Genomic DNA, 208,253 nt, shown 5'->3' with positions numbered 1-208,253 from the left:
CGTTGGGCTCCCTGCTCAGCAGGGAGCCTACTTCTCCTTCTTCCCCTTGCTCGTGCTCTATCTCTCTCTCTCTCAAATAAATAAATTAAATCTTTAAAAAAAAAAAAAGGACATCTATGAAAAACCTACAGCTGACATCATACTTTTTTTAAATTTATTTTTTAAATTCCTATATAATTAACATACAGTGTTATATTAGTTTCAGGCGTACAATATAGTGATTCAACAATTCCATATATTACTAAGTGCTCTTCACAGTAAGTGTATTCGTTATCCCCATCACCTATTTCACCCATCCCCCTACCCACCTTCCTTTGGTAACCACCAGTTTGTTCTCTGTATTTAAGAGTCTGGATTTTTTTGTCTCTTTATTCTGTGTTCGTTTGTTTTGTTTCTTAAATTGCACATATGAGTGAAATCATATGGTATTTGTCTTTTACTGACTTATTTCACTTAGCATTATACCCTCTAGATCCATCCATGTTGCAAATGACAAGATTTCATTCTTTTTATGGCTGAGTAATCTTCCATTATGTATATATACTACATCTTATTTATCCATTCATGTATCACGGGACACTTGGGTTGCTTCCATGATTGGAATATTGTAAAGAATACTACAACAAACATAGGGGTGCATATCTCTTTTTGAATTAGTGCTAACCTCATAGTTAATGGTGAAAAAATAATGCAAGAATATCAGCGCTTACAACTTCCATTCAACATCATACTGGAGGTTCTAGCCTGTACAATCACAAGAAAAAGAAAGAAAAGGAAGAAGTAAAACCATTCTTATTTGCACACAACATGATTCTGTACCTGGAAGATCTTAAGGAATAGACACAAATGCACAAAAACCCCTATTAAAATTAGCAAGCAAGTTGAGCAAGGCTGCAGAATACAAGATTAATATATGAAAATAAATTGTATTTCTACATATGAGAATGAACAATCTGAAAATAAAAATAAGAAAACAATTCCACTCACAGTATTAAGAAGAATAAAATACTTATGAATAAATTTAGCAAAAGAAGTGCAAGACCCGTACACTGAAAATTCCAAAACAATGCTGAGGGAAATTAAATATGATTTAAATAAATGGAGAAACATTCCATGTTCAATGATTGAAACACTCAATATTGTTAAGATGGCAGTTCCCCTGATATTGATCTATAGATTCAACTCAATGTCCATCAGATTTCCAGCAGGCCTTTTTTTGCAGAAATTTTGACAAGCTATATCTAAAATGTATATGGAAATTCAAAAGACACAGAATAGCCAAAAAATTGTGAAAAAAAACAAAGTTGGGCGTTTTCATTTCCTAATCTTAAAATTTAAATAAGCTACAGTTATGAGAACAGTTTGATACTGGGGAGCCTGGGTGGCTCAGTCATTAAGCGTCTGCCTTCGGCTCAGGTCATGATCCCAGGGTCCTGGGATTGAGCACCCCATCGGGCTCCCTGCTCAGTGGGAAGCCTGCTTCTCCCTCCCCCATTCCCCCTGCTTGTGTTCCCTCTCTCACTGTGTCTCTCTGTGTCAAATAAATAAATAAAATCTTTTAAAAAAAACCCACAGTTTGATACTAACATAAGGATAAACATAGATCAATAGAACAGATTTGGGAATTCACAAATAAACTTTTATATTTATGACCAATTGATTTTTGACAAAGGCAGATTGATAGAAAAAGAGTCTTCAACAAATGGTGCTGGGACAACTGGATATCCACATGCAAAAAGATGAATGTAGACCTTTACCTCACACTATATACAAAAATTAACTCAAAATGGAACAAAGACATCAGTGTAAACTAAAGCCGGGGTGCCTAGCTGGCTCAGTTGATAGAACATGCAACTCTTGATCTCAGGGTCATGAGTTCAAGCACCATGTTGGGCACAGAGATTACTTTTTTTTTTTTTTAGATTTTATTTATTTATTTGAGAGAGAGAGCATGAATGTGGGGAGGGGCAGAGGGAGAGGGAGAAGCAGACTCTATCCCAGGACCCTGGGGTCATGACCGGAGCCAAGGGCAGACCCTTAACCAACTGAGCCACCCAAGCACCCCCAGAGATTACAAAAAAAAAAAAAAGAGAGAGAGAGAGAGAAAGAAAGAAAGAAAGCTAAAGCTATAAACTTTGGGTTTATGTCAAGACCTTGGATTATACAAAGATTTTTTAGACACAATCCAAGAAGCATGATCCATTAAAAAAATAGTAAATTGGACTTAATTAAAATTCAAAATTTGGGAGTGAAACTGGGTGAAGGATAATGGGACTGCTCTGCACTATCTTTGCAACTTCTGTGAACTTTAAATTATTTCAAAATTTAAAATAAAAATTAAAAGCTTGCACTCAAAAGACATCATTAAGAAAATGAAAAGATGAGCCACAGAATGGGAAAAAAATTTGTAAATCACACATATGGCAAAAACTTATAGCCAGAATATACAAAGAACTCTTACAACTTAATGAGAAGACATTCCAATTTTTTTTTAATTTTTTTAAAGATTTATTTATTTATTTGACAGAGAGAGATAGTGAGAGCAAGAACACAAGCAGGGGGAGTGGGAGAGGGAGAAGCAGGCTTCCCGCTGAGCAGGGAGCCTGATGTGGGACTCGATCCCAGGACCCTGGGATCATGACCCAAGCCAAAGGCAGACGCTTAACAGCTGAGCCACCCAGGCGCCCAACAATCCAATTTTTAAATGGGCAAAATATTTGAATAGATATTTCTCCAAAGATGTACAAAGACTCATAACACATGAAAGATGCTTAATATCATTAGTCATTAGGGCAATGCACATTAAAACCACAATGAGAAACCACTTCCTGTCCACTAGGATGGCTACGGTCAGAAAGTGTCAAGTGTCAGCAAGGATGTGAAGAAACAGGAATTTTCATACACTGTTGATGGGAATATGAAGTAGTACAGCCACTTCGAAAAACAGTTTTGCAGTTTCTTTAAAAGTTAATTATAGATTTTTTCATTGACCCAGAAATTCCTTTCCTACATATCTACTCTAGAGAAACAAATCATGTTCACACAAAGATATGTATATTAACATTCATGGCACCATTATTCATAATAGTCAAAAGTGGGAAAAGCCCAGGTGTCCATCAATTGGTGAAGTAAAACAAAATGCGGTATATCCATAATGGAATACCAACACTAATAAAAATTTATGAATGAAGTTTAAAACACTATGAATGAAGTTTAAAAACACTATGCTAAATAAAAGAAGCCAAACACAAAAGATTATATGATTCTATTTACATGAAATGTCCAGAAAAGGCAAATCCATAGTGACAGGAAAGTAAATTCATGTTTGCTTTAAGGTTAAGGGTGGAAATGGGGATCAACTGTCAACAGATATGAAGGATCTCATTAGAGAGAAGAAAATGTTCTAAAACTGGATATGGTGATAGTTGCACATGTTGGGGAGGAAAAAATTTTACTCTATCCTTCAAGTTTCTTCTAGACAGTCTAAGAATTAAACTGACATGAGATAGTGTGACGCCTGGGTGCTCAGTCAGTTTGCTGGGCCATTCAGAAACAATGGGACATAGAGAGGAATTTTAACAGACTGCTAAATTCCTTCCTGTGTAGCACCCCTAGTTCATATTATACTGTAGTTATCCATGGCCATAGGTCCCTTCCTGGAGCAGGTCCTCCACCTAAATTCTTTTTAGACAATTGGAGGAAAGTCAAAGTTTCTTCTTGAGTCTTTTGGGCCTTGACTGTTTCCAGCTTAAAATAATCTGCATGCCAAAGTGGTACATTTTGGGGTGACCTGCCCTTGGTCCCTATCCAACTTGCTAAATCTAAATCTAAAACTAAAAATCATTGATTTTTGTATACTTAAAATGGGTGAATTTATGGTATGTAAATTATAACCTCAACAAAGTTATTTTTTTAAGAGGAAAAAGTCAGTTTGATCAAATTTTTATATTAACTTAATATTGTTTTTTCCTTACTATAAAATTAAGACTTATTCATTACAGAAATTTTAGAAAATATTAAGGAACAAAAAGAAAAAAAATTTAAAGCACCCATCCTTCCATCTTCAGAAAACCATTGACATTGTAGCATAGATCCTTACAGTTTTTCTTTCTATAGGAATGCAAGCTGAAAAAAAAAACCTCCAAAAAACAAAAACAAAAAAACCTTACCCCTTGCCCTGGACAGAATCTAGTCAAGTTTTACAACAATCCTTTCAAAGATGCAGTTGAAATGTTAGACATGCAAAAGTAGAGTGTGTGCTGAGTCTGGAAGTAAGGAATGAAAAGAGCTGAGGGAAAGTACAAAGAGACCCCTAGCTTGAGTCCCACCTCCCCCACCAAAACAAAACAAAACAAGAAACAGAGGCTGAAACAAGGACTCCAGTGCAGGTAGTTTATTTGAGAGGTGGTCCCTAGGAGCAGGAGTGAGAAAGGGAATGTGCAAAAACTCATGTAAGGTATGTTGTCCCTGTGGGCCTGATTTGTCCAGAACCTCCTGAGCAGCTTACAGAATGTCCCCCAAATTATTCCAATAGAGTAAGGGAAGCAGGGGCATTTCCCCACCAGCTCCTGACAGGCACTAGTTGAAGGTTGCCCCTGGGGATGTTAACACCCACACTTCTGAGCTGTGCTTGGCTGGGCAGATTTATCTGCAGCAGAAAGTGGAAAGACCCACAGTACACTCAAGGCAAAATTGATAGTATGAGCTGGCATGGAAACGTCTGTTGCAATTATTGCTGAAATCAGAAGTGGGATGAAGAAATGTGATTCGGGGCACAGGCTGGATCAAAGCACCATGGAAAGAAGGTAGAGCTCAAATAGTAGAAATCACCAGAGGCCTTTTAAAAACAGAGAAATAAAATTCCCTTTTTTGTTGAATCTAAGATGCCACTGATTCTAAAATGCACCATTATTTTATGTGCCATTATGAAAGAAAAGACCCTGCCAATTAAACTATGACATGCCTTCAGTTGTAAGGCACATTCTTATTTCAGAGATATTAAAATGTGAAAAGTTGCACATTTTAGGATTGACAAATTACAGACACAATTTAACACTATTTGCATTATCCTAATGTAAATGCTTCCATCTCCATGTACCTTTAATAGACTCTGCTAAATATAGAACACTTTGTGCAGCCCCTTTTTTGTGGAAATTAGGGGGAATTGCTGAATTTCACATCTGAATCAGTGTGAACAGAAGAGTGACAAGCTCTGGATATCAAGATAAGCACCACTGGAGGAAGCAGGAGCTTAGAACAAAAGGGGGACCCTGAATTTCAGGAATCTGAAGAGACTTTGAGAGTGCTGAGGGAGCAGAAGGCTAGCTGAGGACAAAGCACAAGCTGACACCCTGCAACCTCTGCACACACACACACACACACACACACACTCCTCCTGGGTAGGATAAGCATGAAATGATATTCTTCCAGGAGGCTCCCAACAGTCTTAATGCTTTACTAGAGGGAAAAACAACCTTAACTTGACAATGGCAAGACCTCCAGTATCTTGTAGGTCCTCTTTAGCATATGAAAGTTCTTTTGAAAACCTCCCTTTTCCTTACCTCCCCCAACTCCCAACTATTTAACCAGCCACCCCTCACAAGCCCAGGACAGCAGCTTTTTCTGCCCATGGATTCTGTCCCCGTGCTTTAATAAAACCACCATCTGGCACCAAAAATGTCTCAAGAATTCTTTCTTGGCTGTCGGCTCTGGACCTCAGCCCACCAAACCTCACCTATATTCCAAAACTTCATCAAGAGCAACACTGGATTTTCCTCAATTCATTGAATGGGAGTTTGAGCCAATCTTAACCAGATCTTAATAGACAGGGAGAGTACTTTAAAAAAAAAAAAAAAAAAACGGAGATAATATTAAACAGATATTTTATGTCCTTTTCCTCTTAATTATAGTGTTGTTTTTCTTTTTCCTTTTTTTTGGGGGGGGGTAGGGGCAGAAGTAGAGGGAGAGAGAGAATCCTAAGCAGAATCCTACGCAGGCTCCTCGCCCAGCACAGAGCCTGATCGGGGAGGGGGAGCTCCATCTTGTGATCTCACAACCCTGGGATCATGACCTGAACAGAAATCAAGAGTCAGTCGCTTAAACAACTGAGCCACCCAGCACCCCTTTAATTACTTTGTTTGATCACATTTTTAATTGGCTAGAATCTGAAGTCAGTGCTTGTCACAGACTTGAGTCTTGGAAAAATAAATCTGATCATGCATTCATTATCTTATGTGTAAACCTTCTTTCAATAAAGTCAACATTCTTAAACTTGGTTACAATAAAATTTAAAAAAATGATTAAGAGGGGCGCCCGGGTGGCTCAGTGGTTAAGCATCTGCCTTCAGCTCAGGTCCTGATCCCAGGGTCCTGGGATCGAGTCCCGCATAGGGCTCCCTGCTCAGCGGGAGGCCTGCTTCTCCCTCTCCCACTCCCCCTTCTTGTGTTCCCTCTCTCGCTGTGCCTCTCTCTGTCAAATAAATAAAATCTTTAAAAAAAAATGATTAAGAAAGTATGTAGTAATGAATCTGAGAACAGCTTTGTTTTACTATCCTTGACCAGTTGTGCCTGGCCTTGTCAGGTTTAAAAAACTGAAGGACTAAATGGTGCCCTTTTGTTCAAACTCCTTTGGTCTTGCCTATCTTTTGACCCCTCATAATATAATGTGGATATTTAGAAAGGTAGGATGAAGTGATGAAATGAGAATGGGTTTTGGAGATGTGCAACCTTATTTTGAGCCTTGTCCCATAACCCAAGACTTTCCCCATAACCAAAGTACACAAGAAATGTATGCTTTAGACACATCTTTCTGAGGCTCAGTTTCCATATAAACTGGAAATGAAAAGAAATGCCATGTCATCAGGCATTTGTACAGATTAAATGAGATACAAAGCTCTCAGTGGTATCTGACTTGGGAATTGTCTGCTGCAGTTATCACTGAAATCAGAAGCAGGATGAAGAAATGTGATAAGGCACAGACTTTTCCATGTACCCTCCACCCACTTCCATCTGAGCTCACATGTGGGCACACACACATCTGTCAGAGTGAAACAGGGCCTTTTTTCCTACAAGACTAACCCCATCCTGCTTTAGGTCATTTTTTTCCCCCAGTGTATAAACTTTATCGCTCACTCTAAAGGAATAAAAACATTGCTGATTTTCCTACCATTCTTTCTGGCTCTTAGACATATGTTGCTTTTCCCCTATCTTTTCTCAACACATGGGTTTTATAATTGAATGAGAAAACATCAGGTCATAAAAGCCTGCTTTATTTTGCTTGTTTGTTTTCCAAATTTTAAACCCTTGATTTTGTTGCACAAAAGAAATCCAATTTAACCCGGTCAACAGAAAATAGCAACTCAGAGTTTGCAATTTTGATACATCTACTTATGATGGTCTCTGGACCCACAAAACCCATATCGCAAAACAAAATCTCTATTCACATCTGAAGGTATGCTCAAAATTCAGTCTTTGATTCCCCCCCCCCCCCCGTGGTAATGTGTTTGCTCATGGATGGACCCTCCCATGAGTGGACCCTGTCTTTTGTCTAGGACCTAAATTAAGCACATCTCACAGAGCTCAGTTCAGGAAACTAGAAAGTAAAAACAGTCAAAGGTAGAGGAAATGATCAAATCTGGGGCAGGATGCCATGAGACTCTACCACCCCAAAAGAGCTCTTCAGTTGACCTACAAAGGAAGCACTTTGAAAAGGAACCATGAGAGACTATGGACTCCGAGAAACAAACTGAGGGTTCTAGAGGGGAAGAGGGTGGGAGGATGGGTTAGCCTGGTGATGGGTATTAAAGAGGGCACGTACTGAATGGAGCACTGGGTGTTATACACAAACAATGAATCATGGAACACTACATCAAAAACTAATGATGTAATGTATGGTGATTAACATAACATAATAATTTAAAAAAAAACAACCTGCCCAGGCTTCCCATCCCATCAAAGTGAAAGCCTCCAACCTTGTAATGGCTTACAAGGCCCTATGCCACCTGGTTCCCCACTTGTCTCTCTGATTTTGTCTCCTTCTCCCCTCCATATTTATTTGCTCCGGCCATACTGGTCATTCTGCTCCGCAAACAAGCATACTTCCACTTGAGGATCTACTTGCTTTCTTTGCCTGTAACTCTCCCTACAAACATCCAGTGACTAATTCCCTACCTCCTTTAAGGCTTTGGTGAAATCTCTCTTTTTCAATGAGGCTTACCCTAACTACTCTATTTAATATCATAACCTACCTTATCTCACCTCCAGGCACTGTTGATCCCCCTTATGCTACATTACTTTTCATCTATAGGCCCACCACCTTTTAATATACTATATAATTAACTTATACATTATGCTACTGTTTATTAGGAGATTCCCCCACAGAATATTGGCTCCACAAAAGCGAGGATCTGTGTCTGTATTATTCACTGATATATGCCAAGCACCTAGTACAAAACTTAGAACATAGCAAGTGCTCAATATATGAATATACAGGAGTAAATGAAAAAGGTAAAATATAGATTCTGGGACTTAATACTTTCTCACAAACAGAGCAAGTCAGTTAATAAAATACATTAAAAAGTTCTCTGAAGTCTTGAGGGCCCCAGTCAATAGCTAGCTCTGAGTGGAGGAGCAGAGTGTAACACCTGTAACTTAATCTTGCCCATTACATAGCAGTGGCTGGTAGTCTCAGCATCTTGCCTGGTTAAATACTTACTATAGAAGAGAGACCACCAACACCTGCTGGACCCCGAGCCACTGAGGAGAGCGGTGCAGGTGGTACCTGATGTAGAAATCTAACAGAGTGGCCCTGGCTGGTCAGCATTCTTTTCCCACCTGTTGACACCTCATATGCTCACCTTCCGATATCCAGAAAGGCTACCCCCTTCTCTCCTGCACCCTCATAGGAATAGTTATACCCAGGCCAGTGGGGATGGAATCCCTCCCTACTGAATGGCTATTATGTGCCAAACATTATTTCATTTGACCACACAGATATCCATGAAATGAGTTCCTAATGCAGAGGTTCCAAAAGCTAGTATAGTCTATGGCAGGTGCTCACAGATTGCTTAAGGAAGCCATAACAACCTGAACTATTGCAGGGTCAGGCAGAATCTTCCTACTCCTCTAAGTAGTGATTAAGTCTGGGCTGCCTGCCCAAGTCACAAGCTTTGTCAGTCAGCGGTTTCATGAAGATAAGAGCCTAGTTTCCTGGTGCCTTCACATCTTCGTAGTCTGTCAGTCTTTGGTCTGCTACCTCACCTCTTCATCTCACTGCTTTCCAGCCAGCTCATCAAAGTTGGAAGCCATGTGTTGTATCCCTGCAGTTCAGATGTGAGTTTTACCCACAGATAGAGGAAGACAAACCACCTAACAAGAATTATTTGAGTGTCTTTCATGCATCCGACAACTATTTATTATTGAGTGCTCAGTGTGAGTCAAGCTCTTTTTATAGGCACTATGATTCAGCAAATAAGAGAAACAGATCCCTGTTTCAAAGGAGCTAACATTCTAGCAGAGGGGAAATGAGACTAGACACATTTTTTTAAAATACCAAATATCGGATAGTGGAAAATGCTATGTGGAGAATTAAGTACCTGTATGAAGAGGTAGCAGTTAAAATAGGAACTGAAGGCCAACACAGAGTTTCTCATGCCGAGATTATGAGGGAGGAAGTACACTGCAGACAAAGAAAAGAGCTGGTGCAAAGGTCCAGAGCAAAGGAATGAGCTTGGAGTGTGTGAGGCAGAGGAAGAGGCTCTTGTGGCCGGAGGAGAGTTGGCAGAAGGGAGAATGGCCATGGATGGGGTGAGAGAGGTGATTGGGGCATGGTCAGAGGCTATGTGGACTGGAGTAAGGAGTGTGGATGTTATCTAAGTGCTAATGGAGGGCTTTCAGCAGGGAGAAGATGCAACCTGATTTATGACTCTAAAAGATCATTCTGGCCACTGGAAGGAGAATGCAGTTCATGGGTAAAGATGGAAGCAGGTAGATAGCTGGGAGGAGATGCACTAACCCAGGTGAGGGATAATGATAGTGGCTGAGGATAGGGCAGTGGAGGGGGACAGAACTCTCAGATTCATGTGTGTTTTGAAGAGGAGTTGGCAGGAATTGCCAGTAGATTGGACATGAGGGTAAGAGTAAGGAGGACTCCAGGAGGATCCCCGGGTTTCAGTCTGATGTCACTGTGCTCACAGATACCTGGCCTAGCTAAACTTACCTCCCAAGCAAACTGAGTACCTGAAGGGGATAGTTCATTGACTATCTGCTTTCTTTACAAAAACTTGTCCCACTACATTTATAATGGAGTTTTCCACGTGCAAAATCACATACAGACAGACATCTTCAAAGAGGCCTCCAGACAGGCCTGATACTGGTTATTGAAATGTCATGTTTGAAATTATGACTACAAAGGAAGTATGTCTGCAATTCCTAAAGCAACTGGAAGATAAGCCTACTGTATATGTATTCATAACATATACAACCAACATACATGCTTGTCACTTAAAAAATTATGAGACTAAAAATTAAATTGAAGCCCATATTTTTCCAGATCCTTTAATTGCTTCTATAGAATTCAACATACAGAATAGACCCTGTTTATAATCACAGTGCCTCAAGTTAAAAAAAAAAAGGGAGAGGCTGTTATCCCCATTACACAGAAGAGTAAACTGAGGTGCAGCGGAAATAAAAGATGGAAGATCAGGAAGTGAAATATTTTGCCCCAAGATCACACACTATTCACTGGTAGTACCAGACCTCCCTGACCCTTCTTCGATCCAGTGCTCTTTCCATGATGCTGTGAGGTTTCCCCATAAACCACTACACTACTTACTAAACACCCCTGAGCTCCAAGGAGGAGAGAAAATGAAGTTCAAGATAAAGAAACTAACTGAGCCCTTAGTAGAGGCACACAAGCCAGAAAGACAGCAGGCACCATCCCTGCCCTCGAGAAACTTAGAATCAGAGAGTTAGTCATTAGGCAGATATTATTAGGCACCAACAATGTGGCAGGTTGATGAACCAGACACAATAAACACTTTTAAGAAACTTGACCATCTATAAGAGAAAAAAAAAATAGGGGCACCTGGGTGGCTCAGTTAAGCGTCTGCCTTCAGCTCAGGTCATCATCCCAGGGTCCTGGGATCAATGTGGGGAGCCTGCTTCTCCCTCTCCCTCTCCTGCTCCCCCTACTCATGCCCTCTCTCTCAAATAAATAAAATCTTTTTAAAAAAGAGAAAAAAATAACTTAAAAATTATGTACATATATGTATATAAATATATATATTTGAAAAATGTTAAAAGCAAACAAGAAAGACACTGTATACTGGGTCTATATACACCAAAATCATCCATCAATTCCATAAATTCAGCTTTTAAAATTGGTTTATTTGGGTTTTCAAATTAGGCAGTTTATTTGGCATCGTGCAATTGATGAAAAGCAGCTGCTTAATTTTTTTTTTACTTTTAATAGTTATCCTAATTTACTAGTCATCCTAGTAATATAACGTTATGTGTAATTATATGTTATATCATATTATACTGTAATTGCAGTTACTCATTCAAGTTAGAGCTTTCAGAGTTAAAATTATTTGTTCTGACAGTAAGTGTCAGACGTGGCAACAGCATATTAAGCACAAAACATGCTTACTAATGATAATGATAACAACAGGGGAGCCAGCCAGCTAAGGCTAAACAGTGAACTCTTCCTGGAATTGGTGATTTTTAATCAGACTTAAGGTAAGAGACTTGTTTTGGTAAGGAAAAAGGGGAAACAATTACTACATACTATCCACTTCTCCAAAGTGTCATCACATGTGCTTTGTTTTGTTTACAGTAAGAAGAGTAAGACCAGAGGGAAAAATTTGTGCTCAGTGAAAAACTGCATTGTCTTTTTTACTGATATATAACATTCCATTATTTTCCGGTGTACAACATAATGATTTGATATATAATAATATATTGTGAAACAATTGCCACAATACATCTAATTAACACCTGCAACCATACATAGTTACAGAATTTTTTTGCTTGTGATGAGAACTTTTAAGACCTACTCTCTGAGCAACTTTCAAATATGCAAAACAGACTTAATAACGAGAGTGGCCATGCTATACATCAAATCTCCAGGACTTATTTATTTTATAACTGGAAGTTTGTATCTTTTGACTCTCTTCACTCATTTCACCCCCGCACATACACCTCCTGCCCCTGTGGCAACCACCAATCTATTCTCTGTACCTAACAGCTTGGTTTTTGAGGGTTTTTTTTTTAGATTCCACACATAAGTGAGATCCTATGGTATCTGCCTTTCTCTGTCTGACTTATTTTACTTAGCGTAATGCCCACGAGGTCCATCCATGTTGTTGCAAAGGGCAAGATTTCATTCTTTTTGATGGCTGAGTAATTGTATATACATCCTACTTTTTCTTTATCTACTCAGCCATTGATGGACACTTAGGTTGCTTCTTGATCAAACTGCACTGTCTTGGTTTTTTTTGTTTTTTTTTTCTAAGATTTTATTTATTTATTTGACAGAGAGAGAGAACGAGAGCATAAGTTGAGGGAGCTGCAGGCAGAGGGAGAAGGTTGAGCAGGGAGCCCGATGCGGGACTCGATCCCAGGACCCTGGGATCATGACCTGAGCCAAAGGCAGAGGCTTAACCGACTGAGCCACCCAGGCATCCCTCAAACTGCACTGGGTTTTTTTGCTTGTTTGTTTTTATTAACATATAATGTATTATTTGTTTCAGGGGTACAGGTCTGTGATTCATCAGTCTTACACAATTCACAGCGCTCATCATAGTACCTACCCTCCCCAATGTCCATCACCCAGCCATCCCATCCCTCCCACCCCCCACCACTCCAGCAACCCTCAGTTTGTTTCCTGAGATTAAGAGTCTCTTATGGTTTGTCTCCCTCTCTGGTTTCGTCTTGTTTCATTTTTCCTCTCTTCCCCTATAATCATCTCTCTTGTTTCTCAAATTCCTCTTATCAGTGAGATCATATGATACTTGTCTTTCTCTGATTGACTTATTTCACTTAGCATAACACCCTTTAGTTCCATCCACGTCATTGCAAATGGCAAGATTTCATTTTTTTCTTGGCTGCATAATATTCCATTGTATATATATACCACATCTTCTTTATCCATTCATCTGTTGATGGACATCTAGGCTCTTTCCATAGTTTGGCTATTGTGGACATTGCTGCTATAAACATTGGGGTGCATGTGTCCCTTCGGATCACTACATTTGTATCTTTGGGGTAAATACCCAGTAGTGCAATTGCTGGGTCGTAGGGTAGCTCTTTTCAACATTTTGAGGAACCTCCATACTGTTTTCCAGTGGCTGCACCAGCTTGCATTCCCACCAACAGCGTAGGAGGGTTCCCCTTTCTCCGCATCCTTGCCAACATCTGTTGTTTCCTGACTTGTTCATTTTAGCCATTCTGACTGGTGTGAGGTGGTATCTCATTGAGGTTTTGATTTGTGTTTCCCTTATGCTGAGTGATGTTGAGTACTTTTTCAAACTGCACTGTCTTAAAGAGACTCCTTCAGGTATCTGATTCCAATTCCAAGGGAGCTATTTTACCATTCTGTAATGACTTGTACATTATTGATAGCAACACACAATAATTCTTATCTATAGACGCACCAGTTTTGTCCTGTCCAGTGGAAAATAAATCGATTTCCCTTCTCCCTTCTGGAAAAACCAATTTTGCCACCAGCTGCACATTTATTTCAATATTCTTGATCTAAAAATGGCCTGTTCTTTAGATTCTCTTTTGAACCAGCTGTGATCTCTCCCTGGTTCCCTCACTGAGGAGTAAAATAAAATCTTTAATGGGTGATTATCTTGATATCTGTATAAAAGTCCTGACTTTACCTTATTTTGAAAGTTATCTTTTAAGAGCATGAAAGGGAGACAGGCAATATAAGAAGGTGGGAGAAACTCAGGGAAAGAGGAAGAGACAAAAGGAAAAAGATAAGGCAGCTTTCTTGTAAAGTCTGAGGGAATAAATTAGAAATCAGGTCTCCTGAGGGAGTCAATCTGATACAAACTTTTCTTTTTTCACATCTGTTGTTCTCTTGAGTTGTGGCATTAGAGTGTGCTGGGAAAATGTAATTAAGAGCAAAATCCCCCCATCAGAAAATCTCTCCACAATGGAAGAGAAGGCAAACTCTTTTATACTGAATAAGCCTTAAACCAGAATGGGATGCACATCCCAAGCAATCCACTAAGAGATTGCAAAAATGGGAAGAAATTCCATCCCCTTAGATAGCCACGCAGGTACAACCCATCACATACACGTTCTCCAGAAAAACAATAAGTAGTCCTCAAGTAAGAAGATGTGATGGCCCCTCTATTACACATGGTTCATCCGAAATTCACCTGGTAATTGGGGTGACCACCTGTGTTAGTTAATTGGTTTTATACAAAGAAAAAATAAACTTTCATTTTTATGACAGGAAGTAATTTTGCAACTGGTAGCTAAAGCTAAGCTCCTGTGGACCCACAGACGGGAGATAGGGGCACTATTCCAAAGGGGGCCCTAGGTCCTTCAGAAAGACATACCTGGGTCATAAAGCTGGCCAAAGGTTTACTTCACTTTTTTTTTTAAAGATTTTATTTATTTATTTGACAGAGAGAGAGCGCGCACAAGCAGGGGGAGTGGGAGAGGGAGAAGCAGGCTCCTGGCTGAGCAGGGGGCCCGATGTGGGGCTCGATCCCAGGACCCCGAGATCATGACCTGAGCTGAAGACAGACACTTAACCGACTGAGCCACCCAGGCGCCCCGGTTTACTTCACTTTTAAAACGATTTGCATATACTTTTAAAGAGACAAAGAATTTACAAGTTTTCTAAAGTAAATGCTCTAAGAAAAGGGAGGGTGGACAATGTCTCTTCCCTTATTTATAACAGGGAGAAATAAGCCTCTGATTCTAAATGTGGATTTGCCCTTACATGTGTAAATCGTGACTCAGTGTAACTGCAGTATTCAACTGCACGGTTGGAGGTGTGAACACTGCACTCCCCCAAAAATGTACTGCGTGGCCCCCAAAGGGCAAGTCCAGTTCAGTCTCCTCGAGACCCTCTGCCCAGCTTAAGTGTACAGGAACCCTGTGTGCTACAGTGTCCAGGGAGAGAGACAGAGACTCCAGCCGCCTTGCCATTTGCAGCTGGACGATGCCTCCGTCACCAGGCATGCAGCTACACTCAGAATTACCTGGCTTGGAACCGGAGAAATAACTTTTCAGCGTTCTCAGTACAGAAATTCAGGTTTGAAATTAAAGTTTACTTTTCCTCTGCAAGGAGGAAAAGAAATGGGGTAACTTCTTTTTTTTTTTTTAAAAGATTTTATTTATTTATTCATGAGAGACACAGAGAGAGAGAGGCAGAGGGAGAAGCAGGCTCCCAAGGAGCAGGGAGCCCGATGCGGGACTCGATCCCAGGACCCTGGGATTATGACCTGAGCCGAAGGCAGACGCTTAACCATCTGAGCCACCCAGGCACCCAAGAAATGGGGTAACTTCTAGAAAAAGACTTTGTAAGCCTGAGATGGGTAATCAGATGAGTAACTAGTCCTACCGACACACTGTCTACCCCTCACCCTTGCTTTCTTGAGAGCACAAGGCTGCTTCATTCCCAAATACCCCAAATTGGAATTAAAACAGCATTTAGTTGTTGTACAGTTCTGAGTCCTTTTCTTAATCATCTTCCCTTGTTATTGGATGTTGCAAAATTCCTAACAATTTCTACTTTCTTAAAGTATATAAAGGAAAAGTTCAAACTAAAACGGATAAGTACCGTGATTCTTTAACTAGCTGCAGCCATGTGAATGCAGAGGACTATTCCCTTCACTTGCAGGTGCTGAGTTAAGCAAGGGGTGCGGGGATTTCCACTCAGTTTCACGGGAAATGACCTGAAGAGAAAGTTTTATTCGGATTAAGCCACTCCATTGCCCCTGTGACCCATCTTGGTTCACAAGTTTCATGGGCTCTGCTGACTCACTTCTCTATTTAAGATGTTTCTCACCCAGGAAACAACTTACACCATCAGAATCCATTTCCACTTTGAATGATGCCAAAGTTACAAAGCAACAGCAGGAAAGCTTAATTCCTTACGTGTGAGTTACAACACGCATGCCAGCAAAGCAGAAACAAGTTTCACCTTTTACAGGAATCCCTTCCTTCTCTGGCATTATCGACCACAGTTCAGAAGTGAAGAGGGGACAGCTGACTGAGCCGACTGGGCTCCTCTGTTTGTCTGAGCCGTGGTGGGATTATCAGGGGTTGTGGAAATGGGCTTCAAGTTCAAGGATCAGATCCTTCCATCTGTCCAGTTATCCAGTAGAGATTAAGTTCTGGCTGTGCTCTTCAGACACTAATTTATAAACCAAAATGTCAATTTATTCGGTTTGTATACGTTCACATACATGTGCACACACACACACAGACACAATAAAACTGGCAAAATCCTGGGGTCCACTGGGCAATATATTCACTTCCGAGTTAAAAAAAAAATCTATTTAAAAACCAAACCAGGGGCACCTGGGTGGCTCAGTCGGTTAAGGGTCTGCCTTCAGCTCAGGTCATGATCCCAGGGTCCTGGGATTGAGTCCTGCGTCAGGCTCCCTGCTCAGACGGAAGTCTGCTTCTCCCTTTCCTTCTGCTCCCACTCCTGCTCGCACTCTCTCTCGCGTGTGCGTGCAGTCTCTATCAAGTAAATAAAATCTTAAAAATAAAATAATAAAAAATAAACAAAAACCAAACCATTATAGGAAGTTTACTTTGAGTATCGTATCCTGTCTATTGTCTTATGTGCCTCCTCACTGAGCTTATAAGTTCCTGGAGATCAGGAACCGTGTCTTTTTCATCTTTATATTCCCAGGGCCCAGCACAATGCCTGGTACATAATAGATACTTAAATATTTTTTAATGTATAAGTAAATGAATAATATTGATGTATGTGAAATCTCTTTGCAAAGTGTAAGGTACTACATGAACAAAGAATTACAATTATGAATAAGGATTGGTGTCATTAAGCTACAACAGACAAATGTACCCACCTTCACATAGGAGCAATGGAAGCATGAAAGCAGACACTGGGAAGCAAATGAAGATGCACATGTATAAAAGCAAGATTAATGCTGGGGCGCTTGGGTGGCTCATTGGTTTGAGTGTCCAACTCTTGGTTTCAGAGTTGATCTTGGGGTGGTGGGATCGAATCTTGGGATTCTCTTCCTTTCCTCTCCCTCTGCCCCCTCCCTCACTCTTTCTCTCTCAAATAAAAATAAATAAACCTTAAAAAAAAAAAAGCTAGGTTAATGTCATGTCAATTAATGTTTTAGATAACATTTTAAGAGATATAAAGTACAGAAAATGAGGTTCTAGAGCATTTTAGGTGACCAAAATATAAAAATGAACTGATGTGAAAAGAGAGAAGGGGAACCCAAAAACTAAAGCTTAATATCTCTGTACCATGTGTTCACCAACATAGAAACTCAGGTTCTATACCTAATAAAAAATTGGGCAATGTCTCCATAGGAGATTGAAAATTTTTGTTTGCATTTCTTTTACCTTGGGGGTAGGGATGAGGAAAAACAAAAATATGGGTCAGTCAATGAAAAACTTCCCAGAGAATATTGCCAGGATCATCTTAGCTTAGAAAAAAATAGAGATCATATTGATTGTGTTTAGGTGAGATGTTGAGTATATTTGGGTTAAAATGGACACTGAGGGGAAGATAATCTGTAGTGGTTAGACCCTGATCTGGCCAGAAGAATATTTTGATTTTCTTCACTTATTCCTTAAAACAAAGAAGCTAAAAAAAAAAGTTATCAAATTCCCCAGGTGGCTAAGTCACAGGAAGAAACATACCATGATAAATAAGCCCCTAATTCTGTTATCACAGCCTTGAGGGAGAGGAGCCAGTGATAGTCATGGTTTGGGGATGGGGAGAAGGCGTCCTGGCCACCAACACAGTTGAGTCATGGTTCAGGAGGCACCATTAATTCAGTGTCAGCCATTAGTCACATCCATCTGCTTTAGGGGAAGAATATTCAGACCTGAAGCAGGACAATTGATGGGTAGTAGAAAGTGTCACTTCTTTATTCACAGCATCCTGATTTCCTTTTAAGTATATGGTATTAGGGCCACCTGAGAGGCTCAGTCAGACAAGCATCCAACTCTTGATTTCAGCTTGGGCATGATCTTAGGGTTGTGAGATCGAGCCCCGTCAGGCTCTGAGCTGGGCGGAGAGCCTGCTTAAGATTCTCTCTCCCTCTCTCTCTGTCTCTCTCCCTACCCCCGCATTCACGCTCCCTCTCTTTAAAAAAAAAAAAAAAAAAAAAAAAAAAAATATATATATATATATATATATAAAATATGGTATTAAAAAAAAAACAACTTGGTGTTGGTAAAATACTGAGATAGGCCAGGAAAGATTTAGATAAACTAATCATGACATCCTTTAGCAACAAAATCCCTTTCTTCCCACTAGAAGGAAGTTCTTGCTTCTGGTCCAGTCTCCCTCCCCTAAAAGTCGCTCCTCCCCCAACCCCAAAAAAATCATACTTGTAACTATTTTTGTTTTTTGTTTTGTTCTGTTTGCCTTTAAATCACATGAAACTCAAAAAACAAACAAACAAACAAACAAAAACTAACTGAGCAGAAAGTTTGGGGAAACTAGTCCTTGAGTATAGCCCTGGTGTGATTTAAAGTTAGGGGAGGAAGCAGGGAAAATCTTACTAGGACAGCATATTTTTAAAAACCACAAGTCCTCATGTCTTTGATTAGCTGAGACTCACAGACAACCAGTAAGAGGGAGATGAAGTATACAGAGGCACAAGTGTGAGGAACTGGGAACGAGGCCCGGACACGTGTGTACCAGTCTGCTCCCCAGATAACACATTTTAAGGGAGGGTTCAACCACCATGCCACTGGACAGAAATCAGAACCACAGGAAATCCTCACTTACTCTGCCTAGTAACAAGCACTAAAAAAAATCTAAATCTAAATAGATACTCTGTTCAAAGTTGAGAACAGAGGGAAAAAAGTCAGCGTGGAGACTACTGAAAAAAAAAACAGCAACAACAAAAAAACACACCAAAAACAAAGGAAACAATAAAATAAGAGAAAGGAAAAACTATTCCAGAGACTCAGAAGCTTCAAACACATCTGAATAATTTTGCTGGAGCTAGAAAAAAATTATAGGAAATGGATGGGCATTTTAAGTGGAATTGAAGATGTGAATGTATAGAAGTAGAAAAACAAGAAAAAAGATGAGCAAAATCTTGATAATTGTGGAAGATGGTTGACAGGTACTTGCATATGTTTTATTTATTTATTTTTAAAGATTTATTTATTTGAGAGAGAGAGAGCACATGATGGGGGGAGGGTCTGGGGGAGAAGCAGACTCCCCGCTGAGCAGGGAGCCTGACGCAGGACTCCATCCCAGGATTCCAGGATCATGACCTGAGCCAAAGGTAGTCACTTAACCGACTGAGCCACCCAGGTGTCCCTATTTTGTTTTCTTTTTTGTTTTGTTTTGTTTTAAATTTTTATAGCAGCAGTTTTTAAAACTAAAGATTTATTAGGGATCACAAATTCTGCAAAACCGCAAAACATTACATACGTCTGCAAAAATACTAATTTCACTTCAATAAATGAGTTATATGAGTAAGAAAACATGATTTTGAAAAATCCCATTTGTAACAGTAAGAAGTAGTATAGTGTGAATAATCTAATTTATGTAATAAAAGCTACTCAGACAAAAATGATAAAACTTAAGAGATATAAAGGAACCCTAAAACACATGGAGACAGAGCCATGAACAAGACTAAAATGTAGTGAAGAGACAATGCTTTCCAAGTTCATGTACGGATTTTATCCAATACCTGAAGTAGTACCAGGTGAATGGGTATAGGTTAGAATTTCTCATTCCTATTTCTTTGCCATAACATTTCTTTCAAGCTCTTGAGCCTTATAACTCTATTTTTAAAATTTTCTGTTTTATGATGTTTTGGCATCTTTGGGGGACCTTGCTAGCTGGGGAGTTTGCCCTTCAGCACTAGCTAATTCCTAAGACAGTGGACAACTTTCTGATGGGCCCCCCTTTCCTACAGAAACCAACCAATCCCAAGCCCATGCCCCCAACCACGTCCTGTGTCTAGCTCTCACACACAAAGCCAGGATTTCCCCTGCCCTAAATCAACTGAGGGCCAGATACCAGAGAAGCAGGGAAGGCCCTATGCCCCAAAGCCTGCTGGATTTCCTCAAACTATCCAATCCTCAACTGTGTGTCCTTCCTAGCCTTTCTGGGCCTTGCCTTTCCTTAGAAAGCAGAATAAAGGCCGCGCCCTTTTTGTTCCCTTGCTCTTTTCTGTCTCATGACTAACACTGGGGCCTCCCCCTGTGGCCCTGTGTGGCATGGCAGGCCCGTCACTTCTAACGCAACTCTTCGTTCAAGGGCATTGACCTCTCTGTATTTTCACTCAGTCATGTTTATAAATTAAGAGCTGGGCACACAGCATCTCACTTTTCTGCATTCTTTGGCCATGATGTTTATCTGCTTTGTTTTCTTTTAATGTCTAGTTTTTGTGTCAGAAGAAGCTGGTACTGCCCAAAATATTTATTTCCAATGTCACAGTTTTGTGGAGTATCTGCAGATCCTGCACTGGCCGCACACTGAGTCTAACACCTTCCGCAGAGGTGCGCTCGCTCACTTGCTGATGCAAAAGACGGAGGCTAGGAAGCCACAAGTCCCTCGTTCATTCAATAATGTTTTCCTGACCACGCACCACGTGCGAGGCAGGGTGTTCAGTTCCGGGGTAGGGATACAAAGGCACCTGAGACCCGATCCCTGCCCTCGAAAGTGTCCCAATGCAGCTGGGTGAGTAAAGCATTTCTAAATTGTAATAAGTGTGAATTTAACTTTTGGGGTTAGTTCTTTTGCTTTCGCATCCTTCTGAGGGGTCTCCAAGAGAGCAGTTCCACAGCCATAACGCTGTTACTGAAGTCCAATCTGTAAAAGTGCCTATTTCTTTTTCCAGAAGAAGGAAAAAGAGCTATTTAAATGAGAAGCTGGTGTTTTCTGAGAATGAATAAAAGAAAACTGTATAACCGAATGATATCAAAATGGACTATAAAACTCTCCAGTCGATTCATTAAGTTAGGAAAAGGCAAAAAGAAAAAGATGAGAGGAAGACACTGTGGCAGCTCTGTGCGCACACGGTTCTGGGGGCTGGCAGACAAGACAAGGGGACAAGGGAGAGCCGACAGAGAAGACGGGGAAGGCGGTTCGGGGCAGCCGGAATAGACCAGGCCAAAACACGATAACGTTTTTACTTTAGCCTCTGATCGCTCAAACACCTTGCGACCATACACCTCTCACCAGAAGCGTCTCTTCACTTTCACTACAGTTAGTAGGGCATCTTTCAACGGGCTGGCCTGGGAACTTTGCTTTTAGTCAGTCCTTTCTTACACTAAAACTTGTGGGAAAATGAAACGCTGTGTGAATCCCTGTCTCTGTTCTTTCTCCTTGGATTTACTTGTGAACTTATTCATAATACAACAGTTTGTATCACAAATTTTCCCTTACCTATCAGTCTCCCTCACCAGACTGTGAGCTCCTGGGGTGCAGGAACGTTCCTCTTCCTGTGAATATTTACATGTATGTTGAGCAGAACCAGTTATTAAGGTTTCTCATCTTTGGTAATCGCGTAAGTACTCTGGTATCTAAATGAGGTTTTAAGTATTGTAAGTAAAGATGTTGCTATTTCCATAGACTTAAAAGCCACAGGTATGGCTATTACTCTTGTTCATTTTTTGGATTTCTTACTGATTCATTTTCTAAGATGACAGTTAATCTGTAAGCCTACCCATTAAAATGATGTTTAACCCATTAAAAGGATAGTTTTGGAGTCAGGTGGATCTGTGTTTAATTCCTGGCTCTGGGTATTGGTCATCATCTCTAAAATAGGGATGAAAATAATACCTCCTCGCTCATACAGATACACACAGAGATGCCATGAGTATCAAGTGAGAAAGTAGCAGTGTACCTGGTATATAATTATAGGTAACATTTGATGTTTACTATCATCATTATTATTAGAAATAAAAACAGTAACAGGGCGCCTGGGTGACTTAGTCAGTTAAGCAGCCGACTCTTGGTTTTGACTCAGGTCATGGTCTCAGAGTCCTGGGATCCAGTCCCGCCTCAGGCTCTGCGCTCAGTGGGGAGTCTGCTTGAGATTCTCTCTCTCCCTTTCCCTCTGCCCCCACATCAAAATAAATAAATAAATCTTAAAAAAAAAATAAAAACAGTAACATAGTAATGAAAGATTATATGAGTACAGCATTTTTAAATGTTCTAAGTATTTTAACATCTTTTATAATCTTTATAACAATCCTGTAAAGTACGTAGGACTTTGCTGAAATAATGCCTCATGTATTCTCTCTAGATTAGAAGAGTAAATCAAGTTGCAGGTGAGGTTTTTAGGTCAGACAGGAGAGAAGACAAAGTCCAAGTAGGTTAGGTCTAGGAGCTAATTCAGATCACACTTTGTAAGTGATGGAAAAACTCACCACACAAGGCTAAGCCTGAATGGACAGGGGGTTTGCATAGTGTAGCCCAGATTTTCTTGAGTGATATTACAAGCAATGTGGAAACTCTAAGTCCCCACCCCCTACCCCAAAAGTTTCTGCAAATTCCTAGGAGGCATACATTCTCATGGTCACTTCTTCCTCCAGTGAATTGGTACATGGTACAATTTGTGGATCATCAAGGCAGCTAACATGTGGTCTGCAATAAGGATATTGCTTCAATCCTGATAGAAATTTACTCCTGAAACAATTTCTAAAATAAAACACTCAACACTCTTGCAAGACATAGTAGATATTACTGAAAATCTGTGATGGACAAAAGAATGAGTTACATTATGGAAATGCAAAAAAAATTTTTCAAATTGTACATGGACACCCTTGTCCATTTTTGGGTCAGTCCATAATCAGGAATTTTTTTCACTGGCTACTATATTCCCATGGCCCCCCAGATCCCAGCCTCACTCCATCTTGCCACCTCTTTTCTCATCTATCCCAGATCTCTCGTCTTTCCTAAGTCCCTACCTGGATTAGTTCTAGAACTTCAAATTCTTATTCTATTTTGCAGAATAATTTATCTCCCCTCTGTCCCTGCCCCCAAACTCGGGCTTACATCTGCACTGACCAATCCACTGCATGCTCACAACAAAACAAAATTTTCGTGTAACTAATGTTTTCAGAAGACTTGTGTGTTGAACTCATTCTCTCAGTTGTGGTTGTACATCACATTTTTTTCCGTCCATTACATCATCATTTAAAATTTCATAAAGTATCAACATACTTGTCTCCATGTCCATCCCCAGTGCTCAAATGTTAACTGAGTCAGTGAACACATATTCCGGAGAATGAGGATGAAGGCTCCAAGTTACAATACTCTTCAGTCTGAAAACAAAATTTGAGATCCCCAGACTATGTCTACTCACTACTGAAGCCTACCCAGCTAATTTCATCAAAGAATGCAGGGCAGGAAGAGGCCAACCCCCGCAGAATGATTAAACACACACTACCTATGCAGTGTTGTTTTATTTTTTTAATCTATTTTTCTTTTTTTTTTTTAAAGATTTTATTTATTTATTTGAGAGAGAGCATGAGAGGGGGGAGGGTCAGAGGGAGAAGCAGACTCCCCGCTGAGCAGGGAGCCCGATGTGGGACTCGATCCCGGGACTCCAGGATCATGACCTGAGCCGAAGGCAGTCGCTTAACCAACTGAGCCACCCAGGCGCCCTTAATCTATTTTTCTGATCGGAATAGATGTTCATTGCCAAAAAACAAACATCATAAAAATGTATAATGAAGGGGGGGAAATCGGAGGGGGAGACAAACCATGAGAAGCTACGGACTCTGAGAAACAAACTGAGGGTGTTCGAGTGGAGGAGGGTGGGGGGATGGTTAGCCTGGTGATGGGTATTAAAGAGGGCATATATTGAATGGAGCACTGGGTGTTATATACAAACAATACATCATAGAACACTACATCACAAGCTAATGATGTAATGTATGGTGATTAACATAACATAATAAAAAAAATTTTTTAATGTAAAATGTAATCACTGATAATAGTATGGCAAACACACACACATACGCACGCACGCACACGATTTTCCTAGCAAAAGTGGAATCAAACTGTAAAATGTAGAAATATATCTTAATTTACACATCTTAACTTTAAGGTTAAATGTTTTTATGATGTTTGTGCTTTGGGAGGAAGACTTAAACTACGAAGAACATTCTACTAAAATTATTCCTTAAAGTCACATTGCTTCAAGTGTTAGATTATATCCAGACACATGCTGACTAAATTATCTTTACTGAGCTATGGACACTTCTTTAATGAGCTGTGTTAACCCAAAAAACAATCGAAACCATTAAGACATGGTAGAAGATCTATATGCATTGTCATTTTTTTGAATCTGTTAAATGGATCACATTTGCTGCAATGTAGTTGAAACTAGGATCGGCAATTGAGATGTAAGCCTTTTGTCAAATTCTCCCCTCTGGGGTGCCTGGGTGGCTCAGCCAGTTAAGCCTCCAACTCCTGATTTCAGCTTAGGTCACGACCTCAGGGTCCTGGGATCAAGCCCTGCCAAGCGCAGAGCCTTCTTGTCCCTTTCCCTCTGCTCCTTCCCCCACTTGTGCATTTTCTCTCTCAAATAAATAAAATCTTTAAAAAAAAAATCCTCCCCTTCCTCATATGCACTGTTGTTTAAGTTGGATGGACACCTAGCTCACTGATTTTCAATCTTTATTCCCTTCTGCTATAAGGCTATAAACAGCATCTAAGGATGTCTTTGACTGCAGGAAAACAAGTTTTGCTATATATTATTTTTTTAACTGTATAATTTCTATTATTATCTAATTTCCACTATAACTCATTCTTTGACCAATGAATTATGTTAAGGTATCTCCCTTACTTTACAAATATATCACATGGGATTGTTTTGGCTATCTTTATTGTTACGAAATTCTGATTTTAATGCATTATGGTCAGAAAAGGTGATCTGGGGGCACCTGGGTTGCTCAGTCAGTTAAGCATCCAACTCTTGATATCACCTCAGACCTGGATCTCAGAGTCATGAGTTTCAGCCCCATGCTGGAGCCTACTAAAAAAATAAATAAATAGAAGGTGATCTGTATGATATTGATGAGTTCAAGCCCCCCATGGAGCCTACTTTAAAAAAAAAGAAAAAGGGCGCCTGGGTGGCTCAGTTGGTTAAGCAACTGCCTTCGGCTCAGGTCATGATCCTGGAGTGTCTGGATCGAGTCCCGCATCGGGCTTCCTGCTCGGCAGGGAGTCTGCTTCTCCCTCTGACCCTCCCCCCTCTCTCCTGTGCTCTCTCTCATTCTCTCTCTCAAATAAATAAATAAAATCTTTAAAAAAAAAAAACAAAAACAAAAAGAAAAAAAAAGAAAAAGAAAAGGTAATCTGTGTGATATCCAATAAGGCTTTTTTGTAGTCTATACATGGTCAGGTGTCTTCTTGAAAAGAATGTGTTCCCCAGTTGCTGGGTTCAAAGTTCTATGTATGTCTACTAAATCAAGCTTATTAATTATATTGTTTAAATCTTCTATGTCATTATTAACTTTTGTCTAACTGATCTATCCATCTCTGAAAGACACTTGAAATTTTCCACGCTTTCTTGTGGAATTCTGTCAATTTTTGTTTTAAAAATTTTGAGGTTGTGATTAGCAGGTACATACACATTCAGGATTGTTAAAACATATTAGCGAATTTTTTATATTTTATCATGTAATGACCCTCTTTAACAATGCTTTTTGCCTTAAAGTCTACTTCGAATGATATAAATATAGTCCAGCTTTCTTCTGGTTTGTATTGTACTGTATTTTTCTGTCCCTTTACCTTCATCCTTTCTATATTCTTATATTTTAGGTTTATCTCTTATGCAATATATAGCTACATTTTATGTTAGCTTATCTAAGAATCTATTTTAACCTATGAGTTTAACCCAGTTATCCTCCAAGTGATCAGTGCTATCTCTGGATTTAATTTCTACCATCTTATTTGGGACAATTTACCATGCATTTCTTCTTTTTCCCTCCTATTCTTTAGTTAGTGAATCATCTTTGGGCACCTGGACAATTTCTAAGATAGAGAATACAAAACACTGGTTACCAACCACAGTTTTAATACACCTCTAACTACTTTTATACATTATAGACTGACTATTAACATGTTTAATAGAATGTCTCTATGCCCTTGGGTGATGTTAGTGTTTTCTGAGGTACCTCTGTACATCAGCTCTTTGTCACCTGCCTTCTGGTTTTCTGTCTGTAAGGAAATAGAAACTAATTGTTGTGGTAAAAGATTAAGTAATCTAACTAAAGTAACCAATATGAATGATCAAAACTATAGTAGATATAGTAGATGCAGTAAAAGAATATATATATTTGAAAACAAATGGATATGTTTTTTTCTATTTGTCAAAGGAATTTCTACAGTTTACTAAGGTAGAAATTTCAGTAAGATACTTGTGTTTGCCTAACATGCTAGGATCAAAAAATTACATTTTAAAGCTAAAGGCAAGGGGCGCCTAGGTGCCTCAGTTGTCAGGCGTCTGCCTTCAGCTCGGGTCATGATCCCAGGGTCCTGGGATCGAGTCCCGCATCAGGCTCCCTGCTCGGCGGGAAGCCTGCTTCTCCCTCTACCCCTCCCCCTGCTTGTGTTCTCTCTCTTGCTGTGTCTCTCCCTGTCAAATAAATAAATAAAATCTTAAAAAAAAAATAAAGTCCACACTTAACACCATACAGCTTACTATCATACAAAGAGCCCTTTCTAGCATTACCAGCATATTTTAAAGGCAATTATTCAATCTGATTTCTGTATAAGAAGGACTATTTAAAATACAACACTGCCCTTACTGCAGGTGGGAGGGTGGATAAGGGGAAAGACATTTGCTTTGTCAAGGCTGTTTCGTACTGATTGGTAATTCCTAAACTACTTCCAGGCTGCTAATATTTGTGCTGAAGAAAATAATAATAATAACCCAAATTACAGAGACAAATTGGTTCAAACTTTACAAAAATATTAGTCAAAAAAGTTTTACCTAGGAGGCTCAACAAGTGATAAAATTTTACTCATTTTAATTATAATCTAGAAAACATATGAAGACCATTTGAACATTTACAAATGGATTTTTTTTCAAGTTTTTATTTAAATTCTAGTTAATGTATGTGGTAAAATTGGTTTCAGGATTAGTGATTCATCACTTACCTACAACACAGTGCTCATCACAAGTGCCCTCCTTAATACCCACCACCCATTTAATTCAGCTGCCCAAATTATAACCAGTTAAGTACTTTCAAATAATAATTTCTAACTTTTCTGCTTAGACTGAAACTTTCCTCAGTTCTAAGTTTTATGCCAAGGCCTAATGACATTGCAATTTACATTTTAAAAAATCTCCATAAACTCTCAGATGAAATTGTTATAGAAAGACCCCATGAGGCTGGGCTTGACTCATCCTCTAACAGATTCTACCCATGGTATGTTGTAATTGTTACATTAAAAAAAAAAAAAAAAAATGAACCTCCTATACATAGTCCAACATAAAAGTTGTTTTTCTGAAAGACGTATCATCAGACATTTTGTACCCCCCCACCACCAGCATGATATATAACTAGGACACTAGATTTATTAGAAGAGATACCAATAAAAGTCAGCCTTGGAACCACACTGGAAGTGACCATTTCAGGTACTTTTAACCTCACATATAGAGTTCTCAAGCTCCAGGCCCACAGCCATGGATACATGCTACCCAGTGTCATGTAAGGATATCCAGACCCACTGGAGACGGACCCTGACATTCAACTATAAGGACTCCAGAGGAACAGACAACTTTTCCTAAGTAGACATCTACTTCCCAAGATTCTACGGATTGAGAACACCAGGTGTAGGGTCACCTTCTCCAAAGATGTTCTCACCCCTGATCTGACAACTGACTTGTACTTAAACTTCCATCTCATTTTATTTCTATTCTGTGTCTGAAAATTCTGCCGGGATCTGAATTCTTCGTGGGTAGGTTGGTTTGTTCTATGCTGACAAGTCTTGTTCAGGGTGTTTCCTGTATGTATTATGGTTTTTTGCTGGAAGTTCACATTCATTTAGAGCTTTGTGGGAATTTTTGAGGCTTGTGTTGGAGAAACCTTCCTCCAGAGAAAATGTGTTTACTTCCTACCAGGCATCTGGGGCACTACCAACCCAAGTAAATGTTAAATAAGCAGCATGTAGTCTTTTTAAACACGCAGATAGTAAGAACTCAGGCCACAAACTGGCATAAGGACTGGCCCTTAGCCACATACTCTCAGAGGAGAAGTTCTTCCTCCAATTAGAACCAAGGCAACTCAGTCCTCTCCACTTTTGGAGGTAAAAATTATTTTTCTAAATCACCCTCCTTTGAGGGTAAAACTCTTCACGGTTCCTAGTTTGAGGGAGTCTCCGATCAAACTTCAATTTGAGCCCAGAGCTTTGCTCCTGGCCTCTATGTTGCCTTCTTAGGTCTAGAGCTCTAGGCCACCCGAGATGAGTAAATAATCCCAGGGCAAATGATTTACCTCCTTATGCATGCAAATTTTGTTCTGGCTTGAGAGCGTTTCTTGGAGCAAGATGACTCATGTTTTAAAAGGTGCTTTTGGTTTAACATTCTTAGATGCATCGTAGCAAAATAATTTCTAAAATTTAGTCTGTCATATTGCCAAAAATAGAAATTCTATAAATTCTCTCTTCCTGGATATCTCATAAATTCAAAGCTTTGATAGTGACCCATCCCTCCACTGTCATATCTAATTTTCCTCCAAAAATTAATGACCACTTCCCATCCAACTATTTCCAACAAAGAAATTGAACATACACTCCCTCCTCTCTTGATCTCTCACACCCGAGCATAGCTCTTATTGATTCTAAGTTTTAAATATCTCTTAAATTTTTCTTCTTCATTCTATTACTGCCTTTCATCGTCTTTTCTGCATCACTGAAATAATCTAACATTTCCATGCTTAACTCACTCAAATGCATAGTTCACACAGCTGCCAGCGTAACCTATTTAAAATAAACATGACCGTATCATTTGCATAATTAACCATCTTCAGTGACTCCTCATTGCCATCAATGGCATAGAAGGTCCTCTACAGTCAACCCAGTCATACCAAATGATGAGCCATCTTCGGCTTCCTTGGCTACCTGTCAGCTCCTTTATCTTTCAGATACCAGGTCAAGACTCCTCTAGGAAACTTGCAAATTCTAACTGCGCCTTTCCTTAGATCACTGCTTGATATGCTGAACTATTACTGCACTTACCAGTGTACTGCAGTATACGGTATATAACTTAGCTGTTGTCCCAATGGGACTATGAATTCCTTTTAAGGGCAGAGGACTTCTCTCTACCCACAGTACCTATCACAGTGCCAATTACATGAGGTACTTAGTACCTGTCAGATGAAGGAATATTTTTTCATTTCTACAATACCTTTAAAATTGAGTCCTACTTTCTGCTGCCACTAATGTTCAGAGAGGCCCTTTCTTCCTCTATCCTCCTCCATGTCCTTCTGCCTCTAGTTTATCAACCTTCGTCATGTCACCTAAATTCTCTCTAAAGCACAGTTCTGACCATGTCCTGCTTAGCTTCAGAAACCTATTGCTCTTAGCCCCTGCCTCATTTTCCCTGCTGCCTCAGCAGCTCACAGCAATCCAATGATTTCCCACAGTGAAGGCTCAGCACCATCCTAATGACAAAACCAGCTGGGACCTGGAGCAGGCAGTACCCAATGAGCCTCCACTCTAACTTCTCAGTCACCACCTAATGAAGCTTACTAGCATTAGACACCTCTCCAGATCCAACTGTGGTCCGATGGTGCTGGCGATAGCTACAGGAACCCCATATTACCCAGGTCCTGTCCTCCCCATTTCAACTATATGGAAAACTCCCACTTTACGCAGTGGTGTCCTGGGGGCTGCGGAGGGGGAGAAGAGAGAAATGACACGAAGGGGGATCATTGTCTATATAGAATTTTAAGCCAATAATAAAATCGACTAAAGGTCTGCTTTTTATCTTCGTCATGAGCCAGCAATTCGAAACAATGCCAGTTGTACTACTATTTTATTAGTAATTTTATTATTTGTATGTTATTATATTTCTCCCTGACAAGGCAGACTCGCCCACGACCACCACTCCTTGGGAAACCACTGCTATTCAGGTATCACTCCCTTTTGAAACCGTGAACCACCCCAGAACAGAATTAATCACCTCTTTCTGAACACTTAATATACATCTGAATCTCCTACATGGCCATAAGCCCATTAAGGGGAGCTTATCTTTAGTCCCTAATACAGACATTCATGAACACACTTACCCTCCTAGCCAGCTCCCCTTCAATAGTTTGCCTCAGCTGCCCAGTAAGGTCTTCGGTGAGGGAAACACGCCAAGTCCCAGTTCCTCTATGGTGCTAGGAGAAACAAACCATCATGCCTTACACTCACCCCTCAGATCAAACTAACTGCATACAGAATGTAATTTAAATTCCAAAGGCTGGCATTTACAGAACATCATAATCTGGACCTCCTTCTAATTCCTACTACAGCTGACCCTTAAACAATGTGGGGGTTAGGGGCGCTGACACCTCAGTCAAAAATCTATGTGACTCCCCAAAAACTGAACTACTAATAGCCTACTAGCGACCAAAAGCCTTACTGATAGCATAAACAGTAACTAACATACATTTTTGTTATATGATTTATATGCTACTTACAATAAAGTAAGCTAGAAGAAAAATATCAAGAAAATCACAAAGAAAAAATACATTTATAGTACTGTATTTATAAAAAAAAAAAATACACATATAAGTGGACCAGAGCAACTGTGTTATTCAAGGGCCAAATGTATTTAATCTTTATACTTCTCTCATACCAAACTACTCATACTCAGTATATTTTTCCCTATTACATTTAAGTCTTTTTTGTATTACAGTACTTTGTAATTTACCTAACTGCTAAGCCCTAGAAAGAAATTTAAACAGTCCGGTTTTACTGGTGTATATGCAACAGACACCAAGTTCTACTGAATAAAACTAGGGACAGTTAATACATAAAAGAGTAGAATACATTTTTATTAGATAGAATTTTATTTTTTAAAAAAACTTTATTTTCATAGAATACATTTTCACATTAGAGATTCCTACAGTGGGAAAATAACAATTTATTACTTACAGTTTTACATTTGTAGACAGATTATTTTAGGACAAGCAAAATAAACACATTTGAGGATTAAGTCTTGGTTTAGAATCTACAATACTTTGATACATCTATGAGGGGACCTCTTTCCCACATGGAACTTCTCTATACTCAGAAGCTCTCCAGGCTCTTCTTCCCAGGATTTAGAAATTAATAATGTGAAATATCAGTATTTCCTAATTTTAAAGTTTCCCTAGGACATGTAACCATCAGTAACTGGTATTGACTGAACAGAGAGGGAAATTTTCAAAAATTAAACACTAATTTTCTGCAAAATCTTTACTTATGAATTAACAGGCTTTCCCTTTCTCCATCATTCCCAGGACAAATACAGAAGTTTGATCAGGTATTGATAGTAATAAAGCTGAATTCCCTTTAAGAATTTGATTAGTTAACAGGCAAAAGCTCATACATTATGGTTAGTTATGCTAGGAGTCTTGTGAGAAGCTGGGACACAACCCCATAAACTCACCAGACCAAGGAACCCAGTCTCCAAATTTCTTGAATACAATTCCTCTCGAACCTTTTCCTCAAGGACTAAACTCTAAAAATAACCAGGTGATTAGAAGAGGTTTATCTCACCAATGGACTTATCTGTTATTTCCTCCTTATTGTGAGTTGAATGGCATGACAGAGCAGAGGCAAAGAGGTGTACAATCAATTCTCAAGGTATTAAGTCAAAAAGGTCAGAGCTTCCACAGCATGGCAACAGCTCTGCAGATGCCCACATCATGATAGTTGAAATAACAAAGCCCAGCAAAGGTGAAAGCCGACAATGCCAAAACGCCTGCCTTGGCAGCTTTCTGCAAAGCATCCCCTCGAACATAGTCGGTAACCACTTGTCCAAGGCCCCTAAAAGAAAAACAAACAAACAAACAAACAGTACAAATGAAAAATCACAATTCAGAAGGCTATATGGCTAACTTGAATGCAAAAAAATAATTATCAGGTTCAAAATATAACTCATGGTAACAGGAATCACAAACCAAAATGAAGGAACCAAGAATTTCCAATTAATATAATAAAGACATCTCTATTCTTTAGATTAAATTTTCCAGAGTTATTTATATCAAAGACAGTAGTTAATTACCACTCCATTTACAAAATCTTGGGGTTTGGGGTTTTTTTTTTTAACTAAATAATGCTCAAGGGGCAGCTGGCTGGCTCAGTTGGTAGAGCATGTGACTCTTGAGTTCAGGGTCATGAGTCTGAGCCCCAGACTGGATGTAGAGATTACTAAAAATATAAATAAACTTTAAAACAAATGCTCTACAGAGTTTGTCATTAATTAAAAAAAAAAATGAAGCACATACTGTGTGCCAGAACCTGGTACAGATGTTGAAAGAAGAGCAAATAAGACAGCATCCCTGCCCTTATAGAACAGATTCTAGTGAAGAAGGAAAAAAAAGTACATTGTGCTATGAGGAAATATTTTAGAAAGGATGACCTGAATGAGAAGAACATTCCAAACAAAAGTGACAATGACCTTGGCATCTTTGAGGAATAGCAAAAAGATTAGTGTGGCTGCAGAACGTGGGCATCATAAGGGAAGGGCAGATCACACAGGGCCTTGATGGTCCTAAGTATGAATTTCAGGTGCACCTGGCTGGTTTTGTCGGTAGAGTGAGCAACTCTTGATCTCGGGATAGTGAGTTTGAGCCCCAACTGGGTGTAGATATTACTTAAAAATAAAAATCTTTGGGGTGCCTGGGTGGCTCAGTCTGTTAAACGTCTGCCTTTGGCTCGGGTCATGATTCCAAAGTCCTGGGATCGAGCCCCATGTCTGGCTCCTCACTCAACGGAAGCCTGCTTCTCCCTCTCCTCCCCACTTGTGCTCTCTTGCTATCTCTGTCACTGTCTCTCTCTCTCTCAAATAGATAAGTAAAATCTTTAAAAATAATAATAAAAATCTTAAAAAAATTTTTTTTAAATTAAATTTGAAATGTAATGGGAAACCACAGATATGTTTTAAGTAGGGAGTAATCTAAGTAAGTAGTGACCTAATTTTATTTTTAATAACAGCTTTATTGAGATGTAATTCACATGCCATAGAACACTTTTTTTAAAGTAATCTCTACATCCAACATGGGGCTCAAATTCACAACCCTGCGATCAAGAGTCACATGCTCCTCCGACTGAGCCAGCTGGCTGCCCCCAAATTAAGCCTTTCAAAGTGTATACTAAAGTGTTAAAAGTCATAAAGTTGTGCAACATCATCACTATTTAAAATTCCAGAACATTTCATCACTCCAAAAAGAAACCCCATTACTCAACTAGTTTTCTGTCTCTATGGACTTGCCTACTCTGTACGTTTTATAGAAATCATACAACATGTGGCCTTTTGTGTCAAGTTTCTTTCATTTCACATCTTCAAGGTTCACCCATGTTGTGGCATGTATCAGTACTTCCCACTTTTTGTGTGGCCAAATTATATTCCTTTGTAAGAATATATTGTATTTTCTTTAGCTATTCATCAGCTGATAGACATTTGGATTGTTTCTTTTTGGTTATTATAACTATTCATCAGTAGATAGACATCTGGATTGTTTTCACTTTTTGGCTATTATAAATAACACTATGAATATTACTATACAAGTTCTCATGTGAAGACGTATGTGTTCAATTTTGAGGGGTATACACCTAAAAGTGGAATCACTGAGTCATATGATAACTCATTAGAATGAAAGCACAGATACAGAGAATCTGTAGAATCTCTAACTTTGTTAGAACTGTCAAACTGTTTTCCAAAGTGGCTGTAATGTCTTACATTCCCGTAAGAGACATAGGAGGACTCCAACTTCTTGACATCCTTGAAACACGTGTTGTTGTCCATCTTTTTGATAACAGCCTTCCTAGTGAGTGCGAAGCAGTATCTCATTGTGGTTTTGATTGGTCTTTTTTTTTTTAGGTAGGGAGGGAGAGACTCTTAAGCAGGCTCCATGCCCAACGCAGAGCCTGACTCAGGGCTCAACCCCACAACCCCAAGATCATGACCTGAGCCGAAATCAAGAGTAAGGTACTTAACCGATGAGCCATCCAGGCATCCACTGATTTGCATTTCTATAATAACAAATGATGTTGAGCATTTTTTCATGTGCTTATGAGCCATTTGTATGTCCTCTTTAGATAAATGTAATTTTACTTTTAAAAAAGGTCACTCTGGCTATAGTATGGCAAATGGACAGTGCAGGCAGAAAGGGGCAGGGGCAAAAACAGAAACAGAAAACCACTTAGGAGGCAAACAAAGTGCCTTGGCAAGACTATTGGCTTGGGGCGCCTGGGTGGCTCAGTCGGTTAAGCGTCTGCCTTCGGCTCAGGTCATGATCCCAGGGTCCTGGGATCGAACCCCGCGTCGGGCTCCCTGCTCGGTGGGAAGCCTGCTTCTCCCTCTCACACTCCCCCTGCTTGTGTTCCTGCTCTCGCTGTGTCTCTCTCTGTCAAATAAATAAATAAAATCTTAAAAAAAAAAAAAAAAAAAGACTATTGGCTTAACCTAGGCTGGTGACAGGGGAGATGGTGTGAAGTGATAATTGAGGCAGGCTATGTTTTGAGGAGAGAACTACAGAAAGAGCTGATGGACTAGATGTGAGATAAGACGAAAAGAAATATCTAGAATAACTCCTAAGATTTTTGGCTTGAGAAACTAGATTTAATTGAGTTAGGGAGGAACAGGAAAGAAGGTGGCTTTGAGGAAAAATCAAGAGAGATATGGGGGAAAAGAGTGATTTCAGGCAACGTTAAATTTGGGATCACTATTAGACATCCAAGTGGATTATGTTAGTTAGACAACTGGAAATACAGGTCTGTAGATCAGGAAAAGAGGTCAGATCTGAGCTCAACTCAGGAAATTAAGAGAAATTAAGAAAGCAAGACTGAGCCCAGGATTCAGAGCTTTATTATTCAGAGGTCAGAAAAGGAGAGGAGCAGGCATCAGAGACTGAGAAGGTACAGCTGGCAAGGCGGAGGAAAACATGGTGGGTATAGCATCTAGAAGTCAAAGGAAAATTATTTAAGGAGGGAATGGTCAATTAAGTTGAACGCTGCTGAGAGTTCAAGTAACAGGAGGACCGAAAACAGACAGCTGGATTTGGAAAAATGAAGGTTTGGTGGGGACTTCGTTAAGAATGACTTCAGTTATGTAATTGGGATGAAAGCCCAATTAATGTGGGCTAAAAGAGATTGGATGCTGAGGAATTAGTGCACAATTATAGACAACTCTTTCAAGTCACCCTGTGTGTGTGTGAGAGAGAGAGAGACAGAGAGAGAGAAAAGAGACAATCAGTAAGGAAACTGGAGGAGTATGAAATAAATGAAAAATAATAAAAAAATATATTACTTCAGATTTATCTCTTATTCTGACTTTTTGTGATTTAGATGGATCTCTTGCCAAGAACTATTTATTAGAGAAATCTCACTGTTACTTGTGATCTAATATTTCATATGCAACTGGAATCCTTTACTTTGAAAGGCCTATCTGGTTAAAGGAATTCCCCAACCAACCCGGGAAAAGTAGGTAAGCAAAATCCCCTTTTAACACTAGGTACAAAATCATTCTGACAAGTCACTTAACCGCCCTGGGGTTTAGTTTCCACATCTATAAAGTAACAGGGTTGGTTAAGATAGTCCCATGTCCTTTCAGCTCTAGCAATACAAAAATGCTTCCCTTGCCCACAATATCATACTGTCCTTGTAAAACAACATAAAATGAACTCAAAGAACCCAATTGTTACTTACAAACTTTTCAGAAGGTTCATTAACTTAGAAAATCTAACAAACTACACTGGGTAAAAAAATAGAAACTGGAAATTCACTCATTCAACAACTACTCACTTAGTGCTGTGTGTCAGGCACTGCTCTAGGCACTAAAGCTACAAGAGCAAACAGGATGTAAAAAGGGCAAGACTGAACTACAGTGTCTAAGGACAACCGGGTGATAAAACTATGATGAAATGTAAAGAAGTGATTACTATAAAAACCAGGGTAATGGTTCCTGGTTGGAGGATGCTGAGTAGTTATAACTGAGGTAGAACACAGGAAGAAGCTTCTGCAGTTCTATCTCTTGACCTGGGCAGTGTTACCCTTGTAATAAGTCATTAAGCCATGGATGACTCTCGTGATTCTCTGTATCTGTGCTTTCATTCTAATGAGGGGAGAGACAAGGAGTACAGAAAATAATAAACAGATGATACAGTGTATTAGAAGGTAATAAGCACTACTGAGAAAAATAAAATAGGGGAGAGAGATAAGTAATGCTGGGAAGGACACTGCAATTGTAAGTAAGTGGTTACAGGCGGCTTTACTGAGAAGGTGACATTTCAGATGTGAAGGAAATGATGAACAAGCCAAGTGTATAACTAGAAAAAGAGAGTGCTGGGCAGAAGCAAGAGTAAAAGTAAAGTCCTGAGGCCTGGAGTGTCCCTGGTGTGTCTAAGAATTATCAAAGCCAGTGAGGATGAGGAAGAGAGTAGTTGGAGATGAGGGAAGAAACAGGGCCAGATTATGTTGGGTCTGTAGACCAACATAAGAATTCTGACTTTTCATTTGAGGGAGGTTAAAAGACTGCAAAATATTTTGAGGAGAATGTTTGACCTGACTTAATATTTTAACAGGATCACTGGGGCTGCTGTGTTGGGGACAGAAGGAGGACCAGTTAGGACACTACTACTGGAATCAAAGATGATGACCAGGTTTGGGGCATGAATAGTTAGAAGAATGGAAATGCCATTAATTCAGATGAGCAAGAGTGCCAGAGGAAGAGATTTGGGGAGATCAAGAACTCAGTTTTATAACATGTTATATTCAAAATGCCTATTAGCTATGGAAGCGAAGACATCGAATAGGCAGAGCAAGAGTGCCGGAGGAAGAGATTTGGGGAGATCAAGAACTCAGTTTTATAACATGTTATATTTAAAATGCCTATTAGCTATGGAAGCGAAGACATCGAATAGGCAGGTGGACACATAAATCTGGGCATATAAATATTTTATATATGTTTTAAAGTTATCTATGAGTATCTCAGTCAACTTCTAATAAGACTAGCTCACAGCTAATAAACTGAGCAGACAATGTAACACTGAAGGGACTGCTGTACTTGCCAGTGACTGTGGAGAGTGAGGGCTGCCGCCAGGGAGTAGTCCATCGCAGAGCCAGGATTCAAATAAGCAGCTGGAATTAGGCCCAGGAGCAAAACACTGACAACCCTCTCACCAGTCCAGTGGAGAGATGCAGCCTTAGAACTAGCTACAGAAAGGAAGAACCAGATTCGTAAGAGTTGAAAGGGGGAAACACACATCTCTCATATTCAGTATTTGCCACAAAATAACCCCAGCTGACAGAATGGCAAATAGCATGCATATAAGACTTAGCTCTGAGCATAAAGAGAGTTAAGATAAACCAGGTACTTGAGAAAGATGCTACCTCCCTCTTTGAAGTTCTTTAGCACAATGTATCTTGGTGCTTACATAGATTAGAAGACTGACCCACTTTGCCGACAGGCAAGAAGATGAACGAAGTACCTTTGCAGAATTACCAATCTTGAACTTTAGTGTAATAGACAGATACCTTATAAATACAAGTTAATACCAACTAAGGAATTCCTTTACAACATTACTCTTTTTACACCTTCTAATCTTTAGAATTAGAAGTAAGGTAATAATAAAAACACTCCCAAAACAAAATTAAACCAGCCAACTCAACAAGTTCTGATACGAACTTTTAGGATTATGGTCCTTCTTCTGTCCCATTACTTATAAATAGCCCAAAACAAAAATGGAACATGAGAACTTCTTTTAAATAAATGAAAAACAAAATGGGCTGTAAACATTTCTTCAGGAGCCTCTATCTTTTTTTGGTTACAGACCCCTTTGGGAATCTAATGGAGATACTCTCCAGAAAAATGCACATGGACACACTCAGTAAAAACTATGCTTACAACTTCAGGAGCTTTTCTTCAGTCCACACACCCCAAATTAAAATCACTCTGCTAAATTTAAAATTTAGGAATGGAGAAACAAAACCTTTTCAAAGATAAAATAATTCTAAAAAGCAGAAAAACTATACTTGCCTAATTTCTCATAACTCAGATGCAACCATATGTAAGTTGTTGACTTAAGCGTCAAGATAAGTCTTTATCTCTGTAAAATACAGACCTTTCCAGACTTTAAAACTGGAAATAGTTAACTCATTATTCACCTACAGATTTTCTATAATATTCACCCTAAAAAATGCCACGTGATTTTAATACTGACCTAAATAAAAATAAGCAAGTCAATTACAGCTATAAATATGTATGACTTTTTAAACTGTCTACTACTCTAAATTATTTGTATCTGGCTCCTCTCCATCAGCTAAATAAATAAGACTGACTATACTGTACAGACTCTTCCTAAGAGCTATTTTCTTTCAGAAAAAAACTGAAAGTTGAAGTGGACTTAGATCAGAAGATTCTCTAGGAGTATAAATGGCATCATTCAACCATGCTGGCATCGTCTGCCCAAAGGTGCAGGCTAGGTAGGTCCTCATTTGACAGAGTCGGACATAAGAGTTCTGTTCCACAGATAGCAAGTCCTGTCAAAGGCATGAAAATTTGCCCAGATGAAGAGGGCCAGGGCCCAAAAAGCAGCAGCAATGAAAAAAAAAAAAAAACAAACATACAATAGTGGTTGGGTGACAGGTGAATGTGCTGTGTTCTACACCATCCTGGGGTAGGCTGGTCCTGGAGAAATGCTGAGACCTGAGCAGGTCTGACCACCGGGATTCGGAGAAACAGAGCTGAGGAAAGAGACATTAGGGGGGTCATAAACACTTCTCCTTTAACAGGCCTGACAGACTTTCTAAATAACCATAAGCAAGCTACATAAGCCCCGACAGGGAATAATATCTCATCCGCAAAATGAGGACAGTATCTATTTCCCTGGGTTGCTATTAGTTCACACTAAAGTAGCCCCTCAAAGACCGAAAAATCAATGAACCACCTATGTAAAAGGGCTGCACTCTTACTAATTTTTTTTTTTTTTTAAGATTTTATTTATTTGACAGAGAGAGACACAGCGAGAGAGGGAACACAGTCAGGGGGAGCGGGGGAAGGAGAAGCAGGCTTCCCGCTGAGCAGGGAGCCCAATATGGGGCTCGATCCCAGGACCTGGGATCATGGCCTGAGCCGAAGGCAGACGCTTAACGACTGAGCCACCCAGGCGCCCCTGCACTCTTACTAATTTTAAAAAGTAAATTATAGCTCCTTTCTCTTTCCATATATTCATCTATTTATTCATCCAACAAGCATTTACTACAGGTAAGAGTATGCTCTAGACTGGAGCAAGAGACAAAAGACAGCCTTTGTCCTCAAGGAGTTCAGTTTAGTTTGGGAAGCACATCTATTACCACCTTCCTTTTTTTTTTTTAAGATTTTATTTTTAAGTAATCTCTACACCGAATGTGGGGCTTGAAATCACAACCCTGAATCGAGAGTCGCATGCTCTACTGACTGAGCCATCCAGGTGCCCCTCTCCACTTGTACTCTTTTTTGGGGGTGTTGGGGAGCAGAGGGAGCAGGAGAGAAAGAATCTTAAGCAGGCTCCACACCAAGCACGATCCTGACATGCGGTTCGATCTCATAACTCTGAGATCATGACCCAAGCCGAAATCAAGAGTCAGAGACTTAAAACGACTGAGCCACCCAGGCGCCCCTCCACTTGTACTTTTGAACCTATCCTTTTCTGTCCCCTTTCGGATCCTGTGTCTTGGTTAAAAAATAGACCTAAGTTCACACAACTCCACCACTTACTAGCTATGAGGTGATGAGCAATTAAGTTAAATAAATTCTCTAAGCCTCAATGTCCTCATCTGTAAAGTGAAAATAGTAGCACTTACTTCATAACACTCCACTGAAAATTAAAATACTCAAGGTGCTGAGCATAATTCCCATAATGTCATAAGTACTCAATTAAAAGGTAATTTCTCTCCCGTGTCTTTCACCTCTCCTTCCTTCCTGTTGGCCATTTCCCCCTGACTGATGTAATATATGTGACCCCTCCCTTGACCCTGCATCCTCTAATGCCATGCACTCTTCCCCTGCTCCCTTTCTTCTCTTTCCAACTATGCTTTAAAATATTGTCTAAATCACCTCCACTTCCTCACTTCCCTATCATTCTTCAACTCTGAAACTTATTTTATCCTGACTACAACTGCTTTATTAAGTTGCCAATGGTCTCCATGTGGTCACATCCAACAAATACTGTTCAGTCTTCATCTGATCGGGCCTTTCCTCTCTTCTTTTCTGATGAACTCTCTTCTAGTCCCCCTTTGATCCTCTGACATCCTGTATCAGTCTCCTGCATTCACTCTTAGATGTTTTCCTAGCATTCTATCATCTGCCCACTGCTCTCATGTCCTAAGCCCTCCCTTGGCCATTTTGTCCACTCAGCTTATACTACCCGTAAGCTTATGACACCCAATTCTGTATCTGCAGCCCTGCTATCTCTCCAGTGTTTCAGAAGTTTAAGTGCTTGCTGGGCCTCTCCCCTAAGATATCCTACATGATCCTCAAACTCACTATGCCAACAACTAAAATCACCCTTCAACTCACTTTCTCAACCAAACTTGTCACCCATTTGCATGTTCCCCACTTTATTTAATAACACCCCACTCTTTAACCCAAAAATCTGTAAGTCATATAAAACTCCCCCCAACACCCCGAAATTGTCAATCACCAAATCATATTGATGTATCTCCTTAACATTTCTTGAGACAATCTGCTCTTTTTTATACCACTTTCCAAGGTCAGGACCTCACAATCCTTGCCCGCACGACTACAACAGTATCCTATCTCATCTCCCTGACTTGTGTCTTAGCCTGTCCCATCTCCTATGACGGCCATCTACCACAGTGTTACCCAAGTAGCCAATCTAAACTGCAACTCTCTGTCAAATCTTTCAATGGCCCTGTTCACATCAGGTAAATGCATACTCCATATCAAGGCAAGTTCTTCCATGATTTGATTCCAGTTCACCTTTGCAGATTCAGCTCTCATTCCTCACCTTGAGCTTCATGCTCTAATCATATCTAGCTTATTTTCTCTCCTACCTCGCTGTTCCTACACCTTCATCATCACTTCTGCTCATCCCAGTAGTTACAACTGTAATGCCCTTCCCCCTGTGGCCTTCCTTATCCTCAAGACACACACATCTCCTTCAGGAACCAAGACAGGGTAATTCTTCCAAAACACAGAGCTATGTATGGTCTTCCTCTGGACTGGCGTAACAATTTATGTGCAGCACAAGAGTTTCTACTTTACGTTAAATTATGTTTACATGTGTTTTCCCTATAAAAATGAAAACTCTTCGAGGGCAAGAACTATGTTTTATACACATTTGTAACCCGTTCCTACTACGGTGCCTGGTATAACACAGATGTCCAATGCAATGATTATCGAATTGATTTCCAGAAGCCCCTTTCCACCAACTCCAGGGTAAATGGGAAAGGCCAGGCATTGGGGTTTGGAGCCTAACCCCACACTTTTCCGATGCGGGGTGGGCGCATTCTAAGGACAGTGAATGCGGAGGAGGAAAAAAAAACCAACAACAAAACTCTTAGGAACAGCCTCAGCAGAACTTAACTTCCAGGAGCTCTCTTTCAGATCACCCCATCCCCGTGTCAGCCCGAAGCAGGGGAGATACGCGCTCGGGAGGACATCTGGGCGCGTAGACAACGGTGGTTACCGCTGTGCTGCCGACCGGAGCCAGATCGGCCAACGGGACGGAGGAAGGATTCCCTGCTTAAGAGGCCTCACCACCCCGCAGACAAGTCCTCGCCGCACTCCCTTCCCCGGCGGGAGGCTGCGCTAAGAACCTCCCGCTGCCAGGACCGCTCACCTCGGCCTCCTTGCGCACCGCACAGGACACTCAACCTCCAAAGACTCGCCATCTCGCTTCTCGAGCCTCAAGGTCACTCAGCAACCCGGAAGCAGTCACTCGACAACTCCCACCCCGCAAGGACTCAAGAAAACAGGGCGAGGGAAAATGCCGCGTGAACCGGAAGTCGGGCGCTGGCGCGCGCCCGCCGCACGTGCGCGCGCCCGCTCGTCGGGAGGCCGGAGCTGGAGGCGGACGATGGCGGAGCTGGGGGAGGCGGACGAAGCGGAGTTGCAGCGCCTGGTGGCGGCCGAGCAGCAGAAAGCGCAGTTCACTGCACAGGTGCGGGGACAGGCACCCAGGGGAAGAGACAGGAGGGTGAGGCACAGGTTGAGTCTTCAGACTTTTTATTCAGCCCGTGAAGTGGCAGCCGCTAGGAAAAAACGAGCGGAGCTCTGCGACATCACCACGGGGGGACTGCCCCGTGCTCGCTCCTGCCGCGCCGGGTTCTTCCCGGAAAAGACTCCAGCCCCTGGTGACCAGTAGTGCTCAGGCGCCCGCTAGGCACACCCAGCGTGCGGGAAAGAGAGAGTGTAAAGCAGAGAAGAAAGGTTCGGGCGACGCAAGGGCAACGGAACCGGGCTTGGCGGCGAGCTCTCCGGGCTTGGCCTTCGGAAGCCCTGGGTTCTGATCCTGCCTCCGCCCCTTCCAGGCCGCGTGCCCCTAGACAAGACGCCCAGCCACTGTGGGTCTCGGTTCTGCAGTCGCCTGCTGCCTCACTGGACTGCAGAGATCATATGCGATCATGTGTTTGACAACGACAAAGCAGTGGAAGGTTAATGGAGAGAGGTGGGCTCTAAGGTAGTCCGTTTGGACTGTAGGTTGGGACCCGTGTTGGAGCCCTTGCGGCGCGGTTCGAAATCCGGCGTGGACCCTTACTGGCAGCGCCTCTAGCAGCGTGGCTGATTGCTTAGCCGAACGGAGATGACGGTCAGACGTTAGGACCGCAGAAAGTACTGACTGACTGCTGAGTAGCCAGTCTAGGAAGCCCTCCGTAAAGGGCTGCCCCCCGTGGGGGGCTGGGGGGGACGGTGTTCGCGACGGATTAAATAGCAAAAACACATTTTCTGTACCTGATGTGCATTTTTGGGGAGAGGGGATCCATAACCTTCATTGGATTCACCCATGTGTCCACGAACCCAAAAAGGTTTAGAACTTAGGCACTAGGGCGCCTGGGTGGCTCAGTTGGTTGGGCGGCTGCCTTCGGCTCAGGTCATGATCCCGGAGTCCCGGGATCAAGTCCCGCATCGGGCTCCCTGCTCGGCGGGGAGTCTGCTTCTCCCTCTGACCCTCCCCCCTCTCATGTGCTCTCTCTCTCTCATTCTCTCTGTCTCAAATAAATAAATAAAATCTTTAAAAAAAAAAAAAGAACTTAGGAACTAGTCTGTAAGGGATAGGTTTGGAAGGACAGGAGAGCAGTGGTTTGGGGGGAAATTAATTGGTACCATACCTTCCCAGCTTACACTGGTGCAACTTGGGAATACTACGAACCATGCCTGAAAATTTACAGACTGATTAAGGACTTAACACAATCGGAAAAAATAGACGGTGGCCTTCAAGGAGTTAAAAATGTGAACTGTTTTGAAGAATGGGACAAATCTTTAGGTAGGGCATTCCGGGAATATTAAGTCACATTGAGTATGCTGTGTGTGTACTTCATTGAAGCTTAACAGGTTGGTGGTTAAATAATGGGCTGGCCTGAGTGGCTAACAGAGGAATTGTGCATTAAGTACAGGGGTGACTTGATGGAAAGTTATTTGTAACTACTAAAGAGGAGAAAAACAGAAACGGAAAGGATAAAGGATTATTGCAATGTAGGAACAAGGATCTGGGCCATACTGATGACAAATTAGGAAGTGAGGGAAGAGAGCACATGGTTTGTTGATTGAAAGAATGGTTTAGTCAAGTGACAGAAAAGGAGAAAAACAGGAAGGAAATAAAGTTGGCAGTTAGACCTATATGCAGACAGCAGGCAATTACTAATTTTCTTTCCTCCTAGGTGCATCACTTCATGGAGCTGTGCTGGGATAAATGTGTGGAGAAGCCAGGGAATCGCCTAGACTCTCGCACTGAAAATTGTCTCTCTAGCTGCGTGGACCGCTTCATTGACACTACTCTTGCCATCACCAGTCGGTTTGCCCAGATTGTACAGAAAGGAGGGCAGTAGGCCATCCCCTGGGAGAATGACAGAAGCAAAGGACTTGTTAAGCAGATTGAAGGGCCAGTGGGGGAAAGTTGTCAGCCTGTTGTCAGGTGAACTTGAGGCTGTTACCAAGCCTATTGGTGCTAAGAAGTAACAGATCAAATGTTCAAAAAGTGAAATTTATTTATTTGGAATTCAGAAATTCCATGTTTTATCACAATAGTTATTCAATAAATCTGAATTCTCCAGCTCGAAATTTCTTTTTTTTCCTTAATCCCATTTTAGGATTTAATATAGAGATCTCTGATTGGCAGGAACGCTAGAAGTACGTTCCAAGACCAGTAGTGCAAATGAGAGATCTTAGGTTTTGAAAGGCCATCCTCAGCCATATTTAAGGGGGCTAGAAGAACCATCAAAGACTTAGCCTAAGGTATAGAAGAGAAATTGGGGTTGAGAAAGGTGAAGAACAGAAAACAGCTTTATTGCTTATATATGACCAAGAAAAAGTAAACATGGCAAAAACAAAACAGGCAGGATGTGTATTTTTGGGAAAGAAATAGGCCTGCTAGTATGGGAGGAAGGGAAGGTCAAGACTGAAGCAGAACCAACTTCCTGAAGATGCCTGTTCCACTGGCCCATCTTCCTGAGTCTGTGCTAGAATCAGTACTTTTATAGCACAGAAACAATGCTAAAAAAAATACGTGCTGAAAACTCCTTCCAACAAAGATTTCACTTATTCCAAGAACAAAACAATTTGTCTTTAGGTTAAGAGGTAGTAATTACAAACTGTTGGCCCCACCTTGGGCCCCTACTAATCCCAAAGGTAAAAATATACGCCATGGAACATTGACAATTGAGTACCAAAGTATTAATATTTCAAGTAAATATCCCCAAAGGTAGCACCTGCTTATAATCAAGGGATAGGGAATCTCTAGCCAACCATGTATTTTATGACTAAACATTTTATTAGACATCTGTTCTGTAAAGAGAACAAATTTAGTAGTTAGAACTGTAAAATATTACCACCTCATGGAATGTTGTTACAGTTATATTCTATTGCTGGTGTCTTACACTGTCATGCTACCATGAAGTATTTCTGTATTATACACGGGGAAAGTAAGGCCAGGGAGGTTAACTCACCTTTTCCGGACCTCATAACTAATTAGTGGCAGAACCAAGAACAAAAGTCTGAGTTTTCAAGCTTTCTACCAAGACCATGAAGTGACAACCAGAAAAAACAATGATATGTCACTTGGTATTCTGTCATAATGAAAAAATTCACTTGTGTTCCGCCAGCCTTTTTTCAGTGATATTTTGGTTTCTTAAGAATTAACAGTAGGGATCACAGTATATAGCAAAGGGAAATAATATGGTCTCTGCTTGGTGCTTTAATCAGAAGGCAAACTGGGAAGAAATGGGTGAGTCCCTGAGAAGCCTGTTGCATTTTGGAACTGGTTCAACCTAGTTTCAGGGAAAATCTAAATTCCATTAATAGATTTAGAAATGAACAAGGAAGATAATATTTAAATGGCAGCTGCTACCCTGAATGCTGTTCAGAGCACCATCAGACAGCATGACTAATTCCTAATTTTATCCCATTTGGTTGAGGACTTAACCAAAACAACTGAAGAAATAACTTCGAACACAAGTCCATTTAGGCCATATTCAGGAAGTAGAAAACCATTTACTAAACCAATTACCATGTTTAGGGGTATACTTAGTGTAGCCACAGACCCTGTCCAGCAGGGAAATTTGACAGAAAACCCTAGTCTCATAATAACAGCTGTCTATGGATGTTATCATGAAGGAAAAATGTCTTGCTCTTTACTCATTTTCTCATTAAATAAACTGGACCACATCTATGAGGCCAAAATACAGAAAGATCAAAGCACCAAGGCTGAAGACAAAGTTGTGGCACCTGCTATATAAACAGAGCAATACGATGTTCCAACATTGTACACAGCACCAGTTCCAATCCACCTCTTGATCCCAGCCCTTGCTTTCCCCAAATTCTACATCCCATTTGGTGTACCCAGGTTGTTACTGGGATTCAGCTTTCTGGGTCCTTCAATTTGTTGCATTTGCACTCTACCCTAAATGTGATTAATTGCAAAAAATAATCTCTTCAAGAAAACTTCGTAACAAAATACCAGATTCCCTATTAACAATAAGAGGATCAAGTTTAACAGGCCAAAACAGAAGACAAGAAGTCTGTCAGAATGTAGATAGATGGCACAGGACAGCTCTGACCTCAGGGCCCCTGTGCCGGGCAACAGAGTCACTGGCAAAACCCCAAGGTGGAAGAGCTGTAAGTAACCAGTCAGATGGGAAATGGAGAGTATCTCCTCATTTAGTCATCCTCTGAACTCTCTGCAGACCTTTCATCTGTAGCCACTTTCCAATTTGTGCGTTTGTTCGTCCTCTCCTGTATTTCATTGTTAACTATAGGGATATGGACTTTTTTATCTGTCTTTTTCCTTTTGGTTTTCTTAGTGTCTCTTTCCTCACCTTCCTCAGAACTGCTGGATGCGGAATCATCTGACTGGGAAGTGTCACTTTCTGCATCCAAGAATAAAGCAGATTTTTTGAGAGACTTTTTCCTGGATTTTTTCTTGCGCTTATGTGACTGTTTCCTTTTCCTGGTACTAGAAGCCCCGGTTTCTTCCGAGAACTCGCTTGAGGAATCTGCTGTTATATCCGTGGCTTCTTTTTTGCTTTTCTTCTGTTTTTTGTGCGACTTTTTTTTCTGCTTTTTTTTGTGAGATTTCTTTGACTTCTTGTGTTTGTGAGACTCATGGGTTGATGATTTGACTTGGGGAGATGTTTTTTTCCCATTGGTAATATCTTGCTGATCACTACTAATAAAAAAGAGAAACTGCTTTACTATAGAAAATAAAAAGTGTATTTATATTTTAGTATTCTGCATTCTAGATAGAAAGTTGGGGTTAGAAGCACCTGAGTGGCTCAGTCGGTTAAGCGTCTGTCTTCAGTTCAGGTCATGATCTCAGGGTCCTGGGATGGAGCCACATATCAGGCTCCCTCCCGCTCAGCGGGAATTCGGCTTCTACCTCTGCCCCTCCCCCTGCTCTTGCGCTCTCTCTCTCTCTAATAAATAAAATCTTAAAAAAAAAAAAAGTTGGGGTTAACATTTGAATTTTAGGAGCTTTGACATAGGGTTACTATGAGACTTTATGACTCTCAGAGTTTTGTTTCCTCGTTTTGTTTTCTTACAATGAAGATAAAAATTCTAATCTGCCAAACTGAGTTACTGTATGGAATACTATGTATAAAAACCTAAATGCTATATATATATGCAAAACATCAATCAGGAAAAGGCAAAATACCAATTATCTCCCAACTAAATTGCCTATTATTTTTCTAGTTACATTTTTTTTTTTTAAGATTTTTTTAATTTATTTATTTGACAGAGAGAGACACAGCGAGAGAGGGAACACAAGCAGGGGGAGCAGGAAAGGGAGAAGCAGGCTTCCTGCCGAGCAGGGAGCCCAATGCAGGGCTCGATCCCAGGACCCTGGGATGACCTGAGCCGAAGGCAGACACTTAATGACTGAGCCACCCAGGCGCCCCTCTAGTTACATTTTTAATGGCAAACGTTATCTCCTTTGTAAAATTAGGAACCCAATTTATAGTTCAGACTTGGAATTAATCTTACAGTTTTTAGTTTTTTTGGTTTTTTTTTCAGTAGGTCTATTTGCCTTACCTGTCTGTTTCAAATTCTTCAGGGTATAACTCTTTATAACCACTGTGACCCCATCTGTAAGATGAAATATTTTATTACATTATTATTAAAGCAATGCATACATTTTTGAAAATTAAAAAAAATTAGACTTAGTGCATGCAAGACACAGACATGCACACAGAACAAAGAAAGATATGGTAGAGCCAACCCCACCTTCAAGCTCAGTAACTTAGTTGGCTACATTTTCTGTATTGCATGTTATTTCAGACACAAAGGATTCTTTTGTCTATTTGTAAGAGAACTTGCCTTTTTTTTTTTTTTTTTTTGAGAACTTGCCATTCTTAAGATAAGGAACTCTTCTATTCTGCTCTTTAGCTGTGAAGTACTTCTCCAAAAACAACTTGTAACAATGCTGTCAGCAATGGGACAATTTTTTTTTTTAACATAGCAATTTTATTTTACTTATTTATTTGAGAGAGAGAGAGAATGAGAGAGAGCACGAGATGGGGGAAGGTCAGAGGGAGAAGGAGACTCCCCACTGAGCAGGGAGCCCGATGCAGGACTCGATCCCAGGACTCCAGGATCATGACCTGAGCTGAAGGCAGTCGCTTAACCAACTGAGCCAAGCAATTTTATTGAGGTATAATTCCTATAACATGAAATTCACCCTCTTAAAGTGTACAGTTCAGTGGCTTTTAGTATATTCAGAGCTGTGCAACCATCACCACTATCTGATTTCAGAACATTTTCATCACCCAAAAAGGAACTCTATCCCCTAGCAGTCACTCTCCATTCCTCCCTCTCCTGTAGCCCATGGCAACCACCAATCTAATTTCTGTCTCTATGGATTTGCCTATTCTGGACATACCATATAAATAGAATCATAGTAAGTGGCCCTTTGTGTCTGGCTTTTTTCACCTGTTTCCAAGGCTCATCCATGTTGTAGCACTTATCAGTACTTTATCCCTTTTATCATCAAATAACATTCCATTAGTCCCCCCTTATCTGCAGTTCTGCTTTCTGGAAGCAGATCACCCTCCTTCAGTCATACTGTCAAGAGGTCAGGAGTAGCCTAATGCTACATCAAAATCCTACGTCATTCCCCTCACTTCATCTCATAGGCATTCTATCATCCCACATTCTCACAGGAGTACAGTACAAATAAAATGAAAGATGACATTCACATAAATTTTATTACAGTATATTGTTATAATTGTTTTATTTTTAGTTATTGTTACACTCTTACTGTCCCCAATTTAGAAATTAAACTTTATCATAGGTATGTATGTATCTATGTACAGAAAAAAAACAGTATATATAGGGTTCAGTACTATTCACAGATTTAGGCAACCACTGGGGGGGGGCTTCGATGGGGGGGGCTACTGTACCACATTTTGTTTATCCATTCATCAGTTGATAGACATTTGGGTTTCTACTTTTTGGCCATTACGATAATTATGCTATGAACATTTGTGTGCAAGTTTTTGTAGAGATAATTAATTTTTAAAAGTACACATTCTCGGGTGCCTGGTTGGCTCAGTTGGTTAAGCAACTGCCTTCGGCTCAGGTCATGATCCTGGAGTCCCAGGATCGAGTCCCATGTCAGGCTCCCCTGCTCAGCAGGGAGTCTGCTTCTCCCTCTGACCCTACCCTCTCTTGGGCTCTCTCTCTCACTCTCTCTCAAATAAATAAATAAAATCTTAAAAATATATATAAAAATAAATAAAAAATAAAAGTGCACATTCTCAGGCCAAATATTATTAATGGTCTCAAGAATTTTTTCACAAACCTGTCTGGCATATTAGCTTCATAATCATACAACTTCTTATTCCAGGATTTAGCCTTAAGAAAATCATCTTCCAGTGCCCCAGAAATTTCATTCTTTGGCCTCCAATAGTCTCTTTGACTTTCTTCATCAAAACCATCACTACGCATCCGGCTATAAGGAAAAACAGAAGAACTTTTACATTTAGAAGCAATCTGTGAGGTTCCTTTATTGAATGGCATGCACAAAACCCATTGAACAAGCTAAGAGGAAAACAAAACCACCGATTTAGTGTTAAAAAAAAAACAAAAACCAATGTAAAAAGACATGATCTGTTCCTCTCCATAAGTCTGTACAGTTGTCCAGTGAAAATCTGACCATTACTACCCATCCTATTGCAGAATACAGACAAAATGACTTATGGACTGTGGCATGCTATAGCTCACTCATTGATTCTCAAGTAGGAGGACATGCAAAGAGGGAACTAGAGCATAATCACAGCTGGGAACATTTCAAACTACCCTAGAAATATATTCCCTTCCCAAAAACCCAGCAACTTGCTATAGTGAGGTCATAGTAATAGTAGGAGCAAGGCCTAACCCATGAGTAGGCTGGGGTAGAAAAAAAGTTGAGAACCACAGATACAGCCTGTGCTTACAAGGTCCACTAACAAGTCACTAAGCAAGTTAATCAACTATCAAAAATGTTTAAGGGCCTCCTATATGCTAGGCACCATTCTAGCTACAGGGAGTGAGACCATCAGAATCTCTTTAGGGATTATGGTTTTAAAGACTTATTAGACCATGACAGGTATCAATAATTCACTCTAAAAACAACATTTTGGGGACGCCTGGGTGGCTTAGTCGTTAAGTGTCTGCCTTTGGCTCAGGTCATGATCCCAAGGTCCTGGGATCGAGCCCCACATCGGGCTCCTTGCTCAGTAGGAAGCCTGCTTCTCCCTCTCCCACTCCCCCTGCTTGTGTTCCCTCTCTCGCTGTCTCTCTCTCTCTGTCAAATAAATAAATAAGGGGCACCCAGGTGGGTCAGTCGTTAAGCGTCTGCCTTCGGCTCGGGTCATGGTCCCAGGGTCCTGGGATCGAGCCCCGTGTCAGGCTCCCTGCTCGGCGGAAAGCCTGCTTCTCCCTCTCCCACTCCCCCTGCTTGTGTTCCCTCTCTCACTGTCTCTCTCTCTCTGTCAAATAAAAAAATAAAATCTTTTAAAACAAATTAAAAAATAATAAATAAAATCTTTAAAAATAAATAAATAATAAAAATGAAAACAACATTTTGTTTCTGGAAATGCTGCTTGGAATTGAACAACCAATAGAAGACAATTTATCATCTGCACTAACTTTACTTCTAAATTCTCAAAGGACCATCTTCAGCAAGAAAACAGACTGCAAAGATACTTATTTTTATATTGAGACTCTGCCTTCTTTACCTTGGATACCCTGAATACTTCCTTGTCTAAAGCACTTCACACATACAGTCAGTCACACTCCAAAGGCTGAGTACTACACAGGCACACTCACTCTCTAATATCTCACTATTAACTGTTTCCCTGGGTGACTTTAGAAATCGGCATTATATGGGGATGGGGGGATGGGTTAGCTCGGTGATGGGTATTAAGGGCATGTATTGAATGGAGCACTGGGTGTTATATGCAAACAATGAATCATGGAACACTACAGTGGAATCTAAAAATCCAAACTCATAGAAATAGAGAGTATGATGGTGGTTGCCAGGGGCTGGAGATATGCTGGTCAAAGGGTACAAACTTCCAGTTACAAGATGAATAAATTCTGGGGATCTAATGTACAGCAAAGATGATTATAGTTAACACCACCGTAATATATATTTAAAAGTTGCTAAGAGAATAAATCTTAAATGTTATCACCACACACACCCCCCCAACACACACACACAAGGTAATTGTGTGAGGTGATGTGTTAGCTAACCTTATTGTAATAATCATTCTGCAGTATGTATGTATCAAGTCATCATCATATTGTATACCTACATATTATATGTCAATTATAACTCAATAAAGCTGGAGGGAGAAAAGAACAACAACAACAAAAAAGCAGAACAGAAAAAACTAAACAAAAAAAAACTAATGATGTAATGTATGGTGACTAACATAACACATAAAATAAAATTTAAAAAAAAGACATCGGCATTATTACTACAGTCATTTTTCACACATACAGCTATACACTAACAGGCATATGAAGCCCAAGAAATGTTCTCAATACTCAGACATTCCTATACCTCCACAAACAAGACAACTAAGCCTGCATAATCCTGCATATTCACACTGAAATTATTAAAAAGGTAATGTGAAAGTTGTGTGACTTGGTGAACACAGGAAGTAGATGGGGTAAAGAAAAGGCTGAGGGAGAATCAAAGACTAATAAAAGGGGACAAGAATAAATGATAGCTAAGTGACCATAAGATAGCAACAGAAAATCTTAAAAGCCACCAGACAAGGTCAGAATACACAGAATCTTTAACTTTTAAAGTTGTTCAAGGTAGAATTTTTAAATTCCCCATTGCAAATAAGTACTAAGTGTTAAGCCATATGCATCATAGCCATTACCTTTATGCTTGGGTCTAGATTCATGAAGGAAGGAAGGCTTAAAGATTCACAGAACTGAACTCATCTATCTTTAGCATACTAAAATGCTTTTAAATGAAAGTTGATGGTTCTGAACAAGATCTCAGTTATTCTGGATCTTAGAGCTCCAACTTCACCTTGAACTACTGGGTAACATTTTCCTTTTGGTCCCCCGGTAAGCATCTTCCATCTGTTTCTCCAGTTCTCTTATTTTCCACATATCTGATTCCTCCTGAATCTAGATTTTTTAAAAGAAAAGAAATATAATTACTAAAAACAATATTTTATATCACAGAAAAGTAACTGACAATACACTCTGTACCAATTTTGTATTACAGACTGGGTCATAATCAGGAACCTGGGAAACAAATTCAGGATTCTCTAAATAATCTGACCCAGTGAATCTCAAATATGTAGAATTCTGCAGCAACAGGAGAACTTTTTAACCCTGCATAGACTCATTTATCCCCTTTTAATTTTGCAACTATGCTTCAATGATCAAATGATAACCCTTTATGTTTAAATTAGTCACCAAATCCTTTGGATTCTATCTCCTAAATTCCTCATCTTCATCCCTACTGTCACTGTTTTCATGTGAACTCCTCATCGTCTCTCACCTGGAGCACTGCAATTGCCTACCTGGTGTTTCTACTGTTTCATTCCATCTGGCCTATCATCCCCTACCCAGCTAACAAATCATCTTTCTAAAATACAAATACAGTCTTGTCACACCCTGCTTAAAAACATTTGATAGCTTCTTTACTGTTCAGAGGAAAAAGTCTAATCTCCAAGTATCACAATCCAATTCTAATTTACCACTTGAGCCTCATCTTCCGTCACTACCCAACTCCCCACAACATTCCCTACTTTCCAGATGCACACACTTTCTTGCCACACCCCAAGTGCTTCATGCTCTTCTTTGTTGCCATATGAGTACATGATGTTCTGTCTGGAATGATCTTTTACACCTGGTAAATTTGAACCTGTTCACCAAAAACGAGTTCAAATATAGTAGCTCAAATACCACGCATTCTGTGAAGCCTTTCCTAATTTCCCAAGGCAGATTTCACTGTTCCTTCCTCAGTGCACTGAAGCACCTTGTATATGTCTCTACTACAGTACTTATCAAATTGATTGTAATTATCTATTTTATTCATCTTTGTATCTCCAAACTACCAAAATCATGCATGGCACACTGTATGCCTCCAATAAATGTTGAGGAAAAACTAGATTGTACCTCTCACCTTATTGTGAGCATCTGTGTGCCGGATGACATTCCTCAGGAGGACTTTCCCCAGTGGAACACGGGACATTCTTCAATCTGAAATGAATCGATAAATAACATTTAAAAACAATAATTTCCTTTATTATCTTCTCTTTTATTACAGTGTCATAAAGAAGCATGAGGTAAAGAAAGGAAAGATTACTGAACAAGAAGTCAGAGGTCCTGAGGGGTAGTTTTCCCTTCACCATTAAAAGGGGAAAATGCCTGACCACACTAATAACGTGCAGATGAATGTACAGTGAGATAGTGGACATCCAAGTTCTTTCAAACTGCACAGAATTAAGTGCCTTCAAGAGCACCATTTTATTTAATCCTCAAAACAACCCCATGTTTTATATGAGGCAAGCATCTTCATTCCTATTTTGCAGATGAAATTCCCTTAAGCATAACTTGCCCCAGGCCAGAGAGCCCAATGTAAACAAGATCCAGATTAGAAATCAACCTTCCAGTCTCAAAATTAGCTTGTGATGAAGCAAATACCTAGATCTGACAATGTCAGGGACCACAAATGTCAACATTTGACATCAAATGCAGACAGGCCCTAAATTTCTCCATTCAGAGGAATTTTACTTTCTATCTTGTACAGAAGCCTCCAAAAAACAGATGACAAGGATATTCAGTGTGTAGCTAGCAGCGGTTTTGTGCAACCACCCCACCGCTCACTCACCCCTCGATCCTGAGGAAATCAGGCATCTTGCTAGTGTGAGACGAAGAACCACTCCATTACAAGATCTCCTCCGACCCAGGAAGCCAAGGAGTCAGGGCTCAAAGGCAGCTCTGCAGCTTCACCCGAGTCCTTCGTGAAAATGCAGCCTTCCCACCGGTTATTCTGCCCTCACCCGTGGCCCAGGCCACGGCTGCCTTCCCCCCAGCCCACACCGACAGGAAGATCGCTTTCCGGGCCGAGGCCGGAGGCTGCGCCGGCGCGGAATCGGGACAGCCGGCTTGGCGGGCATGGGGGCATGCCCCGCTCACGCTCCCCTGGGACGGACCCGAGGACTGGGCTTCGCTCTCCCGAAAGGATGGGGACGCTCTGGACGGGTACAACCCTCGAATGGGCCCCAAGAAACACCCAGAGTGCCCGAAGGGGGGGAGGGGGCTGAGGCGTCCAAGTGGAAGACGGAGAAAATACCCCCGTCTCTGTCACCGGGATCCCTGCCCCCCAGCGGCCACGGAGCTCCCGGTAACCTTCCCTCCAAACGCCCTCCCCATACAAACACACACAAATACACCCATACCGTGCGCCGCAGCCTCGCGTGGCGGGGATTTGGGGGGAGGACTCAGTCTGGGAGACAAGGGAGCGGGCTTCCCTTTCAGGCCGGAAGTCGTGCTCCGGAGAAACTCTTCCCACCCACGGGAGACCCAGAGACTCCCACGGGGAGGGTTTCCAGCATCCTCTAGAGATCGAAAGGTGCGGAGGGGAGGCGGGCGCCCTCCTGGAAAAGAAGCGGGTCGGCCTCGGCTGAAAAGCAAGCCCGACACCAGAAGGGGGGAGACTCCGGAACTGGATGTAAGAGTCCTTTCTTCCTGGAGCTTTCCGGACCCAATTAGATGTTGTACCCGGTCCGGTTACCCTAGTAACAGGCGTCGCGGTTCGTCCAGGAGGAGAGAAGAGGTGGGTTCGCCGATCTCTGCGAAGATGGTCCTTTAGTTAAGCTTCCCGTTTAGTTTAACCCTAATATAGTATTCGGGGAACCCAAACCTCTTTTCCTCATTCTGTGGCTGCTGTGGGTCGCCTCTCCAGTGGGAGAGGAGAGCGAGGGAGGTTGTCTCTAGACACAGGTGGTATCAATACTCTCATAGTGTTTACGAAGTGTCCTAGCCTCTCTATGTGAGCATACTTAATTCTCACAATAACCCTACGAGATGGGTATTACCGTCTTCACTTTGAGAATAGACTGATACATAACTTCATTGCTCAAGGTGCCACACCTAGTACGTGATAAAGCTGAGATTGGGATCTAGGCATTCTGGCTCCAGAATCCGTGCTTTTCACTACTAAGCTGTGAGGAAGTCTCCTGTAGCTCTCTGGCAGTTTCGGGACTGGATAGGCACCCGTCTGCCAATACCCAGGTATCGGAACAAGAGAATCGGTCACTGGGTAATCCAGACTTTAACTGACTACTCTACCCTCAGTGCTGGTGAGAGTCTAGGCAGAGGTGAGGACTTGTCTGAGGGGGACTAGATAATTAGAGAATAAGGTAAAGAAAAGTGGGGCCCAGCCGCAGTCTTTTAGACACAGGTGCTAACTTCATCAAAGCAATTCCTGACCTGTTTGTTCCTCCTCCTCCAAAAGAAGAAATGAACCATTAAGTTACACAGACTTTTTCCCCCTGAAGTCCTGTCTTTCCACAGACTCAAGAGGCCTGTTTACCTCAATCATGGAGTCGTCCTCAAAGGGTCTGCTCACCCAGGTTACTCAGTTCTGGAACCTCCTAGATGATCTGGCTGAAACTAATCCTGAGAGCTACGAGAAGTTCATTCAACAGCAGCTGAAAGAAGGGGAACAGCTCTGTGCCACCCCAGAACCACAGCTCTGTCTACAGACCAGGATCCTGGTATGTAGTGTTGGTACCCAGAGATGGGAGGTCTTGAGCGAAAGAATCCTGGAATAATCGGAGAATCACTTACCTTTAGCTATTGCTACTTTAAGAAAACTTGAGGGGAACCGCCACTCTAAAGGGAGAGTGAAACATAGAGTGGAAGATTATGTTGAAGGAGTAAGAATGAGAAATTCACATATGATATATTTTGGAGATCTCAAAGTCATTTTCTACTAGAATAAAAAAAAAGTAATGTAATGATTTAACAGAGACTCGTAGAATTGGAAGTTTTTCAAATAAAGAGAACTTACTTGGCTGGGAGGTAGGAAGTGGTGAAATAGGGTCATACTCACCCAGAATAGCTGCTTAGATTGGTGCCCCCTCCTTCCTCCCAGTTCCTCTGGGAGCAACAACTGGATCTTGAAAAGTCAGTAGCTTGGGGGAAATGAGGTAACAGTACAATTTTCAAACACAGTTTAAATGCATGGAATGGCTTACTTGGTGACTAAAATTCTCACTCTTCAAATTCTGTGATGAGTTACCTTTATGATATTATTTTTAAATAAAAAAAACTAGATTTTGAGATATGCAAAATTATTTGTTTTTTAGAAACCAAAGGAAAAAGTACTTTTTATTAATCTGTGTCAGTGGAAAAGGATCCCAGCTCCCCAGTCAACCACTCATCCAGTACCTCTAAGTGTTGGCAGACCAGAAGATATGTCTGAGACATCAGGTACATAGAATTAAAGGAGAGAAAGCACATTTTAAAAACTTTATTGGGAATAAGCATGGACCAGATTTTACTTGGTAAAAGGCATTACAAGTAAAATATTTTATTTGGTTATAATGTAGTTAATAACTAATAAGCATACCTTTATTTATATAAATTGAATGCTATTCAATTTTTCTAATAGTAACCCATATAAAATGCCAAGAAATGCCCTAATTGGAAATTTGTATATTTGGCACCATTGTGATTACCTCTGAAAAATACAGGAATAGAATTTTGCTTTCTAGCTTTATCCAGGATTATGACTTAATATATTACCTGACAGTATCATCAGTGAAACAAGTTGTCTTCATTTCACATCCTCTGAATTACACACACAGATGTTTATACAGTCATCGATGTTGCCTACAATCCTGATGTTCTCCAGGCAGCAGAAGAGGACCAAGTGAAAAAAGATCAATTAATACGGATGACCATGAAATGCATTGAGGAACAATTCCAGTTCACTCTCTCATACTCTTACAGTATCACTAAATTTAGAATAAAAGGAAGCATTCAAAGGATGAAACAAAATCTGATGGGAATGCAAGCTGACCCCACAGATTTAAGAGAGAAAATGAGAAAGGGTAAGTTAATGACTGTAAATGGAAAATTTAACTGATTTAAAATTGTTTTGCATCCTGTGTACATTTTGCAAACCAAAAATCTTGGTTTTAAAAGATGAGAAACTTAAGATAGAAAAATATAAAGATTAGATATTAGAAATATTAACATGTCCTTAAAGATTTTTAAACCCTGCAAACTTTTTAACCAAGTTCTTTGGTTTAAGATGCTTTTTTTTAAGATTTTATTTATTTTTTAAAAAAAGATTTTATTTATTTATTTGAAAGAGGGGGGGGGAAGTGGGGGGATGCAGAGAAAGAGAGAGAATCTCAAGCAGACTCCCCCCTGAGCACGGAGCCCAACTCTGGGCTTGATCTCACGATCCTGGGGTCATGACCTGAACTGAAATCAAGAGTCAGACGCTTAACCTGACTGAGCCACCCAGGTGCCCCAGGTTTAAGATTCTTTTTAGATTCCCAAACTAAATTAGCTTCAGCTTCTCTGCCATTTTGGCTAATGCCACAAATGTTACAGTTCATAGCCTGATAGTATTTTATGTTGTTGATTAACTTTGTGATTTCATCTCCCCCCCCTTTTTTTCCCATAAGAACTAACCCCTGAACAGATAAGTAGGACTGTGAGCAATTCAGATCACTTTCAGCTTTTATTGCCAAAAGGTGAAGTTTCAAGTAAAACACGGTGTCTGATTGAGGAGATTTCCAGTACAGAGATCCAGGTAGAGATGAAGGAACCAGCCTATGAATTAAAAATTGTGGCTGACCAGAATGAGAAACCTCTGGAAATTGAAATAAAAGTTGAATTACCTGGTATTAATTCAGTATCTCTCTGTGATCTTAGTGTTTCTGAGGTAAGTTGAACAGGTAATACTATAAATTTGTATCAGTCAACATTTACCATATTATGCTGTAGTAACAGACTCCACAGTCTCGGTGGTTTGTAGCAATTTGCTCAGGTTGTATGTCAGGTGGGCCTGCTGTGTTCCAGGGGTCTTGCATATTTCAAGATACAGGTGAGATATGCCATTCTCATGAAAGAGGGAAAATAGAAATGGCCAAGCCATGCAATAGATCCTAAAACTTTCTCTCAGAGATAGTATATATCACTTTTACTCACATTCTATTAGTCAAAGTTAAGGCACCAGGCCAAATCCTACATCAACGGGGCTGGGAAGAATATCCTCACAGGTAGTCACAGGAATTCAAATGGCAAGGATGTATAATCCTTATTATACAAAAGAAGAGCAAAACATTGGCAAAGTCCTACAATCTACCACAGTCCAACTCTCAAGGACACAAATATTTGCTTCTTTCCCCAAGAAAGGCATTTCCAGTCCCAGTATCAGACTCTCAAATACAGGATTTTGCCATTATAATCTGCATTTTCCTCTTGAACCACAGACCTATGAACTACAAAGACAAGTAATCTACTGCCATAGCCACATGCACCGTACCATGTGCAGTGGAGAGAGGATAACCGTAATTAACAGTCTCAGTTTGGAAAGGGGGAAAATACGAGGCACACAGCAGCTCCTGGTGCACAGCAATTCTGGTATCTGGAAGGCAGATACCGCGAGGGTCCCTTTCCTGTAAGTAGAGGGTGTTCTTGGTTAGGTCTCGTTACAAGATTCCTTGATTACCTAGCCCCCTAGTTCCATTGTTTTCCATGACTTTCAGCTTCATTCTTTGGGTGGCGTTTACCTTTTTTTTTTTTTTTAAGATTTTATTTATTTATTTGACAGAGAGAGAGACAGTGAGAAAGGGAACACAAGCAGGGGGAGTGGGAGAGGGAGAAGCAGGCTTCCCGAGGAGCAGGGAGCCTGATGTGGGGCTCGATCCCAGGACCCTGGCATGACCTGAGCCGAAGGCAGACACTTAACAACTGAGCCACCCAGGCGCCCCGGTGTTTACCTTTTTCTTACCCACACTGGCCACATCGGAAAAGAACATTGGAGAATAGGCCATCCTTACGTGCTGAGCAGTTTACTCACCCTGTTACACGCTTTTGGAATGTTGGGGATCCAGTGTTTTAGTCTAGACTGGTAGCATTTTACTTCTTTGATTCTAATCAGTGCCACACCCATGATTCTTTATTAGGCATGTCCCTTTTTCAATGGCCTTTTTTTACTTAATTGCTGTCGTTTGAGCCAAAGGTAGGGATTAACTGAGCTCCACCTTAATCCAGTTAGAGGTTTTAACAAAGAGTATAATGACGTGTGATTCAATCTTCTAGGCTGTCTTAGTCTTTGTTGCTAAGAAATAAATTCTCAATTTTATTTTTTACTGGTTTAAAATAAAAATTAGTTCCATTTCTCAGTCCTGAAGTCTTAGAATTTTGGGGCTTTGTATAGTCTTTTAATCCTACTCGCAAACTAGGAAATTCTTTTCGAAGCTCCTCTCTTTTTGTAGTAGCTTATTAAATGTAGCCAATAGAAACAATGCATGTTACCAACATTCTATTTTCACACTTTACCTGAAAGCCACACATTAACGAGGTGCAGTTAGTTGTCTTTCAAATTACTGTGCTGGTTTTACTAAGGGCTTTATCACTACAAAACATGGATCACCATTTTTCCTATTGCCAATACATTTTCCTCACTGTTTGCTGGTCAGCCACAAAGTCAATGCCACAAATCTAGGATGGCAACACCCAATTTATGGCACTGTATCAGTTAACTTTTGACGTACTGAGCAGCAGTAACAAAAACCCTCAGGGAGTCACAGCAGCAACTGTACAGCTCATTGCAAGTCACATGGCAATGAGATCCTCCTCTTACGGGAAAGGAGTAACTGAATAATCCAGTAACATATTTTAACCAGGAGTTACTTTCTATTTTCATATTTTAAAATACTTTGATTTGTTATTCTTAGGATGATTTATTGATTGAGGTCTCTGAGAAGTACAGATTACATCTGAATCTTCCGGAATCTGTGGATACTGAAATGACTACAGCCAAATTTATCAAAGAGAAAGCTACCTTAATCGTCACAATGCCATTGGTGTAAGTCAAGAGCATCATCTGCTTTGGGTTTTCAGTGATAAAGGCATGTGAATGATAGGAACTTCATTATGGGTGAAGAGGTAGTGGTTTACCTTAAACACTAGTATTTTCTAAGAGTTCTTTTTGATGGAATGAGATTTTCTCATCAACTTAATGTTTATCTTTTTTAACTTTCTCCTCAAACTTGGCTAGAAGCAGAAACTATTAAAAACAGTATTGCCGTGATATACTTGTTTTGAAGCTATTTCTAAATGGTCTTAAAGTAACAAATTGTCATTTGGGAAAATTCTATGTTTCCAAGTAAATTGTGAAAATTCTTGGTTTACTGGTTGAAATTCTGGTTTACTTGGTTGTCTCTAGCAAATTTTTGCATCAGGAATAAATCTCAAACTGTAAATTTTCTATTACCAAGAGGAACTGAAGCAGTGAAAGTTTCCTCCAGCTATAAAGTTACAGGGCCAATGTACTAGTATGCAAACTTCTGTACTTCTATAAAACAGTTCTCATGGGAGGAGTCCAAGCTACCCGTCAGACCTTTTAATATCAAATATAGACTTGTCTGTGGACTGGATACCATGATGCAGTAACAATAACAAGATGTTATTGTACAGAAGATGCAAAATAAATCTAACCCTAAGAAAAAGGATGTGACTTTGGGACAAGTGCCTTTCTCCTATGAAAATAATTTTGACAGAAGGATGTATTTATCAACTTAATCTGTCAGATGGTTGTTCAATACAGAAGTATTAACTTTGATGTTAAAGCATCCTTAATCATCTTTCCTAGATACAGTACAGCTTTCTTGTAATAGTTTCTAGTTCAACATAATGTCTTTAAAGTCCTTATTAATTTTAAAGCTTTTTAACTTTAGAAACTAGTATATAGAAGAGAAGCAATTGGTATGTGATACTTAAAAACAAATATAATTTTCTTAAGCCTGGTCGGATTTGAATTCTCCCAGCAATAGGGTAACTTACCATCTGAAGATTTTCTAGAACTGTATGATGTCCTAAAGTTAACACCCCTATTATAGTCTCATCCCTCAAAAAAACTTGGAATGCTTTCACCTTACCGTCTCTTCTACAAAATCACCGTCACTGCTTGGCCTACAAACTCTCATACCTAACCACACAGAACTGGTTGAATCTCTGCTCTGGCACCCTTGGCACTTGGGTGTTACTTTTGTCAGCAGCTGTGTGTTTGTGTACTCATTAATAAAATGCATATCAAGATCTAGCATTTTTTAGATTTTAAATTTACATCCTTGTTACTTTCCAAAATATTTTACTTATTTCAATGGATTTTTATATTCATAGAAATTTCTCCTCCTCCTCCCTCTCCCCCAAAATACCAAACTTTGCCCAGGAAGAACATTAATAACTGTGGAGTAGTTCAATATGAATCTTACCAAAATTTTTTCCCTTGAAACTGGAAAGTGAGATGGATATTAATTATCCTTGATTTAGAGACTAGATTTTTCTACAAGCTTGGTTTTATTTATTTTTTTTAAGATTTGAGAGTGTCTGTGTGTGAGCAGGGCGAGAGGCAGAGGGAGAGGAGCAGACACCCGCAGTGCAGGGCTCAGTCTCACCCCTTGGAGATCACGACCTGAGCTGAAACCCAGAGTCAGATACTCAGTCATCCGAGGCTCCTGGTGCCCCTACCAACTTGGGTGGTTATTCCCCATGTAGTCCAGGGTTTGTGCATTGCTAGGTAAGGCTCCTTGGAACACATTCACATGATCTCGGGCTACTTAACTCCCTTTTCAGACCACGCCTTGGGAAACCGTAACTGCACTCACAAACCTCCGGATGGGTGTAAAATATCGAGTACGGCCAGATTACGCTTTCACCTTGCTGCGTGGCACACTCCAGCATGAGGTGCTTCAGCAGCTCCTTGAGCTTAAAGTGTTAGATTATATCCTCCTAAACTCAGTCCTTTATTTTACTAATTCTACACGCTTCAAATGCATTTGTATTAAGAGTGTACACGTATATAGCTACCTCTGGCTTTAGCTTAATGCGAAAAATAATTACCAACAGGTCAAAAATTAGACAAGACACACTGAAAACAGTTTAATTTTTAAATAATTTCAACCAAAATTTTTAACTTTTTTTCTTTCAGTTCTGGTAAGAGAAATAGACTGAATCCATTTAGATTTATAATTCAGATTATACCTCAGGTTAATTTTTAACTCAGAATAATTTTTATTAGAAGACAACCTTTTATTATTCTTTCAAGGGAACAACAGACAGAGCCATAAGCATTTGCTAAGAATGAATTATCTTTGAAGTTTCACGTATCTGAACCAGATGTGGCTCATACTGATGGTCCCTTGCGATAAGCTTGTTCCTTCTTCATAATCTTCAATTCAAGCTAACATTACTAATTACTGAAAAATCAATTTAATGTACCGTTTTCATAATACAGCAAGGGAAAATATTCTAGAATATATGCAGTGTCACTTCTGCACCATGTAATAAAGAACATTTAGAAACAGATTCAACACCGAAAGACCTAAATTTCAGGGGACTGCTCCACATATATACACAGCAACACTGGTTAGATTTATTTTAAATAGTCATAATTCCAAATAATTTATTAAAGCACATTAATAGAAAGTCTGGAATTGTGACAATATTCCAAATTCATTTTCATTATCCCGAGTATCACCTCCTCCACTCCCCCTCCCCTAAGAAAGGCAAACTGTAACAAAAAGGAAAAAAATATTTAGGCTGATAAGGCAGCAAGCAACCTAAACTATTTTTTTTCTTTCCAATAGGATTTTAGGACTTTCTTAATGTACATGAGACAACATCGGGTGGAAAAACACAGAACACTTTCTTGTACACACTGAACATTTTTTACTTAATCCAAGTAGAAATGACCACTTCGCTTCTAATCTTTTAGCATTCCCAACTGCTTACCAATGTCTATCTCCCCCTCTTCCTTTCAGACAGGATTTGGTGATAAATGGACTTTGGCACACATCTCACTAGAAACCATATTTTACATATGTACACTTATTCCACAGTTCCTTGATACAGTTTTCCAAAGTTATATGAGTAACAGATTCTGATAATTAAGTTCATTTGCAAATAACCACCAATTAATCTTCGAGGAATAATTTCTACTTTTTGTTAAATTCTATAAACATATTCTTTTATTTGGAGGTAATTTTAAATTCTCTCAAAATTATGTATGTAAGTTGTTTAAATAAATACCCACACAAATTCTCATTTATGCCAAGTAGCTGGTTTATATATATCTTCATCTCAAGAGGCAAAACAACCATTTCAGGATTCATAGAAAAATAAAGGACAGCTGGTTGAAGAAGTCTAAGAAAAAGTTAACTTTTAAAATTTCACTTATTTTCCTTGAAGTTCTCTACCCTTCCCATCCATGATAAACCAAGATCATGTCACAGAAAAATTTAAATTAGGGTTAAATTCCAAAATCAAGCTTCAATTCAAACCCTTTCTCTAAGAGAACGGACTTCTCTTTCCCTCAAATATGAGCAAAACATTTGAGGCAATTAAATTTCAAAACCTCAAGGTTTCATCCAGATTACCTTTATATATGTTTCAATAGGGAACCAGAATTCTCCCTCTACATTTCCCAATAGAAGTACTTATCACCAAAGGGCCAGGCCACATGTTCCCTTGACTAGGAATACACAGCTCAAAATCTGGTGTTCATTAAATGTGTACAATATGTGGGTGTAATTGGCATTTAAAAAATTCAGTGATGCCCATTACAAATAATTTATCTGGACAGACTCAAAAATAACTGGTTAACTTTAAAATAAAAAGAACCACCTGTGTAATAACATATTTATATCTTGGTAAGAATGAATCATTGTGACCTGGGAGTGTCTAGAAATTCTTGGGTTAATTATAACAACATGGTGATAGGTTTTTCAAGGTACTTTCTAAACTCAGCAAGCCACTGGGCTCCAACTGCTCCATCCACAACCCGATGATCACAACTGAGTGTAACAGACATCATGCTAGCCACATCAAATCTAGAAAAAGATAAAAACATTATTAGGTATTCTGAAAGCAATCTCTAGTTTTTAGCCAGTAACCAACCCACATGCCAACTCCAACCAGGTAATATTATTTTCCACCTACTCTTAATGTACTATACACCTCTGCCTCACCCTCTAGATTGACAGACCAAACAGCCCTCTGGAGCATGGGCTGGCAAACTACAGCCCACAGGCCAAATCCCGCCAAATGCAGGTTTTCTGGAATTCATTTATGTATTGCCTGTGTCTGCTTTCTCGCTACAGTGTCAGAGTATTTGCAACAAGAGGCCATGACTCAGAAAGCCTAAAATATTTACAACCTGGCTCCAAGGAAAAGTACGCTCACCCCTCACCTGTAGAAAATAAGGCTTCCCCTTTCAAATAGGATTAACTGCATTTAGTAAAAGAAGAGTTGCTGCCCTGGAAACTTCATTCTACACTTACGCCTGACTCTACCTGAAGCTCCAATAGGCCATGACAATAATTATAAAACTGAGACTCAAACACAGGTATTATGTAAAAACAAAAACACACCACAACAACCACCAAAAAACACACAGGTATTATGTAATGAAAATGAACTTACAACTCCTTCTTTATTTTGGTACTTACCCTTTTTCATTATCTGCCGGAACCAGTCTATCCTCTGAAGCACCAATTGCCAAAATACATGCTTGAGGTGGGTTAATAATAGCAGAGAAGTTCTTAATTCCAAACATTCCTAAATTGGAGATTGTGAAAGTGCCACCCTAGAGGAAAAGAGATTAAAAATAGATCATGTTAATTGCTTGTCAACATAAGCCAGAAAAAAAAGACAAATGTTCTGTGGAAAGACCTTAAGATAATCTTTAAGAAAGGCCTCTGAGGGGCGCCTGGGTGGCTCAGATGGTTAAGTGTCTGCCTTTGGCTCGGGTCATGATCCTAGGGTCCTGGGATTGAGCCCCACATCGGGCTCCTGGCTCAGCGAGGAGCCTGCTTTTCCCTCAGCCTCTGCCTCTCTCCCTGCTCATGCTTTCTCTCTCTCTCTCTCTGTATATGTGTCTCAAATGAATAAATAAAAAATCTTAAAAAAAAAAAAAGGCCTCTGAACTACCATAAAAAAAAATTAGAAAAGGAAAGGAAAACAGCATGAAGTGACAGATATGACTTAGCTTAACTATGATCATCTCACAATGTATCTCACAGTACATATAGCAAAACATCAAAGCTATATATTCTGAATATATACAATTCTTATTTGATACTTATAAATCAAAAAAGCTGAAAGGGGGAAAAAAGGTAGGCCTTAATGGAATACACTTTAATGAAAATATATAACCATTACAAGTATGAACGTAAGTCATAAGTTTTGCAAACTGCTGGAAAATGTCTTTTCAGATTTTGATAGGATATTCACCTTTTCTGTGTTTTCAGGGACTTGTGTAAGAAATACAAGGCAGAATCAAAGGTGAAAAATGCAGTAAAAGCATTATGCCACCCTTTTTTTTTAAAAGATTTTATTTATTTGAGAGAGAGAAAGAGAGAGCACGAGTGGTGGAGAGGGAGAAGCAGACTCCCGCTGAGCAGGGAGCCCGATGCGGGGCTCGATCCCAGGACACCAGGATCATGACCTGAGCCCAAGACACTTAACCGACTGAGCCACCCAGGTACCCAGCATTATGCCACCCTTAAATATAACATAATTCTTAACATTCAGAAGGGAAATAAATAATACCTTACCTGGAACTCATGAGGCTGTAGTTTACCCTCTCGTGCTTTGGTTGCTAAAGAAACAACATCATTAGCAATAGCTTCCAGTCCTTTTATATGTGCATTAAATACGATAGGTGTAATGAGCCCTGCAGGAGTACTGACTGCAACACTGATATCCACAACATGGTTTCTATTTCAAAAGAAAAAAGAAAAGGAAATTTCAGTAATCATCACAATATTTATTAAGAGCTTATGTGTCAGGTTAAGTAAGAATATTGACATTTACCTCAGTTTGGGCTACTTTTCAGCCAGAGGGATATCTTTCCTGGTTTTTACATTTTGCTATGCCCTCTTCTTAACTTGGACTTTTTAAAAATGAACAAGAAATGTGTCAGTAGGTTGGTTTCACATGTGCTCTAACTGCCTTGCACCTACCTTGACTGACAGACACATGGGTACGGGTGGAAAAGGCCCGGCATTCAGTGAGAATTACACAAAAAGAACTTCTTGAATTTTGAGATGGAGTGGAGTCTGCAGGCAGAGTCTAAGCAGATGGAAGGAAGAGTGGAGGGAGAGGACTGTGTTGTGGGAGAAACAGGAGAGTTTGGGATGTAGGGTGGTAGTGTCTCAGAACATAAAAGTAGGATTCCTAATCTGTGTTATGCCATGGGTACCTTTGCATCTGGGTCCCTTCTCAGGATATGTATTTTTAACACAGAACATAAAATACTCAATTACCACAAACAAAACAAATACAACTAAATAAAAAAACAACTATATTGAAATTCAAAATTGTGATATATGTATTAACTCAGTAACAAGATCTGGCAAGAGGTCTAATAACTGCTAAAATTTTGATGTAGTGATAAGCAAAAAAACACTCTTTTAAAAGACACCTGCAACAACTACAATCTGATAAGAAAATAAGTGATTTTTATTGGTCACCAGTACAAGTACTGTTAATAATACCTCTTTGATTTGTTCTCTACATTTATAGTAGGAGGAAATGCCAAATTTCAGTTAGAGATTAGTGGAAAGGAATGATTTTTCCCCCTCATCCAAGTTCCCAAACTCTTAAATTGTATCCACAGCCTCCTTGGGGTTTGTGTTAGGGCCCCTGCCGAAGTGTTCTCTACAATTGAGAAAAAATTAAAACCTCACATGAAGAACTCCAGCTACTTCTAGGCTCAAGCTTTAGAATATTATGGGTACCAAATCCCTCAATGTGCCCAAGCTGACCAGGGGCAGTGGGACTGTCACTTGCAAACACAAGGACCTGGTCGAATAATAATGTGTGACCCCTTAGCAGCTACCACAGCTGGGCTATGGCCAAGGTATCACAGCAAATACTGTTTTCTTTTTCTTTCTTAAAGATTTTTATTTATTTGTCAGAGGGAAGGAGCGCACAAGCAGGGGGAGCAGCAGGCAGAGCAGGCAGAGGGAGAAGCAGGCTCCCCACTGATCAGGGAGCTCAATGTGGGACTCGATCCCAGCACCCTGGGATCATGACCCGAGCCCAAGGCAGCCGCTTAACTGACTGAGCCAGCCAGGCGCCCCCAGTACTGCTTTCTTATAATTATCCTGTCACTCCAAAATCTTCCTCCTAAGAGAGTAAGCATGGTGTTTCTTATCTTGCTCACCACTGAATATAGCAGACAGTACATGTTCAATATTTGCTGAATGGCTATATAAACAAATGAATGAAGGGCATTTGGTAGGAACTAACGAACAATTCACAGAACTTGGCCTGTAACAATCTGCTCATCAAAGAAGTGTTTTCTTCAGATACTCTTAGAAGGTTAAATATTAATTTACTCTATGACCCAGTAATTCTACTTCAACCCAAGAAAAATAAAAACAAGTCAACACAGAGAATTGTACACAGATGTTCACAACCGCTCTCTAAAAGATAGTTCTTTGTCTTAATCCCAGAATCTATCAATGTGACCTTATTTAATAAAAAGATCTTTGCAGGGGCACCTGGGTGGCTCAGTGGGTTAAGCGTTTTTCGGCTCAGGTCATGATCCCAGGGTCCTGGGATCAAGCCCCGCATTGGGCTCCCTGCTCAGCTGGGAGCCTGCTTCTTTCTCTCCCGCTCCCCTTGCTGTGCATGCTGTCAAATTAAAAAAAAAAATCTTTGCAGGTTAATCAGGATTTTGAGATGAAATCATCCTGGGTTATCTGGGTGGGCTCTAAATCCAATGCCAAGTGTCCTTGTAAGAGACAGAAGAGAAAAAGGCCATGTGAGTTTGGAGTTATGTAGCCACAAGCCAACGAATGCCTGGAGCCATCAAAACTGGAAAAAGCAAGGGAAGATTCTCCTCTAGAGCCTATGGAGGCTGTGCAGCCTTGCTAACACCTTGCTTTTGGACTTCAGGCCTTCAGAACGAAGAATAAATTTTTGTTTTAAGCCACCAATTTTTAATTTATACAGAAGCTCTAGGAAACTAATATAGTCTATAAGGAATAGTAAGACCTTCAAATGTTCTCCAAGAGGGGGATGACCAAGGAAAAAATTAGAATAAGCAGGTTACCTGTTATGTTTGACAAGACTGGAAAATGGTTTAGAGTTCTCTTGGAAACTTTCAGAAAGAACTGATGATGAGTACATAGGCCCTTCTTAGGCAACCATTAAGATCAGTTCGGCCAGTATTCACAGCATACTACATGTCTTAGTTATAAATATTTTCATAGGCATAAAAATATTAATACTGAATATTGATTTATCCAAAATTTGTGCTATAATCAATTTGGTAGGATTGTCGTGTGTGTGTGTGTGTGTATGGAGGGTACAACAAATCAGTTGATAAAATGAAAAATCCATAAAGGGCAAGAGAAAAATGTTTAGAAATATGAAGATGGGGTGCCTGGGTGGCTCAGTTAGGCGTCCGACTCTTGATTTTGGCTTAGGTCATGATCTCAGGGTTGAGAGATTGAGCCCCACACTGGGATCCACACTGAGCATGGAACCTGCTTGAGATTCCCCTTCTCTCCCTCTTGCTCTGCCCTCCCTGCTCGTGCTGACTCTCTAAAAATAAAATAAAATGAAATAAAATCTTTTTTTTTTTTTAAAGATTTTGTTTATTTATTTGACAAAGAGAGACACAGCGAGAGAGGGAACACAAGCAGGGGGAGTGGGGGAGGGAGAAGCAGGCTTCCCGCGGGGCAGGGAACCCGACGCAGGGCTCGATCCCAGGACCCTGGGATCATGACCTGAGCCGAAGGCAGACGCTTAACGACTGAGCCACCCAGGCGCCCCTAAAATCTTTTCTTTTTTAAAGATTTTATTTATTTGCTAGAGAGAGAGAGCACAAGTAGGGGGAGTGGCAGGCAGAGGGAGAAGCAGGCTCCCCACTAAGCAAGGACCCTGGGATCATGACCTGAGCCAAAGGCAGACACTTAACTGACTGAGCCACCCAGGCATCCCAAAATGAAATAAAATCTTAAAAAAGTTGTATTTGCCTCTTAGAAGTAAGACCTCACATAGGTCACCATAAGCCATGAAGCAATATTCTAATGTATATACTACTATTTTAATAGAAATTAAATTAATAATATTAAAAAATCTACATAGTAGAACAAGCCTCAGTGCAAGAGTCAGAATTGCTACTCACTAACATATTAATTCAGGAAAGTTATTTAACTCCTTGAATCCTCAGTTTCTTCATCTGTAAAATGGGAGTGAAAGCCCCTAGTTCATGAGGTGGCCATAAGGATTAAAATGAGAAAACATGTGAAAGACACTGAGTACCATGCCAGTCACATGCCACCATAATATTAACAAATGTTTCTTGGTTTTGTTTTCAATTTGCCCCCATTAAAGTTCAGCAGAACTAACTGGTGAACAAAAACCATTTCAACCCTGCTTTGTAACAGTTGTTATCAACTTATTCACATCTGTAAACTTACCTCCCTCTTCTAAACTCAAAGAATTTGTAGTCTTCACTAACTAAACTTAGCATTATCTCATAAATAGTTTTACACTGTTTTCAAACTGTTTTGCCTATGGAAGTCCTCTTCCTCCCTGTAGTCCATTTCTCCTTATACCCTATACTTGTTATACATGAGATAGCACAAGAAAACTGCTGATGGATATATACTTTCCCCAGCAGTATCTTACTTACTGTCTTATAACTGTGTCCAGCCAAGAAGAATTTGCTTCAGGAACTTTTAAACATGCCAAAGCTGAAGCTTTTATGATGAAGTCATTGACAGAAATTTTGCTTCTCCCTTCTAACATCTGCAAAGACAAGAAATCATTGTAGTTTCTTAAACTCTCTTCCCAAAGACTGAAACTTGTCATCTGGCGGGGGATGGTGGGGGAAGAATACAAATGTCCTGAGGTGTAAAGGATGAAATGAAACTAAAAGTTGGTTCTTTCATCTTTTTTAACGTAGGCCTTTTCAGCTATAAGCTTCCTACTAAGCCCTCCTTTAGCTGCATCCCTTAAGTTACGGTACATTATGCCTTCATTTTCACTTATCTCAACAAAACCAAAAGTTGGTTCTTTGAAAGGATCAACAAAATGATAACGTTTAGCTAGACTGAAAAAAAAAAAAAAAGAAGACTCAAATTCCTAAAATCAGAAATGAAGTAGAACATTACTATGGACCCTACTGAAATAAAAAGGTTTGTAGGTAATGCTATGAACTATATCCCACAAATTAGATAATTTAGATGAAATGGAAGATTCCTAGAAAGACATGAACTGCCAAAACTGAATCAAAAAGGAATAGAACCCCTGAATCAATCTACAACTAGTAATAAAGAGACTGAATGGTAATTTAAGAACTAACCACACAGAACAGCCTAGATCCAGATGGCTTCCCCAAATGGTGAATTCTGCTAAACATTTAAAGAATATAAATTCTTCACAAAATCCTCCAAAAAATAGAAGAGGAAACACTTCCCCCACTCATTCTATGAGGTCAGTATTAACCCAATACTAAAGCCAGACCAAGATATCACAATTAAAAAACAAAAAAAACAGCCCAGGGCGCCTGGGTGGCTCAGATGGTTAAGCGTCTGCCTTCGGCTCAGGTCATGATCTCAGGGTCCTGGGATCGAGTCCTGCATCCTTGGGAGCCTGCTTCTCCCTCTGCCTCTCTCTCTCTGTGTCTCTCATGAATAAATAAATAAAATCTTAAAAAAAAAAAAAAAGAATTAAAAATCAAAAACAAAAAAAAGCCCAGAAAAAACAAAACTACAGACAAATACCTCTTTAAGAATAGAGATCCAAAATCCTCAAAAAAATTCTAGCAAACCAAATCCAGCAATATATGAAAAGGACTATTCACCATGACCAAATGGAATTTGTTCCAGGAATGCAAGGTTGGTTTAACATCTGAAAGTCAATTAATATAATAAAATACTAATAGAAAAAAGACAAAAATCACATGACCATCTCAGTAGACACAGAAAAAGCATTTGACAAAATTCGACCACCACTTCATAAAAACTAGGAATAAAAAGGAACTTCCCGAACCTGATGATAAAACAGATCTACAAAAGTTCCACAACCATCATCATATACTTCACTGGTGAAAGACTTACTTCCTCTTAAGATCAAGAACAAGACAAGGATGTCCACTTTGCCACTTCTAATCAACATTTTACTAGATGTGCTAGCCAGAGAAGTTAGGCAAGAAAAGGAAATAAAAGGCATCCAAATTGGAAAAGAAAAAGCAAAACTATCACTATTTGGAGATGACATGATTGTGTATATATAAAATCTTAAGGAACACACTAAAAAACAAGGTTGCAGGATACAAGATTAATATACAAAAATCAATGCTGTTTCTATATAGTAACAACGAACACTCTGAAATTTGTAATAGTATTAAAAAGAACAAAATACCTAGGAATAAATTTAACAAAAGTACAAAAGCTTATACTAAAAAAACTGGACAAATTATTGAAAGAATTTAGAGAAGATTAATTAAAGTCCTAAATAAATGGAAAGACACCCCATATTCATGGAGGAGGAATGCTAAGAAGGCAATATTCCCCATATTGATCTACAGATTCAATGATATCCCTATCCCTATAGGAAATATCCAAAATAGGCAAATCTAAGACAGAAAGGTGGTAAGTGACTGTCTAGGGTTGGGGAGGCTGGGAGGATTGGGGTGGGGGCTACGGCTAATGGGAGAATACTTTCATTTCAGGATGATGAAAATGTTCCAAAATTCATTGTGGTGATGGTCACAGAACTCTGAATATCCTAAAAGCTATTGAATCGTAAACTTTAAATGGGTACATGGTATGTGAAATATATCTAAATAAAACTGTTTAAATGAATAAAATAATACACTGGACATACATTTTTCATGTCTAATTTTCAAATAAATGTATTATAAAACAGCTGTAACATTTTGCCAATAAAAGCATGCAATCATCTCTAACTCTTGTAGCCAGTTACCTGTTAATCCTTAACTGCTTTATTCATTCATGCATCTAATATTTGAGTACTCTGTTCTAGACATAGAATTCTAAAAGCCCTGGATATAAAGCAGTGAAAAAATGGGTAAAAATTCTACTCTTAGGGACCTTACATTCTAAAGGAGTGGATAATAAATAAATGAAACGTATGGTATGTAAGATAATGATAAAAATAGAGAAGAACTAAAGGGAAAACTGACCACTCACCTCACTCCTCTACCCTTAATTTTAGAATAAGGTGACTAGGGAAAACCAGAGAAGGTGATATTGAGTCAAATCCTTAAGGCAGTAAAGGAGGAAGGCAGGTGGATGCTAGAGGAAAAACATTACATGCAGAGCGAACACCAAGTGCAAAGGGACTAAAGTAGGAATATGCAGGTGGAATGTTGAGGAACAGGAAGACAATCATTGGTTTTGCAGCAGAGTGAGCAAGTGGAAAAGTAGGAGGTCAGAGAGGTTATAGATAACCTGTATAATGCTGAGTGCCACTGGCCCACCCCTCTCTCCCTCTCTTTAAAAAAGTAAAATAAAATCAGAGGACACCATTTTCCATCATCAATGCACATATTTAACAAAAAATATAGGTAAAAATGTAAATGATTAGTGGGGTTAAAAACAAGAATTTTACAATTTATAGAGTTGGAATTTCCAGACCTTTTACCTTATTAAGTTCTTTCCGTACCAACAAAACTTCTCCCATATTTACATCAATGGAAAGGTAATAATGAGGTATGGTTTGCTTAGACTGCATTAACCGCTGTGCAATAACCTGAAATCAAAGAGATTAAAACATCATTTATCTTAAGCTCAGGTGAGACTTTACCTAATGCAGGGCTGTTTGCCCCTTTACCCTGCTCCCTGGTAATGGTTACCTCAAGCATCACCAGAACTGGAATATGCACCAGAACCTGGGCTCCTTTTAGTAGTATTTAATCAGAGCAAGGTTTGTTTATCACAAGTATTTAATTGGCCAAACCAAACATCTTAAAACTAGTCATCTAAGATTCCCAACTAAAAAAAGTGTCTGCTAGCGTTTCAAACTGTGGATGCAACTGAACAATCAGAGTAAAGATGCCCCCCACAGCTTTGGTTGCAGATTTAGAGTAATAATCTTACACGACGAATGTTGCTGATTGGGACGTCTGTGAAGACACCTGCAGGAATGGGTGCCACTCCTGGACCCACGGCAGGCACAGCAGCTGCTGGAGCCTATGGGCAAGTACAGAAGCTCTTAGTACCTGCTAGTGACTCTTACAGATGGCAAAGTAAACATTAAAAGGCTTACAGAAAATAGCTATTTCTATCCCAAGGGAGCAAAAGGGACTCAGATTTGTACTGTGCTTATGTAAGAAGTCTGTTTTTAGTTTTTATATTTAGAATTCTGTGATGTTTTAAGTATCATTTTTCTTTGTTCAATGATTAATTTGTCAAAATAATTTTGTATTTGCAAAATTACCTTCAAGAAAAGCAATCAAAGCATTCTTAAATTAAAAGGATTAGAGATAAACGTAAAACAGGGTAATTCACTTTTCTGAACAGTGTTAAGAAAAAACAATGATAAATCTTTCATTTTATTTATTTATTTTAAAGATTTTATTTATTTGACAGAGAAAGAGCACAAGCAGGGAGGGTAGGAGAGGGAGAAGCAGACTCCCCGCCGAGCAGGGAGCCTGATGTGGGGCTCAATCCCAGGACCCTGGGACCATGACCTGAGCCGAAGGCAGACGCTCAACCGACTGAGCCACCCAGGCGCCCCATATCTTTCATTTTAAAACAAACATCTAGGGGCGCCTGGGTAGCTCAGTCCACTAAGTGCTCGCAAGGAGCCTGCTTCTCCCTCTCCTCTCTGCTCACGCTCGCTCTCTCTTTAATAAATAAAATCTTTTAAAAAATAAATAAAGCAAACATCTAAATCACTAAATCATTTTCCTTAATTTTAGCTAATTATCTTAACACTTTAACCACCAAATAGAAGTTGGTTGGCTATATGGATTTAATCCCTGTGTGGAATAATTACATAAAACTCAAACTCTAGTCAACAACTTGTAAGCGTGCATTTAAAAGTAGGGCCTGGATGAGAAGGAGAGGATTTGTTAGGAAAAATTTAGTACCACTTCTGAAGGAAAAAAAAAAAAAAAGGAATGCATGTCAATGCAGCATATCATCTTTCCTTTTGTATGCTGAGTGACAGCACATTCATATCTAAATACTGCTAGCCAGTGAAATTAGACAAAAAACCCCACAATTCTGGTTAAGCTATTCCATTCATAAGTAATGTATGAAAGTGTCTAATAGGTTGGACAGAGCATTTTGCAGGGACAAACTACCAAAAGCAAAACAAAACAAAAACGCCAAATCTAACTCACAGGAACAGCTTTAGTAGGCACAAAAGAGTCGATATCCTTCTTGATGATTCTGCCTTCTGGTCCTGTGCCTGGAAGAGATGCATAAATATCACATGTGAGAGCAGACTGCTGGTTCCTCCAGGAGATCAACACTATGATCCTGAAGTGCAAGTTCCTAAGGGTTCTCTACCAAAGACCCTCAAAGGGGTCACTCACTGCCTTACTCCTGCACCTTAACAGTCTCCCGAAGACAGCAGCTTTTGTCAATTATTAATTATAATTCAGAGTGCTCTCACTTGAGCTGTAGTGGTTCTTTTCTTTGTTAACTACAGCAAATACTCTTTGTTAAGTACTTCTCTTTTAGAGTTTTACCTAAGCTGTACTTCATCTTTTCATGTTCTTTACTTTTAAGCTGGGAACTACTGACATATGAATAATGCTGAGTACAATTTATACTTCCCAGGGTCTAGCTGCCTCCTCTCTTAGTCAGCTCCGAAAAACCCTTTCTGAACCTTGAAATGGATCTCATTTGGTTTCTAGATTCATTTGATCATGAAGAATTCCCTTTGTACAAAGTCAACAGATACAACAATTGTTTCGGGCATATTAGGCAAGTTAAATTTTTCACCCCAAAATAGCCTGAGTAACTCTCAACTGCAATGATCTCATCTTCAGAATCACTCCTTCCTTTTGTGGTCTCCATCATTTAGAGTTTCCTCACAGTGGCCAAGGTTCTAAACTGGCCTGTGTCAGAGACTGGGAATGAAGTATGTGCAAGGAAGGATCTTCAAATCCTTCACACAAGGAAAGATCTCCAAATCCTCTCACAAAGGGCTCACTTTTATTTTCACTCAATTCCTTCCTCCTCCCATCCACAACCATCCTCCCATCCACAACCAATCAGGTTTAACTTCAGGCCCAAACAGATAATCCTGAACCTTAATTCTAAGAAGACTCAAGAATTTAGTTATTAAAATACCTTTCACACTGCCCACTTCTAGAAAAAATTTGGTCAAATTGATTCATCTTCCCCCAGAGCAGACTTTTAAAAGGAGTCTTGTTGTATGCAGTTCGTCCCAACTCCTTTCCTTCATTATGAAAAACGAGTTGGCTAGGATTGTGTTTATCCTCACCCGGAGCTCTAGAACAGAGGTAGCAGTACCCCTATTAGATACCCCTCCTTTATAAACAACAGAAACCATAACCTCCCCTTACCACCAAGGCAGATCTGCCACAGCCCCTCAAGAGGAAGAAACCTGCAGTATCACCTGCCTTAGGCTGGGCTTTAGCCACCCACAAGAAATCAGGAGTCAATTGAAATCTTTTAAATCTTTTTGCCTATCTCATGAAGAAGGCACAACAGGCCATCATAAAGCAATACGGCTTAAAGGGAAGAACGCCAGACTAGGAGTAAAAAATGTAGGGTTGTTGTCAAATATAAATTAGAAGACTAGAGTCACTTAATCTCTTCTGGTCTTTAGTCTCATCTGTCGGATAAAGATTCTAATACCGGCCCCTGCTCAAAGGAAGGCTGTGAAGATAAAATGGGATAGTGATGTGAACGTGCTTTGCCTCAAATAAATATGAAACATGTATGAGCAGTTGTGAGACAAATCAAACTCTGAACATTAGGGTTTAGGCTTTAAAACAGTTTCTCCCCAAATGATTACATTTTGGTCATATTTGCTAAGTTATCTGTCCCTCCTAGGAGGGAAGGGGAACTGGAGACTGAGTTTAACAACTTACGGCCAAGGATTTAAATAACCATGCTTCTTACAGAAACCTCCATAAAAACTCTTTTAAAAAAACAAGATTTGGAGCTTCTGGGTTGGTGAACACATCAATGTGCTGGGTGGGTGGTACTCCCAGAGAGGGCACGGAAGCTCTGCACCCATCTCCCCTACAACCCTTGCCCTATGCATCTCTTCTATTGACTGTTGCTGTGTGGTATCCTGTACGATAAACTAGTAATGGTACATACAGTGCCTTCCTGAGTTCTGTGAGTCCTTCTAGTGAATTCGCATACATGAGGACTTCAACTGACATCAGAAGTGGGGGCAGTCTTGTGGGACTGAACCCTTAACCCTGTGGAGCCTGACATTAACTCTGGAGAGTTAGTGTCAGAACAGAACTGAAGTGTTAGATACCCAGGTGGTGGCAGAGAATTGACTGCTGGTGTGGAAAAAACGTATCTGGTGACAATCACTGATCCTCTCAACTCACTTATTCTAGACCATTCCCTCTTACTGCAAAATTTCTTCAACCTCACCAAGACCCCCCATTCCACTGCCTCAACTGCTCTCATCATCATTTCCCTATCATCTTCACCTCTTCCTCACCCCGCTTACACTGGGGATCACGGTTATACTCACTCGCTGGTCAAACTCTAAACTGTCTGCCTTCTCAATGGCAGCATCAGAGTAGCTTAATGCTGTTGGGATCAAAAAAGTGCACACATAGGGGCGCCTGGGTGGCTGAGTCGGTTAAGCATCCGCTTTTGATCTCAGCTCTGGTCTTGATCTCAGTCTCAGGGTTGTGAGTTCAAGCCCCGCATTGGGCTCCATGCTGGGCGTGAAGCCTACTTAAAAAAAAAAAAAAAAAAAAAAGTACACTTAGATGACTAATTATACTCTAAATTCAGAGCCACAAACCTGAAATAGGAATGTTTTTCTATTTCTTTGTGTCATCTTCAATTTCTTTCATCAGTGTTTTATAGTTTTCAAAGAATAGATCTTTTACTTCTATAGTTAGGTTTATTCCGACTATCTTAGGGTTTTTGGTGCAACTGTAAATGGGACTGATTCCTTGATTTCTCATTCTGTTGCATCACTGGTGTATAGAAATCCAAGAGATTTCTGTATGTTGATATTGTATGCCGTGACATTACTGAAATCGTCTATCAGTTCTAGCAATACTCTGGGGAGTCTTTTGGGTTTTCTATATAGAGGATCATATCATCTGCAAATAGTCGCAGTTCTACTTCTTCCTTGCCAATTTGGAAGCCTTGTCTGACTGCTGAGGCTAAGACTTCAGTGGTGAGAGTGGACACTGTGTCTTGTTCCTGACCGTAGAGGAAAAGCTCTCAGTTGTTCCCCACTGAGGATGGTATTAGCTATGGGTTTTTCATGTATGGACTTCATGATGTTGAGGTATGTTTCCTCTATCCCTACTTCTTTGAGGGTTTTTATCATGAATGGATTTGTACTTTGCCAAATGCTTTTCTGCATCTATTTAGAGGACCAAATGGTTCTTATCCTTTCTTTTATTAACTGGTGTATCATGTTGGTTGATTTGTAAGTATTGAACCACCCTTGTAACCCAGGAATAAATCCCACTTGATTGTGGTGAATGATTCTTTTAATGACTGTTGGATTCAATTTGCAAGTATTTTGTTGAGAATTTTTGCATCCATGTTCATCAGGGATATTGGCCTGTAGGTTTTTTTAGTGGAGTCTTTGTCTGATTTTGGTATCAGGGTACTGCTGGCCTCATAGAATCAGTTCAGAAGTTTTCCTTCCATTTCTATTTTTTGGTATAGTTTGAGAATAATAGGTATTAAGTCTTCTTTAAATGTTTGGTAGAACTCCCCCGTGAAGCCATCTGGCCCTGGACCTTTGTTTGGGAGATTTTTGATTACTGATTCAATTTCTTTGCTGGTTATTGTCTGTTCAAGTTTTCTATTTCTTCCTCTTTCAGTTTTGGTAGTTTATATGTTTCTAGGAATTTATCCATTTCTTCCACATTGTCCAATTTGTTGGCATATTCTTTTACAATCCTTTGTATTTCTGTGGTATTGGTTTTCTCTCATTTGTGATTTACTTGGGTCCTTTTTTTTTTTTTTTTAAAGATTTTATTTATTTATTTGACAGGGAGAGACACAGCGAGAGAGGGAACACAAGCAGGAGGAATGGGAGAGGGAGAAGCAGGCTTCCTGCGGAGCAGGGAGCTCGATGCGGGGCTTAATCCCAGGACCCGGGGACCATGACCCGAACCAAAGGCGGACGTTTAACGACTGAGCCACCCAGATGCCCCTCTCTTTTCTTTTTGGTAAGTTTGGGGAGAGGTTTATCAATTTTATTTTTTTATTTTATTAATTTTTTCCAAGAACCAGCTTCTGATTTCATTGATGTTCTACTGTTTTTTTAGTTTCTATATCAATATTTCTGCTCTAATCTTTATTATTTCCCTTCTTCTGCTGGCTTTGGGCATCATTTATTGTTCTTTTTCTACATCCTTTAGGTATAAGGTTAGGTTGTTTGAGATTTTTCTTGCTTCTTGAGGTAGGCCTGTATTGCTATATACTTCCCTCTTATGACTGCTTTTGCTGCAAACCCAAAGGTTTTGGACCATCGTGTTTTCATTTTCATTTGTTTCCGTGTGTCTTTTTTTATTTCTTCTTTAATTTCCTGATTGACCCATTCATTTGTTAGTAGCATGTTGTTTAATCTCCATGTATTTGTGGCATTTCCAAATTTTTTCTTGTGGTTGACTTCAAGTTTCACAGTGTTGTGGTAAAAAAATATGCATGGCATGGTCTCAATCTTTTTGTACTTGTTGAGGCCTGATTTGTGACCTAGTATGTGATCTATTCTGGAGAATGTCCCATGTGCACTTGAAAAGAATGTGTATTCTGCTGCTTTAGGATGAAATGTTCTGAATATATGTTAAGTCCATCTGGTCCAGTGTGTCATTCAGAGCCACTGTTTCCTTGTTGATATTGTTTAGATGATCTGTCCATTGATGTAAGTGGGGTGTTAAGTCCCCTGCTATTACTGTATCATTATCAATTAGTTTCTTTATGTTTGTTATTGTTTTACATATTTGGGTGCTCCGAAGTTGGGGGCATAAATATTTACAATTGTGAGATCTTCTTGTTGGATAGTCCCTTTTATTATGATATAGTCCCCTTCTTCATCTCTTGTTACAATCTGATATAAAATCTTGTTTGTCCGATTTAAGCACTGTTACTCTTTCTTTTGGTGCCATTTGCATAATAAATGTTTCTCCATCCCCCACTTTCACTTTTTTTAAATTTTTATTTTTTATCCTTAAGTAATCTCCACACCCAATTTGGAGCTTAACCCACAACCCCGAAATCAAGAGTCACATACTCCACCAACTGAGCCAGCCAGGTGCCCCACTATCCCCTTTCAATTTGCAGGTGTCTTTAAGTCTAAAGTGAGTCTCTTGTAGGCAGCATATAGATGGGTCTTGTTTTTTATCCATTCTGACACCCTGTCTTTTGCTTGGAGCATTTAGTTCATTTACTTCAGAGTAATTATTGATACTCTTTTTAGTGCCATTTTATTACTTGTTTTGTTGTTGTTGTTGGAGATTTTTCTTGGTTCCTTTCTTATCTTTGTCAACTTCTGGTCTTTCCTTCCTACTCAAAGAATCCCCCTCAGTATTTCTTGCAGGACTGGTTTAATGGTCACGAACTCCTTTAGTTTTTGTTTGCCTGGGAAGTGTGTGTGCGTGCGTGCGTGTGTGTGTTTTAAGTAGGCTCCACGCTTGGTGTGGAACCCAACACAAGGCTTGAACTCACAACCCTGAGATCAAGACCTGAGCTGAGATCACCCAGGCACCCAGATTTTCTGGGAAACTCTTTTTTTTTTTTTTTTAGATTGGGAAACTTTTTTTTTTTTTTTAAGATTTATTTATTTTAGAGAAAGAGGGGAGGGGCAGACGGAGAGGGAGAGAGTCTTAAGCAGACTCCTTGCTGAACACGGAGCCCATTGCAGGGCTCAATCTCAGGACCCTGAGATCATGACCTGAGCCGAAACCAAGAGTCAGACGTTTAACCAACTGCACCACCCCAGCGCCCCTGTCTGGGAAACTCTTCATCTCTTCTTCTATTCTGAATGACAGCCTTGCTGGATAGAGTGTTCTTGGCTGCAGATTTTTCCCATTCAGCATGTTGAATACATCATGCCACTCTCTTCTGTTGTGCCAAATTTCTGTGGATAGATCTGTAGCTACCCTTATGGGTCTTCTAAGTTAAGGACTTCTTTTGTCTTGCTGCTTTTAGGATTTTTTTTTTTATATCACTATGTTTTGCAAATTTAACTACAGTATGTCTTGGTGTTGGCCTGCTTTTGTTGATTTTGATGGGAGTTCTCTGTGCCTCCAGGATTTGGTTGTCTGTTTCGTTCCCCTGACTACAGAAGTTTTCAGCTATTATTTCCTCAAATAAACCCTGTGCCCCCCTTTCTCTTCTTCTTCTTCTTCAGGGACTCCTATGATATGAATGTTATTATGTCTGATTGAGTCACTGAGTTCCCTAAGTCCACTCTTGTGATCCATCATCATTCTTTTGTTCAGCTTCATTATTTTCCATAATTCTAGTCTCTGTATCACTTATTCGTTCCTCTGCTTCTTCTATCCTAGTGGTCATTACATCCAGCCAGTTTTGAATCTCAGTTATTGCATTTTTCATTTCTGCCTGATTGTTTTTTAACTCTTTTACTTCTGCAGTCTGGGTCTCCCTGATGTTTTCCATGCTGTTCTCAAACCCAGCGAGTATCCTTATGATTGTTGTTTTAAATTTTCCACCAGGCATATTACTTATATCTGTTTTGATTAATCTCTGGTCATGACCTTTTCTTGTTCTTTCTTTTGGGATGAATTCCTCCATCTTGGCATTTTGTCTAGGTCTCTGTCTTGTGTGTGTTAGAAAAGCCTGTTATAGGGGCGCCTGGGTGGCTCAGTTGTTAAGCGTCTGCCTTCCGCTCGGGTCATGATCCCAGGGTCTTGGGATCGAGCCCCGCGTCGGGCTCCCTGCTCCGCGGGAAGCCTGATTCTCCCTCTCCCACTCCCCCTGCTTGTGTTCCCTCTCTCGCTATCTCTCTCTGTCAAATAAATAAATAAAATCTTTTTTTTAAAAAAAGAAAAGCCTGTTATATTTCCTGCTCCAGAGAGTAATGGCTTCAAGAAGAGGTCATACAGTGCCCAGGGCCTGGCACTGCAGGGAGTGTCTCTAGCGTGCCATGTGCACTCTGCCGCTGCATGCTGGCTGCTCTATCCGTCAGTCAATCCTTGCCTAGAGTGGGCAGTGTTTGGACCCTGGTCAGAGTATGCCGAGTTTCAACTAGGTATGCTCTGATCCATTTGTTAAATGAGACCCGATGCTACTTCCGCTAGAACTGAAGCTTTGCAGAGCTCTATGGTCAGGAGATATGGTATGTGCGAGGGTCTGTGCTGATCTTCTGGGGAAAGGACCTGCTGCGCTGGTTCTTAGGCACACGTGCGTGAGAAAAGCAGTACTAGCAGAGCACGGGGGGATGGGACTTGGTGTAAGCAGGTCAGGCAGCAAGTGTTGGGACTGTGCTATTTACTGAAGTTGGTTTATGCTGAGGGGTGGGGGAGGGAAATGGCACTGGCTGGCTCTTTTTCTCCCCATAGAGGGAACACCACCTCTCACAGAAGCGCTCCAAGAAGAGCTAACAAGTCTCTCCCCATGTGCTTTAGGCAATCCTCAGATCACACCATCCACCCTAGGGTTGCTTGCCTGCCTGCTCTCTTAAGAATAGGGCAGTGCTCTCAGGGCTCTATCCTAGCCAAGCCTGTGGACCTCTAAAACTCCAGTCTTTGAGCCCTGCTGGTTGCAAAAACTCATAAAAATCAGCCCCTCTCCTTTAACCCAACCAATGGCTTTGGGGAAGTATTCTCCTTATATGTATCCCTGTGTGCTCCATTCTCTTGCCTCTCTTCGCAACCCATGATCCGTTTCTCCCCCAAACCACATCTCCTCACTTCCTACCTTCCTTGATGTTGCCTCCTCTCCCCCTCTAGTTGTGCAGTTTGTTCTATCAGTCCTCACGCTGATTTCTTGGATATTTGGAATGATCTGATAGTTATCTAGCTGTGTTCAAAGGACAAGACAAACCTAGGGTCCTCCTACTGCCATCTTAGCTCCTGCCCTCCACAGCAAAGCTTTCTGAATGAGTTGTCCACAACGCTGTTTCCACTTCTCCATCCACTTTCTACTTTTCAGTCTACCCAGACAGGCTCCCACCACACCTCTGTTTTGAAATAACTGCTGTCAAGTCCCCATGTACCATCCTTTCTAAGTTCTGTTGATTCTGTCAAAAAAATTTCTCAAAGCTTTCCATTTCTTTCCATTTCCACTCTGACCATGCTTGTCTAAGTCACCACGGTCAGTTCCAGCAACAGCATCTTAACAGGGACCACAGCTTTCATTTAACCCATTTGCACAAAGCAGCCAAAATGATTTTTTTAAAATATAAGTTTATGTCACTTCCTTCTTTTAACCCTTTAGTGGCTTCCTGCTATGCTTTAAATAAAATTCAAATTCTACCATGACCTGTCAAGTCCTCGTTCTCACCCCTATGTTTCTTTCCAACCTCACCTAGTATCACTAGACCCTCTGCCTGCTATGCTCCATTAACACTGGCCTCCTTTATGTTCCTCAAACGTGCCAAGCTCTCTTCCACTTCAGATTGTGTACTACTGGTCTGTCCCCAGTTCTTCACACGGCTGGCTCACAGCTGACTCCTCCTCATCTTTCACGTCAGATCAAATGTCACCTCATCAGAAAGATCTTCCCCAACCACATCTAACAGCAGTCAGGCTGCACGTATATTCACCCTGTCACTCAATAGTGTTTCACTTGGTTTATTCTCTCTTGACATTTGGATCATCCTAGGTAATCACAAGTTATTTTCATTATTATAGCTAATACCTGTATATGCTTTCTATGTGCAGGCACTGTTTGTTAACTTAGTTCACCCTCACAACCTGTAAGGCATTATTTTTACATACAAATGAAGAAACTGAGACACAAAAGGTCACACAGGTCGTGTACAGCAGAGCTGGGGTTCAAACCTGAGCATTCCAGTTTCAGAGCCCATACTCTTTATTACTATGCTGTACTCCCTGTTTAACTCTTTATTTTTGTTAGCATAAGCATCTGAAACTGAAATCTTGTCTGTCTTATGAACAAATGACGCACACACAAGACTCAGTGCATATTGGTTTAAATAGTAGTAAATGAATGACCTAACTCTAATTGCCTGGTAAGAATATGGGGACTTTCCCACTTGTATCTTTGGTACAGCAGCCAGTGTCGCTAAGTATCTCATAAATGATCCTTCTTTACTTGTCTAAATTCTTTTGATGTAATTATTAACCCAGTCCCTCCTCTCCTTAAAATTTATTCCAGCTTACATTGCTGTCCCTAATTCTAGTCACATATACATAAAAAGTGGCACTATGCCAGTGAAATAACATAAAAATGGAAAAAAGCATCTTCAAATATTGTAAGAATCCTCTGAAGGCCAACAAATTTACGATATTCTATTCTTATTCTTGGGGGACTGGCTTGCCTTCTAACCATACAACAAAAGACAGCAAACAGATGATAACCAGCACTGAGTGCCCACAGCGGGACAACTGGGGAAATAACCAGTACCTAGACTCAAAATGGAACTTTACTACTTAACAGAAAGGGAGATCCCTAAAGAGTATTTTCTTATCCAAAAAATGGTGAATGATAATTCTTACTTCAAGAAATGTCATGCTAAATGTGGCAATTCAGTGACTAGCATACAGCAGTAGCCATCAAACCAGGCTTCAGGATTAGTAATTTCCCTTCTCCAAGTATCTTAATTACCTTACATTACATTTGAGCTCAAAAATATTTATTTAAATACCAGGCAATAATATTAATATGAACAGAACTAACATTTATCGAGTACCTGTTACATTCTAGATACTGTCGTAGCCCCTCTGACTGTTTTAATGTGCCCTATTATTTCAGTTTTACAGATGGAAAAGCAGATGGTTTAAGTAATTCATCTACAGACGTACACAAGTTAAGTAATTCACCTAAAGTCTTATCACAGAGAAGATGATAAAGCCAGGCGTAAACCCCAGATGATCTGATTCAAGACCCCATGCTCTTATCAGTAAGCTATACTTTCTCTTTGGAGAGAAAAAAATATGAATAAGACATTTTCCTTTGCCCTCAAGGAACTTCAGTTTTATATGAATTTTATTATTCAAAGTTATTTCAAGTCACCCCAGGTTTATGTTTTATGCTGTGTACTGCTAGATTCAGCCAGCCTTGCACCAGCAGAGATTTCTTATTACATAGTCAAGTCCTAAAACTCAACTCCGCTGAACAAGCATATTATACTTTCAGTAAAAATTAAGCAGTTCCCATAAACTGAGAAAGAAAACGGCACCTACATTATACAGGTAGATCCTAGATGGATTAAATACAGCACAGTAAGTTTCCCTACCTGTGGTGGCAATAAAGGAGATTACTTCACTCCCTCACCCTTTTCTGCACTATTCCAAATAAGATGACTGTACAGAGTTGTCTTGCCGGTCTTAAGAAGGAATCTCAAGTAAATTTTATCTTTACAACCCCATTCCATAGAGACAAACTTACCTTTTACATATGTAAGATCAATCCCTTTCTCTGCTGCCAATTTCTTTGCAAGAGGGCTAGCAAACACCCTCCCCTTGGGTCCAGCAGGAGGAGCTGGGCGGGTGGCTGAAGGTGCAGGCGCTGCAGGCTGGGGAGTTGGAGGAACAGGGGCCACCTTTTGAAAAAAGTTACAAATCGTTCATTCACCACTGTAAAGAGTGGTCTGAAAGATTAAGGGCTTACATTTACTAAGAAATCAAAATAACTTTTATCTTTCTCCCAAAGATCATTATGCATATTTTTCCCACTTAACCAACATAATATAGCAATATGAAGAATAATATAACCTCATGTCAAAGACAGAACCACATTATCTTACGCCCTGATAACATGGAGAGACATGGAATTTAATACTGCTAACCAGTATGTAATATCCTTACAAACTTTCTTTACTTTCATCTCTTGCTGTTTTTTTTTTCTTTAAAGATTTTATTTATTTATTTGAGAGAGAGAACGAGATAGAGAGAACATGAGAGGGGGGAGGGTCAGAGGGAGAAGCAGACTCCCTGCTGAACAGGGAGCCCGATGCGGGACTCGATCCCGGGACTCCAGGATCATGACCTGAGCCGAAGGCAATCGCTTAACCAACTGAGCCACCCAGGCGCCCCTTGCTGTTTCTTTATTCTCATTCTCTTTCATGACCAACATGGTTCTGTTTTTACTTAACCTCATTTCAAAATAATAAATTGTGCTGGAAGGTTCCATGTTGAAAGTACGTTAAGAAGTAACCACTATTTGCCAGCTCCCCACAAATGTAGGGAAGTCAGAAATCAAGTTTTCTCTGACAGAAATGTGTACTTAGTCTAAACTCACATGATTCTAACACGTACAGAAGCCTCGTCATAGTATTATCTAGGCCTGAGGTGCGTACAAGTACATTTTAGATATATAGTGTATATGCTGTGCAGCATACACAACAGGACTAGATTCTATGCAAAACAAGCCATGTTATGTCAAGGTTCTAATGTATTATAAAAATAAGCTTGACCCACTATCATAAGTGAATACCAAGAGTACTGACAGTAACGAAGATTAACTGACCCTCCAACAATACGAGTCTGAACTACACAGGCCCACTTACACACGGATTTTTTTTTTTTTTTTTTTTTTTTTTTGCAAGAGAGAGAATGACAGACAGAGAGCACGAGAGGGAGGAGGGTCAGAGGGAGAAGCAGAGTCCCCGCTGAGCAGGGAGCCCGATGCAGGACTCAATCCCAGGACTCCAGGATCATGACCTGAGCCGAAGGCAGTCGCTTAACCGACTGAGCCACCCAGGCGCCCACACACGGATTTTTTTTACAGTACAGTACTATAAATGTATTTTCTCTCCCTTACAATTTTCTTAATAACATTTTCTCTATTGTGCTTTAAGATTATGGCATATAATATGTATCATATACATTTACTATACAAAATATGTGTCAATTGACTGTCTACTGTCTATGTGGTCAGTAAGGCTTCCAGCCAACAGCAAGTTTATTAGTAGTTAAATCTGGGTGGAATCCAAAGTTATACAGAGATTTTCAAGTGCGCAGTGTTGGTGCCCCAGATCCCATGTTGTTCATGAACAACTGTATACAGTAATTGCCATATGCATATCTGTACCTAAAGCAGAAAAAAACATGTCACCTCAGCTTTGTTCTCAGCAGGACTCAAGACAGCAAGAAAAAAAAAAAGCTACAAGGATCCAACAACTGACTATTAGGGGCATGGTGCACGGCCACATACCTTGTAGATCTCCACAAAAGCTCACGATCTTTTTTTTTTTTTAAAGGTTTTTAAAAATATCTTAAGTAATCTCTACACCCAATGTGGGGCTCAAACTCACAATCCCAAGATCAAGAGTTGCAGGCTCTACCAACTGAGCCAGCCAAGCGCCCCTAACCATCTCCTTCCTCATTTATAGAATCTGAGAGCTGGTAGAAACCTAGAATATCATCCAATCTAATCCCTTAATTTAGAGACGAATATGGTTAAGTGTTCCCTCAATTCTAGAAGCATACCTACCGGGGGTGGGGTAGATGGTGGTGCTTGTGGTTTTAAATCAGTTACTTCAGTTGGCCTATAGTCAGCAAACGCTGGTATATCTTCCTCTTTTTCTACAATGATACAAAGTGGGGTTCCTAGAGGTACATCTCTTGTGCCTTCAGGGATCAGGATTTTTGCCAGGTAACCCTCCTCCTGTACTTCAAAACCTTAAATAGAAAGAAAGACCATCATGGAATTTAAAGGACTCCACTATCCCACCAAACTCAAAGCACAGTTTTAAGTAAAAAGCTCTTCTCCTTCTAACTAGCTATATAACCTTTTGTGAGTTAATGTCTCTGTGTCTCAGCTTCTTTAGCTACAAAACGGGAATTACAATAATACCTACCTCATAGGGATGCTATAAAAATTATTATTTTTCAAGTACTTAGAAACAGTACCTGGTATAAATACTAAATAAATAGCTGTTAATTAAAACTATGAGAGATTTAGACAGTAGTTAGTTCTGAACATTTTCTTTAAAACATCTCTAAGAGAAGCCGCTATGCAGACCCACAAGACTCCAAGATGACATCAACTGCACCAATACGGCATCAGCTGTACTTCTAAAAATCAGAACCACATGGATGTTAAATTAAGGGAGCTACGAGAACTGACAGTGATGTGGGATTATGCGCTGAAAAGTGTCTTTGGAGTTTTGAAAGAAGTTATATTTGGTATTCAACTAAATATTTCAGTGTGAAGAAATATGGCATTACTAGGGTTTCTATGGTGTTGACAACTTACATTTTATTCAGTGATTGCTCTTCTGATAAAGAACTCAAAAATGAAGTGTTACAAAAGTAAAACTAAAAGAAGACATTGCAGAGAACAATTTTTGCCTTACAGATCTCTTGGCTTTCTGTTGTGCCCCTCCCTGACAAACACATCTTTGATGAATCCTTCCCTTTTCCAGTTAAGAATTAATACCCAATAAAAGCTATGTTAAAAAAAAAAAAAAAAGACTCCAAGGCCACAAGAGAGTTTAAAGAATTTGACAAAGGTAATGCTTCTACCAGAGTCTCGAATACCATCTCTATAGCAATTCTGGCAAAGCAGATCTATTGTTACCAAGGGGTTTTGTTTGTTTCTAACAAACAGAATCATTTCTTCTAATAAAATCTTTCGGTTGGAACACAATATGCAAAAAGATAAAAAGGAGTTGCTCTGGTGAAAGTTGGGGAAAGGGTCAGGGCAAAGTAGAGTCCTGTTCATTAAGTCTCCTTTGCCCCAAGGTGCCATCAAGGAACGATGGAGTTTGAAGAACACAATCTAAAAATCACCATTGCAGAGGATGCCTAGAATCGCCCACTGCATCTTTGGGGACTGGATAGGAAAGAATAGATCTACTAATATCTATAAATATTATCACAAATAATAGGTGGGCTTTGTTCTGAGCATAAAAATGAATGAGAAAGGGAATATATGGAAATGCACTATGATGTGTAAACAGGTACATATACATTCTATCTCAAACTTTGAAACTATGAAAGCAATCCAAATCCTGGTTTCAGTTTTCCCTCAAAGTCATCTTTGCTATTTTCCTGCCATGAAAGTAATTTTCTCCCATTTCCTTTTCTCCCCCTTGCCCAATTTAAAGAATAGCATTGCTGATATAGTTTCTCAGTAACATAATAAGACGAAGAAGCAGACTCTAGATAAAAATAATCTCTAAGTTGACATATCCTTGATTCATGAAAAGTGCAGCGTGGAACTGACAAATTCCACTATGCACACTTCTGTCATGGCACAGCCTGTTCCAGGAAATGAATCCCCAAAATTAAAATTTTTCGTGTTATCACTCACTCATTATAGGATAGGACGGCAATCCTCTTCCCTCACTGGAAAACTCAGTGCCTCAACCATTAAGAGCTGAAGAAATCTCACCTATAGTTGCCTTGTCAGTCTCTATCTCTGCCAATAAATCTCCTTCACTTAGCTTCTCACCCACTTTTTTTTCCCATCTCTGAACTGTGCCCATGGTCATGGTGGGAGAGAGGGCAGGAAGAACCACCTGTAGAAACAAACACATATTATTGCTTAACACATTATTAAAGCCTTGGACACAATGGCACTTAGGCAAGCTTCAGTAGTTTTACGGAATGACAGTGACTGACGATCAAAGTTCCCACCCGTCTGATGCCCCCATAACAGCAAAAGATCAATGCCTCAATAGTGCCCCACCAGTTGAATCACCCTTCAAAGCCCAAGATTTACAGTACCAGTGATACTCTGACCTCCCCCCGTCCACCAAAGTTAAAAGCAAGGGGTAGACTAGGAAAGATTTCTTTCTAGATAGTCAAAATTAATTCCTCAACTACATATTTAAGCACAGAGCATCCTTTCATCTTTTTTATTACTTAGATTAAGCTAGAATTTTTCATTTTCACAGAATGATCTTGGTTTACACGATTCCATTAAAATTTTGCTGTGCTCTGTATTAGCATCTATCTTTTCACTCAGAGGAAACTGCATTTCTCCCAAACTTCCCAAAAAAGAATATTATGTAAAATTATACACCAACAAATTGGACAACCTAGAAGAAATGGGTAAATTACTAAAACATACAACCTTCTAAATCAGGAAGAAACTGAAAATTTGAACAGACTGATCACTAGCAATGAAACTGAATCAGTAATCAAAAAACTCCCAACAAACAAATGTCCAGGACCAGATGGCTTCCCAGGTGAATTCCACCAAACATCTAAAGAATAGTCAACACATATTCTGCTCAACTATTACAAAAAATAAGAGGAAGAAAAGTTCCAAATTCATTCTACAAAGCCAGCCCTGATACCTAAACCACCAAAAACAAACAAACTACAGGCCAATATCTCTGATAAACAAAGATGCAAAAATCCTTAACAAAATATGAGCAAACCGAACCCAACAATACATTAAAAAAAATTCACCACAATCAAGGGGACTTATTCCAGGGATGCAAGAGTGGTTCAATATTCACAAATCAATGTGATATATAAGATTAATAAAAGAAAAGATAAAAAACATATGATCATCTCAATAGATGCAAAAAAAACATCTGGCAAAGTACAACAACCATTCATGATAAAAACTCTCAATGAAGTGGGCATAGAGAGAAGATACTCAACAAAATAAAGGGCTTATATAACAAACCTACAGGTAACATCACAATCAATAGTGAAAAACTGAGAGCTTTCCTTCTAAGATCAGGAACAAGGTATCCTGGATGTCCATTCTCACCACTTTCATTCAATATAGTACTGGAAGTCCTAGTCACAAGCAATCAGACAAGAAAAAGAAAGAAAAGGCATCCAAATTGGTAACTATTGCAGGAAAAATAAATAAATAAAGGAAATAGTCACTTCCACCCCAATAAAATCTAAACATCAGACTGGCTGATCTCAATGAAACATTGCTTTGCTATTTATATGGTTTGTGTGTCTACCGAATTTGGATGCTTACCCAGTTATTATGGGTTTTGTTTGCTATCTTCTTAGTTTTTTATATCTAATTAGCAAGAGGATTATTCTGAGAGGAAAATCATTTCAATTAATGTCTTGGGAAAGAGGAAAAAGAAGAAAAACTTAGAACTCTAATTAGAAAATATTTTTTGAACGTTTTTCTTGTTCAGAATTTGTCATCTCTATCTACTTTTTTTTTTTTTAAGATTTTATTTATTTATTTAACTGACAGAGAGAGAGAGACAGCTAGAGAAAGAACACAAGCAGGGGGAGTGGGAGAGGGAGAAACGGGCTTCCCGCCAAGCAGGGAGCCCGATGTGGGGCTCGATCCCAGGACCTGGGATCATGACCTGAGCTGAAGGCAGCCGCTTAACCAACTGAGCCACCCAGGTGCCCCACCTCCATCTACTTCTTAAAAACCACTGGAGCCAATAATCTCCATACAGATCTTTAAAGATAATTAAGATACCACTGTAACACTTGCACACAAAGCCACAGATATAAAATGCAGAGAAATGAAGTGTGTTTTATGTAGTGAGATAGAGTTTACTGAATAGGATGAAACAAATGTGTGACCTCAACACCACACAAAACTTCACAAGTGGCTGTTAATAAAAGACCATGTTTAGAACATTATGTCCAAAAAATAAAATGATTCCTGTACAGAAATTTCTACAAATAAACTAAGTGAAACAAAAGCTTTAGTCTTAATCCTTTAGAAAAGGGCCAGCTGCTTTTTTACCCATTTCCAATACCCAAAACACACAAATATACATGGGATTACTGTAATACCTAATAAACTGCTGTAGTATCTTAGAAACGGATTTATTTAACAGAATATTTATTGCCTTCAACTCTTTTGTCTATTCTACACTCATACTTTAATGTCAGTTTCCTCATTAGTATTACAGGACTAGTTCACCCACTCTTAGAAAATAAACACCACATGTCAAAGGAAAACATCAATTGGGGACTTTTATTTAATAGACAATACTAGAAGCCTACTAAACACTCTATTAATACAAAGAGTAGATATAAGTACAAATCATCCTCCAAATCTAATACAATGTTCTTGAATGAGAAATGCCAAGCATTATCCTATCTATTACACTGAGGCTGAGAAAGTTTAAAGGAATGTCAGTGTTCACACTCCTAGAAACAATGACTAGAAATAAAATTGTTAATTTGCATACTTAAATCCCTATGTACTTTCTTCTTTTTAATCTCTCTTTACTTTCAAATGACAAGACCTAGCCATAATTAATGCCAGTTTCCAGGATGTGACGGCCATATATGAAAAATAATGAATACTAAGTTTTCTAGAGCAAACAACCAGAGGCTGAGCCTCACCTGCATGTGAGTGGGATATGAGCTACCAGGAGCCTGAGCAGAAGGTGTAGGTGGTAAAGCAGGGGCAGCAGGGGTTGGTGCTGCGGCTGCCTGTGGGGTAGATGCTGCCGAGGAATCCAATGTGTAATTTTTAAAGGCCTCAATATCCTCAGGCCTATGGAAGAGAAAGAATGTGTTAAGAAAGGGGGTTATAAAGCAGATTTATCTCCTACAAAAGTAGTCTCAGAAGCCTTTAACTCCTACTTTCTCAGTTCTGGGTCAAAACACTCCACTAAGCACCTGAGTTCCACAAATTACCAAGGTACTACTCACTTTTCAACTGTGATACAGATGATCGCTCCAACTGGAACATCTCTGGTACCTTCAGCAACCAGTATCTTTGCCATGTAACACTCTTCCAGGCTCTCAAATCCAACAGTGGCTTTATCAGTTTCAACCTTTTAACAAAAAGCAGCAACTTAGGCTTAAGGCTACCAGTATGAAATTTATTAGACTGTGCCTAGAATCACACAGTTCAACAGTCATGTGAAGATAAAGCCTCTATTAATAGACCTGAAAGGAATTAGCTAAAAAATCAGCCTGGCTAGCTGCTGACAACTTATCTAACCAACCTTCTCTAATACCATCTTAAGTTTCTTAAGCGAAAGGGATAATTACCTATAGGGAAAGCTAACAGTTTAGCTAAGCCAGTTCCTTCTAACTAATTTCCAAGTTTTAAACAACTTACCTCTGCAATTAGTTCACCCTCATTGATTTTTTCCCCTTCCTTTTTTTCCCAACGGGCTATGGTGCCTGCCTGCATTGTGGGGGAAAGAGACGGCAATGGAACCTGGAGGAGAAAAAGGAGAAACACTAAATTTAGAAAACGCTACCTCTCAGTCTGGCTTAATGCTTCATTCAGTTGTATTTGATGCAAAGAGTGTACTGAGTCCCGTCCCCCACTGGGCACTGGGGATAGAAAGGGAGTTCCTGCCACCAGCTCTCCAGTGACGGGTTCCTGCTCCACAGTCCCCTGGGAGCAGGTAACTCAGCAGACATTCCACAAATAGCCTCAGGTTTGTAGCTCCTCTTTCAATGGAATAGATGAAGAGACGAACGCCTGGAACTCTTTTCCTTCAATGGAATAAATAGATCAGGAGAGGTAAATTGGCTCAAGAGCCACAGCAAAGCTGGGTATTGAAGAAGAAACAAATGATACATACTGGAAGAGGGATGGAAGATCACTGAAGCCTCAGAGGGAGGATCCCGAGGCTAAGAAGTCTGCCCTAAAGGACAAACGGGGTCCCGCGAGGGGCAGGTGTGGGGCTCACCTTCTGATGCGGGGGCAGGCTGTAACAGCGGCGGCTGGACGATCCCAGGAGCTGCAGCAGGAGGCGATTCCTCTGTGTGGCCCACGAGCTGGGACTCCAGCCGCAGAGTGCCCGGACCCTGCCATACCCCGTGGTCCCACTACTGCAACGAGCCGGGGCCGCGCCAGCCCGCGGGGTCACGCACGGAGCTCCCGGGTCCTCCCGCAAGGCCGCCCACCGAACCCGGAATCCTGCCCTTGGGGCCGCAGTCTGGGCCCGCCGAGCACAGACGCGCCACATACCGCCAGCAGCCCCCACACCCCAGAACCAACGCCGTCTCCGGAGTGACCTCTCCAAGAGCAGTGCGGCGTTGCCGTCAGCCGCGCCGCGCAGCCGCACATTGTCGTAAAATGGGCTCCAGAGATTCACTGCGCCCCTCCCCAGACCAGCAATGCGTGGAACATCCGCTCTTCCTCCAGGGAATAGGGGGAAAGCTGGCCCCCAGCGGGTAGGGTAACTATTTCCAGCCACAGGGGCAGGGGCGTTCCAGCGGAGCCAATGCAGGCGCAAGTTTGGGAGAAATAAGGCGCGGAGAGGGTGGAAGGTAGAGGGGTGCTAGGAGAGGCATCTCAGGGTAGGACAGGGCCTAAGCGACGGGAAAGCACGGCCGACAGGGAGGGGCTTAAAAAGACGGCGAGAGGGCGCCTGGGTGGCTCAGTCGTTAGGCGTCTGCCTTCGGCTCAGGTCATGATCCCAGGGTCCTGGGATCGAGCCCCGCATCGGGCTCCCTGCTCGGCGGGGAGCCTGCTTCTCCCTCTCCCACTCCCCCTACCTGTGTTCCCTCTCTCGCTGTATCTCTCTCTGCCAAGTAAATAAATAAAATCTTTAAAAAATAATAATAAAAAAAAAAGACGGCGAGAGCCTGGCTGGCAGAGGCAGAATGGCCTGAGAGGTGGGCCGAGGGCGAGTGGCCAAGTCTGGAGAAAAGCTGGGAAGGGAGCCGCGGGCCGAGGGCGGTGTCACGGAGCGCTCCGGAAGACTGGCGCGCGGGGCTGTCCGAGGGGGTCAGCGGGTTCTGGTGATGTGCGGTCCGCCTCTGCTGACCCAGCCGTGGCCAGGTTCGGGGCCTCGCTCCGCGCAGCCGGGATCAAGTTACAGACGTTTAATTTCAGGTTTGTAGTAGCATCAGCGGAAATCAGAGGGAACAGGCTTTCCAGCCAAGGGGTGTGAAGGGCGGCCAAACGGAAGATTCGTTCCCGCGTTAAGACGTGCTGCAGCGGGACTAAGCAAGTATGCTGTGTATGAAGATACAAGTTTACAGGACAGATCTGCGTTTCTGACTTACCTTAGAATCCCTTTAAAGCGCAAAAAGCTTTGCTGTGCTTGAAATATTTCGTGCAAAACTACAGACTTTAGTATACTATCCGGTAAATAATGGAGGTTGAAGGCATGTCGTTTGAATTAATCAACGAGAAGTTATCTACAACATTTGTTAGGTGTACTTCTGTTGTAGGGTTACACTACAAGTGAAAAATACCTCATTTCGAAGCTGAGGGTGACTTTAGATTAGGAGGTAGCACGTGCTGTGTTTATACGTCCCCATTGTACAGATGGTCATAGAACACGAACACACAAAATAGGAAAAACCAACGTGAAAGTATGTTCAACCTTGCTAGTAAATAAACATTAGGAAAATTAAAATAGCCAGGAGGCACTATTTCATACCTACTAAAGTAGTAAACTTTAAAAAGCAAAAACCCAGGGGCACCTGTGTGGCTCAGTCGGTTGAGCGTCTGCCTTCGGCTCAGGTCATGATCTCAGGGTCCTGGGATCGAGCCCCGCAAAGGGCTCCCTGCTCAGCGGGAAGTCTGCTTCTCTCTCTCCTGCCTGCCTCTCCCCCAACTTGTGCTTGCGATCTGTCTCTCTCTCATAAATAAAATCTTAAAAAAAAAAAGCAAAACCCCAGTATTAATGGGATTACAGAGAAAAAGCACTCCACTCGTTGAGTGGACCGAATACAATGGTTGTCTTTATTTTTTTTTTTAAAGATTTTATTTATTTATTTGAGAGAGAGAGAATGAGAGAGAGCACATGAGAGGGGAGAGGGCCAGAGGGAGAAGCAGGCTCCCTGCCGAGCAGAGAGCCCGATGGGGGACTCGATCTAGGGACTCCAGGATCATGACCTGAGCCGAAGGCAGTCGCTTAACCAACTGAGCCACCCAGGCGCCCCAATGGTTGTCTTTATAGATGGCAGTATAACAAGTAACAGACTGGGAAAAAATGTTTACATCTTTCCCCAAAAGTCTATTCTAGTACCCTTAAAGCATTCAGAATAAGGTAAAAACTGTCTTAGTGTCTCTTTAACAAAAAGAACTGATAAACATAACTCACTAAAAATGAGGAAAGTTCAGGCAGTCACAGCTGCCTAACAGTAATATGTAGGCAATACAACTGAGAAATAAAAAATTTCCAGATTAAATGGAAAGGCACATTTGAAATTGTAAGAGTAGAGCCATTATATTACAATTATGTAAAACTGAATAACTATTGGAAGAATAATTGTGATTAGTGAAAGGGCTTATACTGTAACTTTATAAATTATGAAAATGTTTTCATGATTTTGAATTGACCAGAATATCTTACTACTTCCACTGTATTTGAATTTAATAACTGGATCTAAATTAGCCTTTGTATGATACCATCTTCAGTCTACTATTCACTTCCTTAGGTAGGATTGCTTAAACCTGGGTTTGTATTTTTCAGTGCATAGCTGGTTTGTATTTGAATATCCTTTTTTTTAAAGAATTTATTTATTTGTTTGACAGAGACACAAGAGAGGGAACACAAGCAGGGGGAATGGGAGAGGGAGAAGCAGGCTTCCCGCCGAGCAGGGAGCCCGATGTGGGGCTCGATCCCAGGACCCTGAGATCATGACCTGAGCCGAAGGCAGACGCTTAACGACTGAGCCACCCAGGCGCCCCTTGAATATACTTTTGACAGGTGTAAATGACAGGAGGGCACAGGTCAAACCGTCTGGGTGGTAAGTGTACCCCAGAGATAGGCTAGGAAATCTTAGGTTTTCAGCCCTGAGAGAATAGGTCTGAACTCCCCTAAACAGATTTGATAACAGAACTTAAGGAAAAGGCAGGCCGAAACTCTAAGGTTTGAAGTAGAGAGACTTGTAGAATGGTGACAACCGATAGGAAATGGGTAGATGGAAAGAGGAATTACTGGGTAATGAAAGATTTGAATTAAGCTCTTTACATATTTAATTTTAACATAATGACCTAACTAAAATGGCTTGTAATTAATAGTTGAAAATATGTAATTGCAAGTCAAGTAAACGCTCAGGACTACAAATGTAGATACATACAACATTTAAATTGAAGTGAAATGAAGCTGACCTAAGTTTTAGGAAGGCAGCTTTCAAATTAGTTTGGAAATTCTGGTTCTTTTAAACATGCATTTCTGAAAGTCTCCAATTAATGTTTCTCGCTTTTTCATTCAAGACTTTTGTCATACAGCTTGTACTCAGGTTTTTATTTGTTTGCACATTTATATATAATTTCAAAAGTGTTAAATCAATGAATTTTCTTTGGCAATAATAACGTGTTTTGTGCATACGTTTGAAATGCCAATGGTAAAATATCTATAGCAATAAAGTAATCCTTATCTCTGTTCCCCAGGTAATGAGTAAACACGCTACCAGGGAGATCACTTAAGGAAATTGACTTGCACTAAATGTAAATGGCTTTGCTGATTAATGTCAGTCAATAAACACAAGTGAAAATGATTAATGGTATTTAGTTTGCAAACTCCATTTTATTCATGGTTTGTTTCTGCTTTTTTTTTTTAAATTAGTTCACAAATCTGGTACATACAGGCAGTTAAAACTGGTTATCACTTTGATAATCAGAAGCCTCTGGTATAACACAGTCTTCATGAAAACAAACAGGGAGAATGCATGGTGGTAATCTCTGAAAGCAATGGTTGCAAACATCCATGTTTCTAAGAAAATATAACTTTACATATATATTTTAAGCAAGCTATACCTCTTACATAAATTCAGACAACAGGAGTGTGCAATCATAACGCTTATTTTATGGAAAAAATGAAAATTATTATGACATAAATGCTCTTAAGTAATTAGAGTCCTCTTGGATTGGATGTAGAACATAAAGATATTTCCCTAATTTACAACCATCTTGGTCAAAAAGAGCTGAAATGTTAATCAGTAAGTAGGAATGCCATTAACTGAGTTTAACCCAAATTCTTTAGGTACAAATTGTAAAGCGTTCCAATTCCAGCTAATTTAAGGAACTGAGTGAGAACAGTCATCAGTTTTTAAATGACAACTTTTGAAGGAATTGAGCTTTCTTCTAAATTAGTTTTTGTGAGAGGATCATTTTTTTTTTTAATCTCACAGGTTTAGAGGTTATTTTATGAACTCTAAACATTCTAGTTCCTTAGTTTTTTCAAAAAAAGAGAATTTCAGTGTTAGGATGAACTATTTCACACAAATGTCACCAGGGGACAATACTCTGAATAAGTCAGGAGGCTTAGAGTGCAGCCATAGTGTAAAAAACAGGAATCTATTCAAACCAGAAGGAACCAATGCACACGCTTCCTCAGAAGGTTCCTGTCTTGAGAAACTGGAATGGGGATTACCAACACATTGTACACAAAAATTACTGGAGTGACATCCTATTAATGGGGGTGTTTAGTTATTACCCATGGCATATGAGATTATTGAGCTGAAGGGGAAAAAATTCTCTCATTCTCTCCCCTGAGCTCAACTTCAGCTTTCTAGGGAGGCTCTAAGGCCGTGCAGCTCCTCTTCCAAAGGACAGAGATACAAAAGCCAAATAAGGTAGAGGACTTTGAAATTTTTCTCTCGTTTAATTTTCTCTGAAAAGCTAAACTCTACATAATGTTGAGAGTGTTTGCTCAAAGAAAACTGACAAGTAAAAACTTAAGAGACAGATATTCATGATAAATTGTACTGGAAATACAGTAACGAATTTTGGCCTGATAACCCTCATGCTGTCTTATAGCAAAACACTAAAATTCATGCAACAGAGCAATTGGTGACATGAGGACCTTTTCTCCAGACTTCTGGGGGGGGGGGGCGGGGGGAGACAGACTCAGAATATCCTCTTTTCTTCTGTTTGCTTTCATAATGAATTATTCTTGCTTTTGACTGACTTTCCCAAACTTTCCCAGTCATTTCTAATGAGAAATTCTTCAGTAGGAGAAGATCAAGTAAACTTACTGAAAGATATCAGGTATCTTTTGAGCTCCTTCTGTCTGCTAGAGGAGCAATCAAATAGATTACGTAAAACTACCTCCACAATCAAAATGGCAGGTAGAATTAGAACCAGGAGTTAGTTGTCATTAGTATACTCGTAATAAAATAAAGCTTGTTCTGAAACCACAAGGGTAAGAAGAGAAGAGCCTGTATAAAAGCTACTGGGTTCTCTAGAAAATGGATACAGTATACAGAATGTGAGAACATACAGAACTCACACTCAAGTTATAAAAATAGACATGGTTCTCGGACAAAAAGCAAATGAGTACAAAAGAATTCTCCAAACATGAACTATTTTTAAAAGACACATCTATATAAAACAACAAAATGTTGTTTCAGAGCTCCAATGAGTAGTCTGTTGAAATAGCTGGAAAAGGGAGATGAACTAGAGACAGACAGGTCAAGAACCCAGAACTGACTTGTCTGACTCTCCTGGTTGGCAGTCTACATCAGTGGTCACAGGCCAACTGCTTTTGGGAATGAATGTGTGTGTGTGTGCGTGCGCGCACGCACCATATATATGTATATACATACATACATATATATATATGGCTGATTAGTTGATGGTGCTTGGTAAATGACTGAGAAAACCCAAGTTATTAAGTAATCTCTGGAAGTTTAACTCTTTTAGCTTCTACACTTGACAATGTTGCACATGAGAAAGGATTCTAGGGTTTTTTTTACCCAGAACCAACCCTGCCATTCACAACTCATGCTCCATGCCCCATGGTTCCTATTGTGCCCTCAAGGATCAACCTAGACTAAATATATAATAGAAAATAACTTGAAATGAAGAGGGGCAGACCAGTAACTCATGCTCAGTACTCATAAATCACAAATACTGAAATTAATGGTCTGTCTCCTTTTGACCGCAAAGGAGATACCATGAGCTAAAGGAAGTCATGAGAGAAAGAACGTCAAGAAAATATGGGTAGCAGCACCTTTCCATACCCGCCTAGATTTTTAAGGAGACTTTAACTCCTTATTCCTTTCAAACACAAAGTTCGTCAGTTGGAAGGGGGAAAAAATGGCTCTACAGTGGAAGAGTCCCCAGAGAAAACTAGCAGTACATGAAATGTGCCCTCTGTGGGCTAAAGGACCAGTTGCAGAACCAGTTAAGACACAAGAGGCAACCCGAGGTCTTACTTCATCATGTTTTTAGCAAAGTATAGCACAATAGGGGCAGCCCTTTTTCCATCCAATCAACAATTCAGCACCATCCATGTCCGGTCCAAAAAACTCCTGAAGAGTGGGCGTTCATCTTTGGTACCACCTCATGAGTTACTCTTGGTTTGCAGTAGCTGCAGAGAAGCCAAAAAGCTGGTACCTTTGCCTTGTCTGTGAGTACAAATGCTGGAACTCTGATTGCTGCAACCATGGAGGCCAACTAAAATAATACTGTAACACACAGGACTGATGCATCCAATTCGCAGGTTCCAGATAATAGCAGCCATGCCCCTACGGGAGCGGGATCGTCCGTTCCCGTTGGTTAAGGCCTTCGGTTTGTTGTCCTCAGAGCAGAATAAAGCACTGTGTTCCCGCGGACAAGGAACTCCAGATGAACCCATGGTCTCCAGGTGCACAGGGGACTTTAGGTACCACATATGCCGGGCACAGCCAACAGTACTGGCCCGGGGCCGTCGCACTTGGAGAAGCTTCCGTTTGGCAGCACGGATGAGAAACTTCTTCGTGTTTTCTGGTTTGGGTCCTCTTTCCTGAGTGAAACAGCCAGCGGCTGCCAGGTCCCGTAAGCCCCCAATCCAATACTCAGCATTAGTTCTCTCCATGGTCTTCTTCCACCCAGGCTACAATTTTCCCTTCCCACCCAGGGATGGCATCATCATCGTGGAAAACCTAGAGGAAGAAAAAAAGCCACAGCGAAAAAGTAAATAAGATAGGGAGTCTATTTGGACAGCTGCTGCTGATACAACTAAGACCTCAACACAGAGGATTAGAACATACAGAGGAAAGCCTTAAGTTAGAGTCTATGTCCCTTTGGTTTCATCCCTAAAGTTATAACTAAATAGATATATAATATTTTTAATATATGTACTATGTTATTGTATTTTGTATAATAGATTATGTATATTATATATAATATAATATATAATATATCCTATTGTGTTGTATTCTTATATATTATTAAAATTACATAACATATATTCTTAGTTCCACATCTATGAAATGGCAAAAGCATCCCTAACCCTGCTTTGCTTATAGAGATTGATTAGAATTAATAAATTACTAACCATACAGCACTTTAGGGTCCTTAGGAGAAAGCAATAGCACAAGCATTACAAAAATGAGAAAGGGTAAAATTTTGGTCCCAGGTAAAAGGTTAGACAGAAGACCAAAAGAACAGGCAGTTCTTTTTATTCATTCATTCAATTTTCTAAGCCACTAATAGAACAGGGCTATTAAAGCATTTCAGTGTGGAAATATTTATGAAATAAAACATTGGCTTTAATCACAATGTGATTATGTCAGAACCCAGAACTCTCTTCCCTATATTTGGCAGATGGATTATAAAGAGGAGCGTAGGCCAAGAAAACAGTCAACGAGTTGAGAATAAGCATAGGAGACTTTCCAGAAGTTCCTCATTTTCATTATCTGAGAAACTACCATCATGATATACAGTTCCATATATTCATGCCTGTTTATTTTGCTCGACATAGGAAGCAGAAAGGTTTCTAAGATTTGGCTACAGATAGAGAAGGGACCCCAAAGCCAAGCCTTGATTCAAGTTTAGGTCCTTTTATTTTCACTAATAAAACTTTCTCCTTATTGAAATAAAGAATTCTATCCCAGTTTGGTCAAAGTGATTAAGTCCTTGAACTGAAGAAGCTGAAAACTCCTTGTGCAATTCCCTGACCACGTCGGTCTAGAGTAATCAGACTGGTCTGAGGCTCTGGAAAATTCCTCTGACCTGGTTAGGGAACTCGGGTACTTTGGGTACTGGTCCCTGAGGAGGAGGCTCTGGGGTTCAGGAATCACCAGCAATACCACCCAGACTCCCCAGGGATTCGGTACCTCCTCTTTGACAGTGCCAAACTCAGGATCCAGCGCTTTGAAGTGATACCGGTGATTTCCCTCCCGGTCAATAGCTGCTTTAAAATCCTTTAGTGTCACCTCCCCCAATCTGCAACAAAAGGCAAGAGCACTGAAATAGACTGTTTATCAATATTTTGGAAAGATGAGATGTTAGCTTTAAAGCCAGGCCCCTGCCAAAGACTCTCCAGGCAGAAACGGCATGGCCTTGCTAGGTCCCTGCCCCTGATAACCCAGACAATTCTACAACAGCAGAGGTTAGGGAGCCACCATGAGGGAAGGAGAAGAGCATTACGGATGGGGTGATCTGAGAATTTAAAATAGATTTTTTGTTTCGGCAGCAGCCAGATCACTTTTCTCTGTTTTACTCTAGAACTAAGACATCATAAGGTCTCTGAAATCTAATTTGTTGAACTATCAATATGTCTAAGTTCTCTTGATTTCCTTCTTTGCAACAATACTCCATTTCCCTAGGCTGGTAGAGTTAAATCAGACATCACTGTCTTCATCCTTCCAGCTTCGGAAAGCTCCCCTTTAGCCCAGACCAACTAAGCAAACTCTCCAGGAGAGGGACATCCTATTACCTCTCTCAGTTGTAGGTTCCAGAGTTTAAAAAGTCTTTCTTTCAAAGCCATTTACCTTACAAGGGAGTATAAATGAATGTTTGAAGGTTCTTAACATGAATTCTCAGTTGCTTAGATGCAATCATCAAATAGGACCAAGATCAATGACTAATAGCCCTGGAGAGCCAGGCTGCAATCCATGGCTATCAATGGGGGCTGTTTTGAGCCCTTAAAAAACGGTTTCTCCTAACTTGGAACATATCTGTGTATCAGGATTGGAAGCACTATTATTGTGTCTGAACCTTGCAGCAGATCATGACTTGTCCCTTGTAATGCCACTGGTTAGTGGTGACACTGAAACTAGGATCCCAATCTGTATTCTTACTACACCATACTGTTTCCCAAACACCGCTCAGCTCATTCAGTGGGCAGTAACGCATGATTATGCCTCCTGTCATTACTTTGTCCTTTTAAAAAGTAAAAGAGAAATAGCGATCCCCAAATCTCACCTCTTTGGTATATTGACCATGAAGGGTGTAAGTGACCGGTCAGTGAAATAGAGCACTTTAGTGCAGGTACTGCTGACAGCTGGAGAGCTCTGTGAGTGAGGCAACTCTGCAATCAGAGAGAGACTCCGTGGTCAGAATTTGCTCCCACCCCGCCCCCCGTTTCCTGTCATTCAAAGTGCCCCAGGAGAATGAAGCTGCCTGAGGTCACAGCCCAGCTTTCACACTGTTGCAAAACACCAACCACGTCCTTAGGGTGTGATCCACAGGAAGTCACCACTGGGGCCACGAAGCCAGGGGGTGCTTCAGACATGGACACTATCATGAGGCCACCATTTCTCACCCATTCCAGGTATCTCTACCAGGGGATAATGAGTGTCCTGACAGGCATTGTTGCTCAGAGTCAAAAGAGGTCAAAGAAGCCAGACAAGATTTCCACTAAGGAAGAATGGACACACAGCGGGAGTTGCAGATGCTGCCAACATTTAGACAGTGGCACGACAATGCTCGTGCCATTCATGAAAAGAGAAATGAGCAGGAACAAGAACCACAAAGTAACCTCAGAAACTCCGATTCCAAGGGACTTCATGCTTCCACTGTGCAAGGTACAAGACTTATTTTATCCCTTAGCTACACAGAATCTATATGTATTGGTCCCATGGTTTGTTTGTGGGGTTTTTTTTAATTTAATTTAATTTTTAAAGATTTTATGTATTCATTTGACAGGGAAAGCACGTAATCAGGGGGAACTGCAGGCAGAGGGAGATGCAGACTCTCCGCTGAGCAGGGAGCCAGACGCGACCCGGGGCTCCTTCCCGGGACACTGGGATCATGACCTGAGTCGAAGGCAGATGCTTAACAACTGAGCCACCCAGGCGCCCCCCAACCTCGGTCTTGAGGGTGGGGCATTTGCAGTGATCCTACACTCCCCCCAAGGGTAGACAACCTCTAAATATATGAGCCCAAGACAGTGTCCTACCAGGCTCCCAGGGGTAGACAGTTCTCTTTTCCTTTTTTCCATCCCCCTTGCCAAAATGGGTCTTCACCTTTGCCTGGGACAGGGAGGGAGGGGGAAACATTTGCTGCCCTTCCCTATTGGCTTAAGGCTTTTGTTCCTTAGAGAAGAATGTTTCATGCTTTTCCTGCAGTGGTAGCTGCTCCCCATCTCTGGGCCTCCACCACCAAGAAAGGTTTTCTGTAGACTCTCTTCCCACAACCAGTATTTTTCACAAGCACCCAATGGAGGTCCATAAAGAGCCTGCAAGTGTATGTAAACTCCTCTTGCATCTGTGGCCCCAAGGGTTCCTCTCCTCTCTGCTTAGCCTTGACCAATTACAATCCTAGCTGAATTCTTCCATTCTTCTTGTATGGTGGCGCCATCTTCCTCCCGTGCTCTGCCAAAAGTACACCAGGGCTTGCATCCAGCCTCTCCTTGGAAGCACGCGTTTGTACTCAGACTAGTCGGTTGCCCTATGATCTCATCTCTCTCACGGGTTCAAGAAAGTTATGATATTTTTTAGGTTACCCAACTTTGTCTTATTATTAGGGTAGGAGCAAGACTCCTTCCAGCCTTCTACATCCTAGCCAGAGGTTGGATATTACTTTTTTTAACTAACTTTTTTTAAATGGAGGTAAAATTCACATAACACAAAACTCACCATTTTAACCATTTAAAGTGTACAATTCAGTGGCATTTAGTACATTCAGTGTTATGTCACTCTAACTACTATCTAGTTCTAGAACAGCTTATTATCCCAAAAGGAAACCTCATACCCATTAAGCAGTCACTCCTTCCTAATCTTGGCATCTGTCTGATGTACTCTATTTGTTGTCTCTATGGATTTGCCTATTCTGGACTTTTCATATCAAAGGATTCATCCAATTTATACCCTTTTGTGTCTGGCATCATTCACTTAATGTTTTCAAGGGTCATGTTGTAGCATGTATCCGTACTTCATTCCTTTTAATGGCTGCATAATATTCCATTGGGTGCACATGTCAGAATGTGTTTAAACATTCATTGGGTGATGAGCATTTGGGTTGTTTCCACCTTTTAGCTATTGGATATAATGCTATGTACATGTGTGTGCATTTTTTTTTTCTGAATACCTGTTTTTATTTTTTATTTTTTTAATTTAAGATTTTTTATTTATTTATTTGAGAGAGAGAGACACAGCGAGAGAGGGAACACAAGCAGGGGGAGTGGGAGAGGGAGAAGCAGGCTTCCCGTGGAGCAGCGAGCCTGATGCGGGGCTCGATCCCAGGACCCCAGGATCATGACCTGAGCCGAAGGCAGATGCTTAACGACTGAGCCACCCAGGCGCCCCTGAATACCTGTTTTTAATTCTTTTGAGTATATACCTAGGAATGGAATTGCTGGATCATATAGTAATTCTATATTTAAGTTTTTGAGGAACCACCAAACTGTTTTCCACAGCAGCTGTACCATTTGACATCCCCACCAGCAATGTATGAGAGCTCCCATTTCTCCACATCCTCAACACTTACTTTTCATTCCTTTAGAACTAAGGTATCTCATTGTGGTTTTGATATGCATTCCCTAATGACTCTTGGTTTTAAACATCTTTTCATGTGTGGATTGGCCATTTGTTTATCTTTGGAGAAATGCCTATTCAAGTCCTTTGCCTGTTCGTCATTGGATTTGTCTTTTGTTGTCAGTCTGGAAGAGTTCTTTATGTATTCTGTATCCTAGATCCTTATCAGATATATGATTTTCAAGTATTTTCTCCTATTCTCTTTGTCTTTTCACTTTCTTTTCCCCTGTCTTTTCACTTTCTTGATAGTGTCCTTTGATGCAAAAAAGTTTTTAATTTTGATGAAATCCCAATTTCCCTATTTTTTCTTTTGTTGCTCATGCTTTGTTCTCTTTTGTTGCTGACTGAGAATCCAAGGTCATGAATATTTTCCCTGTTTTTCTTCTAAGAGTTTTTAGCTTTAGCTCTTATATTTACATCAATGATCCATTTTTAATTTTTGGACATGGTGTGAGGGTGTGAGGTAGGGGTCCATCTCTACTCTTTTGCATGTGGATATCCAGTTGTCCAGCACCATTTGTTGAAGAGACTATTTGCTGGTCAAATGACCAGAGATGCATTGGTTTTATATGAACTCTCAATTCTATTCCACTAATCTACTGTACTACTTTTTTTTTTTAAGATTTTTTTTTTTTTGAGAGAGAGAGAGCACACAAGAGGGGTGGTGGGGCAGAGTGAGAGGGAGAAGCAGACTCCCTGCTGAGCAGGGAGCCCAATGCAGGGCTCAATCCTAGAACCCTGGCATCATGACCTGAGCCAAAAGCAGATGCTTAACCGACTGAGCCACCCAGGCGCCCCTCTACTGTATTACTTTTTAAATCTGAAATAATTATTATTGTTTTCCCTTAAGAGTAAAAGGCAAAAAAAGAAGTGGATTCAGAGAGAAGATTACTCTTTAAGGAGATCTGGCTGTGATGAAATGGAGAAAGACAGGGCATAAGGCAGAGGGGAATAATTGGAAGGTATTCTGAGACTATTAACATTTGCCTGCACCTCTTAAATGCCACACTATACCACATTATTTGCATACAATATTTCACTTAACGCTCCTAATCTCTCAAAATTATCTCCATTTCATGAAAAAGGAAACTAAAATTCAGTGATATTAACACCCTTGCCCATGATCACACACTCTGCTGAGAGCCAAAACTGCACCCCAGATTTGTTTGATTCCATACTCCATATTTTTCCCACTCTACTTTGTGTCCAAAACAAGTGCCTTTCTACCTACAGGGAGATATCGAGTTGTCATTCAGAAATATAGCCCTGCAACTCAGAAAAGGGCCGAGGTTAGAGATTAAAGTTTAAAAATAATCAGCACGTAAGAGTAGTTGAAGTTGTGGGAGTGGAGGGGGATTATCTAAAAAAAATACGAAAAGGCCTAGGTCTAGACCTCCCATGGATCCCAGGACACATCGACATTCAAGGGTTTGACAGAGAAGACAAGAGAAGGAGACTGTTGAGTTCACTGGTCTGCACATCCAAAGAGGGCAAATGTCCATCCTGTTCATCTCTGTATCTCCTGTGTCTGACACAGATACTACATAATGGATGTTCAATAAATATCTGCTGAATGAATAACTGGTTGGCATTGAAGTTAAAGAGGAAGAACGTGTACAGAAGGAGACTATTCAAGAACAGTAAGTGATTTTGAAAAGTCAATGGAAGATAAGGTTTGAAAAGTAACCACTTTGTTTAAGGCCGAGAAGGTCAACATTGATCCAACAAAAAGAACACTAAGTGGATTAGCTGAGTAACAGTTGACTGGTGGCTTGAGTAGTGAATGGGAAGAAAGGATGGAAAAAGGACAGTGGTAGACTATTTTTTCAAGGTTTGATGGGGGGAATAAGAGAAAAAAGTCAGTAGCTAGAGGGCTAGCGAGTTACACAAGCTTTTGTGTTTTCAGAAGAGAGACCTTGTAGCTCATTTGTGAATACAGAAATTAGATTCACATCCTAGTTTACAAGCAGCTATGAATTTATTTGCAGTATTGGGGATAAGTACTACAAATACACAAAAGGGTATGGAGGAATTTATTAGACTTTTAAAGAAGAATTTCCAAATATTTAGACTTCTCTGCATTGGCAGTTTATATTAACCTAAAGAAAGTACTGAAGGGGATGACAATAAAATAAAAAGCCTCTCAAGAAATGAGGGACGCCTGGGTGGCTCAGTTGGATGAGCGTCTGCCTTCAGCTCGGGTTACGATCCCAGGGTCCTGGGATCAAGTCCAGCATAGGCCTCCTTGCTTGGCAGGGAGCCTGCTTCTCCCTCTGCCTGCCACTCCCCCTGCTTGTACACGCTCCCCCGCCCACCTCTGACAAATAAATAAAATCTTAAAAAAAGAACAGAAATGACTGTTTCAAAACAATGCTAGAAAAAGAAATTGAAACTAATTCTGGTACTAATATAATTTGATTTGTTCCCAGTGTAAATCCCTCATTCAAGAAGAAAAGGTACCTGGGGGCTTACATATTATTTTATTTACCCTACAAATAACATTTTACCTTTCTTATTGTGCCAATATCTTAAGTGTCTTACTTTTTTTTTTTATTAATGTAGTTTTCAAAATTGCATATGTAACAGACAAAATTGGTTACAGTCAGCTTTTTACTATTTGGTTTTTGTAGATTATTACGGACTTTTAGATTAGGCCTGGGTAGACCATAAAAAGATAAGAAAATGTGGACATTATTAAAGCAAAAGGTAACATACACGATAAAAGAGAAATTACAGGCAGCGTAGGTTTCCAGCATGTTTGAAGGAACAGGGAAAGGACTGTAAGGAGAGGGCACAGAGCAGGTTAAATTACTTCTCAGGCGTGGCCACTAAGTGGCGCAAATCTTTTGCAGGACTCAAACTGAAAGACCTGCACATCCGGTTTTAAGGAAAATCTCCAAAGAAATTAAACTTCCTGCCTTCAGGAAGAACTGGAAATTTTCTGTGCTATTTGGGACTGTAGAATAGTTTGTGCGTGTTCTTGTTGTCTTATATTTTGCTGTGTTCAGTGTAAATGTTTTGATATTGTAGATTTTCCAAAGATATTTTAGCCTGAGTCAGCAGCATCCTGCGAGTGGCTAAATGGTACTTGGGGTGATGGTGGTGATTTCGATGGTATGTGTCTTCAGAGTCCTAGAAGTAACTTGATTTAAGTATTGCTATAGAAACAATGTAAGAGTGAAGTATCACAAGAAAAATTCTACTCTCAAAATGTTGGTAGCAAGAAAAACACGAAATTTCTGATCTAATGTGCTAGGGAGTCCTTCCTGAGCAATAATGAGTACTTACTTGAATTAGGGGGCCAGGACTCCCGGTATTCACTACCTGCTTGAGCTCTGGGTGACTTGCCCCGAACCTGAGGAGCCACACGAAAATGTGAAGAGTTATGATCAGTAGGAGAATTTATCCAAGAAATTTAAATCATAAAACTGTACCTGAAATATATACTTTTCTACCACATCTTCCACAGTATATAAAATCGGACAGTGTATCCTAACAATAATGATGTACATTTATAAAAGGCTTTCTAGTTTCCAGTGCATTTTCCCATATTATTTCCACATCCAATGCCAAGCTCATTCAGGGGAGAAGAGGAAGGGCAAGAAGCAGTAAAGAGAGACCCCCGTGGGGTCAAGAACCACAATTCCTTAAACACGCAATTTCTAGGAGCAAGTTATCACGAACGCCTTTCCTGATGAAGAGTTGGCTCCATTTAGAGGAAAACCTTGGACAGGGTCTTCCTGTCTGTTAGCATGGCCCTCATTAAACTAAACTTGATCAAACTAAGTTCTTTGGGTGCTTGCCCAAGAGAACCAGCCCAGGAAGAGCATTACCCTTCTGTCCTGTTTCTTCTGGGTCTCCACGGCGTGCAAGCGCTCCATCAGGCTGGAGATGCCCTGCTCCAGGCTGTCGATGGTGTGGTGCTGAGGGTCGTGGCCACTGAAGCTATTGCGCAGGCTGCGGAGCGCGTCACGAACGAGCTGCAGGTCGCTGGTCTGTGGGCAGAAGGGAGGTGCCGCTGAGCAGGCATGGCGCCGTACGATTAACCACATCCCAACCGCCGGGCTTAAGTTGGTACAGGAGAGAGCCTCCCAGGACAGGTCTTTTATTTTCGAGGGAGGAGGTGTGAATGGTAAGAAATTTTCCTTCACAGAAGTGGGCCTACTGTTTGCCCGCTAATTATTCATGGCGGATAGCAAGTGCTTCACATCTTACGCACTCAACAGACTCAAGAATTTGGGAACTGGGGTATAAAAGGCCCAGCGCGCTGGCAAAGGCTAGGCTACTCTTCTGGTTTTAGCTGGAAGGGGAGGTCTGCACGCAAATCCTAAGAACCTACCCCTTTGTGAGTGACTGAAGCAGCTCCTTTGCCGGCCACAGGAAGGAGAAAACCATTGCTTTGAGAGTTGTGACTGTTGTAGTTGGTCACCTACAGCAGCAAGAAGAAGCGATGCTTGTTATAAGGGAGAATTCCAAACCAAGATGTCCTGTCTTACTTTTCTTATTTACACTTATCCCTTCCTGACATAGTATATCATTGTGTATTTGTTCATGTCGCTCTCAGTTAGAAAGTAAGCCTCATGAATGCACAGACTTTTTTTTTTCCTCCTTCTGTTCACTGCTGTAACCCCTGTACTTGATACTTGGTTGGCACTGTTGAATGAGGAATGAGCAAACTGGAAGCCTCAGCCTGGAGACGCCCAACCTCGCCTCAGCCCGGCCACCAGAGGGCCTGAGAATGCTGCCCCAGCACCTCCAGACTTCACTTTGGTGAGGAAAAAAAAAAAGAAGAATGACTAATATTTTTTGAGCCTGACTTTGTGCCAAGTGGACTATTCATTTTCCAGATGAGTCATTTCTTTTTCTTCTTTTCAGATGAATCTTCTTTTTTTTTTTTTCAATGAGTCTTATTTCTAAGGCTCAAAGCAAAGCAAATTAAGGTCACACAATGGCAGCAAGTATGAAAAGCCAGAATTCGAAACCAGATTTTCTTTGCCTGGAACCTGCACTCTTTTTAAAATTTTATTAAGTTTTATTTATTTAAGTATTCTCTACACCCAGTGTGGGTCTCGAACTCAAGGCCCTGAGATCAAGAGTCGCATATTATTGCGACTGAGCCAGCCAGGAGCCCCTGGAACCTGCACTCTTAACCCCCTCACCAAATAGCCTCTTTGATCCTGCAGATGTGGGGCGGGGGGCAAGGTGCCAGTTACCTCATCTGCCTCTCTTTTCATACAGCGAGCCAAAAGGACGTCTTTCTGTTCCAGCTCCCGCTCTAGATCCACCTGCAAATAAGAGACTGAATCAGAAAAGGATGTCTTCGGGCTGGAGGGGCAGGAAGTCAGTGTGTGACTATGTTCCCACCTGCTGGTAACTGGCCTCGGAAAGCTTCCGGAGGGCTTCTTCCAGCTTGGCCTGGTGCTGCTGGAGGAGGCGCTCCTTCTGCCCCAGCTCTTTCTGCAATTGAGACAGAGCTTTCAGACGGTAGCAAAGCCAAGCATGCTGAACAGCTCACCGCGGGCCGGCAAGTTCCACCCGAGCAAAGGAGAGCCTCAGGGGGAAGAGTCCCTTCCTCAAGCCACACAGGAAGAAATTCCACACCGTAGTCATGTGACACCACAGAGGAGTCTTGGAAATGTAAGGAGGAAGGAACTACCATTTGTAGGAGGACCACTACATGCCACGCATGCTAGTTAGACATAAAGGTTGAGATGGAAGTTTCCAGACAGCTACTTCTATACTCCTTCTCGTAGACATGCTATCTATTCTTCAGGGTTATTGAATCAAAGGCACGCAGAAGGTTTCCTTGCAGAAAGCAGCAATGAGAACAGGGTACTTAAGAGCTCTTTGAACAATAGCAACAACAGAACGTCCATAAAAGGTCAAATGGAAATCCTTTCCAAACTGATATGCATACTTACTTGATATTCTCCCAAGAGCCGGTTCCGCTCATCTAGCTTCCTCTGCAGGTCCACCTGCAAGAAGGAAAAGAGAGAATTAATTGGCACAGAGGTATTGTCTGCCAAGCCCGGTAGGGAACCAGCTATGTAGTAACCAGGTGGATGTTGGCTACTAGAGTATAGAGCACAGAGAGGGCACAGCTATGGTGAAAACACACAGCTGCCCTCCGGCTGCTCTCGGTTTCAGTAAGATAATCAACCGGTCGCACCACAGTTTTGCCTCTATCTCAGTGTCCTCAAAATTGAAGGGCTCGAGGCCAGTGTGAAATGGGCTTCCAGCCAGGAACAGAGATGAATCTAACAGGAAGTAAAACTAATTGCAGACGTGGAGGGTGGGCACCTCAGAAATAAGCTAAGAGAGATTAGGATGGCATGTCTAACAGGACTTCACGTATCCTATTTTGCTATTGGGGCTCAATGAGGTCCAAGTTCATTCATTTAGCTCACATTCTGGTTGTGCAGCTCATCTTTGTCCATATTTGCCCTCAGCAGTTCTTGTTTGAGCTGAAGAACAGATGTGTCCTGTTGAGTCAACCTCTGCTGCAAGGCATCCTGGGGAAAAAAGCATACTCATTACTGTGGTCCCAATTAATCAATCAGCCAGTTATCACTACAAATTTTAAACCCCTTACTGCGTATCCAACATTAGTTCTGGCAAACTGGGAGACAAAAAGAATATGAGGTCTTGCTATAAAGAGATGAGCAGGAATTATTCTGTCCCTTTCCAGGATGCTAGCAACTAAAGCAAAGTCCTATCCATCGTCCTACGTAGCTGACTGAAACCTGATTTTTCCTCCACCTATTATTCACCCCTACCCTCCATTGCATTCCTGGCAGCATGATGCCCTAGAGAGAGAGTCAGTGCCCTTTGGGATCCGATAGACCGAGATTCAAATTACAAGTCTACTGCTTACCTTCACGACAGTGACCATGGACAATGCTCTCGCCTTCCTCCCACCGTGGCTTTCTCATCCGTATCTTGGGCATTTAAATACTGAATCTAGATGAGCTCTTTTTCCTTCTCATTCTCTGCCAAGCCCCCATCTCCTAGAGGGCTGGACCCTATTTCTGCCTGCCACCCTGTTCATACAGAATCCTTGGAATCACTCCCACCCTGTCTTCCAGAGTGTTGCTCCCACCCTGCTCCCATTGCCTTCCAATGCCGAATCTGGACCAGGATTGGGATTATATTTCCATGCTCAGAACTCTTCTTGGACTGATGGTTTCTCTTCCACTGTCTACGATCTTACCAGCTTTAGGGTATCTTTCTCTCAGCTTGGAACCTCTTGGTTCCTACCATGCCTAAGAAATGTGGGTTGTACATACTTAAAAGGGTCAGCTGGAACACATTTTTCCAACCATGGTGGCCTGATATGGAACTCATGGATTGGAGCTGCACTGCAGTGTATCTGCCCTGACTTTTCTCTCTTTACAGACTGCAAAGCAATGGTGCGGGCTCCGGAGAATGTGAGGGTCCATTCTTAAGCCACGACAGTACGTGCCAAAGGTCGTCCAAGATGCCCCTTGGCATCAGCAGTTCAGAGAACTTTTCCCAAAGTGTTAGTAAGTGTTGCATGGGAGAAAAGGTACTTCTGTGGTTAATAATTTCAAACTTTTATTTGTTTGTTTGTTTGTTTTGTTGTTGTTGTTGTTTTTAAAGATTTTATTTATTTATTTGACAGAGAGAGAGCGAGAGCAGGAACACAAGCAGGGGGAGTGGGAGAGGGAGAAGCAGGCTTCCCGCTGAGCAGGGAGCCCGATGTGGGACTCGATCCCAGGACTCTGGGATCATGACCTGAGCCGAAGGCAGACGCTTATCGACTGAGCCACCCAGGCGCCCTAATTTCAAACTTTTTTAAGCCAACCTTTCTATGACAGACTTTCTCAGGTCCTTTAGTATGGTGTTATTCACTGGGATTCTTCCAGCCTACAGGGCGCTTCTCAAGCTTATTTGAGCACAGAACACTTTGTTTTCTGAAGTATCTCAAAGGATTAAGGCTATGAAATACACTCTGACTCTGACAAACACTGCTGAGCTGCCCTCCAGTCTAGCCCATGAATGGAAGTGCAGAGAAGAAGGGAAAAGCAGCAGCTTAAGAACATCCTTTCGCACTTCTAGGTGTTTATTCAACAGATACATTCCCACTTGGGTGAAACAACGTATATTCAAGGCTGTTAGCCAGATCCCTGTATTAGTAAGAGACTGGAAATATCCTAAAAGACCGTCAATAGGAACTGATTACATTATCATATAAATATACATTGGCATACTATGCAGCCATAAAGAAAGATCTAGAAAGGTCTTTATGTATCAATAGAATGATCTCCAAGATACGCTAAGTAAAAAAGGGCAACATGTCAAGCTGCATGTATAATATACTATTATTTGGGGAAAAATCATATACATACACATTTATTGATAACTGCTAAGTTACCTCCAGGAAAGGGAACTAGGTGACTGGGAGGGGGTGGGAGGTGGGGGGTGGAGAATATGGCAGGAAGACAGATTTTTCAAGGATTATCTTTTTAGACCTTCTTCACTTCAAGCCATTTAATATTATTAACTACTCAAAAACTATGTAAATTACAATGTTTAAGAGGACATTCATCTTTAGAATTGAAGAAAACTGTAAAAACTGATTGTTTTTACATATAAAAACTGCCAGGGTGCCATAGGGGAAGGGACAGCGCCATGAGTCGTAACCACCAGAAATAAGCCTCAGCAAAACACAGGTATTTTCCTCAACGTGTCTCACTTCCCATCTACAAAGCACTTTCTAGCATCACACGGCCTGTCCAAGGCTCCCGCAGATGTATACAAGCCCACAGACCCAACTACCCTCCTCCCACTCCCACCCACACTCAGCAGTAGATAGCTTTACCAGGTAGAGTTTGTTTATTTAAAGGGTTAAATGTCTTCCTTTTTACCTTTATCCCCTGTAAGTTTCTGGCTTCTTGTTTACATTTCAGCAGCTCCTTCTGTAAATCAAATATAGTTAGATCAGATGGTAGCATCTGGGTTGCATCAGAAGCATTACCTCATTCTGTCAGTAAGAACACAAAACTCAGATAACCATTCCATGAATAATTAACCCTCTCCTGAGGCAGGAAGCAGGTCCGGTCCAGTAAACTCCGCTACCTCACAGAGACAAGAACGAGATCCATCCCGTTCTTCCCTGTGCTACCCAGGCCCAAATGCAGGTGGAGAAGTCTTGCCAAGAAAGAAGATACCCACATTCCCATAGACTCTCATTCCTACATTTAGCACTCTTCACTGACAGGAAAACCTAATCCTGATCATCTAAGTCTCCCTTACTGAAACACAATCATATCTTAATATGCCTACCCCCAATGTCATTTGTTCAGCAAAGGGTTAGAATACTTTAGATTGTCCAAGTGAGCATTATTCTTTATAAATCAAACAAAAACACATTTAGCCCAATGATGAAATACTAATCATCCATCCTTTACAATGGATTAAATACATGTATATAATTGTCATTAGGAAAGATTTTAGGAGAGGGACACCCAGACCCCAGACCCTACTCTCTTCTTTTTCTATTGAATCACATCAAGAGTTTGGAATTACCCTATCTAAAATGGAGAATTCCTAACATGGGCTCCACAGATGGACTCGAAAGTAATTCTATTAAAAATTCAAGTCAGTTGAGTGTGTGTGCATATTCCTGGAGAGGGCGCTAATGGCTTTAGTCATATACCTATGACTCCAAAAAAGTTAACACCCACTGAACTAAAAGCATTCTGGGAAGAAGTCATTATAAAGGACCATACTGGACTATAGTTAATAATACTGTATTGTGTATTTGAAAGTTGATGAGATAGTAAATGTTAAAAGTTCTCATTAAAAGAAAAAAATGTGTAACTATGTGTGGTGGTGATCATTTCATAATGTATACATATATCAAATCAATATGTTGTATACCTTATAAATTATTAAAAAATTATTTAAAAAAGACCATACTGGGGGCGCCTGGGTGGCTCAGTCAGTTAAGCGTCTGCCTTTGGCTCAGGCAATGATCTCAGTGTCCTAGGATCCAGCCCCTCGGCAGGCTCCCTGCTCAGCGGGGAGTCTGCTTATCCCTCTCCCTCTGCCCCTTCCCACCTCGTGCTCTCATCCACGCATGTGCGCGTTCTCTCTCTCAAATGAATTTTTAAAATCTAAAAAAATAAATAAATAAAAACAAAAAAGACCATACTGATATTAGACCCATTTTTAATTAAAAAAGAAATATTATGAAACATTTAAAACATAAAGAAAGGTAGAACCAATGACATAGATAACTATTACTCACCACCAAGACTGAAAAGACATTACCTTTTTGCCATATTTAGGACCTGTCTCTCTCTTTCAATTAAAGACATAAAACAGACACAGCTCAAGTCCCAAGTCTGCATCCCTTCCTCTATATCCATCACTGTTCTGACGCTGGTGTGTGATATTCCCATAAATTTTTTCAAAGGGAAAAAAGGCACATGTTCTGACATACCTTTAGGTCCTGATTCTCCTCCCTGCTCTGATCCAGACGACTTTGGATTATAATCTAAATATAAGGCACAAAGAGATGGCTATGCAGCTATGCTGTGGAACTCAGAGGTCATTCATTCAACAAATATTTGCTGAGCACCTTTTTTGATGCCAGCCTTGTACTGTGAATTCAGAGAAGAACAGGCGGCAGCTCCCCACCGGCCCTGATGGAAGCACACGCACAGGGCAGTGCAAGGAAAGGACTGTGGGTGAAGTTCAGACAAGTGTGTATGTGCTGGGTCCCGGGGGGTCGGAGAAAAAGCAAAGGGATGACAAAGTGAAGCTTGCCTTGGAGGTAAATTATTGTTGCTGTTTATTAGAAAACGAATTAGAGGAGGACAGGAGAGGGATCAGGAAAACCAGCTGGACGGCTGCTAGCATACTGGACGGAGGCCTGAATTAAGGTGGTGGCTGTGTGAATGGAGAGAAGTGGATGGGAATATTTAAAAAGGGAACAGACAGAGCTGGGTGACCTACTGAACCTAGAGGGAAGGGCCAGAAGGATTCAAGGATGCTATTTTGGGTATCTGGGTGGATGGACAGCGATCAGAAACAGAATGCAAAGGGACAAGTAGTTTTGGCGGTGGGGAGAGAAAAGCTGTTTAATTTACGACTCAGTGAAGTGAGATGCTTATGGGACATGTAAGTGGAGATGATCAGCAGGTGGTTACATGCTGCACATACAAATCTACAACTCCGCGAAGAGAGCTGGGCTAGAAATCAGTATTTGAGAAGCAACATCTGAGTCAGGCGGGGAGTGGCGCCATGGAGGCAGATAATACTGCCCAGGTGAACGGATAAGACAGCAGAGGGCCCGGAGGGGAACTCTGAGCAGCACCGGCATTTAAGGCGTCCGCAGAGAAACAGATGCTTCAAAGGGAACCTGAATGTAAACTCTGTGAGGGTGATGTCTTAGGTCTGCTTTGTCATCACCGAATCTCCAGTACCTTGAAACTGTGCCAGGCACGTAGCTGGCACTCAATAACTATTTGTTGATGAGGGAGGGAGGGAGGGAGGATGGAAGAAAGAGCAGTCAAAAATATATGCGGAACACCCGGAGAGGCGGAGTCAGGGAAGAGAGCATTTCAAGAAGGTGAGGACAACAGAGTCAAAAGCTAAAAGTAAATCAAACACAGAAACCAGATTATCTGGTGTCCAGTCACAAAAGAAGGAACTCACCAGTTGTTCCTCAGGATTGACTCCTGGTTCACAGAGGGCCAAGGGCCTCTCCTGTTCATCTTCGGGTAAGGATCCATTGAGCAGTAAGGCCTGAATAACCACAGAAGCAGAAAGAAAATGGACTCCCATCAGATGACTGAGTCCAGAGTTGAGCTTGCTAAGCTTTTCCTAAATTGAAATCACAACTGAGCTTCCTATCAAAATCTCCTTGGTAATTTCTGGTCCTTAGATACCTCCAATTTTTCATCTTGGGTCTATCGGGAGTTCCTTTTGTCGGGCTCATGCTTAGGACCCTTTCATCTCTCTGGATGCACCTGAATCATCCACTCCAAGGCTCCTTGGCCCCAGCTGCTCAAAATGAATTCTACAACTGGAAAGTGAACTAAAAGCAGTAAGAATTATCCTTCCTTAGATGAGTTCATTACAATGAAATTATTTTAAATACATTTAGGGGCGCCTGGCTGGCTCAGTCTGTAAAGCATGCGACTCTTGATCTCAGGGTTGTGTATTCGAGCCCCATGTTAGGTGTAGAGATTACTAAAAAATGAAAAAAAAAATCTTAAAAAAATAAAATACATTTAGAGCACTGACTTGGGTTTGTTGGATTTTTGTTTGTTTTAATAACTCTGAATTTTTACTCCCTAGGGCAACCTGTATAGAGAACAAGAAGGAAAACGTATTTACGGAAAGATGTCCTCCTTCATTTCCACTCCCCACACCAGGCTTTGCTTTCTTTAGAATATGGAGGGGAGGCACATTTACCCTGAAGCTAAGGAAGCTCAAACCCTAGGGCCCCTCACATGCACTGACCCTCCCAAAGCCCCGATCTAATATTGTACACTTGACCCTTGAACAACACGGGTTTGAACTGCACGGGTCCAACTGATATGAAGTTTTTTTTACAAAATACAGTACAGTACTGCAAGTATATTTTCTCCTCCTTATGACTTTAACATTTTCTATTCTCTAGCTTACTTTAAGAACACAGTATATAGGGCGCCTGGGTGGCTCAGTTGGTTAAGCGACTGCCTTCGGCTCAGGTCATGGTCCCGGAGTCCTGGGATCAAGTCTCACATCGGGCTCCCGGCTCAGCAGAGAGCCTACTTCTCCCTCTGACCCTCTCCCCTCTCATGCTGTTTCTCTCTCTCTCTCTCTCTCAAATAAATAAATAAATAAAATCTTTAAAAAAAAAAAAAGTCTCACATCTTCATGTGGACTAACATACATCTTAAAAAAAAAAAAGAACACAGTATGTAATACATATAACAATCAAAACAGGTGTTAACCAACTGTTTATGTTATCAGTAAAGCCTACAGTCAACAGTAGGCTATTAGTAAAGTTTTGGGGGAGTCAAAAGTTACATGCAGATTTTCGACTGTGCAGGGGTTTGGTGCCCCTAGCCATCCCCCACCCCAAATTGTTCAAAGATCAACTGTACTCATAATCTGTAACCTTATTCTTAAAGAAGGCCCCCAAAACTGTATTCTTTAGCACTCACAAAACTTGGAACTGCTCATGCAGGTAGGTATCATGAGACCTATCAGCTCAGTGAAAGATTTAAGAGTGCGTCCCCATTTTATATTTCAATTCTGTCTCAATTCAATCAAGAGTTACAGAGGTTAAATCCTGTTTCAATAAATATAACACAAATTAACATCACAAATGCTGGTATATAAAAACTGTTTAAAATCCAGCCACTGGTTGGTCTACCAAGCACTAACTAATAATAAGACGTTAGTAAATCAAATGAATTTGGCTATCCCATGGAGTGTGGCAAAAGGTGTAAGACAACTATAAGACACCACGGGGAGCTAAGGGAGAGCAACGTCACAGAAGCACTAACTCTGTTAGTGGCAAAGTGTTGAGCGGGCTCTAACTGAGGCATACTAATAAGTCAGAAATCCTGGATGTGGCTTAGCATGCAACTTACTCATCACTGAAAGAGTTAAGAAGCCCAGTGGATGCTGTGAGCCCCATTGTATTCTATAATGGAACTGAATTCTCATTGTGATCATGTGGCTGTGAATTAAAACAACTCTGTTTGCAGGGAATATTAGGGTGCTGACTTTCTGCCTGTCAAATCTCTTCTTTTTCTGTCTAATCTGCCATCGGATTTCTCCCAGCCTGAAAAATGCAAACTAAACCAAAAGCCAAACTGATGGATATCTATGTTCATATAATGCAAATCATCCTGGGAAAGACCTGGTTGGATATGATCCCAAAGTTAGCACACATTAATTAAACCAGTCCTTAATGGAGTGGCAGATAAGAGATCTCAAAGGCAGACATTTAAAAAAATAACAAAGCCAATGGGGAAAAATCAACAACTCTCCTTGGGAATGTTTAGGCAGTAAACATTCCTCCAGCCCTTGTCAGCTCCTGGGGCATACGTTATGCAAACTGTTTCTCCACAGTACCAATCTCCTTTTTTCTTTCAGAACCCTTTGTGTCCCCACCCCGTTGCTGGCTGGCTGGGAGCACGCCCTCCACCGCAGGCCGGTAGCCAGAGCCACTCACAGAATGTGGGCTTTGTTTACATAACCATAAATATTTGACAATTCAGAAGCAGTGCAGTTCCCAGCACAAACAGAAAGGAATATTCCTAGGCAATTTCAGGGTCATCAGCACACGACAAGGGCTCCCGCAAACAGGGACAGACGCACAAAGACAGAGGACCTGGGGGGGGGGCGGTGGTCATTCAGGGTAGGAACTAAGTCAAGTGGGTCAGTCGGCCTGGGGGGGGAGGGGGGAGAATTGCCGAACTGGCACAAAGGTATAGAAAAGACTGAAGGGCTTTGTTGCTCGAGGAAAACCTGTTACCTGATCATTATGGCTTGGCAGCCTCTTACAAATGCATTGGGGGGAGCTAAATCCCTTAGCTAGACTCAAACGGAGACCTGCGGCATTACTTGAACTCTTGAACTCTTCCTAGGGACAAATTCCCGACTGTTTGCTGTGCCTGTCTCTGGGAAAGCACCATGACTGCAGGTCCGTAGCTGTGGATGGGGAGAGACCCGCCTATGAGCAAAGAGCCAGAAGAGGGGTTTGGTAGGGGTCCATAATGGCTCCCAGGCTTACAGAAATCGCAACAGCTGTGCTGTCAATGGGAGTCCGCAAGGTCCACTTAGGAGTACTCACACATAAAGAATGTTCTGCTCTTGGGGCACCTGGGTGGCTCAGTCGTTGGGCGTCTGCCTTCGGCTCAGGTCATGATCCCAGGGTCCTGGGATCGAGCCCCGTGTCGGGCTCCCTGCTCTTTGGGAAGCCTGCTTCTCCCTCTCCCACTCCCCCTGCTTGTGTTCCCTCTCTGGCTGTCTCTCTCTGTCAAATAAATAAAATCTTTAAAAAAAAAAAAGAATTTCCTGCTCTTTGAATGCTATTCCCTCTGTCTAAACTCCCCCTGCAACTCTGACCTCATATGAAACTGAATCAGTTTATTTTCAACTGATCCTCGTGAATTAAAAATAATCATCAATCGGTGCACCGAGGATAAACCACACGGGAAAGAGCTACCTGTAATCCTGATATCATTTTCTTTGCTTCCTCCATTTCTTTTTCCAAATGTTCTTGTTGTTCCAACAGCTGTTCTTCCCATGAGGTCTCCAGATAGGTCCCGGGGCTGCCTGGTCGCCAGTCTCGGGAAAACGGAGAGTCTGTCTCCTCTACAAAATGGAAGGAGGGAGTACAGTTCATGTTGAAGAAGACAGTTTCCAGCAGAAAGCGCTCACAGTCCCCCGCGTTCACGGGTTCAGGTCACCTGCCTTCCGAACCTGTCCGCACGGCGCAAACCAGACTCTCCACCAGGTGGGGCTATGAGACACAAAGAACTGGCTATGAACTCAAACTCCCCAGGTTGGGGAAACAGATCCTCCGCAGAACCTTTAAGAAGTAGTTAAGATTCCCTCCTGGGGAGTCTTCGTATGGGACACATAGACCCTACTCTTAAGTCTCTGGAACTGGCATCCCCGAAGCTGGATTCTGCCAGGTACAAAGAGAGGAGCTGCCAGTTGCCATAAAAACCAAATTCTCGTTGGTTGCTGCGAAGCTTCATAGGGGCGACTCCGAGTTAATATTCCTTTGACCGTTCCATCATACGGAAGCCCCTTTCACATAGGACGCTGTGTGAGTCACACAAGAAACAAACTAGTGAGAGCACACGTGCACAAACCATTCAATCTCGCTCCTTGGTTTCGTTTTATTTTCCTATGTTTATGGTCTCTTTGCTCTGGTTTCCTTGTCTATTTTATCCCATCTAATTGTGTGCCCGGCCATTAAAAATGCATTACGGAATACAGAAGGGTATAAACTCTCTGAGTAAGCGTCTTCATTCATAAGCGTGAATGTAACAAGGATAATTCCTCTGGGTTGCTGTGAAGATTGAATGAGGTAACTCATGTGCAGGGCTCCGTGGTGCCTGACCCAGAGCACTCACTCAGTAAATGCTTTCCCTCCCCAAGGTCCCAAGAGTTTCTGAATCAGTAACAGGACTGACTCTTTGGTGCTAATCCCAGGGCTAGAGGCAAGAATTTAAGTCCAGTTCTTCTTCTGAGGGCTTCAATTTCATTACAACCCTTATAGATGAATAAAACTCTATTGAAATCACATGCTTTGCTTCTTCTATGCTTCCCTCTATGTTTATGTAAGAAAAAGGAGAGCAAGTGAAACAGAAGAAGTCTAAACAAAGGGAACCCTTTGTGGTCCTTTCTGTGGCCGTCACACCAAAAGCCTGATGTAGTCTTGCTCTTTATATTCTTACACACACCTCTGTTCATACTATATATTCTTGGTTCATATTTAAGTCAAGGACTTACTGAAATTATTTCTATAACACAGGAATAATAAAAACTGTTTACTTGAGTAAGGCTTTTGGATTGCCCCAAAGTCATTTCCTAATTCATAGGTACCCAGCAGAGGAATGGCCCGTCTACACTGCTGTAAGATTTTTGACAGCTATGACATCAGAAGTGACATTCTGCAAGAGGATAAACACATTCATTGACTCAAAGGCATCAGAGCCCCCTAGAGCTGACCTGGCACGCACAGACTATGGAGAGGGAGAAGACCAGGGAGTTTATAGGTAGATAGTCAAGACCCCCAAACACTTCAAGATGAGAACTGTTCCTCGAGCCAACCTAGGCATGCTGACAGATAGTACCTGTTCTGTTCTCTATTCCTTCAGAGGGAATAATCACAAAATCTGCCTTCTCCTCCGACTGGGTTATAATGGATTCGCTCTTTGCACTGTGGATAGGACTGGGTGAAGTCAGGCTGTGATGGAAGGAAAAGGAAGAGAAACAATTGTTATGAACAGTTGTTTATTTTTTTAAAGATTTATTTATTTGAGAGAGAGAGAGAGCATAAGCATGCAGGGGGGAAGGGCTGAGGGAGAGGGAGAGAGAGTCTCAAGCCGACTCTGCACCTGGTGTGGAGCCTGATGCGGGGCTCAATGTCATGACCCTGAGATCACAACCTGAGCCAAAACCAAGAGTTGGATGCTTAACCGACTGGGCCATCCAGGTGTCCCTGAACAGTTGTTTAGAAGCCAACTGTCATAATTTATCCCAGAGACATGTTCTTATTCATCTTACTCCTACTGCCTAACATAGTCCCCAGCCCACAGTATGAACAAACATTTGTTGAATGAGCCCAGGATGAACTTATTGAATGAATGAAATGAATGTTAAATGAGTGAATGACCCAGTCTTTTCCACAGCAAGGCTGCCTCGAAGCCTGATTCACAAAGAAGAGGTTTACCAGAAGGATGGGTAATCTAGCATCTTAAAGAACTCCAAGTTTTGTTTTGTTTGTTTGTCTTTTTTTTTTTTTTTTACTTACCACCACCACCTGCTCCACCACCATCCCTGGGCCCAGATTCAAAGACTAATGTAGTGTGTATCTTAGTAGCTTTGGGAGCTGGAAGGAAAATCTACTCACAGACACAAGCATCACCAGCAGAGTAACATGGCAGATCAGCTCTAGGCTGATCTCAAAAGAGGGGACAACGCTGAGGGTGATTCACGGTGAGAAACTGCTGGGACTGTGGACAGTGCCAGGCTAGGCAAAGGGGCAGTGATATATCAACAAGGTCAGGACGTGACAAGGAAAAGGGGAATCAGAAGGAAAAGGGGAAAGACCTGCTTGAGAAAGGGAAAGGTTTACTTGATTGTACCGTCGAAGAGTTATTCAGATCCCTGCTAGACTATTTGCAAATTACCATCAGAAACCTCTCCTCAATTCTTAAGTTCTGATACAACTACTAGCCTTGGAGGGAACCGCTGTGATTTTCAGGGAAGATGAATTTTAAAGCTGTAGAACAACAGCAAATCAGCAAGACAAGATGGGGATGTGAGACTGATGTTTCCATCTGACAGGGGAAAGGAATCTGAAGAGCCTTTTTTCTTTGCGCTGCACCTTGAGAACATCGGCTCTGAAGCAATCTCAGAGGCTGTGGGGTCTCTAGGCCCAGCCCCCTCTCAGGAATTCTTTCCAAATCCATCACCCAGACAACAGTGAAAGTGTCTAGGACTCACTGACCCACTTAATGTGCCCCTGAAGTCTCCCAGGCTAATCCTCACAGCCTCGATCAGGAGTTAACATTTTGTCTTCCTAGAAACCAGGAAAAACAAGAGCTGAGCACAAGTGGTTGTAGTCAGACATTTCAAAGCCTCGAAAGCAGCCTGAGGACTAGTGTCTCATCCTCTTCGTTCTCCCAAGTTTAAGGGCTTTGGTGGGAATGACCTCAACCAGTAATACATTCTTATCCTATTAGAACCTTAGAAAACAATTTACAGTTTTTTGCTTCAAATCTATAGATCCGTAACCTGAGCAGACCAGGGGTAGAAAGGTGGCGAGGAGTGGTATTTAGAAACGGTAACTGCTTATCCATCTTTCACCACTTAGGCAACCTGACTTCCAGGCCAACGTGAACTAACTGCTGGGAAAGCATTAGTGGAAGGGCACTCTGTCATCATAAGGAGAATAGATTTATGAGTACTCAGGCCTCCACATTCACCTTCCTACAGAAACGGGGATCCGCTTGCAGAAAGAGGCCTGTATCAGCTGCTCTTCCTTGAGAAATGATAAAACGACGCTTCCTCAGCTGACAAGGTGCTATGGTTGACACGTTCCACTGCCTGTATTTGGCTGGACCACAGTGGGTATGTGTGAGACGCAGGGGGGCGGGGGTGGCGAGTGGAGTGTGAACCTAGGATGCTGGAAAACTGCTTGCCTAAAAGAGGAGCCGCATGCTCAGCTCTACCCTCCCCCTCTTAAGTGAGCTGTCTCCCATATAAGGGCAGGAGGCGGCGGATGTCTGCATATCCAACCCCACTGGGGAGTGGCAGAGCAGCCAAAGGAAAACAACATTTCTCGTGAATTTGAGGCTGCCAGTGCGTGAGGCCACAGAGAGGTAACACCATGAAACCAGGTCGCCAAGTGAAAAGATGAAGGAAGAAAATCCTGAAGCACGGGTCAGAGCAGCAATCCTGCTGCATCCCCAAGAAGAACCTCAGAGATGAGGATGCTGCGTTCAGTCATCTGCTTCAGGTCACAGAAAAGTATTTTAATGCTAATTAATTACATGGCTTGGGCTCTCCCTGAGGAGCTCAAAATCCCTGTTTTGTAAACAAGTAATGCCCCACCTGCCATGTAATCCCCTCAAATCAGGGAGCTGATTACAAATAAGGTGTGCCTGATACATTTCCTAATTCCCACAGGTCTAACATCTCTCCAATCTTAGCATCAAACGATCCCCCAGCAAAGTCCAAATCAGAGTAAAATCATTTTTTTTTAAATGGGTGATGGGTGAGAAGAAAGCGTCCTGTTTACTCCTGAAGTGCCCTCCCACAGCAGACAGGACAAGGTAAAGGGCCACTCCTCCCTCCCCTATGCGGGCTCCAGTTTCCTAAACCCACTGTATTTTGTAGTGATAATCCCAGACCAGCAGCCTGTCCTTCCCAATACAGCGCCCCCACCCATCCCGGTCCGTCTCTGGCCAAGAGCATCCTCCGGTCCAGGCCCTGCTCCCGCCCATGCCCCCCACCTCCAAAGCCAAAGTGGCTTCTGCTCACCATTTGACTTGCGTCCCTCCCATGGTCCCCCTCCTGGCTCCGGCTTCAGCGAGCCTGTTTCCCCGGGTGAGGCGGGAGGCTGGGAGTCACGGCGCTCCCGAATCCGGGCATGTCTCCCCGCGCTGGGGCCCGCAGAACCACTCCACCGGCAGGCCGGCTACCAGAGCCGCGGGCCCCGACCGCGGCAGAGAGTCGGAGGGGCAGAGAGGCGGGCGTCTCGGCCCCGGAGACGGGGATGCTCCCGGGACTGGGGCGCGCGGTCCCGGCCGCTCAGACGCTGCAGCAGCCCGGCCTGGGCGGAAGCCGCCTCCCCTCGTGGGCTGCGGGTCCCTGGCAGAGGCATCGCGGCGGCCGCGGCCGCGCGGCTCCGGCCGTGCCCCTGGGCGCGGGCATCTCACCCCATCGCCGGCGCGGGGCAGCGCTGCCCGCGGCTCCCGCTGCGCGATCAAGTCCCGGCGGGGAGCTTGCGGGCGCCCCCGGCTCCGCGCCGCCTCCCGCGCCTTCCCTCGCCGCCCCCGCTTCCAGGCTGTCAGCGCGGCGGGCCGCGCGGGGCTCGGACCCCGCACGGGCGGGGCGGGCTGGGAGGCCGAGCGGGAGCCCGGCGCTGGGCAGGGGCGGGGCCGCGGACGCCGAGGCCCGAGAAGGGGTGGAAACGCCCTTTCTGCGCCGACCCCTCCCTTCGCGGCCACGGAGGTTGGGGCGGGTGTCACCAGGCTCCTCGCCGGAGGAGGGGAGCCTGGGCGGGTGGAGACTCAGGGTCGACCCCGGAAACCCGCCGAACGCTGCTCTCCTCCCACCTCGCCCCAGGCGTTGCATGTGTTCTTGTTTCCCAGCTAAGGATCATTTTGCGTGGACACAGTAAGAGGCTGGCCGGAGGCCTACGGAGCAACAGGCGGCCAGGGCTCCGCCGGGTGTCTCTTGAGGGGCAGAGGGGGGCCACCTTTCGCATCTTCTGTGCCGCTGCCCGTTCACAGTCACATCGCGGGGTCTCCTGGCCTTCATGGGTCACTGAGCCATGAGGTGGCCTCCCCCTGAGGAAGGGGGTGGGCGGGCCGAATGTTCCAGAGCCTCCTGGGTCCCGGAAACTCACGGAGGAAAACGCAGGATGCTGACCCAGCATCCCAAAGATGTAGGGGAGAGGTCAGCTTAGAAGAAAATGACAAAAAAAATCAGTAAGGAGCGACAGACAGGGGGATGCGACTTATTACCTGATCCCTCTCCCAGAAAAACTCTGTCTGCCCCCAGCAGCCCGATTTCCAGGGTGTCCCTAATTCACTGTGTCACAGCCCCTGCCCCAGTCTGAGTTCTCCTGCCAGAAAGGAAGGAAGCAGGTGTTCTCAGGAAGAAATCCAGGCTTCTCTCCTCTGGCTCACTCTGGCGCGCTCTCTCTCTCTCTGGCTCTCTTTCACTCTCTCTCACTTTAACTCTGGCAGGCACAAAAAAGTGAAAGGCCTGTAGCCATGCAGGAAGCAATAGATCTCATTATACACGGAAATGTCCTTTGATTCTGTACCAAGTGATAGTCTAAGCAGCAATCAAGGAAGAAATGGTTTAGATTCTCATTACTAGCACACCTATTGCTCAATGGGTACAGGGTTTCCTTCTGGGGTGATGAAAATGTCTTTGAACTGGATAGAGGTGATGGTCACACAACATTATGAAGATACTAAACGCCACTGAATGGTACACTTTAAAATTAGTGGCTAATTTTATGTTATGTGAATTTTATAAATAAAAAAGCAATCTACTAAATGTAAAAATTAAAGTTGAGCAAGGTTATCAGTATATTAAAATGCTGGGAAGAATTCCATGTGACTTCAATAAATTAAATGGTCTATCAATCTAAGATGGAATTTTATGTGGAAAAGAAACAGAAAGACAAAATAAATGCACCTAAGATACATATAAGAACATGTAAAAGGGCGCCTGGGTGGCTCAGATGGTTGAGCGTCTGCCTTCAGCTCAGGCCATGATCGATCCCAGGACCCTGGGACCAAGTCCCACATTGGGCTCCCTGCTCAGCGGGGAGCCTGCTTCTCCCTCTCCCTCTGCCTGCCACTCCCCGCTTGTGCTCCCTCTCTGTCAAATAAATAAAATCTTTAAAAAAGAAGAAGAAGAAAGAACATATAAGATACATATAAGAACAATTAGGCTTAACTAGAACAGACTAAGCTGGGCTGGGTAGGAGAGGAAAGGTCATAAAAGCATAAATTAAAAATGATTCAGCAATGAAATGAAGTTAGTAAATAAGGTGACATGATCCAGGGATGTATTTTTAGGAGCATGACTTACATGAGCCAGGAAACTGGTCTTTTTCTGCCACTACACTTGGCATCGATCAGGCTTTTATTAGAGCACTGTGTCCTGTTCTGGTCTCTGCACTTGGCTCTAAGAGCTATAGCTGGCCTTTCTGCTGGAGTCACAAACATCTTAGCCCACTCCAATGCACACTAATCTGCCACAATTCCTAGCCCTATAAATGAAAGCTGGAAACATCCTAATGCTCGCAGACAACTCTGCTCAGTGTTTCCTCTTGTTACAAGCTTGATACAACCTTCTCAGGCCACACTTAGCGTTCAGCTCAGGAGCCAGGGCAGTACCATGGAACGGGCTGTCAGTTCTACACAGGCGGCCGAGACGCAAATATGCAAACCAGGGGCTGGGCCCTCTTGGCCCCCGGTCATGCCCCCCTGTGGACGGAGCTGAGCACTGACACTCAGGCTCCACACAAAGCTTCCTTGTGTGGGAAACTTCCCCGCACCCCACCCTCCCTACCTTCCTGCCAGCACAAAACCGCAAAGCAGGGCTGAAGACGACCCCTTTAGAGTCAAACATAAGCCGAGGGAAAGAGAAAAGAGGGAGGAGCCTTACTGCCCGTCATATTGCTACTTGAAGCTGAAAACTCCGAGCCGCGCCCCCCAGGGATTCCACTTCTGACCAGGCGGGTCCTGCTGAGGAGCTGCCACCAGTTACCTGGGGCAGCTGGACTCGGACGGGGACCTCTGCTGCCCTTCGTACTGCTGCACCAGGGCCCGCACGCTCCAGCAGGGATTCTCAATCTCCTCGTCCACGCTGCTGTTCCTAAAGTCGGAGGGCACCAGCAAACGAGAGGGTGTCAGTCGTTCAGTTCAGGGCAACTCGACAAGAGCTGAGAGACGGCCACTCTCAGAGTGCTCAGGGAACAAAGAGGAGTAAGGCCAAGCCCCCGCCTTAAAGACACTGGACACCCAGTAAGGAAGACAGACATGAACACAACCAATTTCACCAGGCTCTGCAACACCCAGGGTCCTGCTCTCTCCCAGCAGACATACAACCCCCGAAAGGTTTCCTGCCATGAGTCTTCAGGACAAGCTGGCTTTAGGATGCATTCTAGAGAGAGACTCCCCCAGATGACTTGGAACATTGCTCCCACATATCTCCCCGTGAAGAAAACACACTGTGCCAAAGGCATATATTTAACATCCTGGGCACCAGGACAAAAAATTACAAATATGATGCCTTTACTTTCTGCTAACTGCAAAATAAACATCTCTTTTAAAAGGGCTTTTCTCTCTTGGAGTGTCCTCGCTGACCGACACTCCACGCTCCTTTCTGCAACGTGGGGCTGTGTAGGTGACACGTCCATCTATTGCACGATATCATTTGCCGTGAAACATCGGAAGAACAAGTTCCCATCCCCAGATTTCGACGCTTACCTCTGTCTGTATCGAAAGACATCCCGTCCTGACCGTGACATGTCATGACACACATCAGCCAGAGCGACAGCGGCTCCCTGGGCCACAGCAGTGGCGCAGTGTGGCTGGTGACTCTGCAGAGGGGCTCTGGGGTCCCTTCCTTGGCTCACCGTCCTGTTGGAGCCAGGCTTGAAATGAGCTGCCAAGGCAAGGACCAGCCTCATGATAGACTTCAGGTTTCCTTCCACAATATCTGAGGGACAGAACAGACCCAGAGATCCTAAGAGGGAGGCAGAGGGTTCATTCATTTAATGCGTATTTCTTAGTGACACAGGTCTCTCTGCCTCGCAAAGCATGTTCAACAGGCACACAGAACATTTAAAAGCAATCATAACGAAGTATGGTAACTTGGGGTGGTAGAGGAACAGGATGCTCTGGGAGCCCAGAGTAAAGGCATCTTGTCCACCCTCGAGGGCTCAGAGAAAGATTCCTAGGGGAAGTAAATTTTACACTGAGATTTGACTGACACATTGCAGTTCATCAGGTGAAGGAGGAGAGGGAAAAGAGTATTCCAAGAAGAGGGACCAGCAGGCGTGAAGGTCTAGAGGTGAGAGAGAGCATGACCCACGAGAACTATGCTGTCCAGTATGGGACCCACTAGCCACATGAGGCTACTGAGCGCTTAAAGGGTAGAGTCTGGGGCGCCTGGGTGGCTCAGTCGTTGGGCGTCTGCCTTCAGCTCGGGTCATGGTCCCAGGGTCCTGGGATCGAGCCCCACGTCGGGCTCCCTGCTCGGCGGGAGGCCTGCTTCTCCCTCTCCCGCTCCCCCTGCTTGTGTTCCCTCTCTAGCTGTGTCTCTCTGTCAAATAAATAAAATCTTTAAAAAAAAAAAAAAAAAGGATAGAGTCTGAATTGAAATGTGCCAAAAGGGTAGTACTTCACACAAAAAAAGTCAGATTGAAACATATCTCGTTAGTACAAAAAAGAGAATGCACATTATCTCATTAATAGCTTTTACATTGATTACATGTTGCACTGATAATATTTTGGATATATAGGGTTAAATAGAATGTATTATTAAAGTTCATTTCTCCCGGGACACCTGGGTGGCTCAGTCGCTTAGGCATCTGCCTTCGGCTCAGGTCATGATCCCAGGGTCCTGGGATCAGGTCCCACATCGGGCTCCCTGCTCAGCGGGGAGCCTGTTTCTCCCTCTGCCTGCCGCTCCCCCTGCTTGTGTGCACTGCTCTCTCTCTCTCTGACAAATAAATAAATAAAATCTTTAAAAAAAAAAATTCATTTCTCCCATTTCCTTTTTTTTTTTAATGTAGCTATTAGAATCTTTTAAGTTCCATATATGAGACTTGCGTTATATTTCTGTGGCACGGCACTGTGGCAGAGGAAACTGAAAACAGTGCAGCATGGCTAGGGGCTCAGAGTGCAGGGGGAGAGGGTGAAGGGTGAGGCCGCAGGTCAAGGTCAGAAAGGGCATGGCAAGCCACAGGAAAGACTGTGGATTTTCCCCTAAGGACCCGCACGTGCAGAGCAGTGGCATGAGCTTACGTAGTCTCAGAAAGATCGTTCTGGCTGCAGTGTGGAGAGCAGAGGGGAGGGGGACAAAACTCGAGGCAGTGAGACTAATTAGGAAGCTGCTGCACTTCTCCAGGTAAACGACAATGATGTCCTCAATGGCAGTATTCCCTCAAAATAGCTGACTTTAATGGGCCAGATCCCCAAGCCCACCCCTCATGGGGACCAAAGCAGAAATATTACAGCACTCTAAATTTTGCCCTAGAAAAAAAGAAGAAAGCACGCAAAAAAACAATGTGCTAGGTCTGGTGTAAGTTAAAGTAAGGGCATGGGTAAAATTCTATTTTCTTAGTTTCGTAGCATTGCAAATATGCAAGACTTGGAAAAAGACTGATTGATACCTCCCTACGGGCCACTCTCAATGGTAAGTATCTGCCCCACCTGAAGTATCCCAACACAGAGAGCACCAATAATCCAACATGGAAGGAAGGCTCCCTCCAGGCCCCCATTCTCATCAGAGCCATAGGCAGTCAGACCCAGAAACTGAAGCTGAAACAGAATCAGATCTACAATCAGTTCTAGAGAAACAGCGGAAGGCCCAGGAGCCTGGGCTCTCTGACACCTCAACAATCGCTTCCTTGGGCTCAATATGGACTGAGAAGCGTCCTCTTCTGGCCATGCAGCTACAAGAGTGGGTATGTACAGAGCTCCCAGAGCCTTTCATCTTGCCTGAAATATTCTGTGATAATCACATCCAAAAAAAAAAAAAAAAAGCTATAAAATATTTTTCTTCTGGAAAACTGGATGGAAAAAAATATAGTTATTATGATTTGAAATGATTCTTGAGCATGAAACCCAAGGAACTTGAAAAACATTATCTTCATTTTTGATTACTTAAATGAGACATTCTAAAGTTAATATCCCAATCTTGTCATTTCTACTGTATTAATGTTTATACATACACTCAAGCAAATCTTTATTCAATTAAAATGAATAGAGAATGTCTTTCTCCACCCAGGTTTTCAAAGCACTCAGATTTTGATAATCACCCTGTCCCAAGAGGGTAACTCTCTTTATGGATAAATGATATGAGGCTACGGACCTAATCCTATTCCAGTCTACTCAGAACGCTTGGCTATGTAATGGGTAGTTCTTCTGAGCCTCATAATCATTGGGTAAAGCTGAGTGTACTCATCCCCCATAGACGTGATGACGCACTGACCTTTAGCTGAAGTCTGGTGCATCCGAATCTTTTTGGAGGCCACAAACTGTAGCACTTTCTCCACATTATTCTTCATCTCCTGTTGGTTACTGGGACTCAGCTGTACCCCATTCAGTTTTTCTCCTGCTGTTGGAAGAGAGAAAACATATGAAGGGAGGGAGGAACACTATCAAAGTTTCATAATAGCCAGATTCCGAGAAAGGGAATATTTGATGTAAACGCTAAGATTATATATAAATATGCAAGTGAGTTAAGCCTGGGTGCTCGTAATTTGGATGGGGAATAAGAAAGTAAAAGCCTTTTGGAGGGTCTTCAAATTTTCAAAGCTATACCCAGGGGCCTGTGAAGTTATCGTGTATACATTTACTCATTCAACAAATACTCACTGAGCACCCACGGGGTGCCTGGCACTATTCTGGGCACCAGTGAATCAGCAATGAACAAGATGGACAAAGTCCCTTCCATTGCAGAGGTTCTATCTCTAGGGATGACAGACAACCAAGTCAACCAGTACATGTTAATATAATTTCAGACAGTGATAAGTGCTATGAGGAAAAACAAAGAAGAGTAGGATCATGGCCTCCCCGATATTATATGTGGGCAGAGACAAGGAAGCATTCCAGACTGAGGAATTACAGGTACAAACATTAGGGTAGGAATGAGTTCAGCTTATCTGAGGAACAGCTACAAGCCCAGTCTGGCTGGAATGGAGGGAGAGGGAGGGAGTCAAATCCTAGGAGAAGGTAGACAGGTAAGCAAAGCCAGGTCATTTAAGGGTCTGTGGATTAATGATCTGTGTTTTTAAAAGTTGGCTCTATATAGACTCTGCTTATGTAGAGAGGAAACAGGGAGATTAGTTAGAAAATGAAACTAGTCAAGGCAAGTGTTAATGATGGTTTGGGCTTGACTGGAAAAGGCTGACAGGTGAGAAGTCAGATATCAGGTAAAATTTTAATATAAAGCAGATAGCACATGTGAAGGGCTGGCTATAATATATGAAGAAAAGAGAATAATTAAGGACAACTTCCCAGTGTTCTGCTTTAATAGCTGAGTGAATGGGACCATCCTGTGTTACTTCAGTGAGGAAATCTGGAGGAGAGAGGAACTGGTAGGGAGAAGGATTCCAAAGCTCTGACTGGGGACTGTGCAGTTAGAGCTGCATTTTAGACCTCCGGGGTGCCACACTGAGCATGGGGTTGATATTCATGTCTCAAACTCAAAGACAAGTTTAGAGCTAAAGAGACGGATGTGGGAGGAGATCACTTGGGGACAGAGATAACATAAGGACTAAGGACTGAACATGGAGGACCTCAACACTTAGAGGTCAGAAAGGAGAAAAGCCAGCAGTACAAACAGGGGGAGCCAGTGAGGAAGGAGGGTCCTGGAAGCCAAGTAAAGAGTGTCTGAAGGAGGAGGGAGGGACAAACTGTGTTGAGTTCTGCTAAACTGAATAAAATGAGGCCAAGCCGCTGGATTTGATAAGGCAAAGGTTGTGACCTTGACGAAAGCAGTTTCAGTGGAGGAGTGGATCAAAAGCTCGATGAAGGCATGTTAAAGAAAGAATGGGGAATAAGGTGGTGAATTCAGCGAGTTTTTCCATATAGCAAAGTCACAATAAAATGCAGCATTTAAGAATCTGGGTTTTGGGAAACCAAGAATACATATTCATATTGCTTCTATATGCATAGAACATCTCTGAAAAGAAATGCAAGAAATTGCTAACACTGGTTGCTTCCAGAAAGAACACGTCATTGGTGCGGGTAGAAAAAAGGCTTTTACATCCTTTTGTGGCTTTTGCATTTTCTATCTGATTATATTTTCAAGTATAATCAGTTCAAATCAGTGAAAACAAAGGTTTGAAATGAACTTTGGAATTAAAACAGGTCTAGTTTTGTACCTCTGCTTCGCCATGGTAGAGTTATGTGGCCTTGGAAAGTCGCCTAGCCTTTCTGAACCTCATAAATGAGTAAGGCGGTAGTACTCATCTCATCCCGATAGCATAAATCATCCAAAGCAGCTTAGCACAATTCTCGATATATTCTAAGTGCTCAATGAATTTATTTATTTTTATAAATCTTCTCTTTTAAGCTTGGTTTCCTGAAAATGGGGATGACATTTTCTGCTTCTCAAGGGTTGACCACTGAACGACATCAAATTAAATGAGATAAAAGTGTTCAATAGATGGCAGCTATGACTATTACCATTGTCATTATTGTAAATGGATGCTGTGGTGAGCTGGCCCAGTGGGGTAGCAAGCTGGGCTCCTTCCATGCCACTTGCAAGCCCCACATCTCTCAAGGACTCTAAGCAAGGTCAGCTGATTAAAAGAACAATAAATGTCGGAGTGCCTATTATGTGCCGGGCACTTGGATAGGAGTTGTGGAGACAGGAAAAGAAAGTTACACTGTACCTGCTCTTAGAGAGCTCAGTCTGCGGGGAGAGATAGGAAAACAATTCCTGCTCAGTGAACAGCGATACTATCATAGTCACAGAGCTGTGGACAAATGCTATGGACATAGGGTAGGATACCATCCAATAAGAGTGCCTGGCAACAGCTCCAGGGCCCCCTGAGGATGAGCCCTTTCGTGGGGCGATATGGGAGTGTCGCGGAGGGGTCCTTTTGCTGATAAACCCTCCTTCTTTTGGCCTGACTACTATTTCCTCTTCCGGCCTTGGTTTAGACATCAGTTCCTCTGGCAAGCCATCCCTGAACCCTAGGACCGGACTGGGTGCCTCCATCCACCCGCGTGCTCCTCTCTGTCCTGACCCCATCAGAGTCCTAAGTACATGAATGGAATTGTGTTCACTTTCCAGTCTTTCCAACTAGATTGGGACACTCCTGAGAGCACAGACCGTGCTCATAATCACATTGCCAAAGCATAAATCAGCGCCCGGCACACAGAATTTGTTGACTCATAAATAAATGAATTAACGTTGGGCAAGCATGTTAAACCTTTGATACTTCCATTTCCATATATTACAAAGCAGCTGCAAACAGCTCTGGAGGGCATGTGGAGGATAAAGAAGGCATGTTCTGGCATCAGAGTCCAGGGCCAACTGACCAACGATCTCGATGAGATACGCCAGGATCACCCCATCCCGAAGATCCTGTCGCAGGTCCTGCACCGGCTTCACTGCTGGCCTCTTCTTGAGCTGTACATTCACCCAGGCCACATACGCCTGAAGCTGTTGCTGGAAAATCAATGGCGGAAATAAGAGAAAGGTTGCGTATCATTCTTCTCCTCTGCCCTGCACCTTCTAAGGCAGCATTTGACAATGGGCTGTGGTGGGAAATCCATATCCAGAGGGAGGAGGAGGTTTCAAGGAAATAAAGAAGAAAGATGGTCAAACATGGAGCATGTGCTAAAATTTCTAGTTTAATGCTAATCTTCAGGGAAAGTTAACCGCTGACTTGGTGGCAGTGTAGACACGGATAAGCAGATGAGTGTTTCAATGACGAGGACTCCTGCTTTCCTTGTGTTTTCTCTGTTGAGCAGGGATGAGGCCCAGCAAGAAGCACAGCCAGTTTTCGGGTGTAATCACTGCTGCCAGCAACCCACTGTGCTTCCAGGAACGATCACCCGTGTCTCGAATGCACAATGGACAGTGATACTCAGAAGGCCGGTCTTGGGGAACTAGGAATAAACAGCAAACCTGCTCAGAACCGCCTCTCCCATCGCTCTTCACAATGAGACTTAACTGAAATCATCTCAGGGTCAACCCAAGATTTAGTCTCCTGAGCCCATAATCCTGGGATTGCTACACAGTTAGTGTTAATCCGTGCTTCATAACGCCAAAGAGGATCTAGTTGCCTAAAACCTGCACAAAGAGGGAAAAGAAAGGCTTTGGTGAGCAGTGCCCTGAAGACTTGGGCAGGGGGGAGGGAGAACTTTCATTTATTGTGAGACTAAGCCAGCCAGTATCATCAGAAGCCTGATGGGCCCAGATAGGGACATATGACTCATCCCCGTCCTAGGATAACCTTACATATTCCATTTTCTCCCTTACACAAAGCCTGCAGTCAGGTGTTTATTCTGATTATGCATTTTTTTCTGGAGATGGGCACTAAATACCAAAATAACATGTGAACAATGTCCCAGAAGCAGCATCAGCTCTGTCTGGTTTCTGTAGAAGCCCAAGACCCTGAACGTAAAAATCAGGTTCAAGGGCTAATGGGTATTAAGTTACAATCTGGTTAAAGAACACTTGATTTCTAAGCCGCAAGTACTTCGTCAATGAAATGATATTGGAAATTACTCCCTGACTGCTTCCTGAGCTTAAATTAAATCTTCATTATTTTCTCTGTGTCGATATGTGGGAATAAATGAAGTCTTTGTAAGACAGTACTAAGGCAATAATCTATCAGCTGCTGACAAACTGTAGGAAGTGCGTTATCAGCAGGTGGTGTGGGTAGGAATCCAATACCTGCATGAACTACACACTAGTTTTGGTGTTTGATGTGTGTTTTATTGTATTAATGAATGTACCTGAAATAGGACCTGCCACATAGTTGATGTCATTATTATTTTCATCATTATCACCATCTAATTCATTCTCACAAAAGCACTGAAGGGTCAGTATCCTCTCCATTCTCTGGATGAAGTTCAGAGAAGTTACGTAACTTCCCCCAACATCCCCAGCTAGGACAGAGCAGACGTGGTATTGAAACACAGGAAATGTGGTCCAAGCATTGACCAAGGACTTCGTGCTACCCAACTTACTCCGCAGAAGAGGGGTGGCTGCACCTTCTGCTTGATATGGGCCAGACTCCCGCCCAAGCTCTGCTCCTTCCCTCCTACTCCACAACCACAGCACGGTGGGAGGCAGACCAGGCAGGCAAAAGGGTACCTCTGTAGTAAACCACTCTGCTCTGGGGAAAAGGCATTAAGGGTAACAGCTGGGATCTGACCTAGCTTACATATAAAACTCCTAATCAAAAGAATATCCAGTGGAAAAAGGACAGTCTCTTCAACAAATGGTATTGGGAAAACTGGGCAGTCACATGTAGAAGAATGAAACTGGACCATTCTCTTATACCATACACAAAGATAAATTCAAAATGGATTAAAGACCTAAATGTGAGACAGGAATCCATCAAAATCCTAAAGGAGAACAAAGGCAGCAACCTCTGTGACCTCGGCTGCAACAACTTCTTGCCGGATACGTCTCCAAAGGCAAGGGAAAGAAAAGCAAAAACAAGCTTTTGGGACTTCATCAAGATAAAAAGCTTCTGCGCAGCAAAGGGAACAGCCAACAAAACTAAAAGGCAACCTACGGGATGGGACAAGATATTTGCAAATGACATATCAGATAAAGGGCTAGTATCCAAAATCTATAAAGAACTTCTCAAACTCAACACCCAAAAACAAATAATCCAGTCAAGAAATGGGCAGAAGAAATGAACAGACATTTCTCCAAAGAAGACATACAAATGGCCAACAGACACATGAAAAAATGCTAAACATCACTTTGCATCAGGGAAATACAAATCAAAACCACAATGAGATACCACCTCACACCAGTCAGAATGGCTAAAATTAACAAGTCAGGAAACAACAGATGTTGGCGAGGATGCAGAGAAAGGGGAACCCTCCTACACTGTTGGTGGGAATGCAAGCTGGTGCAGCCACTCCGGAAAACAGCATGGAGGTTCCTCAAAAAGTTAAAAATAGAGCTACCCTACGACCCAGCAATTGCACTACTAGGTATTTACCCCAGAGATACAAATGTAGTGATCCGAAGGGGTATGTGCACCCCAATGTTTATAGCAGCAATGTCCACAGTAGCCAAACTGTGGAGGGGGCCGAGATGGCCATGGACGGATGAATGGATAAAGAAGATGTGTTCATATATACAATGGAATATTACTCTGCCATCAGAAAGAATGAATACTTACTATTTACATTGACATGAATGGACCTGGAGGGTATTATGCTGAGCAAAATAAGTCAATCAGAGAAAAACAATTATCATATGGTTTCACTCATATGTGGAATATAAGAAACAGCACACAGGATCATAGGGGAAGGGAGGGAAAACTGAATGGGAAGTCATCAGAGGAGAGACAAATCATGAGAGACTCTTAACTCTAGGAAACAAACTGAGGGTTGCTGGAGGGGAGGTGGGGGCGGATGGGATAACTGGGTGATGGGCATGAAGGAGGGCACGTGATGTGATGAGCACTGGGTATTACACGCAACTGATGAATTACTGAACTCTACATCTGAAAACTAATGATGTACTATATGTTGGCTAACTGAATTTAAATAATTATAAAAAACCCCCTCCTAACCAATCTCCCTGTACCTAATATCATCTTCAACCCACCCTCCACACATTCCTGTTTCAAATCCCTCACTGGCCTCTCTTATCTTCAAGATAAAATGCAACCTTCTTAGCTGCATTTAGTCTCATGTGCTGGCTGCTACCTCTTCTCCAGCTTTACTCACTACCCTCCCGTATGCCTGCCACATTTCAGTTTGTCCAAACCATGCACAGTGCCCCCAACACACTGAGCCATCCAGCCACTCTCCCTCCCTGAGCCTGGTGCCCTCCTCTTAAGGTTCAGCTCAAGCATCACCTTTCGGGCGCCTGGGTGGCTCAGTTGGTTAAGCGACTGCCTTCGGCTCAGGTCATGATCCTGGAGTCCCGGGATCGAGTCCCGTATCGGGCTCCCTGCTCAGCGAAGAGCCTGCTTCTCCCTCTGACCCTCCCCCCTCTCCTGCTCTCTCTCTCTCAAATAAATAAATAAAATCTTTTAAAAAAAAAAGCATCACCTTTCCCAGGAAGCCTTCCCTGACCCTCCCACACACTTCAGCTCTGATCTTGAGGATGTCCTGTGTCACACAGGGCTCTCAGAGCACCAGCCCAACCTGAGCCCACACTCTGGGGGTTGGGGAGGGGTGGCAAAGGGGACAGTGAGCTCAAAGGAGCTCAGGTCTGAACTATGCTCTATGCAGGGAGTGACAACAGTTCAGAATTATTGGACTTTAGAGTAACAGGTGCATGACAAATATTTGAGTTGATGAATCATTTGTAACATTTCGTCAGGCTGAGACTTAAAGTGACTGCAAAAGTTAATAATGCAGGGGCAGACGAGAACAAATGGTTTACGTTAGGCCAAGATCATTTCTACTTGAATAACCACAGCCTTCTGTTGGCTATTGAATAGAAGTCCTGTCTGATACAAAACTGATCAGAGGTTCTAACAGTACTTTTCATGCACATTAATCTCAGCTCTCGTCTTCAACAAAAGAGGATTCTACAGCATGAACAATAATAATAGTCACCACTGTTCTGAACACCTACTCTGTGTCAAGAGTTATACTAGGTCCCTCATTCATTCATTCATTCATTCATTCATTTATAAACCCTATGCCCAATTTGGGGCTAGAACCCACAACCCCAAGATCAAGAGTCACATGCTCTACCTACTGGGCCAGCCAGGCGCCCCTCTGCTAGGTCCCCCATGAACACATTTTTCCTAATGCTAATAGGCCAGGGAGATTTTACTGTATCTCTATTGTCGATTGGAAACTGGGACTCAAAAAAGGTGAAATAACTTGTTCCAGGTCACCCAAACAGTAAACCATGACTATGAAATTCTAACTCCCAAGCCAATGTTCTTTTCACTGGACCACACTATCACCTAAATGAATGTATCCCTGAGGTTTCAGTGAATCTCCCTAAAACTCTCAGAAGTCACCTTAGTCTACACCAGTTTCTCCCCCACATCCAGTGCTTGGGTCTCTTGAGTAATAATCTACACTAAGTAGCTGTCTACTACTCCAAGTATGGTCCACAGGCCAGCAGCATCAGCATCACCTGGGAGCCCATCAGAAATGCCGACTCTCAGGCTCCAATCCAGCCCTACTCCATCAGGACCCATACTTTAAACAGATCTCCTAGTGATTCATACACACATTAAAGTTTGAGAAGCACTGTTCCCATCCCTGGTTGTGCATCAAGATCACAAGGGAAGCTTTTAAAAAACACAGACATGTAGACATTATCCCATTGAATTTTCTCCAGGGGGTATAACTTAGAAAGCTTTATTTTTCCCAAGTTCCCTCATACGATTCTTGAAGAGCTAACCTGAGTCTTCTAGCTAAACACTCCAGTTCCCTTAATGAAGGGGTTTCCTATACCCTGATTACCCATCAGAAGCACCGGTGAAGCTTTTTAAAAATACTAATGTCTGGGGCCCACCACAGACCAGTCAGAACTTCTGACGGTAGGGCCCAGGTATATCAATATTCCTTAAGTGCTCCTACATATATCCAGTTGCGAGCCAAGGTCAACACCCCTTACATAAAATGGTTTCAAGTATTATTGATCTCCTGTCTAAATCTCTCTGAAACCAAGACATCTAGAACCTAACATAATACTCTGGGTATAAAAGGAGACATGAAGATTCCTCATTCTAGACATTTCTTTTTTTTTTTTTTTCTTTCCTTCTTTCTTCCTTCCTTGGCCACCAGAAAACACTGTCGACCCACACTAGTGGGTTATTCAAAACCCCTAAGTATTATTTTTATTTTGTTAAGTGTTCGTTTTGAAATAATTTCATACTTACATGAAAGTAACAAAAATGGTATAGAGAGTTCCCCAATCCCCATTCCCTAGCTTCCCCAAATGTTTACATCTTACAGAACCACAGTACAAGATCAGAACAGGTCATCCACACTAATACAATACCATTAACTAATCTCCAGACCATATTCAAACTTCACCAATTGTCCCACTGTCCTTTTACCATCCAAGATCTCACACTATGCTTAGCTGTCATGTCTCGTTGGTCTCCTCCAATCTGGGACAGTTGCTAAATCTTTCTCTTTCATGATCTTGACAATTTTGAAGAATATTGCCCAGTTATTCTGTACATTGTCCCTCAACTTGGGTTTTTCTGAAATTTCTTACTGATTAAATTCAGGTTATAGATTTTGGGCAAGAATAACACAGAAGTCCTATTGTACCCTTCGCAGTGCATCATATCAACAGGCACATGATGCCAATACATCTCATTATTGGTAAAATTAATTGTGATCAAATGGTTAGAGTAGTGTCTGCCAGGTTTCCCTACTGCAAAGTTGCCATTTTCCCCTTGTAATTGGTAAGTATATTGTGGGAAAATGCTTTGAGACTATGAAAATATCCTTTTTCTCATCATCACTTTACCTCTCCATTTTAAATTGAACATCGATTTTTCTTTCCTGAAAAATCATTGAGTTTTCTTTTCCTGATTGATTACTATGACATTCCCCAAATGATGATTTTCTAATTCCATCATTCCTTCTACAGTTATTAATTGGAATTCCTAATATGAGGAGGAGTTCTCCCTTCTCCCCCTATTAACTTATTTACATCAGTATGGGCTCACGGGTATTTATTTCACTTTTATTTATTTATTATATTAATCCATTACTATCATTATTTATTTTGCTGCTCAAATTGGGACGAATGTTGGTTTCTGTATCCTTTTCATATGCTCCAGTCACTTTTTAAAAAATTGTGGTGGGGGCACCTGGGTGGCTCAGTTGCTTAAGCGACTGCCTTCAGCTCAGGTCATGATCCCAGGGTTCTGGGATCGAGCCCCACATTGGGCTCCCTGCACAGCAGGGAGCCTCCTTCTCCCTCTCCCTCTGCTTCTTCCCCTGCTTGTGCTCTCTCTCTCTCTCTCTCTCTCTGTCAAATAAATAAATAAAATATTTTTAAAAAATAAAATAAATAAGGCGCCTGGGTGGCTCAGTTGGTTGGGTGACTGCCTTCGGCTCAGGTCATGATCCCGGAGTCCTGGGATCGAGTCCCACGTTGGGCTCCCTGCTCAGTGGGGAGCCTGCTTCTCCCTCTGACCCTCTCCCCTCTCATGCTGTTTCTCTCTCTCTCTCTCAAATAAATAAATAAAATCTTCAAAAAAAATTAAAAAAATTAAAAAAGTACCTCTTGTTTAAAAAATAAATAAATAAATAAAATAAATAAAAAATTGTGGTAAAAAACACATAACATAAAATTTGTCATCTCAACTATTTTTAAGTGTACAGTTCAGTAATGTTAAGTATGTTCACACTGTTGTGCAATGAATCTACAGGTATTTCTCATGTTGCAAAATTGAAACCCTGCACCCGTTAAAGAACAAATCCCACTTCCCCCTCCTCTCAGCCCCTGGCAACCACCATTGTACTTTCTATGAATTTGAATACTTTAGATAACTCAAATACTGGAATCATACAGTATGATGCCTTTTTGTGATTGGCTTATTTCACTTAGCATAATGTCCTCAAGGTTCATCCATATTATAGCATGTGTCAGAATTTCCTTCCTTTTTAAGACTGAATAATATTCACTTGTATGTTTACACCACATATTGCTTATCCATTCATCTGTTGATAGACACGTGGGTTACTTCTGTTGTGAATACTGCTGCTATGAACATGAGTGTGCGAATACCTCTTCAAGATCCCACTTTCAATTCTTTTGGATACAGACCCAGAAGTAGGACTGCTGGATCATATGGCCCGATCATGTTTTTTGAACACTTCCTTACCTTCTGGCATCAGAAGATATTCCACACTCCTCATCTTGTACTTTCCTTGCCCAGCTCTGGAATCAGCTATTTCTCAAAAGAACTCCGATTCTTTTTATTGGAGAAGAGCTTTTAGAAACCAAACTTTGGGCATGAGTTGTGCTCATTGTTACTGCGGTAACATTCTTGGCCCTCTCAGTAGTAGAGTAGGAAATACGTGGATATAGACACACAGACACACATGTCTGCATTTACTTATCTTGACAGAGAGACATACCAGGAATTACAGCATAAATTACACGGATCCCTCCTCTAACCCAACCCACAGAATTCACTCCTTCCAGTCCCTTTTCTTCATTGTAACTCCTTTCTCCCAGTGAGAAACCCGACTCTTACTCTCCTCTATATATTTACTAATATTTGCTCAATCCTAGAGAACATATAAAACAGCATCAGACTTGCTAACTCATACCGTGTGAAAAATTACTAACCACAGGGGTGCCTGGGTGGCTCAGATGGTCATGATCCTGGCGTCCTGGGATTGAGCCCCGCATCGGGCTTCCTGCTGAGCGGGGAGCCTGCTTCTCCCTCTCCCTCTGCCTCTCTCCCTGCTCATGCTCTCTCCCTCTCTCTCTCTCTCTGTATCTCTGTGTCTCAAATGAATAAATTAAAAAAAAAATTACTAACCACAATATAGTATTTGTGCATAGTTCTTTTTGTCTTTAGTCTTACAGTATTAGTCAAAATACTGATTCAAAGTCACTTAAGTTAGTTCCCCACCCCCTTTGGTATGGTTCTGTTCTTCATTTGTAATACAGTGGGTTCATTTCTTAGTATCAGTAGTCCATTGTGGGTTCCCCCCACATTTAGGATGATTAGGTTAAAGATTAACAAGATTCCAAAAGTCAAAGCTATACAAAAACATCTAGTCAGGAAGGTGTCACCCCCCACCCCATCACTCTTTCTACTCCACTCCCTCCTCTGAGTTCTTTCCACCCTCTCCTACTCACTCCACACATAACCAACTTCGTGAGCTCCACTTTTTCCTTTCTTTCTTGTGTGAAAAATAGCACGGCATTGATATTCTCTTTGCACTTGTGCTTTTCACTTTGCTTCACTTAATATATTCTGGAAATCACTCCATACTGGTTTAGAGATTTTTCCTTATTCATTTTTACAGCTACTGTAGTACTCCATTATGTGGATATGCCATAATTTATTCAACCATTCTCCTATATGTGGGCATTTAGAGTTTTTCCAAGGCTTTGCAATTACAAACAATACCACAATGAGTGGCCCTATGCATGTGTATTTTCATGTTGATACAGGTCTACCTTCAGGGTAGATTCCAAGAAGTGGGATTGCTGGATCAAAAGGCAAGCAGGTGGATAATTTTATCAGATATTGCCAAATTCCCTGCCAAAAGTGTTGTATCTGTTTGCATTCCCAAAGGAATGCATGAGAGCACACTTTTCCATAGCCTTGCCAACAGAATATGTTGTCGCACTTTGAATTCTTGCCAGTGTGATGAGAAATTTTATCTTAGTGTTGTTTTAATTTTCATTTCTTTCATTATGAATTTAAACCTGTTTTTGTAGGGGCCTCTGGGTGGCTCAGTCAGTTAAGCATCTGCCTTCAGCTCAGGTCATGATCTCAGGGTCCTGGGATTGAGCCCCATTATCAGGCTCCTTGCTCAGCGGGGAGCCTGTTCCTCCCTCTCCTTCTGCCCCACCCACCATGCTCTCGCGCTAAATAAAATCTTAAAAAAACCTTCTTTTTGTAGGTTTAATAATCTATTTTATACCTTTTACCTTTTATCACTTTTTTCATATCTAAATGAATTGTCTTTTTCTCATTTTTCTATCAAAGTTTTTGGTCCTTTGTCCCTTTTTTTAGAATTTTTTTTAGAATTTTAAAGAATTTTTTATATCTTAGAAATGTTACCCTTTTGTCTTTGACATGTGTTGCAGATACTTGTTTGTCAGTTGTCTTTTGACTTCACTTATTTTGTCTTTTTGGCCATGAGTTTCTATTTTTATATAATCACACTTATTGTTTAATATATTGCCTCTGAATTCTGAATCATGGTTAGAAAGCCTTTCCCTTGATTGAGGTGAAAGAAGAATCTACCTGTTTTTTTTCTAGTTCTTGTATGGTTTCTTCTATCATTATGGTCTCTGGCTACTTTTTGGGTATATAAAGCTATTGATTTCAATATGTTAATTTTATATCCTGTTACCTTATCTTTTATTGTTTGAGTTTTATCACTAATTCTCTTCGATTTCCAGGATTATTATTTTTTTGCAAAAATAAATAGTTTTATTTCATAACTACGCCTTGTGCCTCTAATCAACTTCTCTAGTCTAATTGCGCTCGCTGATACCTCTGGTACAAAGTAGAATAGAGAATGGGCAACCTACCCTTGTTGCTAGACTTGCAGTGTTTCCCAATTTAGGAAGTTACTGGTTTTAGGACTAAGGTATATATATTTTATCATGTTAAATATACCAATCAAGTCTTATTTTCTTGACTGTTTTAATGAAGAATGGATGTTGAATTTCAATAAAAGGTCTGTCAACCTTTATTGAGATAATCTTATGATTACTTTTCCTGAGACCTATTAATACGGTATACAATACTAACGGATTTCCTAATAATGAGCCTACCTTGCATTCTTGGAATGAAACCCACCTGATGATAGTGAATTATATGTTTAATGTTGTATTCTATTTATTATTGCTATGTTAATACTATATGCATGATACTTTTTCATGAGTATTCATAAATATTAATCTGTGGTTTCCCTTTTTGCACTCTCTTTATCATGTTTAGGCATCAATATTATCTTTGCTTTTTGAAAAGAAGTAGGAAGTTTCTTTTCCTTTTCAATGCTCTGAAATAATACATAGAACATTGGAACTATCTGGTAATATGTGGCAGTTTGGTAGAATTCCGCTATGAAATAATCTGGAACTGGTACTTTTTTTGATAGCTTCTTAATAGGATTCTCTCTTTCTTCCATAGTAAATTATCTGTTTAAATTTTCTGTCCCTTTCAATGTGGGTCATCAGCATTTCCCTAGGAAATTATCCATTTCATCAAAGTTTTAAAATGTGTTCGCACAGACCTCAAAGACTCTTACTATTTGTTGCTTCAATGGTTACTTCTCCATTGTCACTTCTTATTTTGTATATTTGTGCTTTCTCCCTTTTTTCTTCTGCATTGTGTTAGCTAGCAGTTTGTCTATTTTGATAATTTTTTCAAGAAGTCTTAACCTCTAAAACCATGATACCTAGAACCAAGCACAATACTGTGGGTAAAACCAGACACTCAGCTTCTTCATCCAAAATAGTTCACATTTTTTCCTCCTCTCTCTCCCTCCTCCTCCCTTCCTCCTCCTCTTTTCTTTTTTTTGTTAGCACCTTACACTGTTGACTCACACTGAACTGTCAACCAAAACCCCTACATAATTCTTAACACGTTCTGCTATTAAACCAATCTCATCCATCTTCATTCTTGTAAAACTGGTCTTCTTGATCCATATTTACCTATAACAAATTTTACTTGTTAAATCCCATCTCACAAGATCCTTCTAGATGGTTATCATTTCATGCATTCATTTATTCAAACCAACCTATATTGCTAGGAATTGTGCCAGGTTCTGCTTTTAAAGGCACATAAATAACTATGATACAAAGGAATTATGGTGGCAATAGAGAAATACTAACAAATACTATCTGTGCACAGAAGGAGCAACAGGATGGAGGATGTGGGGATCAAGGAAGGGTCTAGAGGAAAGAAGACATTTGTCTGGTTCCCTAAGGATGTTTGCCAGTTGGAGAAGGGGAGAAGGGGAGAAGGGCATCCTAGGGAGAGGTGGTGAAAGGAAAAAGAAAGAAAGAAAGAAAGAGGGAGGGAGGAAGGGAGGAAGGAAGGGGAAAGGAAGGAAGGAAGGGAGGGAGGAAGGGAGGAAGAGGAAAGGAAGGAAGGGAGGGAGGAAGGAAGGGGAAAGGAAGGAAGAAAGGAAGGGAGGGAGGAAGGAAGGAAGGGAAAAGGAAGGAAGAAAGGAAGGGAGGGAGGAAGGAAGGCGAAAGGAAGGGAGGGAGGGAGGAAGGTGAAAGGAAGGGAGGGAGGGAGGAAGAGGGGAGGGAGGAAGGAAGGAAGAAAGGAAGGAAAGAAGGGAGGGAGGAAGGCAGGCGAAAGGAAGGGAGGGAGGGAGGAAGGGGAAAGGAAGGGAGGGAGGGAGGGAGGAAGAGGGGAGGGAGGAAGGAAGGGAGGGAAGGAGGGAGGGAGGAAGAGCAGTGAAGGCATATGGAATCCTGGAGGAAGAGCCAGCTAACAAATTCGTGTGTGGGCAGAGCCTTCAGTGGCCGGCGATGGGGAAATAGGTCAGCACAAGACCTATCTGCACTTAGACTTACAGCTCAAAGACCTGCAACAGCAACATGTGGAGTTTTGAAACAGGAGGGTGAAACAGTGAGACCTGCATCTTAGAAAGGTCACTCTGGACACACAGTAGAACACGGGATAGCACGAGGAGCATCCAGATTCGGAGAAACCAATGAGGAGACCCGGCAATAATTCAAGTGGGAGATTATGAGAACCTGAACTGAAACAGTATAATGAGAAAATTCCAGAAACAAGTCAGGTGACTGATAGGATAAAAGCAGTGACAGAAAGAGAAGGTCCAAAAAGTTATACCTGGGGGATCATTTGCTTTCACTGAGATGGAGAAAATGTGCAGAGCAAATAGTGCAGTTTTGAACCAGAGTCTGGGCTATGTGAAGCCATCAGAGCAAAGATGTTCTACAGCCAGTTGGCGAAATACAGGTGCTGGAGCACAAGAGATGGGGGCTGGGTGGGAGATGCATGTTTGAGAGTATCTGTGGGTGACAGGCACAGGCCAGGGGCAAATAAGACAGAAACTACCATCTACTGAGTGCTAACTACCTGCCAGGACTGTGCTAAGCACTCTACCACATCCTTTCCTAGGTATATAAAAATAAATGTATAATGCATATTTTAATTTTTATATAAATATTTATTTATTTATAACCCCCCCAATGCACACGCACACACGCACACACACTGATCCTGTGAGGAACTATTATTCCCATTTTACAGATGTGGAAACCAAGGTTTGAGAGCAACAACATGTGCAGGGTCACAGGGCTGGCAAGAGGCAGGAAAGGGATTTGAATTCAGTGCTGACCCCAAATCCTGGGATCTTACAATACCCCAAAAAGTAAGGTGAACTATAAAACATAATTTGGCAGGAGAGAGGTCACTGAAGGAAAAGAAGAAAATGAAAATGTACTGACTGCCAACTCTTGTCAGCCACTGAATGAGGCACTTTTTATGCATTATCTCCTCTAATTCTCATACCCAATCATTAAAATCTGTATTATTAGTCCCATTTCTTATGGAAAAACTTGCTCAAGACCACAGCACTGATAAATGGCAAAAAAAAAAAAAAAAGGTGGGGGGATTTGAAAGCCCTCTATCTTAGTCCAAAGAATATAGTGAGCAAAAAATAAAATTATTGGGGTACCTGGCCAGCTCAGTTGATAGAGCATACAACTCTTGATCTCGGAGACGTGAGTTCAGCCCCGCATTGGGCATAGAGATTACTTAAATAAATAAACATTTTAAAATAAAATAATTTTAGAATAGGAAATCTGATAGATTGAAAAAGAATCTGGGGGGCGCCTGGATGGCTCAGTCGTTAAGCGTCTGCCTTCGGCTCAGGTCATGATCCCAGGGTCCTGGGATTGAGCCCCACGTCGGGCTCTCTGCTCGGCGGGAAGCCTGCTTCTCCCTCTCCCATTCCCCCTGCTTGTGTTCCCTCTCTCGCTGTCTCTCTCTCTCTGTCAAAAAATAAATAAAATCTTTAAAAAAAAAGAAAAAGAATCTGGGAATCCGGGGATGAGAGAATTTTAAGACGGGTGGTCAATAATGTCGAACACTATTGAAAAGTCAGGCTAAGGACTGAAAAGCCCATTTCGATTAATAATTAACAGGCTTTGGTGACCTTTTTGAGAACAGATACTATAGAGTGGTGGGTTAAAAGTCAGAGGGCAGCAAAAAGAGAAGACACCAGGAAGCAGGTAAACCCAGGCAGTGAGGTATTAGCTGGAGGGGAAGGTGGAATAGGGAACAAAGGTGTTTTAGGATGAGAGGACATCTGGAGGCTGAGATGAGGGGTAGGTGGAGGAGAAACAGACACAACGGGAGGGTGTGAATGATGGGGCAAGGTTTCAGAGGAGAGGACAAGGGCCCCTTCCTCCTCTGATCATTAGGAGGCAGGAGAAGGTACTTTTGTAGAGAAGTCTGGAGGTGGGGAAAAGGTGTAACTGAACTAACATGAGTTTGCTCATACAAAGGAAATTTTATTTGTAGCAGATAAGGAGATCACAGGGGATGATTTCTAAAGCTGCAACTGCCCAAGCAAAGGTGGATGGGTTCCTTTTATTTAGGGTTAGGATGAATATTTAGAAAGAGGAGCCCTGCCATCGTATGTAGAGGGGGGCATAAGGTCACACATGAACCCTAAGGTAACATGCCTAGACATATGTTGTGCTCCATCCTGGGCAGAGATTTTAGCATTATAATGAGTTGAAGGTAACTGTCGGTCACTCCATGGGTCACTCCATGGTCCATCTGCGCAGGCAGGAGTCAGGGGTTAAGCTCAAACTGGTCTGGGCAGTCTGGGCAGTGACTGCTCGAGGAGTATAGTTTCGGTTTACAGCCATGGGGTCTTTCATCTGAGTTAAGAGAGAAACTGGAAAGAAGAGCTCCAGGAACAATGAGGGACAAAGATCAGTGGGTATACACAGGTGAACAGTAAAGGTCAGGTCTTGGGATCTAGCTGCTAACCAGGGCAGTGGAAGGAGCTCCAGTGCAATCGCCCCTCTTCACTATGAAGTCGGCCCGCTTGCCGTTAATAGTGAGAGGGACAAACAGAATGAAGGAGGCTTCAGGAAGGGACACTGCAGGAAGCTGGAAAGTACAGGGAATGCTAAACATGCCCTGGAGACACCAAGTTCCTATTTTACCCAGATTCATGTCATTTAAAGAACTGATAAGCATGCAATCATTGATATCATGGATGAAATCATTGATAAAATACTTCTGATTGAAGAAGGGCCTTTCTCCTGTCGCTACTATGTCGGCATGTTGACAGAGACTCCTGAATGGCGGCGTCTCACAAAGGGACCAGAGACTCAGGACTGAGTGGGGCTACTCTCATTCACAGGTTGGGGTGCCCGGGCTTTAGGTCTCTGCCGGCCCAGGAAGTCTAATCTGGGGAGCCGAGCACTAAACCAAACCTCCTCTTTGACCTGAAGGCATCTGTACCTCACACCCAAGGGGAAGGCCAGACCCTGTTCCTGCTGTAAATGCCTACTGCTGGCTCAGAAGAAATGGATTTGAAGTACAAAGTAGACACTCAGGACGACCAGCCACACCACCACCTCCCCCACGAAGACGTTTACCTTTAAAGAGGCCTGTAGTGCAAGCCTAGGCCCTGAGTAGCTCTACTGCTTGGTTTTAAAAATTACTAGAGCTACTTCAGCAGCAGATGAAAGACCATATGCTTTTTGCAAGAGGCTGTTACTCTCTCGGGGTTGGATCGGTAGTTTTATTTTTCTCTCTCCTCCTCCTCCTCCCTCCTTACTCTCTCGGGTTGGACTAGTAGTTTTCTTCTCCTCCCCTCCTCCTCCTTCTTTTTTTGGCCCCATAGTCTTTTCTCAAATTCTAACTCGTGTGAAAGGCAGATATGTAAAATAGAGAAAAGCTTCCCTGGTTAGGGCCAGCGTGGGGGACCCAGAGCCTAGCTCACTCACCCTCTTTTTCTCCACCTCCAACCCCCTACCCCAGAGACATGAAATAACTTCTTAAGGGCTTCTTGCAGCAGGTGGGAAAAAAAAAAAAAAACACTAAACGGTTTAGTTCTAGCACTATCGCTTTATCAGTCAATTATTCAGTGACAACAAGATGCAATAGGTTTGGCAAAATGAAAATATCTGGAATATTAAGATATACTTCTTGAATATGCCTCTAGTTCTTGTTCTGTTTCCAACAACAACAGCTGGAGAATCACAGCAGGACAATAGGTGCAAGTCTAGCCCACGGGGTTAGGTATAGTAACAGCTCTTGGGGTGGCTGCCCAGGTCACAGTGATTCTCCTTCTGTAGAAACGTTCCCCCTCTGTAGACACAGTGTGGGCCCCAGGACTCGACTGCTATGATATCACCCCCCCCCCATGGCCACAGCTCACTGGTCCAGCTGAGTTGACTGTTCAAGTCCAGCCAATCTCCGGAATTTTATGATCTGGCCTTCAGGAAGAGAATCCGTCTCCATCTCCCCACCCATCTCTTTTTGACAAAGTTGTAAGATAAAAAACTTAGATGTTGCCGTAGGCCATGCTGCCCACCTGCAAGAGAAAAGCCATACGGAGTGAAAGGGAATAAAGCCACCCTGCAGAAAGCACCAGAGATAAATGGCAAAGAGCAGAGGGAGGGAGGCTCCCAGCATTTGAGTTCTTGATTTTCATTGAGACTCTGCTCCATTCTTGCCCTTTTGCATGGTTTAATTTTTCAGCTTTTCCTTGGATTCCCTGAGTCAGTAAATTCCACTTTGTATTTCTGCTAGCTCAAGCTGGGTTCTTGGCACTTGCACTTGCCACCAAAGTAGCAGGACAATCAAACATACAGCGTCGGTGACAGCACAGAACTAACCTTGGTCCAGAATTAACATCTCTAACTTGTTCTGGGGAAGGTAGAAAGCTGCCTGTGTAATCCAGAAGTCTAGAAAGACGGGGCTTTTCTGACAGTCCTTTGAGTCAGGCATCAGGGGGGAGAAAAGTAGAATAGTAGAAACTTAGATTAAACTTAGATTAAACTCAGCGGCCACAGGGAAAGCTGGCTGAGCAGGATTTTGGCTTGATGAGCCCGAAATAGTGGTAACACCAAGGAGTGGCTGGAGTGAAGAGCCCTTAGCAACTCCATAATCTCCATCAGCTTCCTCCAAGCCACTCCAAATAACCGTACAATAGAAGTTAAAACTCTTCCAAGCATTGACAATTCTATCCACCATCTTCACTTCTGCCTGAATCTTGACCCTGAAACCTCTCTTGCGCCAAAGGTTACTTTCTTTCTGTTTCTCTTTGGAACCTGCCCTTCCTTCCAAACAAGTTTGCAAACCCAGCCTCTCCTATCTCCTCTAAGCCTCAAGGTCAAAGAGACTTCCTACAGGGGACTTCTTTGGTTAGAGTTGCAAAGAGCACTTACTGGGCTTCACCAGGAAAGTCTGTCATCTACTGTTCCTAGTGCAGAAAGCATCCCAAACTGAGCTCTGTGGCTCCCTGCTGGCAAGCAGGAAGGACAAACAAGAGAAGCAGTGGGGCTCTGGTGGTGTGCTGGAGAGTTCAGGAGGAGACCTGACTGGCTCCGGAAGGAAATCAGCTTCACAGTGAAACCAGATGCCTGTGTGGGACCGAGACCCTCCAGCAGCAGAAGATGAGGGGTTGGCGATACGCTGCTGAGAAACTGAGGGGAAATCAGGAGGTTTGGAAAGCTTGAGTTATTACTGGCCTGAATTCTGCCAGTAAGAGAACATAATATGGTGTAGCCTTTCTATTAACTCTTTCAGGCCTTTACTGAGCCAGGAAAGGCGACTTACTCATTGAACCTGGTGGCTAATTAGGTAAAAATGAAGCTCACAAGTAAAAATATCATTACATTTCTTCTTCCTATATGGGCCATGCTCTTCATATTAGTGTTCAGCCCAGTGGTCGAAGGATGATATACCACAAAGTGAAAAACTAAAGACTTTATGAAATATTTCATTTCCTAACCTTATTTTAAAATTCCCACTAGTTACAAGTTCCACAAACACTCTGTTCCTTCAGGAGTACATGTTATAAAGTAAGTGCTCAATAAATGCATGTGAATGAATGAATGAATGAATGAGACAGACATCACTGCAGATGAGTGTCCCCTATCCTAGAAACAGAGCATGGAGCCCACTCTTAGGGCCTTTGGGATTGGTTCCCTGTCCCCTTATCATACCTGACCATTGAAGGTCATGTTCATGACTACTTCAGTGGGGTCTGGTTTGGGGATAACACATAAGGAAATATATTCAGTCCAGTGTCATTTTGAGACTTTGGTCCCTGCCACCTACACAAGGCCAGTCACGGCCAATGAAGCATTTCCAGTTCTTCCCAGTCTCTCTGAAGTGCCTGGGGGAGCGGCACCTGGCAAACAGTGCCCTATCACTGCTCCACACGCCTGGCCAGCCCATCACTCACCATGAGGAACATAAAGCTGCCTGAGAGCTTGCTGCCAGGGAGCATCTGTTTAGCTGGCATTGACTCCTGTGGGAACAAAGCCAATGAGCCTGGGTGAGGAGAAGAGGAAGCAGTCAGGATAAAAAAAAAAAAAAGGGTTAGGGAGTAATAGTGCTTTGTTACATTAAAGACTTAACAGGCCTTTTAATTTCTACAGCAAAGCACAGAGGAATTCACTGTGGAAATGTGTGAAAGCCTGTGGTTGGCCCCATGTCGCAAATCCTACTTCATGGAAGGCACAGGGCTCGGAGGAGTGATGTTTGCTACGGCCACTCCAACCTGCCAATCCTCTTCCTCATTCATCCTATGTACCCCTTATGGGGATGACACCAGACAAAGGCTCTCCTTGTATTTCTCAGGGACTGCCACGCAGATGAATCTCCATGTGGGATCTAAGTTTCTACTATTCTACTTGGAGGGAAACGGGTAGGCAAAGTCTTCCAGGTTGTGCATTTCAAAAATTAAGGCTCAGACAACTCCCATCCAGTTGACCAACATTTTAATAAGTCATTCCCCATAACTTTCAGTCCCTTGGGCCATTTACACCACAGCCAGGCTCAGGTTCGCTCTGCCTGACAAACAAGATTTCTATATCACCACAATTTTCCCAAGTTTGATACTCTGAACATTTACTTTATTTTCACTGACCTGTGAGCTCCACTAGGGAACAGACTCTATGTTATTCGACTTCTATTTCCAGAGCCTGGCTGGTGTCTGGTGAACACAGTAATTCAGTGAATGCCTGTAGAATGAGTGCTTCCATGCCTGTTTGCCACACTAGCAGGAAAAAAGAGTTTGGCTTCAGTGAGCAGACAGGTTGGGAAATATTTGGTGCTTTTCAGGACATCCTTAAGTAGAAGAGATCCCTATGATCTCCCATGAACACGACCTCTTTTAGGATGCTTATTGTGGTAAGCATACTATTATGGTTTAAAAAATTTTTTTTCAGCACACCTACAAATCTCTCCCTACAAATTCTCTGGAAGCAGGAACCAGATGTGTTTCAATTATTTTATCCACCCCCTCACCCAATAAATGAACTAAATAACCAAACGAATGAATGTTTATTGACCAAACCATGTTAGAGTCTCAGGTCTACCAAAACCTTCCAATACAACCACCCAAGTCTTTTTAAAAGAAAGTTCAGCCCCCAGAAAAACACTTGCAGAAATTTATGTTGGCACATCAACCAAAGACAACATTCATAGGACAACATCAATACCAAGTAGCAGAGAAAACATATAGCTTTGAGGCGCATGCAGAATGGGGAAAATGTGAACTGTGGATAGCCTGGCCAGGCCCAGAGCACAAGAGACTGGGGATGACAGCCAGGGTAGGCTAGAGAATGTGGCGGTAGCCAAAATTTGTGGATAACTCACAATGCAGATCAACCATGTCAGTAAGGGGAACTGCACTGACAACACTGACCTAGATCAGTTCCGTGGGGAATTTGTCAGGTGTGCTGAAGCAAGGGCTTTATCCAGGGAAGGTGGCAGAAGAAAATCGTCATGCACAGTTACGCATACTGGCAAATGGACCGAGAACAGGGCCAACAACGGATAGAGGGAAGCCTTGATTCAGAGGGTAGGGTTTCTCTCTGCTGCAGGGTTCCCTTATAATTAACCAATTAGAGCCATAGCTTCATTTCCTGTGGCAGTTTTCTCTGCCACACAGAATGAGGTCACAGCCCTAACCACACAGATCTATAAAGCATCTGGGAGATGAAGAATGGTTTCAGATAAGCTTGGATCATTCCCCAGAGATGACTGGACACATGTGTGGGTATTCTTAGCCTCAGTAGGAAGAGCTTCTCAGAGGAATCAAAGGGTATTCTGACACCAGCTTTTAAGTCCCTATTTACATCCTTATCACATGACTCTAACAAAAGAGATAGAATATTACTAGATCTATCAAGCAACTCTAGATGCTGGAATAAATCAATCAGGGCTCCATCAACTCTGAAATAACAAATTGTAGCAGTATTCAGTAGTACTAGATATGATACTCTAAGTGAAAAGGATTATTTAATATAATTTATTATGTATGTGAAAGAATTATTTAAACTCTCAGGGGCCATTGGGATTTAACATATTACTATGAGTAGTATTTAGATGATGTCAATTTCTCAGAGAAATCAGAAATACCTATTGGCTATCAGAGTTCCAATCTACAAATAGAAGGGATGGATTTTACATAAGCCCATGAAGGGGACAGAGGGAAGCATACAGGATGGGCAGGAAAATCAAACATCAGACAGGGACAAGGGGCATTACTGCATTATTCTAGATGAGTTCATTATAAAGTTGTGTGCGTTGTTTTGATGAAGAGACTGTGTTACCACCACAAACAGAAAACTCTCCCACTGTCCTTTCCCCTTATGTCTTACCAGAATGGGAGATCAGCGGATATTTATGCAAGCACTAAAACATGAAAAAGACAGCCAAGTCTTTTGGCTCTTTGGTTGAAAGGTTTGGAACTGAAAAGGAACCGAAGGCAAAGGCTAGGGCTGCCTGTGCTGGTTTCCTCCACCTAATAAGACAGTGGGACCTGACACCCAGGGGCTGAGTTAAAAAGCCGGGAAGCTATAGAAGGACCTAAGGAGCTTCTGCCACAACTGGTAGATGGGTCAGACAGTATGAAACTTGAGACCAGGGGAGCCCCAGAGGCCAAGAGTGAGAGAAGAGGAAGCAGGAATACCGGTAGCACTTAAAGAGGTGGCTTCCAGGCTCCGTGGTGTTTCATCTCTCAGACTGTGGCTCTTTCTTAACAATCCCCTCACGTGTGTTCAGGGAGGGCTGATGCAAAATGAGGAGCCCTGCAGTGCAGGCAGGATGCAAGCTCCGCCCTTCCGTGAAGGCTGTGACATCCCTGGGCCAAAGGAAAATCCCAACTCGGTTCATTAGGTGGGGACAGCATTTCTGCAGTTTTCCTGTGTCAGGAACAAGGCTGGGGCACAGGGGCAAGGGCTGGGAAGGTTCCGAGACAGGTCGGCTGCAGAGCTTTTTAATTAGAAACAGGAATTGAGGAAAGAATGTACAGTGCAGCGGGAGAAAGAAACTCTTACACACACATTCATGAGAAGGGTCACCTCTGGGGAACAGGCCAGGATTGGAGGGGTGGCCAAAGGCACAGTCTTGCCTGTAATGTTCATATTAAGAAGAGAATGGATTCATGCGTTGTTTAACTAAAAACTGATCTTCAAAAAGCCTTATATTTAAGAAGGACACAGAAGGAAGAAAGAGAGAGGTGGAAAGAAAAAGAGAGAGGAAGAAAAGATGAAAGACACAACCAACAGCCTAGTTCTCCTTGTAAAGGTCTCCCTGGATGCTGGAATCAGGTGACCCAAAGGGGTGGGGCTTGGAAGCACTGGAAGACACATGGAGCAAACCACAAGGTGGGGGGTAGAGTCCTAAACCAGAATTTCCTGCGTCACAAGAGAAGGAAATGGAAGAAACAACAGAATTCTGAGAGAAAACAGTGAAAAGAAAAAGACCCCCAGCCAGTCCTGGCCCATACTGCCGGTCAGATCGACGGTCCAGCCCCCCTACTCTCACACAGAAGGGAGCAAATGCTGGTTCCCCTGAACGGGGCCAGGAACTCAAGCAACCTCTCTCCTCTTAGGTCCTGTCTGCCAACCATGCCCTTGGTTGTGAAGAAATCCACTGCCCGGAAAATGGAAAGAGATATAAACACGAAGAGAGCACTTCATGTGGACCACCTAGTCACCCTGCCCTCTCTCAAACTTTCCACCAATGCAATTCCACCCCACCCCTAACTTGGCCCAGCCAGTTAGATCCTGAAATACAACGAGCACTCTTGCCATACATGCCGGGTTTCCCTGGGGATTTTCTTGGGGAGAATCCCCGGGAAGAGTGGAGACCACCTCTTTTGGAAGGAGATGACCTCTGAGTTTTTGGTCCTGTCTGTTGGGCTCAGGTAAGCCCCCAGGGAAGGGCATCGCTCAGGGGAACTGGAGGCAGGCGGCCCTTCAGATTTCTCCCCGTTAGCCATCTCGTCTGCACCGTACCCACCACCTTGGCCCCTTAGGGCTCTGCGGGGGAAGTGATCTGGGGTCCCCCTGAGGATGGGGGCGGGGAACCCTTCCAGAGATTAGGCGGGAGGCGCTGGGGGGAGAGGAGCTGGGAGTGGGAGGAGCAGACAGTTACCTCATTGAAGCCCTCCTGCAGGACGTCCAGTAAGTTCCCCCGGGTCAGGCAGGCAAGCATTGTTCCTGGCGGGGGCTCCCCGGGCGGGGTCTCCAGGCCAGGCAGCGGCCGCCGCCGCCTCCTCCCTCCGCACACAAAGACTCTGCTCAGCTCATGGGGATCTCTCCGGAGTCCCGCAGGCCACTCACTCACTGCAAACCTAGACCCGAGCCAAACTAGCGCCTTCCACTGGGCATGCTCGCGCCGGGCCTCGCCGGAGGGGCCCAGGCGCTGTCGCGGTTCCTATAGAAACAGCTGGGCGCGCAAAGGGTGGAGGGGCGCTGGCTGGCAGCCCCCGGCCAGGAGTCCGTAAGGGGGAGCACCGCGGGCGCGCGGGCGGGCTGGTGTGCGCGCGCACCGCACACACACACACACACACACACACACACTCTCTCTCTCTCTCTCTCTGTCCGCACAACACACATACACCGGGCTGGGGGCGGGCGTGTGTGCCTACACTGCAGACACCTACACACCAGGCCCCCGGCGGGCGTGCGGGTATGTGTGCGCGCGCGCTGCGCACACACATCCACGCGAGCGCACACACATACACTCGACACACCGGCGGGCGAGCCGGCGTCTGCATGCGCTTGCAGCCACGCACGAGCTCACACACCGGGCCCGCAGGCGGGAGTACCGGCGTGAACGCGCGCTACACACGCGCGCACACACACGTTCTGCTGGTTTAAGGCCCAACGCTCCACCACAAGACGGGTGGGACGGGCAGTGAATCGGGATTTTTTTTCTCCCAGACTAGCTGAAAACAGCAACCTTTTTCCGTAAGGGGCCTGGACAGTGAGGCTGGACTAAAGAAGGGGAAGCACAAGGGACAGAGAAAAAAGAGAGAGAGAAAGAGAAGAACCACCAGAAGGAGAGGGGGGTAAAAGAGGATAGAGCTTTAGTTATTAACAGTATTAGAACACATTTAATAGAAATAGTGGTAAAGAAATACCACAGGATCATAACAGAAACATCAAGGGGAAACCAAGGATCACCAAGGCTTTACCCAAAAAATCTGTATTTCTTTTAAAAATAACTGCTAAGGGGCGCCTGGGTGGCTCAGTTGGTTGAGCCGCGGACTCTTGATTTAGGCTCAGGTTATGATCTCAGGGTCCTGCGAGGGAGCCCCGCCACGGCCTACCCCCTTCCTCAGGGAGAAGTCCACTTCAGGATTCTCTCTCCCTCTGCACCTTCCCCCTGCTCTGTCGCTCTCTCTCTAAAATAAATAAATCTTTAAAACAAACAAATAACAAAAAATAACTGCTAAAAGGTAAAGCGCATATTTTTAGTGAGCTTTAAATGAATTAAATGGGTTTTAATTGAAATAAACACTACAAGGGCGCCTGGGTGGCTCAGTCCTTAAGCGTCTGCCTTCTGCTCAGGTCATGATCCCGAGGTCCTGGGATCGAGCCCCGCATCGGGCTCCCTGCTCTGCGGGGAGCCTGCTTCTCCCTCTCCCACTCCCCCTGCTTGTGTTCCCTTTCTCGCTGTGTCTCTGTCAAATAAATAAATAAAATCTTTAAAGAAAAAAAGAAATAAACACTACAGGTGGGTGGGGGGTGGGATAAATGGGTGATCGGTATTAAGGAGGGCACTTTTTACGATGAACACTGGGTATTATACGTAAGTAATGAATCACTAAATTCTCCTGAAGGCAATATTACACTATATGTTAACCAAAATTTAAATATTTTGAAAAATAAAATAAAATAAATACTACAAAAATGCCCTGGAGTATTTGAAAGAGTTAGGTAAAAGCTTCCCCAAATGAAATAGAGAGCTATTCCCCTCTGTTTCTAGTTATTCAAGTCACAGCCTTGCTTATTTATTTTTAGGACTACTAGTCATTTGTACTCTCAGTGCACATTCTTGTTTCTATAGGGAAACTGGAAGCTGAAAGAACACCCATATTATATTACACCTCGTGATCCCAGATGGAGGGGAAGGATTTACAGAATGTTAAGGCTCAAAGAAGGTCAGGGCCTTGCCCAAGGACACAGCTGGTCAGTAATAAAGGCAGTTTGAGGATCTAGGACCCTACACTTATGATTTTGCAGAAGGCCCAAATTTCTTCCCCAAATACCCACTGGTACCTTAGGAGGAAAAGTCAGAAACGGTTCTTTTCAACCTAATGACCTCCTCCTCAGCTCCTCAGCTCACTTAAAAAGAAACTAGGTAGGGAGCATCCAGAACTAGCAACATCTTGCCTGAATGTCTAAAGCTGCTAAACACAATGATACTTATAAGAAAGACACACCTCCCACCCCCCACCCCCACCCCAACCACAGCAAGCAGAAGGCCACCAGAGGTGTTCCATGGCTGGTGCTGATTGAATGCTCTGTATTCAATTCTGACAAAGGCTGGGGAAAAGCCATGGCACCAAATAAAACTGAACCTGATCAGCCCATGAATCAGAAAAGCACTGTCCTTCGTAACTGGGGAATTTAACTGCCAAGAATTCCCCTTGCCATGACCACAGCTCATGGTAATACGATCAGGTGAGTCACTAACCCATGTTAATGCAACAAGGCCCTTTTAAAAGAGAAGCACGAAACTTCCAACAACATAAAATTGCATGCAACACATCTACATGCATAGTGATGCAAAACCAAAACACCCAGTTGGTGGGTCCCTGGATAGAGGATTCTGATTGGTTGCTGGCCCATCATGCTTTGGACAAAGTAAATATTTGAAACATCAGAGGGAGGTCCTGCTGATAGTTATATGGCAAAAGGTCACTGTTTCTCAAAGAACAAGTCCTTTATCCAAGTAAGACCTGTGAGCTCAATATTCCTAGGAAAAGACTCATTAAATCATTGGATTTTAAAGCTAAAAAAAAAAAAAAGATATTTGACACACATGGAGGAATGAAGACTAGGAGAGCTATTTACATGAACTCAGCAAATCAATATGAGAGCTAAGATCTGAACCAAATGCCTCTGAGGCTCACAGCATGCTGGAGGGAACTGTGGTGAACAGATACAAGATTTATTATAGGGCATATGGTCCACAATTGCACTATTCCCTAGAAATCTGTAATTATATCAACCACATATCCTACAGTAGTGGTATGCAATAGAATTTTCTATGATGGTGGAAGTGTTCTATATCTGTGCCATCCAATCCAGTGGCCACTAGCCACACGTGATTAGTAAGCACTTAAAATGTGGCTAATGCAAATGCAGGACTAAAATTTAAGTAGCATTTAATTTTAATTCATTTAAATTTAGATAGTACCCACATTTCATAATATTCTGTGCCATTTTCCCCATACAATTATTGAAATGTTCCAAAAATTATAATATTTTCACATATAGACTGCCTCTCACACTTGGAAAAAGCACAAAATTCCTGTTGGAGCATATAATCTCTAGGGGGTTTTTTTGCTCAGAAGATGTGCTCACTATATTTATCATGGTCTGCCTTACCAAATAGCCCAGGTGAAGAACTGAGCTTTAGTTCTAAGCAGCACTAACATTTACTGTTCCCTCCATCTGCCCCATCTCGCTCTGCTGTCACATCAGCATAAGAGCTGGGAGGGTAAGTGAGTTAGCTAAAAGAACCAGGAATAACTAGGACAATGATCTGCATCCTGTAGTGCTAGAACAGGGGGAAACTGAGAGCTAGTCCAGGTAGCTGGAACCACTCCCACCACTTCTGGCTTGTCATTCACTCTGCCTGTGAGGAGAGGCAAAGGGTCCAAACTAGCCACTTTTTGCCTATCTCTGCCACGCTGCCTGATTTCTGAAATTATACCAGACCTCCTCGGTCCTATATTATTTTAACAGTAATGGCACAGATACTTCCCTCACCAACTAAAAGCTACCCAAATATCTATAGACAACCATAATGATAGCAAAATTGAACTTCTACTATGTGCCAAGCCCTATACTAAGCACTCAACATACATTAGCTCATTTGATGGTCACAATTACTATAAACAGTAGGGGTTTTTTATTATCCCCATTTTACAGATGAAGAAAGAGGGGTCTGGAGGATAAGTAATTAGCTAAGTGGTGAAGCCAAAGTCCAGGTTCTTAATCATTATGCAATCAATACTTTTATATGATGCTTGAGACATAAAAGGTACTCAGTAAATGTTCTTAGTTGAATGCATGAATGAATGAGTGGAGGAAACACTGGCAAACTCATTCATCACTTATATTAATACAGACAATAATATGTTGGCCTAAGTAAGCCTTAAATAGCACTGTCATTCGGTGAAAATATTGACTGTGACTTCTCCCTATGTGGAAATGTGTGAAATTCACACCTATGTCAATTTAATACATCTATCGTGGGCAATCATTAATGACTATAAAGAAGCAGAAAGATGGTCTGAATAAACAGATAATTAAAATTGTCAATGGAAATATTTTAAATGACTCTGAAATAATTTCTTAATCTTTTTCTATTTTCACACATTAGCAAGTTTCTTGGCAGTAACATATGTTTACAATTTCTACTGCATTTATCTTTAGAGACATCAGCATAAATGTACACAAAAGGGCTCACATCTACTGCCAAAGGCCCCAAACGTGTCCTGGCTCCTAAACTGTTCTGTCTCCTGGCTCTTCTGCCAGCGTTAATCTTACTGCCACAATGCATTCGTCCTCCTGCTCAAATGGTCAAGTGTTCTCAAACACTCCTTTTTCTTGTCAGATATAAATTCCTCATGCCCCACTCTTAAGGCCCTCTCCCAAATTGCCTATGCTCTCCCAAATTGCCTAGCAGGCCCCTCTCTGTCTCACACGTTCCCAGGGCTCATTTTAACCTCCCATGCCTTCACCACTGTCCTTCTGCCTACAATGTCCCACACTTCTGCTACTCAAATCTTTACTATGCCTAGTTCAAGTTATGCTTCCTCATAAAACTCCTCTGACCACTTTTAGTTTTCTTAAAATCAAGGCAGATCTGATCTTAATCTGTCTCAAATACTCAAGTCCTAGATAACCCATGGTTCATTCCTATTCTTTTTTCAGGTTTCTGCTCAAATATCACTTTTACCTGTTCAGCCTTCTCTGACTACCCTATTTGAAATGACAATACCCAGGGCACCTGAGTGGCTCAGCCTAAACTTTTGATTTCAGCTCAGGTCTTGATCCTGTGATCGTGAGTTCAAGCCCTGCATTGGGCTCCACCCTGGGTGTGGAGCCTACTTAAAAAACAATAAATAAATAAAAATAAATAAAATGACAGCACCCCTTCACCCAGGCACTCCCATTCCTCTTTGCCTAATTTATTTGTATTTTTCTTCCTAGCATTCATCACTGTCTTGTGTATTCTATATTTACTTGTCTGTTTGCTTATTGTCAGTATCTCCCTGCCCAGAATGTAAGTAAGGTCCATGAGAGCAGGGAATTTTGTATGTTTTGTTACTGGTTTATCTGGTTTATCTCCAGAACCAAAAATGTTTCCTGACACATAGTAGATGCTCAATAAATCCTGGCTGAATGAATGAATATTCCTCTTTTTATAATTCAAAGGTCATAGCATTTTCTATATCACTTAGCATTTAATTCTAGTTAATTTAGAAGTAGGAATCTTTGTCTCTTTCAGTGTATTTCCACGACAAATATAAGTAATTTCTGGTAGCCTTCTATATTTTCTTCTACTTCATCAATGCATTTTTTCATTAAACATTCACTAAATATATTGAGTGCCTATTATATGTCATTATATGCCAGATCCCATTCTTTTAGCAAAAAAACTTAAGGAACTCACAGTTACACATGAATACACACAGAGGCAAGAAACAAGACTGAAAGAAAGAATAGTAAGACTAGTAAAACTAAGAATCCAATATTAGTATCTGGGGATAGAGTGTACAGGGTGAGTGTGACAGACTGGGTGGGAAGAAAAAGGGAAAAAGAGACAGAATGGTAAGGGCCTAGAGTAGGATGTTGCCAAAGTAATCACCAGATGCTAGTGCTTAATATAAACTGTACTTAGGCAGATATGCAAATACATTCTACATGAATTTTTGAAATTCACATCTCAAAAGTCATCAGCCGGTTATCCTAAGGTAAAAATGAGATTAAGACTAGCGACATCTGGTGGATATTTTAGAAGTGACCCTTGAATGTCTCTACTGTGTAAGCACTACACAAGCCCCCATGCCTCTGGACTGCCAATTCATAATATGTTAGGGCTCCACATTACTAACCACACTATCATGAAATAATCTTTCTGCAGGACCTAAGGTCTCATTGCAAGAGGTAGCCAGATTTCTACCAAGAACCCTTCTATCTCTCAGCTGATGACCTTCTGCCTTCTGGAAGATGTATATATAATTTGATACCAGGATTCTTCTTTTAAAAGGTAACTTACTACTTAAAATGTTCACCTCCTTTGACCTAGGAATTCTACTTCTGGAACCCGATTCTAAGAAAAAAAAGTCTTAAATGAGGAAATCAATTTGTTATTTACAATGGGGGAGGGGAATCTAAAAGTTGAACAAACAGAAAAATTGTCAAGAAAATTAGAACCATTATAATGTTTACCAAACATTTGTAATAAAACAAACATTTTTTTTAAAGATTTACTTATTATTTATTTGAGAGAGAAAGAGAGAGAGCACAAGCAGAGAGAGGGGCAGAGGGAGAAGGAGAGAAGCACACTCCCCACTGAGTGTGGAACTCAATGCAGGGCTGGAGCTCATGACCCTGAGATCATGACCTGAGCAAAAATCAAAAGTTGGATGCTTAACCGACTGAGCCACCCTGGCACCACTTGATTCTCGCTTTTTTTAAAACTTAATGTTTGTTAATTGTTAAAATGTTTGTTTTAGGGGCACCTGGGTCAGTGGGGTGTCAGCTTCTCCCTCTCCCTCTGCCCCTCCCTGCTGCTCATGCTCTCTCCCTCCCTCTCTCTCAAATAAATAAATAAAATCTTTAAAAAAATTAAAATAAAAAAATAAATAAAATCATGGTTTGCAATATTTCCCAAATGCCCTATAATTAACATGCATTATTTAAATATTTTAAACTGCATATATTCTGATTAATTGCTATAATTTTTCAACTTCTCCCTGATTTTATTAATAATGAATCAAGGGAGATAGAATTTCTACAAGAAGGGAAAGCAAGAAAAGAAAGCAAATACATGACAATTTTGTTCCAGGATCTGAGTCTTGACGAAGAAATCCCCCAGTTGTGGAACTGTACCAAAATTCCATTAATGTCATCACACTCCTTTCAACAGTACACCAGAAACTTACAGAGGGCTCTGCTGGCAGCAGGGAGTTACAGAGTCTCCTAACCACTTGAGTCCCCATCTTCAGAGTCCCTAGAAAAGCCGGATCAGGGCCACCTTAAAATAGGAAGAGGGAGAATGTACAAAAATACAGGACAGGAAAAAAAATTCCAGAGCTAAACCAATCTAGTAGTGTCAGTCCCCTGCCCCAAATCTATCAACTTATGTCATCAAGAAGTTTCAGAAATGGGACCCTGGTTAGCAGGAAGTCCAGCCAAAGATACTATCATCATAACAGGACTATCCCAGGGGTATTTTAAAAACTAGCCACTTAGGCTTAATAGTAATAAAGTAAAGAGCAATGCTTCCCTATCAGTCAACCAACAATGCATTTTCCCTCTTCCCTAAGATTATCAGTAAATGACCACAGTAAGAATTCTGAAGACTATCAAGACAAATACTGGGAGCTCTGCTTATGGGCACTTCCATTCATCCTCAGCAATTCCATTTTAACCTAGAAAGTCTGCATTTATATTTTAAGGCAAAAATTTTTACATAGCACTTTGAGTTTACAAAGTGTTACCACCTACATCATCTTATCGGACCGTCATAGTAAATAACTGTTGGAAATAAAGTTCATGGTATTACAACCCAGCTAATAGTAAACAGGCTAGGGAGTTGCTCTGCCAATTAGGAGTGGAGGCAGTTTTCTAGCCACTTCTTCCGAATCCACTTGCTCTAGGTGTACGCCAGAGAACAGGCCAGGAAAACGATGATAATGATGATAATGGCAGCCTACATTTGACTACATACTATGCACTGTTCCAAGTGTTTTAAATACTCACATTCTATGAAGTCGATACTATGATTTACCAACTATTTTGCGCTGTGATTCCATTCTCAGTACTGTGTCCGTCCTAAGGAATCATCCCTCTTAGGGATAAATCGATGGGCATCGGTATTTGGGAAGGATGGCATACAGACTGAAAGGGGACGTGCATTACTACTCCAAGCTCTGAAAGTCTGAATCTGGAACTTCACCCTAAGAACATGTAAGGCTCAGAGCCGGCTCAGAACCTGAAACTTCCGCCTCCTTCTTTCCAGCAACGCCCCCCCCCCCCCCCCCCCCCCCCCCCCGTCCCCCCCCCGCGTCCCACCCCCCACCCCCCCGCAAGTATATTTTCCAGGCACCCCCCCCCCCGCCCTCCCTTCCCCCGCTTTCAGCACCTACCTCTTAAATCATCGGTGTGTCTGGTTCAGCATCTCTGTCCCCAGCCCTTCTGAGCTCTGCCTCCTCCTGCTACGGCGTCGCCGCTGCGTTCCCGATGCCATGGTGACGCGGAGGCCGGCCCCCGCCCGGCCCCGCCCACCTCCAGCCCGCGCGAGCCAGGCCCTGACAACCTAGGCCCCGCCCCTTCCCTGGCCGGCTCCGCCTCCTTACGGCCCAGACGGCCACCCCAGCAGGCCTTGACCCCGCCCCCTACCTCCCTGACCCGCCTCCTGCGGGCCGAGGCCGCCCCGCCCCCTGAATGCCAGGACTGGCCCAGGGAGCTCCGCCTTCTGTAGATGGAAACCCGCCTCCTGGGCGTCCAAACCAGAGCCCCGCTCCGCCCCAGCCAAGGCCTGTGGGGTCCCGCGCGCGAAGTGTCTGGATTTCCCGGCTGCCCTCAGGCTGAGGGCTTCGCTTACGTAGAGCCTGCAGACCCCCACCCCGGAAAAGCACCAGGCATGTTCCTTATGCGATTTATTGATCCTAGCGGCTCCGCACCTGCGAGAGCCAACGGTCCAACCAAGGGGAGTTTCCGGGCCATGCAGTGCAGTCAATGACTTGAAGTATTCGTAACTGATGGTCAGAGATCGCTTCCTCCACGCCTCAGCCCTTGCCCTCGTTTGTCTGTTGAGGTTCTGAGACCCTTGACCCAACCACCGAAGGAATTGCCCAAGCCAGCTCTGGGGGCTGTGCACAAGAACTCAGAATGCTTTTCCAGAGCACCTCTCCTTCTTCAGCTTTGGAGTTTAAGGTGTGTAAAAGAGACACCACTAAATTAAGCCCAACAAAATCAGCTCAAGTGCTGGGGTAACCTGTCCTATAAGCACTTTTCTTGAAAGCAGGAGCAAAGGAAGGGGTCAAAAAACTTCCTGCGCCCTCATCCGAGCCCCCCTCATTTTGTGGAACTCCATCCACCCCTAGCTAACCCAAATACCACTCCAAGCTAATGGTGGCAAGTAAAAGATAGGCCTAGGGGAGGGGCCAAGACTGGGGGCACTCACAAGGGCTCTGGAGTTCTTTAAAACGTGGCAGACATCTCTGGGCTGCCAGCCATTTCCCCAGTGCAGAGTCTCCCCAGGGGAGTAGTGGTAAAATGATGGAAACAGGTCTGTCCTCCCCAGCGCTCACACTAGGGTCCCGTTCTTGCTGTCATAATGGCATGTGGCCTGGGGGAAGCGAAGGGTTGCGTACTGCGTAGCATTTTCAAACTGCAGGTTCTTCACCTCCAGAGCAGAGCGTGGCTGGGTAGAGCTGCACACTTGAATGTCTGCATAATGTAAGCTGCTCTCCTTCAACCTGAGGCCTCGACTCCTCTCCTGAGACGTGGGCTTCTCTAACACCTGTTCACAAATATGTCCTCTTGTGTCACAGGCCTGCAAGAAACAGACAGCATTAAGGGAGATTCTTGGCTTGCTTTTGCCCCTCACCCACAAAGCAGGGTCGGCAATTCTGACCGACCCCTTTGCTCCTTTGTGGGGCGGAACCAGCAAGTTCTGGTTCAAGATAACGGAGATGTGTGGCAGGGTGAAAAAGCTGAGTCCTCAGATCACATGTCTGAGCAGCCTTCTGGAAGGGCCAGAGGCCTGTCATTACCTTTGCCCTGTTCTGCTGCTTCAGCTGCTTCAGAGCCCGTCCTGCTCGGCTCCCTGAAAGGAAGAAAGCCAACTTAAATTCATCCTCTCTTCCCTGTCTCTACTGAGATTGCCCTCTTTGAATCTCCGTTAAACTATTATGGTGGGTTTCTAACTAATCTCCCTGCCTCTGCTCTCACCTCTTTCACTGCTGCCCTTCCCACATCCAAACTCCTCTCATGCTCTGCCCATAATATCTTCCAGCCTCATTTTTTTTTTTTAAAGATTTTATTTATTTATTTGAGAGAGAGAATGAGAGAGAGCACATGAGAGGGGGGAGGGTCAGACGGAGAAGCAGGCTCCCAAGGAGCAGGGAGCCCGATGCGGGACTCGATTCAGGGACTCCAGGATCATGACCTGAGCCGAAGGCAGTCGCTTAACCAACTGAGCCACCCAGGCGCCCCTCCAGCCTCATTTTTCGCCGGCCCCTGACACAGTGCAGCAAATACATGTTGAGAGCCCATTTTTTGCCAGGCTGTGTGCCACATTCTGGGGCTAGAAGGATGAGCAGACTATTTTCTCTGCCTCAGGGGGCTTACAGTCTACTAGGGGAGACAAATGTGTATACAGACTATTACAGTGCAATGTGGTAAGTGCTCAGCCACACCAATCAGTCACTTTCAATTAACTCAGCCTCTTCTTTCCTGTTTCTCTTTCTTTCTTCTTTTCTTCCTTCCTTCCTTCCCTTCCTTCCCTTTCTTTCTTCCTTCCTTCCTCCCCCTTCCTTTCCTTCTCTTCCCTTCCCTTTCCTTTCCTTTCCTTTTCCTTCCTTCCTTCTCTCCCTCCTTCCTTCCATCCTTCCATCCTTCCTTCCTCTGCAAGAGATAATTCCACTGCCTACCCTTTCCTCTCTATTCCTCTTCCAGCTTGAGAACTTGCTATATTAGTCCTTCGACATTGGTGTTTTCTCCCATTCTCCCACGGTATGAGTGTGAATCTATTATAGCACTAGTAGATTGCATTGCAGTTACTTGTTTATATGTAAACAAGTCTCTCAAATTTGATTCTGAGTTCTTCGAGGACCAAGATAGTGTGCCTCTCTGCCTCCTCGGGACCCAGCAAAGTGCCTCACATACACTATAAGTGCTCAGTTAATTTTTGCTGGGTGAAGGAAAGAATGAGCAACCAACCTTGCCACTAAGATAATGGAAAGGATGAGACCCAGAGTTTCAGAGCTGGTCTGGAACCCCGGAAGATTTTCTCTGGTGTACTATCTCCCTTTATCCCTTTCCAAGGCTACTCCTCTTTTTCATCCTTATGCCCTTTCCAAAGACACTGGTTCCAGCATCTTCTCTTCTCTAATTCGACCACTCCAAGCCCCTGCCCCCAACACCCAGTTACCTGGTTTCTTTTTCCTCTGGGAAGTTGGTGGGCAGCTCCTGTGAAAAGAAACACAGATCACCCACGTGTAAGAGTCCTGGCCTCAGTCTTCCCACCTTCACCATTTGTTCTGTGGCCTCTTTAACATTCTGGGATGACCTTCTCTCACTTCCCTCTAACAAAGATTCACCCTAAGTCAGCCTGAAAGCATTTATCAAGGGTACCACATCTCTCCCACAAGGATGGTTCTGGAAGGTGGAGTGGTACAACTGACATAACCAAACCCAAAATACAGCCTCAGGCAACCAGGCACAACATGCCAGGGATATGGCTGGGTTGAGGGCTATTCTGGGATTGTCTAACAGGCTAATCCCAGCAGAGGGTAAGGGAAGCCTGCCAAATAATGGGATATTCCTGGATTCAGAGACCCTCTTGCTGCAGCTTCGGTGCCTTTTTTTTTTTTTTCCCCAGGGTCTCTGCTAACACGGGGTTCTCACTCTGGGAGTCACAGAAGCTGCCACAACCAGGGCTAACAAATTAGGACCCCTGAAAGCCCTTTTCTAACAGGTCATCTCCCTCCCTGCTTCCCTGTCCTTGTTTTTAATTAACAGAGAAAGTGAGAGATATTTAACCTTTAACATGCACAGCACAGGGAGCTCTGAATTTGGTGAGTGACTCAGCTACCTTGTCCTCGCTGCAGGACAGACCTCATTTCTGAGCTGTAGGACAGGCTCATTTCGGAGCCCCTGGGGTCCCCGGTGGAGCCAGTGTGTCTATGTGATTGTCAACTGTTTGATGGCCAGAGAAAAACACTTGTCTGAGGAAATAGGCTGAATAGTTTGGGGCTTACTCTGGATGCTTTTTCTTGCTAGTGCATTTCCAAACTCTCACCAGAGCCAACCCTATCTGTGTGACTTCTGTCTCCACAAGGAAATTTCCTCCTTTTGCTAACTAAAAAGAAAGAGATAGAGAGAGGAAGGGAAACTTCTAGATCATGTCCATTTTACTACTGTGGAAAAAAATCATGATTTTCCCCACACATATTTGACAGAGGTTTGTGTTTTGGTTTGACTTTTGCTTTTAATGCAGCCTGCTGAGTTCAGAGCAGATAGAATCACCATCTGAAGTTTACAGGTAGTTCAGAAGAAAAGCTTCTAGGTCTTTCTACTTCTGCCACTTCAGCTCTTCCTTTTTTTTTTTTTTCCTTTAAACCTCTGTCTAGTCATAGCCTTATCCTAGCCTCCAATTCCTTGCCCCTTGTTGCTACTGTTTTCCTACTTACTTCTACTTAAATGGATAAAGAGAACATAAATTCTAAAGCAACAGATTTCGGCGACCCAGTTTTAGTGAATGGAGCCTGTTCCCAAGTTGGATACTATACAATGGCTGGACACAACCTAAATGGAATATTCTGTTAGACTCATAGTTGATAGGATTTTATTTTTAGCTCAGAATTCCAGAAACTAAATGAGTATTCTCCTATATTGGTAGTATGAATAAAAATTGGCTCAATTTTCCTGGAATGCACTTGACAAAAAGTATAAGGAGGCTTAACCATAAAGTATGTACCCTCTGATGCAGCAACTCCATATCCTAAGAAATAAGCAGGTACAAATATGGACGCTCATTGTAGCCTTATTTACAACTGCAAAAAATAGGAAATATCCTGTATGTCTAACATTGGGAACTGACTAAATAAATGGCATCTCCAATCAATAGACCATTATACATCCATTTAAGAAACATGTTGGAAGAACATCAAATAGCATGAGAATCTTACTCTTTAAGTTAATAAAAAGATAATAAAGCATGTTTTGGGATAAAACCTATGCACATAGGCATTTCAAAAGGATTACATGGAGGTGACCCTTCCGAGTCATTGGCCGTGTGGGTTGGGGTCGCCTGAGCCAGGGGTTTTGTGCTGAGATGATTCAAAGCCTGTTAAAAATGTTTGGATCCCTGTGAAGGCCTACTATACCCCAGTTTACCAGGAGATTTGTGTAGGAACGGGGTTAATGGGCTTCACTGTTTATAAAATCAGGCTTGCTGATAAAAGAAGGAAAGCTTTGAAAGTTTTAAGTCCTGCACCTGCTCATGGTCATCATTAATCAGCTTTACTTGGAGTACACATCAGATGGAACATCAGTCTCAGCAATCTCTGTTAGTTGGGAACATGGAGCATCGCTGTACCCTTGTAGACATGTTGTTTCCTTTGTGGCATGAATAAATGTAACTCTGAGGTATACCAAAAAAAAAGGGGGATCACATGGAAATAGACTAAAATGTACCCATCATTTATGGTTGCTATAAATATATTTAGAATATTTATGGTTGCTTCTTATTTTCTGCTCTTTGGGATTTTCCAAATTTTCTACAGTGAATGTGTGTCACTTTTGTAATCAGAAAATAATAATAAATAATAATAATGATATTTTATTTTATTTTATTTTTTTAAAAGATTTTATTTATTATTTATTTGACAGAGACAGAGATAGCGAGAGCAGGAACACAAGCAGCGGGAGTGGGAGAGGGAGAGCAGGCTTCCCGCCGAGGAGGGAACCCGATGTGGGACTCGATCCCAGGGCCCTGGGATCATGACCTGAGCCGAAGGCAGACGCTTAACAACTGAGCCACCCAGGTGCCCTAATAATGATATTTTAAAATAAAAAGCTCTTTAATTGATATACTGTCTTGAAGTCTCTGTAATTTATTGAGATAATGAGAAACAGAGGAGAACAACATCCAGTCCTACTAGTACTTTAAATTTTTTTAAGGGGTGCCTGGGTGGCTTAGTCGTTAAGCGTCTGCCTTCGGCTCAGGTCATGATCCCAGGGTCCTGGGATCGAGTCCCACATCGGGCTCCTTGCTCAGGGGGAAGCCTGCTTCTCCCTCTCCCACTCCCGCTGCTTGTGTTCCTGCTCTCGCTATCTCTCTCTCTGTCAAATAAATAAATAAAATCTTTAAAAATAAAAATAATTTTTTTTAAGGTTTCATTTATTTGAGAGAGAGAGAGTGAGTGAGCGGGAGGGGCACAGGGAGAGAGAATCTGAAGCAGATTCCATGCTGAGCACGACGAGCCCAATGCGGGGTGCAATCCCATGACCCTGAGATCATGACCTGACCGAAACCAAGAGTCAGACACTTATCTGACTGAGCTACCCAGGCACTCCTGGTCCTACTAATATTTTAAGAGGAAAAAAATATGTTTTGGTTGGAATATCAGGGGTAGTGTTTCTAGCCAGGCTCTAGAGTCAGACTGAGGGTATCAGACTAGCTGTGTGAACTTCAGCAAGTTTTTAGCTTCCTCAAGCTTTCATTTTCTTATTAATAAAACGAGGATAATAATAGAACCTAAACCCCATGGACTATTGGAGGAATTATATAAAAAATGTAAACTATTCAGTTAGGTGCCTGACGTATAATGAGCATCAGTAAAAGCTGCTGTGATTACCACCGTCAGAGGAAGAACTAACCAAAAATGAAGGCTATGAAAACTTGGAACAAAGGAAGTGAAAGAAGCTGTGACAGCCTTTCTGTAGAAATTCTTGGATGTCAGGGCGTCTGGGTGGCTCAGTTGGATGAGTGTCCAACTCCTGTCATTATACCTGGTACATGTAGGCATTCACTAAAATATTTGTTTAATAAATAAATTAGTAAGAACAGGACTGGAATCCAATGTACCAATTCCAAATCACATGTGCTTTTCAATGTACCTTATCTATTTCTCTAAATATAATGATGATTTTTTTCATGAGCAAGACATCCTCAAGACATCCCCAGGTATGATGATCATGATCCCAGGGTTCTGGGATCAAACCCCGCTATCCCCTGGAAGGTTTAGCTAAGAAAACAGTGAACAAGGTAAAACCAGATCTGGGGGTTTAGAGCCGTTACACCTCTGGGAAAGAACAGTAAAAACACTACAAATAATTTATTGTGAGGCTTTCACATATCCTCTGCTCTTCAATCCTGTGATCTAAACAACATAGGTCATGTTATCTATATTGTATACATGAGGAAAAAGAGAAGTTACAGGACTTGCCTAAGGCTACACGGTAAGTAAATGTGAAAGCTATATTCAAATAGTCCATGGATATTCTCCATCTCCCCACTACCGCCCTTTTAAATGACATTTCTCCAAAGTGTATTTGCTTGATTTGGGAGGCAGTATCATAATACTGGCTAAAAGTATGGGCTCTGAAGTCATACAGGCCTGGGTTGGAATATTGGTTTAGTTCCTCACTAGCCATGTGACCTGGGACAAGTTAACTTCTCTGAGCCTCAGCTTCTCAGCTGTAAGGCCACCTCCCTCAGCATTGTTGGGAAGAGATTGTTTGAAAAGTGCCTGGAGCATAGTAAGCTCTCAAACACTAGAACCATGATTATCATCTGGGGAAGAAGGGAAGGCAGCAAAAGGTGAGGAAGACAAAGAGAAACCATGCCAATTCACCATTCCAGTCCGGCTCTGGCCCCTCAACAGTCAGCAGGCTTGGCTGTGTTTTCTGAGGCTTTCTGAAAGGAGTGAACACAGAAAGAGGTAATGCTCTGGTGTTGGCACCCGGAGATGTGCCAGGCAGAGGGAGGTGGCAGTGGGAGGTTGGTAGAGAACTATCTGCAGGCTCTCCCTTTTTCTCTGGGCCCCCATGTCCACCAACAGAGACGTTACCCTCCACCCTTTGCCCCTACTCACCAGCTTCCCCCACAGCAGAGCTGGTTTCCCATGGTGTTCTGTCTCCGAGGAGCCCAGCTGTTTTTCTACAGAAAGAGGCTGGTGCATTTCCTGGTTCCTGGTTTAGCTTTCAATAGCGGCTCCGGGGGAGTCTCTGTCAGTGTCAGATTTCAACCCAGCAGGTTGGACTTTGGAAGCCACCTGCTGGAGTGATTCCCAGGTGACTGGTCCCAGCCAAGGGGTAGAGGAGCACACATGGGGCTCCAGGTGAGAGCTATCTCACCGTCAGTATTTGGAGCTGCTTTGATGAAGCCATGAACTTTGAGCTTCGAGCTTCAGCGAAAAGAAACGTGAGATAGAAAAGAGCTCTGGGTTTCCTTAGGAAGTGTTTCTCTACTATCCCACACTGTCGTTGAAATACATCCTCTATAACGGAGTGAAGTGTCTTAACTTATGTTTCCCCAGCACTACTCAGTTTTAATGGAGTTTCGCTTTCAAGGTATCCTGTATCCGTCTCTTATTATCCCTGTCCAGAATCTGGGTTTGAATATGGGAGTCTCTTGGAAACTTAAATTTAGGGAAATGGATTCCTTTTAAGTCTCTGTTGCTTTTGGGCTTAATGTGGGCAAATCGCTTTTTTCTATGAGGGCGAGAAGACTCAACTCATTGCCTAACCCCCTTTCTGGTCAAAAATCATATGGTTCTATGATTGGAATGGCCTCAGCACTTCCTGATCACTTACTTCCTCATGGCCAGCACAGAACTACAGAAGCTCCACTCCCACCTCAACCCAGCTTCTCCTTCCAGTAACCCAATGTCAGACTCATTCCATTCTCTCCAGCGAGTAAGCTGCTGTTGAGTAAATTCCTCTGTAGAAACTATGGGCTCTGGGAGAATTTGTGAAACCCGCAAGGCTTGTCTTCAGGGCTCACGTGGGAAGCTTTCACTAAGTCCTAGCTATTGTTATTACTTCTTTTTTTTTTTTTAAGATTTTATTTATTTGACAGAGAGAGACACAGCAAGAGAGGGAACACAAGCAGGGGGAGCGGGAGAGGGAGAAGCAGGCTTCCCGCTGAGCAGGGAGCCCGATGCGGGGCTCGATCCCAGGACCCTGGGATCATGACCTGAGCCGAAGGCAGATGCTTAACGACTGAGCCACCCAGGTGCCCCTCTTGTTATTACTTCTTGTTCTCAGCTACTTGGCAGATGGCAAAGCACCTTACTTTATTATCTTGCGCTGGATCATTGCACTAGCCTCTTACTTCACAACTATGCTTCTCCCCAGCAATTCCTTCTGTATTCTACCATTAACTGTATTATTTTCATCCTGCTACCCAAACCTCTTAGCCTGGCACTCAAAGCCCTCCACAATCTGGTCCCTTTTCAGCCACTTTCTCTAATTTAAAGAGGTAATGGGTAAAGGAAAACACCAAAGAGATTTTATGACCAGAAACTCCAAAGGAATCAACAGTGTATTGTGGTACCCAGAAAGCCTGATATACCTGAAGCAGCATTAATGGAATTCTAGAGTGATAAACAAGGGTGTTGATGATTCCACTGAAGTCTGTACTAGTCAGCCCGTGATTGGAATAATAATTTTAGGTCTACATGTTGAATTTCGAGTTACATTGTCAAAAGGCAGTGTGTTCAAGAGAAAGTTGTCTAGGTGATAAGTGGTTTGGAAAGTCCTAGGGACGCCTGGCTGGCTCAGTCAGTAGAGCATGCAACTCTTGATCTCGGGGTCATGAGATTGAGCCCCACACTGGGTGTAGAGATTACGTAAATAAATAAATAAATAAATAAACTTTAAAAAAGTCCTATAAGATATGGTTAAAAGAATTAGGTATGTTTACTTGGGAAAAGAAGCCTTAAGAGGATGGGATGGTTATTTTAAAATATCTGAAAGGGACTCCCAAGTGAAAGAAGGATTGCATTTATTTTCTGGACATAACCAGACCAATGAGGAGAAGTTACTGAAATGAAGATTTGGGGTCAATAGAAGGAAGAATTTATAGGAAATACATCCCAAAAGTTCTGATGAAGAACTGCCAATAAGAACTTATGAAGTTCTAAGTTCTCTGTCACTTAAAATGTCCCAAGAGGAAGTTGACTAAGAGTTGTAAAAGAATTTGAGTGGTATGGGAATTTGGACTAAATGAGAGGTTTCCATTTTTTTCTAGCCAAGGTACCCTCTCTTTGAAATAAAGCTCACATAAACATAACAATTCCAAAATAGATCAATGGAAGTTGTTCTGGTTGAAGTCTGAATAGGATCCTTTCTAGTTTCTTTTTCTTTTCAACTAGATTAAGGTTCCTGAGAGTAGACAATAAAAGAGCATGTTTTTTTAAATCTATGTTTATAATGTACATCTACCATAGTGTATTACTTGGGGGTTGAGAAACATTTGTTGAATGAATGGATGAACAAACAAATATATCAATAGTTATTTCTCTGAGGCGTGCTTTCATTTTTGATAAGGGGTAATGCTTTAACCACGAATTGAATTCTTTGAGTGAGGGCTCTTATCTTGGGAATCCACAGATCCCTAGGGAGGGGTATATGAATGGATCTCAAGAGCCATGTGAACCTACTCAAACTGTAAGGCAAATTTGATAGCATGTGTATTTTTTCTGGTAAGAGGATCTATTGCTTTTGCTAGGTTTTTCAAATGGGTCTGTAACCTAAAAAAGTTCCGAATCAACCACTTTAATGGAAGAATTTCAGGTGTCCACCACAACCTGGTAAAACGTATATTTGGGGGCAAGGAGATCTTCTGGACACTCCTCAAATCAAACACGTGCATGAACAACAGAGAGTAATTGAAGAGCCAGACAGCCACACTTTCCTGAACACACCATGTCCCTAGTATTAAGACTCTGCTTCCAATTGGGACACCTGGGTGGCTCAGTCGGTTAAGCGTCTGCCTTCGGCTCAGGTCATGATCTCAGGGTCCTGGGATCGAGTCCGGCATCGGGCTCCTTGCTCGGCCGGGATCCTGCTTCTCCCTCTGCCTGCTCTGCCTGCCACTCCCCCTGCTTGTGTTTGCTCTCGCTCTGACATAAAAAAAAAGAAAGAAAGAAAGAAAGAAAAAAACCCTCTGCTTTCAACGGAGGGTTCCCTGGCCATCATCACCTCACAGTTAGCCCTAGACCCCTGCATTTAGTCTTGGATTGGGTGGGTGATTCAGCGATTCCTCTCTTTGGGATGTACATGTTTTCTCTCATGAGCCTCCCCTATTGCACAGGCTGGAGAGACTCTGTGGTTTGGTGACAAGTGGAGAGGCTTCGGTGTCTGTGCCCTGTGCACGCATACTCCACCGCTCGGAATGAGAGGCCATTTTCAGTGGACTGACCTTACTCTGGGAAAACAGGGCTTTAGGCAACTCCCTCCAGCCTAAAACTGTTTTCCCAACCCCTACCCAAAACAGGCCAGACAGGCTGGAGACCCTTGTTTTTGTGTCTCTAATCACCAGCTCAGACAGTGCCCTCTGGGCTGTTTGGACGGCATATCCCTTTTCCCTCCCAGGATCACTCTCTCTTTTGTTGCATTGTGAGAAAATTATGGCTGGGAATTTGATCTGGAGTCAGGTCAGCTTCCGGGTATGATCTCAGCATCCAAGTGTGAGCTCAGGGTGCTGTGACGTTGGGCACATCTAACTGAGGAGCTTTTTGTCTAGCTGGCTCTGACCCCCCCCCTCCCTGCCCATCCCATTGTCCAGGCCACAGAATAGGGAGCAGCACAAACAAAGCCCTGAGATTTGGGTTTATTCAGCTCCACCCAGAACTAAACCAAAGCTATGACACGTCTCAAGGGACCAAACCATACATTGTGGGCCATGCACTGTTCCCTTCCCCCAAGGATGCCGCTACCTCTGGGGTGGTGGGCAGCTGCTCATATCACCGTGGGAGGTAGAAAGGGGTTCGCCCATGCTGGCTCCATGGCACTCAGGCCGCAACTCCGGTTGCCTCCTCCTCTTCCTCGGGATCAGGAGGTGCAGGGAGCAGGGAGATGTAGACCTCATTGACCTCTGTGTCCAAGTGTCGGCCACCCCGAGGGGCCTCCAGGTTAAGGATGCCATCATGGGAGAGAGCGGCGCGGACCCGCCAGGGGTCCACATCGGCAGGCAAGACATAGGTGCGGCAGAACTCTCGAGACACGAAGCCGTGGCGGTCCAGACGCTGGGGGTGCCGGGCAGACACCTCCAGCAGGTTGTCCACAGTCCTCACGGTCACCTCATCTGGGGTAAAGTGGCTCACATCCAGAAACGCCTGAAACTTGCCCTCACTGAGCCTAAGCTCAGAGGCCCCTGCCCTGCTGCCCTCCCCAGCTCCGGTGGCCCGGGGCCGGACATAGTAGCCGTGGTAGAGGGTGGGGGTCAGGATCTCTTCTGGCAGGAGGCCTGAGGGGCAGAGAGAGAAGGCAAGAGGCAGGATGAGGGAGAATGAGGTGGGAACAGGGTGAAATGAGGAGCTCAGGAGATGAGGACCCGAAGAGCAGCCGGGCAGTCAGGACAAGTAGGCAAAGGAGGCAGGGGGACGCAGGGGCTGCAAGGTGGCAGCAGGACAGAGGGGACTGAGACAGGGAATGAGATGGGGGTGGAGGAGGGCAACCCAAACGGGGACCGGTGGACAGAAGGGGAGTAAGAAGGCACAGCAAGGGGGACAGGGGCAGGTATCCGGGCATTGCGGGCAGGGCATCTGCAGCGAGGTCAGTAGCAAGGGGACAAGAACCCCGCTTGGCGGGGTGGAGGGGGAGTCTGGGGTGGGAGATGGCTCGCCCCAGGAGTTCAGTTAAGCCCGGAGTGGGGTGGAGGCCAGTACGGCTGGGAGGTCAGCCCAGAATTTCAGGAGGTGGGGGTGGGAGGCAAGGGGGTGGCGTCTGTGCCGTACCTTCTCCGAAGCGCTGCTCGCCCAGGCGGCTGGGGTTGGCAAATTCGTACTCGGTGGTGGCCGGGTGGGCATGTGGCACCGAGCGGCCCGACATGTCTGCAGAGGCGTCGGCGGCGCTGGTCCGAGGTGCAGCCCCAACAGAGCAGCGACCCCTCCAGCTGCCTGGAGAGCCAGGGCTCGGTCGGAGGTGGGGGCGGGGTCTACACCACCCAAAATAGTGCGGAGCCTCTGGGGGGGAGGGGCGAGGAGCAGGGCCCCTGAGCGCCAGCGACAAGTGTGTGACCAGCGCCGCCTGGACCCCCGTGCCCTCCCCCGCACACCGTTCAGCTGTCGCAGGCTGCCTGAGGGGACAGCTGGGGGTCCTGGCTGGGCAGCGAGCTGGGGAGGGGAGGCTGGCGCCGGACGCCCTGGAGAGGCTTAGCCGAGACCCTTACAGTTTGCACATTTTCCACACCTCCTCCTCTCCTTCTAAGTCCCATGCATCCTGTACCCTACTTCATAAAGCTCTCCTGGTTTTAACGTTCTGCGCGCTGCGTAAGGTGAAAGATGCAAGAAACTTTCCCACCCTTTCTTTGGGGTGGGGTGAAGGGTCTTCTGCCCAGATTAATGTCAGGGTCCTCTCCTGAACCCAGATCAACCCCGAGCACCACAGAGATGCCTGGCACTGACTTGTTGGTGATCACTGCTCTCCTCCAGGGACCCACAAAGAGTTAATGTCCCTGGGGCCCAGCCTAGGAAGATTCCAGTTCCTGCCCAGGCCCAAGATAGTTGCTGGCCCAATTCCCCTGGCACACTAGGCTGGAGAGGAGGAGGAGGGGCACGCCACCCGCCTGCTTGGGATTCCTGACTCCCTTCCAACTCCAGAGAAGGGGGGGATGCCACTGGGTGTGGACGGAAAGCTAGTGAAACAAGACCAGGACAAGTCACTGGCCAGCTCAGACGTGTTTGTATTTCTCTTTTCTTAGGTCAGTGAGTACTGGGTATGTGTCACACTGCCAAATCCCCGATCACAAGTCTCCATGAACGGGTGGTGAGCTGGGATAATAAAACTCCTGACATCACCATTCCAGAAGCTTCACAAGACTGCGTATATAAGGGGCTGGCTGTAGCTGCAGCTGAAGGAGCTGACCAGCCAGCTGACCCCCTCCACTCACCTAGCCACCATGGACATCGCCATCCACCACCCCTGGATCCGCCGCCCCTTCTTTCCCTTCCACTCCCCCAGCCGCCTCTTTGACCAGTTCTTCGGAGAGCACCTGTTAGAGTCTGATCTCTTCCCAACTTCTACTTCCCTGAGCCCCTTCTACCTTCGGCCACCCTCATTCCTGCGGGCACCCAGCTGGATTGACACCGGGCTCTCAGAGGTAAGTTTCTGCCAGGATAGGAGAGCTCTTCCTGGAACCTCTTAGAAACATAGCCACCTGCTCTCCTTTTTCTCCCTGCCTAAATCTGGCTATGTCTAAGTGTCTTAGGCACTTGCATGTCCACCAGTGAAGACAGACTAGGCTACTACTGTTTCTTTCCCCCTGTTACCTGTTTGTATTTGATGCTCCGCTGTATCCTACTTACTGCATTTTTTCCAAGTGCTGTGAAGATTGCCCTCCATCCCCTAACTTCTAAGTAGAATGCCCCTTTCTGGTTTGGTTCATAGAGATCTACAGGGAAAGAGCTGCCTTCAGACCCCTTTGCTCACCTCTTCTAACATCTCATACTCCTGACAAATGTTAGCATCTCAAGTTTCAGTGTCAGGAAGCAGTCCTGCCTCATTCTGAGCTTTTCATCTCCACTGCATGGAGCTGGAGACAGCAAACACTATTTACTTTCTTTCTATGCCTTCATCTGTGATTTTCCAGGTTTCTCAGGACTGTGACAGGGCACCGACCTGAGTTCAAACCTAATGAGTAAAGAATGTAGGTCCAGTCTTGGGACCCCCACTTGTCCTAAGAGGGTGGGAGAATGGGGTGAACAGATAAGGTTGACAGAGCTGTCACAGAGAACACTGGTTTAAAAATATTCAAGTGTGAGTAAACAGGAGCTGAGTGAGCAAGGGCTTTGGAAGGACAATCAGGGCCAGCAGAACATTCCAGATTGAGTGGGTGGGGAACTTGGCAGAGGTCTGAGTAAGAAGAAGGGGCCTTTGTCTTACAGACAAATGGCAAGGCCAGGCATGGGGGTCAGAGAGGCAGTAGAAGCCATGCCCAGACCCATCCTCGTGATTGCTCCCCTGGGTGGCCTGTCTTCTCTCCTGTCCCTGTAAATAAAGTTTGGGTCTGATGACCACACGGTATGCTTTGGGTACCACTGTGGTGGCTCCCCTGAACCAGAGAGCCATGTTTATTCAAAAAGGGACTTTCAGCCAAAAACAGGAGGAAAAACTACCTGGAAGCAAGCAAGTCTGCAGAATGAAGAGACTGCACTAATGTCATCCACGTTCCTACCATCTTTTCTCCTACCCCTTCTTCTCCACCTTGCTATTTCTAGATGCGTCTGGAGAAGGACAGATTCTCTGTCAACCTGGATGTGAAGCACTTCTCCCCAGAGGAACTCAAGGTCAAGGTGTTGGGAGATGTGATTGAGGTGCACGGCAAGCATGAAGAGCGCCAGGTGTGTAGCTTGTTTTCTCTTCTGTTCTGCTCATTCATCCAGCGCATATGATACGCCAGACACTCATCAGCCCCTGAGCCTGGCGACCTTCCAGTCTTAAGCCATAAGGGTCTGGGACAGAGATAGACCTGTTGTTGTTGTTGTTTGGGCCAGAGAAGTGAGTTTTGTTGTTTGTTTTGATTTGATTGCCTTAGATGGGATACATGGGATGTTTATTTCCCATTTAAGCCTGTGGTTTTTGGCCACCTTAGAATCACTAGGCGAGGGCGCCTGGGTGGCTCAGTTGGTTAAGCGACTGCCTTCGGCTCAGGTCATGATCCTGGAGTCCCGGGATCGAGTCCCGCGTCGGGCTCCCTGCTCAGCAGGGAGTCTGCTTCTCCCTCTGACCCTCCTCCCTCTCATGCTCTCTGTCTCTCATTCTCTCTCTCGCAAATAAATAAAATCTTAAAAAAAAAAAAAAAAAGAATCACTAGGCGAATGAAGAAAAATAAATCCCAGTGCTTAGACATATCCCAGACCAATTAAGTCAGGATTTTTTTTAGGAGTGGGCCCCAGGCATCAGCATTTCTAAAAGCTCCCTAGGTAATTCTAATGTCCATTCAAAGTTGAGGACCACTGATGGAGGAATCGTGCTTGTTGGACACCTGGTTACTTTACGTAATTAAATGAGTTGTGTATACTCTGAAGGCTCTTGACTTTGGGATTTTGCGACTTTGCTTTTAGATGTTCCAGAATCCTCTCATCTTTAGCTCGTCTAAAAGGGTGAACTACTTGGTTTGCTTAAGTTTCAGAGCTGCACTCAGCAGCTAAAATCCTGGAGCCCATGTGGAAATCAGTTAATTGAGAGCCTGTCTGCATAAATGCTTGAGATTCAGCTGGTATAAAGGTTGGGGCAGGTCGTTTTTAGCAGAATTCTAGAGAATGAGGAACGGCTTCTCATTAACTTCTGGGAGGGTTTTTAAATGAGTCTGCTTCTTACCGATTATTGATAATTCAGATACTTGTGCATCAAACAGCATAATTTGAGGTCTTCGGGCTATTTCAGTTTTGCTTATGTGATTTAAGTTTGGATCATAGTCTCCATGGATGAAGTGTTGTTGTTGTTGTTGTTGTTGTTGTTTTTAGCAGCAGTCCTGTTGGTCTGGGACATTCCTGAAGAGTCAGGACAATTTCTAGGCTTCCCAGATCTTCAATGCTGAATAATATTCCAGATCCTGGAGTCCCAACACTTATCTAAACCTTTGAGAAATACCCCTAAAAATAGCCATGCCTCAGTTTGGAGAGCTTTGCAGTTTTCACTGTTTCAAATTTCTCAGACTCTCATTGGTCGGAGTGACCACCCAGGCAACTTGATCTTAGCCCCAAACAGAACAGCTGTTTGGTTTTCTCTCTTGTTGCAATGGCGTATGGTCACACTTAAGAGGAAGGAGGATGTCTGAGTTCTCAGCAAGTGGTGCTATTTCCTGTTCTTATCTCTTTCCTCATTCTCTTGGATTAGGATGAACATGGTTTCATCTCCCGGGAGTTCCACAGGAAATACCGGATCCCAGCTGATGTGGACCCTCTTGCCATTACTTCATCCCTGTCATCTGATGGGGTCCTCACTGTGAATGGACCAAGGAAGCAGGCCTCTGGCCCTGAGCGCACCATTCCCATCACCCGTGAAGAGAAGCCTGCCGTCACGGCAGCCCCCAAGAAGTAGACGCCCTTTCTCTAACTGCATTTTTTAAAACAACAAATTTCCCCACCAGTGAATGAAAATCTTGTGATTAGTGCTGAAGCTTATTAATGCTAAGGGCAGGCCCAAATTATTAAGCTAATAAAATACCATTCAGCAACAGATAACTGTCTTGTGTTTGAATGTTCTGTGTTTTTTAAAATAAATGTACAGGGGCGCCTGGGTGGCTCATTTGGTTAAGCGTCTGCCTTCGGCTCTGGTCATGATCCTGGGGTCTTGGGATCAAGCCCCATGTCAGGTTCCCTGCCCAGCGGGAGGCCTGCTTCTCCCTCTCCCACTCCCCCAGCTTGTGTTCCCTCTCTCGCCGTGTCTCTCTCTGTCAAATAAATAAATAAAATATTTTAAAAAATAAAATAAAATAAAAAATAAATAAAATAAATGTACAGAGCAATGCAGATCCATTTAATCACTGCATTATGATTGAGAGGACTCTGGGGATATTAGAGTCAGAATGGCTGTCTCCACTACTTACTAATAGTATAAATTTAGCAAGTCACTTAACCTTTCTAGTCCTTAGGTATTACATTTATAACATGTGGCACTGATGTGTACACTTGTTATAAGGAGTAAATTAGGAGAAAACATAGGTAAAGCCCAAGAAATATCAATTCCTCTCTCTCTTCCTTCTTTGATTTTGGCCCTCATTTTCAACAACAAATCTGAACGAACTCTGGATAACAATGTATAAAAGGCCTTAGTGGGTCTCTGCAATTAATCACGTTGCCAGGCAGGGGGTGGTGCCCCCAAAGTTGATGTTTTCCTACTGATAAGCAGTGCCTTCAGCTGATTCACAATAGCAATAAATAGGACTTGGGTGATTATCACCAAACAAGCCTTTCAGCTGTAATCTCTACATTATTTAGCAAATACCTTTTTTTTTAAGATTTTTTAAAATTTATTTATTCATGAGAGAGAGAGAGAGAGAGAGAGAGAAAAGCCGGCTCCCAAGGAGCAGGGAGCCCGATGTGGGACTCGATCCCAGGACCCTGGGATCATGACCTGAGCCGAAGGCAGACGCTTAACCATCTGAGCCACCCAGGTGCCCATTTAGCAAATACCTTTTAGAAGCAAGACTGGGAAAGGGCACCTGGCTGGCTCAGTTGGTGGAGCATGCGACTCTTGATCTTGGAGTCCGGAGTTTGAGTCCCATGTTGGGTGTAGAGCTCAATAAATAATTGAAATATTAAAAAAACGAAAAGGAGAACCAAGATGGGAAACAACCAATTCGATGACTCTCCCCCTAAAAAAATTAAGTTTCAGAATTACAATTAATAATTGATCAATGAGTGATTCTATTATTTAGCTTACACAAAGACATATTACTCTACAAAAACACCCCCATTTCACTTGTGGGTCCAGACAAAACTTCTGACTCAATTAATGAAAAATAGCCCTGGTGTAGGTTATCCGGCATAAATATTCACAGATAACTCCTATTTTTCTGTAGCAGCTTCTACCTAATTTCTTATTCTTTTAAGGACTGACCATGAGGTGAAGTGAGATTCTTTCCTTCACAATGCCTACAGATTGGGGATTGGCCACGCTTTTAAAATATTCTACATGAGGAGCACCTGGGTGGCTTAGTACGTTAAGCGTCTTTTTTTTTTTTTAAGATTTTATTTATTTATTTGACAGAGAGAGACACGGCGAGAGAGGGAACACAAGAAGGGGGAGTGGGAGAGGGAGAAGCAGTCTTCCCGCTGAGCAGGGAGCCTGAGGAGGGGCTCGATCCCAGGATCCTGGGATCATGACCTGAGCCGAAGGCAGACTCTTTTTTTTTTTTTAATTTTTATTTATTTATTCATGAGAGACAGAGAGAGAGAGAGAGAGGCAGAGGGAGAAGCAGGCTCCCTGTGGAGCAGGGAGCCCCATGCAGCACTTAATCCCAGGACCCTGGGATCATGACCTGAGCCGAAGGCAGACGTTTAACCATCTGAGCCACCCAGGCGCCCCCCGAAGGCAGACTCTTAACAACTGAGCCACATGGCGCCCTCCCAAGTGTCTGACTCTTGACTTCAGCTCAGGTCTTGATCTCATGAGTTGGGAGCCCCATGTTGGGCTCCATGCTGGGCATGGAGACTACTTAAAAAAAAAAAATTTCTACACAAAACAGTTGCCGAAATTTTTCATGATGTAGGGGTGTGGAGCTAGGACAAAATAAATTGCAAATCTATAGAGGTTCAAAACGTTTTCTCCTAAAAAAAAAAGGTTTTTTCCTAATAGCCACAGAAATAGCCTAGACAGAAGTCAGATTTCTCTAAACTTAACAGCTAATTTTTGTGGCTGTGTAGCAGATGCTCTTGGCTGCCTAACCAACCTATTTACACCTTCAGGCTTGCCAGCAGCTCTCCAGATTGGTTTAGGTATCACTGTATTCTTCCTAACCATGTGCTTCAGGAAAGCGAATCCAAGCCACAGGTGATCTATCTTGATTAGCCCAAACCAATCATGGAAATTCCCTTCTCCCTGTAATGATGAGTCTTGAAAGGGCCATGACCCAATTGTGGCTACTGAGACAGGAGGAAAGTTTGCTGAAGATGCCTTTAGAAAAGGTTATTAGTTTTTATTGGTTGGTGTTTTTTTTAGAATTTATTTATTTGAGAAAGAGAGAGAGACTGAGTGTGCGTGTGTGCGGGGTGGGGGTATGGGGAGGCGTAGAGGGAGATGGAGAAAGAGAGAATCTCAAGCAGACACCCTGCTGAGAGCAGAGCCCAACGCAGGTCTTGATTTCACGACCCTGAGATCATAACCCTGAGGTCATGACCTGAGCCGAAATCAAGCTTAACTGACTGAGCCACCCAGGCATCCTGGTTTTTGGTTTTTAAAAAAGATTCATCAAAAGAGAGAGAGAGAGAGGAAAGGTGAGAAGGAGAGATTTTTTTTTCTTCCTCCAGATGTTGGAACATGAGGATGTGACACTCAGATTGCTGTAGCCATCTTTTTTTTTTTTTTAAAGATTTTATTTATTTATTTGAGAGAGAGAATGAGATAGAGAGAGAGAGCATGAGGGGGGAGGGTCAGAGGCAGAAGCAGACTCCCTGCCGAGCAGGGAGCCCGATGCGGGACTCGATCCCGGGACTCCAGGATCATGACCTGAGCCGAAGGCAGTCGCTTAACCAACTGAGCCAACCAGGCGCCCTGCTGTAGCCATCTTGAAACCATGAGGCACCATCCATGATATGCTGAGGATGGCTAAGCAAGAAGGATGGTGGGACTCTAGGTCCTTGACGGGTCACTGAATTGCTAAATTGGCCAACTCTAGACCTTTCTTACTTCAGAATGTTTTGTGTCTTGTTTTTGTTTAATCTATTTTGACAAAGGTTTTATGTTACTGGTATACAAAAAAATCTTAACTGACAGAGGCTGAATTAAATAGTGTAAAAATCTGAAGAATGTCCTGAATACCATGTGTCAACTTTAATCATTTTAGTGAACTACCAGATTTCTCAGGCAGACATAATCTTAATGACTTGGTCTTAAATAAATCATACTTTGACTATTAGATCTTGATATTTATGTTTTTGACAAATTTGTTCAGAATGTGCAGGGTCACTTTTTGGTGTATTTTTACTGAACTCAAGTTAGACTACTTTATTGTTACTCTTTTCCAGATCACATCTTTTACTATGGCTGTTCATTGTTATTAGTGTAGGACGTTTCTAGTCCAGTATATTTAAGGATTTTTTCAGCATTATAGCTAGCTCATCCATAATTCTACTTCATCCCTTATGTCTGAATTATGCCACGAGTTTATTGAGGCAATTCTATCATTTATTTTGTTTTTTTAATATTAGCTAACATTTATTGAGCACTTACTATGTGGTAGGCACTGTGCTAAATGTTTTAATTTTTTTTAACTATCAATTTTTTTAATAGAATAATTCTAAAAAAGGCCCATAGGGAATATCATCCTCAACAGGGAAAAACTGAGAGCTTTTTCCCTAAGGCCAGGAACATGACAGGGATGTCCACTCTCACCACGGTTGTTCAATATACTACTGAAAGTACTCAGCAGTCAGACGACACAAAGAAGGAAAAGGCACCCAAATTGGCAAAGAAGAAGTCAAACTTTCACTCTTTGTAAATGACATGATACTCTGTGTAAAAGAACCCCAAAGACTCCACCAAAATATTGCTAGAACTGATAAAGGAATTGAGGAAAGTTGCAGGATATAAAATCAACACACAGAAGTCTGTTGTGTTTCTATACACTAACAATGAAGCAGCAGAAAGAGAAGTCAAGGAATTGATCCCATTTACAATTACACCAAAAACCATAAGATACCTAGGAATAAACCTAACCAAAGAGGTAAAAGATCTGTACTCTGAAAACTCTAGAACACTTATGAAAGAAATAGAGGAAGACAAAAAGAAATGGAAAAACATTCCATACATATGGATTGGAAGAACAAATACTGTTGAGATTGTCTATGCTACCAAAAGCAATTTACACAGTCAATGCAATCCCTATCAAACTACTACCAGCATTTTTCACAGAGCTGGAAGAAACAATCCTCAAATTTGTATGGAATCAGAAAAGACCCCGAATAGCCAAAGTAATGTTGAAAAAGAAAACCAAAGCAGGAGGCATCACAGTTCTGGACTTCAAGCTATATTACAAAGCTGTAGTCATCAAGACAGTATGGTACTGACAGAAAAACAGACACATAGATCAACAGAACAGAATAGAGAACCCAGAAATGGACTCTCAAGTCTATGGTCAATTAATCTTGGACAAAGCAGGAAAGAATATCCATTGGAAAAAAGACAGTGTCTTCAACAAATGGTGTTGGGAAAATTGGACAGCCACATGCAAAAGAATGAAACTGGACCATTTTCTGTCACAAAATGGATGAAAGACCTAAATGTAAGACAGGAATCCATCAAAATCCTAGAGGAGAACATAGGCAGCAACCTCTTCGACCTTGGCTGCAGCAACTTCTTGCTAGACATGTCTCCAAAGGCAAGGGAAACAAAAGCAAAAATGAACTATCAGGACTTCATCAAGATAAAAAGCTCCTGCACAGCAAAGGAAACAGTCAACAAAACTAAAAGGCAACCTTCAGAATGGGAGAAGATATTTGCAAATGTCTTATCAGATAAAGGGCTAGTATCCAAGATCTATAAAGAACTTATAAAACTCAGCACCCAAAAAACAAAAAATCCAGTCAAGAAATGGGCAGAAGACATGAACAGACATTTCTCCAAAGAAGACATACAAATGGCCAACAGACACATGAAAAAATATATAGACTGTTTCCAAAGCAGCTGCACCATTTCACATTCCCACCAGTAGTGTATGAGGGTTCTAATTTCCTGATATTCTTACGAGCACTTATTATTATCATCTATCTTTTGGGTTATAGACACCCTAGCGGGTGTCTAACTGAATTCTTATTGGTTTATAAGACTTAGCAAGTTGATGGTATCATTTATATGACTTAGCAAGGTGAAGAAGAAGGGGAATGCATCTAGGAAGAATGAACCGCGTGAAGTGCCTGAAGTGCCTGAAGGCGTGAAGTGCCTTTAGGTTTGGCTGGGGCACTAGATGTATGGGGGAGGCGGTGTGAGAGACAAGGCAAGGGAGTTGGAAAGGGATTCTCCTAAGGACTTTGGAATTTATTTTGAGGGAAATAGAAGCCAATAAAGGGTTTTAACCAAGTCAGTGCCATGATCAACTTTGTCTTTTTAGGGTTATCCTGGGAGTAATATAGGGATTGATATGCGGGGACCGCAATAGAAAATAGAGATATCAAACAAAAGGTTCTTGCAGCAGACTGGGTGAGAAATAATGGAAAACTGGAACATGGAAAAGGCAATAGGGGTGCCTGGGTAGCTCAGTCAGTTAAGTATCTGCCTTGGGTTCAGGTCATGATCCCAGGGTCCTGGGATTGAGCCTTGAGTCGGGCTCCCTGCTCAGCAGGGAGTCTGCTTCTCCCTCTCTCTCTGATCCTCCCCCACACTCGTGCTCTCTCTTTCTCTCTTCTCTCAAATAAATAAATAAAATCTTTTTTTAAAAAAGGCACTGGAGGGCACCTGGGTAGCTCAGTAGGTTAAGTGTCTGCCTTCGGCTCTGGTCGTGATCCCAGGGTCCTGGGATCAAGCCCCACGTTGGGCTCCCTGCACAGTGGGAAGCCTGATTCTCCCTCTTCCACTCCCCCTGCTTGTGTTCCCTCTCGCGCTGTGTCTCTCTCTGTCAAATAAATAAATAAAATCTTTCAAAAAAATAAAAAATAAATAAAAAGGCTCTAGAGATGTAAAAATGGGGGACATAAACAAGACATAACATAGAGGTAGAATTTACAAGGCTCCGCATGCTTGAATGGGGATGAGAAAGGGAGAACCAAAATAATTCCTTGGTTTCTGGTCTTGACAACTGTATAAAGTTACTATATAATATATAATATTAAAAATAAGAAAAAGCGGTTAATATACATAAAAGAGAGCTACAGAATTCACCTAGATATGGAGTACCTTAGGAGAGAAAATAATATGAGACAGAAGGTTATGAATACAGTTGTAGGTATGTTGAGTTTGTGGCCCTTTGGGAATTCAAATGGAGATTCTCATAAGTAGTTGATTAAGTACCTCCAGAGCTCTGGAGACACATCCAGTATGGAAGTAGAAATTTAGAATATGGAAGGACATAGGTGAGAGCTACAGTTCTGGGAGTGATACTACCATTTAGGATTAGCCAAAAGAAGTTGGAGGATGGCCAAAAACAGAATCACTGGAAAGGCAAACTTAAGGGATTGGAAGAGAAAGATGAGCTCATAAAAGAGACAAAGAAGTGTCTCAGAAAGATTGGAGGAAAAAATATTTAGCATGACATCACAGAAACCAAGGGAAGAAACAGGTGAGTAGTCAGGTCGATTATCAAATGCAGAATATAATAGTGAAATAACCTATGAGCTGAAATATCCAATAGATATAGCAAAACTTTCACCTTCATAGATACAGTTTCAGGGAAATGGTAGGTTAAAGAGTAAATGGGAGACAGATACCTTGATAAGAGAGAACAGTAAGTTCACATGTGATGCAATCTCTTTGTTACTAACACATAGAAGTAGTAGAATTGTTTTTAAGCAGAAAAGGTAAATAACAGTATGGATAAATTAATATGAAAATATTTAAATGAATAAAAATAAAATTCAGGAGAATGGGCATATTGGCCAATATTTGCAAATGATATAATCACCTGCCCAAACAACCCAAACAGAATCAGTAGACAAACTATTAGAACCAATAAAAGAGTTCAGCAAGTTTATAGGATACAATCTTAATTTATAGAACATTGTTCTGGTGATCTATTCCTGCATATCAAACTATCCCAAAACTTAGTAGCTTAAGAATAATTTTATTAGACCTTACTAAATTTATATAGCACAGGGCTCAGCCGGGCAATTCTTGAGCTTCTCATGACATTGACTGGGGTCAGTTGGTGGTTTTCAGGCTTCAAGATGACTTAACCCTCATTCTTTTTTTTTTAAGATTTTAGTTATTTATTTGACAGAGAGAGCAAGAGAGCACAAGCAGGGGGAGCAGGAGAAAGAGAAGGAGAAGCAGGCTCCCTGCTGAGTAGGGAGCCCGATGCAGGGCTTGATCCCAGGACTCTGGGATCATGAACTGAGCCAAAGGCAGACGCGAACCATCTGAGCCACCCAGGGGCCCCTTAACCCTCATTCTTGATGTTTTGGCGAAGATGGTTGGAAGGCTGGGCTCAGCTGGGCCCCTCTCCCTCTCTTTGTAGGGAGAGGGGCCTTTCTATAAGGTATTTCCATCAGGTAGCTGGACTTATGGGCTCCAGGAGGGAGTATTCCACAAGACAGGAGGTGAAATCTGCTAGTTTCTTAAGGCCTGGGCCTAGGAACCTGTATAGAGTTACTTTTGCCATATATTTGGGGTCAAAGCAGTTGCAGAGTCTGTCTACATTTAAAAGGAAGGGGCATAGACTTCCACCTTTTGATAAGAGGAGTGTCAAGGAATTTGTGGCCTTCTTTAATCCTCCACAGAAGCCGACAGAAAGGGACAAGAATTTATATATAATCTCTAAAATTTATAAGAGATTAATAGCATTAGTACCTGGAATATACAAAGAACCCTGCAAATCGGGAGAAGGAAAGGGCACCTGGGTGGCTCAGATGGTTAAGCGTCTGCCTTCGGCTCAGGTCATGATCTCAGGGTCCTGGGATTGAGTCCCACATCGGGCTCCCTGCTCCTTGGGAGCCTGCTTCTCCCTCTGCCTTTCTCTCCTGCTCTGTCTCTCATGAATAAAAAAAAAAATCGGGAGAAGGACAGCTGCTCCAATAAAAAAAAATTGTGGACAGTGACTGTACATATGAAATTTATAGAAGTGGAAACCAAAAAGCCAACATGCATACAAAGAAAGGCTGAAAATCATCGGTAGTCAGTGAAATGCAAGTCAAAGTAACAACAAGCTATCATTTTACAGTAGGCTTTTTCGATGTTGCATTAGTGATATTTTGGGCCAGATAATTCCTTGATGTGGGGGCTCTTCTGTGCATTGTAGGATGTTAGCGGCACTCTTGGCCTTTACACACTGGATGCAGTAGACATATCAGTTGCAACAATCAAAAATGTCTCTAGACATTGCCAGTTGTCTCCTGAAGGACAAAATTGCTCCTAGTTGAGAACCACTGCTTTACACACCTATCAGCGTGGCAAAAAATAGAAAGTTGGTTAATGCTAAGTACTGGCAGAGATATGGTGACATGGGAGCCTCAGGCATTGCTGGTGGATGTGTGGGCAGCACAACCATTCTTGAGAACAACAGCCAATTGAAATATACCATTACCTCATCACCCGGCAATTCAGTCTCTATAAAGAGCCATATATGAGGATGTTCTCTGCAGCTTTGTTTGACAGTGGGGAGTTAGAGGCAAATTACAAAGTGGTGGCAGAACGCTCCACCTAACAAAGGAAAATACATTTTTTTTTTCAGTGCACATGGAACAAGAAAAACCATACATTAGGCCACAAACAAGTCTTACTAAATTTTATTTTATTTTTTAAAAGATTTATTTATTTATTTGAGGGAGAGAGAGACAGCATGAGCTGGAGGGGGAGAGGGAGAGAGAATCTCAAGCAGACTCCACATTGAGCACAGAGCCCAATGTGGGGCTCGATCTCACAACCCAGAGATCACGACCTGAGCCAAAATCAAGAGTCATCACCCAATGTGGGGATTGAACTCACAGTCCCAAGATCAAGAGTCATATGCTCTTCTGACTGAGCCAGCCAGGCGCCCCTTAAGAAAATGAATTTCTTAATTCATTCTATGAGACCAGTATTGCCCCGATACCAAAGCCAGATAAAGATATTACAAGAAAGGAAAACTACAGACCAATACCCTTTATGAATATTGATGAAAAAATCAACAGTATACTAGCAAACTGATTCAGCAGCATATTAAGAGGATACATTACAACCAAGTGAGATTTATTCCCGGAATTCAAAGTTGATTCAACATAAAAAAAAATCATGTAATACACCATAATAACAGAATGAAGGAGAAAAAATGATAATCTCAAATGATGCAGAAAAAAACTTTTGATAGAACTCAGTATCTTTTCATGATAAAAATACTCAACTAGAAATAGCAGGAAATTACCTCAGCAAAATAAGACCATATATGAAAAACTCACAGCTGACATCATTATAGGAGGTGAAGATTGAAAGCTTTTCCTTAAAGATCAGGATCAAGACAAGAATGTTCATTTTTACCACTTCTATTTAATATATTATTGGCAGTTCTAGCCAGGGCAATTAGGCAAGAAAAAGAAAAGCATCCAAATTGGAAAAGAAGAAATGAGATTACCTTTGTTTACAGATGACATGATCTTACATGTAGAGATCCCTAAAGATTTCACAAAAAATTCTATAGAGCTAATAAAGAAATACACCAAAGTTGCAGGATTCAAAACCAACACACAAAAATCAGCTACGTTTCTATATGCTAATAAAGAATAATTCCAAAAGGAAATTAAGAAAACAAATCTATTTACAAAAGCATCAAAAAATAGTGTGGAATAAACTTAACTAAGGAGGCAAAAGACTTATACACTGAAAACAATAAAACATGGCTGAAAGAAATTAAAGACACAAATGGAAAGAAAGACATCATGTTCATGGACTAGAAGGCTTAATATTGTCAAGATATCAATACTACCTAAAGCAATCTACAGATTCACTTCAATCCCTATAAAAATTTCAATGTTTTTCCAGAAATAGAAAAATTCACCCTAAAATTCATATGGAATCTCAAGGGACCCTGAATAGCCAAAATCATCTTTAAAAAGAAGAACAAAGTTGGAAGACTCATATTTCCTAATTTCAAAACTTATTAACAAATTATAGTAATAAAAAAACAGTAGGGTATCAGCCTAAAAACAGATATACAGACCAATGGAATAGAATACAGAGGTCAGAAATAAACCATCATGTATATGGTTAAATGGTGTTTGACAAAGATACCAAGTCCATTCAATGAGACAAAGTACAGTCTTTTCAACAAATGATCCTGAGAAAATTGGGTCTCCACATGCAAAAGAATGAAGCTGGACCCTTACCTTACACCATATAAAAAGTTAATTCAAAAAGGATCAAAGACTTAATTATAAGAGCAAAAACTGTAGAATCTTAGAAGAAAACATATGGGAAAAAATTCATAATATTGACTTTGGCAAGGATTTCTTGGATATGACACCAAAAGTTTAGGCAACAACAGAAAAAATGGATAAACTGGACTTCATCATAATTGAAAACTTTTGTGCATCAAAGGGCACTGTTAAAAGAGTGAAAGTACAAACCACAGAATGGGAGAAAATATTTGCAAATCCTGTTATCTGCCTAGGAATTAATATCCAGAATATATAAAGAACTCCTACAACAAAAAGGCAAACAACTCATTTCAAAAATGGGCAAAGGACTTGAATAAATGTTTCTCCAAAGATATACAAATAGCTAAAAAGCACATGAAAAGATGCTCAATATCACTAGCCATTAGGGAAGTGTAAATCTAAACCACAACAGATACCAATCTATACCCACTAGGAGGGTTATTATAAAAACTAAAAATAAAATAAGTGTCTGTAAGGATGTGGAAAAGTTAGAATCCTTGTGCATTGCTGGTGGGAATGTAAAAAAAAAAAAAAAAATGCAGTGGAAACCAGTTGAGCATTTCCAAACTGTTAAACACAGAATGACCATATGATCAAGCAATTCCACTTCTGGGTATATTCCCCCAAAAATTGGAAGTGGGGACTCCAACAGATACTTGTACACCAATGTTCATAACAGGACTACTCACAATAGACAAAAGGTGAAAACAACCCAAGTATCCATTAACAGATGAACGGAGTAGCAAAATGTAGTAAACACATAATGTACTATTATTCAGTCTTAAAAGGAATGTATCCTATAATACGGATGAACCTTGAAAACATGCTAAACAAAATAAACCAGACACACGAGAACAAATATGAAATGATTCGTCTTATATGAGTTTCCTAGAATAGGCAAATTCATAGAGACAGAAAGTAGAACAGTGGTTACCAGTGGCTAGGAGAAGGGGGGAATGAGAAGTCAGTGTTTAATTGGTACAGAACTTCAGTCTGGGATAATGAAAAAGTTCTGGAAATAGTGCTAATAGTTGCACAACTCTGTGAATATACTTAATGCCACTGAATTGTACACTTAAAAATAGTTAAAATGGGGGGATCCTGCCTGGCTCAGTCAGTAAGAGCGTGTGACTCTTGATCTCAGGGCTGTAAGCTCAAGCCCCAGGTTGGGCGACTGACTCTTGATTTTGGCTCAGGTCGTGATGTCAGAGTTGTGGGATCGAGCCCGATGTCGGGCTTCATGCTCAGTGTGGAGTCTGCTTGTCCCTCCTCTCCCTCTGCTCCTCCCCTCTCCTCTCTCTCTCAAATAAATAAAATCTTAAAAATAAACAAAGAAATAAATCTTAAAAAAATCATTAAAATGGTAAGTTTATGCTATATATAAGGCACTTAAAATAAGTGCCTATAAAATATTATTCATATTTCAAGAGCACATATTAATTACTAGAATTAGTAAGAGACAACTCAAATTCTTTTTTTTAAAGATTTTATTTATTTATTTGAGAGAGAGAGAATGAGAGAGAGAGAGAGCACGAGAAGGGAGAGGGTCAGAGGGAGAAGCAGACTCCCTGCTGAGCAGGGAGCTTTATGCAGGACTCGATCCCGGGACTCCAGGATCATGACCTGAGCCGAAGGCAGTCGCTTAGCCAACTAAGCCACCCAGGTGCCCTCAAACTCTTTTTTAAAAAAGATTTATTTATTTATTTTAGAGAGAGAGAGCATGCAAATGATTGGGAGGGGCAGAGGGAGAGAGAATCTAAAGCAGAGGAGCCTGATGGGGGGCTCAATCTCACGACCCTGAGATCATGACCTGAGCCCAAATCAAGAGTTGGATGCTTAACCGACTGAGCCACTCAGGTGTCCCAATTACTCAAATTCTAAAGTTGGTCTCACAATGCAACGTGGTTTCTACCAATTGCTTGAAGAAAAACAATGTAAAAGTATTTCATTTATTAGATATTAAAATTTACAAAATTATCATAATTATAATAGTGAGGTAATTAAGGCATTGTGGCTAAGATAGCATATGTAATGACAGGCCAATGGAGTGTTTCAGAGAGCCTGGAAAAGGCCTAAGTATCCACAGACAGTTGATTTACAGTAAAAATGGTATTCAAGAGCAGTGGAGAAAGTACGTTCTTTTCAGTAATTAATGCTAGGAAAACTGGATAGTCATATAGAAAAAAAAAATGAAACTCAGTTACTACCTAACATCATATACAACATAAATTCCATATCTGTGTCTGTAACATAAAATAGTGAAAGTTTGGGAGAAAATACATGGGAGACATCTCCCATCTATTATATTGTCATAATAAACAGGAGGGAGAGAAAATAAAAAAGGAAAATATTGATAAGTTTAAACATGTTAAAATTTAGACTGTTGGCTCCGTGTTCACTAACCCCAAACTATTCCCAATTCTGTCTCAATCCCTACCAGTTCCCCACTTTGAAAGACTCATCTTAAAATAAAAGAGCCCTTACCCCAAATCTCTAAAAATACCCTAACATCCCCCCCTTTTTTTAAAAAAAAAAGATTCTATATATCATTTGAGAGAGAGAGTGAGAGAGTGAGCATGAGCAGGGGGAAGAGCAGAGGGAGAAGTAGACTCCCCGCTGAGCAGGGGGCCTGACGTGGGGCTCGATCCCAGGACCCCGGGATCATGACCTGAGCCGAAGGCAGACGCTTAACCCACTGAGACACCCAGGTGCCCCTAACATCCCCTTTTGAATTCTCACCAAGACTGTATCAAGTTGATGTGCCTCCTTGCTACAGGTTTAATCACTCAGCTTTGTTTGATGAACAGGTTTCCTTGATGGTCTTTGTGGGGGAATAAAAAATCGACAGTCCTTATCTTTTTAAGATATATACTAAAATCTTTATAGACAGAAGGCTATCATTTCTGAGATCTGCTCCAAAATTAATTTAAAAAATAGATAAAGTATATAGGGATAGTTAAGATCCATCAAAAATTGTTGAAGGTGGGTAATGGTACATGAGAGTTCATTATACTACTCTAATTCTGTATGTTTTAAATCCACTCTAATAATTGTAAAAACTTATTTTTCTCTTTTTTTAGTCCTTAAGAGGGCATGTTCATTAAGGTCACAATAGAGTTACAATATCTGCCTGTGATTGCCAGGCTCACATGCAGGAAGCACCTAGGCAAACATGCTGGATTTTGGAGTTCTGCCACGGATGGAAGGTGGGGGAGAGCAAAGTAGTTGCTGATTTTAAATAATTCTTTTTTTTTTTTAAAGATTTATTTATTCATTTGAGAGAGCGAGAATGAGAGAGAGTACATGAGAGGGGGGAGGGTCAGAGGGAGAAGCAGGCTCCTCGCTGAGCAGGGAGCCCGATGCAGGACTCGATCCCGGGACTCCAGGATCATGACCCGAGCCGAAGGCAGCTGCTTAACCAACTGAGCCACCCAGGCGCCCCCGAAATAATTCTTTTTAATCCCCTCCTACTACAACCTCATAATTTGGAACTAAGGGCAGATATAATTAACTTAAATTTGACATTTAAATCTTGATTAAAACAAATAAAAAAGGGGGTAGGGAATATTTTCTGTGCTTTCTTTATTCAGACAGTGAACTGTGTTATAGTCAGCTACATTCTTAGTTGTGCTTAGAATGTGCTCCCTCCTACACTTTACTCTGGAAAAATGAAGCTTCTTATTCTGTCTTAGAATCCTGGACCCTGAAATGGGCAGTTAGGACGATTCCACATACATGCAGAGTGATGCCCAGTTTGAGGCTCTGAGTAGCTAGTCATATAAGTTGACTTTTCTGTGCATTTGTATCGAGGAGGATCCAGCTCAGGTTGATGTCTTGGAAACCAGTGAGGCTCTCTCTTAAACCCTGAGGGAAGAGAGAAGAGAAGGAAAGGCAAGTGGAATCAGTCAACAACAACGAGCCTTAGTAACCGGTCTTGTTCTTATTTCTGAGGGAAAATTTTTGAGTCTAGTGAAGCCTGTCAAAATTGAGAAAAGAGAAAAATCAGGGGCGCCTAGGTGGCTCAATTGGTTAAGTGTCTGCCTTCGGCTCAGGTCATGATCCCAGGGTCCTGGGATTAAGTGCTGCATGGGGCTCCCTGCTCCACAGGGAGCCTGCTTCTCCCTCTCCCTCTGCCTTCCACTCCCCCTGCTCGTGCTTGTGCTCTCTCTCTCTCTGTCAAATAAATAAATAAAATCTTTAAAAAAGAGAGAAAAATCATTTACTCATTCATGCACTTATTCACTCATTCAATTTACTTTTATTTGAGCTCCTTCTATGTTCCAGACACTGAGTTAGGTCCTGAGAATATAAAGATTGAAAAGAATAGTCCACCTACTATGAGTTGAAAGTGGCATTTTGTTGTTATAGCTCCTATCATATGTTGTTTCAAAGTAGTGTCCAAACTGGAATGAAAAAGTAATCAGTTGAAAATATAGGAGTCTACACTTAATGTTGAGAAATAAAGGACCAATGAAATGAATTTTAACAGACTGTTATATTTTGGATTAACTAGAGGTCTATATGTTGTTAGTCTACATTCTACTAACTTTCATATCCTTTGTTTACTTGTTTGTTTAGGAGACACTTAAGGGCAAAATGCAGATAAATGACAAGTCTAGGTAGGCAGCCTGAGTCAGAAGACATATATTTATGTAGATGAAGAAAGTCTAAAGAGAAGCAAGAGAAAAGGAGTACTACCCATACTTATACTACTTTACTATTCTACTTGATAGTAAAATAGGACAGCCATTCCACCTAAAGACTGCTGTCCACTCCCAACCACCTCACTGAACAGAGAGGCCTGAGAGATCTCAGCATGGAAGTTATCAGATTCCTACTTCTAAAATGGCCACTGGTATTTCTTTTGCTAACGGAAGGAAAGAGAAGAGAAAGTTAGATTACCTGGGAAGGCAAGGGTTTGGGCTGCACGATATTCCTTAGGTCATATCTTTCCTGGTTCCAGTTTCCCATCAGGGTACGGTTTGAATAGGCATTCTCATTAGTGGTACATCTCCATCCATACTGGAAAAACTTGGACATATCATTCCAATCTGTCCACACTTCAGCATGGCCATCTGCATTAATGAGGCTGCCATAGTGTGGATTAGCTAGGAAATAGGCAAGGCGCTGTCTCTGGGAAAAGGCGAGAACAGAAAGGCTAGTTGCATAAACTAGGGAACAGAAAAGGCATTCATCCCTTTCTCACCCCTGGCCAAGTATAACATAAACACACCTTACTAAGGATCTAGGCTTTCCTCCCAATTTAACTGTGGTTCTGTTTCGTTCTCTCCTGGTCCATGAATCCTTTGACCTAGTCAATCACAAGTAGCAGATGGCTATGTACATTAAATGCCACCCCCCCAAAGATGGGAAAACCTTCAGTATCCCCAATACTATATGGAAAACTAGCTAAATGTTCAGGAAATTTTGAGATGTAAGAGTTTAAGGACTAAGGATATTACTATAGCCAAAGAGAATAGGGAAAAGTGAAAGTTGGATAACTAGATAACACAACAAAGGTTCAATAAATGATAGTTTCCTTCCTTCTGGTCTCAGCTCAAATGCCATTTCTTCCATGATGTCTTCCAAGTTAACTTCTCTCTCCTTTGTCTCACACAGAATGGTATCTTCATATCTTTAGCTTTCTACCATACATTAGAATTCTTCAAGTATATGTTGAATCTCCTATATTGAACTGTGTACATCCCTTTAGGAGAGGCCCTATGTCTTATTATCATACCCTCTCCCTCTGCCTGCTCTCCCAGTCAATGGTGCTTTGCATGTATCAGGTGACCAATGTCTGAATTTCAATTTTTTTGTAAGGAATCAAAAGCCTAGCCATTTTTATTTTGGGCCAAAAGATGACCATGGTCCCTTGGCTTGGGGGCAAGACAATACCTTCACTGAAGAAGAGCATTTTGATGCTGAGTGGCTTGTGTTGTTTGAAGAATTTGTAGGAAAGTGACAAAAAATATTATTCAGCTGTTCCATTTTCTTTAAAGGAAGAGGTATCACCAAACTTGGCCTTCCCGTTCTCCGAGCAAAGAAAGAATGTAGGTCACCCAGATCACCATGGCCAGGAGGCCATGATTTGGGAGTCACCACCCACCGAGCCACCTTTCCACAGGTAAGGACAAAGTCAATACTGTAGCTCTCATACCATGTGCCTTTGTGAAGAGAGATGTGTGCACTGATGTCAACAAATAGCATGATGACTAAAGAGTAATTCCTGCAAAGTCTGACAAGCCTAGTACTCACACTGTAGACCAAGAGGACACTGACCTTGGGGCTGTAGGGACAGACATCACCATCCACTCAGTTGCCCAAGGCCAAAACCTGTGGCTCATCTTTGACTCTGATTTCTCTTTCAACCCCTTATACCCATCCAAACTCTAGGTCTTACTGATTTTTGAATCAGACCACTACCCTCCATCCCCACTGCCAAGTTCCAGTTTAGATCACTACCAGCTTTTGTCACCATTACTGCTGTAGTTGACTCTCTGATCTCCTTGCCATCAGCCTTAGTCTTCTCCAATCCTTTCTCCATAGTAAAGAAGAACGGTGTGAAAATGAAAACCTAATTGTGTCATCTTCCTATTTAAAAGCTGGCCACTGTTAGAATAAGACTCAGGCTGTTAAAATGGCTTACGGTGTTCTACATGACCTGGCCCCTGCTTAACTCTTCCTTCTCCTCTGTTACCCACTCTCCCTCCACCTACATTTCAGCCAAACTCAACTACTCTTGTTTCTCCATCATGCTTTTGCAAATACTGTTCCTCCTGCCTCTTCACTTCTCTTTACCTGGGTCAGGTGTACTCCCCCTCAGCTTTTTTCTTTTTTAAAAAAAAGATTTTACTTATTTGAGAAAAAGAGAGAGAGCGAGTGAGCGCACAAGCGCGGGGGTGGTGGTGGGGGGAGAGGGGCAGGCAGAAGGAGAGGGAGAAGCAGACGCCCCGCTGAGCAGGGAGCCTGATGCGGAGCTCATCCCAGGACCCTGGGATCATGACCTGAGCCGAAGGCAGGCTCTTAAGTGACTGAGCCACCCAGAATTCAGGTTCACTTCATTTAGGGAATCTTCCCACTTCATCCCAGAAGTTGGTAAGGTTCTAAATCCTTCTGTGTGCCCTACAGCACCCTGAGGGACTCCTCATAGCGCCGCGTCCCACTGTACCAGAATTGCCTCTTTTGCTGCGCAGTCTCCATCAGACTATAAGCTCAGTGAAATCCCAGGCCACATCTTATTCATCCATGTATTTAGCCGCCCTCACAGTGGCCTGGCACATAACAGACACTCAGTATTTCTTGAATGAATAAAAGGTAGGAGATAGAAGCACCTGGAGAAATCCCGCGCAGCCGAGACAATGGACAGCAGCCATTTCGGACGAGAGGAAGGCTACCGTGTGTGACAACAACAAGCAGAACACAGCCAACCTCTCGACCTCGGTCCCGCCCCTGTCCTTTCACTCAGAACTCGCGTCGCCCGGGCTCTGTCCCTGTGCGCTGGTAACTGCTTGTGACCTCATGCAGGCGTGACGAAGTCGGGCTAAAAGGCATTTATTTTGACACTCCTGAGGCTGTGAGGGAGTGAGGGGTCGGGGTGGTCGGTGTCTCGCTTTTGCACTCATTGGCTGTTTTCCCCCTCAAGTCGCGGCACCAGTTTCTCAAGACAACCGGACGCTGTCGGTGCATCATCAATCAGCGACGGACGAAGAGGAGGCCCGCAGAGACCCCCCCCCACGGAGGAAGTGACGTAAGAAACTGGCGCCTCCGAGGACGCGAGCGGGGAGGAGGTTGAGGCCATGGCCCCTCGGCGCCTCCTGTTGGTTGGGGAGGGGAATTTCTCCTTCGCTGCTGCTCTGAGCGAGACCCTGGACGCGAGCGCCCGAGTAACGGCCACCTGCCTCCGGCGCCCGGCCGACTTGGCCGGGGATCCGGTGGCCGGGGAGAATCTGCAGCGCCTGCGCGAGCGAGGTAGCGAGGCCAACCCCTCCGCGAAGCCCCGCCCCGCTGCTGGCTCGGCCCGAAGTGGAAAGGGTGGGGACGTGTGGCCGTAGGGCGCGCGTGGCTTGCTTTTGAGCGTCCGGTTCCCTGAAAGCCGGCGGTGGGCTTGTACCTGGGTTGTCTTGCACTGTCCAGGTTAGGGAGGGATTCAGGTCTGGAGACACCCTCCTGTCTATATTTCGTGCTAGGTACTGAGGTGCGTTTTGGCGTGGACTGCACCCGGCTGGCGGATGCCTTCGAACTGCCCCACAGGGAGTTTGATCGAATTTATTTTAATTTTCCGCACTGTGGACGAAAAGCTGGAGTAGCTAAGAACAGGGAACTGCTTGCCAAGTTTTTCCAGAGGTGAGGAAATGAGACCGCTCACAAGTAAAATATTTAAGATGTACATTACATAGTTACTGCACTCACACATTTTAGTTTGAGAAATAAGGCATACGTGTGTAAGTTAAATGTGATAGTTTTAGAGAGACTATAAAGCTCCAGAGGAACCCACAATCTAGTTGGAAAGGCAGACATGTAACCCTAAATGTTAAATAAAAGTACAAATAGTATGTATGCTCTTGGGTGTGTAAAAGGAGGATCACCTATTTTGGATAAGGCAAAATAATGGTAGCCAGTATAATCTAATGGCTAAAAGCATGGATTCAAAATCCCCACCCACCACTTAATAGTTGTATGATTTGGGGTAAGCTTACAAGTAAAAGCAAGTACCCTTACTTGCTTTTTTTTTAAGATTTTATTTATTTATTCATGAGAGACAGAGAGAAACAGAGGGAGAAGCAGGCTCCCAAGGAGCGGGAAGCCCGATGCGGGACTCGATCCCAGGACTCTGGGATCATGACCTGAGCCGAAGGCAGACGCTCAACCATCTGAGCCACCCAGGCGCCCCCCTTACTTGCTTTTGCTTCTTCATCCATAAACTGAGGATATTGAGGGTAACTACCTCAAATTAATGTGAACTTAAAACAGTGCTTTACACGATTATACCAAAACGTGTGGTACTCTTGGAGGACTCTAGGGGTCATAGTTGTCAAGAAGGTTTTCACACAGCCAGGATTTTAAGTTAGTATTTGAAATACAGAATTTTAATAGAAAGGGAGTGAAAAGAACAATTTTCAAAACTGGGAAGAACAGCCCAATCAGTGAATCACGTATAGGAACTTCGCAGACATTGACCTTTCTATGACATTAGATGAACAATGCAGATACAAAGCCAGGTAATACCCTGGTCAAGCACTAGTATCAGTTAATAGTTGAACATTGAATTTACATCCTTACTTCCAGCTACTTCCTTTGCATGTTTGAAGTCTATAGACCTTTGTAAAAAGATACGATTGGATTTTAATTATTTCACAGCCAAACCAAGTATATACAGCTTGCTTTCTATGATAATTTCAACTTGTTTCTGATAAATTGCTGGTGTCCACCCCTCCCTATTAGCTGTAAAGATGTTCTTGCAGAGGAAGGAGAAGTGCATGTGGCATTGTGCAGAGGACAAGGTGGGACTCCTGCTGATAAGCCCATGAGAGAATGGCACAACAGTTGGCAAGTGGTTGCCATGGCAGCTCTGGGCGGATTCATCTTAAGTGACGTGCGTCCCTTCAGCTGTGAGGCTGTCCCAGGGTACAAGTGCACTGGATATAGGTGAGTAATAACAGACATCTAAGCCTTTCTCATCTCTCATACTAATAATGAAAAAAATCTCTTAGGCAAACTTTCCCCTACCAATTTCCTGCTTTGGTCTCTAGAAATGCTTGCTTTTAAAAATAATGACAATAGGGGCGCCTGGGTGGCTCAGTCATTAAGCGTCTGCCTTCAGCTCAGGTCATGATCCCAGGGTCCTGGGATCGAGCCCCGCATCGGGCTCCCTGCTCAGCGGGAAGCCTGCTTCTCCCTCTCCCCCTCCCCCTGCTTGTGTTCCCTCTCTCGCCGTGTCTCTCTCTGTCAAATAAATAAATAAAATCTTAAAAAAAGATAAAAATAATGGCAATAAATAAATTAATTAAAAAAATGACAGACTCCATACTTGGTGACTATTTTGCCAGGAGTCAAGATAAGTCCTTTCATGTAGAAGGTGCTTTGAACCATATCTTCACCCGGAGCTTACCCTTTGAAGGTTCACAACCCAGAATCTTCAGGATCAAACTGGGTGACCGGTGGTTTTCCTTTGCAGAACCAGATGCACTTGTGGGAAAGTTGAACAGGTAACCTGCTGTTTTACCAGAAATTACTTCTTTCTCTAGCTCTATCCTGATTGGCTTGATGGCAACTGTGTATTGAATGGATGCTATATAAATTGTTAATGATGTTGGTGCTATGAATACTTGTCAGTCTGGCCTTACACAAGCCTTTTTAGAATTAAAATTTGTCATATTTTCTGGTATATCATACGGATGGTGGCTGTCAGAGTTCTGAAACACATGATATCTGTTTCTGGTAGATAATTTTTTTTATTTGCTTTTAGGATCATCTTAAGGATAATTCTTTTCTATACAGCTATTTGTGCTTTTAATTCTAGATCCATTATAATTATTATTTGAAGTTAAAAAGTTATTTTTATGTGTGTTTAAACAGAGGTTTCCTAGAAACACCTTCATGTCATCCTATCAGAACCATTAATGAGAAACTCATTGCTGAATTGGGCAAAGCTTTCCCTCTGAAGAGGCTGAAGTGTTCCTTCCCTTTTCTGCCAGAGGGAAGCACCAGTGATCTCACTTCCTGGAACTGTGACAGTCTGTCAGCTGCCTTTTGGATTAGCCTCTGTGAAGATAACTCAAATTCTGAGTCCCTGACTGGCGGGATAACACAAGACATGGAGGACTTTCTAGTGTTTTTTTCAGAATTTAGCCTTCTCAAGGATCCTGGAAGAGACAGCAAGGAAGAAGCTCATGAAGAAATCTGTGTCCAAACCAAGGTCTGTCTTAGACCTTCTCTCCTAGTTCATGTTCAGGCTGTCATCCAAGGACCAGACTTCCTCCCAGGTTCCCTGCATGTCCTCAGTGGACCTGTCTTTCGGAAGTGCCACATCTTGCCTTTCACCATGCCGGCATTTCATGAGACTTTATTTATCCTTGGGTTTAATAAAAATCTGAAGGATGGTTATCTTCAGTCACTACTGGATCACCTGAAGGGCGCTCTCGATAGCCTTCTGATTCAGACATTGCTGGAGGGCTCTAAGCTGAGCAGTTCAGTGGAATTTGTCTTTCAACCAAATGGGAAAGATTATATTATTAATGTGAAGTCTCATAATTTTGGCTCAGATTGTGCCAAGGATCTGATTATTGGGTCTGTCACTACGTCTGTTACAAGCATAAACAAGGACCAGTGTTTTATGTTTGTGTCTTTGAACTTGGACCTACTAGCCATGCTTGTCTGGGGTATCTCTGACTGGAGGATGTTGTGGACCTTTGATCACCGTTTCCTGAAGAATTTTGTTCCTGGGAAAATAGAACCCTTTAAAAGCTATTCCCTGTATCCCCCGTGTTATGTGCATGATATTAGTTTCTGGTTAGATGAGAAGAAAGAATTTGATGAACTTGAGTTTCACACGGTGGCCCGAGCAGTGTCCCAGGACACTGTCATATCCATACAATTCCTTAGTCGTTTCCAGCATCCAAAGACTCAACAGGTCAGCCTCTGCTACAGATTGACTTACCAGACATGTGACAAGGCCCTCACCCCGCAGCAAGTGGCATCAATGCAGTCCCAGTTTAGGAAGGAGATTCAGCAAAGACTACATGTAATACCTCGGTAGTTTAGTAAATTTACCTCTCAAGTGTGATCCTTGTGGGTATGGGTGCGGGTGCAGATGAAAAAGACCAATTTGGGGGGCCTGGATGGCTCAGTCGGTTAAGCATCTGCCTTCGGCTCAGGTCATGATCTCAGGGTCCTGGGATGGAGACCCACGTTGGGCTCCCTGCTCAGAGGGGGGTCTGCTTCTCTCTCTCCCTCTGCCCATCCCCCCCGCTTGTGTGTGTGCTCTCTCTTTCTCTCTCAAATAAAATCTTAAAAAAAAAAAAGAGAACAAGACCAATTTGTAACTGGTAGTCCTTTCTGGATTGTGTTTTTTGTAAAATCTTTTACCTTGTGACTCTAGCCAATGTTGGTTGACTCTAAAGAAACTTGGGGCTCTGTCACTTAAACTCATAGACTGTAATGTGATTGGTGACCTTTGGAGTTGTACCGTATTTTGATCCTGAGTCATGAGTAGGAAAACTAACAAAACAGTATCTTGTACTTTAGATGCTTTATTTGTGAAGATGCAATAGAACTTCAGCGTCATATTTATATTTTTTCCACACTGCCAATTCCTCTTCCTTTATCCCAATATGTATTATCTTAATCAATTTATGAGAGTGGTTTTTGGAGTCAGACCAACATTTATTAGCTTGGGTAAGTTAAAAGTGCTCCATAATTAGTATGGGTATCATCATCATAACATTTATTCCATGGTTGACTACTGTTGAAGTCATGGAACTAATTAATGTCAGATTTAGAGTTCACACTTGGGTTTTTCTGACTCAGAAGCCCATGTTCCTTCTCCCATTGTTACTTCTCCTTCCCTAGTCTTCTTCACTAGTAACCTCTCTGCTGTGATTAACTCTAAACTTTGCCCTCCTAGATTTTGGAGGCTTCTGTTGTAAGCACCTCTCAGAGACACTGGGAGACTAGCTCAGCCCAGGACTCTACAGAATGGAGTCCTCTAATGTTAATTAATGTATGTTCCCATTAATTAATAGTTAGGCTCCGCAGATTGGAATTATATTGTAATCTCTGGGAAGGAAGTAACTGCCTTATTTGTTCGTATATTTGGAGAAAAGCATGTAGAAAGGCAAGAATGGAAGCCAAGATACAAACTAGGAGGTAATTACGGTAATGCCAATGAGAGATAATGGTGACCTGGACCAGGGTGGTAAGATGTTGTTGGGCTGGGTAATATTTAAAAGGATTTGCTGATGAACTATCTGTGTATGGGTGAAGGGCGCAGGGCTAAAGAAACAGGAATCAAGCAGGACTGACTGCGTGGTTTTTGACCTGGAAGAACAGAAGTATCATTAACCGGGATGGGAAAACTAGCATAACATTCTGGGGAGTGGGGTAAAGAATCAAGGGATTCTTTTTTTTTTAAAGATTTTATTTATTTATTTGACAGAGAGCGAGAGAGGGAACACAAGCAGGGGGAGTGGGAGAGGGAGAAGCAGGCTTCCCGCGGAGCAGGGAGCCCGATGCGGGGCTCGATCCCAGGACTCTGGGATCGTGACCTGAGCCGAAGGCAGACGCTTAACGACTGAGCCACCCAGGCGCCTCAGAATCAAGGGATTTCTTATGGACACATTTATTGCTTGTCTTTCTACACAGATTATAAACTAATTGAAGGCAGGTAATGTGATTATAGCTTTCTTTGTTTTTATTAGAGAGTACACACACATTTCTTATGAACACATTTATTGCTTGTCTTTCTACACAGACTATAAGCTAATTGAGGGCAGGTAATGTGATTTATAGCTTTCTTTGTTTTTATTAGAGAGTACACACACACCACACACACACCGGGTGGGGGTGGGGTTGTTGCAGAGGCAGAGGGAGAGAGAGAATCTCAAGCAGGCTCCATGCCCAATGCTGAGCCCAATGTGGGGCTTGATCTCATGACCCTGAGATCATAACCCGAGCCAAAACCAAGAGTCAGACGCCTAACCCACTGAGCCACCCAGGCATCCCTGATATATAGCTTTCTTCTACCCTAATAGTGCCTAGTACAGGGACAAGGTAGCATTTGAGCTGGATCTTAAAATAAGGGCAGTGATGTGATGGGAGGATTGTCAGGCAAGGAGGACATCCATTCTGGGCGGAGGTATAGATAAGGGAGCAGTGGAGGCACTTTCCAGGCTAGTTAGTTGGAATGTAAATGTGTAGAGGAAAGTAGTGGGAGATAAGATTAGAAAAGTAGGTTAGAGCTGGATTTAGCTGATTAAAGACAATGCTGGAATATGGGATTTGTACTTCATTTGGCAGGCAATGGGAGAACTGGTGATTTTTGATTAAGGAGGCAATACAGAGTAGTGCTTTTGAAAATTAATTAGACAGTGTTGCATAGGATGAATTTGAGATGAAGGACCTCTGTAAGGATGCTATTGTAGTACTCCTAGGTAGAGGCAGGGAGGGGCCTGCATTAGAGTGAAATGAGAAGGGGAATGAAAAAGGGATGTCTATAGGAGATAGGGCTAGGCTGGGATGTCTGAACTTGGTACCTAATGATTGCCTATAGGAATTGAGCAATATGATCAATCTCCATTTTCAATATTTGTGAATTTTTAGTATGAAATAATAATCTGGGACCCTGTCAAGTCCAGCACTCCCTCTATATAACATTCTAAGTATATAGCAGTATATATTAAGTTGATGGTCATTTAAGTTTGAACACCTAAAAGAACTTCATTTTCACCCCCCTCTCCACGTTTTATGTATATGTTGTCCTATTTTACATCTTTTTATTTTGTGAGTCCCTTTAATATTTTTAGGTATAATTGATTTTACTACTTTTGTCTTTTAACCTTCATCCTAGCTTTATAAGTGATTATTACCTTTATGTTTGCTTTTACTCATGAAATTTTTTCTTTCTGTAATTGTCTTCTACTTATTGCGCCCCCCCCCCCTTACAGAAGTCCCTTTAACATTTCTTGCAAGGCCCATTTCAGCACTCCCTGTACAAACGTTTCAGCTACTGCTACAGAGCTCCACAGGATGGGAGAGAACGCTGTGATTGGGGGAGTGGGCAGGGTATCAGGAACAGATGAATAACCCCTGAGAGTCAGAGGTATGACATCAGGATCTTCCTCCTAATCTTCTGGGAAAAGCATGGGCTTTGTAATAAGACAGACCTGAGTTGGAATAGGGCTCCACCATTTCCTAGCTATGCAACCTTGGGCCTCAGTTTACTTATTGATAAGAACAAGGTGGTTGTATTACATTTAAAAAGGATAAAGTATGTAAATTGCTTACCAAATTGCTGTAGTAGAATGGCAGTGCCTGGGGTCTGGTTGATTTGTTGCACAGAGTTTCTTGAGGCTTTCATTTTCCTTATTCTATATTCTGCCATTACAGCTTTGTCTCTCTGAAGCAGTTAATTAGCTACAGGCGGTCTCTATCACGCTCCCCCAAAGACAGAGAGGGCCAGGTGCCAGTGACCTTTTAATGACCTCCCTTTCATCTGCAGCTGTGCTGTCATCTTTAACTGGATAAATACCTCTGCCCACTCCGTAGAGTTGTTTAGCCACTTTGCATTTGTGCTGAAGAGGGAGGGAGAGTGGGACGGTGGGCGGAATGCCCAGAGTTACAA

The 208,253-nt window shown here is 42.3% G+C and overlaps 11 protein-coding genes and 1 long non-coding RNA gene across 29 annotated transcripts; 5 read left to right on the top strand and 7 right to left on the bottom strand.

Moving 5' to 3' along the window:
- Nucleotides 1-31,206: 31,206 nt before the first annotated feature.
- SDHD (succinate dehydrogenase complex subunit D) lies at nt 31,207-42,350 on the bottom strand. Of its 2 annotated transcripts, XM_035008949.1 has the most exons (4): nt 42,207-42,349; nt 38,992-39,108; nt 37,434-37,578; nt 31,207-32,190 (listed from the first exon to the last, which is right to left on the bottom strand). In XM_035008949.1, exons 1-4 carry the CDS (start codon nt 42,256-42,258, stop codon nt 32,025-32,027), a joined length of 480 nt encoding a protein of 159 aa, XP_034864840.1. In that variant the 5' UTR covers nt 42,259-42,349; the 3' UTR covers nt 31,207-32,024. The 2 variants fall into 2 exon arrangements, with proteins under 2 accessions (XP_034864840.1, XP_034864841.1); XM_035008950.1 differs by lacking the exon at nt 37,434-37,578 and having other exon boundaries at nt 42,207-42,350.
- A 41-nt stretch (nt 42,351-42,391) lies between these two features.
- Nucleotides 42,392-44,637, top strand: TIMM8B (translocase of inner mitochondrial membrane 8 homolog B). Its single transcript, XM_035008951.1, has 2 exons — nt 42,392-42,527; nt 44,245-44,637. Exons 1-2 carry the CDS (start codon nt 42,444-42,446, stop codon nt 44,410-44,412), a joined length of 252 nt encoding a protein of 83 aa, XP_034864842.1. The 5' UTR covers nt 42,392-42,443; the 3' UTR covers nt 44,413-44,637.
- A 217-nt stretch (nt 44,638-44,854) lies between these two features.
- Nucleotides 44,855-55,085, bottom strand: NKAPD1 (NKAP domain containing 1). Of its 5 annotated transcripts, none has more exons than XM_035008942.1 (7): nt 54,994-55,076; nt 54,423-54,487; nt 53,715-53,791; nt 52,608-52,708; nt 49,878-50,027; nt 48,110-48,163; nt 44,855-47,246 (listed from the first exon to the last, which is right to left on the bottom strand). In XM_035008942.1, exons 3-7 carry the CDS (start codon nt 53,781-53,783, stop codon nt 46,739-46,741), a joined length of 882 nt encoding a protein of 293 aa, XP_034864833.1. In that variant the 5' UTR covers nt 53,784-53,791; nt 54,423-54,487; nt 54,994-55,076; the 3' UTR covers nt 44,855-46,738. The 5 variants fall into 5 exon arrangements, with proteins under 5 accessions (XP_034864833.1, XP_034864835.1, XP_034864836.1 ...); XM_035008944.1 differs by having other exon boundaries at nt 54,423-54,452; nt 54,994-55,066; XM_035008945.1 differs by lacking the exon at nt 54,423-54,487 and having other exon boundaries at nt 54,994-55,085.
- A 197-nt stretch (nt 55,086-55,282) lies between these two features.
- On the top strand, nt 55,283-72,894 carry PIH1D2 (PIH1 domain containing 2). Of its 3 annotated transcripts, none has more exons than XM_035008939.1 (7): nt 55,283-55,370; nt 56,111-56,313; nt 56,908-57,031; nt 57,409-57,654; nt 58,240-58,499; nt 60,520-60,650; nt 61,151-61,453. In XM_035008939.1, exons 2-7 carry the CDS (start codon nt 56,137-56,139, stop codon nt 61,227-61,229), a joined length of 1,017 nt encoding a protein of 338 aa, XP_034864830.1. In that variant the 5' UTR covers nt 55,283-55,370; nt 56,111-56,136; the 3' UTR covers nt 61,230-61,453. The 3 variants fall into 3 exon arrangements, with proteins under 3 accessions (XP_034864830.1, XP_034864831.1, XP_034864829.1); XM_035008940.1 differs by lacking the exon at nt 61,151-61,453 and adding an exon at nt 72,540-72,894 and having other exon boundaries at nt 55,316-55,370; nt 56,095-56,313; XM_035008938.1 differs by having other exon boundaries at nt 55,316-55,370; nt 56,095-56,313; nt 61,151-61,452.
- On the bottom strand, nt 62,701-94,346 carry DLAT (dihydrolipoamide S-acetyltransferase). Its single transcript, XM_035008937.1, has 14 exons — nt 93,740-94,346; nt 93,157-93,258; nt 92,742-92,866; nt 92,430-92,583; nt 89,524-89,650; nt 87,619-87,806; nt 85,573-85,726; nt 75,180-75,247; nt 73,930-74,022; nt 73,475-73,582; nt 70,497-70,612; nt 66,400-66,562; nt 65,293-65,429; nt 62,701-64,674 (listed from the first exon to the last, which is right to left on the bottom strand). Exons 1-14 carry the CDS (start codon nt 94,016-94,018, stop codon nt 64,545-64,547), a joined length of 1,944 nt encoding a protein of 647 aa, XP_034864828.1. The 5' UTR covers nt 94,019-94,346; the 3' UTR covers nt 62,701-64,544.
- Nucleotides 94,347-97,520: 3,174 nt separating this feature from the next.
- DIXDC1 (DIX domain containing 1) lies at nt 97,521-157,412 on the bottom strand. Of its 8 annotated transcripts, XM_035008929.1 has the most exons (22): nt 156,919-157,321; nt 153,401-153,529; nt 152,714-152,779; nt 134,942-135,071; nt 131,880-132,005; nt 129,149-129,380; nt 128,427-128,534; nt 122,540-122,652; nt 120,898-121,046; nt 117,384-117,473; nt 116,167-116,220; nt 114,587-114,637; nt 112,106-112,210; nt 111,620-111,673; nt 111,063-111,155; nt 110,912-110,983; nt 110,038-110,127; nt 109,532-109,693; nt 108,987-109,053; nt 103,147-103,252; nt 102,057-102,165; nt 97,521-100,880 (listed from the first exon to the last, which is right to left on the bottom strand). In XM_035008929.1, the coding sequence occupies exons 3-22, from the start codon at nt 152,771-152,773 to the stop codon at nt 100,800-100,802; spliced, it is 2,052 nt and encodes a 683-aa protein (XP_034864820.1). In that variant the 5' UTR covers nt 152,774-152,779; nt 153,401-153,529; nt 156,919-157,321; the 3' UTR covers nt 97,521-100,799. The 8 variants fall into 8 exon arrangements, with proteins under 8 accessions (XP_034864820.1, XP_034864818.1, XP_034864817.1 ...); XM_035008927.1 differs by lacking the exon at nt 153,401-153,529 and having other exon boundaries at nt 131,880-132,002; nt 156,919-157,325; XM_035008926.1 differs by lacking the exon at nt 153,401-153,529 and having other exon boundaries at nt 156,919-157,324.
- LOC118013229 lies at nt 156,141-165,264 on the top strand. Its single transcript, XR_004679971.1, has 3 exons — nt 156,141-156,688; nt 163,153-163,278; nt 165,056-165,264. It is a non-coding gene; the product is annotated as an uncharacterized LOC118013229 (long non-coding RNA).
- Nucleotides 165,265-165,789: 525 nt separating this feature from the next.
- CUNH11orf52 (chromosome unknown C11orf52 homolog) lies at nt 165,790-176,988 on the bottom strand. 2 transcript variants are annotated; one of them, XM_035008924.1, is made up of 4 exons: nt 176,912-176,988; nt 168,394-168,431; nt 167,015-167,067; nt 165,790-166,794 (listed from the first exon to the last, which is right to left on the bottom strand). In XM_035008924.1, exons 1-4 carry the CDS (start codon nt 176,968-176,970, stop codon nt 166,546-166,548), a joined length of 399 nt encoding a protein of 132 aa, XP_034864815.1. In that variant the 5' UTR covers nt 176,971-176,988; the 3' UTR covers nt 165,790-166,545. The 2 variants fall into 2 exon arrangements, with proteins under 2 accessions (XP_034864815.1, XP_034864816.1); XM_035008925.1 differs by lacking the exon at nt 176,912-176,988 and adding an exon at nt 173,063-174,016.
- Nucleotides 176,790-178,593, bottom strand: HSPB2 (heat shock protein family B (small) member 2). The gene is made up of 2 exons (XM_035008922.1): nt 177,932-178,593; nt 176,790-177,441 (listed from the first exon to the last, which is right to left on the bottom strand). The coding sequence occupies exons 1-2, from the start codon at nt 178,023-178,025 to the stop codon at nt 176,987-176,989; spliced, it is 549 nt and encodes a 182-aa protein (XP_034864813.1). The 5' UTR covers nt 178,026-178,593; the 3' UTR covers nt 176,790-176,986.
- Nucleotides 178,594-178,805: 212 nt separating this feature from the next.
- CRYAB (crystallin alpha B) lies at nt 178,806-182,380 on the top strand. The gene is made up of 3 exons (XM_035008923.1): nt 178,806-179,295; nt 180,413-180,535; nt 182,034-182,380. Exons 1-3 carry the CDS (start codon nt 179,095-179,097, stop codon nt 182,235-182,237), a joined length of 528 nt encoding a protein of 175 aa, XP_034864814.1. The 5' UTR covers nt 178,806-179,094; the 3' UTR covers nt 182,238-182,380.
- Nucleotides 182,381-196,294: 13,914 nt separating this feature from the next.
- On the bottom strand, nt 196,295-200,660 carry CUNH11orf1 (chromosome unknown C11orf1 homolog). Of its 3 annotated transcripts, XM_035008920.1 has the most exons (4): nt 200,248-200,660; nt 197,816-198,046; nt 197,250-197,316; nt 196,295-196,777 (listed from the first exon to the last, which is right to left on the bottom strand). In XM_035008920.1, exons 1-4 carry the CDS (start codon nt 200,287-200,289, stop codon nt 196,602-196,604), a joined length of 516 nt encoding a protein of 171 aa, XP_034864811.1. In that variant the 5' UTR covers nt 200,290-200,660; the 3' UTR covers nt 196,295-196,601. The 3 variants fall into 3 exon arrangements, 2 of the variants coding, with proteins under 2 accessions (XP_034864811.1, XP_034864812.1); XM_035008921.1 differs by lacking the exon at nt 197,250-197,316 and having other exon boundaries at nt 196,590-196,777; XR_004679970.1 differs by lacking the exons at nt 197,250-197,316; nt 197,816-198,046.
- A 9-nt stretch (nt 200,661-200,669) lies between these two features.
- FDXACB1 (ferredoxin-fold anticodon binding domain containing 1) lies at nt 200,670-205,812 on the top strand. The gene is made up of 5 exons (XM_035008919.1): nt 200,670-200,884; nt 201,103-201,259; nt 202,358-202,561; nt 202,963-203,121; nt 203,492-205,812. Exons 1-5 carry the CDS (start codon nt 200,713-200,715, stop codon nt 204,669-204,671), a joined length of 1,872 nt encoding a protein of 623 aa, XP_034864810.1. The 5' UTR covers nt 200,670-200,712; the 3' UTR covers nt 204,672-205,812.
- Nucleotides 205,813-208,253: the final 2,441 nt, after the last annotated feature.

Source organism: Mirounga leonina, unplaced genomic scaffold (assembly GCF_011800145.1).
Source record: "Mirounga leonina isolate KUSES-001 unplaced genomic scaffold, KU_Mleo_1.0 Mir_153, whole genome shotgun sequence".
NCBI lineage: Eukaryota > Metazoa > Chordata > Mammalia > Carnivora > Phocidae > Mirounga > Mirounga leonina.
The sequence above is the reverse complement of the archived record's forward strand: the minus strand, read 5'-3'. Positions and strand labels throughout refer to the sequence as shown.

Bases quoted from the DNA above. Each gene is read 5' to 3' on its own strand.
- SDHD (XM_035008949.1), bottom strand. From the start codon at position 42,258: ATGGCGAGTCTTTGGAGGTTGAGTGTCCTGTGCGGTGCGCAAGGAGGC. The intron at 39,109-42,206 runs GTGAGCGGTCCT...CTCTTTCCTCAG, and splicing joins CGGTGCGCAAGGAGGCCGAG to CTCTGTTTCTCCGAATCCCG. The intron at 37,579-38,991 runs GTATGTTTGTTT...TCCTTTCTGTAG, and splicing joins CCTGTCACCCAACCACTATT to CTAGTTCTAAGGCTGCATCT.
- TIMM8B (XM_035008951.1), top strand. From the start codon at position 42,444: ATGGCGGAGCTGGGGGAGGCGGACGAAGCGGAGTTGCAGCGCCTGGTG. The intron at 42,528-44,244 runs GTGCGGGGACAG...CTTTCCTCCTAG, and splicing joins AAGCGCAGTTCACTGCACAG to GTGCATCACTTCATGGAGCT.
- NKAPD1 (XM_035008945.1), bottom strand. From the start codon at position 53,783: ATGTCCCGTGTTCCACTGGGGAAAGTCCTCCTGAGGAATGTCATCCGG. The intron at 52,709-53,714 runs GTGAGAGGTACA...TAAAAAATCTAG, and splicing joins ACACAGATGCTCACAATAAG to ATTCAGGAGGAATCAGATAT. The intron at 48,164-49,877 runs GTTTGTGAAAAA...TTCATCTTACAG, and splicing joins GAAGCTAATATGCCAGACAG to ATGGGGTCACAGTGGTTATA.
- PIH1D2 (XM_035008939.1), top strand. From the start codon at position 56,137: ATGGAGTCGTCCTCAAAGGGTCTGCTCACCCAGGTTACTCAGTTCTGG. The intron at 57,655-58,239 runs GTAAGTTAATGA...TTTTCCCATAAG, and splicing joins AAGAGAGAAAATGAGAAAGG to AACTAACCCCTGAACAGATA. The intron at 60,651-61,150 runs GTAAGTCAAGAG...TCTATAAAACAG, and splicing joins ATCGTCACAATGCCATTGGT to TTCTCATGGGAGGAGTCCAA.
- DLAT (XM_035008937.1), bottom strand. From the start codon at position 94,018: ATGTGGCGCGTCTGTGCTCGGCGGGCCCAGACTGCGGCCCCAAGGGCA. The intron at 70,613-73,474 runs GTAAAAGGTCTG...TTGTCTTTGCAG, and splicing joins TACGGAAAGAACTTAATAAG to ATGTTAGAAGGGAGAAGCAA. The intron at 65,430-66,399 runs GTAAGGTATTAT...CTTTTCCTCTAG, and splicing joins TACAGCCTCATGAGTTCCAG to GGTGGCACTTTCACAATCTC.
- DIXDC1 (XM_035008926.1), bottom strand. From the start codon at position 156,978: ATGCTTGCCTGCCTGACCCGGGGGAACTTACTGGACGTCCTGCAGGAG. The intron at 111,156-111,619 runs GTAAGTATGCAT...TCTCAATTGCAG, and splicing joins GGCTCTTGGGAGAATATCAA to AAAGAGCTGGGGCAGAAGGA. The intron at 102,166-103,146 runs GTGAGATTTGGG...CTTTTGTTGCAG, and splicing joins ATGGTCAATATACCAAAGAG to ATTGGGGGAGGTGACACTAA.
- CUNH11orf52 (XM_035008924.1), bottom strand. From the start codon at position 176,970: ATGGGCGAACCCCTTTCTACCTCCCACGGTGATATGAGCAGCTGCCCA. The intron at 167,068-168,393 runs GTAACTGGGTGT...TCTTCCTTTCAG, and splicing joins CCAGAGGAAAAAGAAACCAG to GGAGCCGAGCAGGACGGGCT. The intron at 166,795-167,014 runs GTAATGACAGGC...TGTTTCTTGCAG, and splicing joins AGCAGCAGAACAGGGCAAAG to GCCTGTGACACAAGAGGACA.
- HSPB2 (XM_035008922.1), bottom strand. From the start codon at position 178,025: ATGTCGGGCCGCTCGGTGCCACATGCCCACCCGGCCACCACCGAGTAC. The intron at 177,442-177,931 runs GTACGGCACAGA...TCTGCCCCTCAG, and splicing joins CGAGCAGCGCTTCGGAGAAG to GCCTCCTGCCAGAAGAGATC.
- CRYAB (XM_035008923.1), top strand. From the start codon at position 179,095: ATGGACATCGCCATCCACCACCCCTGGATCCGCCGCCCCTTCTTTCCC. The intron at 179,296-180,412 runs GTAAGTTTCTGC...TGCTATTTCTAG, and splicing joins TTGACACCGGGCTCTCAGAG to ATGCGTCTGGAGAAGGACAG. The intron at 180,536-182,033 runs GTGTGTAGCTTG...CTCTTGGATTAG, and splicing joins GCAAGCATGAAGAGCGCCAG to GATGAACATGGTTTCATCTC.
- CUNH11orf1 (XM_035008920.1), bottom strand. From the start codon at position 200,289: ATGGCTGCTGTCCATTGTCTCGGCTGCGCGGGATTTCTCCAG. The intron at 198,047-200,247 runs GTGCTTCTATCT...GCCTTTTCCCAG, and splicing joins GCTGCGCGGGATTTCTCCAG to AGACAGCGCCTTGCCTATTT. The intron at 196,778-197,249 runs GTAGGTGGACTA...CTCTTCCCTCAG, and splicing joins AATGCCACTTTCAACTCATA to GGTTTAAGAGAGAGCCTCAC.
- FDXACB1 (XM_035008919.1), top strand. From the start codon at position 200,713: ATGGCCCCTCGGCGCCTCCTGTTGGTTGGGGAGGGGAATTTCTCCTTC. The intron at 200,885-201,102 runs GTAGCGAGGCCA...ATTTCGTGCTAG, and splicing joins GCAGCGCCTGCGCGAGCGAG to GTACTGAGGTGCGTTTTGGC. The intron at 201,260-202,357 runs GTGAGGAAATGA...CCTCCCTATTAG, and splicing joins CTTGCCAAGTTTTTCCAGAG to CTGTAAAGATGTTCTTGCAG.